Source organism: Gorilla gorilla, chromosome 1 (assembly GCF_029281585.2).
Source record: "Gorilla gorilla gorilla isolate KB3781 chromosome 1, NHGRI_mGorGor1-v2.1_pri, whole genome shotgun sequence".
Classification (NCBI taxonomy): domain Eukaryota; kingdom Metazoa; phylum Chordata; class Mammalia; order Primates; family Hominidae; genus Gorilla; species Gorilla gorilla.
The window spans coordinates 212,550,602-212,789,891 of record NC_073224.2 but is presented as its reverse complement, the minus strand read 5'-3'; the positions used below and the strand labels follow the sequence as shown (position 1 = coordinate 212,789,891).

The 239,290-nt window shown below is 48.8% G+C and overlaps 10 protein-coding genes, 1 long non-coding RNA gene, 1 other non-coding gene and 1 pseudogene across 24 annotated transcripts; 8 read left to right on the top strand and 5 right to left on the bottom strand.

Annotated features, from left to right (window-relative positions):
- Nucleotides 1-20,373: 20,373 nt before the first annotated feature.
- On the top strand, nucleotides 20,374-20,904 carry LOC129533902 (large ribosomal subunit protein eL20-like; annotated as a pseudogene).
- Nucleotides 20,905-43,565: 22,661 nt separating this feature from the next.
- LOC101135100 (MICOS complex subunit MIC19-like) lies at nucleotides 43,566-44,803 on the bottom strand. Its single transcript, XM_063701309.1, is given in 2 exon segments — nucleotides 43,566-44,508; nucleotides 44,511-44,803. Coding segments are annotated over 2 exon segments (681 nt in total). The 5' UTR covers nucleotides 44,770-44,803; the 3' UTR covers nucleotides 43,566-44,086.
- A 5,329-nt stretch (nucleotides 44,804-50,132) lies between these two features.
- On the top strand, nucleotides 50,133-51,042 carry LOC101135462 (nucleophosmin-like). Its single transcript, XM_063706260.1, has one exon. The coding sequence runs from the start codon at nucleotides 50,236-50,238 to the stop codon at nucleotides 50,761-50,763; it is 528 nt and encodes a 175-aa protein (XP_063562330.1). The 5' UTR covers nucleotides 50,133-50,235; the 3' UTR covers nucleotides 50,764-51,042.
- Nucleotides 51,043-72,962: 21,920 nt separating this feature from the next.
- LOC129533903 (uncharacterized) lies at nucleotides 72,963-76,998 on the bottom strand. The gene is made up of 3 exons (XR_010133777.1): nucleotides 76,940-76,998; nucleotides 73,832-73,953; nucleotides 72,963-73,097 (listed from the first exon to the last, which is right to left on the bottom strand). It is a non-coding gene; the product is annotated as an uncharacterized lncRNA (long non-coding RNA).
- Nucleotides 76,999-78,266: 1,268 nt separating this feature from the next.
- On the top strand, nucleotides 78,267-150,313 carry WDTC1 (WD and tetratricopeptide repeats 1). Of its 3 annotated transcripts, XM_055389128.2 has the most exons (18): nucleotides 78,272-78,588; nucleotides 104,507-104,653; nucleotides 106,708-106,791; nucleotides 125,715-125,761; nucleotides 126,809-126,920; nucleotides 131,186-131,373; nucleotides 133,990-134,172; nucleotides 135,810-135,904; nucleotides 136,302-136,417; nucleotides 138,103-138,178; nucleotides 138,801-138,909; nucleotides 139,692-139,865; nucleotides 142,982-143,217; nucleotides 145,373-145,547; nucleotides 146,748-146,940; nucleotides 147,933-148,019; nucleotides 148,450-148,532; nucleotides 149,994-150,313. In XM_055389128.2, the coding sequence occupies exons 2-18, from the start codon at nucleotides 104,606-104,608 to the stop codon at nucleotides 150,076-150,078; spliced, it is 2,091 nt and encodes a 696-aa protein (XP_055245103.1). In that variant the 5' UTR covers nucleotides 78,272-78,588; nucleotides 104,507-104,605; the 3' UTR covers nucleotides 150,079-150,313. The 3 variants fall into 3 exon arrangements, with proteins under 3 accessions (XP_055245104.1, XP_055245103.1, XP_055245108.1); XM_055389133.2 differs by lacking the exon at nucleotides 148,450-148,532 and having other exon boundaries at nucleotides 78,273-78,588; XM_055389129.2 differs by having other exon boundaries at nucleotides 78,267-78,588; nucleotides 147,933-150,313.
- Nucleotides 150,314-163,845: 13,532 nt separating this feature from the next.
- On the top strand, nucleotides 163,846-178,198 carry TMEM222 (transmembrane protein 222). 3 transcript variants are annotated; one of them, XR_010131968.1, is made up of 7 exons: nucleotides 163,897-164,126; nucleotides 172,477-172,561; nucleotides 173,827-173,858; nucleotides 175,716-175,812; nucleotides 175,909-176,039; nucleotides 176,425-176,512; nucleotides 177,142-177,280. XR_010131968.1 is itself a non-coding variant. In XM_004025260.4 (6 exons), the coding sequence occupies exons 1-6, from the start codon at nucleotides 163,930-163,932 to the stop codon at nucleotides 177,227-177,229; spliced, it is 630 nt and encodes a 209-aa protein (XP_004025309.1). In that variant the 5' UTR covers nucleotides 163,846-163,929; the 3' UTR covers nucleotides 177,230-178,198. The 3 variants fall into 3 exon arrangements, 2 of the variants coding, with proteins under 2 accessions (XP_004025309.1, XP_018869107.1); XM_004025260.4 differs by lacking the exon at nucleotides 176,425-176,512 and having other exon boundaries at nucleotides 163,846-164,126; nucleotides 177,142-178,198; XM_019013562.4 differs by lacking the exon at nucleotides 176,425-176,512 and having other exon boundaries at nucleotides 163,899-164,126; nucleotides 175,716-176,039; nucleotides 177,142-178,198.
- LOC134757681 (actin, alpha skeletal muscle-like) lies at nucleotides 164,133-167,741 on the top strand. The gene has a single exon (XM_063701307.1). It carries the CDS (start codon nucleotides 167,242-167,244, stop codon nucleotides 167,521-167,523), a length of 282 nt encoding a protein of 93 aa, XP_063557377.1. The 5' UTR covers nucleotides 164,133-167,241; the 3' UTR covers nucleotides 167,524-167,741.
- On the top strand, nucleotides 166,946-167,052 carry LOC115932113 (U6 spliceosomal RNA). Its single transcript, XR_004068450.1, has one exon. It is a non-coding gene; the product is annotated as a U6 spliceosomal RNA (small nuclear RNA).
- A 5,573-nt stretch (nucleotides 178,199-183,771) lies between the features above and the next one.
- Nucleotides 183,772-195,680, top strand: SYTL1 (synaptotagmin like 1). Of its 5 annotated transcripts, none has more exons than XM_004025259.5 (15): nucleotides 183,772-183,900; nucleotides 187,010-187,238; nucleotides 189,133-189,281; nucleotides 189,520-189,592; nucleotides 189,679-189,724; nucleotides 190,813-190,849; nucleotides 191,095-191,195; nucleotides 191,349-191,462; nucleotides 191,669-191,829; nucleotides 192,086-192,182; nucleotides 192,490-192,648; nucleotides 192,954-193,032; nucleotides 193,152-193,251; nucleotides 195,013-195,218; nucleotides 195,443-195,680. In XM_004025259.5, the coding sequence occupies exons 2-15, from the start codon at nucleotides 187,048-187,050 to the stop codon at nucleotides 195,580-195,582; spliced, it is 1,653 nt and encodes a 550-aa protein (XP_004025308.1). In that variant the 5' UTR covers nucleotides 183,772-183,900; nucleotides 187,010-187,047; the 3' UTR covers nucleotides 195,583-195,680. The 5 variants fall into 5 exon arrangements, 4 of the variants coding, with proteins under 4 accessions (XP_004025308.1, XP_004025307.1, XP_055245142.1 ...); XM_004025258.5 differs by having other exon boundaries at nucleotides 190,777-190,849; XM_055389167.2 differs by having other exon boundaries at nucleotides 183,784-183,900; nucleotides 191,095-191,462.
- Nucleotides 195,681-196,910: 1,230 nt separating this feature from the next.
- MAP3K6 (mitogen-activated protein kinase kinase kinase 6) lies at nucleotides 196,911-208,683 on the bottom strand. 4 transcript variants are annotated; one of them, XM_063701278.1, is made up of 29 exons: nucleotides 207,932-208,683; nucleotides 206,411-206,550; nucleotides 206,299-206,322; nucleotides 205,842-206,032; nucleotides 205,555-205,723; nucleotides 205,077-205,183; nucleotides 204,487-204,657; nucleotides 204,277-204,389; nucleotides 203,727-203,886; nucleotides 203,341-203,503; nucleotides 203,156-203,263; nucleotides 202,982-203,031; nucleotides 202,793-202,888; nucleotides 202,559-202,646; nucleotides 202,343-202,476; nucleotides 201,879-202,006; nucleotides 201,496-201,632; nucleotides 201,055-201,160; nucleotides 200,347-200,504; nucleotides 200,057-200,249; nucleotides 199,819-199,957; nucleotides 199,350-199,644; nucleotides 199,039-199,215; nucleotides 198,648-198,753; nucleotides 198,224-198,383; nucleotides 198,022-198,134; nucleotides 197,756-197,829; nucleotides 197,398-197,474; nucleotides 196,911-197,198 (listed from the first exon to the last, which is right to left on the bottom strand). In XM_063701278.1, the coding sequence occupies exons 1-29, from the start codon at nucleotides 208,269-208,271 to the stop codon at nucleotides 197,120-197,122; spliced, it is 3,996 nt and encodes a 1,331-aa protein (XP_063557348.1). In that variant the 5' UTR covers nucleotides 208,272-208,683; the 3' UTR covers nucleotides 196,911-197,119. The 4 variants fall into 4 exon arrangements, with proteins under 4 accessions (XP_063557348.1, XP_004025310.3, XP_063557351.1 ...); XM_004025261.5 differs by having other exon boundaries at nucleotides 199,350-199,515; nucleotides 207,932-208,682; XM_063701281.1 differs by lacking the exon at nucleotides 206,299-206,322.
- A 2,095-nt stretch (nucleotides 208,684-210,778) lies between these two features.
- On the bottom strand, nucleotides 210,779-216,364 carry FCN3 (ficolin 3). Of its 2 annotated transcripts, XM_004025263.4 has the most exons (8): nucleotides 216,257-216,364; nucleotides 215,885-215,980; nucleotides 215,494-215,538; nucleotides 215,161-215,193; nucleotides 214,808-214,935; nucleotides 212,508-212,637; nucleotides 212,261-212,395; nucleotides 210,779-211,146 (listed from the first exon to the last, which is right to left on the bottom strand). In XM_004025263.4, exons 1-8 carry the CDS (start codon nucleotides 216,345-216,347, stop codon nucleotides 210,905-210,907), a joined length of 900 nt encoding a protein of 299 aa, XP_004025312.3. In that variant the 5' UTR covers nucleotides 216,348-216,364; the 3' UTR covers nucleotides 210,779-210,904. The 2 variants fall into 2 exon arrangements, with proteins under 2 accessions (XP_004025312.3, XP_004025313.3); XM_004025264.5 differs by lacking the exon at nucleotides 215,161-215,193.
- A 1,794-nt stretch (nucleotides 216,365-218,158) lies between these two features.
- Nucleotides 218,159-222,334, bottom strand: CD164L2 (CD164 molecule like 2). The gene is made up of 6 exons (XM_019038149.4): nucleotides 222,133-222,334; nucleotides 221,482-221,649; nucleotides 221,310-221,381; nucleotides 220,758-220,802; nucleotides 219,032-219,176; nucleotides 218,159-218,490 (listed from the first exon to the last, which is right to left on the bottom strand). The coding sequence occupies exons 1-6, from the start codon at nucleotides 222,218-222,220 to the stop codon at nucleotides 218,484-218,486; spliced, it is 525 nt and encodes a 174-aa protein (XP_018893694.1). The 5' UTR covers nucleotides 222,221-222,334; the 3' UTR covers nucleotides 218,159-218,483.
- A 9,291-nt stretch (nucleotides 222,335-231,625) lies between these two features.
- Nucleotides 231,626-235,550, top strand: GPR3 (G protein-coupled receptor 3). Its single transcript, XM_004025266.5, has 2 exons — nucleotides 231,626-231,749; nucleotides 232,806-235,550. The coding sequence occupies exon 2, from the start codon at nucleotides 232,811-232,813 to the stop codon at nucleotides 233,801-233,803; it is 993 nt and encodes a 330-aa protein (XP_004025315.1). The 5' UTR covers nucleotides 231,626-231,749; nucleotides 232,806-232,810; the 3' UTR covers nucleotides 233,804-235,550.
- Nucleotides 235,551-239,290: the final 3,740 nt, after the last annotated feature.

Below are 239,290 nucleotides of genomic sequence, written 5' to 3'. Positions count from 1 at the left end.
CCGCCCACACTTTATTTTTATTTTTATTTTTTTTGAGATAAAGTCTGGCTCTTGTTGCCCAGGCTGGAGTGTGGTGGCGCCATCTCAGCTCAATGCAACCTCTGCCTCCTGGATTCAAGCGATTCTCCTGCCTCAGCCTCCAGAGTAGCTGGGATTACTGGCACCCATCACCACGTCCAGCTAATTTTTGTATTTTTAGTAGAGATGGGGTTTCACCATGTTGGTCAGGCTGGTCTCGAACTCCTGACCTCAGGTGATCCACCCGCCTCGGCCTCCCAAAGTGCTGGGATTACAGGGGTCAGCCACAACCCCCAGCCAGATTTCCCCTTTTTATAAGGACACCACTCATTGGATTAGAAATCCAACCTAATTACCTCATCTTAACCTGATCATCTTCAAAGACTCCATCCTAATTAGTCCATCTTCATAGGCACTGGGCATTAGGACTTCAACTTCTTTTGCCGGGACACAATTCAACCCACAACAGTGGCATGCTTTAAGTAGTGGAACTTAAATTTCAACCTATAGTTTGGTTGAAATTGGTGAGGTTCAAGGGATCATGGCTGTACAATGGAATCACTGGAAAGCTTTTTAAAAATACCATTGTCTAGGCCGGGCGTGGTGGCTCACGCCTGTAATCCCAGCACTTTGGGAGGCTAAGGCAGGCAGATCACGAGGTCAGGAGTTCGAGACCAGCCTGACCAACATGGTGAAACCCCGTCTTTACTAAATATACAAAAATTAGCCGGGCGTGGTGGCACATGCCTGTAATCCCAGCTACTCAGGAGGCTGAGGCAAGAGAATCACTTGAACCCAGGAGGCGGAGGTTGCAGTGAGTCAAGATTGCACCACTGTACTCCAGCCTGGGCAACAGAGCGAGACTCTGTCTCAAAAAAAAATAAATAAATAAAAATAAATGCCATTGTCTGATAAAATTAGCTGGGCTTGGTAGTCCTAGCTGCTTAGGAGGTTGAGGCAGGAGTATCTTGAACCTAGGAGTTTGAGACTACAGTGAACTATGATCGCACCACAGCACTCTAGCCTGGGCAACAAAGGGAGACCCTGTCAATCATAGTAATCATCATCATCATCATGTTTTGTAAAATATCATTTTCGGGGACCCACCGTCAGAGATTTAGATTCAATTACTTCAGGGTAGTGCCCAAGTATTTTTTTCAAAGGCTCTGATATACAACTAGGGTTGGGAGGTATGGAAATCACTGAAATGCTGTCCCTGTTTTGCAGAAGAGTACATTAAGGCCAAAACAGTCAAAGTGTCTAGCTCAAGGTCACATCACAAGTACTTGAGATTCAATTTAGTTTAACAAATGTTTACTGGGCCTCTTGACAGGGCTTTGTGCTGGGCTCTGGCAACACAGAGATAAGCCTGAGGGAGGAAGGAGGTGGTAGGAATTGGGAGGGGGCATAAAGTGGACATAATGAGGGCTTCTAGAATGCTGGTAATGTTCTAATTCTTTACTGGGTGGTAGCTACAAAGGTTACAGCGACGTAGTTGTTTCGTGATAACTCATTGAAGACTCAAGATGTGTGCACCTTTTTCTGCGTATGCTATCCTTCCATGGAAAAATATATTAAAATAATAATAAGCTAGCAGCAGTGGCTCATGCCTGTAATCCCCGCAACTCAGGAGCCTGAGATGGGAGTATCAGTTGAGGCCAGGAGTTTAAGACCAACCTAGGCAACATAGGGAGACCCTGTCTTTAAAAAAAATAAGTAAAATAAAATAATAATATCCAGGTGCAGTGGCATGCACCTGTAGTCCCAGCTACTTGGAAGGCTGAGGCAGAAGAATCACTTGAACCCAGGAATTTGAGGCTGTAATGCACTATGATTGTGCTTGTGAAATAGCCACTGCACTCCAGCCTGGGAAACATAGTGAGACCCATCTCTAAAAATTAATTAGGCCAGGCACAGTGGTTCACACCTGTAATTCCAGCACTGTGGGAGGCTGAGGCAGGCAGATCACTTGAGGTCAGGAGTTCAAGACCAGCCTGGCTAACATGGCAAAACCCTGTCTCTACCAAAAAATACAAAAATTAGCTGGGCGTGGTGGAGCATACCTATAGTCCCAGCTACTTGGGAGGCTGAGGTGGGAGAATCCCCTGAACCCAGGACACGGAGGTTGCAGTGAGCTGAGATTGTGCCACTGCACTCCACCCTGGGTGACAGAGGGAGACTCTGTCTCAAAATAAATAAATGAATATAAAAATAAAATAATTAATAAAGTGATATGATAGTAACTGAAGGTGGCAACATTAAACTGAGTTCTCTCTCTCTCTCTTTTTTTATAATCCCATGCCTAAACTGAGTTCTCTGTACCTCACATTCTCCAGGCACAAATTCCAGCCACCTGGGAAATGACAAAAGAGACTTCAGAGAAGGGCAGGGGACTTGTGTCATCTGGGAGCAGATGAAAGGAGAACATCAGCTATAATGAAAGTAACCAAAGAGCATTTAGAGCAAGGATCAGAATAATAACAATAATGCCTCACAATTGTTCAGCCCTTTAGAGTTCACAGCCAAGTGCCCCAGGTTTATCAATGATCCAAATGCTAGGCTGGGTGCGGTGGCTCATGCCTGTAACCCCAGCACTTTGGGAGGTCGAGGCAGGTGGATCACCTGAGGTCAAGAGTTTGTGACCAGCCTGGCCAACACAGCGAAACCCCGTCTCTACTAAAAATGCAAAAATTAGCTGGGTGTGGTGGCACGTGCCTGTAGTCCCAGCTACTTGGGAGGCTGAGGCACGAGAATCACTTGAACCCAGGAGGCAGAGCTTGCAGTGAGCCGAGATCACACCACTGCACTCCAGCCTGGGTGACAGAGTGAGACCCTGTCTCAGAAAAAACAGTACCTATTATTCTATTTTTTTCTTTTGAGACAGAGTTTCACTCTTGTCACCCAGGCTGGAGTGCAGTGGCGATCTTGGCTCACTTGCAATCTCCACCTCCCAGGTTCAAGTGATTCTCCTGCCTCAGCCTCCTGAGTACCTGGGATTACAAGCAGCTGCTACCACACCCAGCTAATTTTTATATTTTTAGTAGAGATGGGGTTTCGCCATATTGACCAGGCTGGTCAGGAACTCCTGACTTCAGGCAATCCACCTGCCTTGGCCTCCCAAAGTGCTAGGATTACAGGCGTGAGTCACTGCACCTGGCCAAAGAGTAGCTATTATTCTCATTCCCATTTTACAGGTGAAAAGACAAAGGCCCAGAGACATAAAGCTATTTGCCCAAGGTCACACATCTATTAAGATGCAGATCCATGCCTGGCACAGTGGCTTACACCTGTAATCCCAGCACTTTGGGAGGCCGAGCCGGGCAGATCATTTGAAGTCAGAGGTTCAAGACCAACCTGGGCAACATGGTGAAACCCCATCTCTACTGAAAATACAAAAATTAGCTGGGTGTGGTGGCAGGCACCTGTAATCCCAGCTACTCAGGAGGTTGAGGCAGGAGAATCACTTGAACCTGGGAGGCAGAGGTTGCAGTGAGCCAATAAAATTAAATTAAAATTTAAAAAAAGAAGCAGATCCAAGACTTAAGTCAGGTTTCTAACACCTAAGTCCAGCACCCTTTTAAAACATCACAGGTTCAGTGTAAAAAGAAGAAAAGAGGGAAAGGATGGAGCTGGTGGAGTGACTTTCCACAGGTGCCCTGGGGCCAGAAGCCCAAGACCTAATGTTCTTTCCAGTCTTGAAAGCAACGTTCACTGGTGTGCTCCCCACTCTCTAACTCTCCCTCCCTCAGGCCTCAGTGAGTCTTTGGGTGCCAGTCTGGGACGTGGTAGATCCCAGGACAACCAGGAAATGCCAGCTCTGAGATCCTCCACGGCCTGGAGAAGGTTATAACAACAGGACAATATCAGGAAACAGGCCTTGGGAGAAACCACATGGGAGAGCCGATGGCCAAGGCCCAGCCTGGGCAGGCAGTGTAGAATAATGAATAGTTAAATGCTGGGACTGCCGAACATGGGTAGCCACATGGTCTCCTTTCAGTGCTCCAGCACCACCGCTTACTAGTCATGAGACCCTGGGCAAATCAGTGCCTGTTCTACAGCTTCTTCCTCCATAAGGGAGGACAACAATAGTGTCAACCTCATGGGGCTCTCATGAAGATATTAGCCAATGTATGTGAAGCATTTACCACTGCCCCCAGCAAGTACCACATATATTTACCATCATTCTATTTATTTACATGCACCGAGGACCTCAAGAGTAGACTTTTGATGTTGGGAACCACATGAAGTTCTGCCTTCAGTCACAGAGAAAATTGACAGGCTGGAAAACAGACCCTCACATCCGTGAGATGGGTCCCACCATCAGACCAGCTGCTATGAATTTAATATTTGTAAATAAATCACATTGATGTGTATTGTATGTTAAAAGCCTTATCTTCTTCTTCCTCTTCCTCTTCTTCTTTTTTTTTTTTTTGAGACTGAGTCTCGCTCTGTCTCCCTGGCTGTAGTTCAGTGGTGCAATCTCAGCTCACTGCAAGCTCCGCCTCCCGGGTTCACGCCATTTTCCTGCCTCAGCCTCCCGAGTAGCTGGGTCTACAGGCGCCCGCCACCACGCCCGGCTAATTTTTTGTATTTTTAGTAGAGATGGGGTTTCACCGTGTTAGCCAGGATGGTCTCGATCTCCTGACCTCATGATCCGCCCGCTTCGGCCTTAAAAGCCTTGTCTTCTTAAAAATAATCAGTCAAGGCCAGGCGCGGTGGCTCACGCCTGTAATCCCAGCACTTTGGGAGGCCAAGGTGGGCGGATCACGAGGTCAGGAGATCAAGACCATTCTGGCTAACACGGTGAAACCCCGTCTCTACTAAAAATACAAAAAATTAGCCGGGCATGGTGGTGGGCACCTATAGTCCCAGCTACTTGGGAGGCTGAGGCAGGAGAATGGCATGAACCCGGGAGGCGGAGCTTGCAGTGAGCTGAGATCGCAACACTGCACTCCAGCCTGGGCGACAGAGCAAGACTCCATCTCAAAAAAGAAAAAAAAAATCAGTTAAAATACATAGCAATATTTGTAACCATGTTTGAGCAAGTCATTTTTTGTTTTTTGTTTTTTGTTTTTTTAAGATGGAGTTTCACTCTTGTTGCCCAGGCTGCAGTGCAATGGCGCGATCTCAGCTCACTACAACCTCTTCCTCCTGGGTTCAAGCGATTCTGCTGCCTCAGCCTCCCGAGTAGCTGGGATTACAGGCGCCTGCCACCATGCCCAGCTAATTTTTTGTATTTTTTGTAGAGACAGGGTTTCACCATGTTGGCCAGGCTGGTCTCGAACTCTTGACCTCAGGTGATCCACCTGCCTCGGCCTCCAAAAGTGCTGGGATTACAGGCGTGAGCTACCACACCCGGCCAAGTCCTCATTTTTTAACCATTCCAGGCCCACACTGCTTTTGACTCAGAGAGGCCAGGTCTCTGTAGACCCTTCCCCTGCAGATCCAGGACAGCCTCAGGAAGCCTGGACCCTGGGTGGCATCTCCCCCTGCTTAAGCCATGTCTGCTCCCCAATCCCCTCCTTGAATCCTTTCACTAAAAGTGCTTGGAGTTTTATGGCACATAATGCATGGCCCTAGGAAAGAATCTGCTCAGCCCCTATTAGCTGCGCATTATGAGCAAGTCACACCTTGTTTCTGTCTCTCGCTGTGTTCATGTATATGAAAGGTGGGTGGAGTCACATTACTTGCTTTGTAAGGTTTATTGTAAGGATGAAAAGGCCACTGTATGTCAAGCATAGTTCCTGGTACACAGTCAGCACTCAGTGACTGGGTTCATTTCCTTCTTTTTTTTTTTTTTTTGAGACAGAGTCTTGCTGTCACCTAGGCTAGAGTGCAATGGTGCAATCATAGCTCACAGCAACCTCAAACTCCTGGGCTCGACCGATCCTCCAGTCTCACCCTCCCGAGCAGCTTGGACTACAGGTACATGCCACCACACCTGACTAATTTTTAAAAATATTTTTGGTAGGGATAGGGTCTTACTATATTGCCCAGGCTGGTCTCAAACCCCTGGTCTTGATTGATTCTCTTGCCTGGGCCTCCCAAAGTGTTGGGATTACAGGGGTAAGCCATTGTACTCAGCCGCTCCTTCTTTCATCATAATGTCACAGCCCAGCAAAGCCTTCTTCCAGTCTCCCCGGCACTCACTTCACCACTGCCTCCTTCTATTTCTCAAACACTGGCAGACACACTTCTGCCTCAGGGTCTTTGCACTCGCTATTCCTTCTGCCTGGAACACTCTTCCCCAGATATCCACATGGCTGGTTACCTGACCTCCTTCAAGCCTTTCTGCGAATCTCGCTTCCTGACATGGCCTACTACGTTATAATCCTATGTAATAGTGACACTTCCCCTGCCTGGCCACCACCACTACCACCCAGCCCCTTCCCCTGCTCCTTTTTTCTTTTTTGTATAGCACGTTTCACCTTCTCACATACAGTATAATTCTCCTATTTGTTACTTTTATTCTTTTTTTTTTTTTTTTTGAGACAGAGTCTTGCTCTGTCAGCCAGGCTGGAGTGCAATGGCATGATCTCGGCTCACTGCAACCTCCGCCTGTTGGGTTCAAGCAATTCTCCTGCTTCAGGCTCCTGAGTAGCTGGGATTACAGGCGCGCGCCACCATGCCCAGCTAATTTTTTTTTTTTTTTTTTTTGAGACGGAGTTTTGCTCTTGTTGCCCAGGCTGGAGTGCAATGGCACAATCTTGGCTCACTGCAACCTCCGCCTCCTGGGTTCAAGTGATTCTCCCACCTCAGCCTCCCTAGTAGCTGGGATTACAGGCACCCGCCACCATGCACAGCTAATTTTTTTTTATTTTTAATGGAGACGGGGTTTCACCATGGCCAGGCTGGTCTCGAACTCCTGACCTCAGGCAATCCACCTGCCTCGGCCTCCCAAAGTGCTGGGATTACAGGCATGAGCCACTGCACCCGGCCTAATTTTTGTATTTTTAGTAGAGACGGGGTTTCACCATGTTGGTCAGGCTGGTCTCGAACTCCTGACCTCGTGATCCACCCGCCTCTGCCTCCCAAAGTGCCAGGATTACAGGTGTGAGCCACCGCGCCCAGCCTATTACCTTTTTTTTTTTTTTTTTTTTTTTACTGCATTTTTCTCCCTTCAGAATGTGAGCACGGCTAGGGCAGGGACCACGTCTATCTCATCCATCACTGTTTCTCCACTCTGTAGAACAATGCCCAGTGCATATTGGTACTCAATAAATATTTGCTGAGTGAATGAATCACAGAATGCATTATTTGCACATGAGAAAACCAAGACTCCCAGAGGAGAATTGCTTGTCTGAGGCCATAAAGCTGGGAAGAAGAGGAGCCAGGTTTGGATGCAGGTCTGCCTAACTCTGAAGTCCAGGCTTTTCCCAGTTCTCCAGGGTGATAGCTACCATGAAAAGGCATGTACACGCTGGGTAACTAGAAGAGAGTTCGGAGGTTGGTAATGAGTTGGAATTTAGGATCCAGCGAATTGCCTTTAAGCTAAGTTCATAATTTTACAATAAACATTTAGTGCGTTCCTACTATGTGCAACTCCCTGTGCTTTCTGCTGGAGGAAAATCAATAATGGATTTGATAAACACCTATCGGCAACCTTGACACCCCAATGTTCACTGACTGGATGTCCCACAGGCACCTCCATCAACTTCATCCACCATCTTCCACTAAACTTGCCCCCATTCTACACTGTCAGAATCCTGTGTGTGTGTGTGTGTGTGTGTGTGTGTGTGTACTGGAAAAGTTAGGATTTAGCAGATCTGAGGGAACGGGTCCAGGATTGACTTTTTTATTTTTATTTTTTGAGACGGAGTTTTGCTCTTGTCTCCCAGCTGCAGTGGCGCGATCTCGGCTCACTGCTCACTGCAACTTGCACCTCTTGGGTTCAAGGGCTTCTCCTGTCTCAGCCTCCCGCGTAGCTGGGATTACAACAAGCACCTGCCACCACGCTCAGCTAATTTTTTTGTATTTTTAGTAGAGATGGGGTTTCACCATGTTGGTCAGGCTGGTCTTGAACTTCTGACCTCAGGTGATCCGCCCATCTCGGCCTCCCAAAGTGCTGGGATTACAGGCATGAGCCACCAACCTCAGCCTACACAGCTTTCAGGAAGAGCTGTCTGAGCCATGTTCATCCCCTGTTTAGACAGGAACATACCCCATCCCAGCATGGCACTCAAAGTCCTGCACATGATTTGGCCCACAAACCTTTTTTTCCCCTAATTATTTGTAAGAAAATTTAAAAGTATAAAGGTAATATAGCAAACATCCAAATTCAGAATTATCAGCTGTAACAGTTTATTTACTTTCAATAATATATGTATATTTTGGCCAGACACAGTAGCTCACTCCAGTAATCCCAGCACCTTAGAAGGCTGAGGTGGGAGGATCACTTGAGGCCAGGAGTTCAAGACCAGCCTAGGCAACATAGGGAGAATCTGTGTCTACAAAATAATTTATGTATTTATTTATTTGTTGTTGTTGTTGGTGGTGGTGGTGTTTTGAGAAGGTCTCACTCTCTCGCCCAGACTAGAGTGTAGTGGTATGATTATAGCTCACTGTAGCCTCAAACTCCTGGACTCTAGCCATCCTCCCACCTCAGCTTCCTGAGTAACTAAGACTACAGGTGCATGCCATCATGCCCAGCTAATTTTCTTATTTTTATTTTTAGTAGAGATGAGGTCTTGCTATGTTGCCCAGGCTGATCTTAAGCTCCTGCACTCAAGCAATCCTCCTGCCTCAGCCTCCCAAAGTGCTGAGATTACAAGCATGAGCCACTGTGCCTGGCAAAATAATTTCAAAATTAGCCAGGCATGGAGGTATGCACCTGTAGTCTCTACTACTTGGGAAGCTGAGGCGGGAGGATCACTTAGAGCCCAGAAGTTCAAGGTTACAGTGAGCTATGATCATGCCACTGCACTCCATCTTGGGCAACATAGCAGGACTCTATCTCCTAAAAAAACTGGCCAGGTGCTGTGGCTCACGCCTGTAATCCCAGCACTTTGGGAGGCCAAGGCAGACAGATCACCTGAGGTCAGGAGTTCAAGACCAATTTGGCCAACATGCTGAAACTCCATCTCTACTAAAAATATAAAAATTAGCTAGGCGTGGTGGTGCTTGCCTGTAGTCCCAGCTACTCGGGAGGCTGAGACATGAGAATTGCTTGAACCTGGGAGGTGGAGGTTGCAGGGAGCTGAGATCGCACCACTGCACTCCAGCCTGGGTGTCAGAGTGAGACTCCATCACAAAAAAAAAAAAAACAAACCAAAAAACAAACAAAAAACTTCCCTATATGTGTGTGTGTGTACGTTTTTGATGTGTTTTACAGATATCTGTACAATTTTTATCAAATTTTAAAGTCTTTTAAACTATCAGTGACACTTTTCTCCCTTCCTGCTGCCCCAGGCAACGTCTATCATAAGTATAATGTGTTATCTTAACACTTTAACACACATCTCTTCATTCCCCCACCCACTCCCAGCACTGCCAAATGCTTAAGAGAGTTGTCTACATTGCCTGCATTGTTTTTCTCTCCCGTTGTCTCCAACTGATCCGTGGGCTTGCCCTCTCATATGCTGTCCCTAATCTGCTCTTGGCCAGGTGCAGTGGCTCATGCCGGTAATCCCAGCACTTTGGGACACTGAGGTGGGAGGATCGTTTGAGCCCAGGAGTTTGAGGCCAGCCTAGGCAAATAGGGAGACTCCTATCTCTAAAAAAAAAAAAAATATATATATATATATATGTATAAATAAAAATAAATAAAATAGGCCAGGTGCAGTGGCTCATGCCTGTAATCCCAGCACTTCAGAAGGCCAAGATGGGCAGATCACCTGAAGTCAGGAGTTCGAGACCAGCCTGGCCAACATAGTGAAACCCCGTCTCTACTAAAAATACAAAAATTAGCTGGATGTGGTGGCAGGCACGTGTAATCCCAGCTACTCTGGAGGCTGAGGCATGAGAATCGCTTGAATCCAGGAGGCGGAGATTGCAGTGAACCAAGATCGTGCCACTGCACTCCGGCTGGGGTGACAGAGCGAGACTCTGTCTCAATAAATAAATAAATGAATAAATAAATACATAAATAAATAGCTGCCCTTGTCAATGTTGCCAGTGACCCTCCATGTTGTTCAATCACATGGTCATTTCTCGATCCTCATCTTTCTTTCCCCATCAGCAGACTTCAACATATATAATCACTTGCTCCTTCTGAAAACACTTTCTTCAAATAGCTTATGAGACCCTGCAACCTTCTGGCTTTCCTCCCACTTCATTGGCTGTTCCTTCTCAATTTCCCCTTGTTGACTCCTCCTCCTTCTCTCCTTTTTCCCCCTCTGCCACAACCTCTAAATACTGAGGGCCCCAGGGCTTGGTTCTTGCCTTTTCACTGCCCTATCTACATTCTTTTCTCTGATGACCTCATCTATTCTCATGATTTCAAGCCCCATCTATATGAGGACAACTCATAGATTTCTATCTCTAGACCAGTTCCCTACTGTAAACTCCAGACTCCTGCATCCAACTGAACATTCAACATTTTTACCTGGTTGTGCAACAGGCATCTCAAAATCAGCATGTCCAAAACTGAACTCCAGACCTTTCCACCCTCTCCCCAAACCTGCTTCTCCCACTGTCTTCCCCATCCGAGAGATAGCCTCTCCATCTTCCCACTTACTCTGGCCAAAAACTTGAGTCATCCTTGGCTTCTTTCTGTCATATCAATCCTCCACAAATAGTGTCAATTCAATCTTCAAAATATTTCCAGAATCCATCCATTTCTGACCACCTCCATTGCCCACGCTGGTCCAAGCAGTGCCATTTTCCCCGCCCAGATTATTGTTTCAACAAAGCAGCCAGAAGGATCCCTTTAAAAGCTTAAGTCAGATGGTGTCATCCCCTGCCAGACCCCCACCTCGGGGTCCTTATTATGACCTACGAAGCCCCACCCAGTCTACTCCCACCTCTCTCTCTGGCCTCCTCTCCTTTATTCCTTCCTCTTCCCTTTTATCTCCGCGTTAACCACCCTGGCTTCCTTGCTATTTATTTCTTAAATACTCTAGGTTTACCCCTTTCAGAGCCTTTGAGCTTACTGCTTCCCCCAGATAGCTACATGGTTTCCTCCTTCACTTCCTTGCTATCTTTGCACAAATGTCTCTCAGTGAGGCATTCCCTGACCAGTCTAGTTTTTTTTTTTTTTTTTTTTTTTGAGATGGAGTCTCGGTCTGTTGCCTAGGTTGGAGTGCAGTGGCTTAATCTTGGCTCACTGCAACCTCCACCTCCCGGATTCAAGCGATTCTCCTGCCTCAGCCTCACGAGTAGCCAGGATTATAGGCGTGCGCCACCATGCCCGGCTAATTTTTATATTTTTAGTAGAGACAGGAGTTTCACCATGTTGGCCAAGCCTGGTCTCGAACTCCCGACCTCAGGTGATCCACCCACCTCGGCCTCCCAAAGTGGTGGGATTACAGGCGTGAGCCACCGTGCCCAGCTGTACTGTGTATTTCTATTGCCTGTGTTGACCCACTAGACTGTAAGCTCCTCAATGGCAGAAATTTGAGGCAGTAGAGCATAATGATTAATAGGGCTAACTTGGATCCAAACTGTATGGATTCGAATGCTGTCTCTACCACTATCATTTCTTTTCTTTTCTTTCTTTCTTTTTTTTTTTTTTTTCTGAGAGGTCTCACTCTATTGCCCAGGCTGGGCAGTGGCACAATCATGGCTCAGTGCATCCTTGACCTCCTGGGTTCAAGCAGTCCTCCTGCCTCAGCCACCCGAATTGCTGGTACTACAGGCCTGGATAATTTTGTATTTTTAGTGGAAAAAGGGTTTCACCATGTTGGCCAGGCTGGTCTCAAACTCCTGACCTTAGGTGATCCACCTGCCTCGGCCTTCCAAAGTGCTGGGATTACAGGCGTGAGCCACCGCGCCCAGCCTTAATGTTTTATTTTTTGTAGAGATGAGACCTTGTTATGTTGCCCAGGCTGGCCTAAAACTCCTGAGCTCAAGCAGTCTTCCTTCCTCGACCTCCCAAAGTGCTGAGATTACAGGCATGAGCCACTGTCTCTAGCCTCTACCACTGTCTAGTCACGTGACCTTTGGCAAGTTATTTAACTTCACTGCACCCCAGTGTCTTAATCTAAAAGATGGGGTAGGGGGGTTGGGCGTGGTGGCTCATGTCTGTAATCCTAGCACTTTGGGAGGCTGAGGCAGGAGGATCGCTTGAGCTCAGAAGTTCGAGACCAGCCTGGGCAACATGGTGAAACCCCATATCTACCAAAATACGAAAAAAAAAAAAAAAATAGCCGGGTGTGGTGGTGTGCGCCTGTAGTCCCAGCTACCTGGGAGGCTGAGGCAGGAGAATTGCTTGAACTTGGGAGGCAGAGGTTGCAGTCAGCCAAGACAGTGCCACTGTACTCCAGCCTGGGAAACAGAGCAAGACTGTCTCTAAAAAAAAAAAAAAAAAAAAAAAGAGGATAATAGTAGAACCTATATTGTAAGGATATTGTAGGATATTGTAAGGATTAAATGAGTTAATGAATGTAAACTGTAAACTGTTTGGAATTATACCTACATAAGTGCTTGCTGCAATTATTATTATTTATGAATGGCTGGGCGCAGTGGCTCCTGACTGTAATCCCAGCATTTTGGGAGGCCAAAGCAGGCAGATCGCTTGGACTCAGGAGTTCAAGACCAGCCTGGGCAACATGGTGAAACCCCATCTCTACTAAAAACAGAAAAAATTAGCCAAGTGTGGTGGTGTACACCTGTGGTCCCAGCTACTCAGGAGGCTGGGGCAGAAGGATTGCTTGAGCCTGGGAGGTAGAGTTTGCAGTGAGTCAAGATCATGCTACTGCACTCCAGCCTAGGCAACAAAATGAGACTCTGTCTAAAAAAAAAAAAAAAGAACGACTGGCTGGCTCCTGGTAAGTCCTATATAACTGTTGTTAGCTATTGCTATTCTCTGCTGTATCCCCAGACCTGAGAATAGCACTTAGAACATAATAAGACATTCAGGAAAAAATTTGTGAGATGAATTAATTAAGACATGTGCATACATAAACAATGGTATTTTTGTGTGCCCTTAAAATGTATATCAATAGCATTATATCATACACATTCTTCTTCATCTTTACTTTTTCACACATTATATTTATAACATCAAGCCATGCTGATACATATAAATCTCATCGTGTCCTTTTAACTGTTTTAAATATTCCATATATTAATATACCTCAATTTTTACATCTGTTCTTTTTTTTTTTTTTTTGAGAGAGGGTCTCCCTCTGGCACCCAGGCTGGAGTGCAGCGGCACAATCTCAGCTCAGTGCAACCTCTGCCTCCCAGGTTCAAGCAATTCTTGTGTCTCAGCCTCCCGAGTAGCTGGGATTGCAGGCGTGTGCCACCACATCCGGCTAATTTTTGTATTTTTAGTAGAGATGGGGTTTTGCCATGTTGGCCAGGCTGATCTCAAACTCCTGACCTCAGGTGATCCACCCACCTCGGCCTCTCAAAGTACTGGAATTACAGGTGTGAGCCACCAAGCCCGGCCTCTGTTCCCCTGTTAATGGCCATTCAGGTTGTTCCAATTTTATGTTATTATGAACAATGTTGTATCAAATGTCATTGTACATCTCTCTTTCTTTTTTCTTTTTTTTTTTTTTTGAGATGGATTCTTGCTCTGTCGCCCATACTGGAGTGCAATGGCGTGATCGCGGCTCACTGCAACCTCCACCTCCCGGGTTCAAGCGATTCTCCTGCCTCAGCCTCCCGAGTAGCTGGGATTACAGGCACTCACCACCAAGCCCAGCTAATTTTTGTATTTTTAGTAGAGATGGGATTTTACCATGTTGGCCAGGCTGGCCTTGAGCTCCTGACCTCAGTTGATTCACCCACCTCCGCCTCTCAAAGTGCTGGGATTGCAGGTATGAACCACCGCACCTGGCCCCCAATCTTTAGTAAAGCACATATTGCACTCTATTAATTGTCGTTTGTTTAATTGTGTGCCTGTTGCTCCCACTACTTTGTTATTACTTGAGAAGAGGGGCCCTATTTGGTTTGTCTTTAACCAAGCACTGAGCTTGATGCAGTCAGTGTTTACTGAACCAATGAATGAGGGAACGAATGAATGAGGCTACCGTCTGGATCGGCGGTCCTTGGATGTTTTTCTCTTGTGCCCCCTAAAATAATTTTTTATATTTATTTATTTTATTATTTCATTTATTTTTTGAGACAGGGTCTCACTCTGTCACCCAGACCGAAGTGCAGTGGTGCGATCTCAGCTCCCTATAGTCTCGACTTCCCAGGCTCAAGTGATCCTTCCACCTCAGTCTCCTAAGCAGCTGAGACTATAGGTGCATGCTACCACGCCTGGCTAATTTTTGCATTTTTTGTAGAGACAAGGTTTCACCATGTTGCCCAGGCTGGTCTCAAACTCCCGAGCTCAAGTGATCCACCCACCTCGGCCTCCCAAAGTGCTGGGATTACAGGCATGAGCCACTATGCCTGGCTTAAAATAATTTTTTAAAACTTTGCACCCCCTCTTTGTGAGGATTCTAACAGGAAACAAATAGCACAATCAAGACAATTCAAGGAGGTTATATACACAAAACGACTAATTTGGATTTGTGATCAGGGTATAGGGAAATCACAGGGGATTGGGCAGGAAGCTGGGACTGGTAGCAGCCAGGCTGTTACCACCCCAGGCCTGAAGAGGCAAATCCTCTGTCTTAAAAGGAGCACTACTAACTTTCTGTCCAGGGACAGGACCAGCTTCACTGGGCCTCACAGGACAGGAACCAGAGGGATACATCCTGGCCTCACTCCTTTCCTTCTCTCGGACTTCCTGCCAGGACTCCCTAGTGGCCAAACCAAAGTAGAACCCAAGACCAGCGGGCACAGGAGCCACTGATATCCTCCATCCAAGTCAGCCAACCAGGGGAGAGGCAGGGTGGAGGACAGAGCCTGGATCTGCAGGGATACAACTAAACTCTTCACCTTAAACACAAATCATTGCCAAGGCTATACCTCCTAGCATATTGGAAATATTAATATTTTATTTATCTTTATTTATTTTTATTTTACTTATTTATTTATTTTTCAAGATGGAGTCTCGCTCTGTTGCCTAGGCTGGAGTGCAGTGGCACGATCTTGGCTCACTGCAACCTATGCCTCCTGGGTTCAAGCGATTCTCCTCCCTCAGCCTCCCAAGTAGCTGGGATTACAGGCGCCTGCCACCACGTCCGGCTAATTTTTGTATTTTTGGTAGAGACAGGGTTTCCCAATGTTGGCCAGGCTGGTCTCGAATTCCTGACCTCAGGTGATCCACCCGCCTTGGCCTCCCAAAGTGTTGGGATTACAGGCGTGAGCCACTGTGCCCAGCCTATATTAATATTTTAAATAAAACTGTTCTATCACTCGACTCAATGTAAGTACCATGGTGATTTGATATCCACTATTACCCATTTAAAGAAATTACTGGGCCAGGTGCGGTGGCTCATGCTTCTAATCCCAGCAGTTTGGGAAGCCGAGGCAGGCGGATCACCTGAGGTCAGGAGTTCGAGACCAGCCTGGCCAATATGGTGAAATCCTGTCTCTTCTAAAAATACAAAAATTAGCCATGCCTGGTGGCAGGTGCCTGTAGTCCCAGCTACTCAGGAGACTGAGGCAGGAGAATCACTTGAACCCGGGAGGCGGAGGTTGCAGTGAGCCAAGATTTTGCCACTGAACTCCTGCCTCGGCGACAGAGCAAGACTCTGTCTGGGGGAAACAAAGAAAAGAAAATACTGAACAAGCTCTACTTTAAAAAACAGAAAGCTACATCATTACTTTTCTTCTTGAATGTATGGTTATATTTTGCTTCCTCTTACAGAATGGTATTCTAGAGTAATATATTTTATGCTTGAAAGCTTGTTATTTGGCTGGGCACAGTGGCTCATGCCTGTAATTCCAGCACTTTGGGAAGCCAAAGTGAGTGGATTCCCTGAGGTCAGGAGTTCAAGACCAGCCTGGCCAATATGGCAAAACCCTGTCTCTACTGAAAATACAAAAACTAGCCAGGCACCATGGTGCACACCTGTAATCCTAGGTACTTGGGAGGCTGAGGCAGGAGAATCATTTGACCTAGGAGGCAGAGGTTGCAATGAGTCGAGATCGTGTGCCACTGTGCTCCAGCCGGGGCAACAGAGCCAGAAAAAAGAAAGCTTGTTATTGATCACCTAATTTATATTTTCACAGAAATTTATATAGTGTTAAATTACAATTTATAAATTTGGGGGTCAGGCGGTGGTGGCTCACTTTGGGAGGCCAAGGTGGGAGGATCGCTGGACCTCGAGGCCAGGAGTTTGAGACTATAGTGAGCTGTGACTGCATCACTGCATTCCAGCCTGGGTGACAGCAAGACCCCGTCTCTAAAAAATAAAAATAACAGGCCAGGTGCAGTGGCTCATGCCTATAATCCCAGGACTTTGGGAGGCCGAGGAGGATTGCTTGAGCTCAGGAGTTCGAGACCAGCCTGGGCAACATAGAGACCCTGTCTCTACAAAAAAATACAAAAGTTAGCCGGGCATGGTGGTACATGCCTTTAGTCCCAGCTACTTGGGAGGCCGAGGTGGGAGGATTGCTTGAGCCTGGGAGGCAGAGGTTGCAGTGAGCTGAAGTCATACCACTGCACTCCAGCCTGGGTGACACAGCCAGATGCTATCTTTAAAAAGTAAAATTATGGCCAGGTGCAGTGGCTCATGCCTGTAATCCCAGCACGTTGGGAGGCCAACGTTGGTGGATCACCTGAGGTCAGGAGTTTGAGCCAGCCTGACCAACATGGAGAAACCCTGTCTCTACTAAAAAATACAAAATTAGCCAGGTGTGGTGGCGCACACCTTTAGTCCCAGCTACTTGGGAGGCTGAGACAGGAGAATAGCTTGAACCTGGGAGATGGAGGTTGTTCAGCTTGTGCAGTGAGCTGAGATCATGCCATTGCACTCCAGCCTGGGCAACAAGAACAAAATTCCATCTCAAAAAAAAAAAAAAGTAAAATTGTATTTATATATAAAGTAAAAATAATAATAAATAATAAAATATTAGGTTGGTGCAAAAGTTATTGCAGTTTCAGACCATGAATTTTAAATCATTATAATTAGGCTCAAACACATCTTTATTAATCAAAATAGGAACCATTACAATCAACACATTTTTGCCAACGAGAAATAAGTTTGTTTATTCCTGTAGTGTAAAACTCTGTGCTTCAGGATTCTATGAACTCTTGGAAAGCATTTTCTGCATCCTGCTGGTTGTGGAAGCATTTTCTCTGCAAAAAGTTGTCAAGGTGCTTGAAGAAGTGGTGATGGGTTGGCAAGCGGTCAGGTGACTACGGCAGATGAGGCAAAACTTTGTAGCCTAATTCGTTCAACTTTTGAAGAGTTAGTTGTGCGATCTGCAGTTGCATGTTGTGGAGAAGAATTGGGCCCTTTCTATTGACCAATGCCGGCTGCAGGCGTTGCAGTTTTTGGCACATTTCATCGATTTGCTGAACATACTTCCCAGATGTAAGGGTTTCACCAGGATTCAGAAAGCTGGAGTGGATCAGACCGGCAACAGACAACCAAACAGTGACCAGAAGCTTTTTTGGTGCAAGTTTGGTTTTGGGAAGTGCTTTGGAGCTTCTTCTCAGTCCAATCACTGAGCTGGTTGTTCCCACTTGTCTAAAATCCACTTTTTGTCCCATGTTACAATCTGATCAAGAAATGGTTGTTGCGTAGAATAAGAGAAAACAATACTTCAAAACGACAATTTTATTTAATTTTCGCTCATCTCATGAGGCACCCACTTATCTAGCTTTTTCACCTTTCCAATTTGCTTCAAATGCCAGATGACAGTAGAATGGTCGACGTTGATTTCTTTGGCAACTTCTTGTGTAGTTGCGAGACGATCAGTTTCGATGATTGCTCTCAATTGGTCGTTGTCATCTTCCGATGGCCGGTCACTACACTCCTCATCTTCAAGACTCTCGTCTCCTTTGCAAAACTTCTTGAACCACTACTGCACTGTATGTTTGTTAGTGGTTCCTGGGCCAAATGTGCTGTTGATGTTGCAAGTTGTCTTCTCTGTTTTACGACCCATTTTGAACCCGAATAAGAAAATTGCTTGAATTTGCTTCTTGTCTAACATCATTTCCATAGTGTAAAATAAACATAAAATAAACAGCAAGTAATAAGTCATTAGCAAAAAAACATAAAACTAGAAATGTCCATTAAAATGATGTATAACATAGGCTGGGCATGGTGGCCCATGTCTGTAATCCCAGCACTTTGGGAGGCTAAGGCAGGTGGATCACCTGAGGTCAGGAGTTCGAGACCAGCCTGACCAACATGGAGAAACCCTGTCTCTACTAAAAATACAAAAATTAGCCAGGCGAGGTGGCACATGCCTGTAGTCCCAGCTACTTGGGAGGCTGAGGCAGGAGAATGGCTTGAATCCAGGAGGCAGAGATTGCACTGAGCCGAGATTGCACCACTGTACTCCAGCCTGGGCAACAAGATCAAAACTCCATCTCAAAAAAAAAAAAAAAGAATTACTGGAGGCCAAACACAGAGACTTATGCCTATAATCCCAACACTGTGGGGAGGCCAAAGCAGGAGGATCACTTGAGCCCAGAATTTTGAAGTTGCAGTCAGCTATGATCACACTACTGCACTCCAGCCTGGGTAAAACCAGCCTGTCTCTCTCTCTCTCTTTTTTTTTTTTTTTTTGAGACGGAGTCTCGCTCTGTCGCCGCCCAGGCAGGAGTGCAGTGGCGTGATCTCAGCTCACTGCAAGCTCCGCCTCCCGGGTTCACGCCATTCTCCTGCCTCAGCCTCCAGAGTAGCTGGGACTACAGGCTCCCGCCGCCACGCCCGGCTAATATTTTTGTGTGTTTTTAGTAGAGACAGGGTTTCACCGTGTTAGCCAGGATGGTCTCGATCTCCTGACCTCGTGATCTGCCCACCTTGGCCTCCCAAAATGCTGGGATTACAGGCGTGAGCCACCGAGCCTGGCCAAGACCGTGTCTTTAAAAAGAAAAAAGAATGGAGGGAATTTTGTTACAATAATGTCTGTCACCCAGGCTGGAGTATGGTGACACAATCTTGGCTCACTGCAACCTCCACCTCCTAGGTTCAAGCAATTCTCATTCCTCAACCTCCCGAGTAGCTGGGACTACAGGTGCCACCATGCCCAGCTAATTTTGTATTTTAGTAGAGACAGGGTTTCACCATGTTGACCAGGCTGGTCTCGAACTCCTGACCTCAAGTGATTCATTCACCTCGGCCTCCCAAAGTGCTGGGATTACAGGTGGGAGCCACCAGGTGGGAGCCACCATGTCTGGCTTTTTTTTTTTTTTTTTTTTTTTGAGATGGAGTCTTCCTCTGTCACCCAGGCTGGAGTGTAGTGTCATGATCTCAGCTCACTGCAACCTCTGCCTCCTGGGTTCAAGCAATCCTCCCACCTCAGCCTCCTGAGTAGCTAGTTTACAGTTGTGTGGCACTATGTCTGGCTATGTTTTTCGTATTTTTAGTACAGACTAGTTTTCACCATGTTGGCCAGGCTGGTCTTGAACTCCTGACCTCAAGCGATCCACCCACTCGGCCTCCTAAAATACTGGGATCATAGGCGTGAGCCACCGCGCCTGACCATAGTAATGTCACTTAATTATTTGAATTCCTTCTTGGTTACAAGCCAAAAATCACACAGTGACCTATCACCCAAAGTTATTTTTAAAGACAGCAGAATTAGAACTTCCTTTGCATTTGTTGAAAGCAAAGATCTGGCAACTGCCAGGTATGCAAAGCTCCTTGTTATTTGGTCGATAGAGCCCTTCACCTTTGATTGGTGCCCCTGGAGGTTTCCATTCCCTCTCCAGCCCCCAACCCCCAATGCTGTAGGGTAAAATTCCTTTGCAAAGTGTGAGGAGGGAGGTGGGAAAGAAGCAGCACCTGGATGTCAGTGCCAATTCTCCTGAAGATGGATCATAAGAAAGAAAACCAATGGAGGTTGGGGACCTGGATGTCAATTTCCTAGAAACACAAGAAACTAATGGAAAAGTGAGACCTGGTCAGGCAGGGTGACTCACGCCTGTAATCCCAGGAATTTGGGAGGCCGAGGTAGGAGGATCCCTTGAGCCCAGGAGTTGGAGATCAGCCTGGGCAACATAGTGAGACCCCTGGGAGTAGGGGAGCTGAGGATCACTTGCACCTGGGAGGTTGAGGCTGCAGTGAGCTAGGATCGTCCAACCGCACTCCAGCCTGGGCAATAAAGTGTGACCCTGACTTAAAAAAAAAAAGGAGTCCTTTTGCGGGTGGCAACCAGCGCCGAGAGGACGCCATGAAGGCCTTGGGCACACTATGAGAGTACAAGGTGGTGGGTCGCTGCCCGCCCACCCCCAAATGCCACACACCGCCCCTCTACCGCATGGGAATCTTTGCGCCTAATCATGTCGTCGCCGAGTCCCGCTTCTGGTACTTCGTATCTCAGTTAAAGAAGATGAAGAAGTTTTCAGGGGAGATTGTCTACTGTGGGCCGGGGTTTGAGAAGTTCCCCCTGGGGGTGAAGAACTTCGGCATCTGGCTGCACTATGACTCCCGGAGCGGCACCCACAACATGTACTGAGAATACTGGGACCTGAACACCGCGGGCGCTGTCACCCAGTGCTACCGAGAATTGGGCGCCCGGCACCGCGCCTGGCCCCATTCCATCCAGATCACGAAGGTGGAGGCGATCGCAGCCAGCAAGTGCCGGCGGCCGGCCGTCAAGCAGTTCCACGACTCCAAGATCAAGTTCCCGCTACTCCACCGGGTCCTGCGCTGTCAGCACAAGCCACACTTCACCACCCGGAGACCCAACACCTTCTTCTAGGTACAGGGCCCTCGCCCGGTGTGTGCCCCAAATAAACTCAGGAACACCCCGGTATTAAAAGAAAAAAAGAAAGAAAGATTCCAGACGCAGTGGCTTACACATGTAATCCCAGCACTTTGGGAGGCTGAGGCGGGCGGATCACCGGAGCTCAGGAGTTCGAGACCAGCCTTGCCAACATGGTGAAACCCCATCTCTACTAAAAATACAAAAATTAGTTGGGCCTGGTGGTGCATCCCTGTCTGTAATCCCAGCTACTCTGGAGGCTGAGGCATGAGAATTACTTGAACCTGGGAGGTAGAGGTTGCAGTGGGCCGAGATCACGCCACTGCACTCCAACTTGGGCAACAGAGTGAGACTTTGTCTCCAAAAAAAGAAAGAGAGAGAGAGAGGCCCTGGGAGTTCATTGTAGAAGGAAAATTACAATAGCGGGGAAAGGGTGCGTTTGAGAAGGCACTCATCATCCCCTCCCATGCTGGCATAGGGTTCCTCTGGATGGGCACTTCTGTTTCTCACTCTGGGCTAGGAATTCTTGTTTTCCAGAGAATTCCCAGTGCCAGCGCATGGGACCTGCTCAGGAAATGGTTGATTCACTGGCTGCATGAATGAATGAACGAATAGCATTTGAAGGACAGGTAGCACTTGACTATAGGAAAGAGGAGAATGAGTATTCCTGAGAAAATTAAAAATATAATTTAAAATTAAGAAATGAAGGCTGGGCACAGTGGCTCACGCCTGTAATCCCAGCACTTTGGGAGGCCAAGGCAAACGAATCACCTGAGGTCGGGAGTTCAAGACCAGCCTGACCAACACAGAGAAACCCGTCTCTACTAAAAATACAAAATTAGGTGGGCATGGTGGCGCATGCCTGTAATCCCAGCTACTCGGGAGGCTGAGGCAGGAGAATCGCTTGAACCTGGGAGGCGTAGGTTGCGATGAGCTGAGATCATGCCATTGCATTCCAGCCTGGGCAACAAGAGCAAAACTCCATCTCAAAAAAAAAAAAAAAAATTATCGTAAAGATCACCTAATCCTGAAGCTAAGTTATGAGTGAGGCAGGAGAATAGGGTCTGGGGGCAGGGAACCTAAGGACTTCCTAGAACTAAATCAAACGGAAACACTTCAGCTATGACAGGAAATATCCTCTTCATTTACGTAGGGTGTACATCAAGTAAATAACTTTGTAACTTTATTTCATCCTCTTCATTTACATAGGGACTACACCAAATAACCAATGGAAACCTCTAGAGGGTATTTAAATCCCAGAAAATTATGTAACGGGGCTCTTGAGCCCCTGTGTCCGGCCCCGCTCCCACCTTGTGGAGTGTACTTTCATTTTCAATAAATCTCTCATTTTGTTGCTTCATTCTTTCCTTGCTTTGTTTGTGTGTTTGGTCCAATTCTTTGTTCAAGATGCCAAGAACCTGGACACCCTCCACCGGTTACATGAGGATGCAAAGGCATAAGAATGATATAATGGGTGAGGTGTGGTGGCTCACACCTGTAATCCCAGCACTTTGGGAGGCGGAGGAGAGCTGATCATGAGGTCAGGAGTTTGAGACCAGCCTGGCCAACATAGTGAAACCTCATCTCTACTAAAAATACAAAAATTAGCTGGGCGTGGTGGTATACAGCTGTAATCCCAGCTACTCGGGAGGCTGAGGCAGGAGAATCGCTTGAACCCCGGAGGCAGAGGTTGCAGTGAGCCGAGGTGGCACCACTGCACTCCAGCCTGGGTGATAGAGGGAGACTCCATCTCAAACAAACAAACAAGCCTGATAGAGAATTGAAGACATTTGGCTAATTAACATTTTCATAGTTAAAGCTCTTAGTCTTGATTAAAGTAAAATAAGGAGTATTGTAAGCTGGGTGCAGTGGTTCACACCTGTAATCCCAGCACTTTGGGAGGCTGAGGCGGGTGGATCACAAGGTTATGAGTTCGAGACCAGCCTGGCCAATATGCTGAAACCCTGTCTCTAATAAAAATACAAACATTAGCCAGGTGTGGTGGCAGGCGCCTGTAGTCCCAGCTACTTGGGAGGCTTAGGCAGGAGAATTGCTTGAACCCAGGAGGCAGGGGTTGCAGTGAGCTGAGATAGCACCACCGTACTCCAGCCTGGGCAACAGAGTGAGACTCCATCTCAAAAAAAAAAAAAAAGAAGTATTGTAAAGAAACACATTGGCAGTTTGGACATTCTTTTTTAAATGTAGTTAAGCATGAAGCCGGATTTGGTATGGAGCCAAATTTCACATACATGCTTGCATTGCTTCCAGCTATGTTTACTGTTTTGCCTGGATAGTACTGGCACTGGAGTACTCATTTGTCATGCTCCTAGAGTGAATTTCTTGATTGCACAAGACTTATGGTGATATTAGTGGATTTAAGGATATTCAATTGTGTATCAGGAATAAAATATTCATCATGGGTAACACTGTAGCCTCCAGGGTAGATTGAGTAGGAAAATTAAGAGTTGGTTTTTTATTTGCTTCTAATTGTCATTCATTTGCTGTTTATTGTCCTCTAGGCTTTGCTTGTGTATGCGTGTATATAAAACCATGATTTTTTAAAAGTTTATAGTGGAAGGCTTTTATTTGGTTCTGTCAATAGTTATTTTGTTTCCTATGCATTTCTAGCAAGTCATCATTTGTTCCATTTATCTGGAATTCCTAGGCTACCTTTACCAGGCCTGCAGGAATTAATGGAGCACACCAGTTTTTTAACCTTAAACTAACTTTTTGGAGTTTAGGCTTCCTGATACTTTAAGTGTGTTAAATATACTTTCATAGATAGAATTTGAGTCATATTTCTCTCTCTGCCTAGTTTCTCCAAAATTTCTAAACTATTTGTGAATATTCTTAATTCATGGCAATGTGTTTGTTTGCATACAGTCGAGCAGGGTTGCTAGGGCTGCTCAGAGAGAACCCAGAAACCTGACATGCCGGCAAAAAGGTAAGAATTTCTTACGTTACTCTGGCCTCTCTCTCTCTCTGCAAACTGGTTTAATGAAGGATAAAAGTCACTGTTTATCGCCTCTGTAAAGTTTTGATTATTACAAAAAAGAATTCTGAGGCTGTTCTTAAGCTGTAGTGAATCTGATGTGCTTTGTGTGTTTTTCTGTATTATTCTGTCATAAAGAGGGGTACCTTAGGATAAAATGCATGCCTAGGACCCCATAGGTTCGCTCTTCAAGATGGCCCAGCAAACTGGTCAGTCATGTCCTTGAGAGCTTGACCTTGTAACTACGTGGCCATGCTTTCTCTTTTCACAATAGCAGCCTCGGTTTAGGGTTCAATTCCTGACTTAGGGAATGAGTCCTTTATTTTCTGTCTGTCTGTGTATTTATATGTCTTCTATATATACTATGAAAGAGATTTAATTAATTAGTTTAATAAGAGCTTAAATCAAATATTTTGTCAGAAAAGTAAAAGGTGTAATGCCTTTTATTTAGTTTATGTGACTTAAGTAATCTTTGGGAAATAAAGAAAGTTTTTTGTTTATTTGTTTGTTTGTTTTGTGAGATGGAGTCTTGCTCTGTCACCCCGGCTAGAGTGTAGTGGCACAATCTGCAACCTCTGCTTCCCAGGTTCAAGCAATTTTCCTGCCTCAGCCTCCCAAGTAGCTGGGATTACAGGTGTGTGCCACCATGCCTGGCTAATTTTTTTTTTTTTTTTTTTTTTTTTTTTTAGCAGAGACTGCGTTTCACCATGTTGGCCAGGCCGGCCTCAAACTCCTGACCTCAGGTGATACACCCGCCTTGGCCTCCCAAAGTGCTGGGATTACAGGCATAAGCCACAGAGTCTGGCCAAAGAGAGTTTAAAGATTATTGGTAAAATAAAAATATCTTCAAATATGTGAACATTTGGTCTAAATTATGCAGGTCAGATATTAGGTTTGCTAAATGCTTTAAGGTCATAAACTGATTCTTTGATTTTCAAAGATGGTTTAATTTATTTTGGAACATTAGATTCTTTTTTTTTTTTTGAGACAAAGTCTCCCTCTGTTGCCTAGGCGGGAGCGCAGTGGCGTGATCTTGGCTCACCACAACCTCTGCCTCCCAGGTTCAAGTGATTCTCATACCTCAGCCTCCCGAGTAGCTGGGATTACAGGCATGTGCCACCATGCCTGGCTAATTTTTTTGTATTTTTAGTAGAAACGGCTTTTCTCCATGTTGGTCAGGTTGATCTCGAACTCCCAACCTCAGGTGATTCGCCCACCTTGGCCTCCCAAAGTGCTGGGATTACAGGCAGGTGTAAGCCACCATGCCTGGCCGGAACATTAGATTCTATATAAGGCCTGGGGACATGTGAAATTAGCCATGCCCCCTAGCTATGCAAAGAAGGTTATAAAGAAAAGAGTTTTTATATAAGAAAGGATCTTTTATGGTAAATTCTTGTCCTAAAGTAAAATAACTGGTTGTTTAAAAAGAGGGATGTTGGCCAAGCACATGGCTCACGCTTGTAATCCCAGCACTTTGGGAGGCCAAGGTGGGTAGATCATGAGGTCAGGAGTTCAAGATCAGCCTGACCAACATGGTGAAACCCCATCTTTACTAAAAATACAAAAAAAAAAAAAAAAATAGCTGGGTGTGGGTGGAACACGCCTGTAATTCCAGCTATTCAGGAGGCTGAGGCAGGAGAATTGCTTGAACCTGGGAGGCAGAGGTTGCAGTGAGCCGAGATCATGCCATTGCACTCCAGTCTGGGTGACAGAGCAAGACTCCATCTCAGAAAAAACAGAAAAAGAAAAAAAAGGGATGTTTAGGACAAGTCAGAAAGTCCAAGCATGTCATACATGGTCTGTGTAAGTCATGAAAGGATTTATTTATTTATTTATCTATCTATTTATTTATTTATTTATTGAGATGGAGTTTCACTCTTGTGGCCCAGGCTGGAGTGCAATGGCGTGATCTCAGCTCATTGTAATCTCCACCTCCTGGGTTCAAGTGATTCTCCTGCCTCAGCCTCCCAAGTAGCTGGGATTACAGGTGCCAACCACCATGCCTGGCTAATTTTTGTAGTTTTAGTACAGACAGGGTTTCACCATGTTGGCCAGGCTGGTCTTGAACTCCTGACCTCAGGTGATCTGCCTGCCTCGGCCTCCCAAAGTGCTGGGATTACAGGCGTGAGCCACTGCACCTGGCTGTGAAAGAATTTATGAAAGAGAATTTATGCAAGAAATGTTGAATAATTTAAAAATGATTAGGCCTCATAACTACTTCATAAGATGCCACCATGACTCTTTAACTGTACAACTTGCCTGCTTTACAGGTAGCTAAGGCCTGGGACACGTGGCGTTAGATGCTGGAAAGAGTCAGACCTCATCTGCACTTCTGTCTGGGTCCTAGGCTCCACACCTAATACATAATTAAAATCCCTAACTTACCAAGGTTTTCACTAAAAGCAAAAGTCGCTAAGAGTTAACATTGTAACCTGTAATTGAGACTACTGAAGAAATGGTTTTACATGCAAAGTATGTAAGAAAAGTGAAATGTCTTTTTGTAAAAGATTATAAGCCAGCATGGTAATGTGGATTTTTTTGCCTAAAGAGTTAAAGGATTGTTTTAAGTTAGGATAAAGCTAAAGGTTTGAACAAGTTGTGAAAGGTTTGTAAAAAAATTAATTTTGTAAAAACTTCTGGGCTGAGTGTGATGTCTCATGCTTGTAATCTTAGCACTTTGGGAGGCTGAGGCAGGTGGATCACCTGAGGTCTAGAGTTCGAGACCACACTGGCCAACAGGGTAAAACCTCATCTCTACTAAAAACACAAAAATTAGCTGGGCATGGTGGCATGCACCTGTAGTCCCAGCTACTCAGGATGCTGAGGCAGGAGAATCACTTGAACCTGGGAGGCAGAGGTTGCAATGAGCTGAGATCACACCACTGTGCTCCATCCTGGTGACAGAGCAAGACTAGGTCTCAAAAAAAAAAAAAAAAAAAGCGTTCGAGACCAGCCTGGCCAACATGGTGAAACCTCATCTCTACCAAAAATACAAAAAATTAGCCAGACATGGTGGTGGGCACCTGTAGTCCCAGCTACTCGGGAGGCTGAGACAGGAGAATGGTGTGAATTCAGGAGGCAGAGCTTGCAGTGAGCCAAGATCATGCCACTGCACTCCAGCCTGGGCGACAGAGCAAAAACTCCATCTCAAAATAGTAATAATAATAATAAATTAAAGGTTTAAAACACTTAATATTATGAAATAGAACTCCAGGTTACCATAAGTCATTCATTTAGCCAAAATGATGACTAAAAAACTTTTGAAAGGCAAAAACCTTTACTCATTGATAGAGGGAAGACTTAGCTTTCCAAACAATCTGTCTCTTGTCTTTCCCTTTTTTTTTTTTCCAGTAGTTTATTTGAAAAGCAAACAAAAATCTTTCATTATCATTTAAAATTACATGGAAATCTTGTTCAAGAGAGAAAGCCAAATTTCACCCTTGCATTACTGTACTATTAATGTCAACCCCAAACCCAATTTTTAATAAAACCTTATAGACAAATCTTTCCAATCTTTTTTTGTGAGATTGAGTCTTTAACTTATTTAACTTCATTAACTCACCTTTAACTTATTTAATAGGCTCCCAAAATCAAATTTCAGCTTCAAAATTGTCTTTTCTTTTCTTCTTCTTCTTTAAGAGGGAGTCTTACTCTGTTGCCCAGACTGGAGTGCAGTGGTGCTATCTCGGCTCACTGCAACATTGGTCTTCCAATGATTCTTCTGCCTCAGCCTCCCAAGTAGCTGGGACTACAGGTGCACACCACCATGCCAAGCTAATTTTTTGTATTTTTAGTAGAGACAGGGTTTCACCATGTTGGCCAGGCTGGTCTTGAACTCCCAACCTCAGGTGATTTGCCCATCTTGACTTTCCAAAGTGCTGGGATTACAAAATGTTCTTTTCTGACCTCTAACTTTGAGATACTATAGAGGGCTCCTGAAGCGTTCAAAAGAGAGGTAAACAGGATTATTTGATATGTTTAGTTACCTGGGAAGCATTGTCAAAATAAAAAAATGTTTAATTGTCTTCACATTATATTTTGGTAAATATTAATGTATGTCAGAAAATTGTATGGGATTTCTAAAATTCTAAATGTCTGAGTATATGCTATCAACCATAATTATATTTATTATGTTGAGTTACTGTAGACCACAGAAATAAGCAAATTTCCTTGTATAAAACTACTAACCCAAGTAGAACAAAAATTAATTGAGTACCAAGAAAATAAATTCCCAGATTTGCATGCTAAATCAGCTGATACTGAAATTGTTTAGATATACAATTTGAATAAACTCCATGGTCTAAGTCAAATTACCTGTGATAACCCATTAGTTATCAGTGCTATGCACCTAAATTGGAGAAACAACTGATATTCAAAAGGACATAAGTCCAGTGTTAAGCATGGACTCATGGAGAACCAGGACAGCCACCTGTTCTTCTTGAGTCCTTAAAGCTTTTGTTAGTAAAGGTTATGCATTCCATGACTCATCATGGAAAAGATAAAATGATCCAAATTAAATATATATTGGTGTGCTGACTTATACATTGCTAACGCAGTTTATAACCAATGTTTGGTTTGTCAAATTCATACTCTTGGGAAGACAATCAAAGCTTCAGGTCACCCGCCTTGGCCTCCCAAAGTGTTAGGATTGCAGGCGTGAGCCACTGCACCTGGCCCCAAAGCTTCAGGTACATTTGGTTACCTGATGGGCCATTTAAACATTTCAATTGTCATCTTCAATGCCTGTTTTCTGGTTATATAATAGCTTTCCCATGCAAGAAGGCTGATGTTATAACAGTAGATTATTATGCTACAGTGTATTTTCACCAGGTAAAGAAAGCTTTTTATAGTTCACTGACAGGACAATCAACCCCTTCACAATCTAGAACACAAAGACTGGATCTTCTAAGAACATCAGAGAAAGACTCCCCTTGCCATGCACACTACAGCAAAACTTTGGGACCTTGAACTTTGGATTCATAATCTCACAACTCAGAAGGGTCCCTCCACATTCTCGGAACTGTGCACCCATTGGAACCCTTAAGATAACGCTAACCAGGGAAGTTTCTCTCCAGAAGAAAATGGCATTCTTGATGTGAACCGCTTTTCCCAAGATCATGGATCAAGACTTCTCTACCGGCCAGGAGTGGTGGCTCATGCCTGTAATCCCAGCACTTTGGGAGGCCAAGGCAGGAGGACCACGAGGTCAGGAGTTCGAGACCAGCCTGGCCAACATGGCGAAACCCTATCTCTACTAAAAATACAAAAAATTAGCCGAGTGTGGTGGTGCATGCCTGTAATCCCAGCTACTTCGGAGGCTGAGCAGAAGAATCGCTTCAACCCAGGAGGCAGAGGTTGCAGTGAGCCGAGATGATGCCATTGCACTCCAGCCTGGGCAAAAGGGCAAGACTCCGTCTCAAAAAAATAAATTAATAAAAAAGACTTCTCTACCATCATGAGACTCAAGACTTCTCTACTATCATGAGACTCATTGAATATTTTTTCCTTGCTTATGCCTCTGTGAACAATAGAAATGGAAAAGAGGTCTGGTGTGTGTACTTGTGGTGCATACTTTTATTTATGAAGGGTTTTGCAGCCAGTCTTATAAATGGATAAGCTTATACTTTGACAGATAAAAGATGAAGGCCCAGTGTAGGTGAGAAACTTTAATGATACATACATTGCCTCGTAATCAGTCAGAAACAGAAAATTAGTTCACTCCTCTTCACCCACATACTGGGCTAAAGAGAACTTTGTCAGGAGGCCTTCACTCTTCTGAAAGGGCATCATTTGATAGGTCCTTTTTCCATGGTTTGGAAATGCAATGATTAGACATATATCCTTCATGATAGGCTCTATAGCAGATTCTACTGCAAAGGCTATAGTTACATGATAGACTTTATTTATATTTATTTTATTTTTGAAACAGAGTATTACTCTGTCACCAAGGCTGGAGTGCAGTGGCACAATCTCGGCTCACCATAACCTTCGCTTCCTGGGTTCAAGTGATTCTCCCGCCTCAGCTTCCTAAGTAGCTGGGGTTACAGGGGCCCACCACCATCCCCGGCTAATTTTTGTATTTTTAGTAGAGACAGGGTTTTGCCATGTTGGCCAGGCTGGTCTCAAACTCCTGACCTCAAGTGATCTGCCTACCTTGGCCTCCCAAAGTGCTGGGATTACAGGTGTGAGCCACCGTGCCCGGCCACATGATAGACTTTAAATTCTCTTGTGAAAGTTAAAATTGGCTAACAAAGAAATATCTGTACAGCTGCTGGCACTTGTGGCCTATGGAAAAATACATCAAATGAAGATTATAGAGATTCAGTGGTAGAGGATTAGCGAAGAGATTTCTTAGTTAGGTGAGTAGACTCTTCAGCTCATTCTTTGATCTATTTGATTTTAGGAGATTTGGTTTATGGGGACCCTGGGTAAGGAGAATACTCCAAACCCTTGGTGCGCTATATTCTCTCAAAGGTTTGAAATGTTTGCATGCAGCTATCTCTACAATGTCAAATGATCTCTCTTCAACTGGAATGACAAGAGCTGAAAGAAATCTGTGACCATGAGGATACTGTAACCTATGAATGACGTGCTGAGACCAGAAACTCAAAATGATGGTAACTGACAGTAGCACTAAGGCCCTAAGTTTTGGTCACTCTCACCTAAGTGAGAACCTGACCAAAAAGGGGGAATTTTTAGAAACAAAATTATGAGAGGCCATTGTTTTGGATTGAGCTCATGCACTAGGCCCCAACAGACCAAACCAGACCAAAATGGAGTTGCTCTTGCTAAGACTTTAAGGTAACACATAAATCCTAGAACAGACAACAGACCAGGTTTTGTTTTTCTCCTGCAGATCTCTATAACAAATATTCCTGACAGCATAGCTATCCACCCCATGAAGTTACCATTAACTCTTTTAACCAAATTCATTTCCTCTCACCTAGAGACCATCAAGCTTCAGATGATCATGTGACAACTGTTCCAGCCAGTTCCAGGTGAAGACACCACCCCTGGCCTTCAAGGAGCTACCCTGCCTCCACTAGACAGAGCAGGGTGAGAGTTCTGTGGTCCCCAATAGGAGGGCACTATGCCCCAAGCCAGCATAAAGCAGTTACAGAAAAAACACCATCCGTCCCTCTGCCTCCTATAAAGATTTATGGGAATCACATCTTTCAAGGGGGAAATGAGGCAGGAGAATAGGGCCTGGAGGCAGGGAACTTAAGGACTTCCTAGAACTAAATCAAATGGAAACACTTCAGCTATGACAGGAAATATCCTCTTGATCTACATGGGGTGTACACAGAATAAATGGCTTTTTTTCTTTCTTTCTTTCTCTTTCTTTCTTTCTTTCTTTCTTTCTTTCTTTCTTTCTTTCTTTCTTTCTTTCTTTCTTTCTTTTTTTTTTGAGATGGAGTCTCGCTTTGTTGCCCAGGCTGGAGTGCAGTGGCACAATCTCAGCTTACTGCAACCTCCGCCTCCTTGTTTCAAGCGATTCTCCTGCCTTAGCCTCCCAAGTAGCAGGGATTACAGCATGTGCCACCATGCCTGGCTAATTTTTTTTTTTTTTTTTTTTTTGAGACAGAGTTTCGCTCTTGTTGCCCAGGCTGGAGTGCAATGGCACAATTTCAGCTCACTGCAACCACCACCTCCCGGGTTCAAGTGATTCTCCTGCCTCAACCTGCCAAGTAGCTGGGATTACAGGCACCCACCACCACGCCTGGCTAATTTTTGTATTTTCAGTAGAGACAGGGGTTTCACCATGTTGGTCAGGCTGCTCAAACTCCTGACCTCGTGATCCTCCCGCCTCGGCCTCCCAAAGTGCTGGGATTACAGACGTGAGCCACTGCACCCAGCCTTTTCTTTTTCACTCTTGTTGCCCAGGCTGGAGTGCAATGGAGCGATCTCGGCTCACCGCAACCTCCGCCTCCAGGGTTCAAGCGATTCTCCTGCCTCAGCCACCCGAGTAGCTGGGATTACAGGCATGCACCACCACGCCCAGCTAGTTTTTGTATTTTTTAGTAGAGAGCAGGTTTCTCCATGTTGGTCAGGCTGGTCTTGAACTCCCGACCTCAGGTGATCCGCCTGCCTTGGCCTCCCAAAGTGCTGGGATTACAGGCATGAGCCACCACGCCCACTCTTAATTTTTGTATTTTTAGTAGGGATGGGGTTTCACCATGTTAGCCAGGCTGGTCTTGAACTCCTGACCTCAAGTGGTCCACCCTCCTCAGCCTCCCACAGGATTACAGGCGTGAGCCACTGTACCTGGCCAATAACTTTGTAACTTTACTTCATCCTCTTCATTTACATAGGGGGTACACCAAGTAACCAACGGAAACCTCTAGAGGGTATTTAAGTCCCAGAAAATTCCGTAACAGGGCTCTTGAGCTCCTATGCCCAGGCCCGCTCCCACCCTGTGGAATGTACTTTCATTTTCAATAAATCTTTGCTTTTTTTTCTTTTTCCTTTTTTTTTTTTTTTTGGGATGGAGTCTCACTCTGTCACCCATGCTGGAGTGCAGCGGCACGATATCGGCTCACTGCAACCTCCACCTCCCGAGTTCAAGTGATTCTCCTGCCTCAGCCTCCCAAGTAGCTGGGACTACAGGCGCCTGCCACCACACCCAGCTAATTTTTTGTATTTTTACTAGAGACAGGGTTTCGCCATGTTGGTCAGGCTGGTCTCGAACTCCCGAGCTCAGGCAATCCACCCGCCTGGGCTCTTTTATCTTTTCTTTTTTTCTTTTCTTTTCTTTTCTTTTCTGTTTTTCTTTTCAGAGGGAGTCTCGCTCTGTCGCCAGGCTGGAGTGCAATGGCTTGATCTTGGCTCACTGCAACCTCTGACTCCTGGGTTCAAGTGATTCTCCTGCCTCAGCCTCCTGAGTAGCTGGGATTACAGGGGTGCACCACCATGTCCAGCTAATTTTTGTATTTTTAGTACAGACAGGGTTTCACCATGCTGGCCAGGCTGGTCTCTATCTCCTGACCTCATGTTCCACCTGCCTTGGTCTCCCAAAGTGCTGGGATTACAGGCATGAGCCACCACGCCCAGCAAATCTCTGCTTTTGTTGTTTCATTCTTTCCTTGCTTTGTTTGTGTGTTTGGTCCAATTCTTTGTTCAAGACGCCAAGAACCTGGACACCCTCCACCAGTTACATAAGGATGCAAAGGTATAAGAATGATATAATGGGCTGGGTGTGGTGGTTCACAGCTGTAATCCCAGCATTTTGGAAGGCGGAGGAGAGCTGATCCCGAGGTCAGGAGTTCTAGACCAGCCTGGCCAACATAGTGAAATCTCATCTCTACTAAAAATACAAAAATTAGCTGGGCGTGGTGGCGTGCAGCTGTAGTCTCAGCTACTCGGGAGGCTAAAGCAGGAGAATCACTTGAACCTAGGAGGCAGAGGTTGCAGTGAGCCGAGATGGCATCACTGCACTCCAGCCTGGGCGACAGAGCGAGACTCCATCTCGAAAAAAAAAACCCACAAAACAAAACATACTTTTTTTTTTTTTTTTTGAGATGGAGTCTCGCTCTGTCACCCAGGCTGGAGTGCATGGTGCCATCTCGGCTCACTGCAAGCTCTGCATCCCGGATTCATGCCATTCTCCTGCCTCAGCCTCTCAAGTAGCTGGGACTACAGGCGCTCACCACCACGCCCAGCTAATTTTTTTTTATTTTTAGTAGAGATGGGGTTTCACCGTGTTAGCCAGGATGGTCTTGAGCTCCTGACCTCGTGATCTGCCCATGTCAGCCTCCCAAAGTGCTGGGATTAGAGGCGTGAGCCACTGCGCCTGGCCAACAAAACATACTTTTTAGTAATTAAAAGAAAATCACCTAATCCAAACTCTGCTACCACCACCCACCACCCTACACCCAAATCTACTCAGTGCTCAAATACATCTAACACAAGCCATGTATATAATTGAACACGTTCTGGTAACTACCAAAAAAGTAAAAAAGAAAGAGGTGAAATTAATTTTAATAATATATTTTATTTAACTCAGCAAATCTGAAATATTATCTTTCAACATGATATGATTATAAAAAATTGTTATGGAGATTTTTTTTGTATTAAACTGTCTTGCCGGGTGTGGTGGCTCACGCCTGTAATCCTAGTACTTTGGGAGGTCAAAGTGGGACAACTGTATGAGTCTGGGAGTTCGAGACCAGCCTGGGCAAGATGGCAAGACTCTGTCTCTACAAAAAATACAAAAATTAGTTGGGCATGGTGGCACATGCCTATAATCCCAGCTACTAAGGAGGCTGAGGTGGGAGGACTGCTTGAGCCCAGGAGGTAAAGGCTGCAGTGAGCCATGATCGAGCCACTGCACTCCAGCCTGGGTGACAGAGCAAGAACCTGTCTCAAAAATAGTCATCATCATAATAAATAATAAATTTAAAAAATCATCTCCATGTAGACCATTTCATGTGCTCATTAGCCACATTGGGCTGGTGAATGAAGCACAGACTTACAGGGATCCTATTCCATCCTCAGACCACTCTGATAGGAAGTTTTCCACTAGGTGGTAAAATAATGCTGACTTTGTTTCTTCTTTAGGCTTTTTCTGCAAAGTGCTGGGATTACAGGCATGAGCCACTGCGCCTGGCTCCTGATTTTTTTTTTTTTTTTTGTGAGACGGAGTCTTGCTCTGTTGCCCAGGCTGGAGTGCAGTGGTGCCATCTCGGCTCACTGCAAGCTCCGCCTCCTTGGTTCAGGCCATTTTCCTGCCTCAGCCTCCCTAGTAGCTGGGACTACAGCACCCGCCACCATGCCCGGCTAATTTTTTTGTATTTTTTAATAGAGACGGGGTTTCACCGTGTTAGCCAGGATGGTCTCGATGTCCTGACCTCGTGATCCACCCGCCTCGGCCTCCCAAAGTGCTGGGGTTACAGGCGTGAGCCACCGCACCTGGCCTTTTTTTTTTTTTTTTTTAAGACAGAATCAGCCGGGCTGTTAATCCCAGCTACTCAGGAGGCTGAGGCAGGAGAATCGCTTGAACTCAGGAGGTGGAGGTGGCAGTGAGCCGAGACCGCAGCACCGCACTGCAGCCTGAGTGACAGAGCGAGACTCTGTCTCAAAAAAAAAAAAAAAAAAGAGAGACAGAGTCCCGCTGTGTCACCCAGGCTGGTCTCAAACTTCTGGCCTCAAGGGATCCTCCCACCTCAGCCTCCCAGAGTGCTGAGATTTGAGATTACAGGGGTGGGCTGCTGCACCCAGCTCCCTTGACTATCTCTGCAACTTCTCTGTAAATCTAAAATGATTCCAAATAAAAAGTTTATTAAACATAGATATTATATATTGTGTGTATCATATTAGGAATCCTGGGGGGAAAGGCAATAATAAAAAAAAGATTCCGACTTGGCTCTGGTTGAATAACAAAGAAGAAAACAATGAAAAAGAAAAAAAAAAAAGAAAAGAGACCAAGCAGAGACCTCTGAGGCTGCATTTCAGGAAGCATGGGGAAGGGGTGTAGAGTAGTAAGCCAAATGAAATTGTAGGTTGGATCAGGGTTAAGTTTTTGGGACTTTATCCTGTGGCATGGGGAGTCATTAAAGGCTATTGAGCAAGGGTGTGGCCTGATTACATAGTGATTCAGCCAAGGTCACACAGTCCAGCTTCCCTCGATCCTTCCCTCCCCCTACCCACTGCCCCTCCCTTCCACGTGCTCTTCCATCTTTGCCTCCAGAGGCCTAGCTCTGGCACGACTCTAAGTCACTAGCATAGAGATGATCACCTCCACTGCCCACACCTGCCCTAGCCTTGTTCAGGTGTCTTTAAAGACTCAACATTTCTTTTTTTGTTTGTTTGTTTTGAGAAGCAGTCTCTGTCGCGCAAGCTGCAGTGGCGCAATCTCGGCTCACTGTAACCCCCGCCTCCCAGATTCAAATGTTTCTCATGCCTCAGCCTCCAGAGTAGCTGGGATTACAGGTGCGTACCACCACACCCAGCTAGTAGAGGCGGGGTTTCACTGTGTTGGCCAGGTCTCAAACTCCTGGCCTCCACCTGCCTTGGCCTCCCAAAGTGCTGGGATTACAGGTGTGAGCCACCACGCCTGACCCTCAACATTTATTTTTTATTCTCGCTCTATTGCCCAGGCTGGAGTGCAGTGGCGCAATCACACCTCACTGCAACTTCAAACTCCTGTGCTCCAGTGATCCTTCTGCCTCGGTCTCTTGAGTAGCTGAGACTACCGGTGAGGCTCAACATTTAGAATCTCAACATGCCACACCTGGTAAGGGCTGGCACCATTCCACCGACCCAGCACAGAGACCTCTTGGGCAGGGAGTTGCAGGGTGGAGCCTTATGCAAAATTCCACAAGTTCTAGGTTGAGTCATTTCTTCCACCACACCCACTCTGCTCACTCTCTCCTCCCCCAGTGAGATAAGTCCAGTACATCGGTGGAGGAAGTGGGCTCAGCAGCAGAAGACGGGGAAGATGGGGCTTCAAGGCTAAACCAGAATATTGTGCCACCAGGAGAATTGTCAATTCTCTCTTCAACAAGCCTTCTTGAAACCACACATATGCCCAGGTCAGAAGCTGGGGAAAGGAAGTTGGATAGAAAAAGGAGTTGAAGGGGAATAAATGTATTTGTGTACTTTTTTCCTGCCAGCAATAGCAGCAATGAGAGTTCAAGGCTAGAATTAATTAGATTCTCACACCCCAATTAAGCCAGTTTTCTCCATCTTGGTTGTTAACAAAAGGCTAACATTATTAAACAATCTGTTCTGTGCCAGGCACTGTATGCATAACTTCATTTGTTCCTTGTGGCAAATCTGTATTAGTATACCCATTTTATAAATGAGAAAACTGAGGCTTGGGGAAGGTAATGATGTGTCCAGGTTTACGCAACTAGTATGTGATGGAGCTGGCAAAGAGCAAAACCAATTCAAGTCTTCAGAAGACTGCATGGGTTTAAAAGTGCTCTGGGGGAATTTCATCTTTCGGGGAGAAGGAAATGGTTTTATAGTAAAATCCTTATTCCTTTCAGGGTATTCAGTGCCTATTTCTGACCCCTGCCGTGACTGGAGTGGTCACAGCATGGAGGGAATCTCTGACCTCAAAGCCACGCCCTTCTTTTTGCCCAGAAGGGTGCGTCCCCATATCTGCATGTGTCCCTCCTCACTTCATTCAGGTCTCTGCCTAAAAATCAGAGAAGCCTTCTCTGATCACCCTATCCAAATGACAACCTCCATGTGTAGCCTCATAATCAGTCTAATTTGTCTTCATAGCACCTACCACGCCTTGACATATTTATAGACATTTCTTTGCTTATTGTCTGTCTCCACCCACTAGAATGTAAACTCCAGGAGGACAGGACCTGGTCTGTTTTGTTCACTGCTGTATTCTCAGTGCCTGGGATGGTGCCTGACATATAGTAGGCCCCTAACAAATATGTGGGGTTTTTTGTTTGTTTGTTTTTTGTTTTTTGTTTTTGAGACAGAGTATTGCTCTGTCACCCAGGTTGCAGTGCAGTGGCACGATCTCGGCTCACTGCAACCTCCACCTCCCAGGTTCAAGCGATTCTCCTGCTTTAGCCTCCTGAGTAGCTGGGATTACATGCTTTTGCCACCATGCCTCACTAATTTTTGTATTTTAAGTAGTGGCAGAGGTTTCACCATGTTGGCCAGGCTGGTCTTGAACTCATGGCCTCAAGTGATCCACCCACCTCAGCTTCCCAAAGTGCTGGGATTACAGGTGTGAGCTCCCACCCCCAGTCACAAATATGTGTTGAATGAATACAAAGGGAAAATTCAGCTTGCTTTCACTAAGAGTATTTGACACTCCCACTTCCATCAGCTGCTAAATTCGTCTTACCCCTCAAAGCCTTGCTCCTTTGTCCTCTCTTCAGAGACTTCTCCCTCATCTTCCCCAGCCCAGGGATTGATACAGCCACCCAACCAGCTGCTCCAGCCAGGAACTGGAAGATACCCTCACCTCCTCCTCCTTTCTTCCCACCTCTGCTCCCTGACTCCCCATTACTTCCAGTGTTCAATTAATCACCAACTCCAGTCCACTCTGCCTCTTTTTAAAACTTTTTTGGGACAGGGTCTCACTCTGTTGCCCAGGCTGGTCTCGAACTCCTAGGCTCAAGTAGTCCTCCCACCTCTGCCTCCCAAAGTGCTGGGGTTACAGGCATGAGCCACCGTGCCTGGCCTCCATTCTGCCTCTTAATTATCTCCTAAATCTGCTCATATCTCCCAATCTTTGCTACACCCCCGCTACCAGGCAACCCTCCTATTTTCACTGGGTTACTGCACCAACTTTCTCACCAGCCTCCTGCCTCCAGTTTGGCCCCTGCCAGTCAGTCTCCATGTTGCAATCAGTGATCGGTCTAAAGCTCAAATTTTCTCGGTAAACAAAGCATTGAGTCCTTAGTGGCCTGAGATAAAGTCCAAGATCTTAATGTGGGTTAGAAAGCCCTGCCCCATCTGACCACAGCCTCATTCTTAGCCATACTCTGCTCCTGCCTGTTTGAACTACTTCCAGTTCCCCAAATGTGCTCCTGATAGTTATTTTGCCTGGGAGCTCAGGCCAACTCCTGCTCATCATTCAGGCCTCAGCTCGGATGTTGCTTTCTCCAGGAAAGCCTCCCTGACTTCTGTCCAACCAGGCTGGGCTAGAGGTCCTTAGTGTATCTTAGGGTATAGAATCAGGGCATTCTCCCTACCTGGAGGACTGCCGGTGGTCACTGGTCCAATTTCCACCCTTTTCCGTTTCTTGATAGTGTCACTGCTTAAATAGCCTTCTCTGCTTCTCCGATGCCTCTCACCCTTCAAGACCTATCTTTCTAGACTTGTTATCTAGAAAACTATCTGGGGAGTAAAAAGAAGGCAGCCTCTGAGTGAGGATGCCCCAAGCTCAAGCCACCTCTGCCACTTCTTAGTGATACAACCTTGGGCATGTCACTATAAAATGGAGATGATAACGTTAATATCTACCTCACAGTTGTTATAAGTAAAATTATAAATGTTAAAGGACAATTGGCCGGGCGCAGTGGCTCACGCCTAGAATCCCATCACTTTGGGAGGCCAAGGCGAACGGATCATCTGCGGTCAGGAGGTCGAGACCAGCCTGGCCAACATGGCGAAACCCTGTCTCTACTAAAAACACAAAAATTAGTAGGGCGTGGTGGCACATGCCTGTAATTTCAGCTACTCAGGAGGCTGAGGCAGGAGAATTGCTTGAACCTGGGAGGCAGAGGTTGCAGTGAGCCGAGATTGTGCCATTGCACTGTAGCCTGGGCAACAAGAGCGAAACTCCATCTCAAAAAAAAAAAAAAAAAGAAAGAAAGAAAGATGTTAAAGGACAATGTAAACACTGCGATGTGTTATGGAGACGTGAGAATGATTATTCTCTGCTGGCACTGTGCTCCTGCAGCACTCACAGGCTGTGACCTGCCATTTGCATTTCATTATATCCTGCCTCCAGTGATCTGCTCTCTGCAACCAGTGTGGAAGCCAGCTAGGTTCTCTTCTCTAGCTCTTCTGCATCCCCTAGAGTTTAGAGATTAGTGGTGAGCAAATAGAAGGTGTATGTGATTATAACCAACTACCATTTATTTATCACCTACTATGCACTAATTACTTTACATATATTACAGTCAGGTACTGCATAATGATGTTTTACTCAACTACAGACCACATATACAGCAGTAGTTCCATAAGATTGGAATACCATGTTTTTATTGTACCTTTTTTATGTTTGGGTATGTTTAGATACACAAATACTTACCATCGTGTTACAATTGCCTACGGTGTTCAGTACGCTAACATGGTGTATAGGTTTGTAGCCTAGAAGCAATAGGCTATGCCATATAGCCTAGGTGTGTAGGAGGCCATACTATCTAGGTTTGTGTAAGTACACTCTATGATGTTTACATGACGAAATCACCTAATAACGCATTTCTCAGAATGTTTCCTTGTTAAGTAACGCATAGCTGTATTTCTTTTTCTTTTTCTTTTCTTTTTTTTTTTGAGACGGAGTCTCACTCTGTCACCCAGGCTGGAGTGCAGTGGCGCGATCTTGGCTCACTCCCAGGTTCAAGTGATTCTTCTGCCTCAGCCTCCCAAGTAGCTGGGACTACAGGCACGCACCACCACGCCCAGCTAATTTTTGTATTTTTAGTAGAAACAGGGTTTCACCCTATTAGCCAGGCTGGTCTCGAACTTCTGACCTCGTGATCCGCCTGCCTCGGCCTCCCAAAGTCCTGGGATTACAGGCTTGAGCCACCACACCTGGCCCACATAGCTGTATTTCTAATTCTCAGAACTACCTAGGAGACAAGTAATTTTATCTCCACGATGCAACCTAAGGCTTAGAAAAATTAAATAACTTGCCAGGTGCGGTGGCTCAAGCTTGTAATCCTAGCACTTTGGGAGGCAGAGGCGGGCGGATTGCCTGAGTTCAGGAGTTGGAGAACAGCGTGGGCAACACAGTGAAACCCCGTCTCTAATAAAATACAAAAAATTAGCTGGGCGTGGCGGCATGCGCCTGTAGTCCCAGCTACTTGGGAGGCTGAGGCAGAAGAATTGCTTGAACCCGGAAGGTGGAGGTTGCAGTGAGCCGAGATCATGCCACTGCACTCCAGCCTGGTGACAGAGCGAGACTCCATCTCAAAAAAAAAAAAAAAAAAAAAGAGAAAGAAAAATTAAATAACTTGTCAAAGGTCACAGAGCTGTTGAGGTTAGGGACCTTGGGAATCTTTCTGGCACTTCCCCCAGCTTGATGTTAACAGGCTCATGGCCTTCCTCCTGCCGTTTCCTCTCTTGGTCATAAGCTGAGCTGTGTCCAGAGAAAGAGAAAAAATAAATCAAACTTGGGGCCTGGCAAAGGAGGTGAGTGTCATGCCACAGACCAGACACAGGGCAGGAGGAGACTTTTATTTTCTTTTATTTTATTTTTGAGACGGAGTTTCACTCTTGTCGCCCAGGCTGGGATGCAGTGGTGCAATCTCAGCTCACTGCAACCTCTGCCTCCCAGGTTCAAGCAATTTTCCTGCCTTAGCCTCCCAAGTAGCTGGGATTACAGGCGCCTGCCACCACGCCCAGCTAATTTTCGTATTTTTAGTAGAGATGGGGTTTCACCATGTTGGCCAGGCTGGTCTTGAACTCCTGACCTCAGGTGATCCTCCCGCCTCAGCCTCCCAAAGTGCTGGGATTACAGGCGTGAGCCACCGCACCCAGCCAGGAGGAGACTTTTAAAATGAAAATTAAGATACAGCTCCACCCAAAGCACTGTCACAAAGTCCTGGTTCTGTGAATGTAGAGTGTGACAGGTGGTCAGGAAAAGCCCTGCGACATCTTCTAGCTGTGTCAGCGCTGAAGTGATGCCCACATCTTACACATGGAAAGTAGATTGGAGTGGGATCTGTTAGCCAGATCACTCACAGTAAGGGAATGGTCCGCTATTACAAGGGTTTCTATCCTCTATGACAAAGATTTTAATTTAGGAAGAGAAGATGCAGGGTTCATAGTGAGCCACGAGGTGGCACTGTGAGAGGAGGGCACACAGAGTACCGAATTAGAACCTCTGGACGTGAAGGATTAGAAGAGATTTTACAGCAGAGAAATACAAAGTAAACGCCTCCTTTTACAGAAGAGATATGAGGTCCAGAGAAGTTATCCAAGTTGTAGAGTTTTGTGGTTAAGCCAGTACCAGAGACCCAGGTCTGTCTGTTTCTAAGTGTGGTGCACTTAACCTGTAATGCTCACCAAATCACATCTACAGATTCCCACCCATTGCATGGTGTGATCTTACTCAAGTCACTGATGTATTTCTGGGTCTCAGTCTTCCTGACCATAGAATGTAGGACTAGTCTAGATCTGGTTTTCTTTTTCTTTTTCCTTTTTTTTGAGACGGAGTTTTGCTCTTGTTGCCCAGACTGGAGTACAATGATGTGATCTCAGCTCACTGCAACCTCTGCCTCCCGGGTTCAAGCGATTTTTCTGCCTCAGCCTCCTGAGTAGTTGGGACTATGGGCGCGTGTCACCACGCCCAGCTAATTTTTGTATTATTAATAGAGATGGGGGTTTCACCATATTGGCCACGCTGGTCTCGAACTCCTGACCTCAGGTGATGTGCCCGCCTCGGCTTCCCAAAGTGTTGGGATTACAGGCGTGAGCCACTGCGCCTGGCCTTATTTTTATATTTTTCTTTTTTTGTTTGAGATGGAGTCTCACTCTGTCACCCAGGCTAGAGTGCAGTGGCATGATCTTGGTTCACTGCAACCTCTGCCTCCTAGACTCAAGTGATTCTCCTGCCTCAGCCTCCCGAATAGCTGAGATTATAGGCATGCACCACCATGCTCAGCTAATTTTTTTGTATTTTTAGTAGAGATGGGGTTTCACCATGTTGGCCAGGCTGGTCTCGAACTCCTGACCTCAAATGGCTTGCCCGCCTCGCCTCCCAGAATGCTGGGATTACAGGTGTGAGCCACCGTGCCTGGGTTTTTTTGTTTGTTTGTTTTTGTTTGTCTGTTTGTTTAGGAGCAGAAGTTTAATAGGTAAGAGAAAGAGAAAGGAAAACAGCTCTCTTCTCTAGTGAAAGAGAGGGGACTTCTGAGAGGAAAAGGCTGGCCAGTGGCGGATGCACTGGATTTTATATGCAGACTTGAGGAGGTGCTGTCTGCATACACAGAAAGGATAGGAGACATGGCAGTCATGGACAGAAAAGGAGGAGATTACGATAGAAAAGTTGGAGATCCTGTTGCTGACACCCCATCAGGTGGTCGGAGGCTGGGGTCAGTCCAGAAGCCTTTGGATAACACCAGGGGGTAGCCTCAGCCAGAAATCCTCAGTTACTTCCAGGACCTCTTCCAGCCCCACATGACAGCTAAGTCCTCTGTGAAAGGAAGCTGGTTCAAACATGGCTAATATGCCCAGCAATCTGTGGGTACTGGGGGATTCTCCGTGTTCTCCTCAGCAAGCCTCACATCTAAGTCTTTAAGAACACAGCCATGCTAATCGCATTCTTAAATGGCTGAAGGATGCCTGTTAGTGATTTGATTTGATTCTAAAATGGAGGCCTGACACGGTGTGGCTCACACCTGGTATCCCATCATTTTGGTAGGCTGAGGCGGGCAGATCACCTGACGTCAGGAGTTCAAGACCAGCCTGGCCAACACGACAAAACCCCATCTCTACTAACAATACAAAATTAGCTCAGCATGGTGGTGCAGGCCTGTAATCCCAGCTACTTGGGAGGCAGGAGAATCATTTGAACCTGGGAGGTGGAGGTTGCTGTGAGCCGAGATTATACCACTGCACTCCAGCCTGGGTCAGAGAGGAAGATCCTGCCTCAAAGTAAAATAAAATAAAATAAAATAAATAAAATGGAGGCTGAGAGCCCCAAAATGAAAGGACGGAGTTGGAGTCTGCTCCTCTACTCACTGTTTTTTTTTTTTTTTTTTGCCAGTCTTTGTCAGAAAATGTATTTATTATTGATAGTGAGTGAAGTAAAGATGTGAGTATTCACTATAGAGGTTATATCAGCTAAGGTTGCCTTCATATTGATAAAAATACCTTATCTCACTTGTAATCATAAACATTATTCCAGTAGAAGAGGTACATTTTCTCTCCTTTTTGTCTTCTTGCTTGTATAATCACCATAATAAGTTAAAATGAAATAGCTCTTATATAATCAAAGGAGAAAAGAAAGAGAGACAAAACCAACATGCCACAGCCTAGACAATTCCATCCAGCACTGCTGCCTCCAGATCTGTTTTCTGGCTTTCTCCACCCAGCACTGCTGCCCCCAGATCTATGTTTTCTGGCTCTCTCCTCACCCTACTCCAATTAATTTAGCCCCCCACCCCATCCTACTTTGTTAGGGTGGAGGTTCACCAAATGATGGGGCTTGTTCAGAAGAGAAACATTTTATGGTCAGTGGAAGTTGAATAGAAAGTACCAAAAGGTGGAGAGGGCTGCCCTTCTCTTTTAATCATCATAAGAGGGTTTGCTAATACTGAAGAGTGTCCTTTAATGACTGATCCCTGATCAAGGCTTTGGCCCTTCAAATTGCTGCTGTTCAAAATGTGAAATGATTCTGCTGAATCCATTCTTGGTGTCTCTCTTTAGTGGTCTTCTCATTAGTGGTCTTGTCTTCAAATGGGTTGTTTTCTCACTAGGAAAAACAATGTTCCATCTCTGGAATTAACGTTGATGGTGTTTTGCTCATTCTGAAAGTTTTTATCCTCCCTTCTCAAGCATGCTCTGTTTGGCATGACTGACACAGTGCGTATACTGGGTGGCCAGAGTGGAGCATTTGAGGGTCTGGTGGGTGTTCTCACGGTAACACTGAAGAGTTTTGGCCTGCAGATCAGCACAGACTGGATGAGACTCATACCGCTTGAACTTTGCTTCCACCTCTTCAGCAGCTTTCTGATACTGTTCAGTGGTGACTCTGTAGAACTCTGAGCTCCTCTTCTCCAGTCTAGCCAGCTGTTCTTTGTAGAATGCATCCTGCTTCTTTAGCACTCGGTCTTTCTCTTCCAGCTGCCTAGCCAGGAGCTTTGCCTTAGCGCGTTCCTCCTCGCTAGATATCCTCTCCCGAAGGATGGCTCTGGTTAACTGCTCATTGGCAGCAGCCCTCTCTCGGTCCAGCTCTCTGGCTGCTTTAGTCGTTTCTGATCTTCAGATTATTTCTTGGCTTGCTCCAATGCCAGCTCCTCAGCTACTCTTCTCTTCAATTCTTCATCAGAAACTGAGGCACCATAAGCACCAGAATACCGCTGAGACTTCGAACCAGATGGAGAGGATTCCTTCATTCGATCAATCACATTTTCCGAAAGCCGGACGCCCTTCACCACGGTGATGTTCTCATTCTCGTCCGCCTCGAAGGTGACCCGGCGGGTGCTGGTGGTCCCACCCATGGCTTCGGTTCCTGCCCCAGCAGAGACCTAGCGCGGAACCACGTGCACTTCGGGGCCCCCGCGCCCACACGCGCGTGGAAGGGCCTGGATTCTTTTCCCACATGGCGGGAGCAAGGCCACGGCCCCTACTCACTGTTTCAATGAATGATGTACCTTGGTATCCTGGACAAGGTCCCCAATATGAAGCAACTATGTTGTCTGGGTAAGTACCCAGGGTTCATCATCTCACACCAAGAAAATTTAGGACATGGACGCACATGAGGAGTTTAGGAGCAGAGGTTTAATAGGCAAGAGAAAGAGAAAGAAAGAGAAAGGAAAACAGCTCTCTCTCTAGTGAGAGAGGGGGGACTTCTGAGAGGAAAAATCCCCCTCTTTTTTTTTTTTTTTGAGACGGAGTCCTGCTCTGTCACTCAGGCTGGAGTGCATTGGCGCAATCAGCTCACTGCAACCGCCACCTCCCAGGTTCAAGCGATTCTCCTGCCTCAGCCTCCTGAGTAGCTGAGTAGCTGAGTAGCAGGCAGATTACTTGAGCTCAGGAGTTCAAGATCAGCCTGGGCAACAACATGGCGAAACTCTGTCTCTACCAAAAAAAAAGTAGAGATGAGATCTTGCTATGTTGCCCAGGCTGGTTGTAAACTTGAACCAGGGAGGCAGAGGTTGCAGTGAGCCAAGATTGCACCACTGCCTTCCAGCCTGGGCGACAGAGCGAGACTGTCTCAAAAAAAAAAATTATTTCACTTTATCTCCAGTATTGGCTTACAAGTTATACCTATTTTTAAATTTTCAGTGGTTACCCTAGGACTTATAATGCATATATTTAACTTACCACAGTCTACTTTCTTTTTTTTTTTTTTTTTTTTTTTTGAGACGGAGTCTCGCTCTGTTGCCAAGGCTGAAGTGCAATGGTGTGATCTCGGCTCACTGCAACCTCCGCCTCCCGGATTCAAGCGATTCTTCTGCCTCAGCCTCCTGAATAGCTGGGACTACAGGCATGTGCCACTACGCCCAGCTAATTTTTGTATTTTTAGTAGATACAGGGTTTCACCATATTGGTCAGGCTGGCCTCAACTCCTGACTTCGTGATCTGCCCGCCTCGGCCTCTCAAAGTGCTGGGATTACAGACATGAGCCACCGCACCTGGCCCAGAATCTACTTTCAAATAATGTTAAACCATTTCCCATATATTGCAAGAACCTCACAACAATATACTTCCAGTTCCTTCCTACCACCTTTGGTACTCTTCTTAATCTTTTTCTTTTTTTTTCTTAAGATGGGGTCTCGCTAAATTACCCAGGCTGGTCTTGGACTCCTGGGCTCAAGCAATCCTCCCACCTTGGCTTTCCAAAGTGCTGGGATTACAGGCGTGAGCCACTGCGCCTGGCCAATTATTTTTTAAAGATATTAAAAATAAGAATAATGGGCTGGGCGCGGTGGCTCACACCTGTAACCCCAGCACTTTGGGAGGCCGAGGCGGGTGGATCATCTAAGGTCGGGAGTTTGAGACCAGCCTGACCAACGTGGTGAAACCCCATCTCTACTAAAAATACAAAAATTAGCTGGGTGTGGTGGCGCATGCCTGTAATCCCAGCTACTCAGGAGGCTGAGGCAGGAGAATCGCTAGAACTCAGGAGGCGGAGGTTGCGGTGAGCCGAGATCTTGCCATTGCACTCCGGCCTGGGCAACAAGAGTGAAACTCCATCTCAAAATAAATAAATAAATGAAAGAATAATGTTTTTCATCTTTACCTTGTATTTTTACCATTTTCAGTACTCTTCATTTCTTTGTGTAGATCCAAGTTCTGCCTGGTGTCATATACCTTCTGCATGAGGAATCTCCTTTACCTTTTCTCATTGTAGGTCTGCTGACAATGATTTTTCCCAGCTTTTGTTTGTTGCTTGGTCAACTTTCAGCCACCCCTGCACACTTGCACCCCAGCCGAGCTCCTTCCCCATGCTCCCGTGTCTCCCACTGTGGTAGACTGCCTTTGCTTGTTCCTTGGTGCTGGGCTCCTCAGGAAGTGGGATGGGTTTCTCTGTTGTCCTGACCCAGCCTTCGTCTTAGGCAGACTCAATACATCCGGGACTTAGGCTGGAGCCTTCTCAGCATTCCTGCCCCTCCTCCATGTATTTCTGGTTATCTGCAGTGTTAGCAGTTCTCAGCTTATTATTGCTGTAGGATCCTGGGCCCCAGATGGTTTCCAGCCCCCCAAAAAGGTAGAGGGTTTTTGCTTCTACCCTTCTCCCAGGTGCAGTGGGTCACGGAGTGAGAGTGTTTCCTACCCACCCAACACCAAAGGCAAATGAGTTTTGCTTCTACTCCTTTCTAGAAGCAATAAATCTTTGCTGAGCTGTGGCATGAGAGGGTCTGCTTTCCCTCCCACAGACAACTTTGTCCCCCTTAAAAGCAGCTTGTGGGACTTCATGCTCATCCCTCAACTGCAGCCTACCACCTGCACACCCGCGCCACTGAGGGGGCTCTCTCTGGTCTCCTGCCCTGCCTCCAGTCTTGTGAGGACCCAATGGAGGCCCATGGAAAAGAATTTGGAGTGAGTGCAAACTCCCCTTGTGTCTAGGCCCCAGTCTGTACCAAACTGATATGCTGGCACACACTTGGTGCTTAAAACATTTTTTAAGCTTTAGCTGATTTTCTTTTACTCACTTGAATGGCAGCCACCACATTCCCCCATGCTCTGACAAAGGTGATGCAATTTGTGTGTTCCATCACATCTGTGAGAGGCTTGTATCTCTTTGAAATTCAATTGACTTGGTTGCCTTGCAAACTTAGCTCTCTGATGAGCTCAAGAAAAATTAGGACTTCATAAATTATCTGCCTTTTCCTCATTGTTAAGGGAGGAGCAATGTTCTTTGCCACTTTCTTCATTCCAGGTGACAGTGGAAGCCTAAAATCTTTCTTGAAACTTACTTTTTATTACTGAACAACATATCTTGGATATCTTTCATGGCAATAACCAGGGATTTACATAGTGTTTCAGTACTACCTCGGCTGCAATGGAGTACCCTACATAAGAATATTTTCTTTTTTTTCTCTCTTTTTTTGAGACAGAATCTCGCTCTGTCACCCAGGCTGGAGTGCCGTGGCACGATCTCGGCTCACTGCAACCTCTGCCTCCCGGGTTCAAGAGATTCTCCTGCCTCAGCCTCCCAAGTAGCTGGGATTACAGGCACACGCTGCCACGCCCAGCTAATATTTTGTATTTTTAGTAGAGATGGGGTTTCTGCATGTTGGTCAGGCTGGTCTTGAACTCCTGACCTCAGGTGATCCGCCCACCTCGGCCTCCCAAAGTGCTGGGATTACAGGCATGAGCCACTGCTCCTGGCGGGGTTTTTTTTTTTTTTTTTGACTTTTTTTTTTCTGAGACTTTTTTTTTTTTGAGACAGGGTCTCCCTCTGTCACCCAGGCTAGAGTGCAGTAGTGTGGTCTCGGCTCACTGCAACCTCCGGCTCCTGGGTTCAAATAATTCTCCTGCCTCAGCCTCCGGAGCAGCTGGGACTATAGGCGTGCGCCACATGCCCGGCTAATCTTCGTATTTTTAGTAGAGACGGGGTTTCACCATGTTGGCCAGGCTGGTCTTGAACTGACCGCAGGTGATCTGCCCGCCTCGGCCTCCCAAAGTGCTGGGATTACAGGCGAGAGCCACCACTCCCAGCTAGGAATATTTTCAGAAATAATTCCCAAACCCTCAAGGGTGGGTCCATCTCTTGCTGCATCCGAGCATTTGTGCCAGGCACTGTGGGGCAAAGCATTCGTCCATTCACCTGGTATTTACTGAGAGCATCCCATGCACATGTATCTACCAGGCTAGCTGCTGGAGATTCTATAGGCAGACCTGGTCCTGGCCTTCATGGGGCTCAGAGTATGGCAAAGCAGATAGTGGGGAAAAACATCACAACAGATGTGGTAAGTGTTACAAAAGGGAAGTAGAGGACACTGTGGGAGATTATGACTGGGGAACCAACCTAGCCCTGTTCAAGAAAGGCCTTCCTGGCCAGGCACGGTGGCTCATGTCTGTAATCCTAGCATTTTGGGAGGCCAAGATGGGTGGATCACTTGAGGTCAGGAGTTCGAAACCAGCCTGGCCAAATGGTGCAACCCATCTCTACTAAAAATACAAAAAAAAAAAAAAAAAAAAATTTAACGGGGCATGGTGGCGGGTGCCTGTAATCCCAGCTACTCGGGAGGCTGAGGCAGGAGAATTGCTTGAGCCCGGGAGGCAGAGGTTGTGGTGAGCCAAGATCGCACCCCTGCACTCCAGCCTGGGTGACAGAGTGAGACTCCATCTAAAAAAAAAAAAAAGAAAGGCCTTCCTAAAGAAGAGGCATTTTAGCTGAGAGCTGCAGGATACTTAGGACTCAGCCAGGCAAAGAGAGGAAGTGTTCTAGTTATAATGGGTGCATACCAAATTTCTCCAATGCTTATTGGCATAAAACAGCCGTTTATTACAATCACGAGTTCTCTGGGTCAGGAATTCAGGCAAGACACCACAGGTGGCTTATCTCTGCACCAGTGTCTGGGGACTAGCTGGAGCACTTAAAGGCTGAAACCTGGAATCATCTAAAGGTGGTGGTTGATGTCTGCTGTTGGCTAGGGGCCTCGGCTCCTCTGCATGTGAGCTTCTTTGAGTGATCGCTCCACGTGGGCCAGTTTGGGCTTCCTCAGCACAGGACTAGGTTCCAAGGGCAAACATCCCAAGAAAGAGACTCAGGCAGAAGTAGTATCACCTTTTATGACCCAACTTCAGTAGTCACTCGGCATTCTGTCTCCTGCGTTCTAATTGTTGAGGCGGTCAGTAAGAGTCCCATTCCATTTCAAGGGGAGGGGAAACAAAAACAGATTCCATCTCTTGATGAGGAAGCAGCAAGATTCTGGAATAGCAGAAATATTGCCATGGCCGTTTTAGGAAAGCACAATCTACCACAGAGGGAAGAGTGTTTCAGTGTGGGAGAATGCTTGAGCAAAAATCTTCTGGTGAGAGAAGGCAGGGCCCACACTAAGACAGAAAAGAGGCCTGGTAAGGCTAGCCAAGAGGAGACTGGTAGAAAATGAGGCTTACGAGGTCAAAAACCAACATCCTCATTCTTGCGCTGAGGAAGTGTATCATCTTAACAGCTATGGTGCCTCCCTTCTATTTAATGCTTTATAAGCGACAAAGCGATGCCTCAGTTCTTTCCTCATTTGTTTCAAACAACAGTCCTGTGAGGGATGTATGCTTAGCCCTATAAAGACGAAGAAACTAAGCATCAGTGACATGAAGTGGGAGGCAACACAGTGGGGCAGGACTACTCACAGCAATTTTAGGTGTCACATGGATAAACATTTTACATGTTAATAGTTAACGTCTCCTGGTATGATTCCATCCTGAGTGGCTGTTCTCTCGAGCAGCGTTCATTTATCTCTGTCCGCCTTCTGTCCCACCTAAGTGTGTGCCGCCACCCGATAGAAGATTCGATGGACATGGACATGAGCCCCCTGAGGCCCCAGAACTATCTTTTTGGTTGTGAACTAAAGGCTGACAAAGATGATCACTTTAAGGTGGATAATGATGAAAATGAGCACCAGTTATCTTTAAGAACGGTCAGTTTAGGGGCTGGTACAAAGGATGAATTGCACATTGTTGAAGCAGAGGCAATGAATTACGAAGGCAGTCCAATTAAAGTAACACTGGCAACTTTGAAAATGTCTGCACAGCCAACGGTTTCCCTTGGGGGCTTTGCAATAACACCACCAGTGGTCTTAAGATTTAAGTGTGGTTCAGGACCAGTGCATATTAGTGGACAGCACTTAGTAGCTGTGGAGGAAGATGCAGAGTCAGAAGATGAAGAGGAGGAGGATGTGAAACTCTTAAGTATATCTGGAAAGCGGTCTGCCCCTGGAGGTGGTAGCAAGGTTCCACAGAAAAAAGTAAAACTTGCTGTTGATGAAGATGATGATGATGATGATGATGATGATGATTTTGATGATGAGGAAGCTGAATAAAAAGTGCCAGTGAAGAAATCTATATGAGATACTCCAGCCAAAAATGCACACAAGTCAAATCAGAATGGAAAAGACTCAAAACCATCATCAACACCAAGATCAAAAGGACAAGAATCCTTCAAAACACAGGAAAAAAACTCCTAAAACACCAAAAGGATCTAGTTCGGCAGAAGACATTAAAGCAAAAATGCAAGCAAGTATAGAAAAAGGTGGTTCTCTTCCCAGAGTGGAAGCCGAGTTCATCAATTTTGTGAAGAATTGCTTCTGGATGACTGACCAAGAGGCTGTTCAAGATCTCTGGCAGTGGAGGAAGTCTCCTTAAGAAAATAGCTTCAACAATTTGTTAAAAATGTTCCATCATATTTCATTTCTGTAACAGTTGATATCTGGCTGTCCTTTTTGTTTTTTTTTTTACTTTTGTTTGGCAATTGCAAAATTTATTTTATACAGAAAATATTTCACTTAATTTGAATAAAATCTTTTTTTCCATTAAAGTTTTTTTTAAATTTTATTATTATTATACTTTAAGTTTTAGGGTACATGTGCACAACGTGCAGGTTTGTTACATATGTATACATGTGCCATGTTGGTGTGCTGCACCCATTACCTCGTCATTTAGCATTAGGTATATCTCCTAATGCTATCCCTCCCCCCTGCCCCCACCCCACCACAGTCCCCAGTGTGTGACGTTCCCCTTCCTGCGTCCATGTGTTCTCATTGTTCAATTCCCACCTATGAGTGAGAACATGTGGTGCTTGGTTTTTTGTCCCTGCGATAGTTTGCTGAGAATGATGGTTTCCAGCTTCATCCATGTCCCTACAAAGGACATGAATTCATCATTTTTTATGGCTGCATAGTATTCCATGGTGTATATGTGCCACATTTTCTTAATCCAGTCTATCATTGTTGGACATTTGGGTTGGTTCCAAGTCTTTGCTATTGTGAATAGTGCCACAATAAACATACGTGTGCATGTGACTTTATAGCAGCATGCTGCTATAAAGTCACATGGCTGTGCTTTTTATAGTGCAGAGTGAGAACTTTCCCTACCGTGTTTGATAAATGTTGTCCAGGTTCCATTGCCAAGAATGTGTTGTCCAAAATGCCTGTTTAGTTTTTAAAAATGGAACTCACACTTTGCTTGGTTTTAAGTATGTATGGAATGTTATGATAGGACATAGTAGTAGCGGTGGTCAGACATGGAAATTGTGGGAAGACAAAAATATGTGAAATAAAACTCAATATTTTAATAAAGTAAAAAAAAAAAAAAAAGTTAATGTCAGGCCAGGTGCGGTGGCTCATGCCTGTAATCCCAGTACTTTGGGAGGCCGTGACGGGTGGATCACCTGAGGTCAGGAGTTCGAGATCAGCCTGGCCAACATGGTGAAACCCCATCTCAACAAAAAATACAAAAATTAGCCGGGCGTGATGGTGGGTGCCTGTAATCCCAGCTACTTAGGAGGCTGAAGGCAGGAGAATCGCTTGAACCTGGGAGACAGAGGTTGCAGTGAGCCAATATTGAGCCACTGCACTCCAGCCTGGGCAACAGAGCGAGACTCTGTCTCAAAAAAAAACAATAACTTGTACAACTTGCGACCTGTGTCCTGTGAGCTGCATATGGCCCACAATGGCTTTGAATGCGGCCCAACACAAATTCATAAATTTTCTTAAAATATTACGAGATTTTAGGCCAGGCACAGTAGCTCATGCCTGTAATCCCAGCACTTTGGGAGGCCGAGGCAGGCGAATCACGAGGTCAGGAGTTCGAGATCAGCCTGGCCAAGATGGTGAAACCCCGTCTCTACTAAACACACAAAAAATAGCCAAGTGCAGTGGCAGGCGCCTATAATCCCAGCTACTCGGGAGGCTGAGGCAGGAGAATCACTTGAACCCAGGGGGCAGAGATTGCAGTGAGCCGAGATCACACCACCACATTCCAGCTTGGGTGACAGAGTGAGACTCCGTCTAAAAAAAAAAAAAAATTATGAGTTTTTTGTTTTTGTTTTTGTTTTTTAAGCTCACCAGCTATCATTAGTGTATTTTAGTTAGTGTTTAGTTTAGTTAGTGTGGCCCAAGACAATTCTTCTTCTTCCAGTGTGGCCCAGGAAGCCAAAAGATTGGATGCCCTGGTAGAAGGTCTGTGATTATGGTCATAATGATAAAGATGGAAGGTAAATGAGGAGCGTTTAAGAAATACTGGCAAAGGATTCGGCGCGTGGGATCTGGAACGAGAGCAAATCCTGGCTAGTTTCCAAAAGTAAACATCCCAAAAAAGACCCAGGCAAGTTATTTAGCTTCCCTGTGCCTCAGTTTTCTCATCTTTAAAATGAAAATAGGCTGGGCATGGTGGCTCATGCTTGTAATCCTAGCACTTCGGAAGACCAAGGTAGGAGGATTGCTTGAGACCAGGAGTTCGAGACCAGCCCTGGCAACATAGCGAGACCCTTGTCTCTATACAAAATTTAAAAAATAAATTATGGCCAGGTGCACTGTCTCATGCTTGTAATCTTTTGGGAAGCCAAGGCAAGAAGATCACTTGAGCTCAGGAGTTTGAGATGAGCCTGGGCAACATTGTGAGACTCCTTTTCTAAAAAAAGAAAAAAAAAAGAGAGAAAAAGAAAGTTAAAAAAAAAAAAAGGCCAGGCGTCATAGCACACGCCTGTAGTCCTAAGCTACTCAGGAGGCTAAGTTGGAGCAATCGCTTGACCCCAAGAGATCCAGGTGGCAGAGCCATGATTACACCACTGCACTCCAGCCTGGGTGACAGAGGGAGAGAGAGACTCTGTATCAAATAAATAAATAAATAAATAATAAATAAAATGAAAATAATTATATTACCTCCTTTCATAGGGTTGTCATGAAGACTAAATTAGTTGATATTTGTATAGTGCCTACAATAGTTCTTGGCACTTAGTTCTACATAAGTGTTTGTTAAATAACTAAATTAAATTAACTGACTTAAGCATAAAAGGGAATGTCCTGGCTCTTCTAACTAAAAAGTTCATGGGTATCTGTCTTCAGGGTGGATCTGAGAGCTCAAAGTTTGTCATCAGCTCTCTCTATCTCTCTCCTTTGCTCCCTCCTGCACCTCCCACCCTGCAACATCTCAGCTCTGCTCTGCGTTGATCTGTCCTCAGGTGACCTCCCACCCAGCATTGGCAAGGTGGCTACAGTAGCTCCAGGGTTATATCCTCATAGCTACCAGCCCAGAGGAAAGAGATACCTCTTTGCCATTGTTGTAGGAAACTTACATATGCAGCCTAGAATCCAAGAGGTGAAGCCAAGTTCCCCAAACCTCGTGGACTGAATGTGTGGGAGGCATGGTCCCTTAAGGAAAATCCAGGTGTTCTTCAAAGAAGAAAAGAGATCAGATGCTGGATAGAAAAACAAGCTAACAAAAATGTAAAGTCTGGGGCTGGGCATGGTGCCTCAGCACTTTGGGAGGCTGAGGCAGGAGGATCGCTTGAGCCTAGGAGTGTAAAACCAGCCTGGGCAACATAGCAAGACCCCATATCTATAAAAAACAAAACAAAAAAAGAAAGAAAGAAAGAAAATAAAGTCCACTCTACTACGTAACTTTGTAAATTATCTTAGCTCTCTGAGCCTCAGTTTCCTTGTATGTAAATGAAGACAATCCTTGACGGTGCCCACACAATAAAACCGTGGTAAGGATTAAATGAGTTAAACATCTATTACTGAAGTTTAACACCATACCAGGCAAACAGTAAGTACTCAAGAAATGTTAGTTATTATTCTGGAAGTTGCTCTCTGAGGTAGCGTGTGGGTCAGTGTCCTCTTTGTGAGATTTCATTTCGGTGTACCGCGGCCAGGGCCAGAAAGTGCAGAAGGTTATGGTACAGCCCATCAACCTCTCTTCAGATATTTACAAAACAGATCCCGGATTCAGGTGTGGCTCTATGAGCAAGTGAATATGCGGATAGAAGGCTGTATCATTGGTTTTGATGAATATATAAACCTTGTATTAGATGATACAGAAGGGATTCATTCTAAAACAAAGTGAAGAAAACAACTGGGTTGATATTTCTTTTCTTTTTTTTTTTTTTTGAGACGGAGTTTCGCTCTTGTTGCCCAGGCTGGAGTGCAACGGTGCAATCTCAGCTCACCACAGCCTCCGCCTCCTGGGTTCAAGCGATTCTCCTGCCTCAGCCTCCCGAGAAGCTGGGATTACCAGTGTGCACCACCACACCCGGCTAACTTTGTATTTTTAGTGGAGATGGTGTTACTCCATGTTGGTCAGGCTGGCCTCGAACTCCCAATCTCAGGTGATCCGCCTGCCTTGGCCTCCCAAAAAGTGCTGGAATTACAGGCGTGAGCCACCACGCCCGGCCTAGACTTTCTATTAGCTTCTTCTAACAGCAATCCCTCTTCTCTGTGTAGTATTTTACAGTATACAAAGAGACTTCACCTGCATTTTTAAAATTTGATCCTCACAATAACCTCCTGGCTTTTTGCAAACATTACACAGTTGGAGAACTGGAAACTCAAGGAACCATGCATCCATCCACTTCCTCCACAAACATGAAGTGTATACCACATTCTGTGGGGAATGGCTCCTCCTCATGCTCCAGCTTCATTCCATATTTCCACTCATCTATACCCTAGAGCAGGGTTTTTCAAGTTGCAGGTCATTATTCATTAGCAGGTCATGAAATCAATTTAGTGAGCCATTATCAGCAATTTAATTTTTTTGATGAAACAGAAAACACCCGGTGCATCCCAAATAGTGCACCAGAATACCGTTTTGTGAGACTCTTATTCAATTACACATCTGCATATATACGTGGATACTGGGTCACAATGTAAAATGGATTTCTCTTTGTAAGACATTGTTAAAGAGGTCGAAAACTGTTGACTAGCAGAGCATCTGAAACTTTGTGGTCCCAAGACCCCTTTACAATCTTAAAAATTATTGAGAACCCTCCAAAAATGTCTGTTTTTTGTAGATTATGTCTATTGATATTTACCATACTGGAATTAAAACTGAAAAAATTTCACAGGAATACTCAGGCACAGATACCATTAGCCATGAGATTGATATAATCACTTGTCTTGTAGCCTCTGGAAAACTCCACTGTACCTTCATGAGAGAACCACTGTGGAAAAGGCAAATAACTTTTTAGCACTATTATGGATATTGTTTTGACTTTGCAGACCCACTGAAAAGGTCTTGGAGGAATGGACTACAGGACATCTTTGTCTAAATGTTTCTGCCAAATTTCTTTTCTTTTTTTTTTTTTTGAGATGGAGTCTTGATCTGTTGCCCAGGCTGGAGCGCAGTGGTGCAATCTCAGCTCACTGCAAGCTCCGCCTCCCGGGTACACACCATTCTCCTGCCTCAGCCTCCCGAGTAGCTGGGACTACAGGTGCTCACCACCATGCCCAGCTAATTTTTTTTGTATTTTTAGTAGAGACGGGTTTTCACCATGTTAGCCAGGATGGTCTCGATTTCCTGACCTCGTGATCTGCCCACCTTGGCCTCCCAAAGTGCTGGGATTACAGGCTTGAGCTACCGTGCCCGGCCCAAATTTCTAATTCACCCTTTCCAAAGCAAACTCATCATCTTCTTTTCCAAACCAATAGATTCTCACAGGGTCCACATTATGGTCATTAACACTTTGAAGTTAAAATAAAAACGTAGACTGTGTGTGGTGGCTCATGCCTATAATCCCAGCACTTTAGGAGGCCGAGGCGGGTGGATCACCTGAGGTCAGGAGTTTGAGACCAGCCTGGCCAGCATGGTGAAACCCCGTCTCTACTAAAAATACAAAAAAAAAAAAATAATAAGTAGCCAGGTGTGGTGGTGTGCGCCTGTAATCCCAGCTACTTGGGAGGCTGAGGCAGGAGAACTGCTTGAACCCAGGAGGCGGAGGTTACAGTGAGCCAAGATCATGCCATTGCACTCTAGCCTGGGGGACAGAGTGAGACTATGTCTCAAACAAACAAACAAAAAAATGTAGAGATGAATCTCTAAATTTAACATTTTATTTGTGAAGAAAGAATTGTAATTTGGGGCATATATGCAGACAGGGTAGTCTTCAGTATGTCTGAAGAACAAACAGAAGGTTGGAGATTTTATTTAAAAAGAGAAATGTATTGCTCTTTGAAAATTTTTGGCCAGGTGCAGTGGCTCACACTAGTAATTCCAGCACTTTGGGAGGCCGAGGTGGGAGGATTGCTTGAGCCCAGGAGTTCAAGATAAGACTGGGCAACAGAGTGAGACCCCATCTCTACAAAAAAATTTAAAAATTAGCTGCTGGTGGTGTGCACCTGTGGTCCCAGCTACTCCAGAGGCTTAGGTGAGAGAATCACTTGAGCCCAGGAGGTCGAGGCTGCAGTGAGCTATGATTGCGCCACTGCACTCCAGTCTGGGTGACAGGGTGAGACCCTGTCTCCAACAAAGAGAAAGTTGGCTGGGCATGGTGGCTCACACCAGTAATCTTAACACTTGGGGAGGCCGAGGCGTGCAGATCACCTGAGGTCAGGAGTTCGAGACCAGCCTAGCCAACATGGTGAAACCCTGCCTCTACTAAAAATACAAAAATTTAGCCGGGCGTGGTGGTGGGCACCTGTAGTCCCAGCTACTCGGAATGCGGAAGCAGGAGAATTGCTTGAACCTGGGAGGCAGAGGTTGCAGTGAGCCGAGACTACACCACTGCACTCCAGCCTGGGTGACAGAGCAAGATTCCATCTCAAAAAAAAAAAAAAAAAGGAAAGTTCATTGGCACTAGTAAGGTTCTGGGGAGCTGGCAACTTTTGATTGCCACACTCACTTTGATTGGTGAGTGATGGCAGTGGGTAAAATTAGTTTTAGAGTCATTCCAGCAACTATTAGATAAAACTGGTTTTAGGTGACAATAGACACTTTCAGCAGCCAGGCTTTCAGAGAATTACATTTTTGGAACAAAATGTGTCCTGAGTGCTTTTCCCCTCAGCTCCTCAACCCTGTTTTAGTTGGGTATGATAAAAATAACCCAATTCATATAATCAGCCTTCACAGACATTATCCTCCTGCAGTGACCCACGGTTCAAACTAAGGATTTTATTTAAGTTCTGTCTCCTTCATCATCACAGTCAGTGCCACCAAATCTCAACCACCTCTCTTTTGCCTTCCAAGTGGACAAGGCGTAAGATTATTACTTGGGAGGTAGCCTAGCATAATGATTAACACCATGGATCAGAGTTACACAGACTTTGCTGTAGAGCTTTGGACAAATTACCAATGCATGTGTAAAATTCAAAAGTAGGTGTAGGCTGTAAAATGCATTTTAATCAGAGTACCATTATTTTGTTCAAATGCTTTTAATTATTGGAATGTAAAATTTTTTATTTTTATTTATTTACTTATTTATTTTTGAGACAGAGCCTTGCTCTGTTGCCCAGGCCGAAGTGCAGTGGCTCGATCTTGGCTCACAGCAACTTTCGCCTCCTGGGTTCAAGCAATTCTCCTGCCTCAGCCTCCCAAGTAGCTGGGATTACAGGCGCATGCCACTACACCCAGCTAATTTTTGTATTTTTAGTAGAGACAGGCTTTGGCCATGTTGACTAGGCTGGTCTCGAACTCCTGACCTCAAGTGATCTGCCCGCCTTGGCCTCCCAAAGTGTTGGGATTACAGACGTGAGCCAGTAAGCCCGGCCTTGGAATGCACAATTTTTTAAATATGCAAATAAAAAGTTTAAAAACTTAGGAAAAAAGTACTAGGGAGGCTGAAGCAGTCAAATCACGAGATCAGGAGTTCAAGACCAGCCTGGCCAACATGGTGAAACCCTGTCTCTACTACAAATACAAAAAAATTGGCTGAGTGAGGTGGCTCACACCGGTAATCCCAGCACTTTGGGAAGTTGAGGCAGGTGGATCACATGAGGTCAGGAGTTTGAGACCAGCCTGGCTAACATGGCAAAATCCCGTCTCTACTAAAAACACAAAAACAAATTAGCCAGGCATGGTGGCAGGTGCCTGTAGTCCCAGCTACTCGGGAGGCTGAGGCAGGAGAATCGCTTGAAACTGGGAGGCGGAGGTTGCAGTGAGCTGAGATCGCGCCGCTGCACTCCAGCCTGGGCAACAGAGCGAGAGCCCATCTCAAAACAAATAAAATAAATAAATAAATAAAAATACAAAAAATTAGCTGGGCTTAGTGGCGGGCGCCTGTAATCCCAGCTACTCAGGAGGCTGAGCCAGGAGAATTGCTTGAACCCAGGCGGCAGAGTTTGCAGTGAGCCGAGATCGTGCCACTACACTCCAGCCCGGGTGACAGAGTGAGACTCTGGCTCAAAAAAAAAGAAAAGAAAGGAAAAAAAGAGCACTAAAAGGTATAGGAATGAAAAGTAAACCTCCTTCTCTCCCCTTTCCCAGAGCCACTCTGTTTCTCACCTAGGAAGGTAGCCACTTCCTGAATGTCAGTTATGAGTTTCTTTTTTTCATTGCTGCTGCACAAATTAAAGTTCTCAGTGTTTCTAACTTCATGTCATGCTTTAAGTTTTCGACTATCAAATTTGAGGCTCATCTTAAACCCTTCCCTGACTCTCTCTCCCTAGGACAGAGTCTGTTGCTCCTTCCTGTGGACAAACTACATAAACCTCTACAAAACTCACTGAATTTATTGCTTTGATCATAGATGTATTGATCTTTGTCACTATCTTATGAGTATCTAGGAAACCAGTGCCTTTTGTCTTTGTGAGCCTGATCTCTACCCAGTTCAGTGCTTGATGCAGTGTGGGTATTTAGTGAATCTCTGATGACTCAATGCATTTCCCCGATCAGGCATTTTCAGACGTCCCAGTGCATGTGGAGATATAATCTCAACTCTTCATATGGGCTTTCCAATTATTTCCATTAGGCCTCACCTCCGCTACCCAGACTGATCTCCTGGGAAATTTGGCTGTAGCCAAGATAATCTCCTTATTAACACCTGTCTGCCAAACTCTGTTTTACCAGCAGACATTTGCTTATGCTGCTGACCATCAGTTGAAATTCTGGAATCAAATATTACAAGATATCACATGCTATTTCCTAGGAATAAGAGATTTATCCAATTTTTTTTTTTTTCTGAGTCAGGTTCTCTTTCTGTTGTCCAGGCTGGAGTGCAGTGGCACGGTCACGACTGACTGCAGCTTCAGCCTCCTGGGTTCAATCGATCTGCCTGCTTCAGTCTCCTGAGTAGCCTTCATTACAGGCACGCACCACCATGCCCGGCTAATTTTTATATTTTTTGTAGAGACAGAATGCCGTGTTGCCCAGACTGATCTCAAACTCCTGAGCTCAAGCAATCTGCCTGCCTTGGCCTCCTGAAGTGCTGGGATTACTGGCATGAGCCACCACACCCAGTTCCAATCTATATTTATTTATCCAATATATAAATGCTTAATATGTCTCATAAGAAGGTGTCCGGTTTGGGAAGTTGAAATCAATCCCATTGTAGCATTTTTTAAAATTGCAAAGAACACTGAAAATACCCTAAATGTTTATGTTTATCAATACAGGAATGGTTAAACAACATTTATGGGATCTTTACTCTGTGGTATACTACACGGCTGTTAAATGAGCTAGGTCCAGGAAGGTCAAGCTGGATAAATGAAATCATGTAGGAGGAAGCATGCCTGACTTCTTCCTACAGTGTTATGTTTGTGAGATCCTTCTAGATAGTTACATGTGGTAGTAGTTTTCTCCTTGTTGCCATATAGTAACCCCCTGTATGAATAACACTGCAATTTATATACACATTTATTTATCCACTCTACTACTGATGATCATTTGGGTTGTTTTCAACTTCTGGTTGTGATGGTTGCGTTGGCTGTTATAAATATTCTTGTGCATACCTTGGTATACATATGAACACATATTCACAATCCACTTAGAGTGTAGGATATGCATATGTGTGTTCAGCTTTATTTGATACTGTCAGATAGTTTTGAAAGTGATTGTACTCTTCTACACTCCTACAAACAGTGAATAAGAGTACCAGTTGCTTCACATCCTCAGCAAAACTTGGTAGTGTCAATATTTTACATTTTAGCCATTTTGATAGGTGAGTAGTGAGCTGTCATTGTACTTTTAATTTGTATTTCTCTCATGACTTGAGATTGATAAACTTTTCATATGTTTAATGATCATATGAATTTTCTGTCAGTGATGTTCCTGTTCAAGCGGCTTGCTCATTTTTTATCGAGTCATCTTTTTTCTTTCTTTTCTTTCTTTTTTTTTTTTTTGAGACAGAGTCTCGCTCTCTCACCCAGGCTGTAATGCAGTGGCACAATCTCAGCTCACTGCAACCTCTGCCTCCTGGGTGATTGTCCAGCCTCAGCCTCCTGAGTAGCTGGGATTACAGGTGTCCGCCACCATGCCCAGCTAATTTTTGTATTTTTAGTAGAGACGGGGTTTCACCGTGTTGGCCAGGCTGGTCTTGAACTCCTGACCTCAGGTGATCCACCAGCCCCAGCCTCCCAACGTGCTGAGATTACAGCCTTGAGCCACCAAGCCTGGCTAGAGTCATCTTTTTTCTTATTGATTTGTAGTGATTCTTTATACAGTATATCCTGAATACATGTGTATTTATATGTGTTGTAAATATCTTCTCCCCCTTTGTGGTTTGCCTTTTTATTTTAGCAATATGTAAGGTTGCCCATCCTTCCTCATCTTTGTCAGCATTAAAATGCAATGTAGGTCGGGTGTGGTGGCTCATGCCTTAATTCCAGCACGTTGGGAGGCTGAGTTGGGTGGATCACCTGAGGTCAGGAGTTTGAGACCAGCCTGGCCAACACGCTGAAATCCCATCTCTACTAAACAAACAAACAAACAAAAAACTACACAAAAATTAGCCAGGTGTGGTGGTGGGCACCTGTAATCCCAGCTACTCGGGAGGCTGAGGCAGGAGAATCACTTGAACCCAGGAGGCAAAGGTTGCAATGAGCCGAGATCGCACCACTGCACTCCAGCCTGGGCAATAGAGGGAGACTCCATCTCAAAAAAATAAAACAAAGAAAGAAAGAAATGCAGCCTAAAAAACAGATTTTTGCCAAAAAGCAAAAACCACTGTATATTTCTTTTTTTTTTTTTTTTTTTTTGAGACAGAGTTTCACTCATGTCTCCCAGGCTGGAGTGCAATGGTGCAATCTTAGCTCACTGCAACCTCTGCCTCCCAGGTTCAAGTGATTCTCCTGCCTCAGCCTCCCGAGTAGCTGGGATTACAGGCGCATGCCACCACGCCCAGCTAATTTTTGTATTTTCAGTAGAGACAGGGTTTTGCCATGTTGGCCAGGCTGGTCTGGAACTCCTGACCTCAGGTGATCTGCCTGCCTCGGCCCCCAAAGTGCTGGGATTACAGGCATGAGCCACCATGCCCAGCCCACTGTATATCTCTTAATTAATAGAATTATTTATTTATTTTTGTTTTTGTTTTTGTTTTTTGAGCCAATTTCTGGCTCTACAGCCCAGGCCAGACTGAGTGGCACAATCTTGGCTCACTGCCATCCCAGGCTCAAGCCATCCTCCCACTTCAGTCTCCTGAGTAGCTAGAACTATAGGCATGCACCATCACAGCTGGCTAATTTTTGTATTTTTTGTAGAGAGGGGGTTTTGCCATGTTGCCTAGGCTGATCTGGAACTCGTGAGCTCAAGCAATCCACCTGCCTCGGCCCCCAAAGGGCTGGGATTGTAGGTGTTAGCCACCATGAGAATTTATTTTTTAGAGTAGTTTTATTATTTACTTATTTATTTATTTATGTGCACGTGTGTTTCTTTTTTCTTTTTTTCTTTTCTTTTCTTTTTTGAGACCAACTCTCACTCTGTTGCCCAGGCTGGAGTGCAGTGGTGTGATCTCGGCTCACTGCAACCTCCACCTCCCGGGTTCAAGTAATTCTTGTGCCTCAGCCTCCTGAGTAGCTGGAACTACAGGTGTGAGCCACCACACCTGGCTAATATTTGTATTTTTAGTAGAGACAGGCTTTTGCCATGTTGGCCAGGCTAGTCTCGAACTCCTGACCTCCGGGGATCCGCCCGCCTCCGCTTCCCAAAGTGCTGGGATTACAGGCGTGAGCCACTGCGCCTGGCTGTGTTTTCTTTTTCTAGAGTAGTTTTAGATTTACAGGAAACTGGCTGGGTGCAGTGGCTCATGCCTGTAATCCCAGCACTTTGGGAGGCCGAGGCAGGCGGATCACCTGAGGTCAGGAGTTTGAGAGCCTGGCCAACATAGCAAAAGCCCATCTCTACTAAAAATACAAAACAAAAAAAAATTAGCTGGGCATGGTGGCAGGTGCCTGTAATCCCAGCTACTCAGGAGGCTGAGGCAGGAGAATTGCTTGAACCAGCAGGCGGAGGCTGCAGTGAGCTGAGATCGTGCCATTGCACTCCAGCCTGGGTGACAAGAGTGAGACTCGGTCTGAAAAAGAAAAAAGAAAGATTTACAGGAAACTGAGCAGATAGTAGAGTTCCCATATACCTCCTTTCCACTCCCTCCCTCACAGTTTCCCCTATTATTAATATTACATTAGTGTGGTACGTTTGTACCACACTAATTAAACCAACATGGATATATTATTATTAATCATAATATGAATATATTATTATTATTAAAGTCCATAGTTTACATTAAGGTTCACTGTGTCATATAGCAATATGGTTTTGAAAAAAATGCATAATGTCACATATCCACCATTATAGTATCACATAATATAGTTTCACTGCCCTAAAAATCCTCTTTTTATCCCTCCCCTTCTTTTCCCCTTGATCATCTGGCAGCCACTGATCTTTTTACTGTCTCTACAGTTTTGCTTTTTCCAGGAAGTCATGTATTTACAATCATACAATAGGAAGCCTTTACAGACTGGCTTCTTTCAGAAAGCAATATGCATTTAAGTTTCCTCCATATCTTTTTGTGGCTTGATAGCTCATTTATCACTGAATAACGTTCCGTCGTATGAATGTACCACAGTTTGTTTATCCATTCACCTTTTGAAAGACATCTTGGCTGCTTCCAGTTTGGGGCAATTATGAATAAAGCTAGATAAATGTTCATGTGCAGGTTTTTATGTGGACATAGGTCTTTTTGGTTCATTAGGGTATTTATTAAAGTAAATAAACTACTATTTACCCTAGTAAATACTCCTAGGTATTTACCTAGGAGTGCAATTGCAGGATGGTGGGGTAAGACTATTTTTAGCTTTGTAAGAAACTGCCCCCCGTCTGGGAGGTGTACCCAACAGCTCATTGAGAACGGGCCATGATGACGATGGCAGTTTTGTGGAATAGAAAAGAGGGAAAGGTGGGGAAAGGATAGAGAAATCAGATTGTTGCTGTGTCTGTGTAGAAAGAAGGAGACATGGGAGACTTCATTTTGTTCTGTACTAAGAAAAATTCTTCTGCCTTGGGATGCTGTTGACCTTATCCCCAACCATGTGCTTTCTGAAACATGTGCTGTGTCCACTCAGGGTTGAATGGATTAAGGGCGGTGCAAGATGTGCTTTGTTAAACAGATGCTTGAAGGCAGCACGCTCATTAAGAGTCATCACCACTCCCTAATCTCAAGTACCCAGGGACACAAACACTGCGGAGGGCCGCAGGGTCCTCTGCCTAGGAAAACCAGAGACCTCTGTTCACTTGTTTGTCTGCTGACCTTCCCTCCACTGTTTACCCATGACCCTGCCAAATCCCCCTCTGCGAGAAACACCCAAGAATGATCAATAAAAAAAAAAAAAAAGAAACTGCCAAACTGTCTTCCAAAGTGGCTGTACCATTGTGCATTTCCACCAGCAATGAATGAGAGTTCTTGTTGCTCCATAGCCTTGCCAGCATTTGTTATTGTTAGTTTTTTGGATTTTAGCCATTCCAATAGGTGTGTAGTGGTATCTCATTTTAAGTTATGATTCCCTAATGACACATGTGGTTTGGCATCTTTCCATATGCTTATTTGCCACTTGTATATTTTCTTTCGTGAGATGTCTGTTTAGACCTTTTGCCCATTTTTATATTGGGTTATTGTCTTATTGTTGAGGTTTTTTGGTGTTTTGCTTTGTTTTAGTTTTTTGAGACTGGGTCTTGTTTTGTCGACCAGGGTGGAATGCAGTGGCATGATCATAGCTTACTGCAATCTTGTACTCCTGGGCTCAAGTGATCCACCTCAGGCTTCCGGGTAATTGGTGTAGCTGGGACTACAGGCATGCACAACCATGCCTGGCTAATTTTTTTAATTTTTAAATTTTTTTTTTTTTTTTTGAGACAGAGTCTCGCTCTGTTGCCCAGGCTGGAGTGCAGTGGCGCCGTCTCGGCTCACTGCAAGCTCCGCCTCCCAGGTTCACGCCACTCTCTTGCCTCAGCCTCCCGAGTAGATGGGACTACAGGCGCCCACCACCATGTCCAGCTAATTTTTTCTATTTTTTAGTAGAGAAGGGGTTTCACCACATTAGCCAGGATGGTCTCGATCTCCTGACCTCATGATCCGCCCGCCTTGGCCTCCCAAAGTGCTGGGATTACAGGCATGAGCCACTGCACCCGGCAAATTTTTAAATTTTTTTAGAGACATGATCTTGCTCTGTTGACCAGACTGGTCCTGAACTCCTGGCCTTAAGCAATCCTCCCACCTTGGCCTCCCAGAATGCTGGGAGTATAGGCATGAACCACCATTCCCGGTCTTATTGTTGAGTTTTAAGAGTACTTTGTCTTTTGCAAATGTTTTCTCCCAGTTGTGGTTTGTCTTTACATTCTCCTAACAACATCTTTTATAGAGCAAGTTTTAAATTTTAATGAAGTCCAACATAGCAATTTATCCTTTCATGGATCTAAAAATTCATCATCAAACTCAAGGTCACCTACATTTTCTCCTATGTTATCTTGAAGAAGTTTATGATTTTGCATTTTGCATTTAGGTTTATGATCCACTTTGAGTTAATTTTTGTGAAAGTTTTTTTGTTTTGTTTTGTTTTGTTTTGAGGTAGAGTCTTGTTCTGTTTCCCAGGCTGGAATGCAGTGGTGCGATCTCGGCTCACTGTAACCTCTGCCTCCCGGGTTCAAGGGGTTATCCTGCCTCAGCCCCCTTAGTAGCTGGTACTACAGGCACACGCCACCACACCCAGCTATTTTTTGAATTTTCAGTAGAGACAGGGTTTTGTCATGTTGGCCAGCCTGGTCTCAAACTCCTGACCTCAAGTTCTCCGACCGCCTTGGCCTCTCAAAGTGTTGGGATTACAGTTGTGAGCCACCACGCCTGGCTGGTTTTTGTCAAAGTTATAAAGTTAGTGTCTGGATGTCCTAGTCTCTTAGGGCTGCTATAACATAGACTGGATAGCTCATAAGCAACAGAAGTTTATTTTTTGCAGTTCTTAAGGCTGGGAAGTCCAAGATCAAGGCTCTAGCAGATTTGAAGTCTGGTGAAGGCCCACTTCCTGGTATATATACCATCTTTTTGCTGTGTCCTCACATGGCAGTAGGAAGCAAAGGAGCTCTCTGGGGTCTCTTTCATAAGAGCATTTATTCATGCGGGCTTTACTCTCGTGACCTAATCACCTCTCAAATGCCCCACCTCCTAATACTATCACTTTCGGGGTTAGGATTTCAACATACTAATTTTGGGGGAACACAAATGTTCAAATCATAGCGTTCAGTTCATTTTTTACATGTGGATGTCCAGTTGTTCTAGTATCATTTCTTTTTTTGTTTTGTTTTGTTTTGTTTTGAGATGGAGTCTTGCTCTGTTGCCCAAGCTGGAGTGCAGTGGCACGACCTCTGCTCACTGCAACTTCCGCCTCCTGAGTTCAAATGATTCTCCTGCCTCAGCCTCCCGAGTAGCTGGGACTACAGGCGCCTGCCACCACAACTTGCTAATTTGTATTTTTAGTACAGATGGGGTTTCACCACATTGGTCAGGCTGGTCTCGAACTCCTGACCTTGTGATCCACCCATCTCGGCCTCCCAAAGTGCTGGAATTACAGGCGTGAGCCACCGTGCTCAGCCTCTAGCATCATTTCTTTTTCTTTTCTTTTCTTTTTTTCCTTTTTTTCTTTTTTTGTTTTTTTACTAGAGATGGGGTTTCACCATGTTGGTCAGGCTGGCCTCGAACTCCTGACCTCATGATCCACCCACCTTGGCCTCCCAAAGTGCTGGGATTACAGGCGTAAGCCACCACGCCTGGCCCCATCATTTCTTAAGAAAACTACCCATGGCCAGGCATGGTGGCTCACGCCTGTAATCCCAGCACTTTGGGAATCTGAGGTGGGCAGATTGCTTGGGCCCAAGAGTTGGAGACCAGCCTGGGCAACATGGTAAAACCCTATCTCTACCCAAAATTACAAAAATTAGCCAGGTGTCGTGGTGCACACCTGTAGTCCCAACTACTTGTGAAGCTAAGGTGGGAGGATCACCTGAGCCTAGGAAGTTGAGGTTGCAGTGAGCTGTGATCATGCCACTGCCCTCCAGCCTGGGTGACAGAGTGAGACTCTCTCAAAAAAAAAAAAAATTATCCTTTCTCCATTGAATTGCCTTTGTGTGGGTCTGTTTCTGAGTTCTATATTCTGTTCCAATAATCTATTTGTCTATTCTTTCACCTGTACCACATTCTCTTGATTATTGTAGCTTTTTTTTTCTTTTTTTGAGACACAGTCTCATTCTGTCACCCAGGCTGGAGTATAGTGGCATGATCTCGGCTCATTGCAATCTCCGCCTCCTGGATTCAAGTGATTCTCCTCCTCCTGGATTCAAGTGATTCTCCTCCTCAGCCTCCCAAGTAGCTGGGATTACAGGTGTGTGCCACCACACCCAGCTAATTTTTGTATTTTTAGTAGAGACGAGATTTCGCCATGTTGGCCAGGCTGATCTCCAACTCCTGATCTTAGGTGATCCGCCCGTCTCGGCCTCCCAAGTGATGGGATTATAGGCGTGAGCCACCACACCCGGCCAATTATTGTAGCTTTATAGTAATCTGGAAGTTGGGTGGTGTCAGTTTTAAAATTTGAAATTCATTATTTCAATGTCTTCTACAAGCATACTGTGAATTTCTATTTATAGGGTGGTGACATATGGTATACCCTATTTACAAGATATAAAAAGGCTAAATAACCTGCTCATCTAACAGGTAACAGTCTTCGTTTTTCAGTGCCTTAATGCACTAACCTGCTCCCTGAGAGAGGAACCATGCTCTATCTCTGTTGTCAAGCAAGGTTAACAACTATTCCCCACAGCACATTAAAACACTGGAATTTTGTTGTTTTGGTTCATTTGTTTGTTTATTTTTGAGACGGTGTCTTGTTCTGTCATCTAGGCTGGAGTGCAGTGGTGCAACCTCAGCTCACTACAACCTCCACCTCCTGAGTTCAAGCGATTCTCCTGCTATCAGTCTCCCAAGTAGCTGGGACTATAGGTGCGTGCCACCACACCCAGCTAATTTTAAAATTTTTAGTAGAGATGAAGTTTCACCATGTTGGCCAGGCTGTTCTCAGACTCTTGACCTCAAGTGATCCCCCTTCCTCGGCCACGCAAAGTGCTGGGATTACAGGCGTGAGCCACCACGTCTGGCCCCTGGAATTCTATTTGATATGTCCTTTCTGAGTTTGACTAGCAGAAGTTATACCCCTGATTTGTTTTGTTTTGTTTTGTTTTGTAGAGATGGGTTTTTGCTATGTTGCTGAGGCTAGTCTCGAACTCCTGGGCTCAAGCAATCCTACTGCCTCAGCCTCCCAAAGTGTTGGGATTACAGGTGTGGGCCACTGTGCCTGGCCTATCCCCTCTGATTTTGACTGACACAGCTGAGAGTCTGTCCATATGGAACTAGGTTTGAGCCATGGATTTGAGTTCTGCCCAAAATTATCACCTTGAAGTGTTCTGTGGCAGATATTCCCGGTTGGCTAGCTCAAATCCATGCCTCAATTTATTTTCCTTTGCCTTCTCTTGCCATATAGAGGCTAGAAATACTAAATAATTGCTTTCCAGACTTTTCCAGATCTACCTTGTAGATAGAGGTCGTTACAAGAAGTAGCTCTGGCAAGTGAGATATAAATAGAAATCTGTTTGGGGTCTTCGAAAAAGCTTTTGCTTTTTTGATAAAAAGCAGCTAGTGCCTTTCCCTTTCTCTTGTTCATTTTGCCTTGAACACAGTTGAGATGCTTGGTGCTACAGCAGCCATTTTGTAACTATAGTGAACAACTAAAACTTAGGATTCTGGAACAGAAAAAAGATAGAAATAAATTATGTTGAATGGCTGAACTAATTACAATAATCACCTCGGGACTTGCTGGGTGAGAAAGCTCAACCTCATATGTTTAAGCCACTGCTAGTTGGATTGCATGTTATTTGCAACTGAAAACAGTCTTAACAGATCTCACTCTTCTAGGGGGGCCATCATTGCACAGACATCTTTGGAATGACTCCTGGAAATGCCACAGGTTTTCTTGACATAGTCTCATGAATGTTTTCACTGGTGGCAATCTTTGCCTTTGTTGGCTGGATTGGAATGGAGACGTTTAGCTTAGGAAACAGAAGGCTTAGTGGGGACATGAACGTTTCATTGCCTGAAGTTGTTTTTATTTTTATTTTAGAAACAGGGTCTCACTTTGTCACCTGGGCTGGAGTGCAGTGGCACGATCATAGCTCACTGTAACCTTGAACTCCTGGGTTCAAGGCATCTTCCTACATAGCTAGGACTACAGGCACATGCCACCATGCCACCATGCCTGGTTAATATTTTTTAAAAGTATTTTCAGAGATGAGGTCTCTCTGTGTTGCCCAGGTTGGTCTCAAACTCCTGGCCTCAAACTATCTTTCTGTCTAGATCTCCTAAGTAGCTGGGATTACAGGTGTGAGCCACCACGCACTGAAGGTTTTTTTTTTTTTTGGAGAGACAGGCTCTCGCTGTGTTGCCCAGGCTGGCCTCAGACTCCTGGGATCAAGCAATCCTCCTGCCTCAGCCTCCAAAACTGCTAGAATTACAGGCATGAGCCACTGCACCCAGCCCTTGAAGCTTTATTAAGGGCAAAAGGGATCATTATGACTACCGCTCCTGCTAATCCCCCCAAATCGTCCCAGACCTTAACAGTTTACACAAAAATCACCTCATTTAACATACAAAATCTATGTTGCCACAGATAACAGAGTTGGGACAAATAAGCGGAAGTTAGAACTTTATCATTAAGAAGAACTGCTTAATGATCAGAATAGTTCCAACAAGAAAACGTGCTGCTGATGGGGTGAAGTGGCTCAACCTTTAATCCCAGCACTTTGGGAGGCTGAGTCAGAAGGATTGCTTGAGGCCAGGAATTCAAGACCATCCTGGGCAAAAAAGTGAGATCCTGTCTCTACAAAAACAAAAAAAAAATTTAATAAATGAAAATTTTAAAAGGTTGAGCAGAGAAGTGAAGGTACAGAGAAGGGAAGCTGATTAGGGCCCACTCAGACTCAAGTCTGGGGAGTAAGATCGGCTAATTTTTTTTTCTTTCTTTCTTTCTTTCTTTTTTTTTTTTTTTTTTTTTGAGACAGAGTCTCACACTGTCGCTCAGGCTGGAGTGCAGTGTGCCATCTCTGCTCATCGCAACCTCCACCTCCTGGGTCCAAGTGATTCTCCTGCCTCAGCCTCCTGAGTAGCTGGGATTACAGGCATGTGCCACCACACCCAGCTAATTTTTTGTATTTTTAGTAGAGACGGGGTTTTACTATGTTGGCCAGGCTGGTCTTGAACTCCTGACCTCATGAGCTGCCCACCTTGGCCTCCCAAAGTGCTGGGATTACAGGCGTGAGCCACCGCACCGGGCCTAGATTGGCTAATTCTTTCTTAGCCTAGCTAAGTGGGATTTTAGAGAAGGAACAGGGATGGGAGTAGGAGAGTGATTCCAAGTGGAAGGCACAGCTGGAACACAGGTACAGTATATGCACAAGAGAAGTTTGGAAACTCTCAATGAGTTGGACTAGAGTTTAGAGTTTGGGCTCTTGGTGATTTGTGACTTTAAACAAGTTACCAAATTGTTCTAGGCCACAGTTTTCTCCTTGGTTAAACGAAGGAACTAACTAAAATCAGTGGGTCTCTATCTTTTCTCATGGTGACTTAGATTGTACTCCCAAGACGCTTTGCAACCAAAAGTCCTAAATGAAATAAAAGGAGGTAATACTTCTTCGTTGTTACTGTGTTTTGTTTTTCTTTTTTTTTTTGAGACAGAGTCTTGCTCTGTCATCCAGGCTGGAGTGCAGTGGCACAGATAGCAGCTCACTGCAGCCTCCACCTCCCGGGTCCAAGCAATTCTCCTGCCTCAGCCTCCTGGGTAGCTGGGATTACAGGTGCACGCCACTATGCCCCACTAATTTTTGTATTTTTAGTAGAGACAGGGGTTTCCCCATGTTGGCCAGGTTGATCTCAAACTCCCAGCCTCAAGTGATCCTCCTGCCTTGGCCTCCCAAAGTGCTGGGATTACAGACATGAGCCACTGCACCCAGACTGTTGTTATTGTTTAAACAATGAAATTCTTGTATGAGGCTGGGCATGGTGGCTTGCATCTGTAATCCTAGCACTTTGGGAGGCTGACACAGGAGGACTGCTTGAGGTCAGGAGTTTAAGACCAGCCTGGGCAACATAGCAAGATCCCATCTCTAAAAAAAATAATAATAATTAGCCAGGAGTGGTGGTGCATGCCTGTAGTCTCAGTTATTCAGGAAGCTGAGGTGGGTGGATTCTTGACTCTAGGAGATTGAGGCTACAGGGAGCTAGGAGCCTACCACTGCACTCCAGTCTAGGCTACAGAATGAGACAGTGTCTCAAAAAAAAAAAAAAAGGATGACATTTTTGTATGATAATAATTATCACAGTATAGAGATTATAGACCTTTAACTTTTAGTCAGGCTTAGTGCCTGTCAAGATGGATTTTTTCTTCATTTAATTAAAAAAAATTTGTGGCCAGGTGTGGTGGCTCACGCCTGCAATCCCAGAACTTTGGGAGGTCAAGACAGGTGGATCAGCTGAGGTCAGGAGTTGGAGACCAGCCTGGCCAACATGGTGAAACCCTGTCTGTACAAAAAATACAAAAATTAGCCAGGCATGGTGGCTCGTGCCTGTAGTCCCAGCTACTTGGGAGGCTGAGGCAGAATTGCTTGAACCTGGGAGGCAGAGGTTGCAGTGAGCCGAGATCGCGCCACTGTACTCCAGCCTGGGTGACAAGAGTGAAACTCTGTTTAAAAAAAAAAATTGGTAATATTTAATTAGAAACTACTTCAAATATTCAGAAATCTACAGATAATATAACCACCAAGATAAAAGTGATGTTTAACATTTTGTGTAATATTTAATATAAATATTATATTTAGTTCTAATCTCTTTTTTTCTAATCTCTTTTTTTAAGAGATAAAATGATATAAATACAGCTAAAACCCCGTCCCCACCTCTTTTCTTCCTCTTTCTTAGAAGTGAGCACACTCGCTGGTTGATTCAGAATGTACTGCCCATGAGTTAGCCCTGCTCCACAAGCAGCAGTACTGTTTTGGGGAGTTTGGGGGGCTTTTGTGAGACAGGGTGTCACTCCAGTTGCCCTGGCTGGAGTGCAGTGGCATGATCTGGGCTCACTGCAGCCTCAACCTCCCGGGGTCAGGTGATACTTCCACCTCAGGCTCCCTAGTAGGTGGGACTACAGGTGTGCCACCATGCCCAGTTAATTTTTTTTAATTTTTATTTTTTAGTAGAGATGGGGTTTTGCCATGTTGCCAAGGCTGGTCTCAAACTCGTGGACTCAAGCAATCCACCCCACCTCGGCCTCCCAAAGTGCTGGGATTACAGTTGTGAGCTACCCAGCCTGGCCAGAAGTAGTACTGTTAAAAAAAAAAAAAAAAAGAAGTAAGCACTCTCCCAAAATTGCTGTCTTTCCCATTTAACTTTTTGTATTTTTCTACATATATATTTATAAATATATGACATTTTTGTGTTCAATTTTACATAAATGCCATACTGAATGTATTATCTTTAAACTTCCTTAACTCATTATGTTTTTAAGATTTATCTATCTCGATGACATGTAAATCATTTAATTGGTTGTGTGGTACTCCATTGTATGACTAACCCACAATTCATCCGTTGATTCCCCTTACAGAAAGACAGGTTGTTTCAACATTTTTGCTATTATAATACAGTTGGAAGGAATATTCTTGCCAATGTCTCCTCGTGCAATAGATGCAATAGATGCACACATGCAATAGATCCCCTAAGATATCAGAAGTAGAATTGCTGGGTTGTAAAATATAAGCATCTTTAATTGTAGGTTGAATATGTCCACTTTTGCCTAGGAATCCAATTAGGAGATGAAAATGATAGTATCAGTGACTGCCTCTGCAGAGTTGGTGATCAGTTGAGGCATCATCTCATGCTCTTAGGAGAGAAAAAACAGCAACATTCACTGCCATAGCTTTATTTGAATAATCCTTGTCTGTTTCCAAGAGCCAAATAAAAAAATTGGAAATGGTCACTTAATTAAATATCTACCTAATACAATAATTGCTTCTAGAGTATCTTGGACACATGTGTATATAGCCTGTACTTGAATACTACCAGAAACAAAGAACTTACAACCTCTCAAAGTAGTCCAACTCTATTGGTTAGAAAATTATTTTAGGCCGGGCATGGTGGCTAACACCTGTAATCCCAGCACTTTGTGAGGCCGAGGCGGGCAGATCACAAGGTCAGGAGTTCGAGATCAGCCTGGCCAACATAGTGAAACCCTGTCTCTACTAAAAATAAAAAAATTGGCCGGGCGCGGTGGCTCACGCCTGTAATCCCAGCACTTTGGGAGGCCGAGGCGGGTGGATCACGAGGTCAGGAGATCGAGACCATCCTGGCTAACACGGTGAAACCCCGTCTCTACTAAAAATACTAAAAATTAGCCGGGCGTGGTGGCGGGCGCCTGTAGTCCCAGCTACTCGGGAGGCTGAGGCAGGAGAATGGCGTGAACCCAGGAGGTGGAGCTTGCAGTGAGCCGAGATCGCGCCACTGCACTCCAGCCTGGGCGACAGAGCGAGACTCCGTCTCAAAAAAATAAAATAAAATAAAATAATAAATAAATAAATAAATAAATAAATAAATTAACCGGGTGTGGTGGTGTGCACCTGTAATCCCAGCTACTTGGGAGGCTGAGGCAGGAGAATCGCTTGAACCTGGGAGGCGGAGGTTGTGGTGAGCCGAGATCTCGCCACTGCATTCCAGCCTGGGTGACAAAGTGAGACTCCATCTGAAAAAAAAAAAAAAAGAAAAAGAAAAAGAAAATTATTTCATAATCTGAAAACACCTGTGGCTGGGAAGCGTGTGTCTGATTTTGAACTTAACCATCTTCTTCTTTCTTCTCCTTTTTTTTTTTTTTTTCCAGACAGGGTCTCATTCTGTGTACCAGGCTGGAGTGCAATGGTGCCATCTTGATTCACTGCAACCTCTGCTTCCCAGGTTTAAGCAATCCTCCTATCTCAGTCTCCCAAGTAGCTGGGACTACAGGCATGCATCACCACAACTGGCTAATTTTTTTTTTTTTTTTTGTATTTTTAATAGAGACGGTGTTTGGCTATGTTGGCCAGGCTGGTCTCAAACTCCTGACCTTAAGTGATCCTCCCACCTCAGCCTTCCAAAGTGATAGAATTATAGCCATGAGCCACACCCGGCCCAGTCACCATGCCCGCCCTAATTATTATTATTTTTTTTTAGACGAAGTCTTGCTCTGTTGCCCAGGTTGGAGTGCAGTGGCGTGATCTTGGCTCACCACAACCTCTGCCTCCAGGGTTCAAGCGATTCTCCTGCCTCACCCTCCCAAATAGCTGGGATTACAGGCATGCACCACCATGCCCAGCTGATTTTTGTATTTTTAGTAGAGACGGGGTTTCACTATGTTGGCCAGTCTGGTCTCAAACTCCTGATCTCGTGATCTGCCTGCTTCGGCCTCCAAGAGTGCTGGGATTACAGGTGTGAGCCACCACGCCTGGCCAATGTTTATATTTTTTGTAGAGACAGGATTTTGCCGTATTGCCCAAGCTGGTCTGGAACCAAAACGTTGGGATTACAGGCGTGAGCCTCCATGCCTGGCCGAGTCTCTGTTTCTTCTATGTAAAATGGGAGTAAGAATCATACCTAACTCACAACGTGGTTGGGAGAAGCAAATGAGTTAGTGTGTGTTAATGTATATGTGTGTGTGTGCGTGCGTGTACACATATGTATGTATAGATTTATGTATAGGTCTCTGCCTATATGGAGAGAGAGGAAGTGAGAAAGAGGGAAACTCAAGCAAGTGTAAGAGTACGAGTGGTATCTATTAGAAAATAATGAATAGTAACTGCAGTTGTTAATAGTCTTCTTCCTGGTGGGGCGAGGTGGCTCATGCCTCTAATCCCAGCACTTTGAGAGGCCAAGGCAGGTGGATCACCTGCGATCAGGAGTTTGAGACCAGCCTGACCAATTATGGTGAAACCCCATCTCTACTAAAAATACAAAAATTAGCCGGGCGTCGTGGCATGCGCCTGTAGTCCCAGCTACTCGGGAGGCTGAGACAGGAGAATCGCTTGAACCCAGGAGGCAGAGGTTGCAGTGAGCCGAGATTGCACCACTATACTCCAGCCTGGGCGACAGAGCAAGACTCCGTCTCGAAAGAAATAGTCTTCTTCCTGTCATCAGTCTCTACCAACGAAATTTCATTCTGACAACAAATATTTACTGAGTTTCTGCTATGTGCCATAGACTGTGCTAGGAGTCACAGAAACATCACCCACTCTTCTCTATCAGTATATCTAAGATCCTCTGTGACCTTGCCAGCATTAAACAAGACTTTAAAATGGGGGTTCTCTGGCCGGGCGCGGTGGCTCACGTCTGTAGTGACAGCACTTTGGGAGGCAGAGGCAGGTGGATCACGAGGTCAGGAGATCAAGACTATCCTGGCTAGTACGGTGAAACCCCGTCTGTACTAAATGAAATGACAAAGTGGTGGCGGGCGCCTGTAGTCCCAGCTACTCGGGAGGCTTAGGCAGGAGAATGGTGTGAACCCGGGAGGCAGAGCTTGCAGTGAGCAGAGATCGCCCCACTGCACTCCAGCCTGGGCGACAGAGCAAGACTCTGTCTCAAAAAAAGAAGAAAAAAGTGGGGGGGTGGTCTCTGCCAAAAACACAGGATGCTAAAATGATTTAAAAATGAGGGTTCTGGATTTGAATAGTGTAGGCTTTAATCCCAACTGTACCACTTCCTAGCTATGTGATTGTGGGAGTCTGTCTTTCTTTCTTTTCTTTTTTCTTTTTTTGAGATGGAGTCTCTCTGTGTTGCTCAGGCTGGAGTGCAGTGGCACGACCTCGGCTCACTGCAACCTTCGCCTCTAGGGTTCAAGTGATTCTCCTGCCTCAGCCTCCCGAGTAGCTGGGATTACAGGCAAGCGCCACCACGCCGGGCTAATTTTTGTATTTTTAGTAGAGACGGGGTTTCACCATGCTGGCCAGGCTGGTCTTGAACTCCCGACCTCAGGCGATCCACTCGCCCTTGGCCTCCCAAAGTGCTGTATTACAGGCGTGAGCCACCGCGCCCGGCCGGGAGTGTTTCTTTTTCTTTTACTTTTTTTTTTTCGAGACGGAGTCTCGCTCTGTCATCCAGGCTGGAGTGCAGTGACGCGATCTCGGCTCACTGCAAGCTGCGCCTCCCGGGTTCACGCCAGTTTCCTGCCTCAGCCTCCCGAGTAGCTGGGTCTACAGGCGCCCACCACCACGCCCGGCTAATTTTTTTGTATTTTTAGTAGAGATGGGGTTTCACCGTGTTAGCCAGGATGGTCTCTATCTCCTGATCTCGTGATCCGCCCGCCTCGGCCTCCCAAAGTACTGGGATTACAGGCGTGAGCCACGGCGCCCAGCCCGGGAGTATTTCTTAATCCACTAGTAGCACTTATCTCCCATGGTAAGTATTCAATAAATGTTAGATATTATTCAGTTTAATTAACCCAATGACCCTAACCAAGGTTGCAGCCTGAACCTGGGGAGCTGCAGATAGATGATCTCAAAGCTTTCTTCTAGTCCCAAAGTCTATGATTTTTTATATTCAGTAGAACAGCTGTGGTGGAGAGTTCAGGGGGAATGACCCACAACATTTTTAGGAGAAAGGCATAAAAGGCTTTGTGAGCGGTTTCACAAGGGTAGGTTCGTACTCCTCTAAATGGGGAGAAATCTCCCTTGTGGAAAAATCACCAGCAATTGGAATACTACCTTTGTCTCTGGGAGTATTCAGGTATTCACAGACAAATTCGTACTCATGATGTGAGCAGAATTGGAAAAAACAAAAACAAAAAACAAGCGACACATGGAGTGATAAACACTATAAATGCCAAATACATATATTCAGTCCTTACTGAGAGCGGGTGCTGTCTGGTTTTCACAGGAAAGACAGGCAGTGTTCAAAGGCTCAGACTCTGGTGTCAGGCAGATCTGGGTCTAATTCCCAATTTGCCAACTTATCAGGACCCCGGGGGCAAGTTGCTTTTAGCCTTTCTGCTTCAGCTTTCCTTTTCTGCAAAACACAGACAGCAATAGTACCTAGCTAAGAGACTGTACCCAATCCAGTGCGAATAAAAGTGAATTATTGTTAGTATCTGACAAATCGCACCCTATGGGTGACAAGTTTCCCTTGTCAGAAGGTGACACGTCTTCCCTTTCTGACTTGAGGTTTCACGGGTGGGGCCTGGTCTCTGCCTTAGGAAGATAGGCTTAGTGCCACCCTTGTCACCTTGGGAACTTCCTTAATAAAGAGGAGGGTCTCTCCTCCATCAGACCCGGGACTCCACAAGGCTGGAACTGCGTCTCTTCCTCAGAGGTGGGAGCAGCAGTGACTCCGCTAGGGTCAGATGGACCTAGTCGCTCCCATCACCCCGAGGGCACCCAGAGTGTGTGTGGCTGATTCCTCTCCAGGCTACTCAGCGTAGGACCGATTCTCTTTCATTCTCTTCCTTAAGGCCCAGGAGACGTCAGTGAGGACTGCCACTTCAGCAGCCCCCCAGAGCAGGAAGGAGTGGGCTGAGGAGCCCCCCGGGGCCCTAGCCTGAGAGGTCCCAGAATTCGGGGGCTGAGAGGAAGTCTTAGGAGCTCTTAAGGGGCTGTGAGGGGGCCTGGGGGTCAGTGGGCGAGCGTGTGGGCGGGTGTCCCAGAAGCGGTGTGAGGAGCGTTTTACCCGGTGGTGGGGTGGGAGGTGCGTCCGGGTAACTAATGGCAACCGGGCGGGGTGAGCCCGCTCGGCAGGAACTCCTTGACGGCGAAAAACTACGACTCCCAGGGTGCCCCAGGGCTTAGCCCAGCTTTCCCGCCCGCCCACTGGCTGCCGGTCCCGCGAGCGGCGAAGCTCATTGGCCATGGCTGTGCGGGGCTCCCCCACTAGCAGGTTAGTGGGCGCCGCCGGCAGCAGACGTTGACCGGGCGCGGGGGGGTAAGTGGGGGGGCCCGGCTAGCCATTCTGGAAGCGGCCGGGCGCAGTCTCCGTAGCGTACCCGCCGGCTGCGAGGCGCGGGGCGGAGGCGGAGACTGCGTGGCGCAGGCGCGTTGCTGGGCTTCTCCTGGGTCCCCAGACAGCTGGAGGAGATAAACAGAGGAGGAGGAGGGAGGGGAGTGCGTGTGTGAGAGCGCGCGAGGGAGTGTGAGTGTGTGTGAGCGCGGGTGTGAGGCGGTGCGCAGGGGCGGGCGGAGGCGCTGTCCGGCCCCGGCCAGGCGCCGGGCGGGGAGCATGGGAAGGGGCTAGAGCTGCTCGAGCCCCCCAGCCCCCTCCCCGGGATCCGCGCCCCCCCTCCCGGGAGAGGGGCCGCCCCCCCCCGGACGGACATGGGCTCCTGAAGTTGCGCCGCTGCCGGTCGGGGGAAGAGACCTGACAGGTACGGGTCACCGCCGCCCCCTGCCCTCCGCGGGCGCCGAGGCGGGGACCAGCTCCCGCAGCCCCGGTGAACGGGCCGCCCGCTCTGGGCCGGCTCCAGCCCTGCCGGCCTGGGGGCCTGAGCCTACCCGCCTCGGGGCCCCGGGTGTCCCGAGAGGGGCCAGGCCTCGCCGGGGCGGAGGGCAGAGTGGTCCGGGGGCGGGGTGGGGGCGGAGGGTTTGGTCGGGACGCGGGGGGAGGCTGTGGGAGTCCGGGGAGGCTCTGCGGAGGGAGAGGTGGAAGTCATTCCATCATGGGACTTTTTTGCGGAGTTTTTGTTTGACATCTGATCTGGCGCCGGAGTCAGGAAGAAGGGGCAGGTGTAAGTGCTGGGAGGGCAACGCCGACCTGACCTGCTCTCTTAGCTTCTCGCTCTCTTTCTGTTTCTCTCTCTCTCTCTCTCTCTATGTGTGTGTGTGTGTGTGTGTGTGTGTGTGTGTGTGTGTGTCCACCGCAGATGCCTTCAGTGGCCCATCCTGGCACCAAACAACTCTGCCAAGGTGTTTCCACCAGGCGACTGTAGCACCCCGTATACAAAGGGCCTCTGCTTGGGAACGGGCTATTCAGTACCCACTTCAAAGGGTAAATAGGAAGTGAGGAGATAGAAGAGAGACTGCGAACCAGCAGGATCCACTTCTTGGACTGAAAGCCGCAGTGGGACGCCCCCTTGCCAGACTGGTTGACTTTGCTTGGTGGCTTGGGCTCTCTCTCCTCTGCGGGTGTACTCCCAGGGTTTCTAGAGGAGAGGTACAGGGACCTGTAACTAATGTCTTAATAGCCGAATTTGACTGTTTTCCCCAGAGTTCTTTTCTTCTGTGACTTTCTTTAACCTCCTGAAGTACTGGTAGAGCAACGTTATAGTTTTTCTCTCAAGTTGGTGATTTTAGGAGCCTGGTAGGGTGGCTGAAGCTTCCCCATTCATTCCAAGGATGGGGTAGATGATCTGGGTAAAGTGGCAGTGAAGTCTTCCCTTTCTAACAAAGCCTGAAACCGTTTTGAGAAGAAACTATTTTGAGGGCAGCTTCTGACTCAAAGACGTTACGAAATCCCCACCTAGGACACCGGTATGCCCAGTGGTCCCTACTAAGCTTTTCTGTGTCTTTTAGAGTCGTTGAGTGGCCAGCTTCTGCTCACTGTACTGAAGGAACTACTTAATGCTATTTCTGTCTTGAGTTCTGGCTTATTCTTCCTTGTGATTCTTATATCTTTAGCGGGATTGAATTGAATTTTTGCTGTTGAGTGTAATAGCCAGATCCTCTGTAACAGACCAGGGAGTAACTAGTGGGGCTCCTTTGGGCCAAGTCTGAGACTTACTGAGGTTTCTTCATTGTAGGTTGTTGTATTTCGTTGGCAGGTGGGAAATGACCTTTTCTGTCATAGTTTGTGATCATGCTGCTTTAAGGCTGGAGTCCTGCTCTCCTTTCCTTTTTTGACCTATATGGGAGCACTTCTGTTCGAGTCTTATCTCAATTTGAAGGAACAGTGCTTTTGGATCAACTCTGCAGAATAATTGAGCAGTAGCCCATATTTCTGCCTGGGACACCTTCCCTGAGGGTCACGAGGGAAAGAGAGAATACGTGTAAATATTATGATGATGATGTTAACGACTATTTACCAGTTTCATACAATTGACAGTTTTTTTTAGCCGGGAGGAGTTCAGTATTGACTCAATGGGCATCTTACGTAGGGTGTTTTTGCACACCTAGACTTTAGGATCTGGAAAGACAACTGAAAATCTTGAAGCCCACTGCCAAACATTTGTGGATCTTGAGGGGCCAACTGCTAAGGAAGATCTAGACTATGACTTGGTCTTTAATTATTTTTATTTTTTTCTCCTTTTTAAAATTGTATGTATGTATTTATTTATTTATTTTTTGAGATGGAGTCTTGCTCTGTTGCCCAGGCTGAAGTGCAGTGGCGCGATCTCAGCTCACTGCAACCTCAGCCTCCTGGGTTCAAGCAGTTCTCTGCTTCAGCCTCCCAAGTAGCTGGGATTGCAGGTGCCTGCCACCATGCCCAGCTAATTTTTGTATTTTTAGTAGAGATGGGGTTTCACCATCTTGGCCAGGCTGGTCTTGAACTCCTGACCTCGTGATCCACCGACCTCAGCCTCCCAGAGTGCTGGGATTACAGGTGTGAGCCACCGCACCCGGCCTCTCTCCTTTTATTTTTATTTTTTTGAGATGGGGTCTCACTCTGTTGCCCGGGCTGGTCTCGAACTCCTGAGCTCAAGGGATTCTCGTACCTCTGCCTTCCTAGTAGCTGGGACTACAGACACGGCCTCCATGACCACTCTCTTCTCTCTTTTTAAAAATTAAGGAATGTTGCTGACATGTGCAGTTCTGAGTCTCAGAGAGGAAGTCAAACAGAACATGTAATCTGGTGATACTTGTGTTTTCTTTGGGTCACTGGTTTAGTTATCTATTCTGTTTCCTTTCTTCTTTCCACCTCACCTTTCCAGATGCTCCACTGCATCTTTAGGCTGCCATTGCACATTGCTGGGCCCACAAAACCCTTAGGTTGTACTTTCTTAGCTGTCATCTCTTGAAAAGCCAAAGTTCTGGCAGTTGCTATTAGAAACCAGTTCCTGGCTGAGCGCGGTGGCTCACGCCTGTAATCCCAGCACTTTGGGAGGCCGAGGTGGGCAGATCACGAGGTCAGGAGATCGAGACCATCCTGGCTAACACGGTGAAACCCCATCTCTACTAAAAATACAAAAAAAATTAGCCGGGCATGGTGGCACGTGCCTGTAGTCCCAGCTACTCAGGAGGGATTTTCCTACTAAGGCAGAAAAATCGCTTGAACCCAGGAGGTGGAGGTTGCGGTGAGCTGTGATCGTGCCATTGCACTCCAGCCTGGGCAACAAAAGTGAAACTCCATCTCAAAAAAAAAAAAAGAAAAGAAAAGAAAAAAAAGAAAGAAGCCAGTTCCTTGGTGTAGTTAATTTACTTTGAGAGGTATTTGCCAGTTGGGATATGTCCTAAAAAGTGACTAACATTTTATTCAAGGCCTGGTATATCTTGGGCTCAGTGCTAGCTAGTATTTTTACTTTATCCAGTGTAACCTTCATGACTGTCCTGTGAGGTGAGAATCATTTTCCCTATTATACCTATGAAGAAACAGATTCAGAGAAATTAAGTAATTTGCTTAAGGTCACACAGCAAGTAAGAGGAAGGACTGGAATTCAAACCCAGGTCTGTCTGCTCTGTGATATTGAATTGCCTCTGGGACTGTGACACATGAAGAAGAACTGAAAAGACCAAGGCTAAGAGCCTGGGGGAACATGATACCTCATTCAAATACTTGAAGAATTGTCATGGGGAAAGGAAACTGGATGTTCTCTGTGATTCTAGAAGGCATCTCAGGATTAAATGACATAATTTCCAAGAAGGTAGACTTTGGTTTGATAGGAGATAATGTAGCTTTCTAAAAACAAAATGGGCTGCCTTGTGAGGGAGTGAGTTACCCATCATTGCAGATATTCAAGCAGAGAGTTTGCCACATCTTTTTTTTTTCTTTGAGACAGAGTCTCACTTCGTCATCCAGGCTGGAGTGCAGTGGCATGATCTCAGCTCACTGCAACCTCTGCCTCCCAGATTCAAGTGATTCCCATGCCTCACTTCGTCATCCAGGCTGGAGTGCAGTGGCATGATCTCGGCTCACTGCAACCTTTGCCTCCCAGGTTCAAGTGATTCTCATGCCTCAGCCTCCCAAGTAGCTGGAATTATAGGCATGTACCACCAGGCCCATCTAATTTTTGTATTTTTGTAGAGATGGGGTTTCACCATGTTGACCAGACTGGTCTTGAACTCCTGACCTCAGGTGATCCGCCCGCCTCAGCCTCCCGAAGTGCTGGGATTACAGGTGTGAGCCACCGCGCCCAGCCCTGGCTAATTTTTTTGTATTTTTAGTAGAGACAGGGTTTTGCCATGTCGCCCAGGCTGGTCTCGAACTCCTGAGTTCCACCTGCCTCGGCCTCCCAAAGTGCTAGGATTACAGGCATGAGCCACCGCTCCTGGCTTTTTTTTTTTTTTTTTTTTTTTTATGAGACAGGGTAGATGGGAATACAGGTGTGTGCCATCACGCCTGGCTAATTTTTTAATTTTTTCATAGAGATGGGGTTTCACTATGTTGCTCAGGCTGGTCTCAAACTCCTGGGCTCAAGCAGTCTGCCTACCTCAGCCTCCCAAAGTCCTGGGAATACAGGTGTGAGCCACCATGCCCAGCCTCCCTGTCTGTTTGATCTGTAAAACCTAACATGGCTTGGCATGGTGGCTCACACCTGTAATCCCAGCACTTTGGGAGGCCTAGGTGGGTGGATTGCTTGAGCCCAGGAGTTTGAGACCAGCCTGAGCAACATAGTGAAACCCAGTCTCTACAAAAAAAAATTTAAAAATTAGCCAGGTGTGGTAGCATGTGCCTGTATTCCCATCTACCCAGGAATCTGAGGCAGGGGCATCACTTGAGTGCAGGAGGCAGAGGTTGCAGTGAGCCAAGACTGCGCTACTGAACTCCAGCATGGGCAACAGAGACCCTGTCTCAAAAAAAAAAAAAAAAAAAAAGCCAGTTGTGCAGTGGCTCATGCCTGTAATCCTAGCATTTTGGGAAGCTGATGTGGGCAGAGCTCAGGAGTTGGAGGCCAGCCTGGGCAACATGGCAAAACCTGTCTCTACTAAAAATACAAAAAATTAGCCAGCCGTGGTGGTGCACACCTGTAATCCCAGCTACTTGGGAGGCTGAGTCATGAGAATTGCTTGAACCTGGGACGCAGAGGTTGCAGTGAGCCAAGATCGTGTGCACTCCAGCCTGGGGGACAGAGTGAGACTCTGTCTCAAAAGAAAAAAAAAAAAAAAAAAAAACCAAAAAAACTAACATGTATTGAATATTTAGTATATACCAGGCACTTGCTAGATACTTTTTCTTTCTTTTTTTAAGACAGAGTTTTGCTCTTATTGCCCAGGCTGGAGTGCACACGATCTCTGCTCACTGCAACCTCCGCCTCCCAGGTTCAAGCAATTCTCCTGCCTCAGCCTTCTGAGTAGCTGAGATTATAGGTGCACGCCACCACGCCTGGATAATTTTTGTATTTTTTTTAGTAGAGATGGGGTTTCAACATGTTGGCCAAGCTGGTCTTGAACTCCTGACCTCAGGTGATCCACTCACCTTGGCCCCCGAAAGTGCTGGGATTACAGGCATGAGCCACCAGGCCCAGCTCTACTTTTTCTATAATGTCTCTTATAATCTTCAGAGCTCCCCTAGAAGGAAGGTATTACCATTATCCCCACTTTACAAATGAGAAACTGAGACTCTAGACTAAAGTTAAGGAATATGCTGGAGGTTACACAACTAGTAGTGTAGGGCTGATATTTGAACCCATGTCTCCTCCTTAGCTCTGTGACCTAGGGTCAATCATGTATCCTCTCAGAGCTATAGTTTCACCTATAAAATGAGGCTTATTGTAGTACCTACTTTTTAGTGGGTTTTTGAGGACCAAATGATGAAATATATCCTTTTTACTAGACCTCACTGATTGCCCTCAAGAGCCAGGGCTTGGATGTAAAGGAATACCACTTAGTTGGCTTCTTCTGGGTAAATTCAGGCCTATGTGTAACTCTGAGAGTTCTAGGGCCCATTCTTTGTGCTATTAAGTAATAGCTGCTGACTCCTTGAAGGGCTTTGTGGCATTGAAGACTAATACCTTAAAAACTTTTAAGCCTGGGCTGGGCGCAGTGGCTCACACCTGTAATCCCAGAACTTTGGGAGGCTGAGGTGGGCGGATCACAAGGTCAGGAGTTTGAGACCAGCCTGGCCAAGATGGTGGAACCCTGTCTCTACTAAAAATACAAAAATTAGCCTGGCGTGGTGGCGGGTGTCTGTAGTCCCAGCTACTCAGGAGGCTGCGGCAGGAGAATTGCATGAACTCAGAAGGCGGAGGTTGCAGTGAGTTGAGATCGCAACACTGTACTCCAGCCTGGGTGACAGAGTGAGACTCCATCTCAAAAAAAAAAAAAAAAACAAAAAAACTTTAAGCCTGAATAAGGGGAGGATGCAGTCAAAAGGCCAGAGTGTATAGGAGGCAGTGTCAGAGGCCCTGTGCAAAGAAAATTCTCAGCTACTACTGCAGAGCCAGATTTGAGGGTCGCCGTTGGCATTTTTGTATTTATTATCTTCTTTTAGGATACAAGGTCACAACTGCTAGAGCTGTAACAGAGCTCAGTGCCAAGAATAATGACCCTTAATCCTCCGTGTAGCCATCTGGGGAGGTATTAACCCCATTTTCTTGGAGATGGGGTGGAGAACAGGATCAGACCTTGCCCAGGGAGCTCTCCAGAGGCTGTTGAGGGCAGTGTTTGGATCAGGACTTTTGTACAATTTTGTCCTTATTCATGACCCCCAAATTCTATAAAACTGCTTATCCTTGAACCTCTTAGGGGGCCTTCCTGAGAATGGGAGCTAGGCATTCATGGTCAGGGAGCTTCATAGTTGAGGCCTGAGTGTTTGGGTGCTGATGGCCTACCTGGTTCCCTTTTGAGTTACACATCTGGATGTAACACTACTGTCACTGAGTTAGAAAGGAAACATTTCTAACTTGAATGGTTTAGTTTTCCTTGACCTTGCAGCTAGTAGTAGAGTTACAGGATGAAACTCCAGAGCCTTCTCTACAAGAGATATTTTGAATTGTGGCAGGATTTGTCAGGATGCAAGTTAAAGACTGCAGATGCTTTTAAATAGTGAGAGAGTATAGCATTATCAAAATATGCTCCCTTTTCTCTGTTTCCTTCCACTATCTTAAGGTAATTGTGGGGCCTAAGAGCAGACAGGAAAATTAGCTATGATCACTGGAAAACAAAGTTCTGAAAACATCCAGAAAAAATTTTCACAAAGCTCAAACAAGTGGCTGGGTGTGATGTCTCACACTGTTTTTTTTTTGTTTTTTTTGTTTTTTTTGTTTTTTTTTTGAGAGTCTCGCTGTGTCACCCAAGATGGAGTGCAGTGGTGCAATCTTGGCTCACTGCAGCCTCAGCCTCCTGGGTTCCAGCGATTCTCTTGCCTCAGCCTCCTGAGTAGCTAGGATTACAGGTGTGTGCCATCACGCCTGGCTAATTTTTGTATTTTTAGTAGAGACGGGGTTTTACCATGTTGGCCAGGCTGGTCTCCAACTCCTGACCTCCAGTGATCCTCCTGCCTTGGCCTCCCAAAGTGTTGGGATTACGGGGATGAGCCACCGTGCCTGGCCAGATGGTTCACACTTGTAACCCTAGCACTTTGGGAGGGTGAGATGGGAGGATTGTTTGAGGCCTGGACTTCAAGAACAGCCTGGGCAAAATGATGAGACCCCCATCTCTACAAAAAATAAAAATAAAATTAGCCAGGCATGGTGATTTGCACCTGTAATCCTAGCTACTCAAGAGGCTGAGGCAGGAGGATCCCTTAAGCCTAGGAGTTCGAAATTGCAGTAAACTGTGATAGTGCTACATTCCATTCCAGCCTGGGGAACAGAGCTAGACCCTGTCTCTTTTTTTTTTGAGACGGAGACGGAGTTTCGCTCCTGTTGCCCAGGCTGGAGTGCAATGGTGCAATCTCGGCTCACTGCAACCTCTGCCTCCCGAGTTCAAGTGATTCTCCTGCCTCAGCCTCCCGAGTAGCTGGGATAATGGGTATGCACCACCACGCCTGGCTAATTTTTTGTATTTAGTAGGGACAGGGTTTCACCATGTTGGTCAGGCTGGCCTCAAACTCCTGACCTCAGGTGATTCACCCACCTCGGCCTCCCAAAGTGCTGGGATTACAGGCGTGAGCCGCCGCACCCAGGCGACCCTGTCTCTTAAAAGCTCAAACAGCAATACGGAGCCCACTGGGCAGGGGAGAAGACATCAAGGTGAGTTTTTATCTAAAGCTTCCCAGAAAGTAGAGCATTGCTTAGAAGCAGCTCTCTTCTACAGAGAAAACCTCAAGCAGTCCTACATGGGATTATTTAAGCCAGGAGCCTCAAAGATGGCTAAGAAGTTTCCTGAAGATGCTTTGGTGATGAGTCTATCCTACCAGCAAAACCTTTCCCAGAAACTGTCCTTGTACCAACTTAGTCCATGACCCTGAAATGGCACTCTTTAAATTTGTGTTTGAGATCAGCAGAGTCAAGGCAGCTTAACCCTAAGGAATGGTAAGAGACAAAGTTTCAGCAGCTTCCTGAAATTGTATCAATACTGATATTACAGGCGTGAGCTGCTGCTCTCTGGCCAGTAATTTTTTTTTTTTTTTTTTGAGACAATGTCTCACTCTGTCACCCAGGCTGAAGTGCAGTGGCATGATCTCGATCTTGGCTCACTGCAACCTCTGCCTCCTGAGTTCAAGTGATTCTCCTGCCTCAGCCTCCCCAGCATCTGGGATTACAGGCGCCTGCCACCATGTCTGGCTAATTTTTGTATTTTTAATAGAGACAGGGTTTCAGCACATTGGCCAGGCTGGTCTGGAACGCCTGACCTCAAGTGATCTGCTCGCCTTGGCCTCCCAAAGTGCTGGATTACAGGTGTGAGCCACCACACCCGGCCCAGTAATTATTTTTTAGTGGCCAATGGCCTGGCCCCTGGAGTCAGACTGTATAGGTTGACTCTCTGTCTAAGAACTGTGTAGCTTTGGCAACTTCACTTTTCTGTGCCTCAGATCCTGCATCTGTAAGATGAGGATAACAATAGCACCTGTCTCATAGGATTATTATGAGGAGTCTGTGAGATGACACTTGTAAAATGTTAGAATGTTCAATAAATATTATTTAATAGGATCAGTGTCAGGCATTTTACATGCAAGCACTTCTGTTCCTCCTCACCCTGCAGAGGTAGGTATTATCAGATTAGGAAACTAAGGTTTAGAAATGTCAAGTCAGGGTCTGGCATGGTGACTCATGCCTATAATCCCAACACTTTGGGAGGCTGAGGTGGGCAGATCACTTGAGCCCAGGAGTTCGAGACCAGCCTGGGCAGCATGGTGAAACCCCATCTCTACAAAAAAAAAAAAAAAATGCAAAAATTAGCCAGGTGTGGTGGTGCATGCCCGTGGTCCCAACTACTCGGGAGGCTGATGAGATGGGAGGATCTCTTGGGCCCGGGAGGCAGAGGTTGCAGTGAGCTGAGATCATGCTACCACACTCCAGCCTGGGTGACAGAGCCAGACCCTGTCTCAAAACAAATAAAAATTTTTTTAAAAAAATTAAAAAGATGAAGAGACATAAGAGGTATAGAAAAGAAAAAAAAATTTTAAAGAAATGTCAAGTCAGACAGAAAATAGGTGTCAGAACTGGGATTTGAACCTAAGATCTGTTAGGTCCACAGCTACACTCTTCATTTTATTATGCTCTTTTTTTCTTTCGTTTTGTTTTGTTTTGTTTTTGAGACAGCGCCTCACTTTGTCACACAGGCTGGAGTGCAGAGGCACAATCATAGCTCAATATAACCTCAAACTCCTGGGCTCAAGCAATTCTCCCTCCTCCCTCCTGCTTCAGCCTTCCTAGTAGCTAGGACTACAGGAGTGTGCCACCATGCCTGGCTAATTTTTAAAAAACTTTTTTATAGAGACAGGATCTTACTCTGTTGCCCAGACTGCTCTCGACCTCCTGGCCTTCAAGTGATCCTCCTGCCTCGGTCTCCCAAAGCACTGAGATTACAGGCATGAGCTACCACACCTGGCCTTGTGCTATTTCCAATGACCTTTATGCATTGAAAGTGAAGTTGAGTCCTTGCTTCGTTGCATCTTTCATCTTTTTTGTAGGATTGCTCCAATAGAACCACTATAAATAGAGTGAAAGGAAACTTGCATACATCTTTGCATAATTCAGAATGTTGAAAGGGGGTCAGTTGTCACCCTGGTTGGGGGCATGTCTCTGCTATGGGAGGTAGCATGTCCAGAGGAAAGAGAATACAGATGTTTTAGGTTCCATCTCTGGTCTGCTGCTAACCAGTAGTGTCTACTTAAAATCTCAGCATAGTGTCATCGGAAGGGGTTTTGTAGCTTATCTCAGAGTCCAGCTCTCATTTTACAAACGGCAGAATAGACTGAGAGAGCAAAATGTCTCACTCAGGGTCATACAGCCAGTTAAAGGCAGAGGCTGGCTTGGAGCACAAGACCCTAGATCTCCCAGTCCAGTGCTTCTTCCTCAGTACCATGTAGTATTCTGCTTCACTTCTCCCTTGTTAAATGGGGATTATTATTGTACATGAATATTCATAGCAGCATTATTCATAGCAGCGTTATATTAGCTTTCTAACTTCCTAAAAGGATTGTTGCAAAGTTCAAATTAAAAGCTTGAACAAAAGTGCTTTGATAGGTATAAAACATTGTGTGTAAGGCAGTCATGTCATTATTCATTAAGCAAATATTTATTGGTGCCTGCTAAGCTTACATCACTCCTGGAAGACCAGTGGGATCAATGGATGAATCGGATGAAGAGCAGGCCCTCAGCATGCTTTTAATCTTCTAAGAAAGAGAAGCCACGTAAATAACCACAGCTCAAGGTAGGAGACAGATGAAGGAAAAGCTAAGCATGCTTTTAATCTTCTAAGAAAGAGAAGCCACGTAAATAACCACAGCTCAAGGTAGGAGACAGATGAAGGAAAGGCTAAGAATGGAATTTTCTTTCCATAACCTGTGATTTTGAGGTAGAGAAAAGAAAGGGTTTTTTTTGTTTTTTGTTTTTTTTTTTTGAGACGGAGTCTTGCCCTGTCACCCAGGGTGGAGTGCAATGGCGTGATCTCGGCTCACTGCAACCTCCGCCTCCCGGGTTCAGACGATTCTCCTGCCTCAGCTTCCCGAGTAGCTGGGATTATAGGTGCCTGCCACCATGCACAGCTAATTTCTGTGTTTTTAGTAGAGACGAGCTTTCACCATGTTGGCCAGGCTGGTCTCGAACTCCTGACCTCGTGGTCCACCCGCCTTGGCCTCCCAAAAAGTGCTGGGATTACAGGCATGAGCCACTGCACCTGGCCAAGAAAGGGTTTTAAGGTATTTCTTCTTTATTGACATATAATTCACGTACCATAAAATAGACAGTCTCTTAAATTATACAATTCATTGGTTTTAATATAGTCACAAAGTTGTGCAACTTGTCACCACTATCTAATTCCAAAACATTTTCATCACCTAAAAAAGAAACACATACCCTTGAGCTATCACATTCCTCCCCAACACTCCCATCTCTTTCTGTCTCTGTAGGTTTTCCTATTCTTGACATTTCACATAAATAGAACCATACAACATGTAGTCTTTTGTGACTGGCTTCCTTCACTTAGCAGAATGTTTTGAAGTTTCTTCCATGTTGTTGTATGAATTAGTACCTCATTCCTTTTTATGGCTGCATAATATTCCATTACAGTGGATATTAACACATTATATTTATTCATCAATTGATGGCCATTTGGGTTGTTTCTAATTTGGGCTATTATGAATAATGCTGCTCTGAGTATTCATGTACAGCTTTTTGTATGGACATGTGTTTTCTTTCTTTTTTTTTTTTTTTTAGACTGAGTCTTGCTTTGTCACCCAGGCTGGAGTGCAATGGCACGATCTTGGCTTACTGCAACCTCCGCCTTCCAGGTTTAAGCGATTCTGCCTCAGCCTCCTGAGTAGCTGGGATTACAGGCGCCCGCCACCACGCCCAGCTAATTTTTGTATTTTTAGTAGAGATGGGGTTTCACCATGTTGGCCAGGCTGGTCTCTAACTCCTGACCTCAGGTGATCTGCCCACCTCGGCCTCCCAAAGTGCTGGGATTACAGGCGTGAGCCACCACACCCAGCCATTTTTTTTTTTTTTTTTCCGAAACAGGGTCTCACTCTGTCACCCAGCCTGGAGTCCAGTGCCACAAACATAGCTCACTGCAGCCTCAAACTCCTGGGCTTAAGTAATCCTCCTACCTCGGACTCCCAAAGTGCTGGGATTACAGACGTGAGCCACCGTACCCAGCCTATTTCTGCATTATTATTTATTTAATTAATTAAAAATTTTTTTGAGACAGAGTCTCCCTCTGTTGCCCAGGCTGGAGCAGAGTGGTATGATTTCAGCTCACTGCAACCTCTGCCTCCTGGGTTTAAGCGATTCTCCTGCCTCAGCCTCTCGAGTAGCTGGGATTACAGGTGCCTGCCACCACGCCTGGCTAATTTTTGTATTTTTAGTAGAGATGAGGTTTTACCACGTTGGCTAGGCTGGTCTTGAACTTCTGACCTTAAGTGATCCACCTGCCTCAGCCGCCCAAAATGCTGGGATTAGAGGTGTGAGCCACCGTGCCCAGCCTTGTGCAGGTTTTTTATACAGGTAAACTCATGTCATGGTGGTTTGTTGTGCAGATTATTTTGTTACCCAGGTACTAAGCCTAGTACCCAATAGTTATTTTTTCTGATCCTCTCCCTCTTCCCACCCTCCACCCTCAAGTAGGTTCCAGTGTCTGTTGTTCCCTTCTTTGTGTCCATGAAGTCTCATCATTTAGCTTCCACTTACAAGTTATAACATGCCATATTTGGTTTTCTGTTTCTGCTTTAGTTTGCTGAGGATAATGGCCTCCGGCTCCATTCATGTTCCTGCAAAGGATATGATCTCATTCTTATGGCTGTATGGTCATTCCATGGTGTACATGTACCACATTTTCTTTCTTTTTTTCCTTGTGAGATGGAGTTTCACTCTTGTTGCCCAGCCTGGAGTCCAATGGCGTAGTCTCAGCTCACTACAACCTCTGCCTCCCGGGTTCAAGTGATTCTCCTGCCTCAGCCTCCCAAGTAGCTGGGATTATAGGCACCTGACACCATGCCTGCCTAATTTTGTAGTGTTAGTAGAGACGGGGTTTCTCCACGTTGGCCAGGCTGGTCTTGAACTGCTGACCTCAGGTGATCTGCCCGCCTCGGCCTCCCAAAGTGCTGGGATTACAGGCGTGAGCCACTGTGCCCAGCCTGTACCACATCTTCTTTATCCCATCTGCTGTTGATGAGCATTTAGGTTGATTCCATGTCTTGGCTATTGTGAATAGTGCCACAATGAACATACTGCACAGTGTGTGTGTCTTTATGGTGAAACTATTTATATTCCTTTGGGTATATACCCAGTAATAGGATTGCTAGGGCAAATGGTAGTTCTGTTTTTAGGTCTTTGAGGAATCTTCACACTGCTTTCCACAATGGTTGAACTAATTTACACTCCCACTAACAGTGTAAAAGTGTTGCCTTTTCTCTGCAACCTCACCAGCATCTGTTATTTTTTGACTTTTTAATAGCTATCCTGACTAGTGTGAGATGGTATCTCATTGTGGTTTTGACTTGCATTTCTCTATTGATCAGTGATACTGAGCTTTTTTTCATATGCTTGTTGGCCACATGTATGTCTTCTTTTGAAAAGTGTCTGTTCATGTCCTTTGCCCACTTGATAGGATTGTTTTTTTCTTGCACATTTGTTTAAGTTCCTTATAGATGCTGGATATTAGACCTTTGTCAGATGCATAGTTTGCAAGTATTTTCTCTCATCCTATAGGTTGTCTGTTAATGATACACTTTAAAATGATTAGTTTCATCTTATGTGAATTTCACTTAAAAAATTTTTATTATTATTTTTTTTGATTCAGAGTCTTGCCCTGTCTCCCAGGCTGGAGTGCAGTGGTGTGATCTTGGCTCACTGTAGACGAAACCTCCTGGGCTCAAGCAGTTCTCCCACCTCAGCCTCCCAAGTAGCTGGGACTGTAGGTGTGCCACCACGCCCAGCTAATTTTTTAACTTTTTTTAGAGACAGGGTTTCACCATGTTTCCCAGCTGGTCCCAAACTCCTGGGCTCAAGCAATCTTCCCACATTGGTCTCCCAAAGTGCTGGGATTATAGACGTGAGCCACTGCACCCAGCCTTAAATTTTTTAAAAAGAAACCATATCCTGGCCCGGCTCAGTGGCTCACACCTGTAATTCCAGCACTTTGGGAGGCCGAGGCAGACAGATCACTTGAGGCCAGTAGCTCAAGACAAGCTTAGCCAACATGGTGAAACCCTATCTCTACTAAAAATACGAAAAATTAGCCGAGCATAATGGTGCATGCCTGTAATCCCAGCTACTCCGGAGGCTGAGGCATGATAATCACTTGAACTTGAGAGGCAGAGGCTGTAGTGAGCCGAGATGGCACCACTGCACTCCAGCCTGGGCAACAGAGTGAGACTGTCTCAAAAAAAAAAAAAAGCCATATCCTTTAGCTGTCACTTCTCTATCCCCCCATTCCCTTCAGCCCTAAGCAACCATTAATCTACTTCCTATTTCTATTCTATTTTGTTCTATTTTATATAAATGGAATTATGCAATATGTAGGCTTCTTTCACTTGGCATAATATTTTTAGAGTTCCTCTATGTTGTAGCATGTATCAGTACTTCATTCCTTCTTATGGCCAAATAACATTCCATTGTATGGATATACCACATTTTGTTTATCTATTTATCAGTTGATGGATGTTTCCACCTTTTGGCTATTATGAATAATGCTGCTCTAAACTTTTTTTTTCTTTTTGAGACTGAATCTCTCACTAAGGCTGGAGTGGCATGATCATAGCTCACTGTAACTTCAAACTCCTAGGTTCAAGCAATCTTTCTGCCTCAGCCTCCTGAGTAGCTAGGGCTGTAGATGCATGGCCACCACACCTGGCTAATTTTATTTTTTGTAGAGACGGGATTTTGCTATGTTGCCCAGCCTGGTCTTAAATTCTTGGCCTCAAGTGATTCTCCCTCGGCCTCCCAAAGCGCTGGGATTACAGGTGTGAGCCAGTGCACCTGGCCTTGCTATAAATACATTCTTGCACAGATTTTTGTGTGGCATTTCTTCACTTTTAACAAAGTCACGATTTTCCTTCTGATCTTGCGTTTCAAACCTAACAGGTGATAAAGACATCCTATACTCTGCCCCTGCCATCCTACAATGAAATACCCCTTGTCAGCTTCATCTCTGGTAGGGAAATTGGGGCGGGGGAAATGTTATAATCCATGCTACTGAGCAAATATAACAGGGGTTACCAGGTTTTAGTAGAATTCAAATTTAGCTAACATTTGTTGAGCACCTACTACAATCTAGATACGATACTGTTATGTACTTTCTTTTTTTCTTTTTTTTTGGAGATAAGAGTCTCTCTGTATCCTCTAGGCTGGAGTGCAGTGGTGCAATCTCAGCTCACTGCAACCTCCGCCTCCCAGGTTCAAGCGATTCTCCTGCCTCAGCCTCCCCAGTAACTTTGTATTTTTAGTAGAAACGGGGTTTTGCCATGTTGACCAGGCTGGTCTCAAATTCCTGACCTCAGGTGATCCACCCACCTCAGCATCCCAAAGTGCTGGGATTACAGGCGTGAGCCACCACACCCGGCCCTGTTATGTATTTTCATACATATTTTATCATGTATTCACAACAACCCATTAAAGTAGGTGTTAGCATCCCCATTTTACAAATGAGGAAATTGAAACTCAGAAAATTGAAGTAACTTCCCTATGTAGGTACTAATTGGTACACTGAGGGGGAAGCTGGAATTCAGGCCCAGGTGCCTAAGTATCATATGTTTTTCTCTTTCTGCTGCATTATCCAGAGCCAAACAAGGACTATAGCACACATGAAAGGAGTGGTTCTTCATATTTGGATATTACCATTCAATTCTTGGTTCTAGATGAGTGATCTTCACAAATGTACTTTGTTCTAAGTCATGTTAACCTCAGGCTATTATATTACTGATCACCTTGGCATTATGATTAGACCAATTCCTCCAAATCGAGCTGTTAATTGACTTGTTTTTTTTTTTTTTCTTTTTTGAGACAGAGTCTCACTCTGTCACCCAGGCTGGAGTGCAGTGGTGTGATCTTGGCTCAATGCAACCTCTGCCTCCCAGGTTCAAGCGATTCTCCTGCCTCAGCCTCCTGAGTAGCTGGGATTACTGGCGCGCACCACTACTCCTGGCTAATTTTTTTTTTAGTAGAGACAGGGTTTCACCATATTGGCCAGGCTGGTCTCAAACTCCTGACCACAGGTGATCTGCCCACCTTGGCCTCCCAAAATGCTGGGATTACAGGTGTGAGTGACCACACCTAGCCAGACTTCTATTTTCTTGTTAGTATCCTTTAAAATCATAGAGATAGGCTTATAGAAGAAAGTTTTCCAGTATTCTAAGTTAAAAGTTTATAGAAATGATGGGGTTACATGGTGATATGCTAGGCATTTTAGAGCTCCAGGAATAGAATACCTTTTGGGAGGTATAACATCTGCATAGCAACTCATATTTTCTTTGTAACATTGTGTCTTATGTCTTCTTCTGTGCCTTAAGTATTTTTATATTTTTCATAATCTCAGCTCCCAGAAATCAGCTGCTTTCTTTCTCCTTAATTCATTGAGTATCTACTAGAGCTGGTCCACAATATCCTAACTTATAGTAGACCTTTGGGCCCGGGCACAGTGCCTCATGCCTGTCATTCCAGGAGTTTGGGGAGCTGAAGCAGGAGGATTGTTTGAAGCTAGCCAGGCAGTCAAGACCAACCTGGGCAACATAGCAAGACCCTGAATTTAGGAAAAAACAATAATTAGCTGGGAATGGTGGTGCATGCCTGTAGTCCTAGCTACTTGGGAGTCTGAGGTGGGAAGAAGGACTGTGTGAGCCCAGGAGTTCAAGGTTATAGTATGCTATGATCGCACCACTATATAGTGGTGATAGAGTAAGACCCTGTCTCTATTAAACAAATCAAAATCTGCCAGGTGTGTCAGCCTGGCCAACATGGTGAAACCTCATCTCTACTAAAGATACAAAAATTAGCCGGGCATGATGGGGGCATCTGTAATCCCAGCTACTCGGGAGGCTGAGGCAGGAGAATTGCTTGAACCCGGGAGGCAGAGGCTACAGTGAGCCAAGATCATGCCACTGCACTCCAGCCTGGGTGATAGAGCAAGACTCTGTCTCAAAAATAAAAAAATAAACCTAGCAGGTGTGGTGGCTCATGCCTGTAATCCTAGCACTTTGGGAGGCTGAGACGAGAGGATTGCTTGAGCCCAGGAGTTGGAGACCAGCCTGGGCAGCATGGTGAGGTCATGTCTCTACAAAAAATTTAAAAAATTAGCTGGGCATGGTGGCACACACATGTGGTCCCAGCTCCTCACGAGGGTGAGGTGGCAGGATTGCTTGAGCTGGGGAGGTCTAGGCTAGAGTGCAGTGATGCAGTGATTGCACCACTGCACTCCAGCCTAGGCAACTGAGCGAGATCCTGTCTCAAAAAACAAAAATAAAATTAAAAAACCTTTGTTCTCTAGCTCAAGAAATTTTTTGTTGAGCTTTTATATTCTGCAGACAAATTAGCCATTAATGTTATTAGAGCTTCAAGTATGCAAATCAGGGTATATTGTTAACTGTGCTCTCTTTAGAATGAAGAATACATGTTAAAGGTTACTTGTGCCCAGGCACATCTCAGCACTTTGGGAGGGCAAGGCAGGCAGATTACTTGAGGCCAGGCATTCGAGACCAGCCTGGGCAACGTGGTGAAACCCTTTCTCTGCAAAAAATACAAAAATTAGCCAGGCTCGGTGGCACATGCCTGTAATCCCAGCTACTCCGGAGGCAGAGGCATGAGAATTGCTTGAACCCAGGAGGTGGAGGCTGCATTGAGCTGAGATCGCACCACTGCACCCCAGCCTGGGTGACAGACCGAGACTCTGTCTCAAAAAAAGAAAAAGAAAAAAAAAAAGTTACTTGTGGTCTGTTATAGTCCCTGTGGTCCCTTTTTTCCATTACAGTTCTCTAAGTTGTCTTTCTTATTCTACTATGATGTGTTTAGTTCATTTCCCTCACTGTCATTTTTGTGCTTCTAAGATGTAGGAACAAATGAGTATAAAGAAGGTTTAACTTATTAATTCATGTTGTTCTTTCTGATTTTTTTTTTTTTTTTTTTGAGATGGAGTCTCACTCTGTCACCCAGGCTGGAGTGCAGTGGTGCGACCTCGGCTCACTGCAACCTCCGCCTCCCGGGTTCAGGTGATTCTCCTGCCTCAGCCTCCCAAGTAGCTGGGACTACAGGCGCGTGCCACCACACCTGGCTAATTTTTTGTACGTTTAGTAGAGACAGGGTTTCACTGTGTTAACCAGGATGGTCTCGATCTCCTGACCTTGGCCTCCTTGATCTGCCCACCTTGGCCTTCCAAAGTGCTGGGATTACAGGTGTGAGCCACTGCACCCGGCCGGCCTCCTCTCTGTTTCTTCTTCTTCTTCTTTCTTCTTTCTTCTTTCTTCTTCTTCTTCTTCTTTCTTCTTTCTTCTTTCTTCTTCTTCTTCTTCTTTCTTCTTCCCCTCCCCCTCCCCCTCCCCCTCCCCTCCTCCTCCCTCCTCCCTCCTCCTCCTTCCTCTTCTCTTCTTCCTCTTCCTCTTCTTCTCTCTTTCTTCTTTCTTCTTCTTTCTTTCTTTCTTTCTTTTTAACAGACAAGGTCTTGCTGTGTTGTTCAGGCTGGTTTCGAAGTCCTGACCTCAAGCAATCTTCCCACTTCTGCCTCCCAAAATGCTGGGATTATAGGTGTGAGCCACCACATTCAGGCATCTGCTATATTTTCAAAGTTTATCACAGTGCCTGGCATAATAGGCATTGAAAATTTTATTTTATGAATTCTTAGTCACTAATTTCAGCCTTTTTGCCTCTTAGCAGAACTGAACATTATGTAATTTGCATACTGCACCAGGTAGAAATCCCCTTGATGTAGTCTTTTCTAGTGTTTAATCATATATGTAACTTTATTGTGTCAATTCCAAATCTCTCATTCATGTCATTTTATATCTGAGCTCAAGCCCTCCTTAAAATAATGCTTTTAAAATTTGATCATGATTAAATCTTCTCATCCTCAAATAACTATTGATTTATTAATCTGATTATTTGTGTTTGAGAGACTTTTGGACTGAAGTATGAAACTTGTTATGCCCCTTGGTAGATTTAAGGGTGTTTCCTTCCTGATGTGAACCTTTTAAATAATCTCTACTTAGAAGTGTTTCCAGTTTTAAAAACAAAAACAAAAGAAAAAAACAAAACGATTTTTTAAAATAAAGTGTTTCTAGTTATGTTTGTCTGCCTGTAAAAGCTTGTGGAAAGGCACTGAGTCCCTTTTCTTGAGAGGAGAGAAGATAGGCATGCTCCAAGATGAGCTCTCTACCAGTATGCTATCATTTCTTCTCAGGATGGGAGCAGAAATATTCACCAGAATGCTAACCAGGCCAGGCGTGGTGGCTCATGCCTGTAATCCCAGCACTTCGGGAAGTGAAGGCAGGTGGATCAGTTGATGTCAGGAGTTCAAGATCAGCCTGACCAACATGGCGAAACCCTGTCTCTGCAAAAAATACATAAAAAATAGCTAAACGTGGTGATGCACTCCTGTAATCTCAGCTACTTGGGAGGCTGAGGCACGAGAACCGCTTGAGCCTGAGAGGCAGTGGTTCCAGTGAGCTATTGCGCCACTGCACTCCAGCCTGGGTGACAGAGTGAGACTCTGTCTCAAAAAAAAAAAGAATGCTAAGTAGGCATCAGTTGTATTAAATTTTGACTTTTTTTTTTGAGACGGAGTTTCGCTCTGTCATCCAGGGTGGAATGCAGTGGCGCAATCTCGGCTCACTGCAACCTCCGCCTCCCAGGTTAAAACGATTCTCCTGCCTCAGCCTCCCCAGTAGCTGGGATTACAGGCGTGCACCACCACCACGCCTGGCTGATTTTTTTTGTATTTTTAGTAGAGACGTGGTTTCACCATGTTGGCCTTGAACTCCTGACCTCAGGTGATCTGCACACCTCAGCCTCCCAAAGTGCTGGGATTACAGGCGTAAGCCACCGTGCCTAGCCAAATTTGACATTTTGGTTTTTTTTTAAACCTGTCTACCAATTTGATCCCAACTTCCATTTTACCATTTACCTGAATTGTGGTTTCCTGCTTGTCTGGTTTCTCTTTTCCCCCCATTTTTGTTCCTTTTAGTATTTCCAAGCCACACACCAGTCTTAGCTAAAAACCCCTTGTCTTTGATACTGAGCTCTCTTAGTATGGCTGCTATGTGTTTCATCTCATTATTCCTCCTTGTCTATCACAGTGCTTGGTGCTAGGTAAATACCCAATTAACATTTTAAGAAAATTAATGAATAAGTCATGGCAATTTAGTGGGCTCTTTTGGTGGATTCTCATAGTGATTGCTACTCTAGGAAATTACATACCATAGTTGTCAAGAGAATGGACTTTGGAATCACATGGCCCTGGGTTTGAGTTCCTGTTCCATCTCCAGTTTTAGCTGTGTAACATTGTGAAAATTGTTGCATGTCTATGAATATGTTTCCTCAAATGTAAAATTATGACAGTAAGAGCATCTACCCTACAAGCTTTTTTTGTTTAAGACAAGTGCAGTAGTGACAAGAGGGGAAACAGTAGAACAAGGAGTTCAATATGTAACTGTGAATAATCAATTGAGATAACTTGGTACCTTTGGACCAGCCCATAAAACTTTTTTTTGCTGAGATGGAGTCTCGCTCTGTCGCCCAAGCCAGAGTGCAGTGGCACGATCTCAGCTCACTGCAACCTCTGCCTCCCAGGTTCACGCGATTCTCCTGCCTCAGCCTCCTTAGTAGCTGAGATTACAGGCATGCTCCGCCACACACAGCTAATTTTTGTGTTTTTAGTAGAGATGGGGTTTCACCATGTTGGCCGGGCTGGTCTTGAACTCCTGACCTCAGTTGATCCGCCCATCTCAGCCTCCCAAAGTGCTCGGATTACAGGCGTGAACCACCGCACCCGGCCAAAACTTTTTGAACCACTCTTCTTCTGGGGTCTTAGCACTCTCTCCCTGGAAGTGGTTTTCCCCCAGTTCTTTGCTGCTTCTTGTCATTCATGTTTCAGCCTAAATGTCATCTTCTCAGAGAACCCCTCTCTATCAGGCAGGATTTGTAGTTGTATGCAACAGAAACCAACTCTGGCTGATTATTGAAAAGATATTAAGGAAATTCACAAAACATCAGGGAAGGTCATAGAGTCATGCTTGAAGAATGCTAAAACAAGAGAAACTGGGCAGCAGGCAGGACCCACAACTAAAATCATTCATAGACTCAGCCTGGTGAACACACTGTTGCCACCACTACTTACACAGCTAACACCACCTGCTGCACTGGACTTAATGGCCACTGTGGCCATCCCTTGCTACACTCCAGGTGAACTCTCTGTGGTCCTCTGACTCTGAGACACTAGATCCCAGTTCAGGGTTTAGGGGTGATGTGTCTGGTTGGCATAGCCTGGGCCATATATTCACATTGTAGCTGCAAGGGAGCCTCAGAAAGAGAATCTCAGTCAGCTCCTTTCTCACTTTATAGTGGTAAGGGGCTCTGCTTCCCACTAGACTCAAAAGGGGAATTCCCAAAATATAAGAAGCGTTCAAATGCTGAGAAGCCAGAAAATTCGACAAATGTCCACTACAGTTTCTTTGACCTGAAGTCTAAAAGTAGCTCACCAGTTATTGTCACTTCAACTTGTGTTATTGCCATCATACACTTTCCACTACTGGATATTTTCTTATTTTTATTTATTTCATTGTTTATTGTCTGTCCCTTCCTGCTAGAATGTAAGTACCATGAGCAAGGACATTGCCTGTTTTGCTCATTGATATATCCCTTCATTCTGTGCCAGGAACAGCACCTGGCATGTAGTAAAAGCTCCTTATGTTCATTTGTTGAATGAATGACTGTAAAACCCTCAGCACAATGCCTGGCACATAGTAAGTGCTTAATATTTGACAACATATATTTCTTTCTTTTTTTTGAGATGGAGTCTCGCTCTGTTGCCCAGGCTGGAGCGCAGTAGCACGATCTCGTCTCACTGCAAGCTCCGTCTCCTGGATTCACTGCCATTCTCCTGCCTCAGCCTCCCGAGTAGCTGGGACTACAGGCGCCTGCCACCACGCCCAGCTAATTTTTTGTATTTTTAGTAGAGACGGGGTTTCACCATGTTAGCCAGGATGGTCTTGATCTCCTGACCTCGTGATCCGCCCCTTTGGCCTCCCAAAGCACTGGGATTACAGGCGTGAGCCACCGCGCCCGGCCTGGCAACATATATTTCTTAGTAAATAAAAACATTTATATTCTTAAAAACCTTTTGACTTACATTATTTCATTTGAGCTTCACAGCAGCCTTCTAAGGAAAAGGGTATTGGGGGTAAGGAATGAGCCTTTTTCGGGTGAAGCGTACGTAACCCCATCAGTGTTTGTTCCAATGCGTCCTATGCCTGTGAGTCACAGGAATGAGTGTCTACTTGAAAAGATTAAGAGACTTAAGCAAGGCCACACAACTGTTCTTTCTTAATACCAGATATACTCACTTCTTTGGTGTTATTTCCAATGTAATCATCCTCACCTCATATTCTTGGTGCTTGTGGGGAAATTATTGTTGTTGTTTGGCTTTGACCAGTATATCACAAAGCAGAGCTATAGATGCCATTTCAGGCTAGTGTTTAGCTTACATTAATTTGTTCAAATTCACATTTTTAATCTGATGGCCAAAGACTCCTGCAAAAATCATCATGAAACTATAGTTCTCAGCTGGTATTCCTGGTGTTCTTGATGCTTACTCTTAAAAATGCCAGCGACTGCCATATCTCCCTGGTAATGACACTAAGATGGCAATGCTGAATGGCTTCATGTTGTAAGGGAAGGTTCTTGCCTGTTTTTTTGTTTGTTTTTTCTTTTTGAGACAGAGTCTTGCTCTGTCACCCAGGCTGGAGTGCAGTGGTGCAGACTAGGCTCACTGCAACCTCCGCCTCCCGGGTTCAAATGATTATCCTGCCTCAGCCTCCTGAGTAGCTGGGACTACAGGCGTGTGCCACCACACCTGGCTAATTTTTGTATTTTTAGTAGAGACGGGGTTTCACCATATTGGCCAGGCTGGTCTCAAACTCCTGACCTCATGATCCGCCCGCCTCGGCCTCCCAAAGTGCTGAGATTAAGGCATGAGCTACTGCGCCTGGCGGTTCTTGTCTTTTAAAGAGCTTATGGTCCTGCCAGGCACGGTGGCTCATGCCTGTAATCCCAGCACTTTGGGAGGCCGAGGTGAGAGTGTTGCTTGAGCCCAGGAGTTTGAGACAGCCTGGGCAACATAACGAGGCCCCATCTCAATTACAAAAAAAAAAAAAAAAAATGGCTGGGCACGGTGGCTCACACCTATAATCCCAGCACTTTGGGAGACTGAGGCGGGCGGATCACCTGAGGTCGGGAGTTCGAGACCAGCCTGGTCAACATAGTGAAACCGTGCCTCTGCTAAAAATACAAAAACTAGCTGGCGTGGTGGCAGGTGCCTGTAGTCCCAGCTACTTGGGAGGCTGAGGCATGAGAATCACTTGAACCCAGGAGGCAGAGGTTGCAGTGAGCCAAGATTATGCCACTGCACTCCAGCCTGAGCAACAGAGCGAGACTCTGCCAAAAAAAAAAAAAAAAAAAAGAAAAGGGAGGGAGGGAAGGAAAGAACGGAAGGAAAGAAAGGAAAGAAAGAAAGAGCTTGTTATCCCAAAATTGATTATGGAGGCGTTAGCCCCAAAGAACTCGGGCTGAATGAGAACATCTAATTTGGCAGCGAGTTTTTTTTATTGTCCTACTGCATGCCTAGCACTAAAGGAAAACAAAATCTGCAATAACATAATGTTTAGGTGTCGAGTCTTCTTTTGTGGTTAAATGACAGAGGAAAGGAAGGAGTCTGCTCACAGATCAGGTGAAAAATGTGATTTCAGTAGAGGATGCCAGCTGGTGAGAGATTGAAAAGTAGCCTTGTGAGGTCCTAATGACTGGCAGGGTTGGCAGAGAGAACTGGTAAACCCTGAGAGCCGTCTTCTGGGCACAAAGGGCCATCATTGGGAAGAAAGACTAAACTTCTGTGTGGCTTCAGAGGTGGAACCAGGACTAAAAGGTGAAAATGCCAGGAGGCAGAACTTTCCTTGAAAGTCTAGTATTTTTAAATCTGATTACAAATTAGCGTGCTTTTATAGAATAATTTTGAAAATATTAAAAAGTAGAAAAAGTCAGTCATATCATTAACCAAAGAGAGCTATTGTTTTCTTTTTATTATTTTACTTATTTTTAATTTGTTTAGAGACAGGGTCTTGTTCTGTCACCCAGGCAGGAGTGCAGTGGTGTCATCATAGCTCACTGCAGCCTCAAACTCCCGGGCTCAAGTGATCTTCCGACCTCAGCCTCATGAGTAGCTGGGACTACAGGCGCATGCCACCATGCCCAACTTTTTTTTTTTTTTTTTTTTTTTTTGGTATAGATAAGGTCTCACTTTGCTGCCCAGGCTGGTCTCTAACACCTGGCTTCAAGTAGTCCTCCCACCTCAACCTCCCAAAGTACTGGGATTACAGGCATGAGCCACTGTGCCCAGCCATATTTTGAGTTTTGTTACGATAAAATTGTTTTCCTTTTTTAGAGGCAGAGTCTCGCTATGTTGCCCAAGGAGGACTTGAACTCCTGGGCTCAAGTGATTCTCCTGTCTCAGCCTCCTGAGTAGTTGGGACTACAGGTGCACAGCACTGCACCACCACACCTGACTTTTCTTTTTCTTATGGCAAATCCTCAGAAATAGAATTGCTTATTATTTTTAACAATCAGAGTTGTATAACACAGGAATAGGTTGCTTCAACAAGTGGTAAGGCTAGGCCAGGCACAGTGGCTCATGCCTGTAATCCCAGCACTTTGGGAAGCTGAGGTAGGCAGATCTCTTGAGCCCAGGATTTCAATACCAGCTTCAGCAAGATGGCGAGACTTCATCTCTACAAAAAAAAAAAAAAAGAGAGAAAAGAAAAAATTAGCTGGGAGAGGTGGTGTGCACCTGTGATCTCAGTTATTCAGGAGGCTGAGATGGGAGGATCACTTGAGCCTTGGAAGTTGAGGCTACAGTGAGCCATGATCATGCCACTGCACTGCAGCCTGGGTGACAGAGTGAGACCCTGTCTCAGGAAAAAAAGAGTAGTGAGACTAAAAGCCTACCTACCAGGATTTTTTTTGTTTGTTTTTTGTTTTTGTTTTTTTGTTTTGTTTTGTTTCTAGATGGAGTCTTGCTCTGTCGCCCAGGCTGGAGTGCAGTGGCGCAATCTCAGCTCACTGCAAGCTCCGCCTCCCAGGTTCACGCCATTCTCCTGCCTCAGCCTCCTGAGTAGCTGGGACTACAGGCACACGCCACCACACCCAGCTAATTTTTTTGTATTTTTAGTAGGGACGGGGTTTCACCATGTTAGCCAGGATGGTCTCAATCTCCTGACCTTGTGATCCACCCACCTCGGCCTCCCGAAGTGCTGGGATTACAGGTGTGAGCCACCGCGCCCGGCCCTACGAGGATGTTAAAGAAGGATTTCTTTATTAGGTTGGGTCTTGGACACGGTCACCATTACATTTCCTTTACACTGTTTGATTCTGTGAATCTACTGGAGGCTTGAGAGTTCTGTCTGTGATACTGATTTGGTTTCGGGGAGAGCCAAGCTGAGGATCAGAGATTTGAAGCATAACTAAAAGTTCAGACAAGCTGCCACAGATGCCTACTGAGCAAGTGAAACTTGATGTCTTTCTAGCTTTGCCTTGTTCTAACTTTAAGGATATGCTACCATTATCCTTCATACTTATACCCAACCTGCCATTTTCTGATGAAGCATAACATATTTCTTCCGTGTTTGTTCCAATGCTTGTTGGGATGTGCTACTGTTCTCCCCACCCACTTCACCCATTCCAGAGGTTTTTCAACACTATGGAGCAGGGCCAGCCCACCATGCCACAAATGACAGGCAAGGGCCACTTCACTGGGTGGGCTGTTTTAGGGGTGGAATTAGGTCTTGGGAGTCACCTTATTATCCATCCTCCAAAGTTTGATGATTTTTTTTTCCCCCAGGTAACTAAATGTGTATTTTGTGGACCTGGGCTTGGCTGGAATGCTCAGGGGTCCTGAAGATCCTTTTATAGCTTCCTTCTGTTGAACCATTAAGAAAAGATGGCGAAAGTCAACATAACTAGAGACCTCATCCGTAGGCAGATCAAGGTAAGCAGCCCAGACTTCTGCACCAGATCATGAGATCTTTTCTTTCCCACAGATTGATTTTACAGATGAAAAAACTGAAATCTATAGTCTGTGACTTGCCTAAAGTCACGTAGCTAGTTAGTGGCAGACCCAGGACTAGAATCAAGGTCTCTTTCTCTCCATCTTGTATTGTCTAAGAACATGGATTTCATGGAGACTCTGTCCACATACTTGTGCCTGGGCTGCTGAGATTAATGCAGGCTGGCAAGGGAGGGGAGCTGTCAATGTGTTGTGCAGATACATACACATCCTTGTGTTGGGCAGGTGGTGCACAAGAGCAAATATAACTTCTTCATGTTGCTCCAGCTGCCAAGTTGTATATGTAAGAGATCCTGGGAGAGTATTAGTCCCAGTTCAGCTTGTATTCTCTTTGAGGCTCTCCTGTGCTAAAGCCTGTCCTCTGCAGTTTGTATGTAGAAGACACTCTGATACCTGTGAGATAAATGGATGACTGGGCAGTCAAGTTCAGTTATTGAAGTAGCCCCAGGCTTTGTTAGAGAAACCCTCAGAAAAGGAGCCATAGAGGTTTAATGCAATACATTAAACCAAGGCATGATGTGCTCCAGCACTGGTAAGAATCCCCAGCTGGAGTCAGGAGCTTCATCTCACCACTGCCCTAATTAACTAACTATAGGTCTTTAGTCATTTTACCTCCTGTGCCTCAGTTTTATGTTGTTAAATGATGATAATGGCTGTCTGCCTGTAGGCTGACCTTGAGAATGAAATCTGAATGAGCTTGAGAAAGTTCTTTGACAAATTAAGTGCTAAAAAGTACTAAAGTACTAAAAATTTTTTTTTTTTGAGACAGAGTGTTGCTCTGTTGCCCAGGCTGGAGTGCAGTGGTGTGATCTCAGCTCAGTGCGACCTCCACCTCCCAGGTTCAAGCGATTCTCTTGCCTCAGCCTCGCAAGTAGCTGGGACTACAGGCGCATGCTACCATGCCCAGCTAATTTTTTGTATTTTTAGTAGAGACGGGGTTTCACCGTGTTACTCAGGAGATCTTGATCTCCTGACCTCGTGATCCACCCACCTTGTCCTCCCAAAGTGTTGGGATTACAGGCGTGAGCCACCATGCCTGACCTAAAAAAATTTTTAACTAAAAATTTTTAAAAAATCAAGTGGCATGCAGCATAAGCTATGGTCACCATTTAGAAGGATTGAGTATGTGCCTCTACATGAGCCATGTACTTGGCATATTTGTGTATTTTTCCCTGCATCCCTGAATCCTTTTATTTATCTTATTTTTATTTTTATTTTTTGAGACGGAGTTTTGCTCTTGTTGCCCAGGCTGGAGTGCAGTGGCATGATCTTGGCTCATTGCAACCTCCACCTCCCAGGTTCGAGTGATTCTCCTGCCTCAGCCTCCCGAGTAGCTGGGATTACAGGCACGTGCCACCATGCCTGGCTAATTTTGTATTTTTAGTAGAGATGGGGTTATACCATGTTGGCCAGGCTGGTCTTGAACTCCTGACCTCAGGTTCCTTGGCCTTCCTTGGCCTTCCTTGGCCTCCCAAAGTACTGGGATTACAGGCATAAGCCACCATGCCCAGCCCCTGAATCCTTTTAGCTTTGTCCATTTGTGGAAGTTTTTTGTGTGTGATTTCATTAGACTGAGTGGTCCTCAAAGACAGGGGCCATTTCCTAGAGGCACGGAATCAGCAGGGGTTCTTTTTCCCTTTGTGTGCAATATGTGTCCTAAAGATGATGCCCACCCTGTCCAACCTAAATACGGAACTATTCCCTATTGTTTCCAATTTTTCTTCTTTCCTTTTTAAAAATTTTTTGGTTTCTTTAAAAAAAAAACTGAACGGCACAACTTAGTGCTTAATTATATACTACTGTCTTCTATTCTTCTCTAATCCTTGTCCCAGAATAATACAAAGTCCTGTAGGCCAGTTCCTTGTTGTCTTCTTTAGCTCCTGTGGTGCCCAGGAAAGAGCTGGATATATAATAGGCACATAATAAATCATATTTAATTGAATCAATGAAATCACGAATTTGTTTCTGTCCCCTAGGAGCGGGGTGCCCTGAGCTTTGAGCGGCGCTACCATGTCACTGACCCCTTTATCCGGCGGCTGGGCCTGGAAGCAGAGCTGCAGGTAAGAGATCCAGTTTGCACCCTAGATGCAGATGGCCTGCTGTCCATTCTCTGCCTGCAGAAATCCTCTTGGCCTTATCAAGGCATAAACAAGTGTTTCTCTGCAGGCCATATCTGACAGTTACTTCTCCTTCAGTAGACAACTAAATCTGAATCAAGATCAGCAATTGACATAGTCACATATAAATTATTATTTTTTTATTTTTTATTTTTTTTGAGATGAAGTCTCGCTCTGTCACCCAGTCTGGAGTGCGGTGGCACGATCTCTGCTTACTGCAAGCTCCGCCTCCCGGGTTCACGTCATTCTCCTGCCTCAGCCTCCCGAGTAGCTGGGACTACAGGCGCCCATCACCACGCCCAGCTAATTTTTTTGTATTTTTAGTAGAGACAGGGTTTCACCATGTTAGCCAGGATGGTCTCGATCTCCTGACCTCGTGATCCGCCCGCCTTGGACTCCCACTGGGATTACAGGGGTGAGCCACCGCGCCTGGCCTTAAATTATTTTTTTGGACATATTATTTGCTTTAAAAAAGTTTGTTCAATTCCATACCACTATTTTTACTATTGGCTTGGGCAGTGAATACAGATTTCCTACCTGTATACAGGAATATAGAATTTATAGTGTTTTCATATACATATACATATACATATACATATACACATAATGTATACGTGCACACACACACAAACACACACACTTTCTTATTTTAGCATCAAAGCAATGCTGTAGGGATGTGGACTGAGAATAGGTATTTAAAAAAAAAAAAAAAGACCGGCTCATGCCTGTATTCGCAGCACTTTGGGAGGTCAAGGAGGGTGGATCACTTGAGGTCAGGAGTTTGAGACCAGCCTGGCCAACATGGTGAAATCCCAACTCTACTAAAAATACAAAATTACTCAGGCATAGTGGTGCATGCCTGTAATCCCAGCTATTTGGGAGGCTAAGGCACGAGAATTGCTTGAACCCAGGAGGCGGAAGTTGCAGTGAGCCAAGATAGTGCCACTGCACTCCATCCTGGACAACAGAGTGAAACTCTGTCTCAAAAAAGAAAAAAATAAAAGAAAGCCAGGTTCAGTGACACATGCCTATAGTCCCAGCTATTTGGGAGGCTGAGACAGGATTGCTTGAGCCCAGGAGTTCAAGTCCAGCCTGAGCAATATAGCAAGACCTTGTCTCTAAAAATTAAAATAAAATAATAAAATGTTTAAAAAAAACAACCAAAACCAAAAACCAAAACGCTTGTTCAAGTTTGTCCTGTCCTGTCCATGGATAGGCCAGACCTTTGGTCCAGAAATTCAGCTTTTTCATTGTGTCTGACATAGAGACTCCATAATGTTGGTTCCATTCTCTTTTCTTCCTCAACATCATGTGTTTTGTGGGTCTTCATTTTGTTTTGTTTTTGGTAGAGTTGGAGTCTTGCTGTGTTGCCCAAGCTGATCTCCAATTCCTGACCTCAAACAGGTCTCTCACCTTGGCCTCCCAAAGTGCTGGGAATTCAGGCATGAGCCACCTCACCCAGCCAAGATCACATTTTGAATCTAATTTTTTTTTTTTGAAACAGTGTCTTGCATTGTTGCCCAGGCTGGAATGCAGTGGTGCCATCATGGCTCACTGCAGCCTCAACTTCCCGGACTCAAGTGATCCTCCTGCCTCAGCCCCCTGAATAGCTGGGATTACAGATACATGCCACTATGCCCAGCTAATTTTTGTATTTTTTTGTAGAGACAGGGTTTCACCATGTTGCCCAGGCTGGTCTCAAACTCCTGAGCTCAAGCCATTCACCTGCCTCAACCACCCAAAGTGCTTGGATTACAGGTGTGAGCTACTGTGCCTAGCCCACACTGTAATCTTAAAAGAAATTAGTACTTGTTGAGTTTTGGCATAGTATCAAAGAAAGATATACACAGTTACCTGAAAAGGCTATTCAAATATTCCTTCCAATTCCAGCTTCTTTGTGAGGCTGGATTTTTTTCATATACTTCAACCAAAAATGACATTGCAATGGGCTGAATACAAAAGCAGATGAGAATCTACTGGTCTTCCATTAAACTAGACATTAAAGAAGTTTGCAAAAATGTAAAACAATGCCACTCTTCTCATTAAATTCTTTGCCTTGGAAAATATAGTTATTTCATTTAAAATGTGTTTTTTATTGTTGTTTTTTAGTGAATTAAGAATATGCCAGCCTGGGCAACATAGCGAGACCTTGTCTCTACTAAACATTTTTTAAAAAATGAATTAGCCAAGCATGGTGGTGCATACTTGTCCCAACTATTTGGGAGGCTAAAATGGGAGAATCACTTGGGCCCAGGAGGTTAAGCCTGCAGTGAGCTGTGATTGTGCCACTGCACTCCAGCCTGGGTGACAGAGTGAGACCCTGTTTAAAAAAAAAAAAAATTACTGGGCGCAGTGGCTCACACCTGTAATCCCAGCACTTAGGGAGGCTGAGGCGGGGGGATCACCTGAGGTCAGGAGTTTGAGACCAGCCTGACCAACATGGAGAAAGCCCATCTCTACAAAAAAATACAAAAATCAGTTGGCCATGGTGGTGTGTGCCTGTAATCCCAGCAACTTGGGAGGCTGAGGCAGGAGAATCGCTTGAACCCTGGAGGTGGAGGTTGCAGTGAGCCAAGATCTCACCATTGCACTCCAGGCCTGGGCAACAAGCACAAAACTCCATCTCAGAAAAAAAAATTGTTTTAATTTCTAATATGATAAATATTGACAGATATCACCCATATAAACAAAAGCTCTTTGGGATCCTCAGTAATTTTTAATAGCGTAAAGGGGTCCTGAAACTGGAAATGTTAAGAACCACTACTCTATAGAGCCATGGAATGGGATGCCTGAATAATATTGCCTGGGGGAAAAGCAGGAGGAGCAAGAAAAGGGTCCAGGACCAAGAACCAAGGTGTTTCAGCATTTAGAGAGTACCTACTTTTCGTCTTCCTCTACCCACTGAAGACAGAAAGAATAGCCATAGAGGTCTGAGGAGAACATGGTATCACGGTAGCCAAGGAGGAGAAAAAGCTCGAATGTGTTGATTTTTACAGTCTAACTCTCAAAAAGCCATCTGTTTTCCTCTTTCCTGGTTTGGAGTTGGAGGGAATACTATTTGCATTACCCCAAATAGTAATTAAAATACCTCTATAAGCAATATGAACTTGGAGAAGTTGTTTAACTTCTAAAGGCCATTTCTTCATCTGTAAAATAATGTCTCTTAGGTGTAAGTCAGTTAATTTATGTAAAGGACCTAGCACAGTGTCCAGTATATTGTATAAGTCCATGGCACACAACAGACATTAGCTGCTATTATTGTTGTTATTTATGGAAAGCTCTTAAAGTTTCCTAAGACGCCAGTCCCAAGATGGTGATTTGATGGCATCTAGCTATTTAAAACTTCTTCAGTCATTTCCTTCCCTGTTTTATTTCCATCATTGTCACATATGGACCTCATGTTAGTCAATAATAGTTTATCTTTGGCATTAAGAAAAGGTGATTAGTGGGAGGTAAGGGTGGGATAAGAGGGAAAATCAACAGTAAAAGCTCCTGCCTTTTGGTGGTTACTGATTATGTTTTCTTTATGATCTGGGCAAAACATTTTTTCCTGGGTTTTCCAATTTTCTACTCTGTATGCTTTTGAAAAATGCAAAGGGAAGCTGAAAGAGAACTATTATGAGATAGTGTCAGACATTTAGTAGATGCTCAATAAAAACCTGTTGGTGTGATTGGCTTTTCTGATATTCCACATTAGAGGTAGCTTTCATAACCTTATCCCTATTCAACCATGCGATTTCTGTAGCTTCCGCCTTAATAATCTGGTCTGATTTTTACTTTTTGACTTTATAGTTTACATTTTATGTCCATTTAAAATTCAGACTTTAGCTAGTGTTGATATTGGTTACCCTTCCTGTATGTTGATAGAATTTATACCTACAGAGCTGACAGTTTGAAAAGCCTCCAAGTTAACTTGGATTACTTTCTTTTTTTTTTTTTGGCAACAGGGCCTCACTCTGTCGCCTAGGCTGTGGTGCAGTGGCCAATCTCGTCTCAGTGCAACCTCTGCCTCCTGGGCTGAAGCAGTTATTGTGCCTCAGCCTTCTGAGTAGCTGGGATTACAGGCGTGTGCCACCACACCCAGCTAATTTTTTTATTTGCTAGAGATGGAGTTTCGCCAAGTTGGCCAAGCTGGTCTCAAACTCCTGTCCTCAAGTGATCCACTCACCTTATTTTTTAATAGGTCAATATTCATATGGTTCAAATTCAAAAGTTTAAAAAGTCATCTCCTCATTATTTTTCCCAGCTACGTAATCCACTTACGTGGAATTGACTAATATAGTGAGTTTTAGTATCCTTTCAGAGGAATTTTATGCATAAAATTCTTACCTTTTCTCACAAATGTTAGCCTAACATATTTACTGTTTCAGTAAGAAAATCAACAACTTACTAAAAAAAATAAGGTCTAAAACAATGAAGTATCTTTAAAAAGATACTTTCATAATTTTGCCATATTCATACATAAGATATTTCTAATTTCTAATTCTTTCATGGTTCAGAGTGTTCTGTTGTGTATGTGGACCCATAATTTACTTAAATTAGCCATAGCAATAGACATGTAGATTATTTACAATTTTTTGCATGTACAAGGTCATTCCTTATGACATCATTTGGCACATGCGGTTATATCTCTATCAGACGAATACCTAGGGTGGAATTTGTAGGTCAGAGGATATACACATCTGTGATTTTGATAAGTATTACCAAAATTGCCTTCCATGGTGTTTGTACCAACTTTTGCTCCTATCATACTCCTTCTGTCTTATATCAAACATAATGCTCAACAAATACTCTCTCTCAAACCCCAATGTGTTCATCATCATTTTGAGAAATTTCACAGGCGAGGCATGGTGGCTCACCCCTGTAATCTGAGTACTTTGTGAGGCTGTGGCAGGTGGATCACTTGAGCTCAGGAGTTCGAGACCAGCCTGGGCAACATGGCAAGACCCCTGTCTCTATACCATCAAAAATGAAAACTTAAAAAAAGAGAGATTTCACAGATGAGTGCAGAATTATAGGCCAGAGAGATAACAGATTGGCTTTCAAGATACTTTTTTTTTTTAATTTAATTTTTTAGGTGGTTTTTTTTTTTTTTTTTTTTTGTGGTTTTCTTGTGACAGAGTCTTGCCCTGTCACCCAGGCTGGAGTGCAGTGGCGCGATCTTGGCTCACTGCAACCTCCGCCTCCCAGGTTCAAGTGATTCTCCTGCACCAGCCTCCCAAGTAGCTGTGATTACAGGCGTGTGCCTCCATGCCTGGCTAATTTCTGTATTTTTAGTAGAGGTGGGGTTTCACCATGTTGGTCAGGCTGGTCTCGATCTCCTGACCTCGTGATTCACCCACCTCGGCCTCCCAAGTACTGGGATTACAGGTGTGAGCCACTGCGCCCAGCCGATTTTTTAGTTTTTTTGAGACAGAGTCTCACTCTGTCGCTGAGGCTGGAGTGCAGTGGCTCAATCTTGGCTCACTGCAACCTTTGCCTCCTGGGTTCAAGTGATTCTCCTGCCTCAGCCTCCCAAGTAGCTGGGACTACAGGTGCACGCCACCACACCCAGCTAATTTTTGTATTTTTAGTAGAGATGGGGTTTCACTATGTTGGCCAGGCTGGTCTTGAACTCCTGACCTCAGGTGGTCCACCCTCCTCAGCCTCCCAAAGTGCTGGGATTACAGGTGTGAGCCACTGCGCCCAGCCCAAGATACTTTTTTAAATAAAAAATGTAGGCTGGGTGCAGTGGCTCACGCCTGTAAATCCCAACACTTTGGGAGGCTGAGATGAGTGGATGGCAAGTCCAGAAAGAAGTTCAAGACCAGCCTGGGTAACATAAGGAGGCCCTGTTTCTCCAAAAAAAAAAAAATCAGCTAGGTGTGGAGGCACATGCCTATAGTCCCCAGCTACTTGGGAGGCTGAGGCAGTAGGATTGCTTGAGCCCAGGAGGTTGAGGCTGCAGTGAGCCATGATCACACCACTGCACTCCAACTTGGGCAACAGAGTGGGACTGCCTCAAAAAAAAAATAAGTACAAAACAGTAAATTTGTTAGGCTAACATATGAGTGTGGCAAGAGAGAATAGAGAATACTCAGTTCAAGAGAACAATTAGTCACAAAGTCCAAGTGGAAGAGGGATGAGAAATGAGGTTGGTGAGGTAAGTGTGGATGGGCTATTCGTAATGAAGGATATTGTAAGCTACGTGGAAGACGATGGACAATGGAGAGTCATTGAATGGTTTTGACCATAAGAGCAACATGATCAGATTTTTTTTTTGGTTTTTTTTTTGTTTGTTTGTTTGTTTGTTTTTGAGATGGAATTGCTCTGTCACCCAGGCTGGAGTGCAGTGGCACAATCTCGGCTTACTGCAACCTCTGCCTCTCAGGTTCAAGGAATTCTGCCTCAGCCTCCTGAGTAGCTGGGACTACAGGTGTGCACCACCACTCCTGGCTAATTTTTGTATTTTTAGTAGAGACGACGTTTCACCATATTGGCCAGGCTGGTCTTGAACGCCTGACCTTGTGATCCGCCTGCCTCGACCTCCCAAAGTGGTAGGATTACAGGCATGAGCCACCACGCCCGGCCTTTGTTGTTGTTGTTGTTGTTGTTGTTGTTGTTGTTGTTGTTGTTGTTGTTGTTTTTGAGACAGAGTCTTGCTCTGTCACCCAGGCTGGAGTGCAGTGATGCGATCATGGCTCACGATAGCCTTGACCTCCTGGGCTTTGGGTGATCCTCCTACCTCAGCCTCCTGAGTAGCTGGGACTACAGACATGCACCACCATGCCCAGCTAGTTAGAAACAGGGTTTTACCGTGTTGCCCAGGCTGGTTTTGAACCCCTAGGCTCATGTAGTCCACCCACCTTGGCCTCTCAAAGTGCTGGGATTACAGACATGAGCCACCATGCCTGAGCAGAGTTATGCTTTTTAAAAAATTAATGTTGGCTTCAAAATGAAGAATAGATTGCAGGTGTTTAAACTGGAGACAGGCAGAACCAGTTAAGAGGTTATGACAGTGATTCAGGAAGAGGTGATGGGTTACCTGAACTAAAATAACAGTAATTTGGATGGAGAGAAGCCAGTGGATTTGAGAGACATTTAAGAGGTATAATTAGGGCAAGTGCTGTAATCCCAGCACTTTGGGGAGCCAAGGCAGGCGGATTACTTGAGCTCAGGAGTTCAAGACCAGCCTGGCTAACACGGTGAAACCCTGTCTCTACTAAAAATACAAAAATTAGCCAGGGGTGGTGACACACCACTGTGGTCCCAGCTACTTGGGAGCCTGAGGCACAACAATTGCTTGAGCCTGGGGGGACGTGGAGGTTGCAGTGAGCCAAGATTGTGCCACTGCACTCCAGCCTGGGCAACAGAGCGACTCTCCCTCAAAAAATTAAAAATTAAAATAATAAAACAGCCTAGGCAACAGAGTAAGATCCTATCTCAAAAACAAACAAACAAACAAACAATAAAAACAGATGTTGCCAAATTCTTCACCATGGGAGTTGCACCATTTTGTCTTCCCACTGGCAATGCATGAATGTGCCTGTTTCTCCATAACTCATCAGTAGACTGTATGGTTGAGCTTTTGAATTTTTTTTTTATCATTCTAACTAGTGAAAAGTGTCTCAGTATAGTTTTAAGTTACATTTCTCTTATGAATGAAGTTTAATATATATATTCCATATGCTTGAGGGCCATTTTAATATAATTTTTGCCAATTTTGGTGTAACAAAGGAGGGAGAATAAGAATTGATATATGCACCAGCATGGTTTTTGTAAACAGAAGCACAGGATGGATAAGGAGAAACTAATGAAATTGGTCACTCCAGCGGGTGGGAGTTATAAGGTAGAAGGGTAGAGAAAGGTGAGTAACTCTTCTGTGGACCTTTTTGTAGTTTTTACTTTTATTTATTTTATTTTTATTTTGAGACAGAGCCTGTCTCTGTTGCCCAGGCTGGAGTGCAGTGGCATGATCTTGGCTCACTGCAACCTCTGCCTCCTGGGTTCAAGCAATTCATGTGCCTCAACCTCCTGAGTAGCTGGGATGACAGGCATCTGCCACCATGCCCGGCTAATTTTTGTATTTTGAGTAGAGACAAGGTTTCACTATGTTTGCTAGGCTGGTCTCAAATTCCTGGCCTCAAGTGACCTGCCTGCCACAGCCTCCCAAGATGTTGGGATTACAGGTGCGAGCCACTATGCCTGTTTACTTTTAGAACCATGTTGAGACTTTACGTTTTCAAAAAGTAAAATTAAAAAGTGGGATGCCAACTAACTCATGTAATTTGCTTTTTGTATTTTATTTTATTTTATTTTATTTTATTTGAGATGGAGTCTCACTCTGTTGCCCAGGCTGGAGTGCAATGGCATGATCTCGTCTCACCACAACCTCTGCCTCCTGGGTTCAAGTGATTCTCCTGCCTCAGCCTCCCTAGCAGCTGGGATTACAGGTGTGTGCTACCATGCCCGGTGATTTTTGTATTTTTAGTAGAGATGGGGTTTCTCCATGTTGGTCAGGCTGGTCTCGAACTCCCGGCCTCAGGTGATCCGCCCGCCTCAGCCTCCCAAAGTGCTGGGATTACAGGCGTAAGCCACTGCGCCCGGCCTAAAAATTTTTTTTTAAATAAAAAATAGGCTAGGCACGGTGGCTCACTCCTGTAATCCCAGCACTTTGGGAGGCCGAGGCGGGCGGATCACCTGAGGTTGGGAGTTCGAGACCAGCCTGGCCAACATGGTGAAACCCTGTCTCTACTAAAAATACAAAAATTAGCCATGTGAGGTGGTGCACGCCTGTAATCCCAGCTGCTCGGGAGGCTGAGGCAGGAGAATCGCTTGAACCCGGCAGGCAGAGGTTGTGGTGAGCTGAGATCGTGCCATTGTACTCCAGCCTGGGCAACAAGAGTGAAACTCTGTCTTAAAAAAAAAAAAAATTTTTTTTTTAAGTAGAGACAAGGTTTTGCTGTGTTGCCCAGGCTGGTCTCAAACTCCTGGGCTCAAGTGATCCCATCTTGGCCTCCCAAGTACTCCCACAGTGCTGGGATGAGGCGTGAGCCACCATGCCCAGCCAATTTTTAAACATGATACTTTGTATATATTTTCAGTGTAAAGATAAAATGAACTTCAAAGAAATCTTGAGCTCTACTTAGTAGATTTGTCATTTGTAGTAGTATTGCTGTAGCAATTCTATAACTACTTTGTGTATGTTACAGAATTGAATAAAGAAGTCAATGTTGTTGGGAGCCAGAGTTCTCACTGTAGAAGGGAAATTCAAATATGGAATAGGGAAAGACGAGGAAGAACTCTAAGGTACTGGATTGGAATTAGCTTGTTTCAATATAAACTCATGATTTTAAAAACACGTATAGCTTGAGGCCAGGAGTTGGAGACCAGCCTGGGTAACATAGTGAGATCCCTATCTCCACAAATAAAAAATAGCTGGGCATGGTTACACATTTCTGTACTTCTAGCTACTCAGGAGTTTGAGGCAGGGGAATCACTTGAGCCCAGGAGGTCAAGGCTGCAGTGAGCTATGATTGCACCATTACACCCCAGCCTGGGCAACCCCAGCCTTGTCTCTAAAAAAATAAAAATAAACTACATATATAGAAATTTGTATTTATCTATTATTTCCAGCTCTGTCCACGCAAAGGTAATTTAGAAGCAGTAATACCATAGTAATTATGGGTTACTAGTTTCTAAATACCATTCTCTATTAAAAGGAAGCAGGGATCCTTGGAGAAATAACTAATTCTAGTCTTGGGACAGGGCAAAAGTTGATATAGTCTTCAAAAATTTCAGTGTCATAGGAAACAAAAAAGGGCTGAGGAACTGTCTCAGATTAAAAGAAACAGAAAATGACTAATTTTCTTTTTCTTTTTTCTTTTTTTTTTTTTTTTGAGACGGAGTCTCGCTCTGTCAGCCAGGCTGGAGTGCAGTGGCGCGATCTCGGCTCACTGCAACCTCTGCCTCCCAGGTTCACGCCATTCTCCTGCCTCAGCCTACCAAGTAGCTGGGACTACAGGCGCCCGCCACCACGCCCGGCTAATTTTTTGTATTTTTAGTAGAGACGAGGTTTCACCACGTTAGCCAGGATGGTCTTGATCTCCTGACCTCGTGATCTGCCTGCCTCAGCCTCCCAAAGTGTTGGGATTACAGGCGTGAGCCACCGTGCCCGGCCAGTGACTAATTTTCTTAATGACATTAAGAAAACATAAACCAAATGCAGTGTGTGATCCTGGATTGGATTCTGAATGAGGAAAATAAAATGGACATTATTGGACAGTTAGTGAAATTTGAATATGGACTATACATTAGACAACAGTATTGTATCAGTGTTAAATTTTCTGATTTTGATAAATATGCACTGGTTAAATAAAAGAATGACCAATGTTATTAAGAATTATACACTGAAGTAGTTAAGTGTAAGGGGTCCTGAAGTCTACAACTGATTTCTCAAATGGTTCAGAAAAAAAGTACTAAGTACTTTGCACGTGTGTGTGTGTGTGCGTGTGTAGAGAGAGAGAGGAGAGGGAGGGAGAGGGAAAAAGATTATTTAATTTATCAATTAGGTAAAATGTATATATGGGCATTCTTATACTATTCTTGCAAACTTTTTATGTTTGAAATTGTTTCAAAATAGAAAGTTTAAATTGTTCATTAGGAAAATACAAAGGGCTGAGCATAGTGGCTCACACCTGTAATCCTATCACTTTGGAGGCTGAGGTGGGAGGATCACTTGAGCCCAGAGTTGTGACCAGCCTGGGCAACATAACAGGACCTCATCTCTACAAAAAAATACAAAAATTAACCAGGTGTGGTGGTGTGTGCCTGTACTCCCAGCTACTAGGGAGTCTAACATGGGAGGATTGCTTGAGCCTAGGAGGTTGAGGCTGCAGTGAGCCATGATCATACCACTTACTCCAGCCTGGGCAGTGGAAGGAGACACTGTCTTTAAAAAAGAGAGAGAGAGAGAGGGAAAGAAAAAAGAAAAGAAAATACAAAGAACTGGCTGGGGCACAGTGGCTCATGCCTATAACCCCACACTTTGGCAGTCAGGAGAATCATTTGAGGCCAGGAGTTTGAGACCAGCCTGGGCAACACAGCAAGACCCCATCTCCATAAAACATTTTTTAAAAGTAAAAGAAAATACAAAGAACTGTTGTAGTGGCAGCAACCAAGTAAGAGAGCCAGAAGGGAGGTTGAGATTAAACAATTTAAATTTAAATTAATGAGGATTAATTTAAGCCGTTCTAGTATATAAGACCCAATCAGTTTTCCACTTTCCTTGGACATTTTTGCTGAGCATTCCACATCCCTCTTTAGTTACGTGTGCCAGCTCATCTCATGAGTTTTATTGTCACAACTGGAGAAGAACCAAATATCCTGGGATTCCAGCCATGGCCTGCAGTCCTCACTTTTTTGGGGAGTTGCTTGCTTTCATTTTGTATGTATTACCAGGGATCTCCCAAGATCACCTTGGAAGTTGTGATCACACTTTGATTCCTGCTATTTCATTCACTTGTGGGATTTCTTGGCACAGTATTAGACACATGGTAGAGAGAAGAAGAAAGGAATCTCACTTTACAAATCAGAGTAAAACTCAGCATTTCTAAGGTCAGATAAGTGGTAGAAATAAGATTTAAAAGATTTATATCAGGCTTATCTGGCTACAGAGTTCATATCCTTTCCACCTCAACCATATGTCTGTTTTAAAAATGGCTTAATAGATAGTTCCTGGCTTGGTGGATTTATTCTCTTGCCTTATTAGTTTTCTTCATATTATCCTTAAACAATTGCAAACATTATGTATCTATCTCACCTTTACAATCTGGCCTGCTTGCTTTTTCCATTTTGTTTCTTATATTATTTTAGCATACATTCAAATTATGAATTTATGGAAACAAGTCATATGAAACTAGATTGATTTCCTTTGTGAATAGCTTTGGTAGACCAGAGCAGTTCCATGGGCATAGTGTAACCTTATTCTAACAAAGACTTGTCAGAGCTTTTTAAGGTAATACCGTTTTAGAGAAGTAAACTAGATACCAAGTTCATTAAACAGTCATGTTTAAAGAAAAAGATGCCAGCCTGGCCAACATGGTGAAACCCCTTCTCTACTAAAAATACGAAAAATTAGCCAAGCATGATGGCAGGCACCTGTAATCCCAGCACTTGGGAGGCTGAGGCAGGAGAATTGCTTGAACCCAGGAGGCGGAGGTTGCAGTGAGCGGAGATTGCACCACTGCACTCTAACCTGGGCGACAGAGTGAGACTCTGTCTCAAAAAAAAAAAAAAAGAAAGAAAAAGATGGAGCGGGGATCTGACTTTGTGAGATATTTCCTTTTGTGAGGACTGTCCTTTAAATCCAGATCAGCAATTTGTGGCCAGTGGGCCAAATCCAGAATGTCGCCTGTTTGCTTGTTTGTTATTTTATTTAATTGAGTGGTTTTGACTATTCACAAACTATATTCACAAAGTTTTGCAACCATCCCTGCTATCTAATTCCAGGACGTTTTCATCACCCCAAAAAGGAACCTCTTACCCATCTTAGCAGTCACTTCCTTCTCCCATACTGGCCCTACCCCAGAAACCACTGATCTATTTTCTGTTGCAATGGATTTTCCTATTCTGAACATTTCACGTAAATGAAATTATGAAGTGTGTGGCTTTCTTTTAAGATTCATCTATGTTATAGTATGAATCTGTACTTCTCTTTTTTGCGGCCAAATAGCATTCCATCATTTGGATGTACCACATTCTGTCTATCCATTCATCAGTTGGTGGAACATGTGGTTGTTTCTATTTTTTGGCTATTATAAATAATGCTGCTATGAACATTCATGTACAAGTTTTTGTGTGGACATGTTTTCTTCACTTTTCTTGGTATATACCGAAGGGTGGAATTGCTGGGTCATATGGTAACTCAGTGTTTAACTTTTTTGAGGAACTGCCAAACTGTTTTCCAAAGTGGTACCACCATTTTACATTCCCACCAGAAATGTGTGAGGGTTCCAATTTGTCTGCATCCTTGCCAACACTTCTTATTATCAGTATTTTTTATTATAGGCCAGGCACGGTGACTTATGTCTATAATCCCACACTTTGGGAGGCTGAAGCAGGCAGATCACAAGGTCAGGAGATTGAGACCATGCTGGCTAACACAGTGAAACCCCATCTCTACTAAAAATACAAAACTTAGCCAGGTGTGGTGGCACACACCTGTAATCCCAGCTACTTGGGAGGCTGAGGCAGGAGAATTGCTTGAACCCAGGAGGAGGAGGTTGCAGTGAGCCGAGATTGCACCACTGCACTCCAGCCTGGGTGACAGAGCAAGACTTCGTCTCGAAAAAAAAAAAGAAAAGAAAAAAAAATTTTTTTTTTGATTATAGCCCTCCTGGTGGGTGTGAAATGGTATCTCATTGTGGTTTTGATTTTCATTTCCCTAATGACTAATGATGTTGAGCATGTTTTCATGTGCTTGTTGTCATATTTGTGTATTTTCTTTGGAGAAATGTCTATTCAGATGCTTCACTCATTTTTTAATTGGGTTGCCCTTTTTTATTGTTGAGTTATAAGATATGTATGATTTGAAATTTTGTTTCTTTTCCTTTGTGTGTTGTCTTTTCATTTTTAAATGGTGACTTTGCATAAAAGTTTTAATTTTAATGAAATTCAATTTATGTTTTATCTTTTTTTTTTTAATTGATATGGGATCTGTCTCTGTAACCCTCACTGGAGTGCAGTGGCACAGTCATGGCTTACTGCAGCCTTACCCTCCCAGGCTCAAGCAATCCTCCCATCTCAGCCTCTTGAGTAGCTGGGACTGCAGGCACACACCACCATGCCCAACTAAACTTTTTTTCTTTTGTTGCTGGTGCTTTTGGTGTTGTGTCTTAAAAAACATTGCCTAATCCAAGGTCGTGAATATATACACCTGTGTTTTCTTCTAAGAGTTTTGTAGTTTTAGATTTTATATGTAGGTCTTTGATCCATTTGAATTAATTTTTATGTATGGTGTGAGGTAAGGATCCAACTTCATTCTTTTACATGTGGACATCCACTTGTCCTGGCACCATGTGCTAAAAAGACTATTCTTTCCTTCTACTTAATTGCTTGACACTCTTTTTTTTTTAAGAGACGGAGTCTGGCTATGTTGCACAGGCTGGTCTCAAACTCTTAGTCTCAAGTGATCTTCCTGTCTTAGTCTCCCAAATAGCTGGGATTATAGGTGCAAGCCCCTGTTCCCAGCCTGTCTTGATACTCTTATCAGAAATCAATTGACTGTAAATTTAAGGATGTATTTATGAACTCTCAACTCTAGTCCATTGATCTAAATGTCTATTCTTATGCCAGTACCACACTGTTTTGATTACTGTAGCACTGTAGTAAGTTATAAAATTGGGAAGTACGAGTCTTTCAACTTTGTTCATTTTTCAAGATTGTTTTGTCTATTCTGGGTCTCTGGTATTTCCATATGAGCTTTATTTTATTTTAATTTGAAAAAATTTTTTTGAGACAGAGTCTCACTCTGTTGCCCAGGCTGGAGTGCAGTGGCATGATCTTGGCTCACCCCAACCTCCACTTCCTGGTTTCAAGTGATTCTCCTGCCTCAGCCTCCTGTGTAGCTGGGATTACAGGCATGCATGATGACACCCGGCTAATTTTTTTTGTGTTTTAGTAGAGATGGGGTTTCACCATGTTGGCCAGGCTGGTCTCAAACCCCTGACCTCAAATGATCAGCCCAACTCAGCCTCCCAAAGTGCTGGGATTACAGGCGTGAGCCACCACACCTGGCCCATATGAGCTTTAAATTCAAATTTATTGCCACCTGTTTTTATAAGTAAAGTTTTATGGGAACACAGCATACTCACTTATGTATTGCTTATGTTTGCTCTAGTGATTCAATGGTAGAATTGAGTAATAGTGATATAGACCATATGGCCTGCAAGACCTAAAATATTTACTATCTGAGCCTTTACAGAAAAGATTGCTGACCTCTGCTTTAGATGATGGAGTAAACTCATGCTTTGAAGTACCAGAGGGCAGAACTAGGAACTATTCATTAATTCAGTCATATTTTCAAGCAAATATTGAATGCCTACTATATGACAGAAATGTTCTAGACACTGGGAAAATAATATAGCAGTGAATAAGACCAACACAATTCCTGGCCCCATGAAGCTTCTTGCCATGACCTGTAAAACACCCTTAGGATCTGGCCTCTGCTCACCTCCCTGAGCCCATCTTGCTCATCTTACTCTGTCCCTTTCATCACTATGCTCTAACCACATTGGCTTTCATTCTGTTTCTTTGGCATTATCAGGCCTGTTATTTTTATACTCATTATTCCATATGCCTGAAATGCTTTTCCTTCACATCTTTGTGTAACTTGCTACTTCTCAGCATTCAGATTTCACCTCAAATATTAATTCCTCAGAGCGGCTTTCCCTGACCACTATATCTAAAGTATATCCAGGCCAGGTGTGGTGGCTCATGCCTGTAATCCCAGCACTTTGGGAGGCCAAGGCCAACATGGCAAAACCCCGTCTCAACTAAAAATACAAAAATTAGCCAGGCGCAGTGATGCGTGCCTCTAACCCCAGCTACTTGAGAGACTGAGGCAGAGAATTACTTGAACCTGGGAGGTGGACGTTGCAGTGAGCTGAGATTGCGCCACTGCACTCCAGACTGGGTGACACAGTAATACACTGTCTCAAAAAATAAAAATAAATAACGTATATGCATCACACTTAGTACCATCTGAATTCATCTTACTGATTTATATGTTTGCTTATTTTCTCTCTTACCCTACTAGAGTTCTCTTAATTGCCACAACAACCTTTGCATGTGTAAGAATGCCTAGTATATAATAGGTGCTTGAATAATTGTTAAAAGATTGAATTAAGGCTGGACACAGTGGCTCACGCATGTAATCCCAGCACTTTGAGAGGCTGAGACAGGCAGATCACTTGAGCCCAGGAGTTCGAAACCAGCCAGCCTGGTCAACATGGCAAAACCCCATCTCTACAAAAAATACAAAAATTAACCAGGTGTGGTGGCACGCATCTCTAGTCCCAGCTGCTCAGGAGGCTGGGGTGGGAGGATCGCTGGAGCCCGACCAGAAATATAATCACTCCTTTTCATGATTTTTAGGAGGATTTTTCTTTCTCCAATATAGTTCACATTGGGCTGTGCTTACATTTTTTGTTTCTTCGGATTTTTTTGTTTTTGTTTTTGTGAGACAGAGCCTTGCTCTGTTGCCCAGGCTGGAGTGCAGTGACGTGATCATGGCTCACTGTAGCCTCCACCTCCCGGATTCAAGTGATCCTCCCACCTTAGCCTCCCCAGTAGCTGGGACTACAGGTGCACGCCACCACACCTGGCTAATTTTTTAAATTTTTGTAGAGCTAGCATCTCACTATGTTGTCCAGACTAGTCTCCAACTCCTGGGCTCAAGCAATCCTCCTGCCTAGCCTCCCAAAGTGATGAGATTACTGGTGTGAGCCACCATGCCCAGCCTGTGCTGTAAGTCTTGAACTCTCTTGGTGCAATGGAAAAGACATGTTTGGATTTTATTTCTGATTCTGCCACTCAGCTATCAAAGTAACCACTCAAAGTGCTTTACAAATACTGTTCATTTCCCACAACAACTCTATGAGGCTATCTACAATTATTATCTTTTTTACTGATGTAGAGCCTGAGACACAGAGAGGTTAAAGAATTTGCTCAAGGAAATACAGCTTGTACACATAAAATGATATTTGTTGTATTTTATGGACAACTTAATGGATTTTCAAGGGTAATTATGTGAAGTACTTAGGACAGGGCCTGACACATAGTAAGCTAAGTTTACCTATTCTTATAATTATTACTACTCCATATAAGTAATTCTTAGGCACACTAAAATTTGAGAAAACATTGAGCTGGATTAAAGAAGGAACAAAAGAAAAGATTTTATGGAAATGTCTGGATATTCAAATCATTCTGACTTTAAGACAACATATCATTAAGTCAATGGAGAGTGAGTGAGGAATTTTTTTAAAGTTTTATTTGCTGTCAGAACTTACTCCATTCTGTTAAAATATTGCACCTACATAACCTTAATACATGGTAATAAGTATGTGTATTGTGAAGCTTAAATAAATTGACAAAAGTGAAAGCTTAGCATCTACCCTGGCATTTAGTAAGTGTTCTATTAATTTTGCTGGATTTTAATCTAAATCTTGCTTGTTCAGACTCATTCATGCTGTTTTTTAAGAAGTTAGAGAGAAGCACTTGGCTGTCTGCTTCCTGTCTTTCCTAGTTGGCATTTTTTGTGGAGGCTTCATTAAATATCTGTAACTTTCATGCTCTTTGACATTGACCCTTTAGGTTGAGCCTCATTACACAAGGGTTTAGGCCTGAAGTCAGCAGGTACGTTAAATGTGTATATGATGAATCTCACTGGGTTGTAGTTAAGAGAGGGTCCTTATGTGTAGCTACACAAACTGGATCACAGGCTTTGCCTGAAAGTCAGAAAATGTTCTCAAAGATCCTTTAAGCCTCTTCCTAAAGCCTGACATTCCTATCTTTTTCTGGGTTTGTTTGGTATCTCTCTCCTTTTTCTTTTTCTTATTTTTATTTTTTTTTTTGAGACAGAGTCTCTCTCTCTTTTTTTTTCAAATCCCCAAGATAAAGACTCTGACCTAATTTACCTTACTGCACCAGGCTCTACCTATTTGAATTAAGCTCTGGAAGATCCAAGGAGTTTTTTATACTCCTGTACCCCCAGCATCTGAACAGTACCTGGCATGCAGTAGGTGCTTGATGAATAATTCGCCGTGTGAGGCTGGGCGCGGTGGCTCACGCCTGTAATCCTAGCACTTTGGGAGGCCGAGGCGGGCGGATCATGAGGTCAGGAGATCGAGACCATCCTGGCTAACACGGTGAAACCCCTGTCTCTACTAAAAATACAAAAAATTAGCCTGGCGTGTTGGCGGGTGCCTGTAGTCTCAGCCACTCAGGAGGCTGAGGCAGGAGAATGGCATGAACCCGGGAGGCGGAGGTTGCAGTGAGCTGAGATCGTGCCACTGCACTCCAGCCTCTGTCTCAAAAAAAAAAAAAAAATGCTGGGTGAATAAAAGATTAGCCTTCTAGTTAATTGGCTGTCCTTGGATTGAATGTTTCCTGGCAAATTTTCTGTGACTGAGAGGGTGTCCCTTGAAGGTACTGTTTCAGACATATCTCTTTTTCTGTTTTTGTTTTGTTTTGTTTGAGACACGGTCTGGCTCTGTCGCCCAGGCTGGAGTGCAGTGGTGCGATCTCAGCTCACTCCAACCTCCACCTCCCAGGCTCAAGTCATCCTCCCAACCTCAGCCTCCCGAGTAGCTTGGACTACAGGCACATGCCACCACACCCAACTAATTTTTGTATTTTTTGTAGAGATGAGGTTTCGCCATGTTGCCCAGGTTGATTACAACTCCTGAGCTCAAGCAATCTGCCCAAAGCAGATTGGGCAGCCTCCCAAAGCACTAGGATTACAGGTGTGAGCCTCTGTGCCTGGCTGACATACTCCTTCTAATGGTAAAAGCAGAAATGTGTTTGGATCTCACTTTTACTGCTTTCTACTGTCTGAACTTCAGTTTACTTTTCTGCAAAACGGGATCAATGAAACTTGTCCTTTATGGCTCAGAAGTGCCCAGTATCAAGTGAGATCATGAATATGAAAGTACTTTATATATTGTAAGACACTAGTCAGTTTAAGTCCACTTTGGCCACTCACATGCACTTGGAAAATATTGAAAATGGAAAGACTGGTTTACCTGTTCAGTTCCACTTCTTGGTGTTGAGTTCCCCAGGAGAACCCCTAACCAACTCTCTTCCTGTCTCTTCATTTGCTCCCCCAGGGTCACTCAGGATGTGTCAACTGTCTGGAGTGGAATGAGAAAGGAGAGTAAGTATGAGCTAGAGCACCTGAAGGGTGCTGGGGAAGGAAGTAAGGAGGGTGGAACAGGAAGGCTCCTCCTGAGAGGATCCAAGGAAAAGAGTGGACCCAAATGAAAAGAGACTGCTGCTGTCTGCCGTTCTTCAGCTTAGCCCATAATTTTCAACACAATTAAACAATCTCAGACAGATGGAAAGTTGGATGACCATCCAAACCCTGTTTTGTTTTGTTTTGTTTTAGAGACAGAGTCTCATTCTGTCACCCAGGCTGGAGTGCAATGGCGTGATCTTGGCTCACTGCAACCTCCACCTTTCAGGTTCAAGCGATTCTCCTTAATCAGCCTCCCAAGTAACTGGGACTACAGGCACGCGCCACCATGCCTGGCTAATTTTTTTGTATTTTTAGTAGAGACGGGGTTTTGCCATGTTGCCCAGGCTGGTCTCAAACTCCTGAGCTCAGGCAATCCACCCGCCTCAGCCTCCCAAAGTGCTAGGATTACAGGCATGAACTACCGCGCCCGGCCCAAAACCCCGTTTTTTTAATAAGCCAATGTGTTTAAGAATAATAGAAATTTCTTGGCCGGGCGTAGTGGCTCACGCCTGTAATCCTAGCACTTTGGGAGGCCGAGGCGGGTGGATCACGAGGTCAGGAGATTGAGACCATCCTGCCTAACACAGTGAAACCCCGTCTCTACAAAAAAACAAAAAATTAGCCGGGTGTGGTGGCGGGCGCCTGTAGTCCCAGCTACTCAGGAGGCTGAGGCAGGAGAATGGCGTGAACCTGGGAGGCGGAGCTTGCAGTGAGCTGAGATCACGCCACTGCACTTCCAGCCTGGGGGACAGAGCGAGACTCCATTTCAAAAAAAAAAAAAGAATAATGGAAATTTCTCAGGACAAAATAGAAGAGAATCAGCTGTTTACAAGGCAACCTTAAATTCTGTGACATTTGCTGTTCTTCAAATTCTGTAACCTAACTCCTTGTAAACTGAGAACATGGGATGGGGAAAGGGAGCCTAGGAATTTGAGGAGAGATCACAATCCCTCACTCTGCTTTCAGCTTGCTGGCCTCTGGTTCCGATGACCAGCACACGATTGTGTGGGACCCGCTGCACCACAAGAAGCTGCTCTCCATGCACACGGGGCACACCGCAAATATCTTCTCTGTCAAGGTGAGCAGGACAAGCCACAGAGCAAGCACAAACCACAGAGCAAGCACAAGAGTGACTGGGCTGTGGCCACGCCATGTTGGTATGTGTGTGTCCCATATACCGTCTAGGGTCACAGACAGCTTTATGATCTAAGTATCTGTTGGTGATTCCTGAAACCTCATTTCTCTTCCATGTTCTTCTTCCTCTTTTAGAGCTAAGCGGCCAATTCTAGATGAATTTATCTTTATGTGAATGGTGGTGGGGGTATGGTTCTGAACATGAACGTAGAGAGCAGGCATACCTGGGTTTGACTCCCTTATCTGCTTCTTGGGCATTGTGTGACCTGAGCAAATCACCTGACCTGTCTGAGCCTGTTTGCTCATCTGTAAAAAAGGAAGCAGCGAAGGAAAATCTCCCAGATTTGTAAACAAATTAATTTTTTTAAAGGGAAATAACAGTCTACAAGGTTGATGTGACAGTTCAATGAGATAATTGATAAAAATAAAGTCTGTGCCCAGTGCTTTTTATCTGTTCTACCCCTTCATAGGAAATGAATATTTTGATTTGTTGGAGGAGGAGAGTTGAGCGGAGGAGAGGTGAGAAGGGGGCTTACAAGTGTCTTCAGACCTTTAAAGCTCTGTTGAAGCCCTGGAAATGACATGAGACATGTTTTTTTGTTGTGGAAAACAGACCTAGGACTAGCGGCTATAAGTCCACAGAATTAAATGTGGGCCTGAGGAAAGAAAGAACTGTCTAATGCTTAGAGCTCTTTGAAAAATGTAGAATGGGCCCCTGGAGGAGATGAGTAAATGTCCTATCCCTGCACTTGTCCACTCGCCAGGTGCTTTATCTCCAAGATTTAAAGTTGGAAGAAATGGCCTGCAAGGAAGGGCCTTTCCAGCTCTGAGATTCTGTAATGGATAGATGTGAGAATGAAGTTGTCCTTCAGAAACCCTCACTATTCTAAGAAATATTTTCCTAATTAATATCAAGAGGAATTACAAGATACCTGAACAAGATGATAGCTCCAAACCTACTTGTTTTCCTAAACCCTTTTTTCTTCTCAAGCTGTGATTCTCGCCTCTAGAGACAGAACAATGATGATTTACCTCTTACATGACTAACGGAAACTGCTTTCTGCCCCTGCAAAGAGTTTAGGTCCAATTTTAGTCTGTACAGTCAGGCCTGGGGAAGGGGACCTAAGCCATTAGTTTAGCATCAGAGCACAAGACATTGATTTCTAACACCAGAATTTCATAATGGTCTTGATACTCCCTAACGGTAAGACCTTGGGAACAGCACTTACAAGCAGACTGTCAGCCTCCTCTTCTATTTAAAAAAAAAAAACAACCTGAAAAGGATTCTTCTTTCTTTAGGTAGTGGAAACACTGCAGATGTATATGTATTTAACTCATGCGCTCCCCCTGGTGGTGACTATGGTGTGCGATGCGTGTGGCAGCAGCCACAGGATCATGACAAGGGCTCCCCAGTTTATTTCTGCTGTGCATTGAGTGTATGCCGTCTCTAGACAGGATTAAAGACTACTGGTTGTCCCTAAAATAATTAAATCATGTCTATTTCATCTAGACCTTGGTCTTTTTTTTTTTGAGGGTGAGTCTTACTCTGAATGTCGCCCAGGCTGGAGTACAGTTGGCACAATCTTGGCTCACTGCAACCTCCACCTCTGGGTTCAAGCGATTCTTGTGCCTCAGCCTCCTAAGTAGCTGGGATTACAGGTGTGCACCACCACACCTGGCAGATTTTTGTATTTTTAGTAGAGATAGGGTTTCACCATGTTGGCCAGGCCAGTTTCGAACTCCTGACCTCAGGTTATCCACCCACCTAAGCCTCCCAAAGTGTTGGGATTACAGGCATGAGCCACAGTGCCTGGCTAGACCTTGTTCTAATGAGCCCTTAGAGAAGCCTATGTGGAAAGAGTGAATTGTTGCTCTTTGTGAACATTTAAAGTCAAGTGGGACATCAGCTGTTTCAGTGTAGGACATTGCCCCTCCCCCAACACTACCACTCAGCCTTGTTGTGGGTAGGGAGGAGCTTTTCAATTTCAAAAAAAAGATATTTCAATTTTTTGAACTCACACGAGAATTCAACACCACTCCCAAATATTTTTTATCCTCAAAGTTATGTGATAGAACTACATACTTTCTTTCTTTTTTCTTTTCTTTTTTTTTTTTTTTTTTTTGAGACAGAGTCTCGCTCTTGTTGCCCAGGCTGGAGTACAGTGGCAAGATCTCGGCTCACCGCAACCTCCGCCTCCCGGGTTCAAGCGATTCTCCTGCCTCAGCCTCCCGAGTAGCTGGGACTACAGGCATACGCCACCACACCCGGCTAATTTTTTGTATTTTTAGTAGAGACAGGGTTTCTCCATGTTGGTAAGGCTGGTCTTGAATTCCCGACCTCAGGTGATCCACCTGCCTCCGCCTCCCAAAGTGCTGGGATTACAGGTGCGAGCCACAGCGCCCAGCCCAGAACTGCATACTTTCTTTTTTCATTATTTGAAGCTATGGTTGCAGCTGTTTTTTTCTTATCAGATGTCATCTGGAGTATTTTGTTCTTGCCTTTATCAGGATGGTGGTTTTTTGTTGTTTTTTTTTTTTGAGATGAAGTCTTGTTTGCTCTGTCACCCATGCTGGAGTGCAGTGATGCCATCTCAGCTCACTGCAACCTCCACCTCCTGGCTTCAAGTGATTCTCCTGCTTCAACCTTCTGAGCAGCTGGGATTGCAGGTGCACACCACCACATCCGGCTAATTTTTTTTGTAGTAAAGACGGGGTTTCACCATGTTGGCCAGGGTGGTCTCAAACTCCTGACCTCAGGTAATCCGCCTACCTCGGCCTCCCAAAGTGTTGGGATTACAGGTGTGAGCCACGGCACCTGGCCGGTTTTTTTTGTTTTTTGTTTTTTGTTTTTTAATAAATACTGCATAGAGATGTATCCTCTCGATGCTCAGCCCTTCCCTATGGTCCAACATTTGAGCTGTTTCCAATATTTGCTATTATAAGAGGCATCCAAGCATTTCTGACCAGGTCCCTTTTTTCTTTTTGGATTATTTCCTTTTTTTTTTTTTTTTTTTTTTTGAGATGGAGTCTCGCTCTGTTGCCCAGGCTGGAGTGCAGTGGTGCGATCTCGGCTCACTGCAAGCTCCGCCTCCCGGGTTCACACCATCCTCCTACCTCAGCCTCCCGAGTAGCTGGGACTACAGGCGCACGCCTGGCTAATTTTTTTATATTTTTAGTAGAGACGGGGTTTCACCGTGTTAGTCAGGATGGTCTGGATCTCCTGACCTTGTGATCTGCCCGCCTGAGCCTCCCAAAGTGCTGGGATTATAGGCATGAGCCACCACGCCTGGCCTGGATTATTTCTTGGAAGTGGAAGTTTTGAGTCAAAAAATAGAAATTGTTTTTAATCTTTGTTACTATTACCAGATTGTTTTTCAGAAGCAGTCAAACTAATTTAAAACACTCACTCCCATCAGGGCATTCTGGCTCATGCCTACAATCCCAGCACTTTGGGAGGCCAAGGCAGGTGGATCACCTGAGGTCAGGAGTTCGAGACCAGCCTGGCCAACATGGTGAAACCCTGTCTCTACTAAAAATACAAAAATTAGCTGGGCGTGGTGGTACACACCTGTAATCCCAGCTACTCAGGAGGCTGACACAGGAGAATCGCTTGAACCCGGGAGGTGGAAGTTGCAGTGAGCCGAGATTGCACCACTGCACTCCAGCCTGGGTGACAGAGCGAGACTCTGTCTCCAAAAAAAAAAAACAAAAAAACAAAACCACACACACCCATTCCCTTAAAACACTCAAAGTCTTTTTCACTTAAGGACTAATTTATTACTTAATCTCTAGGTTACTAAGTAGTCATCATGAGGCAAGTAGAGCATGTGGGAGTCAGACAGACTTGGGCTTGAACACAATCTTGCTGTATATTACTGCTGAACCTCAAGGGTTTGTTTTGTTTTTTATTGTTGTTGTTTTTTTTGAGACAGTCTCGCTTTGTTGCCCAGGCTGTAATGCAGTGGCACAATCTCGGCTCACTGCAGCCTCTGGCTTCCTGCAGCCTCTGCCTCCCGGGTTCAAGGGATTTTCCTGCCTCAGCCTGCTGAGCAGCTGGGATTACAGGCATGAGCCACCGCGCCCAGCCTGCATGGGCTCATTCTCTTATCTGACATGGAGAGAGAAAAGGGTACAGACATCCAGGCTAGCCTCCTTCCGTGGCCATTTCTACTCCTACCACCCACCCCTTCCTCCATTTCTCCTATATAGTTCCTGCCTCACGCTGGGGACCGCATCTTGATCACGGGGGCAGCCGACTCTAAGGTGCATGTGCACGACCTGACAGTAAAGGAGACCATCCACATGTTTGGAGACCACACAAACCGGGTGAAGCGCATCGCCACAGCGCCCATGTGGCCCAACACATTCTGGAGTGCTGCTGAGGATGGCCTTATCCGGTAAGAGTCTGGGGCATCTAGTGGAGCCTGTCGCTCCCCCATCCCATCATCCTATATAGTGTTTCCTTCTACAGACCTAGCTCTTTCCCTCCAGCAGAGGTCCAACCTCCTTTGTCTGCCCAGGGCAGTTGTCTGTGTACAAACTCCACTGGGAACATTTGCTTACTCCGCCCTCACCTTCCTCCCTCTTTGCCCTCCTTTGTACTACCTCTAGGCCCACAAGCTTTTTCTCACCACCTCAGGTGCCCAGGGTCTCTACTGCCTCTGGGCATTCACGTTACTCTTTCCTCTACTTGAGATTCTCTGTCCCCAGCTCTTCCCATGTCAGACTCTTTCTTATCCTAAGGAGATCAGCTTCAGTTACCTCTTCAGAAGCACCTTCTCTGACCATCCTGTCTAAAGTAGACAGACGTTATGCTTTTTTTAACAATTATATCCTCTGTAACTCTAACTGCCACCTGTAGTTATTTTTATTAATTAATTTATTTTTTGAGACAGGGTCTCACTCCATTCTATTGCGGAGGTTGGAGTGCAGTGGCGTGATCATGGCTCACTGCAGCCTTGACTTCCTGGGCTCAGGCGATTCTCCCACCTCAGCCTCCCGAATACCTGGGACTACAGACACGCTCCACCATGCTTGGCTAATTTTTCTATTTTTTTTGTAGAGATGGGGTTTCTCTGTGTTGCCCAGGCAGGTCTCAAACTCCTGGGCTCAAGTGATCCTCCCACCTCGGCCTCCCACAGTGCTAGGATTGCTGGTGTGAGCTACCACACCTGGCCTTATTTTATTTTTACTTATTGGTTTACTTTTTTGTCTGTATCCTCACTAAATAGTAAAAGTAAACTCTCTTAGAGCAACTCCATGTCTGTCTTGTTCTTGGTCGTATCCCTAGAGCCCAGCACAGCGCCTGGCACATAGAGCCGCTTGATACATTTCTCTTGAACAGTTGGTCAGTGGCTATATACCTGGGAGGGGGCAAGCCAGCCGGAAATGGTAAAATGGACTGTCCCCTTTTCCAGTGCCCTGCATTGTTACACATTTGCCTCTACTTCCCTTCATTCTAAAATGGTGTCGTTGCCCTTCTTTAACTCCTTTCTTCAGCTGTGACCTTAGAACTTCTTTCTTATCTCCCCAGCCTGCTTTAATCTGTCTCCCTTGAGTTCCTGTAGGACTTTGCGCCCTCTTTCCTTTTACAGATAAGGAATATCTAAGTCATATATAAATTATAACATAGTCAAGAGCAAGGCAGTGAAGTCAGACAGACCTGGGGTCAAATCCTAGCAATCTCACTCAGTATTTGACTGGGGTAAGTCACTGCATCCCTGAACCTCAGAAGACAGAATGCACTTGGTCAGTGGCAGGTCCAACTCTATGTAGCACTTTTTGACCTTGGCTGACCAGATTTTGCCAGGGCCAGCTGGTAGAAGCGGAGCGTCTAGCGCATTGGGTAGGATCCTAAGTGTTTAGGCATAGGCACAGTCAGAGAAGGTGTCCTAGCAGAAGGTGAACATAAGCTGGGCCTTCCAGAACAGACAGGATTTGGATGAGCAAGGAAAAGCAGAGTGTATTCCCCAGCTTGAGCAGAGTTTGCAAAGGCAGAAATAAACATGGCATGTGCAGGATAAAGAATTCTGTAGTTATAATTGACCCACATTTAGAAAACTGAGGAATAAGGTTGGAGAGAGATGTGAAATTGAGTCTTGAAAACCAGACTGAGGAGTTTGGTAAAAGTAAACTTGTGCTAAAAGTATTGAGGAATCTCTGCAATTTTTTTGAGCAGGAGAGTGATGTAAAATAATATTTTAGGAAGAGCAGCCTGGTGAAGATGGCTTAGAAAGACAAGGTGAACAGCAAAGAGGTGATAACAGATGTCTAGGCAAGAGGGGAGAGCATATAGGTGATGTCCCCCCTACCCACCACTCTCTGAGGATACCTGTGTATTGGCAGCACAAAGTTTCCCCATCTGGAGCGGTGGGAGTTTGCTGCTGTTTGGTAGACTTTTTGGCATTACCTTTACTGTGTGGATGAGACTTTTAGGCTTGCCTTGGCCCATGGTATATCTAGATAGCTCTTAGATGATCTGCAGAGTCTCTTTTCTGTCACCTCCATACCTTGTTTCATGAAAGAAACTAGACTAGGTAGGAACGGAGCAGTGTTTAAGATGCAGTCTCAGAAAGCTTCCCCAGCTCTGCACTTACTAGCAGTGTCATCTCAGTCAGGTTATTCAACATCTTTGAACCTCAATATTCTAATGATACCTAGGGATGGCGTTAGGAATTAATTAAGGGGCAATACTGGACATAAAGCACATTTTCACTAAGTGTTGGTAATCAGTAGTAGTATAATAGTAGCAATAATACTGACATCTGTAGAATATGTACAATAGTATCCACCTTAGGAGTTCTAGTAGAATAAAATAGAATGTGTGAGAAGCCTACTACAGGTACCTGGCACACTGTGGACACTCAAGAAATGGGAGTTGTTTTTGACATTCTTATTTAGAAACAGGTCCAAAGTCCCTCCCAATCCTCTTGCATAACAAGAACTTGTCTTTTCCCCTGCCTTCCTCTCAAGGACCCCAAGCCCCAATTCCCTAACTCTGTCCTCTCTCACAGCCAGTATGACCTTCGAGAGAACAGCAAACACTCGGAGGTGCTGATTGACCTGACAGAGTACTGTGGCCAGCTGGTGGAGGCCAAGTGCCTCACTGTCAACCCCCAGGACAACAACTGCCTGGCAGTTGGGGCCAGCGGGCCCTTCGTGAGGCTCTATGACATCCGCATGATCCATAACCACAGGTATGAATAGTTCAGCCTCCTGTCTCCTGTGAGTAAGTCCCCAGAGAACCTACTGCCCCTTTCCCTCACTGCCATTGCCATGCCCTCTTCTTCTATCACAGCTCACTGCAGCCTCAACCTCCCAGGCTCAAGCGATCCTCCCATCTCAGCCTCTCAAGTAGCTGAGACTACAGTCACACGCCACCTCACTTGGCTAATTTTTTAATTTTTTTTATAGGGGCGGGGTCTTTCCTTGTTGCCCAGGCTGGTCTCAAACTCGAGCTAAAGCAATCTTCCCACCTCGACCTCCCAAAGTGCTGGGACTACAAGCATGAGCCACTGTGCCTGGCCCCTTCTTTTATTTATTTATTTATTGTTTTACTTTTTTATTTTTATTTTTTTTTGAGACAGAGTCTTGCTCTGTCACCCGTGTTGGAGCGCAGTGGCACAATCTCAGCTCACTGCAACCTCTGCCTCCCAGGTTCAAGCTGTTGTCCTGCTTCAGCCTCCCGAGTAGCTGGGATTACAGGCACCTGCCACCACACCTGGCTAATTTTTGTATTATTAGTAGAGACGGGGTTTCACCATGTTGACCAGGCTAGTCTTGAACTCCTGACCTCAGGTGATCTGCCCGCCTAGGCCTCCCAAAGTGTTGGGATTACAGACGTCAGCCACCACACCCAGCCTGGCCCCTTCTTTATGAAATGGACTTTCTTCAATTTTGTGATTTTTAAAAAACTTAATCCTCACTTATGTTGGAAAATATGAAAAGTATAAATTAGGCCAGGCGCGGTGGCTCACACCTGTAATCCCAGCACTTTGGGAGGCCGAGGTGGGCGGATCACGAGGTCAGGAGATCGAGACCATCCTGGCTAACACGGTGAAACCCCGTCTCTACTAAAAATACAAAAAATTAGCCGGGCGTGGTGGCGGGCGCCTGTAGTCCCAGCTACTGGGGAGGCTGAGGCAGGAGAATGGTGTCAACCTGGGAGATGGAGCTTGCAGTGAGCAGAGATCCTGCCACTGCACTCCAGCCTGGGTGGCAGAGTGAGACTCAGTCTCAATTAAAAAAAAAAAAGAAAAAAGAAAAGTATAAATTACCCATAATCTCTTACATAAATTCCTTATGATTTCCTTATATTTATTTATTCTTATAATTTCTTATATAAATCTCTTATAGTGTCTTTCTCAAAGAAATCACTGTATATAATATTTCCTGCTAGTTCTTATAACACGCAGAACCTCCACAGCACTCTCAGACCTGAGTTGCCTCTCCAGCCTGGGCTTTCCATGATTCTTGGGATGGATGCAGGAATGTCGCCTGTTTATTTTCATTCATGGGCTTGGTGACCACTGCTGCCCCTCACACTCTGCATGGCTTGGAGCGGGTCTTGAACCTTAGCTTGCTTGTTTGTAAAATGGGAAAAATAAGGTGGTCATGAAGACCCAGACAGCTTATAGGACCTACCTGGTAAAGCACTGTAATGTATATGTCTGTAATTGTCTAGTTGGTGGGCCTTTGGGGTTGCTTAGGTAAGGAAGAAAAATACCTCCTGTATGTCTCAGATACAAATGTAAGTTTTCGACTAGTGAGTGTGGTCTGGTCTAGCCAGGGGCAGTGCTGTGACTTTAACCTATATGATTTTCCTTCCCACCAGAAAGAGCATGAAGCAGAGCCCTTCAGCGGGTGTGCACACCTTCTGTGACCGGCAGAAACCCCTTCCGGACGGTGCAGCCCAGTATTACGTAGCAGGTAGCGCTCAGCACAGCTCTGGCCCCAAACTCTCGGCTAGATGCTGACTCTTTTGGGAGCAGTCCAGGGAGACAGCATGGCATGGTGGTCAAGAGCAAGGGTTTTAGAGTCAGAGAGACCTGAGCTTTAATCCCAACTCTGCCATTGACAAGCTATGTCACCTTCAGCAAATTACAGAAAAGAAACTCATCAAGGTCAAGTAAAATGGGGTTATAATGACTAAATGAGATAAAATATATAAAGCAGCTAGCCCAGTGCATATAGTAAGGGCTCAACACTTGTAGCTGCTTTTATGCTAAAGTTGATTGGTATAATTTTTGATATGACTGACTTCACACAATCTCATGCCCCTTTGAAGGGGACTGGGACCCTAGTATGACTGGGCTATTCCCTGCAGGTCACCTGCCAGTGAAGCTTCCTGACTACAACAACCGTTTGAGAGTGCTGGTTGCCACCTATGTGACCTTCAGCCCCAATGGCACAGAGCTACTAGTCAACATGGGGGGGGAACAGGTATGTACAGCATAAGGTGGCTCTGCCCCATCACCATTCCATGCCCAGCAGCCAGGGGCATGTACCTTATGTTCACTGCTGAGGCAGACAAGACACAACAGCCTTATGGTAAATGATGTTACATTGAAATGTGGGGGTGATGTGGCATCATTGGAGTTCCCAGAGAGATGTCCTAGCTCAGTCTTTTTATTTCATTTTTTCTTAATGAACTAGATAGAAATATGATAGTATGGCATTTTGGTTAAGAATATAGGCTTTGGAATGGACAGACTTCTGTTCAAATGCTGGCCTGCTGTTCAGCAGCTGTTTACTGTGACTTTGAGCAAATCTATTTTTCTGAGCCTCAGTTTCCTCGTCTGCTATTTTCCTAGGAGGAAATCCCTGGGGCTCAGAGCATGCAGCTCAGAGCAAGCTGTGGGTTAGTGCCAGCTTTGGGAAGTGTTCTTTGATAATGGCAGGTTGCTAAACCTTCTGTTTGTGTGCTCTCAGGATATTTAGTAAGCCTTGCATAGATTTATTTACTCTACCAACACTGAGCACTTACTCTGGGACTCGCATTATTATAAATATAATAGAGACAAGTGGGAAATATGATCCATCCCCAGGCTGATGGGAGACATGACAAATGAAACAGTTAATGACATTACAAGGCAAGGCCCAAATATATACAAATGAAACGGGATGCAGAATAGGTGAGGATAAGCCAGACATTCCTGGACCTGTCCAAGGAATCATGAAAAGCTCAGGAGTAGTGCTAGGGTAAACATTTGGCTTTGTGACCTTTGAGGACTTCTTCATCTTTTTAAACATGTGACGTGTTTTTTTTTTTTTTTTTGAGTTGGAGTTTCGCTCTTGTTGCCCAGGCTGGAGGGCAATGGTGCGATCTTGGCTCACTGCAACCTCCGCTCTGCCTCCTGGATTTAAGCAATTCTCCTGCCTCAGCCTTCCAAGTAGCTGGGATTACAGGCACGTGCCACGCCTGGCTAATTTTGTATTTTTAGTAGAGATGGAGTTTCACGATGTTGGTCAGGCTAGTCTTGAACTCCTGACTTCAGGTGATCCGCCCACCTCACTCTCCCAAATGCTGGGATTACAGACATTAACCACTGCACCTGACCTTCTATTTTGTTTGTTTGTTTGTTTTGAGGCAGGGTCTCACTCTGTCACCCAGGCTGGAGTGCAGTGGTACAATCTCGGGTCACTGCAGCCTCGACATCCCAGGCTCAAGTGATTCCCCCACCTCAGCCTCCTGAGTAGCTGGGACCACAGGCACACGCCACCACACCTGGCTAGTTTTGTATTTCTTGTAAAGACGGGGTTTTGCCATGTTGCCCAAGCTGGTCTCAAACTCCTGGGCTCAAGCAACCACCCTCCTGCCTCAGCCTCCTAAAGTGCTAGGATTACAGGCTACGCCACCATGCCCAGCCAAATGTGATTCTAATTAATGATAGTATTTCAAGCAGGACTTTGGGTAGATCAGATAGCCCACCCTGAATGCTAGAGCTAGGAAGATTTTCCAGCCTGAGGTTTGATGGAAGTACCTCTTAGGATAGCTTGATGGTTCTATGCTCAACACTCACTGTGTTCCAAGACTCTAGTTCTTGAGAAACCAAGACCTGCTTACTGGTTCAACCACATCCTTACCTCACAGCTTCCATCTCTTTTTTTGCCCCCCTCAACTCTAGGTCTATTTGTTTGACTTGACTTACAAGCAGCGGCCGTACACCTTCCTCTTGCCTAGAAAATGCCACTCCTCGGGGGGTAAGTTCTCCCTTAGGGTATCTCTACTGTGGCGGTGTAGGGGAGCTTGAGTGCATGCTACACCTGCTGAGAAGCCTGCCCTTTACTCTGGACTGTGATCCTCCAAAAATAGCAGATCTCTGAAATAACCCCACCTATGCAGTAAGAAAGAGGATGACAATAGAGCAGAGATCTCTTCAAGAGCTTTGCATCACTGCCCTTTTTGCTTCCCTCTGAAAAGACAGGTTCCTTCCATGGCTTGGCTCTTGAGAACCTGAAGTAGTTCCCCTCTCCTTTGTATCCTGGCCCAGTCTTCTCATTGATTTCTTCCTGGGGCCTACAGTTGATTTAGGCACCTCCTCACTCCATTCCCACCCCCAGCCCCAGCCCCAGCCCCAGCCCCAGCCCCAGCCCCAGCCCCAGCTGAGTAATGCCACGGTGAAGTTGTGTCCCTCGCCAGCCAGCAGAGGGCGCACGGGCTTTTCTTTATGTCAGAACTTGCTTTCTGGGAATGGATCTTACTCTGGGAGAACAGTCCCACGATGGAACCATCAGACCCCGTGATGGAAGCTAGAGGGCTGCCAGGAAGAAATGGGTCCTCTTCCTGAGTTGTTGCTGTCACTTTCTCACTATCTCCTGCCAGAAGTCCAGAATGGCAAGATGTCCACCAACGGTGTGTCCAACGGTGTGTCCAATGGCCTGCACCTTCATAGCAATGGCTTCCGGCTGCCGGAGAGTAGGGGACATGTCAGGTGAGGCCAGCTGGCTTGTCCAGCCCTCCAAGCCCCAGTTACACTGTATGGACTGGAGGGAGGGACATAACCTGTAAATCTTCCTCCTGACCCACACCCACTCATGCATCCCAGAGAGTGAGGACCAAGGCAAAGAGCCTTCTTGGAGGGTGGCTAGTGTTTCCAGTGCCCCTCTGCCTGGCGAACATAGTCATGGTCAGACTGTAGCTCTAGCCTGTTGGTACCAGTAACTGGGGTCAGGACTCAGGAGCTAGCTGCCTCTTAGCACTGAGCTGTCTCCAAAAAGGGGCTGCATACAAATGGGCCTCCGCATTATATTATTCCCCATCCTATAGCATATCCTTGCCTCTTTTCTCTGCCAGCCTCTGTGCTGGGCTTTGGATACAGACATGCTCAAATTCCCTAGCCTTGAGAGAAATAGAGTTCTCTAGACAGCGATCCACAGGAGGGACTCGGGTGGTCATAAGGTTCAGCTCAGCATGGAGGCAGGTGGTATCAGCTACTACCATGCCCAGGAGTTTAAGTACAGCTTCATTTCTGCCCTTCTTCTTTTCACTGGCTGAGAGTATTTGGAATGGTATTTGGAATGGAATTCCAAATGGTATTCCCTATCACAGTAACAGGTAATATCCCAGACCAGGGTAGTGGTCCCCTCTTCCAGATAGCAGTCAGATCCCAGTGGCCAAGAAAACCTGGGTGGCCCTCAGGCCATGTTACAGACTCCCTGAGGGACTGCTCTGACCTTCTTTGACTGTTCTGACTTGGCTCTATTTCCCCTGCAGCCCCCAAGTAGAGCTACCACCATACCTGGAGCGTGTGAAACAGCAAGCCAATGAGGCTTTTGCCTGCCAGCAGTGGACCCAAGCCATTCAGCTTTACAGCAAGGCTGTGCAGAGGGCCCCTCACAATGCCATGCTTTATGGAAACCGAGCAGCAGCCTACATGAAGCGCAAGTGGTGAGTGGCCACTGCAGACGGGATCTGGGTCAGGATGAGGGAGAAAGCAGCTGGACCAAAAGGCAGGGGCCTGATGGAGCCAAGTTGCCAAGGCATCCAGGGAGAGTGGCAAGAACATATTGCTGCCTCTTAGGGCTTCTTGGCCTCTCCTCCCTACCTCCAGGCTAATGGTGGGCAGGCACCTGACCCATTAATCAGGAAGTCTCAAGCACTAAGGAAGCTCACAGTTACGTGGAACATGTTCAAAACTAGTTTCTACATGGCATATTATTATAAAGTGCTGTGGCCCCTGGGGAAGTATGAGTTGAGGACTGTTAGTCCCAACTGTTGGAGAATTGGACTTTGAAGAGCAGTGGAATCTTGCTAAGTGGAAATGAGGGGTTTGGTGAATTCAGTTGGTATGTGTCTAAAATATTCTGCAGTCCCTTGCCCCCCTAAGGCTTGCTTTCTGTGTTCTTAGACCCTTTGGACTGAGTACAAACCATATCCCAGAGATCCAAAGCTGGCTATGGGTCACGCTAGGGTATGGTGGCTGGTAATAAAGAAGTGGACCATATCTGAAAGAACTCCTCATCTTTGGAGACCATCAGGGCGCCCAGCCCTACTGCCTGCAGCACCAGCAGGCAAGCAGACATGCAGACCCCGCCCCCCCCATCCCCTAGCCAAGGCCAGGACTAGAGATGGATAGAGCTGGGCCCACAGCCATTTCTGCTCCGTCTGGCATCCGTCGGCTCTGCCCAGACAGACAGGCCAGCTGGTGTGCCATCGTCTGGCTGCAACTCGGCAGGCCAGAGAGGGAAACTTAAGAAACCCACCCAAGTCAGCAGGATGGTAATGCTAGGTGGGGGTGGGGAAGATGCTGTCCCCCGGCCTTAGCTAAGGCATCAGGAGTTGGCCAAGGGCTCAGGTGGTAGCCAAACCCAGGAGATGACTGTTTTGGGTGAATCGTGAGTTGATTCACCTCTCTGTCCAACAAACAGTTGGGTAGAACTCAGTGGTCCTCATCCAGGCTGTAGGCTAAGAGCTCAGCTTCACTCCTGCATTCTTGCTAAGAGAGGTTGGTGATTTCCCAATCCATATGTGCCCTCAGCATGTTCTCTGAGCTCCTACTATGTGCTAGGTACTAGGAACACAAAGTTCTATCCCTCTGAGTTCCTGTGCTCCAGAGGAGCCTCTCCAGACAGTGGGTAAAGTGGTGGACATAGTTCAGCATTAAAGAGATAGGAAGTAGTGAGTCTTGTGAATGGTCAGGTAAAGGGCTGTGGGCATCAAGAAAAGTTGGGTCGCTTTAGCTGGGGAGCAGAGAAGCATCAGAAAGACATGGCGTCTGAATGGGCTTTAAGTGTAGGCAGGCTTAGACAGGAGATGAAGGAGAGGAGGGGCCTGTGGGGGAAGGACATTCCAGGGAGATGAAATGGTGTGAACAAAGGCGTGGGGGTGGGGGACTGACTGAAGAGCTTGTTTGCAGAACAGCAAATCCATTTGGCTGGAGCAGAGGGTTCGGAAAGGGACTGGCAGGAGATGAGTCTGTGAGGTAGCCTGGGGCCGGCCTAGGGAGAGCTTGGAATGCAGAGCGGTGACGTTGGCCTCGATTCAGTGCATGATGGGCAGCTACTGGAGAGTTCTGAGCAGGAGAGGGATGTGCTGAGGGCTGTCCTTTCAGGGAGATTGATCTGGCAGTGAGTCTAGGAAGGGTGAGCCCTGGGGCCAGCCTGCTCTCTACCCCCATCCCCACATGCCTGCCAGTGACCCCTAGAATGTCACATTCTGTCCTGGGCCAGTCTCCCCAGGGCTGCCATCTGCTCCTGGATGCAGTGGGAGCTGTCACCCTCTGGCTCCTGGCTGGTCTCTGGTTTGGCTCTCCCCAGGAGCTCAGAGGGGCACCTTGCAGGCAGTAATTGGGTTTCCAAACAGTGCCTGCTCCTTCGTCACAGCCACTCATCCTGACGCAGGCCACGCCATTGAAGCAGCTCTGTTTCCTGCCTGCCCCCACATGGGCTGAGCTGCTGGTTCCTGGTCTGAGCGTGGCTGCTCCGAGGACTGGGTGCTCCCTCTGAGTGCTGCAGAAGGAGGCTCAGGAAGAACCTTCCTATGTCAGGCCTGCCTTAGCCATGCCAGATTGTTGTGAGCTGTGCCCTTGGAGAAGGGGCCATTAACTCTAAGGGGTGCCTCTTACTGCTGCTTGGCACAGTTGGGTCCTAGGCCTACTCCAGCCCAGCTGAAAAAAAAAAAATGGCTTCTGAAGAAGCAGTTCCTGTGGCCTGTCTGGCTCTCCAGACAAGAGGCAAGGACAGGTCTGTGGGTGCTGGGGGAGTATGCTTCCTATATTCTGGCACAGGGTGGGAAAAGGAGGGGCTTCTCTGACCTCCTTTCACTTCCTCTTTCCCCGCTTCCCCATCAAAAGCACTCCCACTTCCCTTCATCCGTGCTTCAGGAGGTCGGAGAAGTGAGTAGGGACGATTTGGAGCTCCTGGTGTGCACAACCCCCCTTACCATCAGCTTCCAGAGAGCTGACTCTGCCAGACTGTCAGGCCCCATCCTCCAGCCCCAGGAGGTAGAGGCCACAGCTGCTGTGGATCAGTCAGCCAGGACAGGGGGGGGTCTGGCTGAGGGCTTGCTGCCTGCTGGTCAGACCCTGCGTCCCCAGCCTGACACTTCTGGCTTCCCCAGACCACAGAACTGTCCTTGAGGGCCCCCTGCCTTGGATGTGGCTTTGAAGGCCAGCCGGGGGTGATTTGAGAAGGTGGATGGGGGAAGAGAGAAGGAGGGCTTGGGGAGCCTGTGGTGGGCAAGATGCCAGGCCTTCTGCTGCAGAGCTGCGGGTGCCTGGGGTGAGCCAGTGTGCAGTTGCACTCTGTGCCCAGCAGAGGGCAGCCTGACACCAGCTTTTGCCACCCTCAAGACCTCAGGGTTTCCTGGCTTGCTCCTTAACCATACTCTGTCTCCTGATGGGGGAGGCCTGGGCTGAGCCAGGATTCTCTTCGTCCTCAAGTCCCCTTGCCATGAGATCTGTCAGTGGTGGGCTGGGGTGGCCACAGGAAGCAGAGGAGACTGAATGGGGACCCCTTGCTTGCCACGTGGCTCCACCTCCAAGCCACTCTTCCCTGCCTTCCCAGGGATGGTGACCACTATGATGCCCTGAGGGACTGCCTCAAGGCCATCTCCCTAAACCCATGCCACCTGAAGGCACACTTTCGCCTGGCCCGCTGCCTCTTTGAGCTCAAGTATGTGGCTGAAGCCCTGGAGTGCCTGGACGACTTCAAAGGGAAATTTCCGGAGCAGGCCCACAGCAGCGCTTGTGATGCATTGGGCCGCGACATCACAGCTGCCCTCTTCTCTAAAAATGATGGTGGTGAGTGGGCACTGAGGAGGGGGTGCTGTTACTCTTTCTCTTTGAGATGCTGCATGACATTCTGGAGAGGTCATGGTTCTGGGATTGGAGAGGCCTGGGTTCAGATGTTGATTCAGAAACCATGCAACTTTGGGGCAGTTACTTGGTCTCTCTCTGAGAGTGTTTCCTGGTCTGAAAAGGAGGCATGCCAGCACCTCCCACTGAGCGTTTCTATTGAGGATCAGCATGTTTAAATGGCATGTTTAAAGCACCTGGGGGAGTGCCTGGTGCCCAGGATAGGAGGAAGCTGAGCTCAGTCAGGCTCCCGCTAGGCATTCGCACCTGCTTCGACAGGGCCCTGGTGGTTCCACTCGGGCATCTGAGAGGCAGAAGCTGGTCATTGTGTTTGTTCCGAGTGTACAAGTGCAGCAGAGACAATAGCGCAGAGCAGTAGAAATGCCTCAGGCTTGGAATGTGGGGCGTCGGTTCCAAATGCAGCTCCACCATGTGACTGTGTGGCCTTGGAGAAAGCACAGCCTCTCTAACTACCTGCACAAAGAGCACGAAGCCCTGCCCAGCTCACCTCAGTGTGCTGGAGAATGAACTGGGCCATTGGAGTGTGGTCTGTAAACGTGAACGGTGAGCTCATAGGAGGCAGACATGGATCTTCACCTCTCTCCTTTGCAGTTTACCAACCACGTGATAAATTCATTTGTTTAATGAATAGTTATCAGACAACTGCCATGTACCAGGCACTGTGCTGGGTCCTGGGAATAGAGCTGTGACTAAGTCACATGGAATTTCTGTGTTTATGGCATTTACAGTCTAGTGAAGGAACCAAGTGATAAAGGAGAAACAAAAAAGTATGACAAGTGCCATGGGGACCTGAATGGTGTGCATGTTGGGGGGGGAGCTTGATGGCATTCTGGGGTTCTTCGGGAAGAAACATTTAAACTAAGATCTAAAGGATCCAAAGGAAGCATTAACTAGATACAAAATATAGCTGTGTGGCCTAGCACGGTGGCTCACGCTTATAATCCCAGCACTTTGGGAGGCTGATGTGGGAAAATTGCTTGAGCCCAGGAGTTCAATATCAGCTAGGACAACATAGCAAGATCCCATCTCAACAAAAGAAAAATTAAAAAAAATTAGCCAGGGGTGGTGGCACACACCTGTAGTCCCAGCTCCTCGGGCAGCTGAGGCAGGAGGATCACTTGAGCCCAGGAGGTCAAGGCTACAGTGAGCCATGATCACACCACTGCACTCCAGCCTGGGTGACAGAGCAAAATCCTGTCTCAAACAACAACAACAACAAAATGTAGCTGTGGGAGATGCAGAGCTCCTGGCATACGGACCAGCATGCTCCAAGGCCCTGAAGCAGGTATGAGTGAGTCACTTTTAAGGAACTGAGAAAACTTGTGTGACTTTACCTGTCACTTAACTGATCAGTGACTCTCATTTGGGACCCTAATAACTTGTCTTCCAGAGGGTAAGGGCATGGTCCTTACTGCCCTAAGTGCCATGAATCTGTTTATAAAAGTCACCCAGGCTGGGCTCGGTGGCTCATGCCTGTAATCCCAGCACTTTGGGAGGCCAAGGCAGGTGGATCACCTGAGGTCAGGAGTTCGAGACCAGCCTGGCCAATGTGGCAAAACCACGTCTCTACTAAAAATACAAAAATTAGCTGGGCGTGGTGGCACGTGCGTGGTAGTCCCAGTTACTCAGGAGGCTGAGCCAGGAGAATCGCTTGAACCTTGGAGGTGGAGGTTGCAGTGAGCCGAGATCACGCCACTGCACTCCAGCCTGCGTGACCATCTCAAAAAAAAAAAAAAAGTCATCCATTCTCTCTTTGCTAGTGCCTCACTCTACCCTCCCCTGCCTCTTACCTCCACAGAAATAGACTTTGAGTCTCTGCATCTTTGGGGCTTTCAGGCCCTCATTTAGGGACCTGAACCAGGGCCCTCCTGGCATCAAAGGTCTCCTCTTGAACATCCTCAGGGGCTAGATCCAAAGATGCATTTTCCTCACAACCTTTCCCCAGTTTTCCAGGATAAGGGTGGAGGCAGGTAGTTCTATGTTGTCAGACTTTGGACTGAAAACAGAGCCATAGGTGGGGGAAAATAGGGAAGGAGAGAAAGGAACAAGGCGCTTACCTTTTCTGGATCTCTGTCCCCAGAGGAGAAGAAGGGACCTGGTGGCGGCGCCCCAGTCCGCCTCCGCAGCACGAGCCGCAAGGACTCCATCTCAGAGGATGAAATGGTGCTGCGGGAGCGAAGCTACGACTATCAGTTCCGCTACTGCGGCCACTGCAACACCACCACGGATATCAAAGAAGCCAATTTCTTTGGCAGGTCCGAGGCCCTGAAGAGGAGGGTGCAGCCCAGTTGGCAGCGGGAGGTTGAGTGGGGAGTGTTGGGGCATAATGGTTTCAGAGAAGAATCTCAAATCCCTGCTCTGCCTCTGTACCCTTGGGCAAATGGCTTCACCTTTGTCAGCCTCTAAAGTGTTTTAATCTATGAAATGACCAACCTGCCATGCCCATTTATGAGGCCATAACAAGGACTAATAAGATAACCCAAGTAGAGCCTCTAGCACAGTGCCTGAACTACTCCTTCATCCCCCACCTCCTTCTCCCTCTGTCTGCATGTGCCAGAGCTTGGTTTCTTTATCTCATTCAAGGAACCTCCCTCTGCTTGAGAGTATGAGGCAGCAGCCCTCCAAGGCTGGGAATCTTGGCACATCTGTTTTGTGCTCAAAACTGTGCCCTGTGTACTAAGGGACAAACTCTGTGTTTCAGACACCATCATCCCCACCCCTCATTTGTAGATGTACTTTCTTTGGGTAGGTGAGACACATGAACATGAATCAAGAATCTCTCCATAGGCCAGGCACAGTGGCTCATGCCTGTAATCCCAGCACTTGGGGAGGCTGAAGCAGGAGGATCGCTTGAGCCCAGGAGTTTGAGACCAGCCTGGACAGCATAGACCCCCATCTCTACAAAAAATGTTTTAAATTATCTGGGTGTGGTGACATGCACCTGTAGTCCCAGCTATTCAGGAGGTTGACATTGGAGGACCAGTTAAGGCCACAGTGAGCCATGATCATGCCAGTGTACTCCAGCTTGGGTGACAGAATGAGACCCTGTCTCAAAAAAAAAGAATCCATCAAGATGCCCTCTAAATGTCAGTGGTGTGTGAGGGGCACAGGGAGTCTGGATGCCAGAAGCCTGGAACTGCTCAGGGGAGGCTTAAAACAGGGTATTTTAGAGATCCGAGAGATGATGTAAGATGATCCTGGCCCAAGGAGGTAATAATGAACTGTAGGGGAGACTGTCTTGGAGAAATCCAGGTAGTCGCTGGCCCTAGGTTTAAGAGAACAGTGACCAGGGCTATATACCTGGAGGAATTCTGGGTCAAGTGCACACCCCAGCGTGTGGGGGACTGAGTGGCTGCAGACTTCCTTGCTCCCCCTTTACCTAGGCCATGCAGCCTCTACTTGAGGCTGTAGAGCAGTACCCCACCTGACCTCCCTGCCCTTTGCCCCCCCGCCAGCAACGCTCAGTATATCGTCAGTGGCTCTGACGATGGCTCCTTCTTCATCTGGGAAAAGGAGACCACCAACCTGGTCCGTGTGCTCCAAGGGGATGAGTCCATTGTCAACTGCCTGCAGCCACACCCCAGCTACTGCTTCCTGGCCACCAGTGGCATCGATCCTGTTGTGCGGCTCTGGAACCCCCGACCAGAGGTGAGGGTGCAGAGCCAAGCAGAGAGGAGGGCAGGGACTCTGTGGAAGGCTCCAGTGGAGCCTGCTAGCGCAGGTAAGAGAAATGAGCCACCCAGAGGCTAGAAGCTGCTGAGTAAGCCTTACCCCGGGGCCCAAGGCTGTGTTCTCAGATTCCAGAAGCTCCAAATGCAGCAGCAATTCTCCAGAAGCTGTGCAGAGGCCCTGGTCACAAGGGAACTATGCAGGCTTTGGCATCTGGTAGGCCTAAGTTTGAATCCAGTCTCCTCACTCGCTGCCTGAGAGACTTCACCATCTCTGACCCAGGCTTTTAATCATCTGTACATTGGGAATGGGAATGACAGCACCACCTTGAAAGGTTGTGGTGAGGAGTAAAGAAGAAATGCCTGTGAAGTGTCCAGCCCACAAGGACACTTAGGACAGTGGAGTCCCCTCCACTCCCAGGGTGGGTAGCCAGGGAAGCTGGCTTGGTGCCTCCCCTTCCCCTCTGCCCTACTGCTTCCCTCTTCCCAGCTGGCAAAACAAAAGTCAAGTGGTATGTCTGATTCCCAAGATAATTTGCTGTGACTTTTAAAGAGAGGACCCCTATAGGCTTCCCCATTGAGAGGAGAGGAGAAAGAAAGATGAAGCAAGAGTTGTGGCAACAAAACAGAATGGGGTGGGGAAGTTGTATCTGCCCCTTGTCCCAGGTATCCCAGTATGTGTGTCCAACATATCCTGGTGTGTACTGTCCCCCACGTATATCCCAGCATGTTATGACCTGCCTGTATATCCTGAGGTGGCGTATCCCCGCATATATATTCCAGCGTGAGCACCCCCAACAATATGTAGCCAAGGTTGTGTGTTCCCCTCCACCATATACGCCTCCTGGCATGTACGTGTACCTCCCCCATAGATAGTTTAGTCTGTGTATTTCCCTCCCCCTCCCCTATATGTGTACTCTGGTGCCTCTCCCTCCCTGAGCCCCACGTGCGTCACCCCTTTCTCCACCACAGAGTGAAGACCTCACAGGCCGAGTCGTGGAAGATATGGAGGGTGCTTCACAGGCCAACCAGCGGCGCATGAATGCAGACCCGTTGGAGGTGATGCTGCTCAACATGGGCTACCGGATCACGGGCCTGAGCAGTGGGGGTGCCGGGGCCTCTGATGATGAGGACAGCTCTGAGGGCCAGGTGCAGTGCCGGCCCAGCTAGACCCTCCAGCCCTGGTCCCCAGCCCCTGCTACTGGCCGGACCCTCTGCCCTGGGCAGGAGGTCAGGGGATTCTGTTTTGGTTTGTCTTCCCCACCACCCTTTTTTTTCATTTCCCCTGTTTTGTTTGTTAGTTTGGCGTTAGGGGTGGAGGTTGCTACAACTTGCTGGCTTTCGGACTCTGGGCTGATTGTCCCCTGACTATCCCCAGCCCTGAAAAAAAGAGCAGGAGGGGACACCCCTCCATATGCCCCCCCCCCCCATCTCCTGCTTTCATGTCCCTGGAGGGCTCTGGCCTGCCTCAAAACCCCTTCTGCCTCAGGTGGGGAGGAACAAGCTGAACTGTCTTCAGGGACTGTCCTGCCCTTTAGCTGGCAGCAGGAGGAGGAGTGGGATTCCCAATTGGTAAGGGCTCGCCTTGGCCTGTTGCCACTCTTGCTCCCTAGCCTGCAAGGCTAGCTCCCCTGTGGTCTTCAGGAAAGGTTTTGAAAAAGGATGGGTCCCACCCTCCCTCCAGAGCCACCAGTATTAGAGCGGAACCAAAAGGAAGGATGGGAGCCCTGGAGTGGGCAAGACCAGGCCACCTGCTGAGGTCGCTGTGGAGCACCCTCGCTCCTTTCCTGGCTACTAGCTCTGGCCCTGCACCTACTCTCACTGGCCACCTCTGGAGGCTCTGCCTTTCCCAAGGGCCCTGGCAGAGGGTGGGGCACTGCACCTTACCCCACCCATCCATGCCAGCACTTCTGCACTACGGCCGTTCTCCTCTTGGGCGCTCCTCAGCCTCACTGTGACCTTTCTGCCAGAGCTCCCAGCCAGGCCTACTCTGCTGAGGTGGCGCTTCCTGCTAAGGGCCCTTCTCTGCCCTTTCTGCCCTCCTTGCCATCCCACATGCTGAGCCGCCACAAAGACCAAAGAAGTGATGGCTTTTCTCTGTCCCCTGCTGCTCTGAGGGGAGAGGGGTGGGTCTCCTGAGCCACTCAGATGGGAAAGTCCCTTACTCGGCCCCTCCCTCCCCAGCAGCCCCAAGCTTTACACTGGATGCAGCGATCAACCCACCACTCACCAGGCCTCTCCTCCCCTCTGCCCCCGGCTCTTAGCTCCAGCTGCTCCAGGTAGTTGGTTCATCCTTCCCCCTCTCTCCCTCCCTGCTTCCCCTCAGTGCTTACTTGGCTCCAGCCCTCCAGCTGCAGCCCCTGGGGAAAAGCAGCCTCCCTTCTCCTCTCCCTCCACTCCCTCGCTCCCTCCCTCAGCCCCTGTCTCTGCCAGGTGCCTCCTCTCAGTCAGGCTTCAGAGCAGCCCTGGAGACAGGAGGGCCATGTTAAAAGCTTTTTCACAGTTTTAAGAAGACAAGAGGAGGGTGAGGATAGTGGTGGGGGGTCTGGCACCATCTCATTGCTTTAATCCCAGCAACACAGGTGGCAGCTTCTCCCCCTTCCTTCCCACCCCAGTCCCTCTTTCCACCCCTCTCTTCTAGCTTGGTAATGAAGTATATTTATTGGTGAAGGAAACAGCTGCTGCTGCTTCTCCTGCTGCTGGGACCTGCTCCCCTGTCTCTTCTCCGTGACCTTTCTCTAGCCAGGGAGAAGGGAGAGCAGGAGTATTGGGGCTGGGCCCTGGGGCCCAAGGACCAGCTGGGTCCCCTTTGCTTTCTTGTGTTCCAGCCACCTGCCATTTCCTCCCTGCCTCCCACCCTCCCTCCCTGCCCCCCTGTCCTGCTTCCCACCCCCTGCCTGCCCAGCCTGGGCCCTGCAGTGTGGAGAGACACATAAGCCTTACTGTCCTCTGGGGGCAGGAGCCGAGCCTTTTTGTTGCTCCGCTCCCAGGAGAGTGAGGGTGACGCAATTGATTAAAACCATTTTGTTCTAGGTGTGGCTGGTGGCATTTGTGGGGTGCAGATGGGTCTTGGAACCAAAGTGAGGGCACCTGGTCCCTCACCTCTGCAGCTCTATGACTTAGTAACCACACCTCTACTGGACAGAATGAGGCCTGCCTTGAAGGGTCACCGTGAGCAGCAGCCACCCAGCCCAGCAGGGCTGAGTGCAGAGCCCAGCTCTCATGGCTGTGATTTGTAATCATCAGCTTTCACTCTCTGGCTGTTTTCTCATCAGTAAAATAAGGGACTTGGAATCTTAGTGGTTTTTCAAACCATTTTACATTGTGACCCAATATACACATGATTACTTGTACATATGTGTGTGTGTATATATATATAAAAAAAGAACAAAAGTTTTACACAATAATATTTACCCTTGCTACATGCAGTGTACTCTGCTTACCCTTCTGTTTTATTAGGGGAAAAAATATGGTTATAACCCACTAAATTGATTTCACATATGCAAGTTTTTGAAGTGCCCTGGATTAGATAATCTCTTGGACTAGACGTTCCTGAACTTTCTTAGCTCACAGCACCATTACCATCTCAGTAATTTTTTCATGGAGCCTCTAAGCCAAAATAAATAACAGTTCAATTTATTAAGTAGTTAAGTCCAAATCACTTAAAAAGTATTTATGTCCTAACAAGTTAGTTGCCATTTAAAAAATAATACACCTGAATTGGAAGAAACAATATTTATTTCATTCTTTTTTTTTTTTTTTTTTTTTTTGAGATGGAGTCTTGCTCTGTTACCCAGGCTGGAGTGCAGTGGCATGATCTCAGCTCACTGCAACCACCGCCTCCTGGGTTCAAGTGATTCTCCTACCACAGCCTCCCAAGTAGCTGGGATTACAGGCATGTGCCACCATGCCCAGCTATTTTTTTTTTTGTATGTTTATTTATTTTTTATTTTTTATTTTTTTCGAGACAGTTTCGTTTTTGTCGCCCAGGCTGGAGTGCAATTGTGCAATTGTGGCTCACTGCAACCTCCGCCTCCTGGGTTCAAGCGATTCTCCTGCCTCAGCCTCCCAAGTAGCTGGGATTACAGGTGCCCGCCACCACACCCAGCTAATTTTTTGTATTTTTAGCAGAGATGGGGTTTCACCACCTTGGCCAGGCTGGTCTCAAACTCCTGACCTCAGGTGATCTGCCCGCCTCAACCTCCCAAAGTGCTGGGATTACAGGTGTGAGCCACCGCGCCCAGCCTTCATTCTTAAACAACTGCAATTACTAATGGGATCTATGCTGCCCATTGGGCACTGAACAACTTGTTAAATTTTCTAATCAAAGCAAACACTGCTGCCTTCATTTCCTGTCCCACATTGATTTTCATTTGCTTTTTATCACAGCAACCACTAAAGACCCAGCTTCTTTTTTTTTTTTTTTTTTGAGGCGGAGTCTTGCTCTGTTGCCCAGGCTGGAGTGCAGTGGTGCGATTTCAGCTCACCGCAAGCTCCACCTTCTGAGTTCATGCCATTCTCCTGCCTCAGCCTCCTGAGTAGCTGGGACTACAGGCAGCTGCCACCAGACCTGGCTTATTTTTTGTGTTTTTAGTAGAGATGGGGTTTCACCACATTAGCCAAGATGGTCTCGATCTCCTGACCTTGTGGTCCACCTGCCTCGGCCTCCCAAAGTGCTGGGATTACAGGCATAAGCCACTGCGCCCGGCCAAGACCCAGCTTCTTAAAGATGACATAATCAAAAGGATTGTGGCATAATGTAATAATGGAACTATGAACTACCTTGAGCTAATAGTTCTCTCATTAGCCAAAGATGTTGAATATCTTTCAAAATATCCTACTTTGCCCCCTGTGAATTTGCTGTGGGTGCCCTCAGGCACCTTGATGTACAGTTTGGGAACTATGGTTTAGTCTGTGGGAACAGCAGTTCCACTACTGAAACTACTGAGAGGTCCTGCCGGAAACACAATAGGTGGTATTATAAAACAGATACTGTGGGCTGGTATCATTCCTCTGTGTACCCAAATTAACATCTGCAGAAGCTTCTTGAAGGCATTTCCAGACCAGGCAAAGGAGGGACAATGTTCCAGACCAGGGAGTAGTGCAGAGTCTCAGGTTCCTTCATGAACCCTGAGTGACTCCATCTGGCTGGATTGTAGGGGGTAGACTGGAGGGGCAGTCAAACTGTGAAGGACTTCCTGTGCCTGGTGAGAGACCACAGACTCGATCCTGTAGGCAAGGGAGGCATTGGAAGACTTCACGAGGGTCTCCATTTCATTTGGAGTTGATACTCCATTTTTTAAAAAATTAATAGCCTTTACTTTCTAGAGCAGTTTTAGGCTTACAGAAAATTGAGCAGATAGTATAATGAGTTTCATATACCCCTCTTTCCCCAGCTCAATTTTCCCAATTATTAACATCTTGCATTAGTGTGTTGTTGTAATTAATGAACCAATATTGATACATTGTGATAACTGAAGTCCATAGTTTACATTATGGTTCACTCTTTGTGTTGCAAAGTTCTATGGGTTTTGACAAATGCATGTCTCGTATCCACCATTACATTGTCATACAGAATAGTTTCACTGTTCTAAAAGCACCTTGTCCTCCACCTATTCAGCCCTCATTAGCATCCCCCAAAAAAAGTACTGAGGAATAAATCTAACAACATATGTACAAGGTTTGTATGAGCAAAACTACAAAACTGATAAAAGAAACCAAGGAAGATCAAGTAAATGGAGAGATGGTCCATGTTCATGGATAGGAAAACTCAATATTAGGATGTCAGTTCTTTCCAACTTGATCTATAGCTTCAATGTGATCGTGGTCATAGTGCCAGCAAGTTATTTTGTGAGTATCACCAACTGATTCTAAAGTTTACATGAAAATGTAGCAGACCCAGAATAGTTCCACTGTTCCACCTCCTTCTGCCTCTCCTGGTGCCGTTTGTGTGCTCATTCATTCTGTGCAGACCTGGTGCCTCATTTGTGAAGCAGCAGCTGAGGAGACTCCAGCACTCGCGTGGCTGATGAAAAACCCAAGGAAGGAGTCAAGACTGAGAATAATAATCTTATTAATTTGAAGGTAATGGGGCAGGATTGTTCCGTGGTGCAGTTTAAAATTAAAAGTCATATACCGGCCGGGTGTGGTGGCTCACACCTGTAATCCCAGCACTTTGGGAGGCCAAGGTGGATGGATCACCTGAGGTCTGGGGCTTGAGACCAGCCTGACCAATATGGTGAAACCCCGTCTCTACTAAAAATACAAAAAAATAGCTGGACATGGTGGTATGTGCCTGTAGTCTCAGCTACTTGGGAAGCTGAGGCAGGAGAATTGCTTGAACCCGGGAGGTGGAGGTTGCAGTGACCCGAGATCACGCCACTGCCCTCCAGCCTGGGTGACAGAACGAGATGCCATCTCATAAAAGAAAAAAAAAAGAGTCATATACCACTTAGTAGAGTAATGAAAGTCTATTGTGAATGACAGAGTTTGTCAGTGAGGCAGATCAGATTCTAATTTGACAGGCAACCAGTCAATGAAACAGACACACCTGCACAGTTGGAAATGGAGGATGAAGATACAATTGATGTGTTTCAGCAACAGACAAGAAGTGTCTACTGAAAAAGGAACCTGCTTCTTTACTCTAGAACTTTGTTCTTATAGACCAAGATTACATTCTCAATTAGAAAACTGCAATTTGGTTCCACCACATCATGACTATTACTATAGTATAGTTTTCTCTATTCTTTTATTTTTCCCTTACCCATTCCTTTATTGTACATAAAATAATGGGTGTATGTTCACAAGCATTTTGCTGTTTTAAATATTAAATGGCCAATGACATCCACTTGATGTCAATCAAAACATATCCGTGGGGAAAAATACTGATTCTTGAAAATTACCTCCCTTTCTCCATCAGTGGCATGCTCATTCAACTCTTATCTTACATTGCAATGTTATTTTGCTCTCACTATTTTAACAAAAAAAAAAATCCTTGCATACCTTATTCAATTGGAGAATTTTAATGTTTTTCATTTATCATTGTAAAACCAAGGACAATTTTATAACTTTTCGTGTATATAGCTCTTACATGTAGGGCAATCTGTCTTTAACTAGAGATAAATTACTCTTAAAAAAAAATCCTAAATAGTTTTCCTTTAAAGTCAAGCATCTTGTTTAAATAAACTTCTTGTTAAAAATGGAGAAAAAGAAGAAAGACCCAGAATAACCAACATAATACTTACGAAAAACAAATTCAGAGGATTAACACTCCTGACTTCAAGACTTACTATCAAGCTACAATAATCAAGACAGTGTGGTACTGGCAAAAGAACAGACAAATAGGCCAATGGAACAAATAGAGAACCCAGGAATAGACGCACACAAATACAGTCAGCTGATCTTTGACAAGGCAGTAAAGTCAATTCAATGGAGAAACGATAGTCTTATCAACAAACAGTGATGGAACAACTGGACATCCATATGCAAAAAACAATCTAAACACTGACCTAACACTGTTTACAAAAGTTAACTCAAAATAGATGACAGACCTCCTAAATTTAAAATACAAAACTATGAAACTTCTAGAAGATAACATAGGAAAAAATCCAACTTGATCTATAGCTTTAACATAATCCGAGTTGCAGTCCCAGCCACTTATTTTGTTGGATTTTGCAATGAGTTTTTAGATACAACACCAAAACCTCAATCCATGAAAGAAAAAAATTGGCAAGTTGGACTTCATTAAAATAAAAAATTTCTCAGTTAAAGACACAGTGGAGAGAATGAACAGAAAAGCCAAGGACTGGGAGACATATTTGTAAAACACAGATAAAGGATTTGTATTCAAAATACAGAACTTTTTTTTTTTTTTTGAGACGGAGTCTCGCTCTGTCACCCAGGCTGGAGTGCAGTGGCACAATCTCAGCTCACTGCAAGCTCCGCCTCCTGGGTTCATGCTATTCTCCTGCCTCAGCCTCCCGAGGAGCTGGGACTAAAGGCGCCCGCCACCACACCTGTCTAATTTTTTGTATTTTTAGTAGAGACGGGGTTTCACCATGTTAGCCAGGATGGTCTCGATCTGACCTCGTGATCTGCCCGCCTCGGCCTCCCAAAGTGCTGGGATTATAGGCATGAGCCACCGCGCCTGGCCAAGAACTCTTAAAACTCAACAATATGGAAACAACCCAATTTCAAAATGGGCAAAAGATCCAAACACCACACCAAAGATGATTTACAGGTGACTAGTAAGCATATGAAAAGATTTTTAACATTATGTCATCAGGGAATTGCAAATTAAAACAATGAGATACCGTTGCACATTGCACACTTACTAGGATAGCTAAAATGTTAAAACTGTCCACAGCAAATACTGACAAGGATGTAGAGGAACAGGAACTCTCATTAATTGCCAGAGGAAATGCAAAACAGTACAGCCACTTTGGAAGACAGTTTGGCAGTTTCTTACAAAGCTAAACATACTCTTACCATATAATGCAGCAGTCGCTCTCCTTGTATTTAATTAAAGGGGTTGAAAACATGACCATGTAAAAACCTGTACATGAATGTTTATATCAGCTTTATTCATGATTGCCAAAACTGGAAGCAACAAAGATGCCCCTCAAAAGGTGAATGGAGGCCAGGTGCGGTGGCTCATGCCGATAATCCCAGCACTTTGGGAGGCTGAGGCAGGTGGATCACTTGAGATCACGAGTTTGAGACCAGCCCGGCCAACATGGCGAAACCCCGTCTCTACTAAAAATACTAAGATTAACCGGGCGTGGTGGCACGTGCCTGTTATCCCAGCTACTTGGGAAGCTGAGGCAGGCAAATTGCTTGAACCTGGGAGGTGGAGGTTACAGTGAGCCAAGATCGCGCCACTGCACTCCAGCCTGGGCAACGACAGAGCAAGACTCCGTCTCAATTAAAAAAAAAAAAAAGTGAATGGATAAACAAACTGATACAGCCATAAAATAGAATATTATTCATGATAAACAGAAATGAGCTATCAAGCCACAAAAAGATATGGAGGAAACTTAAATGTTTATCACTTTGTGAAAGAAGCCAGATTGAACTGGCTACATCCTGTATGATTCCAACTAGATGACTTCCTGGAAAAGGCGAAGCTACAGAGACAGCAAAAAGATCAGTGGTGCTCCATTTTTTAAGAGTGTCCACATGTGTGATTCATCCAAAGCATTCATGAGCCCTGCTGATAATAGAGTCTGGGGCTCAGATGAGCCCATACTGTGAATGTATAGTAAAGCAGAGATTAGAAATAGGGACTTCTGCATTTGTGGAGGGCAGGTGTGGCCCCAGAGGGCTGCTCCTGTCTCTGCTTAAGAGCATGCCCAAATATTGTTGCAGAACTTAAAAGGTGATAAGTCATCTCGCTCAGAGGCTCTCAGCCCTAGCTGTAAATCAGAATCACCCAGGATGCTTTTATAACTTTCCATGCCCCACCCCAGAGATTCTGTTTTAATTGGTCTGAGGTAGAGCCCAGGCATCCGTCCTTTTTTTTTTTTTTAAGAGGTGGGGTCTTGCTTTGCTGCGCTGGCTGGAGCGCAGTGGCTGTTCACAGGCGCTCCCACTACTAAACAGCATGGGAGTTTTGTCCTGCTCCATTCCTGACCTGGGCTGGCATCCATTGTTTTAAATCATCCCAGGTTCATTTTACTGTGCAGCCAGAGATGAGAACCACTGATCTAGCTCTATCTCCACATTGTACAGATAGGGACCATGAGTTTCAAAGAGGGGCAGGAAAAGGGATGGGCTTGCCTGAGGCACCCTAGTGAATGAGAACCAAAGTCAGGACTGGATTTCTGATCCCTAATTCCTAGTCCAATTCTTTTTTTTTTTTTTTTTTTTTTTTTTTTTGAGATGGAGTCTCACTTTGTGGCCCAGGCTGGAGGGCAGGACGCGATATTTCGGCTCACTGCAACCTCTGCCACCCAGGTTCAAGCAATTCTCCTGCTTCAGCCTCCCGAGTAGCTGGGATTACAGGCATGTGCCACCACGCCCAGCTAATTTTTATATTTTTAGTAGAGATACAGTTTTGCCATGTTGGCCAAGCTGGTCTCGAACCCCTGACCTCAGGTGATCGCCTGCCTTGGCTTCCCAAAGTGCTGGGATTACAGGCGTGAGCCATCATGCCTGGCCTAGTACAATTCTTTATAAACCATTTTCTTATAATAGGTCACAATGCTTTTTTTTTTTTCTTTAAATAGAGACAGGGTCTTGCCATATTGCCCAGGCAGGTCTCAAACTCCTGGCCTCAAGTGATCCTCCCGCCTCAGCTTCCCTAAATGCTGGTATTACAGGTGTGAGCCACCATGCCCGGCCCATGATACTTTTGAGCTCCTACTCTGTGTCTGGCATTGGGCCAGGCATTGGCATAACAAAATTGTACACAACATATTCCTTGCCTTCCTGGAGCCTCCAGATTATCTGGAGGAATAGCAAATACAGGGATTGTGCATGGTTGCTGAACACTGGATTTTACTGTGAAATGTGAGTCCTCCCCAGTATATTCTGCCATCATTCAGTGCCCCACATGTGCCAGGTTCTTTGTTAGGTCTAGGGATATTAACATGTCTGGCAGGGGTGGCGGCCCAAAGAAGGAATGTGCCACTTGGTTGCTCTGCCTCCTGCTCCCACCCACTTCTTTTTTTACATATAAAATAAGGTCCTGGTCCTAATGAGGCCATAGTTTACCCCTATTTTACAGTGATTTAGAGACTCTCACGCTGGTCTCCCCTCATCACTCTAGTAAGTCCTAAAAGGGGTCGTCACCAGGCCAAATGTAGTGGCTCACACCTGTAATCCCAGCACTTTGGGAGGCTGAGGCAGGAGGATCACTTGAGGCCAGGAGTTCACCACCAGCCCAGTCAACATGGTGAAGCCCCATCTCTACTAAAAATACAAAAATTATCCGGGCATGGTGGTGTGCGCCTGTAATCCCAGCTACTTGGGCGGCTGAGGCATGAGAATCGATTGAACCCAGGAGGCAGAGGTTGCAGTGAGCCAAGATTGTGCCACTGCATTCCAGCCTAGGTGACAGAACAAGACTTTGTCTCAAAAAAAACAAAAACAAAAACAAAAACAAAACTTAGGAACACAAAGAAGGAGACAACAGACACTGGGGTCTGCTGGAGGGTGGAGGGTGGGAGGAGGGAGAGGAGCAGAAAAGAAAACTATCAACATCCAGGCTTAATACCTGGATGATGAAATTAATAATGGCTCACTGGCCAGGCGTGGTGGCTCACACCTGTAATCCCAGCACTTTGGGAGGCCGAGGTGGGTGGATCACCCGAGGTCAGGAGTTCGAGACTAGCCTGACCAATATGGTAAAACCCCCGTCTCTACTAAAAATACAAAAATTAGCCGGGCATGGTGGCATGCATCTGTAATCCCAGCTACTTGGAAGGCTGAGACAGGGAGAATCACTTGAACCTGGGAGGCGGAGGTTGCAGTGAGCCAGATCGCGCCATTGCACTCCAGCCTGGGCAACAAGAGTGAAACTCCATCTCAAATAAATAAACAAACAGTGGCTCACTGCGGCCCCCCCAGGCTCAAGCAATCCTCCCGAGTAGCTGGAATTACAGGCATGTGCCACAATGCCCAGCTAATTTTTTTTTTTTTTTTTTTTTTTAGTAGAGATGAGGTCTTGCTGTGTTGCCCAGGCTGGTCTCAAACTCCTGAGCTCAGACAATCCTCCCCTCTTGGCCTCCCAGAGTGTTGGGATTACAGGTGTGAACCACCACGCCTGGCCTATTTCTCATTTTAGAGAGAAGGAAACTGATGCCCTAACAGGTTCTGCTACTTTCCTAAGGTGCGACAGATATTGAGAAAGCTTAAGTTCAAACACTGAGCTGGCTGACTCCTGAGTCCACATGTGTAGCCATCATGCTTTCCTGGGCACCCCAAAGTAGGAGACTTAGATTCTGGTCCTAGCTGTGCTTTCTATAACCTTGGGTAACTTAGCCCATCTATAAAATGGAATGGAGGCCGGGTAGGGTGGCTCACGCCGGTAATCCCAGCACTTTAGGAGGCCGAAGTGGATGGATCACTTGAGGTCAGGAGTTAAGGCCAGCCTGGCCAACATGGTGAAACCCCGACTCTTGTAAAAATACAAAAATTAGCTGGGGCCGGGCGCCGTGACTCACGCCTGTAATCCCAGCACTTCAGGAGGCCAAGGTGGGCCGATCACCTGAGGTCAGGGGTTCAAGACCAGCCTGGCCAACACAGTGAAACCCTGTCTGTACGAAAAATACAAAAATCTGTAGGCATGGTGATGCACACCTATAGTCCCAGCTACTCAGGAGGCTGAGGCAGGAGAATCACTTAAACCTGGGAGGCAGAAGTTGCAGAGAGCTGAGATAGTGCCACTGCATTCCAGCCTGGGCGACAGAGCAAGACTCCATCTCAAAAAAAAAAAAAAAAAAATTAGCTGGGCGTGGTGGTGTGCACCTGTAATCCCAGCTTACTAAGAAGACTGAGGCAGGAGAATCACTTGAACCCGTGAGGCAGAGGTTGCAGTGACCCGAGATGGCCCCACTGCACTCCAGCCAGGGTGACAAAGGGAGACTCCATTTCCAAATAAAACAAAAAAATGGAATGGAAAAGGAAGTCGTTTTGTGAACTCTGATGTCTAAAGGACCAGTGGGTTTGCTCTGAAATAGTTTATTGCACTGAGTTGGTTCCCTTAATCTCCTCCCCACCATGGGAAGGTTTGGAGTCATAATGGAAAGAGGCCCAGCTTCCAGGGGCCAGAGAGGGCAATGATGAAGCTGAGCAGAAGAGAGTACGCTGTCCTCCCACATGCTACATATACTGCAGCATGCCCCTGGCTCAGGCTCTTTCCCTGGATTGAGGTGATTCTTCCCCAGAGCCCTTAAGGAGACCATCTACAGTCAACAAATAACTCCAGTGACATTACCTGAGCACTTCCTCTCTGCCAGTTGCCTAGTTGGATACAGGGACCAATAGATCCAGTTAGTCCCCTTCTCAAGGAGTTCACAGTCTCTTGGGAGCGACAGACATGTAAACAGCTAATGCTAATGCAAGTACACATGAATATTCAATAGGTGGAAACACAGCCTTCGTGCTCTGGGAGCAAAGAGGGAGCATTTGCCTGAAACCTTGAAAGTAGTGTAGAAGAGGAAAGGAAGGACATCCCCGATGAGGGAATGGTGTGAGCAAACACACGGGGTATGAAGTGCAGGACTTGTTCTGTGAAGGGCAAACAGGCCAGTGAGGCTAACTCCAGGCAAGTCCCGAAGGAGACTGTGAGAAATGAGGCTGGAAGGAAAATTTGAGGGCATCATGAGGGGCCTTGAATGCCAGGAGCGAGATATCCTGAAAGAGGAGATTTGTGAGTCCTGGGGACTTATACATGGGGCCAATTGACGGGGTGCGCTGACTCCCACCAAGAGAGGAAATGCCCCAAGCTCACCCTTCAAACAAGCAGCATCTTACCCTCAAAGGTTTCCCAGCTTGACAGTTTCAGCTCTGGCATCCTTCCCTCCCCCAGCCAAACCCATAAGTGGATCCAGATGGTCATTCCTATTTTAGGTTGGGGTGTGTGTTGGGGGAGGGATAGCTCTGAAACCTATCAATCCTGTCCCAAGCTCAGCCATAACAGGAGCTTCCTCCAGGACCCTGCTGTGATCCTGTGAGCCTGGAAGGAAATATTAGTCTTTGATGGAGATTTCCCATCTGTTTATGGGTGATAAGGAAGCAACAGCAGAGGAGTCCAGGGCACAGGCCAGAGAGACTCTCACAATTGGGTGAGAGAACCAAGGTGTATATGTGAGAAGGAGTGTTCTGCAGGGATGAATCCATTATTTAAAAAAAAAAAAAAAAGGCCGGGCATGGTGGCTTATGCCTGTAATCCCAGCACTTTGGGAGGCTGAGGCAGGTGGATCACAAGGTCAAAAGATCAAGACCATCCTGGCCAAACATGGTGAAACCCCATCTCTACTAAAAATACAAAAATTAGCTGGGTGTGGTGTTGCGCACCTGTAGTCCCAGCTACTCGGGGAGGCTGAGGCAGGAGAATCGCTTGAACCCAGGAGGCAAAGGTTGCAGTGAGCCAAGATTGTGCCACTGCACTCCAGCCTGGTGACAGAGTGAGACTCTGTCTCAAAAAAAAAAAACAAAAAATCTTGTGGATGGGTTGTGGTGTGGGGCAAGCCTGTGGGACAGGCCCCAGAGGATCTGGCTTCTACCTCCAGGTACCCGGCCCTCCTCATGCCACGTTTCTGCAGCTGCCTAGGCCAAGGGTAGGATGACGTGGACCTTAGGAAAGGAGCCAGGGCTCTGTCGTCTGATCCTCTGCCTGAGCACTGTTCCCACCAACCCAAGCCCATTAAAAAGGTTTGGGACACCAAGAGGTAGCAGGTTCCTGCGTTTAGACTGTAACCAGCATGTGATACCAAGCCTGTAAGTATTTGCCTTTCATTCAATTTAACAAATATTGATTAAACAAATACCATGTGCTAGGCACTATACTGGGCATTGGGTATACACACATCAGCAAGACAAATAGAGTTTCCAGTCAAGTGGGGGAGGCAAATAGTACATAGCTACAAAGAAGCTATGAAGAAAAAGAACAGGAGATTAATGGGGGCTTTCTCATTTAGATTGGGAGACCAGGGATGGGCTGAGAAAGTAATATTTGATCTGAGACTGGAAGAATGAAAGTTAGCTGCTTTAAGTAGGTAGGAGTAGTATTTCAGGCAGAGGGGAACAGTGTGTGCCAAGTCCCTGGAATATGAAGGAGTGCGTGAGAGGAACTGAAAGAAAAGGCCAGGATGGCTGTAGTATAGTAAATAAGGAAGGGGCATGGGTCCAGATGGTGCAGGGCTTTGTGAGCCATAGTAAGATATTTGTGTTTCATACGAAGTGCAACGGGAAGCCATTGAAGTTTGGCAGATTAAATGTGGTACGTGTATTAGTACTACCAAACTTGTGGCAGGCCCTGAGAGACTTACTTTGGTTGTTTATTCATCAATACCTACAATAAATGTTTAAAGGGTACCCAGCAACCCTGTGCTAGAATTATGGGCTGACAGTCATGGTAGGGAGATGTCTAAGGCACAGACCTTCCTCACAGCCTGTGGTCCAGAAGAGATTAGATAACTACAGTGACTGAATCAAGAAGTCATGTAATTTATTCTCAACAACTGTAAACTACACACCTAATCTATTCCAAACCCTGTGCTGGATGCTGGTTGTTGCCCTTCAAGGATCACACACTGCACAGGGGTCAAGGAGAGGTACAAATGTGCTCAAAGAATTTGGAGTGGGTTAGAATCATTTTCTAACCCACTGTAATCATTATCATGCCTGCGAATCTGTGAGGTCTTTATAAAACATCCATTTATTCAATCACCTAATAAATCAGTAAACATCTAGTGGGCATATGCTTTGCACCAGGAACTGTGCCAGCTACTGAAGTCAAGGACCTTAGAGTTCCATAGCAGAGACAGACATCCCTCACAAAAAAACATGAAAATATTAGGTGCTACAAACAGGACAGCAAGCTCTCCATAGATCAGCATTGAGGGAGGGTAAGTCAGTGGAAGAAGGACCTTCCCCAAATGGGAAGCTCCTAACTTCCTGAGTGCATTTGTCCATACCTTCCTTTACCTGATTACTCTTTTTATCCTTTTTTTTTTTTCTTTAAGCCTGATTTTTAGTGGCAGCCTTCCTTCTGACTTTGGGCTGTCCCCCACTTCCCCTCCCCACCCCAGTAGACTTCATTTTCTTTGTCTTGACATCCTTTAAAAAGCCAAAAGGTTCCAACATTTGAGCCTGGCTTCTCTCTAATTACGGCTGTGTATGATCTCAAACAATTAACTTCCCTGAGCCCGTTTTCCCATTTGTACAAGTAAGGGATTGGATCACATCTAAGGCTTATGATTTTTACTCCAGTAAGTATTCACACTCTTGCACACACTGCTCTGCACGGCCTTCCTTTCTTTGTACCGCTGCACTCATACTTCCACTCCTGTGCCACACGGCAAACATCAAGACTCAACTCAATAATATCCTATCTTCCAGCAAGTCTTCCCTGTATATACAATAAAATACACACACACACACACACGTGCGCACACACAACTGTGTGTGTCTTCCTTTATGCTACCACTACCTCGTGAGAGGGCCACAGAATGAAAAGGGCAAGGGAGGCATAAGACTTGGGTTTGGGCCGGGCGCGGTGGCTCACGCCTGTAATCCCAGCACTTTGGGAGGCCAAGGCGGGCGGATCACAAGGTCAGGAGTTTGAGACCATCCTGGCTAACACGGTGAAACCCCACCTCTACTAAAAATACAAAAATTAGCCGGGCGTGGTGGCACGCGCCTGTTATCCCAGCTACTCGGGAGGCTGAGACAGGATCGCCTGAACCTGGGAGGTGGAGGTTGCAGTGAGCCGAGATTGTGCCATTGCCCTCCATCCAGCCTGGGCAACAAGAGAAAAAATTCCGCCTCAAAAAAAAAAAAAAAAAAAAAGACTTGGGTTTGAATCGTGGTCTCTCACCTTTTGAACCTCAGTTTCTCACTTGTAACAGGAGGGAATACCTAATTTGGATGTCTAATTAGTTTATGGGGATTAGAAACAATTCATGTCAAGTGCTTGGCACCTAAGAAGTGCTCAATAAATAGCGACTGTACCACACCTCCTAGGAGCCCTCAGCGTACTGAATTAGAGTTCTTTATAAGTCTCCGGCGCTAGACTGCGAACTGCCTGAGAGCAACCCTTCTGCAGCCGCGGGGCGTAAGCGGCAAAGACTTGGGGCTGGCAGGCGCATAGGGAGTGGGGCGGGGCGGGGCTGGCCGGGCCCAGGGGAACGCGGCTCGGATTCCCGGGGGAAGGCCAAGCGGGGCGGACCCCATCTCCGGGAAGTGACGCCATGGGGACGAGCGGCACCAGAGCCGGGGCCAGTCGGAGCGGGGCGCGCGCCGCATGGCGGAAGCGGAAGGGAGTTCTCTGCTCTTGTTGCCGCCGCCGCCGCCACCCCCGCCCAGGATGGCGGAAGTGGAGGCGCCGACGGCGGCCGAGACGGACATGAAGCAATATCAAGGCTCCGGCGGCGTCGCCATGGATGTGGAACGGAGTCGCTTCCCCTACTGCGTGGTGTGGACGCCCATCCCGGTGCTCACGTGAGTCTCTTCCGGCATCCGCCTGGGGACGAGGAGGGCCCAGGGAGAGCCGGAGTCGGGCCGGGCTAGCCTCCGGCCCCGACGCGCAGCAAGCCTTTTCCTCGGGTCTGGCCCGCACGCCTCGCCCAGTCACCAGAACCCCGCCATCCATGTAGTGCCAGTTTGTGCACACGGCTGGGACACGCTCCCTGCTCTCAATACACCTGGTGTAGCCGGGGAGAGAGTTGTAGGCCAGCAGGAAAGGGCAAGTGGCTGGGAGACTCGAGCTGTGAGTGTGTAGAAGAGGGAGCCCCTTATCGGATCTGAGGAGACATTCACTGGTTTATTCTCTCATTGAGCAAATGCTTACTGGTCGCTTACCATATTCCAGACATACTGCTGGGTCTGGGAGCAAGAGTGGGAGTTTGGTTGGGACCACACGAGATCCTGGGATGTCAGCATTGGAAGGGCCCCCAGAGATCTGAGAGTCCAACCCTTTGTCTCACGTGCCATCTCAGTTGCAAAGCGGGTTTAGATCCCAGGTTGTCTGCCTCCCAGACCAAAGTTCTTTCTATAACATCAGCCTTTGTCAGGGGAGAAGCAGGTGCTCTGGTACTACTTGGCGCCTTTTGGGAGGAGCTCTCATATGGGGAGAGGTGGTTTGCCCTCCTGCTTCAGCCTTGACAGCTGATAAACGTAACCCCTCCTCACCGTGCTGGACAGTTTGCCAAGCTCTTAAACACCCATTTTATCAGAATTAAACATCCATTTTCTAGGGTAGGTTATCTTCTCAGATGGTGAAGCTGAGCTGCTTGTAGCATTAAGTGTCTTGATCAGGTTCGCACCCCAATAAGCAAAGGCATGAAGAGCTCAGTCTTCTGATCTAACTTGCTCTTTGCACTACATCTTATCCACTCTCACCTGGTGGGATAGCTTGTTCCGCTATCAATAACAGCCAGTGGTGATGTGGAGAAGGGATCATTTGGGGCCTTAGGTATTGCTGATTCTAAAAAGATCGTAGTTTTTGAATTATGTTAAAATATTTGAATTATTTTGTGTTTTCAAATACTTATGCATATAAGAGCATCCAAATTTGTTCTTTAAAAATAAAATATTGGGACAGGCGTGGTGGCTCATGCCTGTAATCCCAGCACTCTGGGAGGCTGGGTGGAGGGTGGATCGGTAGGTAGTTTGAGACCAACCTGGCCATCGTGGCGAAACCCGTCTCTACTAAAAATACAAAAATTAGCTGGGCATAGTGGCACGTGCCTGTAATCCCAGCTACTCCGGAAGCTGAGGCAGGAGAATCGCCTCAACCCGGGAAGTGGAGTTTGCAGTGAGCCGAGATTGCACCACTGCACTTCAGCATGGGCAACACAGTGAAACTCCGTCTCAAAATAAATAATGAAATAAAATCTTAGGAAAATGTGTACATTAATTCATTCAGTGTTCTTCTAACACATGTGCTAAGTGACCCCTGTGTTCCCAGATAGTTCTAGGTGATGCGAATATACAGTGATGAATAAAGGAGATATGGTCTTTACACTTTTGAGAGTTTAAGTCATAGTGGAAGGAGATAGACAGTAAACAAGTAAGCTAATAAAAGAGCACCTGATAGTGATTAGTGTTGTGAAGAAAATAAAATATTAGTGTGAAAATAACAGGGGCCGGGCGTGGTGGCTCACGCCTGTAATCCCAGCACTTTGGGAGGCCTAGGCGGGCGAATCACCTGAGGTCAGGAGTTCAAGACCAGCCTGACCAACATGGAGAAACCCCATCTCTACTAAAAATACAAAATTAGCCGGGGTGGTGGCACATGCCTGTAATCCCAGCTACTCAGGAGGCCGAAGCAGTAGAATCGCTTGAACCCGGGAGGTGGAGGTTGCGGTGAGCCAAGATCGTGCTTTTGCACTCCAGCCTGGACAACAAGAGCAAAACTCCGTTTAAAAAAAAAAGAACATAACTGGGAGGGATACTCAGGAAATGTATTGGTTTTCTTAAAACCTGTCTTGTGATCCTAAACTCTCTTTAGCCTTTCTTATTCTCAAAAACACCATTTGTGGCGTGGTCCTCTGCGGAGAATGGTAGCAGCGTGAGGTGGAGGCACCACAATCCCTGGTCATCTGGGCCAAAAGCAGCTCATAGCCCATTTCTATTCAGATCTGTGTACAGGTGTTCATAAGACCAAGATGAATAAGACACTGTGTTCCTGTTAAAGGGTTCATGTTCCCTTCTGTGTTAGTCCATTCTTGCACTAATACTTGAGACTGGATGATTTCTAAAGAAAAGAGGTTTAATTGACTCATGCTTCTGCAGGCTATACAGGAAGCATAGTGGCTTCTGCTTCTGGGGAGACCTCGGGAAGCTTCCAGTTATGGTGTAAGGCAAAGGGGGAGGGAGGCAAGATTAGGAGCGGGATTAGGAGCAAGAGGGAGTGAGGGGGGAGATGCTACACACTTTTAAACAACCAGATCTTGGGAAAACTCGCTATCACGAGAACAGCACCAAAGGGATGGTGCTGAACCATTTATGAGAAAACCAGCCTCATGATCCCACCACCAGCCCCCACCTCCAATATGGGGACTACAGTTTGACGGGAGATTTGGCGGGGACAGATCCAAACCATGTCACCTTCAAAGGACTCACCTCCAGCAGGAGGGAGAGAAAGGTCAATTAGCCATCGTAGTATTACTGTATAGTGATGATTGCAGAGCTAGGCATACATGTGGCACAAGGAACTGTCACCTGTCTTTGGAGGAGAGATCAGAGGAGGAAATGGAACCCAAAGATCTGTCTACCCCCTCAGAGATGTTGGTAATTCTGCATGAAAAACCAGTTTAGTGCTCGCCTCGGCAGCACATATACTAAAATTGGAACGATACAGAGAAGATTAGCATGGCCCCTGCGCAAGGATGACATGCAGATTCGTGAAGCGTTCCATATTTTTGTCTCCCTGGACTTCGAGCAGGAGATGGCCACTACCGCATTCTCCTCCCTGGAGAAGAGCTACAAGCTGCCCGATGGCCAGGTCATCACCATCAGCAACAAGCGGTTCCAGTGTCCGGAGGCGCTGTTCCAGCCTTCCTTCCTGGGTGTGGAATCTTGAGGCATCCACGAGACCACGTTCAACTCCATCATGAAGTGTGACGTGGACATCCGCAAAGACCTGTACACCAACATAGGGCTATCCAGAGGCACCATCATGCACCCGGGCATCACCGACAGGATGCAGAAGGAGATTAACGCCCTGGCACCCAGCACCATGAAGATCAAGCTCATTGTGCCCCCACAGTGCAAGTACTCTGTGTGGATCAGCGGCTCCATCCTGGCCTCACTGTCCACCTTCCAGCAGATATGGATTAGCAAGCAGGAGTATGACGAGTCAGGCCCCTGTATCGTCCACCACAAATGCTTCTAAATGGACTGTGAGCCGATGCGTAGCATTTGCTGCATGGGTTAATTCAGAAGTATGAATTGGCCCTGGCAAATGCATATACCTCATGCTAGCCTCACGAAAATGGAATAAGCCTTCGAAAAGAAATTGTTGTTGAAGCTTGTATCTAATATCAGCACTGGATTGTAGAACTTGTTGCTGATTTTGACCTTGTATTCAAGTTAACTGTTCCCCTTGGTATTTGTTTAATACCGTGTACATATCTTTGCTTTCAACCCTTAGTACACGTGGCTTGGTCACTGCGCGGCAAGGTAAGAATGTGCTTGTGGAAGACAAGTCTGACTTGGTGAGTCTGCATGGCCAGCAGTCTCCGATCTTTGCAGGGTACTAATATGTCATGGCTGAGTGTTCTGGGATGTCTCTAGAGGCTGACAAGGGCTCCTGAACCAGTTGTTTCTGTCCTGCTGGTCTGTCAGGGTTGGAAAGGCCAAGCCATAGGACCCAGTTTCCTTTTTTAGCTGATGTTTTCCTGCCAGAACACTGTGGGCTGTTACTTGCTTTCAGTTGGAAGCAGTTTGCATTTACACCTGTAAATGCATTCATCCTTTTAATTTATGTAAGGTTTTTTTTTGTATGCAATTCTCGATTCTTTAAGGAGATGAGAACAGATTTTGGTTTTCTACTGTTATGTGAGAACATTGGGCCCCAGCAGCATGTCATTGTGTAAGGAAAAATAAAAGTGCTGCTGTAACCAAAAAAAAAGGGAAAAAAAAGAAACCAGTTTAATAGCTGCTGCTACTAATAAAAACAGCTAAGATTAGATGCTTACTCTGTCCTAAACATTGTATGTTCACTCACTCAATCCTAATGTCAACCTATGAAAGTAGATACTGTTGTCCCCATTTTATAGATGAGGAAGTAAGGCTTAGAATGCTCTTTTGCTGAGTTAGCCTACCTTCCCAGATTGAGCTCCAGGATGAGTGAGTCATTTATTCATTCATTGTATCTTTATAAAGCACCTATTATGTACTAGGTCCTGAATAGAAGGTAGTCCACAAAGCGGCTCTGGAGCTGCCTTCCTGGAGCTTCCAGGCTGACAAACCACTTTGAGGGTTTCTTCTCTGGGGCTTCCAGCCTTTACTCTGATTTCCATCCACTGCTGCCAGCACAGCTGTGGCGTGTGGAATCCTGGTTGGACCCAGACTTCCTCCCAAGCAGATGAAAGGATTGAGGGGCAGAGATGGGGGTGGAGGGCAGTCCTGAGATCAGGATGAGCTACTTTCCCATAATCCTGAATGTCCATCCTGTGGCCTATGGATCTTCTGCAACTTATTCTATGTTAGTGCAGTCAGTCAGATAGTGCTTATGTATTGAACACCTCGAGATGACAACATTGAGCAGCTGCCAAGCGGAAGGCAGAGTCCTAGGCACTGTGTAAATGGATAAGTCTATCCATTTAATCCTCACAATAGCTCCTCATTAAGGTAATTTTTACTATCCACAGAGAGATGGGAATTAGTAACTTGCCCAGAACAAAGGCAAGCCTCAACCCAGATGATATCTGAGCATGACTTCACTCTTGGCGTTTGTTTGTTGTTTTTAATATTTATTTATTTATTTATTTATTTTGAGACAGAGTCTTGCTCTGTCACCCAGGCTGGAGTGCAGTGGCGTGATCTCAGCTCACTGCAACCTCCGCCTCCGGGGTTCAAGTGATTCTCGTGCCTCAGCCTCTCGAGTAGCTGGGATTATAGGCACATGCCACCATGCCCATCTAATTTTTGTATTTTTAGTATAGACAGGGTTTCGCCATGTTTCCCAGGCTGGTCTCGAACTCCTGACCTCAAGTCATCCACCGGCCTCTGCCTCCCAAAGTGCTGGGATTACAGGCGTGAGCCACTGAGCCCAGCCTTGGCTCACTGCAGCCTCAACTTCCTGGGCCCAGCCTTGGCTCACTACAGCCTCAACTTCCTGGGCCTGGCCTTGGCTCACCACAGCCTCAACTTCCTTGGATCAAGTGATCCTCCAGCTAATTTTTAGATTTTTTTAGATACAGGGTCTCACTGTGTTGCCCAGGCTGGTCTCAAATTCCTGGGCTCAAGCAATGCAACTGCCTTGGCCTTCCAAAGTGCTATGATTACAGGTGTGAGCCACAGCACCCAGCCCCAGACTCTACTCTTAAATGCAGGATGTTCATTCATTATTTAGTCAACAAATATTTAGTGAGTTGCAGCTATATACAGGCATTGCCGTAGTAAACAAGAAAAAATCCTGTCTCTCTTGGAGTTTATGTTCTAGTGGAGAGACAGCATGTAAATAACCAAGATAATTTTGGATAGTAGTAGATACTATGAGGGAAGTAAAGCATTGTAGTGGGATCTGGGATTGGGTGGCTGTGCTGGAAGACACCGTTCAGGCAAGACCTCCGAAGGTGGCAGTGAGGCTGAGGCCTAATCAGTGAGGAGTCAGCTGTGCCATGCTCTCTGGGAAGAGTGTTCCAGACGGAGGAGAGGGCAGATACAGAGAAAGCATGGGGTGGGAGGATTCGGCATGTTTGAGGCCACAAGCAGGCAGTGTAGCTAGAGAGGGGACTGAGATGAAGTTCAAGGGATAATTAGCACCACAGTGTTGGAAGAAGTTCCAAGTGTATTATAAGTGTAGTAGGAAGCCATTAATAGGTGTTGAACAGGGGAATGATGGAATCTGAGTTCAATTCTCAAAAGACCACTCTGGCCCCACCATTGTCTCAAGCGCTCAAGCTGTAGACCTGGAAGACCCCCATCCTGTCAGTCGTAAACTCTCCGGTCTTCATTTGAAAGATCTTTCGAATCCATGTGCTTCTCACCACCCTGCCCCTGATCCTCTAGTCAGGACCTCCATCATCTCTTGCCAGTGGTACAGCAGTAGCCCCTGAGCTGGCCTCTCCCCCTTTCATTCTTCCAGGCACATGTACCACTTTCTTGCTCTGCAGTGTTGTTTTCTGCCTGTTGATGTTGTGTCCTTTCACAGGTCAAGGTTAAAAGTCACCTCCTCTGTGAAGTCTTTACTGACTCCACCCCAGCCCCCTGTAACTGCTTTTTTAAACTGCGTCTCTGGAGGCTTGGCCTCCACCCCTAGCCAGGTGCTTTATGCTCATGCCCAGGCAGCATTGAGGCCAGGACTCGGCCACTGGCCCTGTGAGTTCTCCTTAAACTGGATCAGTCTCTCCAGCACCCAGGTCCCGTAGGGCCATGGTTCTCAGAACGCAGACAGGTCTGGGGTTCCTATGTGTGACATATTGGGGTGCATCTGAGATTTGTTGTTGTTTTTTAATGCCCATGGTTTTTTAAAAAAGGAACTTTTATTTCCTGGCATACACCATGCTTCTGTTCCAGTTTCTACCCCTGCACATTCTGTTTCTTCGTTATTTCCTCAGGGAAGCCTTTCCTGAACTCCCCCACCCACATTGGTGTCATGTCCGCCCACCTTTTTTTTTTTTAACTTTCTTATTGAGGTATAACTTATGTACCAAACGGTGTGCGAATCTCAAGTATACAGCAGGAAGAATTTTTGCATATCACACACTCATGTAACCGCTACCCAGATGGGGGCTAGAAAGCAATGCTAAGACCCAGAGGACCCCCTTGTGCCCTCCCAGTCAGTTCTACCACAGATTCCACCCCGCTGTGGACCTCTAGCCATAGATCAGTTTTGCCTTTTCTTGGACTTCATGTAAACAGAGTGCTATGTTACGTACCCTGTGTAAGATTTCCGTCATTCACCCTTATGTCTGTGAAAGCCTGTGTTGTGTGTAGCAGAAGTGACACTCTTTTTCATCGTTATGGACTATTTCAATGTATAACTATACCACACTTATTCATCGTACCGTTGTTGAACATTTGGATTCTTTCTAGTTGTTTTTATCAATTTTATTGAATTATAGTTTACATATAATAAAATGTACACATTTTAAGAGTACAGTTCAATGAGTTTTGGCAAATGTTATTTCCCAGGGGTGAGGGCAAAGAAGGTTCCAAAAGTGAAACTGCTGAGGCATATAGTATAGTGCCAAACTGTTTTCCAGAATGGTAGAAACAGGCCGGGTGCGGTGGCTCACGCCTGTAATTCCAGCACTTTGGGAGGCCGAGGCAGGCAGATGACTTGAGGTCAGGAGTTCGAGACCAGCCTGGCCAACATGATGAAACCTCGTGTCTACTAAAAATACAAAAATTAGCCAGGCATGGTGGTGCACTCCTGTAGTCCCAGCTACTCGGGAGGCTGAGGCAGGAGAATTGCTTGAACCCAGGAGGCGGAGGTTGCAGTGAGCTGAGATTGTGCCACTGCACTTCAGCCAGGGCAAGAGAGCGAGACTCCATCTCAAAAACAAAATAGTAGGCCGGGCGCAGTGGCTTATGCCTGTAATCCCAGCACTTTGGGAGGCCAAGGCACGTGGATCACGAGGTCAAGAGATCGAGACCATCCTGGCCAACATGGTGAAACCCCATCTCTACTAAAAATACAAAAATTACCCAGGCATGGTGGTGCACACCTGTAGTCCCAGCTACTCAGGAGGCTGAGGCAGGAGAATTGCTTGAACTCGGGAGGCGGAGGTTGCAGTGAGCCAATATTGTGCCACTGCACTCCAGCCTGGGCGACAGAGCGAGACTCCATTTGAAAAAAAAAAAAATGGTAGAAACAGTTTATCCCTCACACCAGCAGTGAATGAGGGCTCTGGTTGTCCCTTGCCCTCACCTGCATTGGTGTTGCTGTCGTTTGAGTTACAGCCATCCTGGCAGGATGCTGAGGTATCCCATTGTGCTGTCGGTTTGCAGTTACCCTTGTCTGTGCTTCCCCAGCCTTCTGGACCACCCTAATGGCCACCTGTCAATGAAACGTAATATTCACATGCTTCTGTACTGTATGAAGGGTCCCCAGCATCCGTCTAACTGGCTGAAAGATCCCCTAAGCTCTGTCCCTTCCCCGTCCTTTTCCTCACAGGTGGTTTTTCCCCATCATCGGCCACATGGGCATCTGCACATCCACAGGAATCATTCGGGACTTCGCAGGCCCCTACTTTGTCTCGGTGAGTCCCCATTCTGCCCACCCCGGGGGGTCCCAAGGTTTAAGTGGAAGGCTGTCCTGTCTTGCCCGCAGGCAGGCTTCGTCTCCCCAGACCCAGGAGAACGTAGATAACCCGCAGTCCTGGCCCTGGCCCTCTGCCCCTCACCAATGTTTGACCCCTTTCCCCCTTCTCTTGCCTCCAGGACAGGCCGGGAGGGCAGTGTGGCCAGAAGGATTCTTAAGTAACTGACCCAGCCCTTTGCCCCCACCCCTGGGGTACCGAGACATGGGTAGGGATTAGAGGCAAGAGTGGAGAGTCAGACCTTCCAGGAACCACATCTCTGGACCTTCAGAAGGTGGGAGTCAAGGTGGGAGGACAGGGGAGGCTGATTCGGTTCCCTGGGTGTGGCCATGGAGAAGAGGGGGTGGGGCTTTAGAATGAAGCAGCTGTGTTCTCAGGTCTGTTCCCTGGGGGTGTGACCAAGACTGGTCCAGTGGGCTAGCCGCAGAGGAGCATGCATCATCCTGTCTCCAGGTGTCAGAGGCTGGACTGAAGGGGTGTGGTGGCACCAACCTGTTTATATTAATAGTTGTCATGATCATCTTAACACGACAAAGGTCTGTCACTTTGTACTTAAAAATACTTTCACATCCATTACTTTATCATATATTTTTATGGTGATTAATCATTGACCAGGTCTGTCAGCAGGGTCTCCCTGATCTGAACCCAGAGTCTGTCTCTGTGTAACTCCTGTACCCCAGGAATAATGTGATGAGTCTAGGACTTCACTGCAGTGTCTCCCTCACAGGAAGTCCCTCTGGGCCCAGCGCCCCCGCCCTGCTATGAATGCAGTCAGACTGCTGGGCGCAGAGATGGTCTCCATGTGGGCCACCACTGTTGAGTCAGGAGGCCAGACCACGATGGAAACCTCCTGCTGGTCCTCAGAGATCAGAGAAGACTGACCAGAGAACTTGGAGAAAATGAGGCCCAGAGAGGGCAAGGGAATTCCTGGGTGCCACACCAAGGGACAGTGGCAGCTGGAGCCCCAGGTCTTTGGTCTCTGATGCAGTGCTCTGTGCACTTGTGCCACACTGCCTTCTTCCTGCAGAACAGCTGCTAGCTCTTTAGATGCCATGCCAGCCCCAGGGCAGGGCCCAGGCCCCACTTCTGGCCCCCCACCCCCGACATACCCTCTTCTAAGTCACTGTACTTCTGCCACCTACCCAGGATTGTCATCTGGCCCAAATGTAAGTTCCTCACTGACCTCTGCTTTTGTCCCTCAACAGGAGGACAACATGGCCTTTGGAAAGCCTGCCAAGTAAGTGATGAACACCCATGTGACTGGCTCTAGAGGCAGGTCGCTCCTGCCCGGGCGGGCCAGGCCTTCTGGGGCACAGGAGGGGCCAGCACCCTGAGAATAGAGTATATGGGGTCGGGGGAGAGGTCAGCCAGGGTCCACCAGAGCATGGCAACCCCGTACAGAGTGCCTACCGCACCAGCCCCTGGCTAGGGCCTTTACCTGTAGACCATCTGGGCCTTGCCACAGCTCTTCAGGTTTGTATTTTCAACTCCATGGCAAGTTGTGAGGAAAGGGAAGGGACTTGGTCAAGGTCACACAGGAAGTGGCAGAGCTGGGACCCACACCCAGATCTGTCTCCCTCTAGACTCACTCTTCTGCCCTTTGGGAACAAATGAGGCATGGAAGGTAGAAGAGAGGCATTGTTTGGAGCTCTGCTGGAAAGTTCTGGTTGGAGAGAATAAAAACCGTTCAGCCTTCTGGGAGCTATTGCTGGTTTGGTTTGGGACGTTTGGTCTTCATCTTTGCAGTCTCAGGTGCCCACCTCAGCTGTGGGCCTGGTGAGAGTGCCTCAGTCATCAGTGTCCTCAGGTGACCTGTTGCCCAAGGCTGCACTGGGAGGAGGGACTGGGCCGAGGAGGAGTTGGTGTCCCACACAGCTGAGATGGCCTGGAGCAGGGCTTCCTGCTGCCTGCTCTGGCTTCCTCCGGCAGGCAGCAGTGTAGTCCAGGAGTCTCTGGGCCACCAGGTGTTCGCTGCCAGACTGCTCTTCAAGGACAGTTTTAAGGGCATCATTTTCCAAGCAGTAGCCCCTAAGCAGCCCCAGTCCCGGCCATGGTCTCTAGACTCCTCCACCAAGCCATTCCCCTACACAACAGCCAGGGGGCGCCCTGACCTCCCAGCTCTCCTTGGCCTGAGACCCACCGGGCACTCTGGTGCTTGGAACAGCAATTCTCACCCACCTTGAGGTTTATGGGCTTTAGCACCATCAGCTTCCCTGCCACTCACCCTGGCAAGCTGCCTGGGAGACTAGGGGAGAGTGCTTGCTGCTGGGTAAACTCCCCGCATGATGTGGCCTCACCTACATCTCCAGCCTTAGCTGCCAGCATTCCATCACCGTGTTTCTCTTTCCGCATCCTCCAGGAGGGCTCAGTCACTTCAGTTATGGGACATGCTGCACAGTTTTATGCCTGTCACTTAGCTTAAGCTGTTCCCTCAGCCTGGAATGCCCACCTCTTCTTTCTATGCCTGCCTAACCCTCTTCCTTCAGACTGGACCCAGGTGTCACCTCCAGGAAGCCTTCTCACACCCCATCTTAGTCCGTTCTGGCTGCCATAACAAAATCTCATCAATTGGGTATCTTAGAAACAACAGAAATGTATTTCTCACAGTTCTGAAGACTGGACAGTCCTGGGTGCAGGTGCTGGTAGAGTCAGTGTCTGGTGAGGGCCTGAGGTGCCTTTCCACTGTGTCCCCACGTGGTGGAGGGGTGAGGGGTCTCCCTCAGGGCTCTTTTATAAGGACACGGATCCCATTCATGAGAGCTAATCACCCCATGGCCTAATCACCTCCCAAAGGCCCCACCTCCTCATACCATCACCTTGAGGGTTAAGATTTCAACATATGAACTTGGGGACACAGACTTTCAGAGCATAGCACCCCCAATTTCATTCCATATCCCCCCAGGATCCCCCATGGCACCAGCCACCTCACCCTGTGTCACAGTTGACTGCCACATAACACTTGCCCCAGATCTGGCTTACTGTACACCTCAGCACCCAGCTCAGGCCCGGGCACAGGGCAGGCCTCAGAGGACGTGCGTAGAGCTGAGGGCACAAAGGAGCCAAGCAAGTGTCCAGAGCCCTTCTCTCACCCCAGGTACTGGAAGTTGGACCCTGCTCAGGTCTATGCTAGCGGGCCCAACGCATGGGACACGGCTGTGCACGACGCCTCTGAGGAGTACAAGCACCGCATGGTAGGTGGGCCAGGGCGGCACCAGCACTCCCCAGGTGGGGACCAGGGGGGAGGCTCCCCTGCAGCCCATCCTGACCAGCCCTTCTGGTGCCTCCAGCACAATCTCTGCTGTGACAACTGCCACTCGCACGTGGCATTGGCCCTGAATCTGATGCGCTACAACAACAGCACCAACTGGAATATGGTGACGCTCTGCTTCTTCTGCCTGCTCTATGGGAAGTACGTCAGGTGAGCTGCCCTCCTGCCCGCCCACCCACACACTGCCCAGAGGCTGCTCTCCCAAGGATCCTAGAAAGACCATTCCTAGCGTCCTTCAGTCAGCCGGGACAGTTGGAACAGATGCCAGTTGGAGCCATGGTGGTTCTAGAGTGACGAGCTGAGGGGCTGATGGAGAGGGAGGTGACTGTGCTGAAGTCCAGCTCCACCTGGGCCCCAAATGCACCTCTGGCACTTGCCCGCTGTGAGACCATGGGCAACTGCCTTGGTCTCTCTCGGCCACAGCTGTCTTTGGTGAAATGCAGGCAATGATTCCCGCTCCTCAGGGAGGCTTCTACCGATCCCTGTGCTCCGGTAAAGTGAGCAGATAGATCCTCTCATAATGACTGCCCCACAGGTCCCTTCCTAGGCAGAGAGATTGAGTGAGTCGCCCATGGTCGCCACAGCATGGACACAGCAGAGCCCAGACTCGTGAGCCAGCATAGGTTAGTGCTGATCTGGCCGCTTCTCCAAGCTTTCCTCTTAGCCACGTTCATCATTAAGAGCTTCTGAAAAGAAGACTTCTAGGGATATTTTTAAGTACTGCATGGCTTTTAGAAGTCCCCTGAGAATAACTGTGGTCACACAGAGGTTGAACCCAGACCCCTGGCTCCCAGCTGCTTGGCTCCAGCCACAACACTGCTGACCTTTGCCAGCCCCAGAGCTCCCAGTAGTCCCCATTATGAAGTCCATAGGCAGAGGGCACACGTGGCTTCCATACCCAAACTGCAATTCCTGGTCCTCTTGCTGGAGACCCTAGAGGTAGGTGGCTATAGATGGAGCCAGTGAGGCCTAGAAATGGGGAGCATGTCTCCTGTTCCCAGCCAGCGAGGTGTCAGTAAATCATCAGGAGCGCAGAGCAGCCCCTGCCCGGGACCATAGCTGGTGATCCCCCATACTGGGCAACCACGCCCAGCCTGCTTCCTTGATTGGCCAAGTTTGGGGTGAGGGGGTGGTTATAGGGTTTTCCTTAGGGATGGCAGCCTTATTGGGGTCTGTGGGTGCTCAGGGCTGCGGGCCGCATGCCTGCTCACCAGGCCCTGCCCACCTATGCTCGCTCCTTTCTCTCTGTCAGCGTTGGGGCCTTCGTGAAGACCTGGCTGCCCTTCATCCTTCTCCTGGGCATCATCCTCACCGTCAGCCTGGTCTTTAACCTCCGGTGATGGCTGCTCGGTGGCCCCACACCCACCAGGGTCCCGAGGAAACAGCCGCCATCCCTTTTGGTTCCAGATTTTTTTCTCCTCACCCCAAAAGGCAGGGTTGGGCCTGCTGTTGTGGACCGGGGGTCGGGGCTGGCAGGATGGAAGGACTGAGGACCAGCATGAAGTGGGGGTTTGTTGTCTCCCTGCCTCTCAGAAGCACCCTGTCCCCTCCTCCCCAGGCCTGTGACTCCGGCCCTGGAAGCCCCTTTGTTCTTCTGTTGAAAGGCTTTGGCTTCCCTCTGTAGAGCTGCTCCCGCCACCACCTGCTGGGGTCCTGCCTCAGCCCAGTGCCCAGTATGGGGAGAGGAGGACATTCGGGCTCACCTGTCAAGGTGGCCCTGGGACCAGAGCTGGTCCCAGCATGGGGTGCACCGGGTACACTTAACGTGTCTCTATAAGCCAAGTTGCTTCAGGACCTTCACCACTGGCCTCTAGAATGGTCCAGAGGGGCTGGCTGGGTCCCTTTGTCAGACTCCTGCTGGCAGCTGCCCTGGGGGACATGTGTGCACATCTGGCATCCTCCAGCCCGTGCAGTCCGCTCTTCACTGTTCCACGGCCTCCCAGTGCCTCCCAGCATTGGACCCATCTCCCCCTGCAGTTTGAGGCCAGAGAGGTGAGTGGACCTGACAAGTGCCAGAGTAACCGTGTAGACAGAGCAGTGTAGACAGCACTCAGCCCCAGCCCCAGGTGTGGACCTCATGCTGGTGATGGCTCCCCTGGGTCCAAAATACGCTGGTGATGGCTCCCCTGGGTGGCCTGCCAGCACAGCCAGTGCCATCAGGGAGCTGAAGGGGCTGTCCCCCACCTAACTCCAGCTCCCCCTTACTTCACGTTGTCACCAAGGTCCTGTGCCGCCCGCCTCGCCCCCCTGCTCTGTGGATTCCTTTGGGAAGGGCTCCCTGGGCAGGACAATAAAGAGTTTTGACTCCAGTTGGTGCCCTGTCATTGTTTTCTCCCTCTCTGGGGCCCCGTTGCCCCTTAGCTCATAGCGTCTTGGTATTCTTGGGACCCTGTTACGCTTGACAAGGGTCTGGTTGCCAGCGCCATGGTTGAGTCTGTGTCCAGTGCCTGGGGCCATCAGCATCCCTCAGGTATATCCCGCCCCTGCAGTCTGGGGATTCCCTGCCATTCTCCATTCCCTATTCCAAAGCTTTCCTCTTGAGGCAGGTGGGCATTGAAACCCCTTCCATCATCCCTGTTGGGAAGGACTTGTAGGCTTGGGGTTAGGGCTGAGTAGAGCCTCCACTGCTGTCCCCACCACCCCCCGGGGTGCAGAGTTGGGGATGAGCCAAGAGCACTGCCAGCCTCTGGTCCCTGTATCCATCCAGCCTTCGCTTGCCTCCGATCCTTTGCTCTCCACCATCCCTCTCATGGCGGCCCTGCCTAACCAAGGCCCAGCTTAAAAGCCACTTCCTCCCTGAAGCCTTTCCCAACCCTGTCCATGCATCACTTCAGTTGAACTAGCCAAGGATTTGGTCTTGAACGTGGCCTTGAGGACATGCTCTAGCAGCTGGCCATGGGGTCCCTGGTCAGGCATCTGCCAGCTCACCCCAGACCCTGCAGTGCTGTGGTCTGCAAGCCTGGGACTTCTCCAGGGCAAGGCAGAGGTGCCCTCTCCCCACTTCAGAGCAGTTCCATTTACTTTTCTTTTTTTTCTTTCTTTCTTATTTATTTATTTATTTTTTGGAGACAGAATCACTCCATTGCCCAAGCTGGAGTGCAATGGCACGATCTCAGCTCACTATAACGCCTGCCTCCTGAGTTCAAGTAATTCTCATGCCTCAGCCTCCCAAATAGCTGGGATTACAGGTGCCCGCCACCACGCTGGGCTAATATTTGTATTTTTAGGAGAGACAGGGTTTTACCATGTTGGCCAGGCTGATCTCGAACTCCTCAGGTGACCCGCCCGCCTCAGCCTCGCAAAGTGCTGGGATTACAGGCATAAGCCATTACGCCTGGCCCTAGCAATTCCATTTTCAAAAACCTGTTTTGCATATTGGGTCCATCCGAGAGTTGGTTGAGGAGGACAAATTCAATACCGAAGACAGGCCGGTTGCGGTGGCTCACGCCTGTAATCCCAGCACTTTGGGAGGCTGAGGCAGGCGGATCACGAGGTCAGGAGAGCGAGACCATCCTGGCTAACACGGTGAAACCCTGTCTCTAATAAAAATCCAAGAACTTAGCCGGGCATGGTGGCGTGCACCTGTAGTCCCAGCTACTTGGGAGGCTGAGGCAGGAGAGTGGCATGAACCCGGGAGGCGGAGCTTGCAGTGAGCCGATATCGCGCCACTGCACTCCAGCCTGGGTGACAGAGCAAGCCTCCGTCTCAAAAAAAAAATAAAAAAATAAAAAAATAAACCAAAGACAGTCACAGTAGACTAGACAGAAAAAAGGTTTAAGGCCCGCGTTAGCCTAGCAGAATTTAAAATTTGCTTGGGGGAAACAGGACATAAAATTGTGCCATCGAAGTCACCAACAGGGTCAGCCACAGTGTCCAGCACTTTGGGAGGCCAAGGCTGGAGGAGGGAGGGAGCCCAAGAGTTTGAGACCAGCCTCGGCAACAAAGTGAGACCCCATCTCTACAAAAAATTAAAAAATAAAATTAGCTGGGCATGATGGTGCGTACCTGCAGCCCCAGCTACTACTCAAGAGACTGAAATGGGAGGATAGCTTGAGCTCAGGAGGTCAAGGGTGACAGAGCAAGACCCTGTCTCTCACTCTCTTTTTTTTTTGAGATGGAGTCTTGCTCTTGTCACCCAGGCTGGAATGCAATGGCACGATCTCAGCTCACTGCAACCTCCGCCTTCTGGATTCAAGCGATTCTCCTGCTTCAGCCTCCCGAGTAGCTGGGATTACAGGCGCCTGACACCATGCCCGGCTAATTTTTGTATTTTCAGTAGAGACAAGGTTTCGTCATGTTGGCCAGGCTGGTCTCAAACTCCTGACCTCATGATCCGCCTGCCTCGGCCTCCCAAAGTGCTGGAATTGCAGGTGTGAGTCACCATGCACGGCCTAAGGCCCCGTCTCTTAAAAAAAAAAAAAAAAAAAAAAAAGTCACCAACAGTTAGCGAGTGCTTACTCTGTGCTTGGCCTTGTAATAAAATGCCATCTTAGCCTCACAACAGCCCTGCAACAAGGTAGGTGCCATCATCCCATTTTACAGATGAAGAAGTAAGCAGAGAAGTAGTGATTTGCTCCAGGTCACAGAGGTAGGAAGAGTGGAACTATGGTTCAAACCCAGCAGCTGGGCTCCAGAGCCCCCACTCAGCCACCCTGTGCGATGGCCTCACTGGAGCACAGGAGTGGAAATGAGGGGGCTGTGATGCGAAAGGAGAATGGCCGCGGAGGTGAAAAACAAGCTCTCCTGACAGCAGCAGGCCTGTGAGATGGCTATTGTCCCCACCTCATAAAGGAAGAGAGTGAGGCTTACAGGGATTGTCATTGATCCCAGGCCACAGGGAACCATGCGGCAGAGCCAGATTTTAACCCAGATCTGCTGGCCTTTAGGACCCTGCCTCTTAATGTCCCTCTTAACAGAGGGATGTTGCCTAGAGACTGGCTGCAGCGCAGGGGCACTGAACTCTGGAGGAGGCTGAGCTAGTCCTGGAGCTGGGGAAAAGTATTCCCACAGGGAGCACAGAAGGCCCAGGGGTGTTGAAGGACAGGAAATAGCCCACAGCTAAGGCTCTACGGGTATAGGTGACGAAGGGGAGAAAGCCAGAGTAAGGGCAGCAATCCTGAGGGTCAGGCTGAGGGCCAGGCTGTCCTGGGAAGTGGTGAGGCTTCCATCTCAGGACGTGTCTAAAGGGGACTGGACTGGTTTAGAAATGTATGAATGGGCCCGAGGGATGGCCTGGTTGTCTGCTGGCACCTTCCAAACCAGAGGATGACAAAGAAAAGTATGTTTGAAAGTTGTGCAACATAGGGCCAGAGTGGCCTCGTGTGGCCTCAAGGAGGCAGGAGAAGAGGCTTCCAGAAGAGGCTGAGCGGGGACTGAGACCTGGGCAGGGGGAGGACAGCGGAGACAGACAGATGGGAGGGCACCTGGAGTGAAGTGTGGACAGCATCTGGAGGTGGCAGGAAGCAGCAGGAGGCCAGAGGCCAGGATGATGAGGGCTGGTTACAGAGGTGGAAACTTGGAAATAGGTTTCAAGTGGGGAAGAGGCCAGAGGAATGCAGGTTGAGACACAGCAGGAGAGATGGCTGGAAGTATCAGCGTCAGGGAGTCACAGCTATAGGAAGGACAGGAGAGCAGAGAAAGGAAGGGAAATTTAGAAACCCGAAGACCAGATAATGAAGTTTCATGCCTTCCAGGAGGAAGAGCTGCTGAGGAGGTGAGAGGAGGGCAGAGAAACATCCTTGGGGGCGCCAGGACCAGGATGGCAGGAAGGGGTGTGGATGTTGTTGGCCACTCTACTTCCATTTTGAGGGCCTTAATGGAGGAGGCAGCATCACAGTAATGGTCCCACAGCAGCTGCTCAATGGGTATTGCATGTGTGGGTGTATAAATGCATTAATCAAGAGGCTACTGGGGGCTGGGCAAGGTGGCTCACGCCTGTAGTTCTAGCACTTTGGGAGGCTGAGGCAGGCAGATCACATGAGACCAGGAGTTCGAGCCCAGCCTGTCCAACATGGTGAAACCCCATCTCTACTCAAAATACAAAAATTAGCCAGGCGTGGTGGCGGGCGCCTGTAGTGCCAGCTACTCGGGAGGCTGAGGCATGAGAATCACTTGAACCCAGGAGGTGGAGGCTGCAGTGAGCCAAGCCAGCCTGGGCGACAGAGCAAGACTCCATCTAAAAAAAAGAAAAAAAAAAAGTCTGCAAGGATCTCACTGAATTTTAGTGAAAACCCTCTAAGGAGAGATTATTACCCCCACTTAACAGATGAGAAAAATAAGATTAATTTGCAAAAAATAAGTAGGGAAGCCTCCACTGTGGGCTGAGGTGGAGGAGGGTCCTCTGTCTCTCAGTGGTGGTGGGAGTCGGTTCTGATTACAGGAAGGAAGAGTGGGTGTTTAGTTTGCTTTTCTTTTCTTTTTTTTTTTTTTTTTTTGTGACGGAGTCTCGCTCTGTCGCCCAGGCTGGAGTGCAGTGGTGCGATCTCGGCTCACTGCAAGCTCCACCTCCCAGGTTCACACCATTCTCCTGCCTCAGCTACTCGGGAAATAGCTGGGACTGCAGGCGGCCGCCACCACGCCCAGCTAATTTTTTTTGTATTTTTAGTAGAGATGGGGTTTCACCGTGTTAGCCAGGATGGTCTCGATCTCCTGACCTCGTGATCCACCCGTCTCGGCCTCCCAAAGTGCTGGGATTACAGGCGTGAGCTACCACGCACAGCCTTGTTTGCTTTTCTGAGACGGAGTCTCGCTGTGTTGCCCAGGCTGGAGTGCAGTGGTGCGATCTTGGCTCACTGCAACCTCCGCCTCCTGGGTAACTGGGACTGCAAGCACCTGCCACCATGTCCGGTTAATTTTTGTATTTTGAGTAGAGACAGGGTTTCACTATATTAGCCAGACTGGTCTCAAACTCCTGTCCTAGAGTGATCCGCCCACCTTGACCTCTTAAAGTACTGGGATTACAGGCATGAGTCACTGTGCCCAGACTGGTTTTGTTTAGAATTCACCCCTTGTCCTACCTCTCCCAGGGGTCTATGAGGAGCCCACTAATCTTTAATCCACGGCCCTAGGTTCAGGGGAGGGGGTCGGGCCAGGGCAGGCCATGGGAAGTGAAGTGGACTTGGGGGGAGTCAGAAAGTTTGGTGTGGCCTCTTGTGCCCAAGACAATCCAGGAGGTTCATGGTCCTGAAGCCGATGTAATCTAGGGCCCAAACCTTCTAATCTCAGGGTGGGCAGAATCTAGGTGTAGAATGGGGTGAGTTCAGGGGGTCTCCCCCATAGACAGAGGGTGTGGGACCCTCACCTTGGCACTAGAAGAGTTCAGGCCTCCTCAAACAGATGGGGCTCAGGACAGCAGAGGGGACAGAGAGGGCTGCTCTGCCAGCATGTCCCAGAAGTGCATGTGGATATAGAGGGCAGCAGCTGCTGAAATGGCCGTGGGCATTAGGCTATGCTGGAGTGAGGACACCTCACCCCGACTATGCCAGCTCGCACCGGGCACTTTCACTTCCCTTAGTATAGGCTCCTTGCACTCTGCTACCCACAGTTTGCATCAGAAGAAATGGAAGAGACCTGCTTAAGGTCACACACCCACTGGCAGAGCAGGGACTCTGCGCAGGGTGGTCTAACTGCAAAGTCTGCCATCCTTCCATTCCCCTTGGGGCTGGAAAAGAAAGGTTTCTAACTTGCTTTCAAAGCGAGTTCCTCTCAGCCCCGTTGTGGGCAAGGTGGGGCTGCTACCCATTCTAGAGGGCCTGCTCAGTGGAGCTGGGGCCAAGCTGGGCCTCTCCAGTCAGCTGCGGGGGCGCACCCCGGGGCGCTGGGAGTCCAGGCCCGGTTTTGCATCAGGCCCTGCCGAGGTGTTTCCTCCTCCTCAGTGTGGGGCAGCTGCTGGCTGGGCTGCCTGTTGAGTCAGCCTTCTTCCCTCACGGCTCTTCTCCCAGTCCCTGAAACTCGGCTGCCAGGGGAGCTGGAGCCACCTGCGAAGGTGTCCTCCCATACTGGACCCCTACAGGTAACACATGTCGGTGCCAGGGTCCCCTGCCAGGGTCCAGAGACGCAGGCACTGCCACCTGGTATCCTGAGCACCCTCCAGCACCTTGGGGTTGGGGGAGGTGGGCGCATGTCTGGAACTGGAACAGCTGGACAGATGGACAGACCCTCCTCTTGACCAATGGGTCTGTCCCACGGTGTCAAAACAGCAGAGAAGACCAAACACTTGATTCTGCCTCTGGTAGGAGAGGGGACTTCAGGGAGGGGGCACTGCTGAGGACGCTGGGCTGATGCCCATGGCCCAGCTCAGGCAGGCCTGCAGGACAGAAATAGGCTCAGTTCTGCCGAACGTCCCCCCGGCCTCCATCCACACTCAGACACACACACCTGGTGGCCCCCAAGGCACCAGGGGACACCCCACAGCACACAGCCCAGTCACACATACAGCACAGGAGGAAATGCACAATGCATACCGTACACACCCCACACGGCGCTGTCACCTAGAAAGTCACTGAACACACCGCACAGACAATATAGTCACCATGCAGCATCACACTGCAGCAGGACACAAAGACACACAGCAACTACACAGCTCACAGACTCACGCTACGCAGACATGCCCACCAGACTCGGACCCACACAGCCACACAACAGGGCACAGAGAGGGACGTGGGCTCACACCCCAATCCACAGGGGAGCCCGAACTGTGCATTTGCAAGACCCACACCTTGGCCATAGAAGTTCAGGGAAACTGCTGTTGTGGAGCACACAGGTATCCGCAGAGTGAATGCACACCGTGCAGCCATGCTGAGGCCTTCTGCTCCTGAGGGTGTCAAGAGGGATTGCTGGGGCTCGGCCACTGACTCAGCTGGGAGGGGACAGAGCATAGCAGGCGGCGGACACAAGCCAGGACCTGCCCGCCAAGCTGCCTCCACCGGTCTCAGCCCCACCTGGAGCTGTGGCATGGAAGGGGCGGGGAAGAGAGGAGAGGCCACCCAGTGGGCTCAGGACACAGCCCTGACCAAGTCATGGGCCCCTTGCCACGTCTACATGCCCCTCAGCACTGGGCAAATGTTTTCTTTCCGGAGTCACTGTGGTACCTGAGCGTGGGCTGCTGCGCTAGCCTAGGCCTCCACCGCCGGGACCCCAACCTGGTCTGGGGAGAACTGTGTGGCCAGAACAGAGGGGCCCGGTGGCTCCAGGCAAGAGGGCAGGGCTGGCAGTGGGGGCATCCCTGGGTTGGAGGCCTCCGTGGGAGTGGGTGCGGCAGTTACCTCAGGAGAGGAAGTTGGGGGTGTGGGCTGAGGAGGAGGTTGCCTCAGACAGGAAGGCCAAGTGGGCCAGGGCAGGGTGGAGGTGGTGGCAGGAGGGGACCCAGGCTGTGAGGTTCCTGGTGCGGGGGAGTGAGCAGATGTGTGTGTGTGTACGTGTGTGTGTGTCTGTCTGTCTGTCTAGGTGGGTGGTTGTATGTGTGCATTCCCATGTGTGTGCAGGCATATTTCTGCATTTAATTAATCAAACTTTTACCAACCATCTGTTGTGTGCAAAGTAATGGCTTTGAGGGTGACTCCCTCTCCCTGCCTCCAAGGAGCTCACAACCCAGTTAGCCGGGCAATGTATGTGTGCCAAAGTCTGTATGATTTTTATGTACATCTTTATCAAGGGACATATTTGTCCCCAGACTTGTTCTTGTCTAGGTGAACCCATCCGGGTGGGCCTATCCCCATTGGTGTGCATATGCTGTGTGCAGGTTTTTTTGTTTGTTAGTTTTTGTTTTGAGACGGAGTCTCACTCTGTTGCCTAGGCTGGAGTGCAGTGGCGCCATCTCAGCTCACTGCAACCTCCTTCTCTCGGGTTCAAGTGATTCTCCTGCCTCGCTTCCCAAGTAGCTGGAATTACAGGCATGTGCCACCCACCATGCCCAGCTAATTGTTCTTTTCTTTTCATTTTTTTTTTTTTTTTGGAGGAGTTTCACTCTTTTTGCCCAGGCTGGAGTGCAATGGTGTGATCTCGGTTTACCATAACCTCTGCCTCCCAGTTTCAAGCAATTCTCCCACCTCAGCCTCCCGAGTAGCTGGGATTAAAGGCATGCACCACCATGCCCGGCTAATTTTGTATTTTTAGTAGAGACGGGGTTTCTCCGTGTTGGTCAGGCTGGTCTCAAACTCCTGACCTCAGGTGATCTGCCCGCCTTGGCATCCCAAAGTGCTGGGATTACAGGGGTGAGCCACTGTATCTGGCCATAATTTTTGTATTTTTAGTAGAGACGGGGGTTTCACCATGTTGGCCAGGCTGGTCTTGAACTCCTGACCTCAGGTGATCGGCCCACCTTGGCCTCCCAAAGTGTTGGGATTACAGGTGTGAGCCACCGCGCCTGGCCACTGTGTGCAGATTTAAGAACATGTGTAGGGCCGGGAGTGGTGGCTCATGCCTGTACTCCCAGCACTTTGGGAGGCTGAGGCTGGCAGATCACGAGGTCAGGAGTTCGAGGCCAGCCTGGCCAACATGGTCAAACCCCGTCTCTACTAAAAATACAAAAATTAGCTGGGCGTGATGGTGCGTGCCTATAATCCCAGCTACTCAGGAGGCTGAGGCAGGAGGTTTGAACCCGTCAGGCGGAGGTTGCAGTGAGATGAGATCGTGCCACTGTACTCCAGCCTGGGCAACAAAGCAAGACTCCTCAAAAAAAAAAAAAAAAAAAAAGAATGTGTGTGCATGTCTCTCGTGGGCATGGGTCCGGGTCTGTGTCTGCAGAGGGCCCTTTCTGGGGGAACAGCTGTGCATGCGCCTGTCTTTATGCAGGTGTCCGTGTGCATGTGCGACCATATCTATGCCTACATGGACCCGCGTGTGCTCATGTGTCTGTGTGTTCCATCGCTGCAGTCCTGTGTGGCCCTACCTCAGGGTGTGTGCATGTGTGTCTCTTGCTTCTTCCACTGTGTCCCTAAGCGTGTTCAAGGGCTAGTGTATGCATGTGTGCATGAGTGTCTCTCACCCCACCTTGAGCTCAGCCATCCTGGGGTGGCACCCTACCCATACCTGGCCAAGTGTTTGGGGAGAAAAGGGCTGTTGGTTCTAGGATGTGCCAAGCATTTGTGCAGGGCTTGACCTGACCCTCGGTCTGCCCCCAGGAAGCTCCGTGTGCCCAGCTGGGGCACAGCCCCAGCTGATGCCCCAGGGGGGCCACCCATCGCAAGAGGGGCTTTGGGCTCTGCCCTCCCTCCCCATGGCGCATGGGCCAAAGCCTGAGACTGAAGGACTGTTGGACCTCAGCTTCCTGACAGAGGAGGAGCAGGAGGCCATTGCTGGCGTCCTCCAACGAGATGCCCACCTGCGCCAGCTGGAGGAGGGGCGGGTCAGGTAAGGCAGGGCAGACCCTGGCCGGGGAGCACCAAGAGGCTTGAGTGGCCCCCATCCTGCTCCCTACTGACACCACTGCCTGTCAGATGTCTGCGTGGTTCTTGGTTTCGCCCTTTAGTCTCCTCTGGCCTTGGCCAGCTCACAGCTCATCACTTCTCCAGGGGTGACTGCACCAGCTTTCTCGCCAGCCTCCCTGCCTCCAGGCTTGCCTCTTGGGCCCACCTGCTGCAGCTGGTGCTCCCCAGATCTGTCTTCTTTTTTTTTTTTTTCTTCTTGAGACAGAGTTTCATTTTTTCGCCCAGGCTGGAGTGAAGTGGCACAATCTTGGCTCACTGCAACCTCCACCCCTCCGGGTTCAAGCAATTCTCCTGCCACAGCCTCCCAAATAGCTGGGATTAGAGGCACACGCCACCATGCCCAGCTAATTTTTGTGTTTTTAGTAGAGATGGGTTTTCACCATGTTGGCCAAGCTGGTCTTGAACTTCTGATCTCAGATGATCCACCCGCCTCAGCCTCCCAAAGTGCTGGGATTACAGACGGGAGCCACCGTGCCTGGCCAGATCCGTCCTTAATATCCCCGCTGAAAACTTCCCCTGGCTCCCCGGTATCAAGGGCAAGCTCCTAGGCATGGTCCACTGGGCCTCCCTGGTCGGTCCTTGCCAGCCCCCACCATCTCCTCTTTCACCATAACTCCGACCTGACACACAGACACAAAGTGACCCCTCCAGCCACTCAGGTGCTCCCCAGTCCCTGAACCCACTCTTCACTTCTATGCCTATGCTGGTACTTCTTCCTGGAAGAGCACAGTTGTAGAAGAGCATGGGCGTTACAAGCAATGTTTGGGGACAGACACTTCCTAGCTATGTAGCCTTGGCAACTCACCTGACCTCCTTGAGCACCATGCTCGTCGTCTGTAAAATGGGGCTAAGGAGTCCTACCTCACTGATTTAAGAGGAATTGGCCAGAGATAGTGGCAACGCCTGTAATCCTAGCACTTTGAGAGGCTGAGACGGGAGGATTGCTTGAGCCCAGGAATTCAAGACCAGCCTGGACAACACAGTGAGACCCCATTTCTACAAAATATAAAAAATTAGCCTGGTGTGGTGGTGTGCGCCTGTAGTCCCAGCTATTTAGGCAGCTGAGGTGAGAGGATTGCTTGAACCCAGGAGGTCAGGCTGCAATGAGCCATGATCATGCCACTGCACTCCAGCCCGGGCAACAGAGCAAGACCCTGTCTCAAAAAAAAATAATAAAATAAAAAGTATAATAATTATTATCCTTCTCTACCTGGAGAGTTCCAATTTGTCTTTTAAGAAGAAATTCAAGGCTGGGCACAGTGACTTACAACATTGTGGGAGGCTGAGGCAGGTGGATTGCTTGAGTCCAGGAGTTAGAGACCAGCCTGGGCAACATGGAAAAGCCCCGTCTCTACAAAAAATATATATAAAAAATTAACTGGGCATGGTGGCACGCGCCTGTAGTCCCAGCTACTCAGGAGACTGAGGTGGGAGGATCACTTGAGCCTGGAAGGTGAAGGTTGCAGTGAGCCGAGATTGCGCCACAGCACTCCAGCCTGGGCATAGAGGGAGACTCCATCTCAAAATAATTAAGTAAATAAATAAAGGCAATTCAAATGTCACCTCCTCTGGGAAGCCCTCCTGGATTCTCACAGGCAGAGCTGGCTCTTCTTACTTCTATCACATCATCCACCTCACTATAGTGTACTTGTCTCTTCTGGACTTGGTCTCCCCAGCAGCCTGAGCTCCTCCACAGCACAGATCAAGTCTGATTTGCTGTTGGGTCCCTGGCCCCTGGTCCCAAGCCTGTTACAATGTGGGTGGCGGGAATGTTGCTTGGGTGAGTCATGACAGCCACACCCTCCCCCTTCCTCCAGCAAGCTCCGGGCCTCACTGGCAGACCCTGGGCAGCTGAAGATCCTGACAGGGGACTGGTTCCAGGAAGCACGCTCCCAGCGGCACCACAATGCCCACTTCGGCTCTGACCTTGTCCGAGCGTCTATGCGCAGGAAGAAGAGCACCAGGGGTGAGAGGAGATCCTCGGGGCAGGGCAAGCCATGTGCCATCCAGGGCGCTAGCTGTATGTGGACAGGGAGAGAGGACCACTAGGGCTCCAGTCCTGGCTGCCCCCAGCACTGTGTGTCTTTGAGTGGGCAATGCCCCTCCGTGGGCATGGGGTGGGTGGGTATCTCCCAGGGCCTCTCCCGAGTCACAGCCAGGCTTCCTGAGCATGGGGGCTCACCGAACTTCTCACCTGCACCCAGGAGACCAGGCTCCAGGCCACGACAGGGAGGCTGAGGCTGCTGTGAAAGAGAAGGAAGAGGGGCCAGAGCCCAGGTGAGGGGGAGTCTCAGGAAGGGGGAGATGGTGCCCACCAGTCACCAGGGTCCCTCCCTCTGAGAGCGTCCTCTCCCTACTCCTAGGCTCACCATTGATGAGGCCCCTCAGGAGAGGCTCAGGGAGACTGAGGTAAGAGTGAATGAGCCAACATGTGAGTACAGTGTCCCTGGAGGGGAGGTAGAATGTGCAGGGGGCAGGGGGGAAAAGCCCCAGCCTGGGAATGGGGAGACCCTGGAAATGTCCCTTCCTGTGTCTGCACCTCATCACCTCCTGGGTGGAACAGTGGTGAATGGTGGTGAACGGTGGTGAACGGTGGTGAACAGTGAGTGGTATATGGACCCAGCCTCTAAGGAAACTTCTGAATCTGGCTATTAAGGGGTGAAGTGGGGCCAGGCGCGGTGGCTCATGCCTGTAATCCCAGCATTTTAGGAGGCTGATACGGGAGGATCGCTTGAGCCGAGGAGTTCAAGACCAGCCTGGGCAACGTAGCAAAATGCCCCCCATGTCTATAAAAAATAAATAAAAAAAAAAAAGGCCGGTCGTGGCAGCTCACGCCTATAATCCCAGCACTTTGGGAAGCCGAGATCACCTGAGGTCAGGAGCTCAAGACCAGCCTGACTAACATGGAGAAACCCCATCTCTACTAAAAATACAAAATTAGCTGGGCATGATGGTGCATAACCTGGAATCTCAGCTACTCGGGAGGCTGAGGCAGGAGAATCGCTTGAACCCAGGAGGCGGAGGTTGCAGTGAGCCAAGATCACACCATAGCACTCCAGCCTGGGCAACAAGAGTGAAACTCTGTCTCAATTAAAAATAATAAGAAGAAATTAAAAAAAAAGAAAAAAGGTTGTCTACCAATGGGTCAATATAAAAAATAAAAATAAAAAAAGGAGTGAGAAAGGAATGGGACTGGCCTGGCCTGGCAGAGGTGGAGGACTCAGGTACGAATGCCCCCACCAATGGGAGCAGGGAGTCAGGCGGCACAAGCCCTGCGGGGTGGGCTGTAAAGCACTGGTCTCACCGCTCCTGCAGCTGGCTGCCAGCCCTGCCTGGAGGGCTGCACTAAACCTGAAACTGGGGTAGCTGGCTGGAGCCCTATGACCTCTGACCCCAATATGACCTTTGACCTCTTCCTCACCAGCCCCCGTACTGTGACCTCTACCCCTTTCTTCCTTCAGGGACCTGATTTCCCATCGCCTTCTGTCCCCCTAAAGGCTTCAGATCCTGAGGAGGCGTCCCAGGCCCAGGAAGGTGAGTGGGAGCGCCTGTTGGGGAGCACGGAGAGGTTTCGCGGGTCAGAGGCAGCTCTAAGGGGCCCCAACCACCTGTGTTCACCCTCGTCACCCCCACTCCCACCCCGCGTCGGAGGTGGGGACGATCCCAGGGCAGCACCGGGGCCTGAATCTGCAGCTCGCTGGGGTTGTAAACCAGTTCCTCCAAATTTGCTTAGGGGCGGGCAGGAGAGGGCTCGCTTAGCATCTCGTGCCCCACCCCAGATCCTGGCCAAGGAGACCAACAGGTCTGTGCCCAGGAGGCTGACCCGGAGCTGGAGCCCGCGTCGGGAGGAGAGCAGGAGCCGCGGCCCCAGCAAGCCCAGGTAGGCGGGAGTGGCCCGTGGCTGCTCTCAACATCCGGAGCGGACTCCGGGCGGGGAGCGCTCCTGCCCAGGGCTGCGAGCCGCCCGCGACCCAGGGCGCTCGGGGCAGGGGCGGGGAAAGAAGGGGCGCCCCGTCACTTGCCCCCTCTGCAGACCAAGGCCGCGTCCCAGATCCTGGAGAATGGGGAGGAGGCCCCGGGGCCCGACCCCTCTCTCGACCGCATGCTCAGCAGCAGCTCCTCGGTGTCCAGCCTTAACTCCTCCACGGTGAGGCCGGAGGGAGGGGACCCGGGCGGCCGGGGGGTGGACCCGTTCCGATGCGTAGCCCCTGCCTGCCCCTCCCTCGCCGCGGGACCCAACGCTGCAGCCCCCCGGCCTGCCACCTATGACCCGGGTCTGAAGCCTCCGCGCTGCCCCCGGCCCCGACGTGAGCCCTGCGAGCGGCCCTGACTCCCACCCACTCCCGTCCGCAGCTGAGCGGCAGCCAGATGAGCCTGTCAGGCGACGCGGAGGCGGTGCAGGTCCGCGGCTCCGTGCACTTCGCGCTGCACTACGAGCCGGGCGCCGCCGAGCTGCGCGTGCACGTGATCCAGTGCCAGGGCCTGGCCGCCGCCCGGCGCCGCCGCTCGGACCCGTGAGTGCCCCGCCGGCCAAGCGGGGCGCGGCTGTCACAGCCCAGCCCACCATTCACAGGGTCTCGGCCTCCTCGTCCTCACCTTCAAAATGGGAACAACAGCGTTATTGGGAGGCGTGCGATTAAGCGAGACAATCCCTGTAAAGCGCTTTGCACGAGGCCTGGCACGTGTTCGGGGTGGTGGCTGGGGGAGCCCACAGGCAGGGGAGAAGGCTCTGGGAGGGCCCCTCCTCACCTCGGGTTCTCACCTCCCCAGCTACGTCAAAAGCTACCTCCTCCCGGATAAGCAGAGCAAGCGCAAGACGGCGGTGAAGAAACGGAATCTGAATCCGGTTTTCAACGAGACTCTCCGGGTGAGGCTGTGACCACGATGCGGTTCCCCGTTAATGAACTGGACGCCCCTTCCTGCGGGGCTAGGTGGCAAGGGCAGCCAGTAACGTCATTGCCCGGAGGATCGGCAGGGGGGGCCCATTAACTCGTTATCCAGTGCTGTCAGCCTCGTGGTGGGCGTGGTGATAGTGCAGGCCCCCATTAATGCCCTTCGGGGCTCCCCAGAATTCCATCATGGTAGGAACGCGGTAGGACCCGCCCCAGCCAACTCGCGCAGCATCTACGCGGGCCACCAGCAGTGCTCCACTAAAGCGCACCTCCTGTCCTCAGTACTCCGTCCCGCAGGCCGAGCTTCAGGGCCGCGTGCTGAGCCTGTCTGTGTGGCACCGCGAAAGCCTGGGTCGCAACATCTTTCTGGGCGAAGTTGAAGTGCCCCTGGACACGTGGGACTGGGGCTCTGAGCCCACCTGGCTCCCCCTGCAGCCCCGGGTGAGGCAGCCAGGCCGCATGGGGAGACCTGCGGCCCGGGTCTCCTGCATTTACCCCACCAGGCTCTCCCGCAGCCCCCTCACACCCCGCCTTCGACAGAGCCTCCCCTCAACCTCTTAACCTCATGGCCCCAGGCGAAGCCCGGCCGGCCACGGCCCCTTCCCCGAGGGCGCTAGGACCCCTAGGTTCTGCCCCTGCAGGCCCCGCCGTCTCTTCTAGACGCACCCCATCCGGGTCTGCAGACCCCACCCTCCTGAGGCCCCTTTCCATTAGCCCCTGCTCCACGATAAGCCCGCCTCTCGCAGGTCCCACCCTCTCCCGACGACCTTCCGAGCCGCGGGTTACTCGCCCTGTCCCTCAAGTACGTCCCCGCCGGCTCCGAGGGTGAGTGACAGCCGGAGAGGCCAAGCTGGACACGCCCTGAAAAGCGGGAGACTCCTGTCCCCGGGTTTGGGGGCGGTGGACTCCATCCGTGTGCGGGCCTGAGCCGAGCCTCTCCGCAGGCGCAGGACTGCCCCCGAGCGGGGAGCTGCACTTCTGGGTGAAGGAGGCTCGGGACCTCCTGCCGCTGCGGGCAGGATCCCTGGACACTTACGTACAATGGTGAGGAGTGCTGGCCCTCCGGGCTTCCCCTTCTTTTGCCTGCAGTGGAGTGCCCAACCTCGACAAACCCTTACTAATCAACCTTTGATCACACAGCCTGGGCTTTCACCACTGAGCAGGGGTGAAGGGGACGGTTTGAGCAAAGGCCTGGAGTCAGGGAAGTTGAGGACACCTTTGAGGAGCTGCATTTCAGCGTGACTGGCGCCTATAGGACTTGTTGAAAAGCTGAGGCTGAGGGCTGCAAGGGTCCTTCCATAGAGAACCTGGGAGGCCAGGCTGTGGGGCTTGGCTGGGAACTTATAGTTCAGTGTAAGCTTCTAGGGGACTTCTAGGGGTGCCTCCAGGTGCTGCCCCCATTCTTAGAGAGTGAAATGGAGGTGGGCGGGTCACTTCTGGGTGTCCACCCTGATGCGGCCAGAGGCTGCAGTACAGAGGTACTGTACTTCTGAGCAACACTGTATTTTGCAGAGGGGGTTCCCAGGCTTTGAAAACCTTGGAAACAGGCCAGGCACGGTGGCTTATGCCTGTAATCCCAGCACTTTAAGAGGTTGAGGCGGGTGGATCACCTGAGGTCAGGAGTTTGAGACCAGCCTGACCAACATGGTGAAACCCCATCTCTATCAAAAGTACAAGAAATTATCCGGGCGTGGTGGTGGGTGCCTGTAATCCCAGCTACTTGAGAGACTGAGGCGGGAGAATCACTCGAACCCGGAAGGTTGCAGTGAACCAAGATCACGCCACTGCACTCCAGCCTGGGCCACTGCACTCCAGCCTGGGCAAAACAGAGCGAGACTCGATCTCAAAAAATAAAAAAAAACCTTGGAAACTGCTTGAGGAGGGGTGGTGGTGGAGCAACAGGGAGATAATAAAAGTCACTGAGCCAGCGAGAATAGCAGAACTGCATTTCAGAGACATTGCTCTGCAGCCCTGTGAATAGGAGTTGTAACTTATTATTATTATTATTATTATTTTTTTTTTTTTTTTGAGACGGAGTCTCGCTCTGTTGCCCAGGCTGGAGTGCAGTGGCACCATCTTGGCGCACTGCAAGCTCCGCCTCCTGGGTTCACGCCATTCTCCTGCCTCAGCCTCCTGAGTAGCTGGGACTACAGGCGCCCGCTACCACGCCCAGCTAATTTTTTTGTATTTTTAGTAGAGACGGGGTTTCACCATGTTAACCAGGTTGGTCTCAATCTCCTGACCTCGTGATCCGCCCGCCTCGGCCTCCCAAAGTGCTGGGATTACAGGCGTGAGCCACCGTGCCCGGCTATTATTATTTTTTTTAAGATGCAGTCTCACTCTGTTGCCTAGGCTGGAGTGCAGTGGTGTGATTTCAGCTCACTGCAGCCGCAGTCTCCTGGGCTCCAGCGATTCTCCTGCCTCAGCCTCCGAAGTAGCTGGGATTACAGGTGCATGCCACCATGCCCAACTAATTTTTGTATTTTTAGTAGAGATGGGGTTTCACCATGTTGGCCAGACTGGTCTCGAACTTCTGACCTCAGGTGATCCACCCACCTCGGCCTCCCAAAGTGCTGGGATTACAGGCGTGAGCAACCTCGCCCGGCCAGGAGTTGTAACTTTTAAAGCCAGGAGACCTGACAGGAGGCTGGTGCAAAGGTCCCAGGGCAGTGAGGGTCTAAGGCCAGGCAGGCAGGAGCCAGGGGACATGGACATATGTGAGGGAGAATGAGTGGGACGTGGTGACTGGATGACTCTAGGGAGTGTGAGGGGTAGTCACCTGATGCCAGGCCACCTCCCGCACAGCTTCGTGCTGCCTGATGACAGCCGGGCCAGCCGCCAGCGTACAAGGGTTGTGCGACGCAGCCTCAGCCCTGTGTTCAATCACACCATGGTGTACGATGGCTTTGGGCCTGCTGACCTGCGCCAGGCTTGTGCCGAGCTCTCCCTCTGGGACCATGGGGCCCTGGCCAACCGCCAGCTGGGGGGCACACGCCTCAGCCTGGGCACCGGTAAGTGGGACAGCACCCTGAGACAGGCCCTGGGACAGGCCCTGGGAGATGGGGGCTCAGTGTGTGGCCCTGGATACCTCTCTGTCCTTTCCTGAGCTTTGATATCTACTGAGAACTGAGGGTGGTAACGGGGGACAGTGCATAATCTGGGACCAGGCAGGTGTTTGGGGGCCCCAAGGTGTCCAGTGTGATCATGCCCTCAACCCCTGCCCACCCACATCCAGGCAGCAGCTATGGGCTGCAGGTGCCCTGGATGGATTCCACACCTGAGGAGAAGCAGCTATGGCAAGCCCTCCTGGAGCAGCCGTGCGAGTGGGTGGATGGCCTTCTACCCCTCAGAACCAACCTGGCCCCCAGGACGTAGCCCCACCAAGCCTCTCTCTCTGGACCCCCATCTCAGGGCCTGCCCTTGGCTAAAGTCAATAAAGTCTATTCTAAGAGCAATAAAAGGCTGGTGTCTGCTGGGGCAGGGAGGAAGAAAGGTGATTGTAGGAAAGAGCCAGGGAAGTAAGAGGGGCCAGATTAAGGAACTTCAGACTCTGCCACAAAGACTTCAGAGAAACCAGGCACAGTGGTTCACGCCTGTAATCCCAATGCTTTGGGAGGCTGAGGCAGGATTGCTTCAGCCCAAGAGTTCAAGACCAGTCTGAGCAACATAATGAGACCCCATCTCTACAAAATTTTAAAAATTAGCTGCAGGTGGTGGTGTCACATGCCTGTAGTCCCAGCTACTCAGGAGGCTGAGGCAGGCAGATTGCTTGTGCCCAGGAGTTCGAGGCTGCAGTGAGCTATACCACAAAGCGAGATGCTATTTCTACAAAAAAAAAAAAAGTTTAAAAATTAGGTGGGTGTGGTGGTGCACAGCTGTGGTCCCAGCCACTCAGGAGGCTGAGGAGGAAGGATCGCTTGAATCCAGAAGCTTGAGGCTGCAGTGAATATGACTATGCCACTGCACTCCAGCCTGGATGACAGAGTAAGACCTTGTCTCTAAAAAAAGTTTTTTGTTTTTTTTTTTTTTTTGAGACGGAGTCTCGCTCTGGAGTGCAGTGGCGCGATCTCGGCTCACTGCAACCTCTGCCTCCTGGGTTCAAGCGATTCTCCTGCCTCAGCCACCTGAGTAGCTGGGATTATAGGCACACGCCACCACGCCTAGCTAATTTTTGCATTTTTAGTAGAGACGAGGTTTCACCATGTTGGTCAGGCTCTTCTCGAACTCCTGACCTCATGATCCACCCACCTTGGCCTCCCAAAGTACGGGGATTACAGGCATGAGCCACCGCACCCGGCCTAAAAACATTTTTTTTCATTTATTTATTTATTTTTTTTGAGACAAAGTCTCGCTCTGTTGCCCAGGCTGGAGTGCAGTGGCGCAATCTCGGCTCACTGCAAGCTCCGCCTCGCGGGTTCACACCATTCTCCTGCCTCAGCCTCCCGAGTAGCTGGGACTACAGGTGCCCGCCAGCACGCCCAGCTAATTTTTTGTATTTTTAGTAGAGACAGGGTTTCAGCATGTTAGCCAGGATAGTCTTGATCTCCTGACCTCGTGATCTGCCCGCCTTGGCCTCCCAAAGCGCTGGGATTACAGGCATGAGCCACCATGCCCGGCCAACAAAAAAAAATTTTTTTTAAAAGACCTAGGGGGCTCTTCCCAGGATACCCCTCCCACCATACACCTCCAAAATTGCCAGGACAAAGGTTCAAAAGTGTTCTGTTTAATACGCTTTGTCTGGTAGTGCTTGGGTGCCTGTGGTTGGTTTCTCACTGGAACCAGTCCTGGGCCCCACTCGCCTGGCTTCCTCCAGTCGCCCCAGGTCCTGGGGCTGGTGTGTCAGAAGCTGCCTTTGTCCTCTCCATTCATCCATCCTTGGGCCTGTCTGGCCTATGATGCCCTCATTCAGCTCTCAGGGTCCAGGGGTGACTGGTGTGGATCCTGCTCGCTGTGCCAAGATGGCCCTCCAGATGCGGCATACCATCCCTCCCCTGGGGGTAATGGACTCAGTGTGGCTCAGCCAGAAGGTGGCCCTGGACTCTGTCTTGCACCCACTGTCTGCCCAGTGCCCCCTCTGTCCCTAGGGGACCCAGGTGCCCCTTTGGTTTCCAGGAAGGAACCTAGGCAGGCCTGCAGTTGGCCAGGATGAGGCCATATGCATGGTTCACACTTGGGGGGCCCAGGATGTACCTGATGCGGGTGTAGATGAGGTCATCTCGAGTGGCATAGGTGAGCAGGGTGTGGAGGGTGAAGCTATGGTTCAACAGCTGGATGTGGTCAAAGACCCGCAGAAACAGGGAAATAAGAAATTACAGAAAGATGTGTCGAGACCCAGGTACTAGCTCTGCTCTGTTGCCAAAATACTGAGGCAGATCACACCCTTCTGGGCCTCAGTTTTCTCATCCATACAATGGGACGAGAATACTAAGTGTTCTTCTGGTAGTGAGATTCTCTGCATCAGAGGGCACAGTGAGAAGTGCAGGAAGATGGACAGAGATGGAGGCTTTGGCTGGTGAGGTCAGGGATAGCCAAGCACTCCCCGACTCACCATTTGGATGGTGCCTGAATCCACATTCAGTTCCTGTAGCCACTGCACCAGGCCCTGGTCCGTTGAAAGAGCAGCTGTCAAGAAGCAGTCAGGTGATGAGCCCAAGAGTGCCTCCTGCTAGAAGCTGCCTCAAACCCACCAATAGTGTTCTCCAGCCAAGGCCCGCTCAGGTGATGAGCCCAAGTCAGGTGATGAGCCCAAGAGTGCCTCCTGCTAGAAGCTGCCTCGAACCCACCAATAATGTTCTCCAGCCAAGGCCCACTCACTTGGAGGCTCTGGGGCCAGGGCATAGGTCCGGGCTTCCTCATTCAGCCGCTGTAGAGCCCGCTGCACCAGGGCCTGGTACTCCCGTTCCTTCCCCGCCAGGACTTCGCGCAGCCTGTGGGGCGCAGAAGAGTAGAATGGAGCGGAGAGTGGTGAGTGGGTTGAAGCCCGGCAGAGGCTATGAGCGATTCCAAGGGGCTTTACCGATCAGTCTCTGCCCTCAAGAGGCTCAGCTGCACCATCAGAGGAGCGGGGCCCTGCTCAGGCTCCACTGGAAGCGGGCTCTGCTGGCCTGGGTTCTGCTGGGAGTCCCCTTCTTTACTCAGCTCCTCTGACCTCGGTGAGACCGCCTCCTTCTCCACCTCTGCAGCCCAGTGCGGTGAACTCAGGCAAGGCTACAACGCCCGTTTGGGAACCCCAGACCCCAGCAAGGGAGTGCTGGGGTAGGGTGCCCGGCTCTGGGCAGACCCCAGGCGGTGCCGGTATGGGAGATGTCCATTTAGTCACGCCCCCACCGGCGCCTGCCTGCCCCTGTCCCGCCTGGCCCCCACCCGCCCATTCGATGTTCACCGCGCCCAGCAAGCACCACACCCTCGCTGGCAGGAGGCCCGTGGCATTCCCCTCCTACCCGGGCCTAGCACAGCCAGGGCTGCCCGCACAGCACGGCTGAGCAGTGAGTCCAGAACGAACATCCAGTGCGGACGGATCTGGCGCTTGCGGAGGATCTGCTTCACCTGCAGGGGGAGGGAGGCGCCACTGAGACAGCTGAGCCTCAACTAGAGGCAGGGCTTGAGTTGGAAAGGCCTAGAAAGTCTTCGGCGGGAGGCGAGTGGGGTGGGCGGGCTTGAGGTCCAGGGAAGGCCTGGGAAGCTAGGACTGGGCAGACGGTTTTTTGCTGCAGGCCTGATCTTCACAGAGGAGACAGGGAATCTTGGAACGTCAAGTCCTGGCACCTCACCAGGCACGGGGAGCTCACTACCTGTTCTTGGGCAGCTCTAACTACCAGAAGGCGCCCTCACCGCATCCGGGAAGGCAAACAGCGGTCTGTGCAGAAGCGCAGGCCCAAGGCCCTGGGCCCTCAGCCGTCCTTGCAGCGCCCGCAGCTCCTGCGCCAGCTGCCGGCGGTTGGGAGTGTGGATGTGTGCCCCGAGGCAGCGCAGCAGCTCTTCCACATGGTTTCTGCCCAGACGGGCCCCCTGAGAAGGAAGAGAGGGGTTGTCAGCCAGTGCTCCAGCCAAAAGAGACGCTGCCGCGGAGGTGGGGGGCGGGGACATCAACAGGTGTCCTGACCCTGCGCGACCACCAGGGGGCGCTAGGGTGGGCCGCCCACCTGCTCTTGCTCCTGCTCCTGGTGCAGATTCTCCGCCAGCGCTGGCAGCTCCTGCTCCAATACTGCGGCCAGCATGGCCCGACGCTTGCTCTCCTGGTGCAGCAGGCTCAGCCCCGAACTCTCCTCCGGAGACGCAGGCTCCTCAGCCGCAGGCTCCTCGGGCACCCTGGGCACAAGGGCGAGCTGCTGATTGAGGACGGGCAGCAACCGGCCAGTCACCTCTGTTGCCGGGTTTGAATCCTGGCTCTCCAGTTTTATGCCTACCTCACAGGCATGAACATAGATAAACCCCGCACTGAGAGGACACAACAAGTCCAAGTTAGAGTTGCCAGAACAGGGCATGGGGAGGCACCAAATGCCACATTCACAAGTGGTCAAGGTGCCCAGGTCCCCAGGGAGGGCTTTTGTAGGAGAGGAGAAAAAGGCAAAACCAGGCAAAAGGAACCCATCCCAGGAGCCTAGGTCTCACCGGAGCTGGCTGGTGCCCCCATAACTGAGGCAGCGCTTCGGGGGGCTGGGTGGGTGCTGAGAGGGTGCCTGAGGGCACGGGAATGTCTGAGACTGGGTGGTTGAGTTGGCTGAAGGAGTGGGACTGGCGGAAGGGGCATCTGAGGGAGGGACAGAGCCATCAGCTGGGCTCTCCTCCACCCTCACAGCTCCACAACTCCTCTGCCCTCCAGTGTGCCCATCCCGCCACCCCCAAGCACCTGAGGGCCGTGGAGCATGTCGTGGGGAGCTGGGGCTGCGGCTCCTTTTCCCAGGCTGCAGGAAGGGGTCCCCCAGCAGTGTCTGGGCGCTGGCTCGGAGGCGGGGGTCTGGCTCAAAAGTTCGGAGGAGAAAGGCTTGGGCCTCGGCCGACATAGAGCTGGGCATTGGCGGATGGACCTTGTACATACCCACCTGTGGGGGGAGGGTGAACAAGGGTGACATTCAGAGGTGTCCAAGGCCCAGGCTGGCCCTATGCCACTTCCATGGGCCAGGCCCAAAGAGGTCTCACCTGAAACATGGCAGCCTGTGGGCTCCCTAGCTCGTGGAAGGGGGGGCGACCTGTGGCCATCTCAATGACAGTGCAGCCCAGTGACCAGATGTCAGCTGCTTTCCCATACCCACGTGGGCCCTGGTCAATGATTTCTGGGGCCATATACTGCAGAGTTCCTAGGACAGAAACAGGAGCGCCAATGCCCATCTAGGCTTCATCATGGGGTTGGAGCAGGGAGGGGAATGCCATCATCCTCAGGCCGACTGTACCCATACTGAACCTATCATCCAAAACGTACCTCAACACCTATCCTGGTCATCAAACATCTATCCTGAGTTCCATCACCACCCTGGGCTCCATCGCCTGCCAAGGCTTCCATCATTCATCCTGGGCTCCACCACATTCACAGACTCCATCACCCACAGTAGTGCTCCAGCACACATCCTGGATTGCCTCGTCCCCCTGAACTCCATCACCTGCTTTTTCCTCCAACTCCCACCTTGGCCTGCATCAACACTCCTCAAGTGCTAAAGTCAATTTCATCACTTCTCCAAGCTCCAGTTCAAGATGCCATCACCTCAGCCCTGGCCCAATCACTCACCCTGGGTTTCATTCCCCATTAGGACTCTAACTCCATGCCTAGGAGAAACCCCATTCCCTGGAAAGTTCCAAGAGATCTTCTGCCCCAGGTCAGCATCCCCACTCACCACCCCCACACCTTGTTACCTGTGAAGGTCTCAGTGCAAGGGGTGATGCCTGCCAGCCGCTTGGAGGTGCCGAAGTCAGAAATCTTGAGCAGCCCACTGAAGGTGTTGATCAGCACATTGTCCCCCTGATTGATAGCCATTAGTGGACACTGGTCTGGGCCCCTGCCAGCAGAACTAGACCCTCTTTCTGGGATCCCATCTCCTGGAGATCCCAGCCTGGTCCTGCCTCTGTCAATACTCTCCCCTTGCCATCCCACTTATATGCCCCTCTGGGAACTGACAATTGGTTTGGCTTCAGAGCTGAACCTTTCCCCTCCTTCTCTAAGGAGCCTCCCTGATGAATTCCCTACCCTTTGCAACAGGTCTGCTCACTTAATCTAAACTGCCAGCCTGCGTCTGGGACCATGTCTCCTTCCCCGCCACCCCCAGCAGATGAGGGCGGGCCAGCCCCAGGGCTTACTTTGATGTCCCTGTGCACGATGTGGTTGTCGTGCAAGTAGCCAAGTCCCTGCAGGATCTGGCGGGTGTAGAAACTGATGGTGCTCTCGTTGTCCTTCAGGGGTCCCCACACCGACCGCAGCAAGGAGGACAGGCTGCCTGGGTGGGGACAGTCCAAGTTCATTCTTCCCACCCACTGGCTCCAGCCCACATCTCTCTGCTCAAGGCCCAGACACACCCATGTTGTAGCCCAACTCCATCACCCAGCGCCACTCCTCAGCTAATTCTAGGCTACACCACCCACACGCACTAGGGTGCATTTCCCCCTAGGGCTCTCTACCCCTGCCTGCCTCGGTCCCATGCCCCACACCTCGGTTTCATTCCCATCCCACACAGGGCAGGTACCTCCAGGCACTTCCTCCATGAAGATCTTAAGGTAGCCGCCCTGGCTAGCTGAGCCCAGATAGCGCACTATGTTCTTGTGGCGCAGGCGTCTGTGAAGAGCGATCTCTTCATGCAGGGGCTGAGAGAACCTGCGGGGAGGTAAGGGAGAGAGGAAAGGGACCGAGGTGGGCAGAGAAGCCCCGCCCATCCCACGCCAGCCTGGCCCCGCCCCAAGGACCCGCCCCGCCCACAAGCCCTCTCCGACCTTCCCCACCCTTACTACCCTGCCCATAGGACCCTCCAGACCTCAATCCCGCCCGCACGGTCCTGGCTGTTCCGCCCACGGGCCCAGTCCACAGGGCTCGAACTCTCAGGTCCTACGAGCCCGCCCACTAGGCCCCGCCCACAGGAGCCGCTCCGCTAGTGGCCCGGCTCACTCGGCCCTCGCGAGCCCTCAGCCCCACCCGCGCGGCCACGCACCGCACCTGCTGTCCCGCTCCGGGATCTCCTTGATGGCGATGCGCACCCTCGTGTGGCGATCGCGGCCCGCGTACACCACCCCATACGTGCCCTTGCCCAGCACCAGCCGCTCGCCCGTCTCCGTGTACTCATAATCAAACTGCCGGGCGCGGGGTGAGATGGGAGTTCAGCAGGGCCCGCGGCCCCTCGCCCTCCGCGAGCTCCCAGTCCCGCGTCCTCACCTCCAACATCTCCCCCACGCCCTCCGCCTCCTCCGCGGGCGCCGTGGAATCCGGGTTCGTCACCCAGGCCTGGATCAGGCCGCAGAACCTGAAGGTGGGGGAGGTCAGACCCGCGGGAGGGGAATCTTGGTCCCCACCTAAGCCGGAGCATCCAACGGACGTCGTCCCTTTCTTTCGCCCACTCCCCCGCGCATCCTGGCCCTCAGAGTACCCCGACCATGAAAGGCTGCGCACCACTGGCAGTGCCCTACGCTGGGGAAGCACAGCTGGACGTCCTGAGCCGGGGGGAGTGCATAGAGGAAGCAGCAGCGCTCGTCGCGCTTTGAGGCGCTGGGAAGGGATGAAGAACCCAGTAAGCGTCAGGCTGGGTGGCAGCGACCCTCACCTCCCGTCTTTCCAGTCACCCCAGGTCCCGCCTATCACCTGACTCCGCATATGGAGGCGACTGGGAAGGTCCAGCTGGAGGGAATGTCCTGCAAGAAGAAATGGGGTGTGATGGGGAGTGCTGGTGACAGGAGAGGGGTCTGAGGATGGGAGAAAGGCTCCACAGAAAAGGTCCTAGCAAAGGTGAGTGAGGGGCCTCAGCAGCGACTTCACCTGGGTCTCAGGCTCCAGCAGGCTCAGGGTCACTGTGCTTACTGGGTCAGTACCCCGCACCTCGAGCTTTGCAGGCAGCAGCACCTTGTTCATCTCCAGGACCAGCACCTGCAGGCAGTTGGGGAGTGGGGTCAGTCAGAAGGGGCTTACCCCTTTCCCGGGTCCACCACCCCTACAGGCCTCACCAAGCACTGGTCGCCCTGGGCACAGGCTGTCTTGAATGGTTGGCAGGACTGTAGCAAGAAGTGGAGCCAGAAGTGGGCACGGCGTGGTGGCCCTCCAGGGGGCTCTGGCGTGGGCCTGAAGTGCTGGTAGAGCAGGAAGGTCTCCATCACGGACACCAGGTACCTGCATGCAAAGCCACATCCTCAGTTCAGCCCAGGCACCAACCAGCACTGCCAGGGAGAGGAAACTGGCCTGGATATAGCTAGAACGTTGGCATGGGGTGCCACAGGCACTGGTCTAAAAGCAGCCAGGTCATTGGCTCAGGGTTCAGTCTAGCATGCCAATGGACATAGGTGCAGGAGCTGACAGCCCAGGTCAGGCCAAGAATGCAGAGGGGGCCACCTACCATATGGGGGCATTGAGCTTATACAGCTGCTCTGCAGCCAGCACCACCTGGGTGGGGTCATTGGCGAGGATCTGGGCTCCCAGGTAGAAACCCACATCCCAGTAATACTGCATCTTCTCCACGCAGCCTTTGCGGGCCAGCAGGCAGCCCAGCTTCATGCCTGGGGGAGAGGGGCATGGGCTCCAGTGAGTGTGGGTGCAGGGGTGAGTGAGGCCCACCATTTCTGTGGGCCTGAGTGTGGACGTGAACATAGATATGAGTAAACCATTGAGTATGGCAAGATCTCGGGTGGGAACAGGAGCTCAGGCACAGGTATATGTGGAATTCAGGATGTAATGGACACGCAGATGTGAGTTTGGGAACATTTGTGGGTTTGAGGGCTCCTGAGGGCCCAGAACAGGTATTAGGACCCAGGTGTGGGTATGGGCAGGACAGTCCAAAATGGATGAGCTCATCCTAGCTCTTGCCCAGTGTGCTCTCTCCCTGCCCTCTTCCCAGGCCCCTCGGAACCCCTGTGGGTGACGAGACAAGAGCCAGGATCTGTGCTCACCTATTAGCCGGAGCTCCTTGGAATCCTCAAAGTGCTGCCCGGCAGCAATGAGGAGCACAGCTGCATTGATGCCTGAGTGGAGGCTGGGCTCTACGTCAAAAGCCTTGCGATACCTGGGGTGGGGGTAGGGGGCACAGGGCTGAACTGATGCCCACAGCACCACCCCTCATCTCACAGCTTAGCCCACCGGCCACTCACTGTGCTCTTTACCAGTGATAGGCCTGCTCCCGGTGCCCAGCATCCTGGAAACCCGAGCTGAAGAACATGTCCTTGTAGATACGGCCACACATGCAGTACAGATCGGGCGCCACAGAGCCCTCAAGCTGTACCAGCGGCAGCAGCACAGACAGGGCCTTTGCCCGGTCCCCAGGCCTGTTCCTCCTAGGGAAAAGATGGGCTCAGGCCCTCCCTGATGGCCCTGGCCTACTCTGTCCAGGGACCTCTAGACACTGAACAGCAGGGACCCTTCCAGGGGCCTGACAATAATGACCTCAAAATGATAGTGACCCTGGCCAGCACTGACCTCTCTAGTGACCTCAGATGGAAGTGATTCCTAGATGCAATGACTCTTAGGAGCAGTGATCTTGGAGAGCGGTGACCATACCACAGGCAGCACCACCTCCCCCACCCCGACCCAGGCAGCAGTAACTCAGAACAACAGGGACCTATTGACATCAGTGACCCTGGTCAGCAAATTCCCCAAACAGCAGTGATCCCAGACAGCAATGGCTTTGCACACAGAGACCTAGGTTTCGGAAACCTTTATGTGGCTATGACCTAACCCTTGCTCTGCCACTCACCGGTTGAGGGCGAAAGTGTAGTGGAAGCAGACATTATGCTGCTCGGCCACATCACAGGTGGGCAAGGCCTGCAGCGTCTCCACCAGCTCAATGATGGCCGAGTAGTCCTGCATCAGGGAACAGCAAGCACTGGCATCATGGGCCTCCAGGCCCCAAGGAACCTTGAGCCAGGGTCCTGTCCCACTCCTGACATCCCACCCAGCCACTATCTTCTGCACGCCTCCCTCAGGCCCAGCGGACACCACACCTCACAGGGAGAACCTACTGTATGCCCCATGCTGGGCGTTCCCAACCCCACAACTGCCCCAGGAGGCAGCGACATGCTCATCCTCTCTAACAAATAAGGAGGCCAACACTCAGAGACATTTGATAATTTGCCCAAAGCCACCAGTGAGCAAGTGGCCCAGCCAGGAGCTGAACTTGGGTTTATCTGACCTCAAATGCCAGCTGCCCTACTGCCTCTCTGAACACCACACACCTGCACATCGCGGTAGGAGAGCAGCAAGTTCATGATGATGTCGGGGCTCAGCAGCTCCACGCTGTCCAGTCTCCGCTGCAGGCGAGCCAGCTCCTGCCGCAGCTGTGGCCCACTGAACCGCTCCCGCGCCTGCCGGATGTCCCGCCGAATGGTCTCCCGGAAATAGCCACTGATGCCCAGGGTAGGGGATGCAGGGAGAGAGAATGGTGGGGCCTGTACCTCAGCCCCAGCCCACCGTACCCTCACCAGCCCCCTCCCGGAGCACCCTCCCTGGGGACCCTCATTACCAAGAGTCTGTGGGTGTGGCCTCCAGCAGGCGGGCAAGCCGGCCCACCAGGGGAGTGAGCAGGGCCTCAGTCCCCACTCCAGCCTGTACCAGCCCATCAGCCAGGCCCCGCAGAAGGCCTGCATCACCACACAGCACCCGACCAGTGGCCGTCACCACATAGGGGATCAGTGTGTAGCTGCCAACGCAATCCTGGTGGGAGGGAGGCAGGAATCAGTGAGGTCAGAGGTCAGCACAGGGCTAGACAAGGGGAGTGAGAGCATCAAAGGTCAGCACCAGTGGGAATTGGAATCGCAGGAAAGGGGCACCCGTCATGAGAGGAGGCAACAGGAAACAGAGGAATACTTGGGATGTCGGGGGGGGGTTAGGTGACTGAGGAGGCCAGGAGGATTAGTGGAGGTCAGAGGTCATAGCGGAAGTCAAAGGGCACTTTTGAGTGAGAGGTGGATTCTGCTCACCGAGTTCTTCTGGAAAACATCCTCCTGCAGGAGGCAGACAGTCAGATACTGGTGTTCTGTGTAGGCTTTACCCCAGCCCTGTGCCTGCCTCCACCAGCCCCAGGCCACCTACCCGCAGGGCCTGAAGGTCAGGGAGGTCGGCCTGGGAGCAGAGGAGCACGTTGTTGGTCATGCTGAAGCTCTCACGCACACCAAGGTGGTAGAACAGGGAGGGCTGTACCAGCGAGCTGCTCACCTCCAGCACCACCACGTCTGCAGGCACAGAGGGGGTGGCGCTGATCCCTGAAGCCCAGCTTGATGGGGAAGGAGCCGGGGTCCATCCTGGCTTGACCTGCCTTGCTGTGGGACTCCAGTAGGGTCTGGTTCTGCTTTGGGCTTCAGTTGGCCCTTTTTAGGGTTCCCCTGGCACTTTCACAGAACTGATCTCTGTAGTGTTGCAGGAGAGGAGTTGGGCTCACTGGGTTGGGACCCTCAGGCCACGGTTCAGAGCCTGTGAGCACCTGGCATGGGGGAAGGGAGGCTGTGGACCAGTTGAGTCTGTTACAGGCCATTTAGGAGGTGGGTGTTGCACAAACATAGAAGTCCCCTCCCTTTGGTCTTCAGCACAGGCTCTTGAAAGGGGCTACCATCAGTGTGCATAGACAACGCTGTGCCTAAATGTATGTATGTGTATATCTGTGACATGTATAGCTTACTATGTCTGACTGTATCTGTGTGTGTGACAGCGTCTGCTAGGGCCTGCATGAGTCAACATGTATACGATTTGTGTCTGTCGATAATTGTATCTTTGTGTCCGAGTGGTCGGATCAGCCTTCATTTTAGGCTACGATTTCATGGACATCCAGGAAGCACAGCTACTGGACTCTAGCATAAGCAAGCAAGTATGGGGGCCGAGCATCCGGGCTGGCTGGAGGGAGGAGTGACTCGCGGGGGAATAGCCTCCTTCTGGCCCCGCCCCTGACCCATCCTTCCCGCCCACTTCCCGCCCCTGACCCATCCTTCCCGCCCACTTCCCCGCCCCTTCCCCGCCCATTCTTTCTTGGCCGCTGAGGCCACTTAACCTAAGCTCCCTCACCCAGTATCCAGTCCCGTCGGGCCCCTTCGCTTCTCTTTTTGCCTCTCCTAGCCCGATCCTTGGAAGTAGTACGCTAGGACTCCTGAACTCCAGCCTCCCGGGTACAGCCCCTTTCCCTAGGTCCAAGCTCCTCTCCCAGTAATTGTCCTCAAGAGATCCGCGTGACATTCTCCTGAGGGTGAGGCTGAGTTCTCCAACCCCACCCCTGAGACACCACAGCCCCGCGCCGCTCCCCGCCCCGCCCCAGAGTTCCAAAGCCCCTCCCCATCCTTGCCCCGCTGGCTGGGCACCGCTCCGACTGAAGGGTGCCTAAGCCCCAACCTCGAGCCCTAGAGCCGCGCCCGGATCCCTGTCTCGTCCCGAGCCCGGCCGCGCCCCAGATCCCCTAAATCCCACTTTTTTCACGGCCCTGTCCCAAGCCCTTCAGCTTTAGCTCACTTTAAGTCCCCTAGACCCGGTACCCCTCTCGGCCCCTCCCTTGAGCCTTCGAGCCCGGCTTGGTCCCCTCCCAGGACCCTGAGTCCCGCCCGGATCCGGCCCCGCCCCCAGCGCGCTCACCCGCGTTGTAGAAGGCATCCAGAGCCGCGGTGTCGCCTAGCTCCAGCGTCCCGAAGGGTAGGCTGCGCAGCTGCGGGGGCGGCCGCGGCCGGGGGACCTGCGCGCAAGCCTCGCGCAGGCAGCGCAGGGGCAGCGGCTCCGCCTCGGTTCCCTCCCGAGGCTCGAGCCCGGGCTGCGGCTCCCGGGTCAGCACGTAGACCACGCTGAGCGGCCGGCTCCGCGCGCAGCCCCGGCCCGGGGGCGCCGCGAGCTGCCGGCCCCGGCTCAGCGCCACGGCCAGCGGGTCCTGCCAGCAGCTGCCGGCGCGCTCCGCCCCGGACCGGGGACACGGCCCCGCCATGCGGGGACGCTCAGACGCGGGGCGCCGCGCACTGGGAACCGGGGGCGGGGCAGGAGCCTGGGCCGGCAGATCAGGAATCTTGGGATCTGGAATCCGTTCGGAATCGGAGAATCTCCCACGGGATCTAGGTATCCGGAATACGGCCTGACGTCCCGTTCCAGGAATCTAAAGTCCAGGGACAAATCCTAGCTCGGACTTGCAAGGTCCTGAGGTTCTGAAATCCGGGATTGGGTCCCAGGAATCTGGGGCATCCGGTGATCGGCAGCTCAGAGCCACTTAGGGGATCCTGGGAATCGGCCCGGAGGTGCCCGCCACCTGGACTTCTCAAGGGAGCGCCCGCCAACGCTGCCCTGCCTTCACTTGTAGGCTGAGCCCAGCCCTTTCCCGGCCGACCCAGAAAGCTCCACCCTCGGCCCTGGGGCAGAGCCGCTCCCTAGCGGCTTGAGACTCAGCCTCTCCCCTCCCTTCTCTCCCGCCAGAACTTTGGAGACTGGCGGCTTCCGGAACAGCCTGTGCCCCTGTGCACGCCAAAGACTGTGGACTGCTCACAGCAAGCGCACATAAAATGTGTGAGGAGGCCAGGGCTAGGGAAAAGGTTCGATACGCAGGCCCTGCTCTGCAGGTATCTGTTGAATGAATGGCTCTCTAGAGACATCAGGGTGCGCAGAGCATGATGAACAATGGGTGCCCTCCCGGGCCCAGTGAGCGCAGGCAGGGAGGGACTGGGATGGGGGAAACCTACACCCTAGGCCGCTTGCCCGAAAGCCTTCAGTCCTGGAGTGGGACTTGGCATCTGAGCCTTAACTGTCACTAGGGGGCTGCTTTCCCCAGGACCCAACCTGCTGTGGACCCCCGCTGACCTTTGACTTCTAGGCAGAACGTGGCACTTCCTACTCTAAACAACTCTAAACATTTCTTCAGCCACCCCTTGAAGGAGTCAACCCCAGCCCTTTGCACTACAGCAGCTTCTCAGCTTCAAATCCCCAAGAGTCCCCAACTTTCTTGTGTGAATTAATGAGTGAGGCAGCAACCTGGTATAAGCCTCAGTGGACCCTGAAACCAAGAACTGGGGACTTAAGTTGAATAACTTGTCCAGGATCACTCAGCACATGACAGCAGGGTGCAAACCCAGGACCGCCTGTCAGACTCTTAACTATTTAATTCTGCCACTTACTAGAATGTGGCTTTGGGCAAATAAACTGCTTAAATGCTACTCAATGGCTGTTTCATTGCCCTGTTGCCTTGTGGAAGAAAAATGTACCTTCCTTGGTTTGACCTTGGATTCGAACTGACACCCAATGAGACAGTCAGGAAGTGGTAGAGTTTGAGAACTTGGCCTGTAACAGAGGCTGGAGTGAAAAACAGACAACTTACAAAGGACAGGCATGGGCAAACGACAGGCTGAGAAAGCTGTGCAATTCCCAGCCGGGGCGGTGGCTCACGCCTGTAATCCCACTTTGGGAGGCCAAGATGGGTGGATCACGAGGTCAGGAGTTCGAGACCAGCCTGGCCAACATGGTGAAACCCCGTCTCTACTAAAAATACAAAAAAAAAGTAGCTGGGTGTGGTGGCACCTGCCTGTGATCCCAGCTACTTGGGAGCCTGAGGCAGGAGAATCACTTGAACCTGGGAGATGGAGGTTGCGGTGAGTGGAGATCGTGCCATTGCACTCCAGCCTGGGTGGGGTGACAGAGCAAGACTCCATCTCAAAAAAAAAAAAAAAAAAAAAGCTATGCAATTGTGCAATTCCTGCCACAAAGCCATCCACTTGCAGGACCCAGAGGGCCTCGGGAAATTGTCAATGGATGCTTGAATCTCCTCTAATCCTTCCACTTTATGCCCCTCTGGCTCATTGCACTCCAGCCTGGGCGGGGCAACAGAGCAAGACTCCATCTCAAGAAAAAAAAAAAAAAAGCGGCTGGGCGCAGTGGCTCACACCTGTAATCCCAGCACTTTGGGAGGCCGAGGAGGGCAAATCACGAGTTCAGGAGATTGAGACCATCCTGGCTAACATGATGAAACCCCGTCTCTACTAAAAATACAAAAAAATTCGCCGGGCGTGGTGACGGGTGCCTGTAGTTCCAGCTACTCGGGAGGCTGAGGCAGGAGAATGGCGTGAACCTGGGAGGCAGAGCTTGCAGTGAGCCAGGATGGTGCCACTGCACTCCAGCCTGGGCGACAGAGTGAGACTGCATCTCAAAAACAAACAAACAAACAAACAAACAAACAAAAAAGCTGTGCAATTGTGCAATTCCTGCCACAAAGCCATCCACTTGCAGGACCCAGAGAGCCTCAGGAAATTGTCAATGGATGCTTGAATCTCCTCCAATCCTTCCACTATATGCCCCTCTGGCCTTGTCTTGCACACCTCCAGAGACAGAAGCCTCACTACTTTAGAGGCTGTCCTTTCCATCTTCCTGACTGGAAGGAAATTCTTCCCTGAATGGAGCTGAAACTTGTGTCCCTGCTCTGCCCTCTAGGGTTTTTTCCCAGTAACTGGAAGAGTCTTGAAAGGGCTAAAATGATTTTATTTTTAAATGTGGACAGGCAAGCAGAGGTGGTTGGCAAAGGCAAGGTGGCTGATGATCCGGAAGCTGTACAGGAGAGATAAGGGCACTGGCTGCCAGAGTGCCCTATCGAAGCATCATCCGAACCCTGCGGTAGGGGTGGCCCACACCACGGCCTGAGGCCCAGTCAATGCCATATTTGTGGGCGGCAGCCTCAGACACTGCATAGCGACCATTGAGATTTGATCGGTAACAGGATGCATACCACCAGGCACCGTGGACAATCACTGCACAGTTGCTGTTGCTTGAATCGTGGTCAGCGTCATAGGTGGTAAAGGGCCTCCCACTGTGGAGGCTCAGGGAATCCCCTAGCAGGGAAGGGATGGAAAGCACTTTGGTGCCCAGCACCATGCCTGGCACCTTTGGAGATATAATGCCATGGGAGTCTCAAAGCAACTAAGAGTTGAATTTTATCAGGCCCCACGAGCAACACCAAGGGGCCAGGTTGCGCAGGGTTACTTGGCGGGTTAAAGCAGCGGCAGGACTTGAACTCGGGACTGTCTGGCTCCAAAGCTCCCAGCTTTTCCCCCTGTCTTACCCCCTCCAGAATCCCCAGCCCCCCTCTAGCTCCTTTGTCTTCTCTCAGCTCCCATCCAGTCTGAGCAACTCTGCTAGGAAAAGCTGGGAGGAACCTCTTAGTTGCCTGGCCAGGAAAGGTGGTTCCCTGAGGCACTCCCTCATAACCACTTCCCTCTTTTAAATCTCTCCCCAACAGTCACTGTTTCTCTGAAAGAAGACTTCCGTGGTTCCTCTTCCAAAGCAGAGAACACTAACACTCAACAGAGCCGCAGGCGGCACCCAAAACTTCCTCCTTGCCTCCCTGCGCTCCCCCCGCCTTTTTTTTTTTTTCTGAGATGGAGTCTCGCTCTGTCGCCCAGGCTAGAGTGCAGTGGCACTCTCTTGGCTCGCTGCAACCTCTGCCTCCCAGATTTAAGTGATTCTTCTGCCTCAGCCTCCCAAGTAGCTGGGATTACAGGCACCCTCCACCACGCCCGGCTAATTTTTTTGTATTTTTAGTAGAGACGGGGTTTCACCATGTTGGCCAGGTTGGGTTTGAACTCCTGACCTCAAGTTATCTGCCCACCTCGGCCTCCCAGAGTGCTAGGGTTACAGGCATGAGCCACCGTGCCCGGCCTCCCTGCCCATTTTATAGAGGAGGAAACTGAGGCTCAGTGGAGGGGTAGGACTTGCCCAAGGTCACATAAGTACTAAATGGCAGAGATGGATTCAAACTCAGGTCTGTTTGCCTCCAGAGCCCAAATTCTTCACTGTTGCACCATCCTGTTTCATGATTGCCATTTCTCAGATGCGGAAACTAAGGCCCACAGAGGAGACAGGATTGCCCTGGGTCATTCATGGGGGCAGTGGCAGCACTGGGAAAGGATCCAGCCTCCTTCCTCTGCTCCCCTTAGGCTCACTCACCTGCAGTGCCCTCTGAGAACTTGCCCAGTGCCAGCTGGTAGTGGTCTACCTCACCGAGGAGGCGGAAGGTCGCATAGTGGGCGAAAGTACGGTTGCCATTAAAGTCTTCCAGCTCTACCCGCAGCTCCCAGTTACCTGGAAAGAAGGGGAGGCAGGGATGGAGGAATCCTCAGATCTTGGGGGTGGGGCAGGGATTCAGGATGGCAGACAGTAACCCCCAGACTCCAGGACCCTGCTGGGAACTCACCCTGGAGAGTAAGCTGGTGCAAATTCTCATTTCCCAGCCAGAATTCAGACTCTTGGTTCCCAAAACCTGCTCTGTAGGAGGACCAAGAGCGGAAGAAATCCACAGAACCATCCTGGCGCCTCTGAAACACCTGGGGGAGGGGGGGCACAGCAGCTATTACTCCAGGCTGGGCACTGGCAGCTGAGGGTGCAGGAACTGTGAGGGGTGGGTGGATACCCACTCTCTCTCTGGATTGGGGCCTGTTGATAAAATGGGGATCCTTCAAGTTAGCTTTGAATATTTCTATGAACTCTACATTCCCTTGTTAACTTTTACTGACACTCAACTTCATGCCACACCTTGCAAGCCCTGGGAAGACTGAATTGACAAAACACTGTCCCCACCCACAGGAGATGGCCAGCGCTGCTGGGTGTCAGTCAAAATAACCCAATTTCATTTACTATAAGAACCAAGATATTTGGCCGCGCTTGGTGGCTCATGCCTGTAATTCCAGCACTTTGGGAGGCCGAGGCAGGTGGATCACTTGAGGTCAGGAGTTTGAAACCAGCCTGGCCAACATGGTGAAATCCCGTCTCTACTAAAAATACAAATATTAGCCGGGTGTGGTGGCTCACACCTGTAGTTCCAGCTACTCAGGAGGCTGAGGCACAAGAACTGCTTGAACCTGGGAGGTGGAGGTTGCAGTGAGCCGAGATCACACCACTGCACTCCAGCCTGGGCAGCAGAGCAAGACTCCGTCTCAAAACAAACAACAAACAAAAAAACCAAGATATTTTACATTAGAGAGGCCACCCCCACAGCCCAAGCTGGACCCCTGGCCTTACCCTGATGTCTTCCACCTCCCCCTCCAAGCCAAGCAGGCCCCAGGTCCTATAGAGTTGTCAACCTAAGTACTTCTATTTCCATTGCTCCACTGTCTTATTTTATTTATTTATTTTTTTGAGATAGAGTCTCACCCCCTGTTACCAGGCTGGAGTGCAGTGGTGTGATTTCGGCTCACTGCAACCTCTGCCTCCCTGGTTCAAGCAATTCTCCTGCCTTAGCTTTCTGCATAGCTGGGATTACAGGCACCTGCCACCACGCCCAGCTATTTTTTTGTATTTTTAGTAGAGACGGGGTTTTGCCATGTTGCCCAGGCTGGTCTTGAACTCCTGAGCTCAGGCAATCCACCCACCTCGGCCTCCCAAAGTGCTGGGATTACAGGTGTGAGCTACTGTGTCAGGCCTGCTCCACTGTCTTTACTGCCTGGCTCCTTGCTGTCTTCCTAAACCATGTCCCTGCCTCCACTGGTCCCCCAACGCAGTGCATCTTTCATGGTGTAGCCCGAATCATCTTTTTAAAACAGAAGTTCTACTTGGCCCCTCCCTTGCTTAAAACTCTCCTGGGGCTACCCATTGCCCTGCACACTCTTCTTTTTTCTTTTTTTTTTTTAAGACAGAGTCTCACTCCATTGCCCAGGCTGGAGTGCAGTGACTCAATCTTGGCTCACTGCAACCACCACCTCCGGGGTTCAAGCAATTCTCCCACCTCAGCCTCTTGAATAACTTGGATTACAGGCGCCCACCATCACGCCTGGCTAATTTTTATATTTTTAGTAAAGATGGGGTTTCACCATGTTGGCCAGGCTGATCTCGAACTCTTGACCTCAGGTGATCTGCCCGCCTTGGCCTCCCAAAGTGCTGGGATTATAGGCGTGAGCCACCACGTCCAGCCAACCACCGCGCCTGGGCGCCCTGCACACTTCTTAAGTTGATCACTTAGTGCCTTCCATGAACTGGCCTTTACAGAGGTCCTCAATCCACGTTCCGTCAGTGCCGGGAGACTTTAGCTGACACCCACGCCTGCTCTCAGCTCACTCACGCGTTCCCTGCAAACCTTTTACTCTGCTGCCTCCCTGAGTTTATCTTTACTTCTAGCTGGAATGCCCCTCCCTACCCTATTTTTTTTTTTTTTTTTTTTGAGACAGAGTTTCACTCTTTTCACCCAGGCTGGAGTGCAATGGCAAGAACTCGGCTCACTGCAACCTCCACCTCCTGGGTTCAGGCAATTCTCTTGCCTCAGCCTCCCAAGTAGCTGGGATTACAGGCGTGAGCTACTGCACTCAACTCAAGGTCTTTTCAAATGGCACCTCCTCTGTGAAGCCCTCATACTTCTTCAGGTCCCATTGGGGGCTCACTAAACATTTGTCAGTGAATTCCTCTAGGAAATGCCTTGCTCTGGTGGGTTCTGGCTCCCCTAGGGGCCAAGGGGGAGAAGTTACCAGTGGGCCTGGCCTGTTAGCCCATTTCTCAGACACTCACCAGCCAGCCGCCCCCCTCGGTGTCCATGTCACAAAAGACTGGGAGGGCCCTGCCTTCAGGTAGGCACAGATGGTACCAGCCGCTCAAGGTGGCGCCCTGGCTCAACAGCTCCCGGCAGTTTCTGGGGCCTGGGAAAGGGGAGATGGACTGGGGGTGGTGCCCAGGTCATTCCCTGACCCCCACCCCCAGGCACTGGAACAAGTGTGGGACCCTAGGGACCCTCTTGGCTCCTTCAGGTCCCTGAAGAAGGGTTCTGAGGAGGCTGTGGGGAGGATCTTGGCCACACTTGGGGGTCTGCCAACACCCAACACCATGTGATCCCAAGTTCCTGGCTCCTGCAAGGGCTGCCTCACCTTCCTGGCACCGGAGCAGGTTCACTGGATCTCCTGCCCCAGAGAAGGGATGAGTGTTGGCTCTGATGTCTCAGCACCCCAGCACTGAGCCACCAGTGGAGCCGGTACCCAGGCCCTTTTCCGAATCCTTCCCACTCCTCCCAGCCTTCCATACCCTGTAGGAGGGCCATCATAGGGTAGCCAGGCCCTTCTCCTAATCCTTCCCACTCCTCCCAGCCATCCATTCCCCTGTGAGAGAGCCATCATAGGCGCAGCAGCCAAGCAGAGATCCCACCCTAGAGTCCAGGGACAGAGGCAAAGAAAGCGGGGAGGCCTCCAGCCCCACTTACTCACCTGGCTCACCCTTGGGGCCCATCTTGCCTGGTGGTCCAGGTGGCCCTGAAATCTCAAAGGCAGAGATTTCCTGAGTCCCACCCCATGCCCAGGACCAAAAAGAAACAAGAGACTTGGAGCCAGAGGTTCAAATCCCAGTTTCACCCTTCACTCACTTTGTGATTGCGGGCAAATATCTTATCCTCTCTGAACCTCCCTTTCCTCCTCAGCAGAATGGGGATGAAACCACTTACCTGGCAGAGTTGATCTTAGGATGCCGGATGCCCAGCCTGGAGCTGGCACAGAGTAGGTTCCTTGCTCCTTTGTCGTGGCCCCTCAGCACAGACAAAAATTGCTGCATTCCTGCCTTCCCCATTCCCAAGATCCCAGCCCGCTCCCCAGCCTCTCTCACCTTGAGGACCTGGGGCTCCCTTCTCCCCAGGACTTCCTGGAGCTCCGGGACAACTGGGCAGGAGGACAACTTTGCTGGCTTCCAGTTCCCTGGGTCCTACAGGGAGACACAGGCAGGGTGGGCACAGGGTAGACTGTCTCTTCCAGACCCCTCTTCAGTTCTCTTCCTGTCTCCCAGATTCCCACTGTCAGGATGCTTGTCTCCTGAGCTGGCAAGGTTTCGTGTGCTTTGCATCCATTTGCATATATTTACATGCAGAGCCCAGATTATGAAACTCCCACCCTGCTCCTTGAGGTTGATGAGCCTTGGTGGGGGGACACCCAGTGAGGGAATGAGGAGTGGGTTGGTGAGGAGGGCATCCTAGGTGCCCACCTGGGCAGCTGGGGTGTTCCTGGGTCTTCAGGCAGGCAGGCCCCCCAAGCAGGAGGAGCCACAGGGAGGGCAGGATCCACAGTAGATCCATCTTGCTGGGGCCACCAGGGGAAGGATGCCAGATTATAAGGGGGCCAGGCTGGTGGGAGGACATGAAACAAGACTTCCTCCCATTGTCCCCCAGGGACACCCCACCCAGACTGGAGCCAGCAGGGGGTGGGAGTATTTCCTCCCTTAGCCCCAGAGAGAAAGGGCATTATCCCTGCCCTATCCAACCAGGATGGAGTCCAACATCTTTTTGTTTTTTGTTTTTTGTTTTTTTGAGACGGAGTTTCACTCTTGTTGCCCAGGCTGGAATGCAATGGCGTGCTCTCAGCTCAATGCAACCAATGCAACCTCTGCCTCCCGGGTTCAAGTGATTCTCCTGCCTCAGCCTCCCAAGTAGCTGGGATTATGGGTGCACGCCACCATGCCCAGCTAATTTTTTGTATTTTTTTTTTTAGTATAGAAGGGGTTTCACCATGTTGGCCAGGCTGGTCTCGAAATCCTGACCTTAGGTGATCCACCCACCTCGGCCTCCCAAAGTGCTAGGATTACAGGTGTGAGCCACTGCACACTGAAAGAGTCCAACTTCTGATCCTGGCTTCCAGGGCTCCCCAGCCATCTCTCGAGACCTCTACATTCACAGTCGTCTCTACCTGTGAAGCCCCATCTGTCCATGAAGGTCTAGCTCTACAGCCATCTCCACTGGGAATCCTTCCCTGATCCTTGTTAATGCTATGAATAGTGACAACTGCTACCATTTCCTGGACATCTACTGCATTCCAGCGTCATACTGACGTCACCTCCGATCCTTACATGGACTTGCTATTAATCCTTATTATTGCATTATGGGCCTGGTACAAAATGGGTGCTCAGTAAGAGAGTTAAATGAATAAGGAAAGAGAAACTGAGGCCCAGTGATGGGACGTGACTTCTGTTCTCTTGGCCACTTATATGCTGAGAGCAACAGAGTTTTACCCAAGCCCCATGCCCCCGCCAGGGAAAAGCACCATTAAGAAAGTGATTCTGGCTGGCTGCGGTGGCTCATGCCTATAATCCCAAGACTTTGGGAGTCCGAGGCAGGCAGATCACCTGAGGTCAGGGGTTCGAGACCAGCCTGGCTAACATGGTGAAACCCCGTCTCTACTAAAAATAAAATTCATTTTATTTTTTATTTTAATTTTACTTTTTTTTAATCGATGGGGTCTCAACTATGTTGCCCAGGCTGGTCTCCTGGACTCAAGTGATCTGCCCACATCAGCCTCCCAAAGTGCTGGGATTTTAAGCATGAACTATGATGCCCAGCCCAGAAAAGCCTGAATTGAAACCCCAGCCCTGCCCTGTCCAGCTGTGTGACTTCAGCATGTGTACTTACCTGAGTCTCCGTACCCTCATCTGTAAAGGGGCAAGGGGTGGGGGTTAAGCAGGTGTCAAAGATGAACATTTTTTTTTTTGAGACGGAGTTTCACTCTTGTTGCCCAAACTGGAGTGCAATGGCACGATCTTGGGTCACTGCAAACTTCGCCTCCTGGGTTCAAGTGATTCTCCTGTCTCAGCCTCCCAAGTAGCTGGGATTACAGGCGTGTGCTACCACGCCCAGCTAATTTTGTATTTTTAGTAGAGATGGGGTTTCACCATGTTGGTCAGGCTGGTCTTGAACTCCTGACCTCAGGTGATTCACCAGCCTCGGCCTCCCAAAGTGCTGGGATTATAGGCGTGAGCCACTGCGCCTGGCCAGATGAAAATATTTTAAAAGGTAACAGCGACAGTCCTAGCTGGAATTCCCGTTAAGAAGAGGACAATGGCCGTACCCTCACCCCATCCAATCCATACACAGCCCAAGACACAGGACATGAAGCACAGTGCAGAGTTCCTTTATTTGGGGGCAGTGCCCAGGCCAGTTGGTGGAAAGAGGCAGGCGTACAACCCAGTGTCAGGCTGGGGGGCCCAGCAGGGGCGATGGAGGAGACGAGGCGGTTGAGGGATGTTCTCAGCTGCAGGTTCCAGGCCCAGGACAGGAGGAGATGTCAGGCATCAGACACTGAGCCTGCTTGGTGCCCGCAGGAGCCAAAAACTGGTGGCCAGAGTTTTTCCCGCCCCCACCCCCCGCTTACCCACAGGGGTGCCCAGAGGCCAGCCTCTGCATCCTCCTTTCCCCTCAGGATGGAGTCCAGGCCCAAAGGGGTCAGATTCTGCAGAGGCCAAAGAGGACACTCAGGAAGGTGACCCTGCCTCAGCCAGCCAAGGACGCCCTGCCTCGAGAGGAGGCAGCAGAGGAAGAGCAAACACTTTAACACAGGCTGCGGCGACCCGCCCCACAGCACACAGGGCACACAGAGGGCCTCAGGCACAGCTCCCCTTCTTAGAGCAAAACCCAACTAGACACAAGGCCCAGCTCCTGCCCACAGCCACAGAAACGCGGGCCACAGGCTTGCCTGGGCTGGCACCTACTGGTTCTCTTCCCTGCTGGCAGCATGAAGGGAAAAGACACAGGAGGGCTCAGCTGGGCTCCTAGACTAGCCCAGGCTAAGTCCTGGTCCCAGCCAACATCTGACAAAGGAAACCCCCCAACTGGAGGAGACAAAAGGGGTGTGGCTCACATGGAGCATGCTGTCACCGTTCTGAGGGCTTGCCCATGGAGAAGACAGCACCCTGAGTACTGAAGGGGAACGGTGGGGCAGGAACCAGGAGGTGAGCTGGGACTCAGGTACTTGCTGCTGGCCAGGTACTCACAGCGTCTGGTAGGTGCTGTCCTTGGCCTTGAGGAAGTGCAGCACAAAGAAAGCCACAGCCTGTAGGCTCAACACCAGCACGACACCTCCGATAAAGCTGGCCCCGTCAAATCCAGGGCTGTGGGCCTCAGGGACTGGGGGGCTCCCTGCAGGGGTAAGGCAGGGCAGGGGTCATAGCAGTCACTGTGAACCAGGATCCCAGTCCTACCCTCATAACCGGCACAAGTAACCTGGAGGCCCCGGTCCTCAGTATGGGGTGCTTGAACCCTGGGCTCAGTTTAGACCAGATCCCGCAGGCAGTTGGGAAGCGCCTGATGGGAGGAACAGTGGCAGGGGAGGGTGGGGTGCTGTCCAGCCCTGGCTCTGCTCCTGGCTTGCTCTGTGGCTTTTATGCCACCCACATTCTCTCTGGGCCTCATGATCACATGGTCCAATAGGTGGCTTGGACCAGTGACTGGGCTCCCACCCTCCCTGGGCCTCACTAGCCCAATAGGGTGAAGACAGAGCCAGAACTCAGACCCCACCCTGCTCACAATTCCTTTCAGCCTTGGACCTCAGGGTTCAGAGCCAAGATGCAGACGATATAGTCCCTTTTCAGGACTCCTAAGCCCTAAGACCTCAGTGTCACCCAATGTCAGAGCCCTCAGAGAGGGAAGGAGCAGGGGGAGAAGTGGAGGCCCCAACTGTCACCCTGCTAAGTGGGTAAGCGAGGACTGGACAGTGTGTGTCGGGGGGAACATGGCTGAGGGACAGGCTTGGCCAAAGTCACCTCACAGCACACAGCCAGACTCACACAGGATCCCCTGACCATCTCCTCTGCCCCTTAGAAGGTAGGGCTTTAGGGCCATGGTTGCCAGGCTATGCCTGGGTGGCTCCCAGCTGTGCCACGGTACCTGTCCACTCCTAGCAGGGATTTGATTTCAGGCCCTGGGCTGGGTGCCCAGAACAGGGCAGGGCTGGTGGATGGAAGATCATTCTGGGACAGTGGAAAGGGGCCCAGCCTGAACTGGGTCTCCCTCCCAGAAGGTGTAAGGGGTGGAAGGAGTCTGACAATATGAAGGGCAAACAATGGTCCCAGCTCCCGCTCAGGGAGCCCCAGAGAAGGAAGCTGGGGGATGAGGAGCAGAAGAGGGGATAAATGAGCCACACGAGGCTGATCCGGGGCTCCAGCTGAGGGAGCTGAGCCATCAATAATTCAGCTTCTGAGATCGGTTTCTGGCTTTAATTAACCAAGGGCCTCTTCAGCCATCCCTGCCAAGTCTGGTGACCTCCAGCCCCTGAGAGGGAGCGGGAACCAAAGGGTGGCATTCTTGCCTCTACTCCACCAGGAACCTGCCTTGTGACCCTCTCTGGGCCTGGAGGGTGCAGTAGGCAGGCACTGAGGATGTCTCCTGAGCAACTCGAGCCACACACCCTCACCTCCAAGGACAAATCCCGAGGGGTGACCTTGAGTTCCCAGAACTGGCAATGGGGAGGAGGGATGGGAACTGTCATTTCTTGATTGCCTTCAGTGAGTCAGACACTGAAGTGGGCACTGTACAGCTTCTCATAAAACCTGCAGAGCAACTCTATGAGAAAGGCATCATCCAACCCATTTCACAGATGTGGAGACAGGCGAGGGAGAAGGCGCAGGGCCGAGGTCACAGAGCATGTCAGTGCCTGAGCCCAGAGCTATCTTCCCCTGCACCTCTGCTCCTCCCACTGCCCCGTCTCCAGGGAGTACTCACCTGTTGTGGCTGTCTTCGGTTCATAGGTGGGGTGGTGGTGAGCAGCTGAGGAGACAGGTGATCCATAGCAAAGCAGCCTTCCCACTCCTTGACTCCCATCAAGACCCCAGCCCCCACTCACCGCTAAACTTCCAATTCAGATGCAGCCCTGTCCCTGCTCTAGACATCCAACATACTTGCAAGCCCCAGTCACACAGTTCCCTCCACCAGATGTGCTCTCTCTCCATCTCTACCTTCCAGGCTCATTACTGATGCCACCTCCTCCAGGAAGCACTCCCTCTCATTCCCTCTGAACTTCCAAAGTCCTTGCTATGCCTTAAACTAGAAGAAGAGCTAACACTCCCATCCCCTCCACACACCTGTACTAATTTTCAGATGAGGAAATAGGCAGAGAGAGGAGGGGACTTCTCAGTGAGCTAAAGGCAGAACTGATACCGGGCCCAGGTATGGGTGAGCAAAATCCACCGCCTGAGAGAGGCTGTTTCCTCCTGGGGGGCAGGCTATGGCTGGGGAGACCCACGCAACTTGGCTTAGGTGCAAGAACCCCCTTACCTGGACATGCCTCTGAGCGGTTGTAGATGGAGCAACCTTCCTTGACCACCTCAGATTGGGCCACACAGTGTCCTGGTGAGAGAAGGTGCAGGGGGGAGGTTTGGGGAGAGGGGCCAGGGCCTTGGGGTTCAGAGCTGGGGGCACTCAATCTGGGGAGGGCTCAGCTCCATACCTGGCTCCTCTGGCCGGCACTGCTCCCACACGCAGCTGGAGAGATTGCGCGCTCTGTCTCCCTCCACGCAGTGCTCACAGACCTCCAGCTGTTTGCAGGCCCCTTGGACCGCCGGCCAGATATTCAGGCGGATCAGGGCTCCCCTCCCAAAGCCTCGAGCTCCTTTACCTGGTAGTGCGGTGGAGTGGGAAGGGAGAATTCCTCGAAGCCAAGCTGTGGCACCCGCCCACCCTCCCACCCAACACACCGGTGGCCCTCGCCCCTCTGCACACATCTGGGCTCTCACACTCACCCCTGGATCCCCAAGCCCCAGCGCACACCTGGAGCTTCCACAGCGGAGGTCTACACACACCTAGAGCCTCCCCACATTCACCCAGAGCCCCTCCCTTTGCATACACCTGGGGTTCCCAGATTCAGCTGGAGCCACCTCCCCCAGACCACCTGAAGCTCCCTAGGCCCCACACCTGGGGCCTATATTTACACACAGGGCTCCACACAGAGCTGGAGCCCCCTCTCCCACCCCTGGAGGCCTGCACTTGGCCGGAAAGCCCCCTCCCCTCAAGCCCAGGCTGCTCCTGGGGAGACGGCTGGCTGAGGTGCAAGCTCCATCCGTCCCCGTCGAGCCCCTAGCCAGACCCTGCCGCGAGTTACCAGCCACAGCCAGCTGGGCACATAGAAGGAGGCAGCAACAGCCGCCACAGAGCGCAGTCCGCAAGGCGCGGGGTCCCGCAGCCTCCATGGGCTCGGTGGGGGGGTGGCCGGGGGCGGTGGCCGGGAGCGGTGGACAGCTGCCGGGCGCGTCCCTCCCAGACTGGGCTCAGCTGAGCGTGTGCGGAGCGAGACCTGGGCAACCGGGGCGCCGCCAGGTGGGGGTGTGGCCAGTGGGAGAGGCAGGTGGGGCGGGGCTCGTCGGTCGGGGCGGAGCCAGGTGAAGGCGGGGCCAGTTAGGGGCGTGGCTAGCGTGCGCGGCCAGGTGAGTTCGGGGGTCTGGGGCGGGGCTTGGACTAAAGCAGGTGGGGTCCAGGACTGGTGGCTGGCGTGGTTACTATGTGCCTCCAAGGGCAGCTTCTTGAAAATTCTGGTAAGTACCGACTGCTTTGATCCTTACTTCACAGGTGAGGAAACTGAGGCTCAGACAAGATGAGTGACTCGTTCGAGGTCACGGAGAGAGGCAGTGGCAAAAATCTGGATTCGAGACGAGGTCACTTCCCTGTCTTCAGCGCTCGGTGCAGGCCCCGCTTTGTACACCCTCCACCCAGGCCCCATGACCGCTGGGCCGGGCCCTAGCTGGCCCCTGCCCTCTGGCTGCCCAAGCTCAGCTTCGGTGCTCCCTCTCCATGCACTGTACCCCTCCACCCGCCTCCCTTCTGCCCCTCATCCGCTGTGTCTGCCTCCGGCCTACCACACCCTCTGGCCACGTCAGGGGTGACGCCATTACTAGGCCAACTGGGCCTCTCCGCAGCCTTCCCCACGGCTGCCACTCCTGCCCTGGCACCAGCCTCTTTTGGTTCTCCTCAGGCTCCTTAGGGGGCACTTCCTCTCCTTCCTCTTCCTCCTCCCCTCCTCTCCCCGCCTTCCCCCATCTGCTTCTCCTAACCCTCTCTTAATCGATGGTGGCCCAGGTTAGTCCCAAGCCCTGTTCCACACTCTCCTGGGGTCATCCTGGACATTCCACTGCCATCAGTCCCCATTTAAAACCCAACAGCTGAGGCAGGAGGATCGCCTGAGCCCAGGGATTTGAGGCTGTAGTGAGCTGTGATCATGGCATTGCACTCCAGCCTGCGCAACAGAGTGAAACCCTGTCTTAAATGAATGAATGAATGAATGAATGCCAACAGGTCACGTATCCCAATAAATATATACACCCACTATGCACCCATTAAAAAAATTTTTTTAAGCCAACAGATCTCTTAATCATCTCCAGGCCAGTTCTGACTTCACAACTGCCACACCTGTAACTGACAATATATAGCTAGCAATTATTGACCCCTTACTAGCCAAATGTACATTTTGAGAGCTTTTACATGCAACTTCCCATCTAATGTCCACAGCTACCCTCTAGGCATGAGTTTTGTCATTTCCCATTTGCAGGCTGCTCAGGGGCACAGGGTTTCAATGCAGCAGGCCAGGATGTAAAGCTAGGATTGAATGATGCTGGAGGCCATGCTCCCTCTGCTGTGCCTTCCATGGGTCCACGGCACCTCCACCTGAGTGTCCCTGAGGCCCCCAAAACTGCCCAGTCTCTTTTCCCCACTCAGGGGGAAAGAGACCCTTCAGGTTCTGGGGGAGGGAGGAGGGATAGCATTAGGAGATATACCTAATGTAAATGATGAGTTAATGGGTGCAGCACACCAACACGGCACATGTATACATATGTAACAAACCTGCACATTGTGCACATATACTCTAGAACTTAGAGTATAATAAAAATATATATATTATATATATAAAAAAAGAAAATGTGGCACATATACACCACGGAATACTATGCAGCCATAAAAAAGGATGAGTTCATGTCCTTTGCAGGGACACAGATGAAGCTGGAAACCATCATTCTCAGCAAAGTATCACAAGGACAGAAAACCAAACACTGCATGTTCTCACTCATAAGTGGCAATTGAACAATGAGATCACTTGGACACAGAGGGGGAACAGCACACACCAGGGCCTGCTGGGGTGTGGGGGGCTTGGGGAGGGATAGCTTTAGGAGAAATACCTAATGTAAATGATGAGTTGATGGGTGCAGCAAACCAACATGGCACATGTATACCTATGTATCAAACCTGCACATTGTGTACATGTACCGTAGAACTTAAAGTGTAATAAAAAAATAAAATAAAAATAATAAAAAATAAAATTAATTAATTAATTTAAAAAAGTCCTTCAGGTTCTGTCCCCTTGTATTCCCTCTGTATGCCTCACTGCATCTCAGCAGCTTCCAGGCCTCTCCTATGCTGGCCCTCACAAATCATATATTTGACCATATCTCTTCCAGTTAGCAACTTTTCTTTTTTGAGCCTGAGTCTCACTCTGCTGCCCAGGCTGGAGTGCAGTGGCACAGTCTCAGCTCACTGCAACCTCCACCTCCCAGGTTCAAGGGATTCTTGTGCCTCAGCCTCCCAAGTAGCTGAGATTCTGAGATTACAGGCACCCGCCACCATGCCCGGCTAATTTTTTGTATTTTTAGTAGAGACAGCATTTCACCATGTTAGCCAGGATGGTCTCGATCTCCTGACCTTGTGATCCGCCCGCCTTGGCCTTCCAAAGTGCTGGGATTACAGGCATGAGCCACCGTGCCCGGCCAATTTTCTGTACTTTTTAAGTAGAGACAGGGTTTCACCATGTTGGTCAGGCTGGTCTCGAACTTTTCTTTTTTGAGAGGGAGTTTCGCTCTTGTTGCCCAGGCTGAAATGCAGTGGTGCAATCTCAGCTCACCGCAACCTCTGCCTCCCGTGTTAAAGCAATTCTCCTGCCTCAGCCTCCCAACTAGCTGGGATTACAGGCATGTGCCACCATGCCCAGCTAATTTTGTATTTTCAGTAGAGACAGGGTTTCACCATGTTGGTCAGGCTGGTCTCGAACTCCTGACCTCAGGTAATCTGCCTGCCTCGGCCTCCCAAAGTGCTGGGATTACAGGCGTGAGCCACTGTGCCCGGCCAGTTTCGAACTTTTGACCTCAAATGATTCACCCACCTTGACCTCCCAAAGTGCTGGGATTACAGGTGTGAGCCACCATGCCTGGCCCCACTTAACAACTTTTCAACAATGGCTTGACCTCCACAACCCTTTGATTTCTGGCTCTAGAAGTCTCTCTATCCTGGCCTGGGTGCTTCCCATCACCTTCCTACCCTCTAAGAAGATAGAACAGAGCCTTCCCCCTATATCTCTCTTCCTCTATCCTAGCTGTTCTCTCTCCTAGAGGGTCCTCCTCAACCTTGGACTTCATTTGCCTGGCAAACTAATTCTTCAAGACACCGCTACAAGACCACCTCCTCAGGAAGCCTTCTGTGACTGTCACAGAATGAGGCCGAGCTGCTGCAGCACTTAGCTAGAGATCTAAATCCATCTGCTTTTTCCACTTCAGAGCCCTCCCCATCTCTTGCCTGAATGACTGCAGTGGCCTTCTAGTGGGGCTCCTGCTCCCCATTCCAGTCTGTTCTGCACTCAGCAGTCAGAGTGACCCTTTGATAACGTGTCAGTTCAGATCATAACACTTCCCTCCCACCAATGGCGTCTGTCTCACTGATCTGGGATTTCAGGCGCCCGCTGCCACACCTGGCTACTTTTTTGTATTTTTAATAGAGACGGGGTTTCATCATATTGACCAGGCTGGTCTCGAACTCCTGACCTCAGGTGATCCACCCGTCTTGGCCTCCCAAAGTGCAGGAATTACAGGCATGAGCCACTGTGCCCAGCCAGATGTTTATTAAGTAACCTTACTGTACCATGTTGTGACAATCTGTGTACAGGTTTGTCTGTCCCACTGGTCTGTAAGCCCCCAAGAGCTCCCTTCTGTCTCACATGATCTTGCCTCTGCCCACCTCGCCTCTCCTCCCTCTCCCCTTTGCTGATTTAGCTGCAGACACACTAGCCTCCTCTCTCTGGTCCTCACACCCATCAATGCTTTCTCTTCTTGGAGACTTTACACTTGTTGTGTCCTCTCCTTAAGACTCCTGTTCTCTCTTCACGTGACTTGTTCCATGACCTCCCTCCCTAAAAGAGGCCACCTGGTGATCCTACATCCCAACAGCTGCTCTTTTCTTCAGAGCAGGTAGCTAATGTATAATTAATGACTCATTTGTTTCCTAGGTTGTAAGCTTCATGAAGGCAGGAACCATGTTGATCTTCCCTCCTTAGTGAACTCCTTGCACACAGTAAGGGCTGAATAGATGTTGGGGTTTTTGTTTGTTTGTTGAGACGGAGTTTCGCTCTTGCTGCCCAGACTGGAGTGCAGTGGTGATCTCGGCTCACTGCAACCTCCGCCTCCCAGATTCAAGTGATTCTCCTGCCTCAGCCTCCTGAGTAGCTGGGATTACAGGTGCCTGCCACTATGCCTGGCTAATTTTTTGCATTTGTGGTAGAGACAGGGTTTCATCACGTTGGCCAGGCTGGTCTCGAACGCCTGACCTCAGGTGATCCACCCACCTCGGCCTCCCAAAGTGCAGGAATTATGGGCTTGAGCCACCATGCCCAGCCAGATGTTTATTAAGTAACCTTACTTACTATGCCATGTTGTGACCATCTGTGTACATGTTTGTTCCACTGGTCTGTGAGGCCCCCAAGAGCTCCCTACTTGAATAGATTTTAAGGATCTATTTGTAGATTGTCCATCCCTCCGGATTAAAACTGAAGCTTGGCCTGGCACAGTGGCTCATGCCTGTAATCCCAGCACTTTGGGAGGCCGAGGTGGGCAGATCACCTGAGGCCAGGAGTTCGAGACCAGCCTGGCCAGCATGGTGAAACCCTGTCTTTACTAAAAAATACAAAAATTAGCCAGGCATGGTGGCATGCACCTGTAGTCCCAGCTACTAGGGAGGCTGAGGCAGGAGAATTGCTTGAATCCGGGAGGCGGAGGTTGCAGTGAGCTGAGATTGCACCACTGCACTCCAGCCTGGGCAACAGAGCAAGACTATGTCTCAAAATAACTAACTAAATAAATTAATTAATAAAACTGAAGCTCATTTAAGATGGCAGGGATTTTTGTTCACTGCTGTATTCTCCGTGCCCGGGAAATAGTAGATGCTCAATAAATGTGTATATTGACTGTTGAAAAGGCAGGAATTTGGCCAGATCATCTTTCTGTCCCTAGCACCCACTGAACAAACCCTAAGCCCAGGGGAACTGCCAGTAAATAATGGCTGAATGAATGGGTCTATGCTACGAATATGGGCACTGATGATGCCTAGACCCTTGGGTCTTAGACAAGGGACTCAGGTGTGGAGATTATCTATGACTGACTCACACACACACACACACACACACACACACACACACGCACGCACGCACACACGCACGAACACCCCCTCCCCGCCAATTCCTCCCTCCCCAAGGGATTTCTCCAACTGGTGAAGACAGAAGAGGCAAGGAAAAAAGTCTCACCTGGAAGTGAGTCCTCACAGCCATCTGGTGGCCACCTGGAGAACTGCAGATATTGTCAGCCCTAGTCAAACTTTAGCCTCAGCCCCTTCTGGGAAGAAGGTGACATCTAGGCCAGAATGGAAGGCACACTGGACTTGGTGACAGATGGACCTGGCTTCAGATCCCAGCTCTGCCATTTACTATGTGATTTGGGGCAAGTCCCTTGGCTTTCCTGGGCTTCACCCAAGAAATGGAGACATGGTCCCTCACTTTTGCAGGTTGTTGTAAGCCTTGGGCTCTGGCTGGGCACCTGGTAGGTGGGAAGGGTTGGAGGAGGTGTCAAGGAGGTAGGGACAGAGGGCATGAGGAGAATAGGAGAGAAGGAACTATCTCTTCCTTTAGAGAGCAAGTATGCAGGGAATGGAGACCTGATTGGTATGAGCACTTTTGGTGCGTGAGGGAGAGCACATGAGGTTCACGTGAAAACCCATAGCCCCCCCTTTAGTCTCTTGGCTCTCCTGGGTTTCTCGGGGTTAGAAATGTCACTGCATGCCGGGTGTGGTGGTTCACACCTGTAATCCCAGCACTTTGGGAGGCTGAGCAGGGTGGATCACCTGAGGTCAGGAGTTCAAGACCATCCTGACCAATATGGTGAAACCCTGTCTCTACTAAAAATACAAAAAAAAAAAAAAAAAAAGCTGGGCATGGTGGCAGGCACCTGTAATCCCAGCTACTTGGGAGGCTGAGGCAGGAGAATCGCTTGAACCCAGGAGGCAGAGGTTGCAGTGAGCCGAGATTGCACCACTGCACTCCAGCCTGGGCAACAAGAATAAAACTGTCTCGGAAAAAAAAAAAAAAAAGGGAAAGAAAAGAAGTGTCACTGCACTCTCTTTTCCTCTCTGGCTGCCTTAGGATCAACTTCCCTTGCAAACAACAAGATAACTATCAGGATCAGGAAGTTCATGACCAATACTTCAGTGGAAATGATGGTCTTCCGTGTCCTTCACCCTGGGAAGACAACAATACCTAAGACAGAAAACTAGTCAAAAAGTAGAAGACCACTCTGGATTTCATCTTTGTATTTAGAACCCATTTTGGGCTGGGCACAGTGGCTCATGCCTGTAATCCCAGCACTTTGGGAGGCCAAGGTGGGCAGATCACTTGAACCTACGAGTTCAAGACCAGCCTGGGCAACGTGGCGAAACCCTGTCTCTACAAAAATTACACGCCTTAGCCAGGCGTGGTGACGTGTGCTTGTAATCCCAGTTACTGTGGAGGCTGAGATGGGAGGATTGCTTGAGTCCAAGAGGTTGAGGCTACAGTGAGCAGTGATTGCACCACTACACTCCAGCCTGGGCGACAGACTGAGATCCTGTCTCAAAAAACAAACGAAGAAAAAAAAAACAGAACCCATTTTGGTGGTGTTAAGACAACTGGCTTGGTTATGATTTATGATTCCTTGGATTATGCAAAGAAAAATTAATCAAACACAGACTTGCAAGACATAAAAGAAAAACACCTCAAGAAAACAGCTAAAGGAACTTAAGAACAGAATGACAACAGCCAGGGAGTCACAAGAGTGTGGTGCTGGTGCTGGCAAACAGGAATGGCTTTATCTGCAGCAATGGTGCAGATTTTTCACCAGAGGATTAATAAACTACGAAAACTTAAAAAATATATAATTGCCATTCAGAGTAGTAGAAGATAGTCCCTGATACCCCCCTTTGATGCCAACCTCCCAGCAGCCTTCACCCATCGCAGAGACCAGAACTCTGTAGGGACCCAGCTCTGATGGGGGAGTAAGTGGATCCCTGAGTCTTGGGGCCCTGATGCCCTTGGATCCTCTCTCTGACACCCCCACCTTCCTGGGCACCAGGCATATTACTATTCTCTCTGTTTTCCTTTTTTCCTCTGGTTGTTCCATTTTAGGTCAATCATCCAGTCCATGATTATTTCTTCAACACCCATTACATATCAGGCACTGTTCTCTAGCAGAAATGGGACATAGTCAGTATCCTCTTGGAGCTTAGATTCTAGTGGGGCTGACATGTAGTAAAACAAACAAACATGAATTCATTTATAATTTCAAGAGCGCTTCATCCTCCAAAAATGAATAAATCAAGAGAAGGGGAGGGAGAGTGATGGGGAGGCCAGTGGCGATCTGAGAGTTCAGAGCAGCCTGTTTCAGAAGTAACTCGGGAGCAGAGACCTGGATGAAGAGAAGGGTTGTTGTCAGAGGGGTCAGGTGCAAGAGCCCAGGAGGAGGAGCCCCTGAAGCCACTCCTCACTCTCTGCTCCCGCCCCTGGGTGACATTATTTACCCCTAAAACATCAGTTGCCACCTGCATGCCTACACCTCCCAGGTGTCCCTCATTAGCCAGCTGTAACATTGATGGCCAACGGCAAGTAGAACCCACTCAACAACCCCATGAGGCCGGTACTAATATTATCCCTGTGTTTTAGATGAGGAAATAGGCACAGAGAGCTGAAGAAACTCTCCAAAGTCACCCAGCTAGGAAATGGAGAAACTGAGATTTGACCACTTCCGCCCCCTAAGCCCCCTAAACTCACCACATCCAACCTGAAATGAATCCTCTTCTCCAGCTCCGACCCCCTCCTCTTCCCATGTTCCCTGCCACTTGACCTTCTGCTGCCTCACACTCAAACCCAAAACCTGCCTGGTGGAGGCTGACCATGGGGGCTGCAGTGATGGTGCTGTGATGGGGGTGTCCAGTGGGGCCTGGGATCCTCAGGCCTCTTAACCTCATCTTCCCCTCCCACAGGCCTGCATGATTCCAGGGAGCATCAAGGCAAGAGACACAGGGAGAAGGAGCAGCCAGTCCCCCTGCCGCAGGACTGGCCACATCTGTCACATCTGGAGAAGTCTGCCCAGAGTGGTTCCCCTGGACTAAGGGCAGATGGCGTTGGGGAAGAGGGAGCTCTTTCTCCTTGCTCCACCCATCAGGATGCCTAAAATAGGAGGCTGAGAGGGGCCTGCCCTGAGGACTGAGCGGCCAGGCTTTCTGCTTCCAAGTTCTTCCCGGCTCCCCATCTCCTCCTGCTTCGGGGAAGTGCACCCCTCACCCCCTCCACGCTGGCTTTCTAGATTCTGGAATAAATAATTCAGGTTTTGAAATCTTGCCAGGCCCACCTCTCCGGTGCTGTGAGGGCGCTATTGGGCTGACATGAGTGACGTCACCCAGCTCTTATCCCAGCCCCGGCATCACGGGACCTGCCCTGGCAGCCACTTACCTGCCTGGTCACTGTCAGTCCAGACCCTCTACCCTGTGCCCCTCACCCTGGAGCCCACTCACCACAGCCACCTGCCATCTTCGTTCCAGGGCCCCACAGTCCTCATGGCTTAGCATTGTCGCTTCAGTACCCCAGCCATTCTGACAGGGTCATGGTGACCTGAAGTCACCTGGACACTCCATGTTCCCAGGCCGCTGCCTCTGCCATCCCGGGGTCCCTGAACTCCGCCCTGCTGCATAGTCACCCTGACACTGCCATGGTTGCCCTGAGGGCTTCCCCTCTACCGTTAGCGTCCCACGGCCATCACCCCCCACCCCAAGATTCTGTCACCATGCTAATGTCGTCACTGCCACCCACCTCCCCGCTCCCTCGTGCTCCCTGTCATCGTCACCTCAGGGCCCCATCATCTTGGAAACCCTGTCATTCTCACCAGGGACGCCCAACCAGCCCCATCACAAGCTCTTCCTTCGTCACCTGGATCTCGTCAGCCTCTCTGCCACCCAAGGGTCCCATCACCCCACAGCCTAGCCGGGCCCCCTTTCCACTCTTCCACCACGTTCCCTGCAGCCTCTCTGAGACTTCAAGGCTCTCGCACCGGCGCCTCTGAAACCCCCGGCCCGCAGAGGGCGCCGCGTCAAGGACAGCGCGGGCCGACTCCGGAGGGGGCGGGGCCGCAGCCACGGTCGCTTTTTATGAATGGGGGAGCGGGCGGTGCGAGGCCTCATTACTATGCCGCGCAACGCGCGCTGCGCCCCAGCGCGCCGCGCCCATTGGCTGATCGGACCGCTGTCGTCACCGAACCGGTGGCCGGGGGCGGGGCGGGGTGACTCACGCCGCTTCTCCCGCGGCCGCGGGGGCTTCTCGGGGTCCACGCACGCCCTGCGCCGCCAGGACCCGAGCGGAGCCTCCCGCGGCCCGGCCGCGCCTGGTCCTGAGCGGTGAGTAGCGGGCCCCGCCGCGGGCACCAGGGGTCCTGGAGGGCACGCAGGATGCTGGGGCACTGGGCCGGCGGAAGGCTCCTAGTGGCCGGCCAGGGTTCGAGTTCGAGGTGGGAATTCTGGGTTTAGGCGATTCTGGGTTAGCAGGCGTGGGCCCAAGTGCTCGAGTGCTGGGGTTGAGTTGGATGACCCGGCGAAGGGTAAGCATTCCTGCAGGGACCCGAGGCCCTGGAGGGACTGATGGTCATCTGAGGTTAAGCCGGCAGGAGGCGTCTGGGGCAGGGACCCAGGGGTCCGAACAGCAGGAGGTGTCCAATTTAGGAATCCAGGTATCCAGGCAGGAGGCAGAGTCAGGCCCAAAATCCAGGTGTCCGGGCAGAAGGAGGCATCTGACTCAGGGATCCGGTCTTCCAGCAGGGCGGTCTGCCCAGAGACCTAGAGATTCAGGCGGAAAGAAGGGTCCAGCCAGGAACAGAAGTCTGGGAGGGTGGGGGGTGGGGGGCTGAGTTCCCAGGTGTTACCGCGGGAGTGCGGGGTGATGGCTGGCGGGAGCTTCACGCGCATTCCCTGGGGGCGGAGTCTAAGGCTGGCAGTACTGAAAATCGTGAGGGGTCTGGGAGCCTCAGGCACGAGCTAGCATCATCATCTCTGATGTGAGGGAGCGGAGCTGCTCAGTCTCCCTGATGGGGTAGATGTTTCCCTTCCCCAATCTTGAGCCTTCGGGGGCATCCCCTGGATCCTATGGCCCTCTTCCACTTATAGTACCCCTTCTTCTGTCTCTCTTCTGGTCACACACGTGGGAAAAAGAGACCTGCAGGACCTAGGACAGGGATCCCCAGGAAGAGACCCCTGTTTAGAGGCCTGGGGGCATTGGAGGGGACAGCGGTATCCTGGGAAGAGCCCCAGGGCACGAATGTGGGGATAAGGCATTGGGACCCTATCAGGTATCCTGAGGAGAGACTCCCACCACCTATCCTGAGAGGCACCTCACCCCCTCCAGACCCCAACTCCCATCACCCAGCTTGGTCAGCTTCTCACAAGGCCTTTCTCCTGCAGGTACCATGATGTGGGGTGCAGGCAGCCCTCTGGCCTGGCTCTCAGCTGGCTCAGGCAACGTGAATGTAAGCAGCGTGGGCCCAGCAGAGGGGCCCACAGGTCCAGCCGCACCACTGCCCTCGCCTAAGGCCTGGGATGTGGTGCTCTGCATCTCAGGCACCCTGGTGTCCTGCGAGAATGCGCTAGTGGTGGCCATCATCGTGGGCACTCCTGCCTTCCGTGCCCCCATGTTCCTGCTGGTGGGCAGCCTGGCCGTGGCAGACCTGCTGGCAGGCCTGGGCCTGGTCCTGCACTTTGCTGCTGTCTTCTGCATCGGCTCAGCGGAGATGAGCCTGGTGCTGGTTGGCGTGCTGGCAATGGCCTTTACCGCCAGCATCGGCAGTCTACTGGCCATCACTGTCGACCGCTACCTTTCTCTGTACAATGCCCTCACCTACTATTCAGAGACAACAGTGACACGGACCTATGTGATGCTGGCCTTAGTGTGGGGAGGTGCCCTGGGCCTGGGGCTGCTGCCTGTGCTGGCCTGGAACTGCCTGGATGGCCTGACCACATGTGGCGTGGTTTATCCACTCTCCAAGAACCATCTGGTAGTCCTGGCCATTGCCTTCTTCATGGTGTTTGGCATCATGCTGCAGCTCTACGCCCAAATCTGCCGCATCGTCTGCCGCCATGCCCAGCAGATTGCCCTTCAGCGGCACCTGCTGCCTGCCTCCCACTATGTGGCCACCCGCAAGGGCATTGCCACACTGGCCGTGGTGCTTGGAGCCTTTGCCGCCTGCTGGTTGCCCTTCACTGTCTACTGCCTGCTGGGTGATGCCCACTCTCCACCTCTCTACACCTATCTTACCTTGCTCCCTGCCACCTACAACTCCATGATCAACCCTATCATCTACGCCTTCCGCAACCAGGATGTGCAGAAAGTGCTGTGGGCTGTCTGCTGCTGCTGTTCCTCTTCCAAGATCCCCTTCCGATCCCGCTCCCCCAGTGATGTCTAGCTGAGTCTTCATGACCCTTCAACCCTGATTACTACAGAATTCCAGAATGTTAGGCTCTCCAGGGCTTCTTTCCAAACCCCCAGCTCCACACCCCCCAGACCCAGCTGGTTCTGGAGTTCTAGGACATTGGGTGTTTCAAGGTTCTGTTCAGATCCCTATGGGGGCCCAGCTGGCTCCACTGTTCCAGAATGTTCAGGTGGTCAGTGTTCTACTCAGAAATGTCTCACAGCCCAGCTGGGTTGCAATTCCAGAATGCTGGGAGTTTTACAGTGCCATTCCAAGTCCCAGATGTCCCTCTTCCCCCAAAGTTGACCTTGACCATGTCACTTTACGTTTGAATTTCTAAGCTAAAGAGTCAGAGAGATTAGTCACATAGTTGCCTAAATAGGAGAGAGAAAGATTATATATGCACATATACAAAGAGAGTGTCTATTTATGATTTATTTATTTATTTATAAATTTACTTATGGGTGGTAAGGGGCAAAAAAGAGACCCACACCTTGATATCCAGGCCATACCAGGGTATCCCTTGTCCCTTCACCCCCATTTCTGACCTCAGTTCCTGGAGGGGGGAAAGGGAGAAAGAGAAACCACGTATTTTGTTATTATTTTGGATTATTTTTTATCGAAGAGATCATAGAAACCAGAGCCTTCTCCCCAGGCCTGCCCTCCTCGGGTTTGGAAGGGGAACACACCAGCCTCTGGTTTTTTATTTTTTTAAGAAGCCATCACCTGAGCAACCAAAAATTCCTCTGCGCTGGGGTCCGACTGCCCTCTGGTGGCCATTTGGGGAAAACTGCAGCCCGGCCAGGCAGCTGGGACCAGAATGCAACCCCAGCTCCACTCCAGCCTGGCGTCCAGGGCCACAGCCATGGCCTGGGGGCCAAGCCTCACCCTGCGGTGCCCTAAAGGAGGGGGGGCACGAGCCAACACCCCACCCCTCTGCCAACCGGGGTATGGCCCCCAGTGCATTCCCTGTTCCCGTCTCCAACCCAACTCAATAAAAAATGATTTTGTCATAAATATGTTTCCCTATGTGTGTGTGGAGGGTATGGAGTGGGGCCTGATGGGGGATGGCCTGGAATGAGAGGGTCAAGCCAGGCCTGGGGGGCCTGTTGGGGGATCTGGGGAGCTGGACAGAGGGTGGAGGGTGGCTGGCAGGTGACTCCTTCTCAGATGTCAGTGCCCCTCTGCTCAGACCTGGGCACTGACTGGCAAGGACCTTACCTCCTCCTGGTGACAGGAACCTGGGTGCTTGGCTCTTCCTGGGTCAAGGATGCTCACATCCTGCCCACACCGGCCACTGTGGGGCTTAGGCATGATGAATATGCTCAAAGCATGTCAGTCTCCTGCCTCAGCCTCCTGAGTAGCTGGGACTACAGGCGCCCACCATCACGCCCGGCTAATTTTTTTTGTATTTTTAGTAGAGACGGGGTTTCACTGTGTAAGCCAAGATGGTCTCGATCTCCTGACCTCGTGATCCACCCGTCTCGGCCTCCCAAAGTGCTGGGATTACAGGCGTGAGCCAACGCACCTGGCCAATAATAGGTCCTTCTAATCATGGGTGCCTACTGTGTGTCTGGCACACATGCTACCTCGCTTATGCCTAATAAGCATCCCATGGCACCGGTAGTGTCTTCTCCATTTTACAAACGAGGGAGCTGAGGCTGAGTGAGGGACAGCAGCTGGCCCAAGGCCATACAGCTAAAAAATGGTAGAGCCAGGAACATCTGTTTCCAGAATCTGTGATGTGTAGTGAGCGATTTCCTTCCTTCCCAAGCCTGGAGCTTAGGACATTCTGGACCCTGAATTTTTTTTTTTTTTTTTTTTTTTTTGAGACGGAGTCTTGCTCTGTTGCCCAGACTGGAGTGCAATGGCACGATCTTGGCTCGCTGCAACCTCCACCTCCCGGGTTCAAGCGATTCTCCTGCCTCAGCTTCCCAAGTAGCTGGGATTACAGGCACCTGCCACCACGCCTGGCTAATTTTTGTATTTTTAGTAGAGACTGGGGTTTCACCATGCTGGCCAGGCTGGTCTCGAGCTCCCGACCTCAGGTGATCCGTCTGCCTCAGCCTCCCAAAGTGCTGGGATTACAGGCGTGAGCCACCGCACCCAGCTGGACCCTGATTTATTTTGGGGTTCATTTTAGGGCCACATTTGGGAAGTGGTCGGAGGGGGTCTGGTCATTTTGGAGTTAGAAGAGCTTTTCTACGCAAAGGTAAGTGACTATCAGTGTGTGCCTTTGGGGACATATGTGTGCAGGACCCAGAGTTTGGGTACTTGAGGAGAGGAAGCTGACTCCAGAAAGAATGTGTCTATCAGGCCAGGGCAGCAGCAGGTTTGGGGTGTGGCTGAAGAGGAAGCTTTGATTGGCCAAGCCTCCCAGCTTCCCAAGCCTTATTGTTGGGCAAAGCTTGGAGGTGGGGCTCTCGGAGCATTTCTGGCTCACCCCTCCATACACAGACAGGGAGCCATTTGCTCAAACTCGCACAGCTGTGCCAGGCTAGGACACAGGCCTTTCTCCATTTCCCTGGCAGAGTTAGAGCCCTTTTGTCTGGTGTAAAGATCCCTCCCTTGGCCAGGTGTGGTGGCTTACGCCCGTAATCCCAGCACTTTGGGAGGCCGAGGCAGGCAGATCACCTGAGTCAGGAGTTCGAGACCGGCCTGGTCAACATGATGAAACCCTGTCTCTACTAAAAATACAAAAAATTAGCCGGATGTGGAGCCTGTAATCCCAGCAACTTGGGAGGCTGAGGCAGGAGAATCGCTTGAGCCCGGGAGGCAGAGGTTGCAGTGAGCCGTGAGCCGAGATCACGCCATTGCACTCCAGCCTGGGCAACAGAGTGAGATTCCATCCCCACCCCCCCCCCAAAAAAAATCCCTCCCAGTAGTCTGAGGAGAGTTGTCATGCCAATAGGCCCAGGCACAAAGTGGGGAGGCCACACCAGGTCAGGCCAAGCTTTATTCTATCCCCACCCTCCTGACAGGTCCCTGGGAAAAGTCCCTACTCAGCAGGCCCCTCCCCCACGCCAAACATTCCATACCATCACCGTGGCTTTGTCAAATGGGTACCATTGCTCTTCCCCATTTTACAAAAGAAGAAGTTGAGGCTCCAAGAGTAATGGGCCTTCATTCATTCACTGCTGTCCTTGTGGACAGCTTAAATTCTAGCTGGGGGAAATAGTAATACAAAGTTTTTCCCAAAATGTAATATTACACAGTGGTAAGTCCTCAGAGAAAGAGCAGGGGAAGAAGAATGGGGAGGGTGTGAGTAATTTTTAAATTAGGGTGCCCAGGAAAAGCCTCCCTGAGAGGTGACATTGGATTGGTCCAAAGTCAGAGGGTTGGTAAGGAGATGAGCTGGGATTTGAACCCAGGTCCATTTGACTCTAAATCTCTTTCTTTCCTGGATGAGGGAGCGTGTTTCAGGAACAACCCAGAAACATCAAGCAAGGAAACTGGGGTAAATCCCCAGGCTAGGGGAAAGCAGGGGGTCTCCAGGTTAAACCCAGACCTCTGGAGGCACAGCACAGGGCAGAGCCTTGTTGCTGCCTCCACCATCATGCTCCTGAGGAGCCCCACCAAGGTCCAGAGGAGAGAGGCCAGGTGCCCGTCCTACCCTGGGTGAGTCTCAGCCCTTTGCTTCCCCAGCCCAGCTTCCAGTTCCAGGGCCCAAGAAGGGACCTGCCGCCATCCTTGTGTCTGGGAGGGCCTGTGTCGGGCCCTTGCACCGAGGGGCTTCCTCTGTCTCTCTGGGGGTGGCTGTGGGCTGGAGCTGAGGTGTTTCTGGCAGCCTGGATCTGGGGTCTCTGCTTTGGGTCCTGGGCCTACCTTGAGGGGTGTTTGAATCTGTCCCTCAGGTTGGTCCCTGTGTGTGTGGTGGGGCTGGCTGGCTTTTCCCTCCTCCCAGGATTCTGCAGATCAGCTTAGCACTTCTTCCCAGTACCTCCACTCCATGCTTCCTCCAGGAAGCCTCCCTGCCTGAGCCCTTTTGTAGCTGTGAGAATGTGATCCATACAATATGCCTTACTACACCTCCCCTGAGTAAATATTTATAGAGAAGTCTTCCCTCCCTCCTCAGAATGAAGACAGGGCTGTGTGTCCTTCCTCCAGTTGAGGGTTCCTGAGAGAAGGGATGTCTGTCTGCTCAAACCGAAGGCTCCTGAAGGCAGATCTTTCTCTCTCCTCAGAACTAGGGGCTCCTGAATACAAAGTCATGTCTCCCCACTCAGGCTGGGAACTTCTGAGAGCAGAGCTGTCTCCTCCCTTAAGCTGGGGGCCTCTTGAGAACAGGGTCATGTCTTTTGCCTCAGATTGAGGATCCCTGAGGGTAGGACTGTGTCTTCCCCACTCAGACTGAGGCCTCCTGTGTCTCCTTCAAGCCTCAGAGTCCTCTGGTGCCCACAGCCTGGAGCTGCTCAGCACGGCATGCTTGTGTGTGTGTGTGTGTGTGTGTGTGTGTGTGTGTGTGCGCGCGCGCCCGCGCATTTGCTTGTGTGTAATTGGGGAGGGGTAGCCACACCTCCCAGCCTCTCTGCCTCTGACAGCTTTCCAACACCCATGCCTGATCCCACCCAACTACAGGGGTCCAGGAAGGTCAGCTGGTGATGTGGCCCCCTGAATGGGGGGAGGCAAGGCTAGGGCCAAGAGCCCCACCTTCCTGCTGGGGTAGGCCCTGGGATGGGGCTGGAGCCCATCTCTCCTCCTCGCCTCCCTTGGTCCTATGTGGGTGTGTGGGGACAGCCCTGAGTGCTGAGCCCCTGCCGGGGCCATGTCCGCCTCTCCTTGCAATAAGTGAGGAGACAGTAGCTATTAATATAAGATGAGTTCACAGGCTCACAGCTTCCGCAGGCTGGAAAACAGGCTCCTGGGGCTGGGGGCTGTGGCAAGGCTCGGCTGTCAGATTCCCTCCTGGAGCCTGGAGACCGCCAGTCCCGCATCCCCCAGCTCCTTCCATGCTGAGACCTGCGTGCACAGACACATGCTCATGTCACATGCAGGCACACATGTATAGGCACCTGGCTGTTCTGAGAACACACACACAGGCAGACATGTATGTAGGTATACCCAGATGCACCTGCACACTAGCACACACACACTTGTGCACACAGATACATCACTGCACATGTGTACACTGACCATGTCAACTTTCTGTGCATATTTAGTGCTGAAGCACACACTTCAATGTACATGCCCTTGCACACATGTACACACCCTTGTGTGTGTGTACCCAGACACAACAACCATGTATGCATACCTAAACCCATTAGCACAGCCACATATACACACAACCGCACTGTATATAATGTCCATAGTCATATATACACATTTGCATGCAGCACCAGATTCAAGGACTTGAATGAATGCATGTGCACGCCCTTTCACACACAGCGTACACACACTCGCAAATGTTCCCCGCTGCTGGCAGTGCTCAGCAATCCTGAATTTACAGGCTGACCCTCGGTTTCCAGAACCAATGGGCTGGCT

What these genes read in the sequence shown, in the direction of transcription:
- LOC134757681 (XM_063701307.1), top strand. Translation starts at nt 167,242, where the DNA reads ATGAAGTGTGACGTGGACATCCGCAAAGACCTGTACACCAACATAGGG.
- TMEM222 (XM_019013562.4), top strand. Translation starts at nt 163,930, where the DNA reads ATGGCGGAAGCGGAAGGGAGTTCTCTGCTCTTGTTGCCGCCGCCGCCG. An exon ending in CAGGCCCCTACTTTGTCTCG is followed by an intron (nt 172,562 to 173,826) that starts GTGAGTCCCCAT and finishes GTCCCTCAACAG; the next exon opens with GAGGACAACATGGCCTTTGG. An exon ending in GCCTTTGGAAAGCCTGCCAA is followed by an intron (nt 173,859 to 175,715) that starts GTAAGTGATGAA and finishes CTCTCACCCCAG; the next exon opens with GTACTGGAAGTTGGACCCTG.
- LOC101135462 (XM_063706260.1), top strand. Translation starts at nt 50,236, where the DNA reads ATGGACATGGACATGAGCCCCCTGAGGCCCCAGAACTATCTTTTTGGT.
- SYTL1 (XM_055389160.2), top strand. Translation starts at nt 187,048, where the DNA reads ATGCCCCAGGGGGGCCACCCATCGCAAGAGGGGCTTTGGGCTCTGCCC. An exon ending in GGCGTCCCAGGCCCAGGAAG is followed by an intron (nt 190,850 to 191,094) that starts GTGAGTGGGAGC and finishes GCCCCACCCCAG; the next exon opens with ATCCTGGCCAAGGAGACCAA. An exon ending in CCAGCCTTAACTCCTCCACG is followed by an intron (nt 191,463 to 191,668) that starts GTGAGGCCGGAG and finishes TCCCGTCCGCAG; the next exon opens with CTGAGCGGCAGCCAGATGAG.
- CD164L2 (XM_019038149.4), bottom strand. Translation starts at nt 222,220, where the DNA reads ATGGAGGCTGCGGGACCCCGCGCCTTGCGGACTGCGCTCTGTGGCGGC. An exon ending in GTGCCGGCCAGAGGAGCCAG is followed by an intron (nt 221,382 to 221,481) that starts GTATGGAGCTGA and finishes TTCTCTCACCAG; the next exon opens with GACACTGTGTGGCCCAATCT. An exon ending in ACCGAAGACAGCCACAACAG is followed by an intron (nt 219,177 to 220,757) that starts GTGAGTACTCCC and finishes TTACCCCTGCAG; the next exon opens with GGAGCCCCCCAGTCCCTGAG.
- MAP3K6 (XM_063701278.1), bottom strand. Translation starts at nt 208,271, where the DNA reads ATGGCGGGGCCGTGTCCCCGGTCCGGGGCGGAGCGCGCCGGCAGCTGC. An exon ending in CTGACCTTCAGGCCCTGCGG is followed by an intron (nt 206,323 to 206,410) that starts GTAGGTGGCCTG and finishes TGCCTCCTGCAG; the next exon opens with GAGGATGTTTTCCAGAAGAA. An exon ending in CCTGGCTGTGCTAGGCCCGG is followed by an intron (nt 198,384 to 198,647) that starts GTAGGAGGGGAA and finishes ACTGGGCTGCAG; the next exon opens with AGGTGGAGAAGGAGGCGGTC.
- WDTC1 (XM_055389128.2), top strand. Translation starts at nt 104,606, where the DNA reads ATGGCGAAAGTCAACATAACTAGAGACCTCATCCGTAGGCAGATCAAG. An exon ending in GAGTGGAATGAGAAAGGAGA is followed by an intron (nt 125,762 to 126,808) that starts GTAAGTATGAGC and finishes CTCTGCTTTCAG; the next exon opens with CTTGCTGGCCTCTGGTTCCG. An exon ending in GAGAGTAGGGGACATGTCAG is followed by an intron (nt 138,910 to 139,691) that starts GTGAGGCCAGCT and finishes TTTCCCCTGCAG; the next exon opens with CCCCCAAGTAGAGCTACCAC.
- FCN3 (XM_004025263.4), bottom strand. Translation starts at nt 216,347, where the DNA reads ATGGATCTACTGTGGATCCTGCCCTCCCTGTGGCTCCTCCTGCTTGGG. An exon ending in GCACCAGCTTACTCTCCAGG is followed by an intron (nt 212,396 to 212,507) that starts GTGAGTTCCCAG and finishes CCTTCTTTCCAG; the next exon opens with GTAACTGGGAGCTGCGGGTA. An exon ending in GTTCTCAGAGGGCACTGCAG is followed by an intron (nt 211,147 to 212,260) that starts GTGAGTGAGCCT and finishes CTTCCCTGCTAG; the next exon opens with GGGATTCCCTGAGCCTCCAC.
- GPR3 (XM_004025266.5), top strand. Translation starts at nt 232,811, where the DNA reads ATGATGTGGGGTGCAGGCAGCCCTCTGGCCTGGCTCTCAGCTGGCTCA.